We start from the raw sequence: 288,358 nt of genomic DNA on the forward strand, positions 1-288,358 counted from the left end.
GATAAGAGGGCTTTGTGTGTGTACCTGAAAGCCAACTGAAAAACTAGCTATGAAAGTAAAAAGTATTCTCTTAGCTGTAGCCGACTAGCATGAATTTGGAATATGAAAACATATTATAAATAAATATTGGCAAATTGGGAGGAGGGATAAGAGACACCGATGACCCAAGGTGTACTGGTGCCCAAGATGGAAACCTGAATAGTACCATGCAGACTAACAGGAGGCACAATCTATTCTACAGGGAACAGAGCAGTGTCAGAGGTTAGCACCTGACTAGGCCTACCCAAGCCTGGTGGAAGCAGTAGCAATCAATGCAGTATTAGACAGCAGGTACTCCACAAAGAAACTAGTGCAGGACTGCGCAAAGAGCAGTCTTGCATAGCTTCTATTTACTGAGATTTGTCTAGAACTTTCCAGTGGTTTGTGTTTCCCCCTCCCAGTTTCCCCCCCCCCCCAGTTTAATTGCATCCCACTCTAAGATCCTTCGCACAGCTCAACATCTTCCCCTTGAGATGGCTGTCTCACTGCAAGGCAGCCACTCCATGATGTTGTTCTAGCTTCTAAAAGGATTTCAGGCCGATTTTAAGAAACACCACAAGAGACTGGTGGATTCAGCTAACTTTATTAACTGTAAAACTTAAAAAAAACCCAGATCCCATGACAGAGCATGGCCCTTTAAAAGTTCCATGAAGTCATGACTATCTGCCTTAAGAAATGAAATTCTAAGCCTTGATTCAATGTTTTGTGTTTTTTTCTTTTTTATAAAAAAAACCCAGTTTGTGCAGATCTTTAAATGAGTTTAGCATAAGACTGAGGAGCAAAAAAACAGTTGTCTTTTCCCCTGTTTTCCTACAAACTTATTTATTCAATCTGCATGTATCTATACAATCCAGCTAGTTGAAATCAAATACTTAGTGTTCATTAGAGCCGTCTCTCAACAGCAAAATTACATTAGAGGGATTCAAATTGCTAGACATAAGAAAATGGTACATACAATCTGACAGCAGTCTAAATGTTTTTTTTATATTGACATTCAAATATATCTGCATTGTGCTGAAGGTTTAAGAACATAAAAGTGTGATCAGAAAGGACACTCCAGTAACGAGTATGTCATTTGAAATCAAAAGGATTTGAATGTTCTATGTTCCCAGTTATTTACGGATGGTGCAACTTGGAACGAACAGCGCTTGTGGTGATTTTGCGCAGCCCCTGATCATTTCAAGAGGGCCTGCACAGGAGAAGCGTTCGGCATTTTTTGCCCAAACACCAAGAATACAGCAGCCTTTGTTTTCCTAATTAAGGAATGTCTTAAAACACAATAATATTCTTTTTTTTAAAAAAGTCAATCTTTATACATTTAAAACTAAAATACATGATTAAATTAAGGACTCTGAGGTTAGTAATGAGTGAAATCATACTTTGACAAAGCGCGACTCTATGTAAAAAATAAAAAACAAAAAGACCACACAATTTTTTCTACTTTCTAAAGCAGATAAATCTTGCCTGCAAGTTTGGGGGGAAGGGGGTCACTAAGCCCATTAACATGTGCAAAGAAATGCAATACAAGGAACCATGCAAAAATATGGGAAAACAGTGTTAAGAGTGGGGAAAACCGTAAAATCTAAAAAAAAAAGCTTTATAAATACACTGAACTGTAGGTTTAGCATTAGGTATACCATAGAGCAGACACACAGCACTCTAGCAAGGTTCAAATGCTTCCAACATCTGCACAGGTAAGTCATGCCATCTTTGGTTGACTGCAGTACCAGGAAGGATGGGTGTGAAGGAGGCGAGCGAGAGAGATAGGCAAAAGGGTGTCAACTCTCACTTGGCAGCTGAGCCTCAATGTCCACTCTGCAAATGGGGCACTTCTTGTTTGTAATCAACCACTGGTCTACGCACACTTGATGGAAGAGATGCATACAGGGAAGGCGCCTGTTAATCAGAAAAACAAAAAAGGAAGGTCAAAAGCACTTCAGGGGAAAGTGCAGCTATTTTAAACAGATGGCAATCATTTTATGGTGGTCCATTTTTTGCCTTTTTTCTGTCCCTTTGTACAAAAATAAACTCAAGGCATATCAAGGCATATCCACTGCTTCCGAGGTGGAACTCTAGTGTTTTTACCCATGACTATGGGCTTTGGGGCATTGTGACAAAATCTGCACAATGAAACATTCACTTCTGAAATGTAGGCTTATTAAACATTTACCCATTTGTTCCAAGGCAGGAAGGAGTGAGGGTGGCCAGGATTATGAGCTATGAATGTGTGATACAAAGTCATGCGAGGTCATTGAAGCCCAACATTTGCACTTTTCAGCCACTCTCTGGTTTCTGAGCCTTCACTACACTTCCCCCATAAACCAGCAAACTTCTCTTTGCAACTATAAAAACTAGAAGCTTTTTATTTTACAACTGACATTCTCAGTATACAATATGGCTATCGTGCAAATATAATGAATGCAGAATCATGATAAACAATGATAATGTTTAACTATTTTGGAGAAAGAATATAATTTTTTAAATTAAAAAAATGTATATATAAAACAAGTATCCTGAATTAAAATGGCTGCAGAAGCAGAACTTAAAAACACAGTACAGCAGAACTCACCCTGGGACAGACTGGCACTCACCACAAGGGCAGAATGTCACTTGACAAAGGCAGGGCTTCTGCTTTTGACAACAGTCTAAGCAGGGAGTCTAAAGCCGGTCAGAGGAATGGCATTACGACCTCCATATGCTCAAGCCCTCCCTATCTCTCATGCACACTAGCAGTGCGACATTCTTGGCAGTAGCCAATATTCACACAGAAGGCACAACCTCTAAACCAGCTCCTATAGGGCTAGACTTCTGCTGTTAATGCTACCTAAACTGATCCTGTGAATGTAAGAGCGGAAAATATTGTGATTCCTTAATTTAAACATTAACAGCAGTGCTTCAGTATGTTCTACCGATGGTTTACTCTTGAGATATACCAATACACTGAGGCTGCACCTGCCTGAATGCCCAAATGCTTCTGGTAATTTTTAAACTGTATACAATACACAATTTGAAAAATGGCTTGTGTTGCATACGAACAGCCCAGGACGCGAGTCTTGTATCTGCCACTGATTTTTAGTTACCTGACATCTTCACCTTCCTCTAATATAGATAAACAAATGGTGCACTTTTCCTCTGTGTCCTCCTCAGTTCCTTCCTCACCATCTTGTTTGCAGTGCAGTTTCCTCTGTGAGAACCAATCAGTTGTTACCTTGTTAGCAGAGATGACATTATTGGCAAACTGAATAAAATCTGTTTATGCACAGTGTACAAAGATTTACATTTTTGCTTGTATTACAACACAGGCATTTAAAATAGAAGACACATGAAAAGTTCAACAAAATGCAACAGTAAGATTAAACCAACCTGGAGGCTAGCCCCCCGATTCCCAGCTTCCCTACAATTATTTTTCAACCTATTCAATTCTGACAGTACATACACACATGCAGCTCTCTCGGAAATCATATACATACAAGAAGCAGAGTTTTAAAAGCCCAAAGCATAAAATTAGAGGAAAGACTGAACCAGGACAGTGCATCCAAAGTCTAAAACCAAGGATCAAAGAATCAGTTTGGTGCTGCAGGCCTAAAATAGGGATTGTGGTTGCATCTTAGAAAGGGTCAGGCCCCTGCAACGCTGGCACAGCATTTTCATTCACGTTGTGAACTTGAACAAAGTTCATCTTGGGTTGGAAAGTTCAGTTCCCTGCTCAACCACACACTTACACAGACTTTGGTAAGGCTTGCACTAACTGCCTCAGTTCATGGCCTTGATTGACAGTGTACTGGTTTACAAGACTGTTGAGACGATTAAGTGTTAACTGCTATTCACTTTTGTACGCTATATGACCAGCAGCCTCCCATGGCCAATGTTTTCTAGACCATACCATTTCAGACAATTAGTGGGTGTGGGGGGAACTGAATGTCTCCCTACACTTCAAAGTCCTTGCATATTCCTAGCCACATCAAACCATTAAATCCCCCCACATGTTGTCTGAAGTGGTGCAGTCCAGAAACCAGTCTTTGCGCAAGGCTACAGCAGCTTACATGGTGACTTGGGGAAAATTCTCTCATCCTTGCAACATCTGTGAAAACTTAGCTTTTAAACACCCATATAATAACAATTCAGAACTTTAAAATGAGAACTAAAAGCCCTGGGTCAGTTGTATTTATTTTCTCATTAGATCATCAGTTTCTATAGAAGCATTACCGAACTAGGCTCTGATGATTAAAGGGTTTCTTTTTTCAGGTAAGCATGTGTGTGTTGTATGTGGAGATATCCAAGGAGCAATTTTTGGTTGTGTAATACCTGCATGCTGAAAATGTTAAAAATTATGTTTCATATGTACTCCCTGTCCTGAGAAAGATACCTAAGACAGTTATAACAGCTCTGAGAAACTCTCACCTTCTTGTACTTGTGTGGATATGTACATCTTTCAATTGTTACTTGGGAAGCTCCACGATTCACATTTCCTAAACGCTCTTCCAGATGAATTAATTCCTGAAATCAAGAAGGAACCAGCACTTCATCCCATCAGTTCATTCAATCAATGGTATCATGCTTGTCTCTTCTACTTAATACACATGCAATTTATTTGAAAAGTGCAAAGTAATAATATATGTAAATGCTTCTCTATTTCTGATCTCTTTCTGTCTCTTTTGGTATCACCATGGTCTTGCCCAAGCATATTTATAATTGTTCCTCTGCCTGCCATTGGCTTACCTGCTCTGATGTCATAAAGAGGCTTAGCAAGGGGGTAGTTTAGTGCTGCGGTGGGGGCTCCCAAGACTTTAGAATCTGAAATCCAAGGCCTGTGTACAACCTTTATGAAATGGAGGCCCCCTCATTTCCCTGACAGGAATCTTTGGAAAGATACTTTGTTAGCATAGATTGGAAGAGCAGCCAAATGCTGTGCTTACACATGTGTTGGTTCACTGGATGTTTTTTAAAAAGAGACCATATGACTATAACTGCCCTGAAAAGGCTGCACTTCCTGATGCTGTTACAGATCAGACACCAAGAGAAAGGATGACTTTGAGTTGAAATAAATTGATCAGTTTTCTTCACTCCCAACATCATGAATTAATTAAACTTGCTGAATATTCCTTCAAATATTAATATTTATGTACCGCTTTTCAACAAAAAGTTGTTCACAAAGCGGTTTACAGAGCAAAATAAATCAATAAATGGTTCCCTGTCCCCAAAGGGCTCACAATCTAAAAAAGATGCAGAAGAGATACCAGCAACAGCCACTGGAAAAGACACCACTAGTACAGTAGTACATTAAGAGTTCATTAACTCTCTGCATCTGATACCTTAACTTCTCTCCTCCACATAACATACTACAGCTGTCAAAGCAGCCCAGTTTCACTTTACTTAGAGGATCTTAACAATTTGGCAGGAACTGTTCCCATCACCAAGCCATCTGAAGCAGTACTGCATCTTGATGCCATAATTATCTTTTGCAGTACATCATCATTAACTGCCACCTACTGTTGCATAATCCAGAAAAAGGCTTCAATTTTTAACACCTAACCTGTTCCCATAGCATGATAAGGGCCAGAGGTTGTTACAAAAAGTAGTCCAATTAGTTTCTATACATTTAATTCTGTGGGATACCCCACCCCCTTAATCCCTCCAGTTAAAAAAGTCTGCCACGAAGCTAGGTTTATTCTATTACAAACCTCAAAATTGCCCCTGAAAGGGCCTCTGAATGAAGTTCCATCCAATCCCGATGAAATGTAACGGATGTGAGGGTAGCCCGCCATGTCAGGAACCTAGTCAAATAGCAGAATGGAGTTAAATCTAATTGCAGAACAGTTTTGAGTGTTTTACTGTTCACTTTGCAAAGTACAGAATCCTGTTGCTTCAGTTCTCATCTCAAGCAGACTTCTGGTGCCCTTCCGTTCCCTCTCTAATCTCGCTTACTGCAATGGATCCTAACTCAGAAAACACATTTTGTCAAAGAAGAGGCACTTCTCTGTTTGAATTTTATCCAGTAGAAGTCTGAGAACTGCCAGTTCTCACTCAAACAAGATTTTAGTTGTACACACATTCCGTAATGATCAATGGAGTTTGGCAAAATCCAGAGCCATGAAATACACACAACATATGCCTAACGAAACATATTATAGAACTCAAAATAGTCAAAGAACTAGTCAAGGTAATGTTCTCCCTAGTGAAGGGCAACTACCATTCTCTGAGCTAATCAGTCTAGCATATTTCAGCCTATGAACTGAATTAAAACTATGCCTAATGCTAAAGTTTAAGATGTGAAAATGTGACAATATATGACTATTTCAATACTGCTATGAAACCTCAAATAAACTAGGACTCCCAATGGACTCTCAACATACAGTTCCACTACATTCATCTTTCCTGTGAATTCAAATCTTGCACACACTATGAGAAATTCCAATGCCTTTTTATGAAAAAGAGGAAAAATGACCACTGAAAAGGAGCACAGCAACATCCCTGAATATGGTCATGCATAAAACACTGTTTTTCTTCCTCAAAGTCAATCAGGGAAAACAAACACAACCAATTCCTGGTTAGTAGGCCTACTGTGTGGCAACATTACTGCCATGCACTCCAGAATCCCATGTCCTCTGATTTTCAAGGTGAAGTCTATCAAAAGCAATGGAAACCTCGAACTAAAGTAATGTCATGGAGAGAATATCAAGTAGACATTCCTTGTGTCCCAGCCATGCTCCAAAGCACTTCAGGAAGTAAATAGTTTTCATCTCAATCTGAAGATCTGTGTCTGACACAGTAGAAAGATTCAGTAGCTTGTGTTAAAATTCCCCATAAGTTCAAGCAATTTACTCAGGCAGCTAAAAATGGTTTCTTCATGCCTGAATGGTTTTACTCTGTTGCACTGGCTATAGCAGTGGTTCTCAAATTTTTTATCACCAGGACCAACTTTTTAAAATGACACTGACATTCCCAAAAGAGAGCTTAAAGCCACCTAGCTTTAAGAGACTTTTTAAAAAAGTGATCTAAAAAAATAATATTTTTATTTATTTATTTGCAAAAAACTCAATCAATTTCCATAATGAGGCAGCCATAATTAATATTCTCAAGGCTAGAGGGGCTTAGTTATGTGACCCAGCCTTCACCTGCCCCCACTAACTGTCATTGATGGGGAAAAACACACCAAAAAAGATGCTCAAATATTTATCTCCCTATATTTACACAAGCTTACAAACTACAGGAGCTCAGCTACTTGCAAACTGCAGGAGCTCATCTCTTTGCAGGGCAGTTAGCAGCTCTCTGATTTTTCAATAGCCTCAGGGTTTGAGGCAAATAGTCATCTGATCTTTCCATCATCTGTGTTTTCATTGGAGGCTCTGTGGGACCCACCAGAAATCAGGACATGAAGTGGGTTCCAACCCACAGTTTGAGAAACACTGGGCTATAGCATTCATGATGCTTAAGGGAGACTCCAGCAACTAGTTCCTGAGCACTCACAATCTAGAAACTAGTTGGCATCCTTCAGTCTTGGAAGACTATGGTATTGCGCTCTGAATAGTGGTTCCGGAACAGTGTCATCTCTAGTGCGCGAAGCCTGGGTAAGGTAGATATGGATAGACTGTTACCCATGCAGCAAATCCCCCCTCTCCACGTCACTGAAATGGTCCAATGGAAAGGCAGAAGCCAGTACAGTTGGTTCCAGTGGCATTGCAGGAGTTGCCAGAACGTGACTGTGTTCAGCCATAAACTGCCTCAGGGACTCCGGCTCTGGATTTTGCCTCGAGGTTGGCTCCTGAAGCCTTTTCCATAACTGGATGTAGCCACAAGGCAGTGGAGGTTTGGGATCAGAGTTTTCCTTCTCTCAGATGAGCTGCCTTCCCAGGCTAATAAGTCCCATCTACCCAGTGGCTGTTTAGTCGCCTCTTACGACAAGTACAGCCAAACTGAGGGCCTATTCTTATCCCCAGCCCCCAGGGGATATCTGAAACTACCCCTAGCAACTACCTGAGCACTAAAATGCATCATAACCTACCATTAATCTGCGCTACTATACTCACACAATCTGTTCTTCAGTACTCAAAAAATACCATAACTTAACTATGAATAAAGGTTGTAACTGCTTCTGTTGACCAACCTCTGGTCCCGCCAATGTTTCATGCTTTTCCCAAAGAGCAATTCGAAAGCTATCCCAATTGGATTTAATGATGCTGCAAGAGGTCTGGAGACATTGATTTACAAATCACTTAACAGTTGTACTAAGTGCTCTATAACAGAATTACACTCCCTGCCAAAGCAGCTCACTAATCTAAGACATGGTTTGTATGATCATAAGTGACATGTGAAGAGAAAAATCAATGGCATCTACTTTCGATGAAATGACAGCACAGGAAGTTTTGCACAGCAACTGGAATTTTAAGAAATTCCCATATAGTTTAGGAGCTGGTTCCACTTGAAAAATTGTTTCTTCACCTATGAAGTTCAATAAGAACTACTAGAACAGGTCAGCACTGGCCTCCACTTTTGCATAAGCTGACTGATTTCTACAAGTGTGAAGAAGACAACCTTCTCCTAAATCTTAAAAGGCAGAGATTTTGTGGATTTAGAAGCAGTTCTCAGGTTGTTCTAAATCCACCCAAAACAGCAAGTGGAAAGAACCATCCTAGTTATTGGTATAGCCTCCCCAATCTTCTCTTGCCTACTGCCACCAGGAGTTACTGAGAAAACGTATTAAAATGGGGAGGTCATTCCCTTTGATGAACACAATCGCTTCCACAAAGTCAAATCTGAACCAGTAACTGCAGCAAAAGTAACTGGAGGATAATCGTAACTGCTGTTTTCATACCATAATCAAAAAATGTTGCGACACAGACTTCTGAAGCCCAACTTTGAACTAAGCAAAAATCAGATGCAGAGGGTCAATGTACTACTGGATAATTAAATTTGGGTATCTTCTGACTGGAAGTTGAAAACGCGTCTGTCCTAAATACAGCAAGTCTCTTCCCACTTTTTATTAGATCATTCAACGCTTTTGCAACCATTACTTAAAGAGAGATCACAAAAGGAAAAGAAGAACTTCAGATGAAATGAAAAGGGGGCACAATCCACTAAGAACTCTCCGACATCATCCCCACTCTTTTCAAGAGAGGCTCCTGCAGGAGGTATTCCTCAATGGATGTTGCACAGTATTATCAGAAAATGGCACATACTGGCAGGGTTTTCACAATTTTTCTCCTTACCATTAAAGGAAGAGCACCTATTTGTAAATGGTGAAGTCGAGGAGGTGCATGATAGTGAGCCAAGTGAGGGTGCAACGGACCTGGTGGGTATGTAGCTGCAGTCACTCCTGCTTCGATGCCTAGTTCCCTGTTGGGGAGCAGAAAGTTCACCTTTTATCACCTAGTTCTCATCCACTAGGCTGTGAAGTCAGCATCATATTCCCCTTTCAGGAAACAAAATTCTCACAGCTGTTAGGATTTTACAGTGATGGGCTGCCATGATCATATAAACAGTCCTAAAAGACTGATCTTGGTAATCCCCTTGAACTGTCCATGTTTCTTAGAGCACATTAGAATTGCACTCTTATACCTGGTCCACACTTTCCATACGAATCAATCACTGCATTAATCCCATAAACCAAAGTTACCTTGGTTTGAACCAATCACTCTTATGGCACAATCCTATGCTGGTTTGTGCGGGCAGGATGAGCATGTGTGCTATCCCGAATATGTTGCAAGGCACGTTGCAGCAGTGAGGAGGTTCATGGCACCGGTGCAAAGGCCTGTGCCAGCCTACTGGCGTCAGCAGAAGGTCTGAGCAGGTAAGGTCTCTGTGGGTCAGCAAAGGGGTGGGAGAAGGGCAAAGCATGAAGGGGGTGTAACAGGGTGGGGAGAGGACAGGGAGTGTGTAGATCAGTCCCAGGAGGGGGGCAGGAATGGCAGCAGAGGCCTCTGTTGTATCCTACCCCCTGGGCCTGGTTTCCAGGCATTGGGCCGCTTGGATTTGCGCCAGTTATTTTGCTAGCACAAAGTCAAGTAGCCCCACTGAGGGTGCTGGAACTTACACAGGGCACAGTAACAAACATTCCCTTGCCCTAAAGTGCCTGCTGGTCACCTCCTTTCCCACACAGGATGCAACTGAGGCCATTTCAGCACTGCTGCATCTTGCTGCAGGCTGGAGAATAGGATTAGGCGGTTAGTATAACCTACCTCACAGGGCAGGAGTGAGGACTACTCAAGCAACGAAGAAAGCGTAGGACACAAACACTGTACATAATAACTTTTTTTTGTTAAAGATGTACTATAAAATTATTTTAAACAAAAACAAGCAAATGATGTTTACTTAATTACAGAGACAACTGATCCAAAATAAACTGAGTGGCCTGAAAGGGATACTTTCTATACGATTTTTCTGAAAGGCACAAGCTTAGAGACTAGACACATTTCCTAATTCAAAGGCAACTAGGCCCCTACCATCACAATGATGGTACCTGCCAAGAGATGAGAGTTTACTAACCATGCAGACCTCTCTGGTGCTTGACGAGGATGTGAAGACATTGTCTGAGGTACGTGAATGTGATGCCCATGACCGTAGTTGGGGTGCATCCGGTGAGGATGTGGTGGGGGTCGTTCGTGCGCTCGCCTGGGGATAGGAACAAAGCATTGTAGCCTGTCAACGCACAAACTCTGTCTGAGCATGATACTTCACAATAGAGAACAAAGGCAAATGAGGCAAGTGTGGCTTCGCTGCTCTTGGCTCACCCTTAGACAGTCTCTGCTACATGTACAGATGCTCGCTATGCCTCAACCAGCACCTGAGCAGGTGTGTATGCACAGAAAGGACAGGAGAATGGGTCAGAGTTTGGGAGAAAAAGGCTTGCTGGTAAAGAGTAAAACTGCATCATTAGATGCATAAAACTGAACTGTCCTGTAAAAGCCTATGTATCTAGAAATAGCACATTTCTAAATGCTAATCACTTCTGTTACATGTGTAGCTTCTTTGTTTTGTTTTTAAACTTATCCTAGAACTGATGTGGCCTAATTAAGATAGATGTTATCAGCACTGGTTCCTACAATGGATGAAAAATATTAAGCAACGGCCATCTTAATGTGTAGTTTTCAAAACCAGGGAACTGCACTAAGCAAATATAATGCAGCCATTCAAAAGGGAAGGGGCTGGCATTTTAACAAATAGCAACCTACCAAAGCTGAACAAGGCTATGTTTGATAATGGAAAGGAGGGTTCTATCAGTCATTGTTTCTGTTGGCTTAAGTCGTTCACCTCTGTCAAAATTAACACAACTAAGGGAGTAGAATGCTTCTGCTGCTTTTAGGCCCAGCTGCCCTTCAGTCTCATGTTACAGAAACAATTCCCATTATCCCCCCCACCCACCCATGATAATTTCTTCTGAAAATAAGAAGAGCCCTGCTGGATCAGACCACAGGTCCATCTTGTCAAGTATCCCGTTTCCAATAGTGGCTAACCAGATGCCTCAAGGGAGCCCAGAAACCCTTACTTGCTGTTGCTTCCCAGCAACTTGCATTCAGAGGCATGCTGACTCCAACTCTGCAGATAGCATATAGCCATGACAACTAGTAGCTATTGATAAACTTGTCCTCTAGGAATTTGTCTAATTTTCTTTTAAAGGCGTCTAGGCTAACAACCATCACCATATCTTGTGGCAGTGGATTCCATCATTTATGTGCTGTGGAAAGAAGTTTTTGTCTGTTCCGAATCTCTTGTGGGAATTTTGTCTTCTGACCCTAGAGAGCCAACATAGCGTGATGTATCAGACAACAGCCCTGAAGATGCAAGGTTCAAATCCTCACAAAGCTCACTAGGTGATATTGGGCACGTCACCAGTTCTCAGCCCAAACCATCTAAAAGAATTGTGGGGAGGAAAAATGAAGAGCCATAAAAACAACCTTGAGCTTCTCGGAAGGAGGGTATAATAGAAATCTAAAAAGTAGTTAGATTTCAGCTACTGCTGATCAAATGCAGACTTCTAGCTATCTAGTTACTTCTGCAACAGGGTCCAGGTGGTTCCTCCCCTCCCCCCCCCGGGGAGATCACTTGCAGCTGCTTATTGACATACGTTGGGTGCTGCATCATTCGTCGCCGCTGGACCTCCATCCTCTGGATCACTTCATGGGGGTGCAGCCTCTGTGCCGAAGGTGCTGTGGCAGGGATGTGGTGGGAAATTGGCTGGTGGGCAGCTGGGAGATGTTGCGGGATTGGGGCAGCTGCATTGGCTAAAGGGTGAGGAGGGGGTGGAGGTGGGACAGGGTGAGAAGAGGCGTGTGAGGACATGGAAGGGTGGAAGGGATGTACGGGATGAGGGATGACGTAGTCAACTTGAGGCGGCGGCTGTGGCTGAGGTGGAGCACGGGGTGGAGGAGGAGGGTTTCCGTGGGAATGGGGGCACGCCGAAGCTTGATGATGAAGAGGTCGAGTCAAAGAGGGATCTGTGTGGGAGGGGAGGAAAAATCAGCAAGCCCTATTAGTCCGTTATAAGAGTAAGCTCAACAAGAATCATCTGATAAATCCATCCTGCTACACCCTTGATAAGACCCAAACAGCCTGTGGCTGCCTTCTCCCCTTACTCCAAGGAAAAGCTCGGCACAATACCATGGCACCACAAGAGTAAGAGAAGCTTCCTGTCAATTATACCACTTTGCTGAGGTTATGTAGGCCACTGCTAATGCAAATATGGGGATATTTTCTGAGGGATAGCACGGTTGATCCTGCCAACCCATACCACAGCCAGCAGCTATACTTACAAGGCATATAATGCTGACAGGATGACAGAGAGGCCTGTGGTGGGGGCTGGGGCTGTGCAACCATGTTTGCGCTGTATCCATCTATGGTAATTGGTTGGCTAGGAGCAGCTCCAGCCTGGTGCCCATATATTGATGTTCGGGAGGAAGATCCAGGACAGCAAGGGTCGAAGGCTGATGCTCCATGGAAAGAGCCACTTCCATGATTCCTAATGCCATTGCTGCTTAAATCAACTGGCAATGCCTGCTGTGGGGAGGGACAAAAAATAAGATTTAAATATATGTGGCGTCAGGATTCAAAGGCAGGCACAGGTGACTTAAAAAGCACAGCACTGCCCATTATAATACAGCATACATAAAAGGATTAAACAGTTAATTCAGAGAGCCATGGTCAACATTCTGTTATTGTGCCATTTTTAGTTTTGCTGCTATTTTGTCTTAAGTTTTAATTATTCTTGTTTGTTTCTGGGCAGGAGTTCTGGTCTAGAGGGTAGAGCCTCCGTTTGCCTGAAGATAACATCTACAGGTCACCAGTTCGAGGCCACCGGCACCGTGCGACCTTGAAGCAGCTGACAAGCTGAGACGAGTTATTCCACCTGCTCTGAGCGTGGGAGGATGGAGGCCAGAATGTGAAACCAGATCAGAAAGAAACATCTGAATGTTGTGGTTCTTGAAAGATAGAATCTTCTTTCAATTGTAAAAATCCCTATGGGGATTTAAACAGCCTGCCTACGTAAACCGCCTTGAATAAAGTCTGAGGAGAAATCTGACGACCAAGAAAGGCGGTATATAAATACCTGTATTATTATTATTATTGTTTCTTCTATGACTATATCCTATATGCAGCTTTGAGTACACTTCCTGTTGTAAAACAAGATAAAAGTGAAAAAAGAAGGTACATTATTTGTTCTTCATACATTATTCTCATTTAAAATGAGAATGGAGGCATGGTTTTTCTGCATGAAACAAACAACATTTCTTTTGGAAGTGAACCGAGTTGAAAAACATAAGCAAATCTCTTTGATCTTTAACAAAAGAGTGATTTCCTAAAATAGCTCTCTGGAACTAAGACACCTTCCTAGAACCAGCCATGAGCCATCTAGGCCAGCACCAATTCCAACAGTTGTCATCTGGAACATTCAAGCAGCATTTGGCAAACACTGCAGCCAAAACATGCCTCACAGAGAGGGTGGGAAAAACTGGATTTTCTCAACCAGATCTCCTACACTGGCCCATTTAATGCCCAATGTCAAGCTTTTCACTCAATTCCTATTTCTTCTCTGTGATCATCTTTAGCATCTCAATCCTGCAGAATTCTGGACTTTTTTTGAAAGCAGAATTTATTCTGCAATTATCCATACAGGAGATGACTAATATTGGTGGAGGACAATGGTTCCCAAACTGTGCACCATGGCACCTGACGAACTCACAGGCGTGCAACGGAATGTCCCTGGTGGCCTCTTCTTACTGGCTCTCCTAGGTGCCAGCATCCTGAATTGCAAGAAATGTGCACAATTCAAGATGGCAGTGCCCAAGAAAGCCAGATGTTGGCTCTTTGACAGGGCTCCATGACCGCTAGGCAGTGACCACAGTAAGTTTGGGAACCACTGGCTTCGGACATCATGATATCAGAATGTGTTTCACATTTCCTTAGCATGGAATTCAAAGAACACTGACAATAAAACAAGGAATCCTGATGTCATTCACATAGGTCCTCTCTGTCTTGTTCTCTCTAAACACACTGTAGTAAACTAAAAAAGTACCCCCAATTAAATGAGCAACAGATTAAAAAATATAACCAGTGAAGTACTTATAAAAATTGAAAGTGACAAAAGATACTCTTCATTCTTTCTCATACAAGGGAAGCCTCTTGTAAGCCACTGGCTGCTATGATGCATCTAAAAACAAATGAACCGTGTTCCTTGCTATGGAACCACTGTTTTTAGATATATGAAAATTTAATCAACAGATTAATCAACTAAGTGCAAGAACTAATGTGTACTTTTATAACATGTCTTTGATGGCCATCTGGCTAAAATTTCACATGAGTATTTTCATCTATGGTTTGTTTTCCCACATAGCTGACAGGTTCTTACTTCCTCAAACCATGATTGCAGTGTTTTCCACTTGGTTCAATTAATATGCGATAGGCAATTCATGTAGTATTCACGTAGGCCTGAATGCCTTCAATAAGATGACCTGCAAGCAGACTGGAGAAAGATTTCCCATGTATGAACAACTCCATTCTATCAACACTGAAGTGCATTCTTGGAGAACAACCATGGATGTAACATGCACAAGTAAATTCCCACCCAATAACTGAACCTGGCTCTAATATTTCTTTAAGTCACTGACAAACCTAGTTCAAAGCATTTCACATATCTTCTCAGTAATCCTCCAACAATCTCCCAGTAAGGCAGGCCACTATTACCATCATAGAGAGAGCATGCTTCAGCCAAAGTCACATAATGAGCTCATGACTAAAGCAATCTGAACCACAAATCTCCTGGTTCACAGTTTAGCCTCTTGGTCACAACATCACACCAGAAGAGACAAACTGCATGGTGAAGAGAGAACTATTGCACAGAACCCTTTGCTGCGGCACAAGAACATTCATTGAGCATCATAAATTAAACTTGCCTGATCGTGGTAAGTGGTGCCAGAAGTGCTGCTTGGTCCCCCAGGTGCCAGTACTGGGGGAGGCCTTTCAATGGGGCAGCTGGATTCACTGAACGAAGGGGAGAGGGGGACGTTTGCATGGGGATTGTGGTGGTGGTGGTGGTGATGTTGGAAGTGGTGGCTGTGCTGCTGGAAACAGCTGGCATGAGGGTGCCCCAGGACGTGGTGGTTTGTCGAAGAGCCTCCACAGGGAGAGTGCTGGGGGCAGCAGGAGGGCAGCCTTGGCATAGCAGGAGGACCAGATTCCAGTGTTGTACTTGAGGTATTTCCTCTTGCGTCATCTTAAATTGAGGAGGAAAGAAGCACACACAAGCACATCAGAAAAAGAGGAGGTGGAGAAAACAACAGCTGAACCAGAAGACTGCCAACTACATAAGCAGATGAGAGTCATTTGCTCTCACACATACGGAGATTGTGACGATGCAACTCTGTGAACCTTCTCTATTAAAAGTGCTACAGAAGAATTTGGAAAATGACTTTCTAAATATACAGAAATAACATTTTAAGGTGGATTCAGTAACATGTGTCAAAGTTTGAATTCAGCTGCACACCTTGGTTATGGTAAGCCATTCCCTGCCTCACATTTTCTGCCCAAGACAGGATGCTCTCCAAATTTGCCTGTCTTTCTACAGATACTGAATGCAGTGAATTGGCAGCCATGTCACCCTATGATAATCTTTCCAAGACTGCAGTAAGACAGACTCTCCTATGCCCATCTCCCCTTGCCAATAACTTTTCTGAAAGAGAAAGTCCCAAATGATTTCTCTTTCCTCTAACCCATATTGCTCCCATTTCATTGCAGAGTTTCAGTTCTTGGGCAAGAAAAAATAAAGCTCAAAAAGGTATCCTGCCTTCTAGGGCCAAAATGGGTAACAGGATCAAGAATTATAGGAACATACACAGCACATATTCCATGTTTCTCAAAGTATTTAATGAGCAGCTACGACAAGAGAATCTGATCTTCATTATCACCATAATAAATTAGGAAGTTAGCCAATTGCACACTTGAAGCTCCTATGTGAGCATGGGCTTCCTTGCTCGTATCAATCTCAGAGAAAACTCTATGCACAGGAATAGTGATGTGAACAAAGAAGCTCTTGCTTCAACAGGGGTTCTTTGCATGCAGGTAGAGAAACAGAGCTCTCTTATAGCACAATATGGTAATTTCACTAGCCACTTAAAACATGTTAGGACTATTAAAGGACTATTAATTGTGATTCAACCTCCTACGGAGGACCACGGCACTGTGACAAAGCACATGCTTTGCTTACAGAAGGTCCCAGGTTTAATCTCCAGTTTTTAAGATCTCTGGCAGTGAAGCTGGGAAAGAACATCCTCTGCTGGTGACCCTGCACACATTACACAGCCCAGTCAGGCAGGTCTTACTGACATCATAATGCAGTACAGGTTGAGTTCTATTATTCTGGGGTTCTATTATTATGAGGGTTCTGTTCCCAGAACTCACATGGATGGCAAAAAACACACTAAAGCAAAGCAGTTTAAAAGTCCCTTTGCTGCAGTGATTTAAAAACAGCCTTGTTGACCTTTTGAAATGCACACAGAGGCAATCAGTCTCTCTCCAGGTGCTCAGGCTTCACTAGGAGGCAGAAATCCCTCTCTTCACCAGGAGCCACAGTGAGGGGGAAAAAATGGGGCAGGTGATAATCACTGTCATTTAGCTTTGTTCAAGTGCTCAGGGAGGGGTTTGCCTTCCCTGTGCCTGGAGAAAGAATGATTGATGGATTGTCAGTGGGCTGCCCTCTCTAGCACTAATGAGGCTATTCTTAAAGGACTGTTTTCCTTTAATTTAAAAAGGGTACTTCTCATCACATTGAGATAGAAAAATCTGTGGATAATTAGGTTATACCTTTAATCACTTGCATGACCATCTCTCTACAACAGTTAAAAGCAGTTTTTTAAACTGTGATTTTAAAGGAATGCATTTTTCCTCTTCTCCAGGGATCAGCACATTCCTTCTCATTTGCAGGAGCCATTTGTGTTGAGTCACATCCGTGTATAAGAAATGTGTATAACAAGGTTGGACCTATAATACCTCTGATAGTGCCACCTCTTTTAGAGCTGTTTTGTTACACTACTCTTTGTTTTGGATTGATTGACAGCTGCCACAATCAATGAGAGCAGTGTATTCTGGCCAATCAATGACAGTTTCTCACCACCATCAATGATGTCCTCTGTTTTAGACAAGACCCTGCTTTCCAGGAACCCCACATTATTGGAAATATTATTAAATGGTCAGCCAGCAGAGTCTGCTTATACTACTGCAATACAACTGACCAACCTGAGATTGGGTGAACAGTAAGACTTCTTCAACTCTGCATCCTCAAGTACAGTCTCTATTTTCTCAATTAAATTGGGGGTGGGAGGAATATCCTAAGCTTATTCTGCAGGAGGGTGTATTTCATCTCCCAAGTAATGGGTCACAATCCAGTTGGGGTAAGCCAAAATTTCAATCTCACACAAGTAGTAATAAACCACATCTTATGCTATACCTCCTGTTGAACTTCCAGCAGTGCCGCTGTTGGCGAGAACAACAAGAGGCTCTGATGCTGCTGAGGTTTGGCCAGTGGAGATACTAGGAACTACATCAGAGGCCTGCTCTGCGGGTGCAGTACTGGAGCCATCGTTGGAAGCAGTGTTCGCAGCCTGGGATTCCACTCTAGAGGACGTTGTTGGCACAACAGTGGGCTCTATCATAAAAATGACAGACATTAAGCAAGTGCAGCCTGTAGTTCAGAACTTGTCTCTTTAATACACATTATGGGCAAAGATATGGAAGCCAGACAGGTTTACCACCATGCTAGTTCTGCCCATTCAGCTTGGTTTCTGTAGTGTACAGAGAACCTTTTAACAAGATTTTCATTCTCTCTTCAATCTTTTTGCAGATATTCTTATTTGCAACAATTAAAACAATGCAAGGTTTATGAGTAAGACATTGCTGATGTGTCATTTTAATGTTGTAGCTCACCCTGAGTTTGGGGTGCATTTGGGACTAATTTCCAAACAGAGAGGTAAGGCTATGTTTTACCAAGCTTGTGGTCATGCAGAAAAGTGATAGCAATTGCCATTTTAAATCAAGACTACATTTCATACTCAACCCATCAGATATCAGGCACATTGTCACAATACCACACCAGAACTAAAATGATTTAAAAACAAATTCAAAGCCTATCAACACTGCTTAAGATCTAAGTTAAAGACAAATTTTGGCCATGCTTTTAATCAAGTGCTCTCAAATTCAGTTGCTCATGATTCTTACTGTTAGAAGGAACATCTCTATACTTTCATTCTGAAAGACAACCTATTTTCCTGTTTTGATGAAACTGAAAAACCCAGATTTTTCATTCAGTGGTAAAAGGATAGAAATAGTCTGCATGCAAGAGGGGAGATCACTTTAATGCAAAATAAAATTGATAGATCACACCAAGTTATTGATTGAAGGCTGCAGCCCCAATGGTCACAGTTCAGCAGAACACAGGTCTTAGCAAATCAGGTCAAAATCTCCTGAATACAGAGGATTTCATCAACTATGCTAAGCAGGGGAAGCAAGCCCAATCCAGTTATTAAAGCCGTGTTGACCCACGTGAAGCCAACAATTTTGTGGGTGAGCAGAGATCTGAACCCAGATTGACAATGCCTACAATTGATCCAGTGCAGAAGGCATCTCTGTGCACTGGCGTCGCTAGAGGGTGCAGGAGGTGTGGGCCGCACCAGGTGATGTGCTGGTGATGCCCTGGGGGAGGACGCACTAACATCGCGGCGTTAGGAGCTAACCTGTCATGCCATACACCGTTGGATGCAGAATGGACAGCGGAGTGCAATGCAAGAAACAGAATTGCAATCGCTCCTTTTGTTCAAAAGTTAAGGCCAAAAAACTGGAAGAAGAAATACATGGAGCCCTATGGAAAGTGAAAGTGAGCCGTATTGCCCGTTTATTCGTGAGTAGGCATACTTGCCATAGTCCATGGAAAAAGGCAGGCTGAGAGGAATCCAATGACACTAGATTGCTCCAAATCCAATGAATGCAGCCCCCCAAAAACACCCAAGAAGGTCCCTCCCTCCCAGCTGCGAGTCTGAGCCTGAAACTAAGCCATGTGGCCGCATTTACTTGCAAGTAGGCACACTTGCCTTAGTCCATTGGAAAGGGCAGGCAGAGAGGACACCAAGGACATCAGAATGGTCCTCATCCAATGAATGAAGCCCCCCAAAACACCTGAGAAGGAGGTCCCTCCCTCACTCCTGCAGTCTATTGAGCTCCATGGAAAGCAAACTCAGCCACATGGTCACGTTTACTTGTGAGTAGGCAGATGTGCCTTGGCTTGTGATCAGGTCAGGCAAAGGTGAATGTGAGGACACCAGAAGGGTCCCAATCTGATGGAGCTGGAATGCAACAAATGCTCCAGAAGGCAGCCCCCCCCCCCACTAAAAAGGACAAAGAAAAGAGGCTTGAACTGGAAAGGGGCATGTTTTCTATTTTGCACTTGCAAAGCCAGGTGGGTCTTTATCTTGATATGCCTGAAATAGAAGAACTTTAAATTGGGCACTGGGGAGGGCTGAAATCTCACTGATTCTTTTTGGGGGGTTGCTATTGCAGGCAGGCTACAGAGTAAGCTCCATTGACCACTATGGAACTTGCTTCTGAGTAGACATGCATAGGCTTGAGCTCACAGGCTGCAATTCTACCCACACTTTCCTGAGAGTAAGTCCCATTGACCACTATGGGACTTCTTCAGAGTAGACATGCACAGGATTTGGCTCACAGGCTGCAATCCTACCCACACTTTCCTGAGAGTAAGCCCCATTGACCACAATGGGACTTACTTCAGAGTAGATTCACTTGGTGGAACAGGACTGGCTCCCCCTTATTTAATTATTTCTTTTATTTTAATTTAATTATTTATAATTATTTATTTTAAAAGTGATGATGTCACTTCTGGCCATGACATAACTTCCAATGTGTCCTGGACAGATTGTCATTCTAAAAAGTGGGTCCCAGTGCTAAAAGTTTGAGAACTGCTGCAGTAAGGTGATAGTAAGTTGACAGTGGGTGTGCGTATGTGACTCTACAAGTTTTCAAAATCACTAAAATCAGAATTTGGTGGAATAATCCCATCATGTTATGTATCAATCAATGCGTAATTTCATGCAGAATGCAATGAAACAAACCACACTGAAATATCTATGTTCTATCGAAAGGTGCAGCCAAAAAACCAGTGGGGGCGGGGCAATAGTACATCACCACACCCACCACCTGGGGCGTTGCTCCGCCCACTGCATGGGGTGATGCGCAGGCCTCCCACACTGGGTGACGCAAATCCTAGTGACGCCACTGTCTCTGTGCAATTCTAAGTTCTGCAAATGAGTTAAGGATGAAAACAATATTTTTTTAAAAAATGCTTTTCGTTAACATAATTTCTTCCAATCATAGAAGTTTTTTGTGTGGGAGAAGCTACAGAAATTTAGAATTTCTGCAATAACCTGGGGATGGGGCAGGGCAGGATGTTACGCTGACATGGCATGAATCTTTAGGGAGCAACCTTTTCCTGAAACAAATGATTGTGAGAGATAGGCCTGAGCTTGTCTAGGCAAGTAGGCCTCTTTTTCTTTTACTAAACACTAACTTCTCACTTGTAATGAGACATCATAAGCTGGTTGTTGCTACCACTGCCACTTACCATCCTCATCCACTGTAAGGTCCACCACTTCTGCTGCATTCTGTCGCAGTGGCTGGATGACTGTGGAGATTCTACTACGATTCCGCTGCTCTTGTGGTCGTGAAGTGTGGGAACTTGAACTGTGGCCCCAGTGAGATCTTGAATGCCCAAGTGATGAACGAGACCTGACAAAGAAAAGGCAGTTGCTTGGAACATGGGAGGCTTTGCTTTTTCAATATGTTAGTAAGGGTGATCACATTTGCAGTCTGCTCTGCCAATGGATTGCTCAAAGAACATTAAAGACTGATTAGCTTAAAGTATATTGTTTTCTAGTTCAGATGTGGTTTGACTTCAATCGTGTGCAGTTTACTCTAAGAAAAAAAGCAAAACCAAAAACCCATGGCCCATTAACGCATGATAATTAATCAGGATCCAGGAACTCTTAACTGTTATGGCATCATTTGTTACATGATCTCAGGTTTGCACTCCTGCTAAAAAACATAAGACACAACTTACAGCATCAAGATGCACAATGCAATGCATTCTGGAGTGACACTGGGAGAAAGGAAGAACCTTGGATAGACCAGAAAGAAGCTGCAGGCAACGCAGAAGGCTGCCTGCAGCCCTGAAAACACAGTGATTTTGCTGTACTAAGGTAAACAGAACTATTTTTAGCATTCACTATCATTATCTTTCCAAAGGGTGTCCCTGGTATTCATGGAATAGTGGGTAACTGAAACAGCAGATACCGAATTCACGGATATTGGAGTTCACCTGTACTTTATAAGCATCCCAGCAATGATCAGACTATAAAATAGGACACCAAAAATTGGCCAGTATTCTTCCATTTTTCTTCTGCCTGTTCCTTATGGATAACCTATTACATTTAGATACCTTGCTACATGCAACGACGCCAACAGCTTTTTCACTAGTTGCAGTGCAACTACTGAATACAAGATACTCAGACAAGGCTGATAATACTCAGTTCACCCCATTACATAAATACGCACACAAGTATATCCATATTGCAACTAAATACATTATCCTACACAGGCATGTGCGCAGTATTAGTTATGGTATCAAGGGTTAAAAATGGGACATATGCTGCCTTTTGCACCATGAATGTAGAGGTCTAATGAAGCAATGCAGTGTTACTACTTTGGGCAGGAGGTCTGGTCTAGAGGGTTGAGCCTCCATTTGCCTGAAGATAACATCTGAAGGTCGCCAGTTCGAGGCCACCAGCACCGTGTGACCTTGAAGCAGCTGACAAGCTGAGCCGAGCTATTCCACCTGCTCTGAGCGTGGGAGGATGGAGGCCAGAATGTGCGACCAGATCAAGAATGAAACATCTGAATGTTGTGGTTTCTTGAAAGATAGAAACCTTCTTTCAAATGGTAAAAATCCCTATGGGGATTTAAAAATTGCCTGCCTATGTAAACCGCCTTGAATAAAGTCTAAGGAGAAATCTGAGGACCAAGAAATGCGGTATAGAAATACCTGTATTATATTATTATTACATTATACTTCCACCACATTCTAACCTTAATTCATACTTTTTATATTTATGTTCTCTTAGATACCTCGGAGTGCTATTTTAATCTGATACAAAGAAATAGGAAGCCATGGTAACGAACTGAAAGCTCCAACCTTTCACTACATCTCCTGATCAGAGAAAGTACCATGTCAGTTTCAAGCCTGTTAGAATCACAGGCCTTCATCCAGTCATGGGTACTTTTTTTTTTTTTTTTTTTTTTTAAAGAACACGATGTCCTTTGGGTTATGGCCATCCTTTGCCTTCAATAAATAAATAGTACAAGTATTTGTTCCTTAATGACAGAGATTCATTCTGTAATCCCTGTCAATGAGACACAGAAGTCGTTGCCCTGATACTTGCTAATGGCTGCCAAGTTGTGCCCCAGAATGCCTTGCAGCAGCAATCACAACTCAGAAGTGGGTCGCGATTGCTATTTTTAGACATTCTGAGGCATGGGGAGCCCTGCAGAAGGCTTCACGGGGCTCCCTGAACTCCTTGGAGGCAAGCACTGGCAAGTGAGTTTTTAAAAACTGCTTTGTCCCCAATGATGGTGTGATCCTGGGATCCTACTGCTGGGATCCTACTCCACCATCCCCCTGCCCAGCCCCTTAAGGGGGCAGAGACAGGGCTTCCCAGGCTGGTGGGTTGCAACTCACAGTGCTCAAATGCAATAGGAGGATGTTTTTAGCTGTGACCAAGAATACCTTCATTGCCCTTGGATGGTCTGCAGAAGGGAGAAGGGGCACTTTGGTCTCGATCAGTGGTTGGCAGAACACTGGGGAATTTTCAGTATTGTTTTAATGTTTTGAGAGTCACCTTTGAGGTCCTTTGATTGAAAAGCAGGACAAAAAAATGTAAAATAAATAGAACACTCAGCTGCTAAACAGCCAGTTGATTTTACATGATGAGAATGGGCTTAGGAAGACAGAAAGTTCGCTGGGGCTGGGTTCAAATGTAACATCTAAAAGTGATATTGCTAATATTTTTGCTGCTAGCTTCAGTGGAAGAAGGGTTCGCACTTCTTGAGAGGCTGGAAAGAGAGCAACCTCTTTATACTCAGCTCACATTGGCTAAAATTCAGAATTTTGCAGAAAGTATTCCATTTTTCTTTGATCAAGGCACTAACAGATGTTCTACAAGCAGTTTGATCAAGGCTAACAGCTCCAAGCATGAATGCAAGACAAAGACCAAAACAGTTGACAGTCTAAGTAGTATATATTTTCCTCTAGTGTAGCCACAGAAATATCCTAGATTGACAGGGAGGAGGTTTTTGCATGCAGTAACACAAATAAAATATATGTGTGTGTGATTTGTTGAAGCAGGAACAAGGAAGACAACAACAGCCAAACTGTAAGACTCAGAGTAAAGAAAAATTTAAGAAAAAGGAACTACATATTAAACATAAACCCACAATTGTTGCCTCATTTTATATTCTCATTCAATGGCGGGGTTAACCTTTCACAAGACTGAGGCAAAGGACAAATTCTGGAAAGTTATGAAGCAACCTCATAAAGTGAGTTATGTGTTAACTGGCTGCGTGCAAGACAAGTACTTATTAGGCACTTGTAAAACATATTAGAGTGTAATCATAAAGGAAGCTAGTTGCCTTTCAGCTCAAAATATCAAAACTAGACTGAGGTTTTGTAGATGGAAAGAAGGAGCAGAACCTTTTCAGTTGCAGCACTCTGGCATCTTGTATCTCCAACTACCTACTAGTGCCCAGTGAATACCTGGTTTTTCGTTTTAAAAATGGGTCTTTGAGGGAAGTTCAACTGACAGCACAATCCTAGACATGTCTATTGAAAAAGCCTCATTAAATTCAATGGTCCTTACTCCCAGGAAAGTGTGCATGGGACTTCAGCCCTAGAGACTTAAAAAAAAAAAAAAAAGAACTGCTGATGAGCTAGATTTTCTTACCTGTTATCTGTTCTGACTGCTGATTTTATTATAGCATGAATATGTTTTGATTTTGTATTTCTGCATTGGTCTAACAAGTGGATGGAAAGTGGGATAGAAAATTTCAAATAAATGAGACAACTTTTATGGTTCAGGATGGCTGTCATATAACCTTTAGAACTGGCAGACACAGTGGCCCAATTAAACAAGATAATGGGGTATAAATGAAGGGGCAGAGCCTCATCTGTTTTATCAACAGAAAATAGTTTTTTAGTTTAAAGGCAATAGATATTTCAAAATGACTTTTTTTTAAAGGAGTAATAAATGATCTACAGCAGTGGTTCTCAAACTCACAGGGAGTTTGATAACTGAGATAAGTCTTGACAGGGGGATGACGACAACATGATTGGAATGATGACGCCGCCGGGTTCACAGGGGCTTTTTATGTACTTACCCCTATCTGCAGCAGCCTCCAAGGGAGCCCTGCAGCTCAAAATGCTTAAAAAACGAGATTGTGACTAACTTATGGTTTTGCAATTGTTCTGGTGTGATTGTTCTGATTGCGTCATCATTCTCTGACCCGGCCCCTTAAAGGGACAGAAGCAGGGCTTCTCAAGTTGGTAGATCGCGACCCACTAGTTTGAGAACCCCTGATCTACAGCAAGATTTAATACTGAAGAATTTCCTGATTACCAAGGGAGGTTAAAGCAAAATGAAAGGATAAGGATTTAATACACCACTAAAATGACAGCTAACTTGGCCAAAGTTCTCTCAAAACTTCTTTTAATCACAAAAATAATGACACAGTAAGGTTGGAAAAACAATTCAAATTGCTAAGCATTTCACAGCACTAGGAATTTTCCCAGCCTTTCCTAGAGTGTGTAACAGTCCAGTTACAGGGAACTCTATCCTGACTGCAACTCTAGGAGGCTCTAATCAAAAGTCTACAGAATTAAATAAGATACGCCAAAAAAAATCCGAGAAATTGACACTCACGGGTGTTTAGGAAAAAACCACCCTACCTGGAACACAAATACTATGATCACTATTTTACTCAAAGAAAGGTTTACACAAGCTGCCAGAAGATTCAGCAGAAGTCTTACCGGTAACTTTCTCCAACTGTTACAATCTCTACTTCACTGTCTGTTGAGGTAACGTTGATTTCTTCATTGGCAGTGACTTGGGGAGTGGAGGATGCTTCAATCACCACAACGTCTTCATCAATACTCCCTGCAAAGAAAGATGCAAAGAGGGAGAACAGGAGACCCAAACAAGTTGCATTATGATTCTATTTCACAGGGTATCAAATATGTATGATGCAAAACAGAGGTAATCAATGAACATTTCAGAAAATGTAAGAAGGAAAGAAAGTAGTAGAACAACTAGTCTGTGGTAGCTAAACTTACTTTTATGAAACTACAGCCCTTTCAGTTGTGCCTGAAAGTTTCCCTCCTTACAAGGGACAGCTATTTATTTGATCAGCCAAAAACAGCTAAGGGCTAAGTAGCTCTTCCTTGTTTGCAGATGTCTTCAAACATGACATCAGAGTACCATCACATGGTTTACTGAAACTCATATTGTGCTTTTCCTGAACAGAACTCAAGGCAGTGTACATAGGGTTCATAGGCTGCCTCCCCTCTAGGCACTGCTCAAACCCAGACATGTTTAGCTTTGGCAAGGTGGTTGTATTACATGCCTTTAGTCTACAACCTCAAGACATTGTGTGGCACAAATAACTTAGGCCAAAGTTCCCTCAAAACCTCTTTTAATTACAAAAATAATGACACAGCAAGGTTGGGAAAAATTTAAATTGCTAAGCATTTCACAGCACTAGGAATTTTTCCAACCTTTCCTGGACTGTTAACAGTCTGGTTATAGGGAACTCTTGAGGGCCACCTGATCACAATGTACTCAATTTCCAAGTACAGCTTAGTCATATGTAAAGCTGGTCCTTCATGAATCTACCAAGACGTTTTACAAAGGACACCCCAGCCATGAACACAGTAGTTAATGTACATCTCTACTCAGCTAAATACTTTCTTTGTTGATCACATGGGCAATTTTTCAAACACTACCAAAAAACCCGTTCTAACTGGAACAAAGCTTAGAAATCGCTCTCTGTTGTGAGAATACATTAACACAGGGTTTCTCAAACTTTGAGGGAGCTTTACTCCCTCCGTAGGTTCTTGTGTGGAGGGGCTAGGGCAGCAATGCGATCCCCAGGATAGGGGTGCTTGTGCCTTACAAAAGGGGTGCTTGTGCCTTACTTTGCATGATGCTGGGCTGTAGCAGGCTACAGGAGGTGCAGGCTGCGCTGCACAGTGCTCCCCGACGCTTGGAACCTGCTAAAAAAGCAGGCGCAAAGCATCTCTTGCAAAACGGAAGTGCTTTGCACCCGCTTCTTTTGCAGGTTCCAAGCGTCGGGGAGCGCTGTGCAGGGCTGCCTGCACCTCCTTCAGCCCAGGATCATGCAAAGTAAGGCACACACACCCTCCCTCGCCCTCCTTAGCAATGTGATCCTGGAGATCACGTTGCTGCCTCCCTCCCCTTCCCCTGCCCCTTAAAGAGACGGGGGAAGTGTTACACAAACTGGTGGGTCACGATCCACCAGTTTGAGAACCACTGCATTAACTAGTTCTAGCCTGAAGATGGAGGGGAATGTTTAAAAAAGGTTTACTAGATCTGCATGTTAACCTCTGTACTAGAACACTGCTTAGGAACCCAGCCACAAGCGTGTCAGTGAGTGGGATGTGGCAAGAGAAGCAACAGAGGTAAGTGAAAATAGCAGAGGCATGTAGGAAGGAGAATAAAAGTTATGAGACAAGTAGCTGTACTAGAGTTAGAACTTCTACTCCATTAACAGGAGACTTCAATGACCACTATTTACACATTCTCAAATCTCCAAAGACACACACTTCAAAAACCTACCCCAAAAACCTACATTCTCTGGAATGTAAATGATGTGCACAGTGCTACAGAAACAGTTATACTGAAGTGACTCAAGAGAATTTTACAAGGTGGGATGGAGGAACAAATACTGCAAATTCAAACACACCAATGCATGGTCAGCAAATGCACCAAAAGCAACACAAAGGGTGCTCTTTTTTTCTTTTTCAACCACCTGCTCTTTTTTCCTTTTTCAACCACCTGGAGTAGATGAAAGCTCCTTTTCTTATCATTCATGAAATACTTCTGCAGCTTTAGCAATTGCCAGTAGTATGCAGGCAGATTCCAAAAGTCCCCCCCCCCCCCTAGAAATTCTGCTTTGGGTGGATGAGACTGAGGTGGTAAAAATACAATAATCCCTGAATCAGACTGAAAAGCAAGTTTGAGATTTATTTCTCTGCAAATGCACCTACTGCCTTGAGGTAGAGCATTTTGTTTATACTCTGTGGCACACTGTGGTTTTGACTATGTGGGAAGATGCTGGATTTCATGATCCTTTGGCCCTTTCTAAGCCCAAGATATTTACAATGGGGTGCTACCACTAAGGTCATCAGGAGTGTGACACAAAGGACTGCAAGTGCAGTGTCCTTCCCACCTTTGCTTTTGTATTGCTCCAGAAATAATCAGGATCTCCTACACATCTACTGACAGGGTACAGAGCCACCTAACCCATTAATTCTCCAGTCTTGCCTTCTGATTTTGCCTTGTTACTTGCAAGAGATGCAAGTAGCTTTATTTTAGTAGCCTGTAGATGAGGAATAAGAAAGGGGAAGTGCTCAGGCCAAACTCATATTCTTGACAGGAGACAGTAGCTGCAAGTAATTGGGTAGACCACTTTGGATAATTGAACTTTTGGTTCATCAACCTCCTCACCCTTGAACCTTTGGCCCATCAAACCCCTCATTCTCTGGAAAAAATAGTTGCTGACCAAGGCTCTAGAGAAAAGGTTAGGGTAAACTTCATGCATGCTAAGCTAATTCAGTTATTCAACAAAGAGGCAGTTCTACCTGAGGGAACAGTCGTACTGTTTTGGTGGTTTTCACTGGTCGATACAAAGATTTCTTCCTCTCCTTCAGTGGATGAGCTGGAAGAGGATTCGCTACTGAGGTCGTTCTCACTGGAGCTACTAGAGCTGGGCAGCAAAGCATACTTTCGTCTAGCTACTACCTCCCTTTTTTTCCGCTGCATTAAAATCCGGTCTTTTTGGTTTTGTGTCCGCTGAGAGGAGCTGGTCTTCACAAAGCGTTTCCTATAGGGGAGCCGCCTCAGGGAACTACTGCTGTGGAAACAGGGTCTTTTCATTAATAATCCTGAAACGGATTCCGTCTCCGTTCGGGGCCATTTCTGTGGCCGAGAACCATGAGTTCTGCTTGATGCATTCAGCACCGCTCGAGTGTGCCTTACAGGGGCCATCTCTTTGTCCTCATCAGACGTCACCGTATCAGAGTCACCAAAATGCAAACTAGATGAAGGTGAAGAGACACAGTCACTAAAAGAGGAGTCGTTGTCCTCACTTTGAGTATCAAGGTGTTGCCGTAATCCTAAAATTCGTGGGTTCTCTTTACTGCTGCAGTTTTGTGTATATGAAGGGCCAGCCTGCTGGCTCTTGCGCTTCTTCCGCATGACAATTGTTTCTTGTTCTGGACGATTTCCATTTACATCCTTCTGCTTTTGAGAGTCACTACACAGGTGAGAAAATTCATCCCCTACCTTGCTGGCAATCATCTTCACTTCTTCAGGAAAGCTTTTGGTGGCATCAATGGAGTGAGGGTTCAAGAGGATCCCCTTCAGACTTTCCTGACTCTTTGGTGCACCAGAGGAAACGTCACTCTTCATATCCGCTTCTAGAGTATAGACTATTTTACATTTAGGAGTCCATTGAGACATGGAAAACAGCAGGGAAGGCCTTGACAGAGATAAAAACAAAGCATACTTGTTACTCTTCAAATACTGAACAAGGTAAACAGCAGTTGTCAGGCAGCTACTTGCTGGCAACTCCAAGATATACAGGTGTGCCCTGGGGGTTCCATTCCAGACTCCCCTGTGGATACCTGAAACCGTGGATACTGGGGACGCCTTTAAAAAGATAGGGGAAAGTTTAAAAAATCTTGGAACATTTTTATAATGTTCTCCTATCTTTTTAAGAGGTGTCCCTGGTTTCCATGCTCTCTGTGGATAACTAAAACCATGGCTACCAAATCCGTGGATACGGGGACATGCTGTACTTCCCTTTTAAATAAGTTGCAGAAAAGTATGTGGAAATTCAGAATTTGACATCTTTCCTCTCAAGAAGTGTTTTTATATAACTATAGTGTATCTCTACCACATACATACATAGATAGCATCACCAAGTTACCATGTTTCAATTAGCATGCAGAAGAATGGAAGATGTACAACAAGAAGCAAGTAATGAGACAAGTGTCAGTTCAATTAGTGAAAGGACTACAACGGTTTAGAGCCCAATCCTATCCAACTTTTCAGTGCCAATGCAGCTCTGAGGTAAGGCAACAAATATTCCCTGACCTTGAAGAGGCCTCCGTGACTGACCCACCCCACTGCAGGATGCAGTGTACACCCAATTGGTACAGCTGCATCAGTGCTGGAAAGTTGGATAGGACTGGGCCCTAGGAGTGTTTCAACTTGGAAACAGGACTAGAGCATAACAATATTGACTGCCTTTCTACTAAGAAAGCACTGGCTATATAAAACAATTAAATGGATTTTTAAAAATCTACCTTTCTACATAATTTGAGGACAACAAAACTAACAAACAATAAAAATATTTTCACAACCATACTATTTTTTTCAGTTGCACATAATAAAAGATCAAAATTCCAGTTAAGCTCCAAGAAGGCCTTGGAGAATAAACTTTTTTTGCCTGAAAGCAACAAACATATAGGGAGAAGGGCAAGACTTACTGAAATAGCATATTGACTAAGACTGAGCTGTGACTCGGCACTACCCTGGATGAAATCTCACTTCTGCCATGAACTCATTAGGTAGCCTTTGGCAATCCTTCCTCAGGCTCGCTCTCGAGTTGCAAGATGAAAACAATACTTGTCTTACAGGGTTGTTGTAAAGACTGAAAACGATACAGTATATAGAAGTGCACTGCACCCCAAGGAGAACCATACAAACATTATTGTTAATGGGTAAGTGGAAAGGGGCTTGAGTAAAGGCATCTTGACTATTTAAAACTTCACCTGATGACACACATCTCATACACCATTGCTTAACAGGAACTGTGCACACATTTCCTAGTTTTACCCATGACCTAGAAACTCTCTCTTAAAATAACAGAAAGTTGAGAATCTGGGGATTCTGCAGGGGGTACATTTTACAGAGACACAGGGAGAGAAAACCACTGCAGGTAAAAAGCTACACAAGGGTCTGACTAGGATCCTGCACGCCCAACATCCTCTTGCTCCCATGATAATGAATGCATCTGCTGATGTTCATCGCTTTCCAATTAGCAGTTGATGCTTCTATTGCTGTGAAGAATCAGGGCTGCAGGAGAGACTAGGTGTAATGAAGGGGTATGTTGCCAGATTTACCATTAGCTACAGCGTACATCTGGTGTGACTGCTGAGAAAACCCAAAGGGCTAGTGACTCTAGTTTAATGAGCAATTAAGTTTGGAAAACTTTAACAGCTTACCTTCATTTCCTAGACCAGGGGTGCCCAAACCCTGGCCCGGGGGCCACTTGCGGCCCTCAAGGCCTCTCAATGCGGCCCTCAGGGAGCCCCCAGTCTCCAATGAGCCTCTGGCCCTCTGGAGATTTGTTGAAGCCCGCACTGGCCCAATGCAACTTCTCTCAGCATGAGGGCGACTGTTTGACCTCTCACGTGAACTGTGGGATGAGAGCTCCCTCCCTGCTTGCTGTTTCACATCTGTGATGCAGCAGTGGCAGCAAAGGAAAGGCCAGCCTTGGTTTGTGCAAGGCCTTTTATAGGCATTGAGCTATTGCAAGACCTTCATTCATTCATATAAGTTCATCTTTAATATATTCATTTGTGTAAACTTATGTAAATTTATTCAAATTTTAAATGTAAATTAATTCTTTTTTTCCCCTGGCCCCCGACACAGTGTCAGAAAGCTGATGTGGCCCTCCTGCCAAAAACTTTGGACACCCCTGTCCTAGACCCTCAGTGGAATCATACAACTTTTAACAAAAATTTTTAACAAATTGCTCACAACCAAATAGTGGTTTCCACTCCATAAGAACTAAACAACTGCATAATCCAAAGTCTCCAGACCCTTCAATGACATGCTAGTCCTTGACGTAACAGACATAAGCTTATGAGAAGAGAGGGAGCTAGTTGATTAGTCTTGGTAAAACTGAGCCTTTTTATCTCACAACTTCACATGAAGCTCATTAAAAGGATATAAATTGTGTCTTTATGGTTCTGCACTTTCACAAATAAAAAAGGATTCTGGGGAAATATCTAGCTAACAGTAGATCTAGCTGAGGACCTCTACTTTTGCCCCTTTAAGGGGCAGGGAAGGGGAATACAGTGACACAATCCCCAGGATCATGTCGCTGTCAGGTGCACAGGGGGCTTTGTTTTACTTACAGGATGTAGAGCAGCTGGAGCAGCAGGAGCCCCACAGAAGCCTCCACAGAACTCCCCATGCCTTGGAGAATGCAAAAATAATAATTGCAACCCACTTCTGGTTTGCAATTGTGAAACTGGAAGTGAGTCACGATAGTTATTATTACACTCTGAGGCTTGGGGAGCCCTGTGGTGGCTTCCACAGGGCTCTCCGCACCCCCAGAAAGCTGCTACTGCATCCTGCAAGTAAAACAAAGCCCCTTGTGACCCTGGCAGCTGTGTGATCTTGGGGATCGCGTCACTGCATTCCCCCTCCCCTGCAAGGACTTATTGTGGGTCCTGAACTCCTGGGGAGTTTGGGAACTGCAGCTCTAAAAGAACTCTTCTCCAGTTCTCAAGGTCCATGTTCTGAAAAATACTAACCAAAGACATAAGATAATCCTCAACTTGATGCTCCAGGTTCCCATAAAATGTGGAAAATTCGATAGGGATGACCATGTCTACTATACATGACAGAACCAGGAAGACTCCATTTTGCTTACTGAGAAGGGAGAAGGTGATAACACGTTCAGGAAAAGCATGGAATTCAAGTAACTGAGAAAAGCGCCAAGGAGAGTAATAGCAAGGCTTTCTGATCACCACTCAACTGTCAGGAAAGACACCCACCTACTATTTCCTAGTAACAGCTAGGTAGAACAGAACTTTACTTTTGTGACATGGGTTTGTTAGAAATGGATGTTGGACAATATGTTACCAAGAGAGATTCAGAACTCAGTGACACTGCATTAACCCTTCTAAGGGTTTGGTGAATGAAGGTTTTCATGATGGAATGGACAAAAGGCTTAATAAAGATGCCCCACTGTGATCAAACTTGGCATGGCGTCATTTATTTTTATTTACTATACTGCTACTCTGTCTTATCAATAAGACTTTTTCCAAGGTGATACACCAGATTACAACATAAATGTTTCATATGTATTAAAAAATAAAGACATTGAGATAATGCAAAATAAAATGTTTTAAAATGCAGGAGTGGAAGAGCAGGTAGATTAAGAACACACTCAACACAATCTTAGATTAAAGGCTTGGGCAAATAAAACTCAGAGTGAGCAACAGGTGCATGGTCATTGGAAGGGCACTACAGAGAAAGCTGAATTCTCAATCATCACCCACTTAACCTTAGCAGGTGGGGGTACCCAAAAAAGAGCCTGTGGCAATGACTTCAAAGAACAAGTAGCTCTTCAGATACCTTGGCCACAGAGAGTTTTAAAAGTTAAGATCAGCACTCTGAACTGAAATTGGAAACACACACAAAAGTCATTAAAATTGTTTTAGAACTTCCGAAGGGGTAGCGTGTGTTAGCTCATCGCAGCAAATAGCAAGGCCCTATGGCACCTTAAGGACTAACAATTACTGTACATCATAAGCTTTTATGAACTACAAGAGAGGAAGGGCAGGGTCAGTTGCATGGTTATCCTCAGTTGGCTGGTTGCATGTGTGTGCAAATGCATAGGAACAAGTATTAAAAAATGTAAACAGTGGGTCAAATGTCTGCACTACTTTATATCTCTAATGTTTCACAGAGATCTGATCCCACTTTTTACAATGTTTTCTTTTTCTCTATACCTATGCATGCAATTGTGTGTATGTGACTTAGACTGCAATTCTATGTACGTTTTTCTGGACATAAGCCACACTGAACACAATGAAACTTACTGCTGAGTAACCATTCATAGGATTGTACTGTTAGTCATTTATTATGGGTAGCAAGGGAGCTAAGTGGCAAAAGAGACCACTGCAAAAATCATCACCTGCATTTGTGCTTCTGCATTTCTGCTCCCAACTCAGTGTGCATGCCCATTATTATTGGGCCAGGTTGAAGAACCTAGTGACTGTAACATTAACTGCTGAGCAAAGGCGACAATATGGTTTCTGCGAGGACAACCACATATTGACATGGCAAAGAGCAGAAACATGGGAAAAGTGAGTTTGATCAAGGAGTGGTGAGGAGAAGAAAGAACCAGATAAAAAACTTGCTCATGTTGGTATTAATTATTATTATTATTATTAACAGTATTTATATACCGCTTTTCAACTAAAAGTTTACAAAGCGGTTTACAGAGAAAAATCAAATAACTAAATGACTCCCTGTCCCAAAAGGGCTCACAATCTAAAAAGATGCAAATGAATACCAGCAGACAGCCACTAGAACAGACACTGCTGGGGTGAGGTGGGCCAATTTAGCCTATTGTATGGTATTGGCCTATTTAGCCCCATGTTGCACTGCAGATCTCCACTATCTCAGACACAGTGCTTCTTTTCAACATGCAAGGTCATATAATCTCACTGAGTGATGACTCCATGAAGTCTGTGCAGCACAAAGCTCTAGGGACACAAGCAAGAAGGCACAGCTATAATAGGGTGTTTTGTGATGTCACAAAGGTTGCAATCCTATCTAAACTTACCTAGGAGTAAGCCCTATTGACTATAATAGGACTTGTCATAGACATACATACTATGTGCTCATAGTTATACCAATACAATTTTGCAGGTTGATCTGAAGTGCTGCTCTCAGTCTTGGATGTTATTGCAGGGAGGTGGGCGGAAAATAGCTTTAGTATCCTTGAGCAGCAGCAGCTACTGCAGTAGTAAGTCAGTAGCTACAGTCCTGCCATAAGATTTAGAGGTCTGCAATCACATGTATGAGCCTGACAGCATTAGAAGAACTTAAGTAATCTGCTTTGGCCACAATATAGTACTGTACTATTAATTATTAATAGTATTTATATACCCCTTATCAACAAAAAGTTCACAAGTTGGTTTACAGAGAAAATCAAATATCTAAAGGCTTCCTGTCCCAAAAGAGCTTATAATCTTAAAAGATGCAAAAGAACACCAGCAAATAGTTACTAGAAAAGACACTGCTAGGGTGAGGTGGGCCAGTTACTTTCCCCCTGTTAAAAAGAGGAGCACCCACTTGAAAAAGTGGGCATTTGTAGGCATTTGCAAGGGTTGCAGGCAGTTAGTAGGTATTTAAATGTTACAGTTGTGTTGTGGAATGAACCCATGAAAAAGCAGCTTCTACACAGTGTAAATTGTAAAGGCTGTAAATTGTAAAGGGCACCACAGACAGACAACTGAGGATGAAACTTGTTTACTGATGCAGATATTTCTATTAATATACTTTTCAAAAGCCAGTATGCATGTGTACATGCGCACGCACACCAACCCCCCTACATGAACTTTCAACTCGTTTTGGAACAAATCAATGTTAACAGAGCTGAGAAGAGGAAACAATGGCACCTGTTAAGTACAGCATTAGAACTTAAGCTTCTTCAGTGTGTACTACAGCACTCCAGATCACAAGCCTTCAATATCAGAACTGATGTTACATAGGAGGCAACTGCTGATCCCCTTTCTTGCAGCCTTCACCAGCCAATGCTACATTGAGCAAGGGTAGGAGAGACTGTCAACTGACTGCTGCTGTCAACTCAAGCTCAACAGTGCTATGTGGAGACTGGTGTTACTAGCAGCCTTCGTAGGACCTTATGATTGGCAGTGACACTGCACATGTGCAGAGACTCTTGGGTGGGCGTGTCACAGTAGCTGAGCTTGGAATTCTTTTAGCAGCATTGCAGTAGTGGCATGGTACAGCTGGCTGGCTAAATACAAAATTACTACCACCAGGCATACTAGAGCCAGAGGTTCAGTGTTGTACACTAGGCTGATGTCCAGCTACCATATGAACTTGTTTAAATACAAAGCCAAGAATAAAAATAACACAAAACCTATCTTTTCTTGAGGGGGGGACGGGAGGGGCAAGATCCCCTTTGTTTTTGATCTACAATGTCTAGTCATTTTTGCCAACATTTGCTGAAGCTTAAACACCCATTTCAAAAATCCAATCACTGAAATCACATTTGCACAACTGGAGAAACTTATTCTAGAAAACATAATTCAACTCTGGGATGCTCTTAACAAAAAAAGATTGACTGACCAACACACGCACAGTTCATTATTAACTGTTAGTCTCTCTGGAAAACAATTCAAGATGGAACAATGGGAGCAGGAAGGCTAAACAGCAGACCAAAACAAACACACAGAACATGCACACATCAATAAGAATCAGAGAATTTCAAACTTCAGCGTAGTACAATAGAAGCAAGACTGGATCTGAAGTTGGAAATTCCAGCTTCAGGTTCCTGCTCTGAATATCTGGCCCAGATCTGTAAATAAAATATACTCTAAATCTTCTTCAATTGGAACAAATCTCCAGGGGGTAAATACAGATTGGATGGATCCTGGTGGAGAGAACTAGTCACTAACCAGATCATGCACCCTGTGGCAAAGGGGTTCCTATTCACTATCTATTTAGCAAGAGCAAATCCCAACTCTTACATACTATACGCCACTTTCTTCCTCCCCCAGCCCAAAACACACACTTTGCTCTTGTTTGTATTTTACCTTGAATTGGGCAACTGAAATGTTTAACATTTTAAAAGAAAACACTTCTGCTAGTGACACACACACAAACACACAAGAACATAAAGGCATTTATTTTCAAGGGAGTCTAGAGCTCCACATGATTTTCTGATCTCACAGCTTGTCTCAGTCAGTTTAAAAAAAAACTCATTGTAATAGCAATTGTATTCATGACACTATATTAAACTATTATCTATTAACATACATAAGACCAAGCACTACTGTAATCTCCACCAGTACTGAATGACTGGCTGCACAGTGGAGAAAGTTGCTCATATATCACCATAAGTAATCTACACTATGTGACATATACTCTAGCGTTACATCATCTCCAATACTCCCCTCTGACTTTCAGAGAGGAAACAAACCACAGTAAGCACTTCAGTAAGCACTTCCAGTTAGCACCAGTGGTGTCTCATTGTGGTGTGCGAGTTTACAGTGGAAGTGCATACACCAATAATGAAGAAGGTATCTTACCAATTGGAACATTTAGTCACTTGAAAAAAATATTTTTTCAAAATTTACAGTTGTTTTATATGAAATGGGGGGCTAATTCAAAAAATGGCATCTGTTTTGCCCTATTGCAGTACTTCTTAATGTTTGTCCTCCACCATACCACTTCACATGGTCCACCTATTCGAAGTACCAGCAGAAGTAACTGACGATGACATCATTGCCAGTTACTCCTGGCTTGGGAGATCAGAAGCGATATGACAAACACTAGTAAGAGGCTCAGGGTGGACCAGAGGGCTTTTTCAAGTGCAGAAAAGCATGCTTTGGAGTCTCTTACTGCTGTTTGTTATGCCACATTCCTGGTCTCACTGCTGGGCAGCAGGTGTCCAGGGGTCCCGCTAGTACCACCAGACACCACTTCAAGTACCACTGGTGGTACCTGTACCACTGGTTGAGAAACACTGCCCTATCAGATCTAGTTTTGGAGATATGGCATAGCCTTGTAAGTGAATGGTTCAAGCAGCATCCTGATGAGGAAAACATAGCATAGCCTCCTCACAAGGAAGATGCTTGAACCATTTATTAAAGAGGGTATGCCTTATCATACTAGGACAAAACTGATGCCATTTTTTTGAATCAGCATCCCAAATATATCCAGAAATAGGCCTAACATTTAAGTCAGCAAGATCTGTGTTGGCCTGCATTACTGGTTATCAGTCATGATGTTGCTATGAAATCTCCAGGTTTAGAGGCAGCATACTTCTGGAGACTAGTTGTCAAGAAGCAACAGAAGGAGAAAGATACTGCCTTCATGGTCTACATACAGGCTTCCTGGAGACATAAGGCTGACCACTGTGGGAAACAGGATGCTATATTAAATGGACATTTGGTATGATCCAACTAAGCTCTTCTTATACTATATTCTAAATTAACAAAGTTTGTCAAGGACCAGAAAGGCCCAGTAATCACTTCAGTAAGCTATAGACTTAAAAAAAATCATAGTTCACATTTTAGCTCAGCTATGAACTTATTTTTTGAAAATTCATTGTAAATGCTTTTTCAAATTCATTGTAAAATGGTACCACCAAATATCTGTTGTGGGGACAATGAATGTGAAAAAGAACTCGTTATCCACTATACAAATTTTTACCATTTATATGTTGTTTTTCTTTCATGGAATTCAAATCAGCAGGCACAGAGTTTCTAAGCAGAGTCTCATCTAGGCACTAATTGCTTTAACACGTATTTTCAAATCATACTCCTTCAGTTCTACATGTTTAGGGTGTTAAAAGATAAAATAAAGACTCCCATTCCCAAGACTACATCACTTCTCTCCAACTCAAAGACACACCAAATGATGGCACAGTTACATTTGCATTGCTAAAACAGTACAGCATCCATAACTTCAAATTAAACAGAGTATAGAGCTTGAGGACTCTGTACTTTGTCACCCTCAATGGCACTCATGATATCCAATCAAAAGGCACAATTGTCCAACCTTACCCTTTACCACTGCAAAAAAAGTTCCACCTAAGGCCTATCTGAGGTTCAAACCCCAGCAACTGAAAGGATCAGGTAACAGGTGGTGAGAAAAGTCTAAAACTCTGAAGAACTAGCTATCTGACTCAGGATGAGGAAGCTTCACATATTCAGCTGAAGCACCACACAATTCCTCACCACCTCAAGTTCTGATTAATGATCCATTAGTTAACTCATGACATACATATATGAGCTTTCTCTAGATTTTTCAAAAATATCATGTTCTGCTACATGAATTAGAATCCACACTCAATCTGTAGGCATGAAAACACTGTATTCGTGGGGGGGGGGGGGAGGAGAATTTATTCTGACCAATGAGACCAGGGAGTGAAACTTAACTTATCCACAGACAGGCACTTTGTATTTTCTCTGACCTACAGAAAATCAACTTAAGCCATAGTATCACCATCTCTGTAAATGGAAATAACCACAACAGGACCTTCCAAAGTAGCAGAGACAATGAATAAGCCAAGGAAGGAGGGATAAAAATGTTAGTACTGTAGTCATGTTGAGCCCATTTAAAAGGAATTCAGAGTGTAACTGAAAGGCTTCCTTTTAAACTGAACTAACTGGTGATTGAAAACAGCAAGTTTCAGGAACACTCTTCATCTCACACATATGCTTCAAAGGCAAACATATGACAAGAAGAAACACTCTGTTATTCAAGAGACACTGATCTGCTCAAGCTAAGGAAAGCCTAACACCACAATCCTATGCATATGTACGCAGTAGTAAATCCCATGGAGATTAGCTGGGCTTGCTCACAAATGAAAGTCCATATGATCACAACCAAAGGCTGCAATCCTAGGCACATTTACTTGGAAGCAAGCCCCACTGAACTCAGTGGTGTTTCTTCCTGAGTAAACATGTACAGGTTGTGTCTGTGTGCGTACATCACTGTATCAGCTGTGAAACTGACTGGGAGTGCAATCCTACGTGTGTCTGCTCAGAAATAAGTCCCACTGTACCCATAAGAACAGCACGATGGATCAGGCCAAAGGCCCATCTAGTCCAGCTTCCTGTATCTCACAGTGGTCCACCAAATGCCTCAGGGAGCACACAAGACAACAAGAGACCTGCATCCTGTTGCCATCCTCTACATCTGGCATTTTGAGGTATCCCACTTCTAGACCAAAGGGTTGCATATACACATCATGGCTTGTAAACTTTTCTTCCATAAATATGTTTCATCCCCCTTTAAAGGCATCTAGGCTAGAAACCACCAACCCCCACCATGAACTCCCACCCTAGTCATAAGAAGGGTCCTGCTGGATCAGGCCAAAGGCCCATCTAGTCCAGCTTCAGTGGCCCATCAGATGCCTCAAGGAGCATGCAAGGTAACAAGAGACCTGCATCCTGGTGCCCCCCCTGCATCTGGCATTTTGAGGTATCCCAAGGATGGGACTTCCTCCCAGGAAATTAGGTATAGGATTGCAGTTTGGGTGAGTCTGCATCACTCACACATCTCTAGGCCTGGCCTATCTCGCAAGGCTGTTGTGAAAGTAACAGGCTTGAGATTTGCTTGTTGGTCTTTCTAAGAGACCCACGTGCACCACCCTAGGAGGAAGGAGGGCAGATAAAGGCAACTGATGAATAAAATGGATAACTATATGTCTTAATCTCCTCTTTCTCCCCCCCCCCATTTAAAGTGTAAGCTTGTCGGGGCAGAAACCTGCCTCTGGCTCAGGCTTCAACGTATAAAGACCCCTGCTGTGCCCCCATCCGGTGGGGTGACGCTAAGGAGGACCGCCGGTCTCTCTCACCCCGCCCGACCTTTTGGGGGAAGGAGCCCCACAGGAGCGGTCAGCCCCCTCTCGCCTCCAGCCCTCGAGAGGCTCCCACGTACCTGACGTGTGGAGGTGGGGCTGGTGCCGGCGCGTGTGTCAGGCTTCCCCCCCGGGTGGGGCGAGGCAGTCGAGCTCGGCCCGGCCCAGGAGTCGCTGGACCCTCCTCACTGCTACGCGCGGCGGCGGCGTCCGTCCGTCCGTCCGTCCGTCCGTCCGTGCTCGCTCGCTCCAGTCACCCGCCCCAACAGGCCGCCCCGTCAGGGCCCGCGGGACACGCAGACGCCCAGGGCCGAAGGGGCAGCCCGAACGGGCGGTTTTGTTTGCTGCGCAGCCCCCCTCCCCCCGCGCTCCCTCTCGCCGCCTCAGCCAGCCGCTCCCTCCCTCCGCCGTCGCAACGCGCGACACTACCAACCGCTTTACGGCAAAGCCGCAAAGCGCAGCCCTCTCGCTCCCTCCCCCAAGTGGGCAGAGGGTTGCCTGCGCAGCCCCGCAGTTCCGGCGGCCCTTGGATCGCTCCGTGCGGGGCAAAAGACATAGGAAGGGAAACTTACCCGCTGCAGGCTCGAGGCCAGTACAGGCTGGAAAGGAAAGATGTGTACAGAAAAATAAAGAAATATATGTACGTGTGTGTGTGTATACATTTGATTTATATACACATACACACACATATATGTAAACACACACACACACGTCTGTGTATACTGATACATGCACACACACATATATGTACACAAACATTATTTTTCTTTACACGTCTTTATTTTTTCTTTCTTTACATACATACATATATACATACACACATATGTCTGTGTATAGAGATACACACATACTTTTGTGTGTATGTGTGTATATCTATCTATCTATCTTATCTATCTACACACACACATATACATATATACATACCAGGACCCACTTTTTAAACAACAGTCTATTAGGACCCACCTAGATTCACCAGACTTTTAAAAAAAGGAGATCTTGAAATAAATTATTCATTCATTCACAAGTAATAATAACCAGAAAAGACCCTCAGACGTCATTCTCTCAGTATTTACACCTGCTTGCAAACTGCAGGAGCTGAGCTCTTTGCAGGGTAATTAGCAGCTGCAGCATCTGGTGTTTGACAGCCTCAGGGCTTGAGGCAACTAGTCGTCTGATCTCCCCCTCACTCTTTGGCAACCCACTAAAAATCGGGTTGCGACCCACAGTTTGGGAACCACTGCAGAAGTTAAATAGCACAATACAGGCTGGCTGCTATCTTCAGGATATACCTCCCGGTTTGGGAATCAACGCTGGTTGAGAAGCGTGGTGTGTTTAGTAGTATTGACCGCCACTGAAGAACCGGAAGTAGCAAACATGAACATTAAGACTGCGGCCCTTTAGCCTCCCCGACGATAGTCAGCAGCCCTGCCCCGCCCCTTCTTCCTGTAGCTTCTTCGAACCGGAGCGGCGCGCCACCTACCGGTTGGAGGAGAGCAGCCTGATCCGCCTGCTGGAGAGGGCCTGTGGGTCTTTTCTGCCCCCCCGCCCCCACTGCAGGAGACAGGTGCTGCAGAGTGACGAGAGGGGTTGGGAGGCCCATTGTAACGTCACCCCTGCCCTGCCCTGGGCATCGGGGTGGCCAGCAAGAAAGAGGGACTGGGCTTCTTGGGCTGCAGCGGTGGACTGCACACTTTACCTGGAAGTAGGTCCTATTGAGTTCAATGAGGCTTACTTCTGAGTACGCTGGGGTGCGGAGGAGAGGGGAAATAAGACCGACCTGCTTCACAGAATTGTAGAGAGGCTGAAGGTTCTCAGTAAAGATAAAGCACTTTGCAAACTACCTTTTCTTTAAAATAAGTAGCAGTGTTAGGTGGAGTGCAATCCCATGCGTGTCTGCTCAGAAGCAGACCCACTGAGATCATTGGAACTTACTCGCTGGTAACTGTATGAGCCCACTCCTATCCAGCTTTCCAGCACCTGTGCAGCTACAATGCAGCCCCAAGGTAAGGGAACTAATGTTCCCATATATATCTGGACTTTCAGAAGGCGTTCAACACGGTCCCTCATCAAAGGCTACTGAAAAAACTCCACAGTCAGGGAATTAGAGGGCAGGTCCTCTCATGGATTGAGAACTGGTTGAAGGCCAGGAAACAGAGAGTAGGTGTCAATGGGCAATTTTCACAATGGAGAGAAGTGAAAAGCGGTGTGCTCCAAGGATCTGTCCTGGGACCTGTGCTTTTCAACCTCTTCTTAACTGACCTGGAGACAGGGTTGAGCAGTGAGGTTGCAAAGTTTGTGGATGACACCAAACTTTTCTGAGTGGTGAAGACCAGAAGTGATTGTGAGGAGCTCCAGAAGGATCTCTCCAGACTGGCAGAATGGGCAACAAAATGGCAGATGCGCTTCATTGTCAATAAGTGTAAAGTCATGCACATTGGGGCAAAAAAATCAAAACTTTAGATATAGGCTGATGGTTATATTTTTTTACTGCCCACTCCATGATACCCTTCGTAAGATCTATCTGGCTCCACTGCTGAACAAAATGCAGGGCTGGGAGGATTCATTTAAATTACAAACTCTTTCCATAGAGGATACTGACTCTCTTGACAAGGTTGCCAACTTTGTTTCTGGGATTCTGGCAGGATGGAATTCTGGGTCTTCCGCTATATTATGGTGAATGGGGGGAGGGGGTATTGGATGATTACAAGTGTTTTATTTTATTGTGTGTGTGTCCTGAATGTTTAATGTTTGGTTGTTATTTCGTATTTCCATTATCTATGCCAATAAAGGTCTTATGTATGTATGTATAGGCTGATGGGTTCTGAGCTGTCTGTGACAGATCAGGAGAGAGATCTTGGGGTGGTGGTAGACAGGTCGATGAAAGTGTTGACCCAATGTGCAGCGGCAGTAAAGAAGGCCAATTCTATGCTTGGGATCATTAGGAAAGGTATTGAGAATAAAACGGCTAATATTATAATGCTGTTGTATAAATCGATGGTAAGGCCACACCTGGAGTATTGTGTTCAGTTCTGGTCGCCGCATCTCAAAAAGGACTTAGTGGAAATGGAAAAGGTGCAAAAGAGAGCGACTAAGATGATTACGGGGCTGGGGCACCTTCCTTATGAGGAAAGGCTATGGCGTTTGGGCCTCTTCAGCCTAGAAAAGAAGCGCCTGAGGGGGGACATGATTGAGACATAAAAAATTATGCAGGGGATGGACAGAGTGGATAGAGAGATGCTCTTTACACTCTCACATAACACCAGAACCAGGGGGCATCCACTAAAATTGAGTGTTGGGAGAGTTAGAACAGACAAAAGAAAATATTTCTTTACTCAGCATGTGGTTGGTCTGTGGAACTCCTTGCCACAGGATGTGGTGATGGTGTCTGGCCTGGACGCCTTTAAAAGGGGATTGGACAAGTTTCTGGAGGAAAAATCCATCACGGGTTATAAGCCATGATGTGTATGTGCAACCTCCTGATTTTAGAAATGGGCTATGTATCAGAATGCCAGATGCAAGGGAGGGCACCAGGATGCAGGTCTCTTGTTAACTGGTGTGCTCCCTGGGGCATTTGGTGGGCCGCTGTGAGATACAGGAAGCTGGACTAGATGGGCCTATGGCCCGATCCAGTGGGGCTGTTCTTATGTTCCATACTTTGATGAGGCCTCTGTGACTGCCACCCCATCACCACTCTGCAGTGCATTCAGGGTGACCAGACACAATGGAGGACAGAATGCCTCTACTTTTAACCACTGCATAGAAGAGGGAATTGGGGCAGGTGCAGCCCAACATGGAAAAGTTTAAAAAGCTGCACCTGCCCCAATTCCCACTTCTACACAGTAGTTAAAGGTAGAGGCATTCTGTCCTCCATTGTATCTGGTCACTCTGAGCGCACGCTCCATTGGCATGGTTGCACCAGCAATGGAAAATTGGATAGGATTTGGCTTTATATAGCAGCCATTAATTATAATTGTTTAGATTTAGAAGGAACTCTTGTGGTGTTCAAAGGGACTCACACTAAAGCTGCACAGGAGCTTCGTGTGGGGTAAAGAGTCTTGGATCAGGATAAGCAAAAATAAGGTTACCAACTCTGATTGAAGCTCTTCCAAGAGATCTTTTCTTTTTTCTAATAAGGATGTAATGCTGAATATTCCTGGAGACCTTGTTAAAATCTCCAAGAGAGCTATCAGCAGTCACCTGGGAATTGATAGCCACCCCTGGAAGATTGGGTAAGCCTAAGCGAAAATATTCTCTGATTTCAAAATTAGGAGGGGAAAATTATGCGAAATGTGCTGTTGTAAAATATTTGGGATACAGCTACTTCAAATAGATTTGTGTTATTTCATTAATAAAACTTCAGAAAAAATTTATTCATCTACAATCCAGAACCACGTTTATAAACAAGATTTAATGCATGTTTCTATATACAAAGTACAGTATTCCAGAAATATAACATCGATTTTCCCAGACATGTCTTATATGGAAGTGGAGCCTATCATGCTTAATTGTCACAGCTTCTGTCAAGAGTTCTCAGATTGGTAGTTTATTGAGACTATTACAGAAATTGGGCTCCATGCACAACAATTGCCAAATGCATATAAAAGCAACTTGGCTGTTGGGAGACATGGGGCCCAAACCTATCCAACTTTCCAACACTGATGCAGCCTCAGGGCCCAATCCTATCCAATTTTCCAGCACCGATGCAACCACAATGCAACCCCAAGGTAAGGGAACAAATGTTCCCATACTTTAAGGAGGCCTCTGTGACTGCTGCCCCACCACAATATGCAGTGCATGCCCCATTGGCACAGTTGCACCGGCATTGGAAAATTGGATAGGATTGGGCTCTCAGTGTGGCTCTGAAGTAAAGGAACAAATGTTCCCTTGCCCACAGCTGCATCAGTGCTGGAAAGTTGGATAGGGCCCATGTGACTCCTTAAGTATGCATGCCCAGAAATAAATCACACTGTAGCCTTGGTCTCAGAGGTGTAATGCACTGCCCGGCACCTGGAGTGGCAGCATCACAATGTCACGTGATATTGTTTCATGTGAACTTCAGAGTTCTTCAGAGTTCCACCCAAGGGAAGGGCACTCACTGTAGTGGCTTCACACCCCCTGTTCTGTTGCCTGTGGCCAGCCAGTGCCTAAATACCTAGGGCAGGGCCTGAGAGGCAGTGTGCCCCCTCTTGGCCTAGTGCCTAGAGCAGGTGTCTCTTAGGCTCCACCCTAGTTACACCTCTGCTTGGTCTGGACTGTGTAACGTGAATTTTGAAAATGCTGAATGAAAAACAGAAGAGACATCTTGAAATCAAGGGCACATTGATTCTAGTGTCCATGTCAATGGAGACACATACTGCACATTGCACGTACTGCACATTGACTCAGAAGTAAATCCTACTGACTACAGCCTTAAACTTGTGTTCATATTACTCATATTTAGAATTTGGATACTCACACCCTGCCCAGAGGAACTCACCTTTTCCTGGGAATAGCAGTACAGGTATTTGCCGGTCACATCAAAAATACCTTTAATACCAAGACTTCAATCCTATATACACACACACACTTACCTGGGAGCAAGTGCCATAAAACTCAGTGAAATTACTTCTGAGAGAACACATACATAGGTTTTGTGCTTGTAGAGCAGAGCCCAGTGAGCTTACTCCCAGTCCCATTACTCCCCATTACAGTCAATGGGGCTTACTCCCAGGAAAGTGTGGACAGGGTGGCAGCCTCAGAGCCCAAGCCTATGCCTGTCTACTCAGAAGTAAGTCCCATTACAGTCAATGGGCTTACTCCCAGATAAGTGTGGCTAGCATGGCAGCCTCATAGCCCAAGCCTATGCAGATCTACTCAGAAGTAAGTCCCATTACAGTCAATGGGCTTACTCCCAGGTAAGTGGGGCTAGCATGGCAGCCACACACTGTCTGAGGTGCTTCCATCGCCTCCTCTCCCAGTTCAACTGGCTACAGCAAAGTGTCACCGCCCACCCCGCGTCGGCCAACCAATGACGAACCGAGATTGCCCACCTTGGCAGCGTCGGCAGGCGGGGCCACAAGGGAAAAGGAGGAAAAAAAAGAGGCTGGCCTGCACACGCATGCGCAACTCGGTTCGTCGCCGGTTTCTCCTCAGCCATCCGGGTCCTTGTCGAACGCCGAAGGGCGAACCAACCAAGCAACGAACGTGCTGCTGCTGGGTAGTGGTGGGGGGGAGGGGCGCTGCCTGGTGCCAGACGCAGCCGCGGCTGTTGCGCTCCTCGCTGTAAAATGGCCGCCGCTGCTGCTGCCGCCGCGCCATCTGCGGCCGCCTCTCCGGCCTCGGCCGTTGGGGCCTCCGCCGCCACCGCCATGGAGCGCAAGAAAATCACGGAGCTGCGCGTCATCGACCTCAAGTCCGAGCTGAAGCGCCGCAACCTGGACGTGAGCGGCGTCAAGACCGTCCTCATCGCTCGCCTCAAGCAGGTCGGGGAGGGAGGCGGGGTTGGCAGGAGGGGGGGCTCTCTTCGCGGAGGGTGCGGCGGGTCTGAGGGGAGCGGGGACGGCGGGTGAGGCAGAGCCTTCCCGCCTGAGCCCTTCAAAGAGCGCCGCCGTGGGAGTGGTGGGTTCTCGGGCGCCTACCACGGCGGCGCTCTTCGAAGGGCTTAGGCGGGGAGGCTCTGCCTCACCTGCCTCTCCCCCCCCCCCAGCACAGCGAGCATGGGCACGCGCTTCCCGAGCCAGGAAGGCTTCCCACTCGCCTTGCCTCCCCCCTTACCTGCATTTCCCTTCTGTTTCTCCCTACCCCGCTCTCCTTTTGTTCTCTTCCCCCTCACACAGCACCACAACCAGGGGACATCCCCTAAGACTGAGTGCCAGGAGAGTGTGGACAGAGGGCAATATTTCTTTAACCAGTGTGTGATTAGGCTATGGAACTCCTTGCCCCATGATGTGGTGAGGGAGAGAGGGGATAGGGGGTGTTCTTTTCCTTCTCCTGCGACTTGGGTAGGGGGATTGTCTTTTCCCTTTTATGCAACACCAGAACCAGGGGACATCCTCTGAGATTGAGTGTCAGGAGAATTAGGACACACGAAAGGAAATATTTCTTTATCCAGCATGTGATTAGGCTGTGCAACTCCTTGCCACAGAATGTGGTGATGGAGAAAAGAGTGGGTAGGGAAAAGTTCTCCCTCTCACACAACATGGATAGGGGGATGTTCTTTTCCCTCTCAGGCAACACCTGAACCAGGGAACACCCACTCAAATTTTCATGTCAGGAGAGTTAGGACAGACAAAAGGCAATATTTCTTTACCCAGCTTGTGATTAGTCTGTGGAACTCCTTGCTATGAAATGTGATGGCATCTGGCCTGGGTGCCTTTAAAATGGGATTGGGCAGAGTTACGGAGGTAAAGTCCATCACAGGTTATAAGCTGTGATAGGTTTATGCAACCACCTGATTTTAGAAGTAGGCTTTCTCCAGGGTGACTAGACGTCCTAACCACCAAAGAGGACCAGGTACTCCAAAAAATAGGACAGGGGTATCAAACATAAGGCCCGGGGGCCAGATGCGATCCCCCGGAAGCTTTTTATCCAGCCCTCAGGCTCTCAGCTGCTGAGGTGTTACAGCTGAAATGGCAGCCCACATGAAAATTGGACTTTCCCAAATCTTAAAATATTATCAAGGTTTGCATACTTTCTCTTCTGTAATTTGCAGTTAATGAGTTTCTATATGAGAACAAGTCTGATTTCTGACCATTGGCTGCTTAATGATATCACTTTCTGCTTAATAATATCACTTCCGGCCCTCAGCTGGAGCCCTGAATGCTAACTTTGGCCCTCTGTATGAAACGAGTTTGACACCCCTGATATAGGACCTCCAAGAAAAATGCAAGGCATTACAAAATAAAAGCTAAAAACACTCATATATTGATTTCATGTGGTTCATTTAAACTGTTAGTAATATGGTTTAAATTTAATAAGTAATATAATTTATTAATTACAGGAAGGCTATGCGCTGCCTGCAGAGGCTTCCTCACAGGGAAAAGGACATTTCTTTTCCAGGACACAAAGCTGAAAAAGAGGACATCTGGCTACTTCAGAATGCCAGATGGAAGGGAGGGCACCAGGATGCAGGTCTCTTGTTGTCTCGTCTGCTCCCTGAGGCATCTGGTGGGCCACTGTGAGATATAGGAAGCTGGACTAGATGGGCCTTTGGCCTGATCCAGCAGGGCTCTTAAGTGACCATAAAAACTGTCTTTAAATTTCCTCCCTCCAGTGGGAGTGATCCAGTCCGAGATGACAGGGACTTCAGCATGCTTCCAGTTCTCCCATGGAAACTTTTTTGTGTGTTCATTAAAAAAATGTCTGATTTTCTGTTTGTATATTTAAAAGTATTGTACAAAAATGCAGTCACAACAGTGTCCTCAAAACAATAGAAAATACAAAATGGATGATAATGGGGGAAACAAATGAATAGGACTGAATAAGTTTGCCATGGCCTGCATTAGTGTAAGTGTAAAGCAGTTAGCGTTTTGAAGGGTTGTGTAAAAAGCAATTTGACTTAAGGCTGCAATAAAAAATGCCTAAGGCAAGCTACTAGCTTGGCTGAGATCATCAACAAGTCAGTTATCCTTGTTTCAGTAGCTCTGGGCAGATGTGACTAAATGTCATCTGCTGTGAATTGTTGTAGTGATTTAAGTTACATTGCAGCTTGTGTTTTTGTTCCATCCCCATGACAAAAAAATCCCTTGTTACTGGTGATTTGAGTCTGGGACCATTTGTTAACCAAGCAGTAACTTGCATGGAACCACATGTTAAGCTGGTTGTCATAGCACATCCCAGTGACCAAATTATTCCAGGATGAATACTGGTAATCTGTGTCATGAAGGGATTTTACCACACATTAGGTGCAGGTATGCAGTAGGATCATGGTTTTCTTGGGGGTGGGGGATAGTATTCTCTGTATCCTCTTCCAGTGGTGAGGATATCATGGCTGTGCTTCAGGTGCATTTGTGAGGTCATGTGGTTCTCTCTTGTCACTCTGTTCCGTTATTGTCAGCAGAGTGAAGAAGGAATGTAAGTTGTGTATTTTCAAATCTCCATAAGAGTTGTGCAAGAGAACATGCCTGCCTTCTGTATTTTTCAGCATGTTTTAAGAACAGGAGTACAAGTCTAGTTTCCTTCTGGAAAGAATATGCAAGTAATTGAAAGTTTGTGGGGATATCTGAGTGTTTTTGTTTTACTTTCTAATGTGCTAGAACATACTATATACTTGTGTGTGCAGGGGGTCTTAAGTTTGATCTCCAGGATCTTGGATAGCTGATTTGGTGTGGACCACTAGCTGAGACTTTGCCGTGGGTTAGAGCAGATGGTAGTGAACTCAGTGGAGCAGTGGTGTGACTTCATATATAAAGCAACTTTTTGTGTTTTTATATATTGTCTTCTCCTTTTTGAAGAAGTGGCCATCTCCTGCTTCTTCCTTGCATTCTCTGTGAGCATACAGGACTTATAGTGCATTTGTTAAATTGAGGTGACCATGTAAATATGCCTGTAGTGGTGGTTCATAACTTCTGTTGGTTAAGTCTTTTGCACTGAAGTCAAAAAGGTTACACTAAGACTGTGTTCTTTCTTCAGCTTCTTGTCCTAGTAGTGCTAGAGAGCTTGTTTTTAGCTTCTAGCACAGTCAAGCTCTGTTTGTTTTTCAGATTCTAGTGCACTAGCCATGCTAGAATTTTGAAAGGAGAACTCAAAGCTTGAAAAGATGGCTGCCTCCATCCATGTGTCACTTCCACCTATTTTCTATTGAAAAAGAACACAAACATGTCAGGAATGTGGTGGCCTCTATAGTGTATAGTAACAACATGGCAACCTCCATACAGTTGGTTTCAATGATAGGACGCCATTTTGTTTTTTAATGAGCTGCACTGAAGCACACTAGCAGCATGTTAGAAACATCACTTTCACCTATTTTCTATCTAATAAAATAATACAATCATAAATGATTAAATTAAATGAAGCCATGATTAAATGAAACCATGAGGATCATAAGTGGCTGTGTAAGACCCACTCCTGTCTGCTGGCTCCCCGTTTTGAGCCACATAGCACCACCAGCCCTACGGAGACAAGAAGCTTTAGTGAAAGAATACAGAAAAATCACCAACAACCCCTTTTACCAGTGCATGCCGATCTTCCTCATCTATCAATCGGTAGGCTCAAATCCAGGAAGCCTTCTCTTCTGCACAACAATTTTAACATCAGTGCCCATTGGAAAGCTAAATGGGCAGTCGAATGCCCAGAAACGGGTAGATATGTAGACGACCCTACACTTAAGGTGCCAGGTTTCGTCTTACCTCGCCAGCATTGGAAAACTTTGAATAGGATCCGTAACCTACATGGTGTTTGTCAGGACTCAGTGTTTAAATGGGGGCTCGTATCTACCCCTCAGTGTGATTGCGGGTTCTCCCACCAAACCATGTACCACATTGTGTCTGGCTGCAAACTGCGGGCATATACTGGCCCATGGTCTGACCTTTTCTTTGAAGATAACTCTGTCCTTGAATGACTGCTTGAACTGGACATTGACATTTGATCTAATCTAACTGATATTGCAGGAAGGGTATGTGTTTGCAGTAAATTCAAGGAGGCAAAACTTACCAGTAGTCTCTTATTCTAGGGTGGCCATGTTAAACTTCAAAATAAATCAATGTATTTTACTTTGGTGCTGCAGTTAGCACAAGCCTTTTTATCAGTTAGTAATTTGTTTTTTACTGCCTTGGAAAAAACTAGTCTGAGGCATTAACTTTTAAAGACTTTTCTCTCAATATGCACCATTGTGTATGAAGTAGCTTAAGTTTCAATTTGTAACTAAAATTGAACTACTGTAATCACAGACATTTTAAATTTGGCAAGTATTGTATGTTAAATATTTGTGTACATCTGGTTTGGTTTTTAAAATTAAGGCTTGAAGTCTTTAATGTGTTTTAATAGTGGTTGACAATTCTGTTTGCCATGTGCCATTGAGCATGGGAAGGAGTCCTAATCCTCTTAAGCTCAAAGTTCAACTGTAGGGAAGATTCTCACTCCCTCTACCTGAGATTGAGGTTTTCATTTTAGTGTTGTACTATTGAGGATCTCTAAGTGTCAAGCAGCCCAGCGTCAAAACAATTCCTAGCCTTCCTGTACCATAGTCTTCAGATCATTCAGTAGCCTGACACTAAACAGTCTTCTCCTTCCTTTTCCAACTCCCAGTTTAGAGGACGGGGGGGGGGGCAGATTCCCATTCCTGCTGTTGTATTGAGTTTTCACAATAGCTGTGACAGTCCTTACTTTCCAGCTCTAAACATGGAGGTGGAAAGATGAGCAGGGAATTCTCCCTGGCCTCATGCAGAGATGCAGTAAGGTGAGAGGGACAGGCTCCTAGATCCATAGGGATGTACCATGTCTGGAAATTTTGAAACTGGGCAGGATACTTTTTCAGAGAGAAACCTGAGATTTGGTGGGAAAATTGACTTATGTGCAGTATTACCAGTTTGCATTTTTCAGCTTGAGAAACAAAATAATGTTATGTTTATCAGTACATAACCTTGTGCACACGGCTGTATTTATGATAGTTAAAATGTAAGTGCCTTTGTTTTATTCAAGCAATTACAAATATGTCCAGTATTAAAGGTGGGCCAGCACAGATGGCAGGTGCAGCTGAATATACCAAAACATTTTTTTCCCCCAACTAGCAAAGGCTATCCATACTGTAGTAAATCAAAAAGTTATTGCATTGACTTAGAGCAGTCTTCTCTTCAAACTGGATAAGGTAATGGTATAGTAAAGTACTAAGTACCGAGAGACAGTTTTCCCACATCATAGCCAGGTGCACTTCAGCCAGCAGCAGCATGTTGAAAAGCTCCCTCAGATGATATTGGGAGATGAATAATTTCATGTGTGGAGGGGGGAGGGATATTCTCCCTCAGATACTCTGGTCCTAATGAATTTAGGACCTTAAAGGTTAAAATCAGTACCTTGAACTCCTCTCAAACATACCAGCAACTAGTGCAGACAACACAGTGCAAGTCTCTGCAGTTGGCAGCAGAACCATCTTGTGCTAGTTGGCAGCAGTGTTGTGCATGAGCTGAAGTTTCCAGAAGGTCTTCAGGGGCAACCTGCACATAGAGCATATTTATGAATCAGACATGATCTGGTCTGATTGAGCCAGGAAAGGATGCAGCTGGTGCACCAGCTGGAGCTGGGCCAAAGGACTCTGGGCCACAACCCATTTCTCAAGCTGCAAGATTGGATCTGGCAGTACTCACATGCCACAAACCTACTGTTTTGGGAGAGTACAACCCCTTCCAGAACATCATGACCGTTTATTTACTTTGCTGTGTGAACTGCTTTGTAAATGACTTTTTGCTGAGAATCAGTAGATAAATATTCTTAATAATATGACTCCACCATAGATGAAGATGTCTGGCAAATTTGTTCATTGTAGCAACTTCCCCAAGAACCAAGGTACCACCTTGGCTTGTTAATTGGAGAAGGTTGGATGTAACAGCTTCAGTAGCCCTGGTCTTCTCATTCTGGAAATCATTTTGGGCATTCCATCTCAACACACCATTCAACACAACAACCACTGATGGGAGGAGCTTGCTGTGACTCCTTCAGAATCAATGAGACTTAGACATTGCAAGAAAGGAAGGCTCACAGCAGCTATCTAGAGTTGTTGGCTATCTTCAAAGCACTATGGTCCTTTCTCCTACCTTTGAAGCATTGTGTGGTACAGATTCTAGTGGATGATACAAGAGTTAGGTTCTGCATAAACATGATGGCACATTATCGAAAACATTTTGCTCCTTGGTGTGTACAATTTGAAACTGGTGCATTCTACCCTACGTTACCCTACTGCTGTTTATACAGCCTGTGTATCCAGCAACTTTGCAGATGTCCTCAACAGTGTGGAAGACCCAGCAGTTTCCACTAATAGAGCCATGGCACCAAGATGTTTGCCTCTACAGTTCATCATTGTGGTTATACTGTGGTGGAACTTGTTGCCACAAGTCACAACACTAAATACCAGAAATTCTTCATACCAGACACGTTGCTTCATAGGGGGTGCATTTCTGGTCCTGTATGTTTCATGCATATTCCTTTTTCCTGCTGCTCAACATCACCCACAGGATACAAAATCCAGTATCAACTAAACCCTGATAATGCAGTGGTGGCCTTGGCAAACGTGGTTTGCACCTCTGCGCAAGGATACAAGGGGCAGTTGAAGTTGGCATAAGCAGAGTGTCATGTACTTTTTCCAAAATTTAATATTTATGTAAAAATGTATCCCGCTTGTGTGACAAAGTTTAGGAAATACCACTAGGCACTTGATTTAATTTTTTTTTCTTAGAGTATCACTTCATCTGGATTCAAAACCAGTCTTGCTTGGCAAGAAGTGTGGTCTGGATTTAGTAATATAGGCCACAGTCCTAACCAACTTTCCAGCACTGACATAAGGGCAATGCAACTCCGAGGTAAGGGAACAAACGTTCCCTAAACTTGAGGAGGCCTCCATGACTGCCCCCCTACTGTAGGATGCAGCACATGCCCCACTGGTGCAGCTATGCCAGTGCTGGAAAGTTGGTTAGCATTGTGCCCTAACTTATACAGTAGTAACTTAGAGATTATGTAGTAGTAACTTGGGGATTCTACAAGGCACTGCATGTGAAACAGTGCTATGGGTTAAAGATAAGGCAGGAAACTGGTACTGATATATCTGCGTTCGCTGGAATACACTACTCCCATTGGATGCAGTGGCTGTCAATGAGATCCAGGATGAAGAGTGCTATAATGAAATAGTAAAGATAGCAGTGTTTTGAGAGGTATTACTAAATAACAAGTACTTTTATTTTTCAGTGCCTTTGGCAACAGGTTCAAGATGAGGCTTCCTTTTGAAGGTCTTCAACCAGTTTGCCAAATAGGTGTTAGGTATTTTTTACTGCTAGCCCTGGTGGATTTTGGTAGAATTTCAGATACCAGATGTTGTAACCTAATGATACAACATATTTTGAACGAGAACCATAATGTGTAGAGCAGGAGTCTCCAAACTATGACTGGGGCCACATCTGGCCCACCACAAGTTTTAATCCAGCCCACAGCAACTTGGTTTTTTGTCAGAATATTTGATGTTTGACATTTTTACTCATTATATATCATTTCTCAGTTTAAGCACGCCATTATTTCTTTGTAACTGTCACATTTCTCTTTTGTTCTGAATCATATGCTGGTTTCCAAAAAGACCCAAGTAAAACTTATTCATTCATTTAAATGTCATTCATTCATTTATAAAACTGCTTTTTTTGGCCCACAAAAATGCATAGAATATGAAGTGTGGCCTTCATACTGAAATGTTTGGAGACCTCTGATGTAGAGTAATAGGCTGATTATTTGTGTATTGCATTCAAAAATACGCTGGTCAGTTATCTGGTCTCTTTCTGGGCATGGGTGAGTTAAGTGACTGTGGAATGATTGAGGACAGTTTACTCGGTGCATGTTGCATTCTCTTACTTACATGTTATTCTTGCTGTTCTATTGTTGGAATCCACCTCAAGAACCTCATCAGACAGATATTGTCCAATGTGAATTGCTTTGTAGTGTTTCTCAAACTGGGTTGGGACCCACTAGTGGGTAGCAAACCAATTTCAGGTGGGTCCCCATTCATTTCAATATTTTGTTTTTAGTATGTTAGACTTGATGCTCCCATGGAAAGTGACTGCATTTGGGGAAATGTGAGAGACCTATACTTTTAATAGGCTACTATGTCTATGCTTTTAACAATCATAGTCAATGGGGCTTACTCCTGGGTAGGCATGGATAGATTTGCAGCCTCAGATTGTTTAAAATTTTCCTGCTTGATGACACTTCCAGTCATGACATCACTTCCAGATTAATGTCTGGAAGTGATATCACTTCTGGTGGGTTCTGACAGATTGTCATTCTAAAAATGAGTCATGGTGCTAAAAAGTTTGAGAATCACTGTTCTACAGTATTCAACCTTTGTAATTTTGAAAAACTCATTGAACTTAATTAGCATGTGTTTCAGAGCTGAAGCCTAAAGGATTCATAGGTAAAATGAATTCCCCTGCTAACTGGGTAAAAAGCACTTTTTCAAGTGCTCCGCTTTTATTTAGCAGGGGAGAGTAACTGGCCCTCTTCACCTCATCAGTGTCTTTTCTAGTGGCTGCTGTTCTGTTGCATCATTTTAGATTGTGAGCCCTTTTGGGAAATTAGTTTTTTGATTTTCTTTGTAAACCGCTTTGTGAACTTTTTGTTGAAAAGCGGTATATAAATACTGTCATTAATAATAAATGTTGATATAATGTATCCTCCTTGACTCTTCCTAGGCTATTGAAGAGGAAGGAGGAGATCCAGATAATATTGAAATAGCTGTCTCTGCTGATACTCCAAGCAAGAAACCAACAAAAGGAAAAGGTTAGAACTTCTATAAAAGCAAACTTTTTGAAAACTAATGTTGCTCACAGTTTGAAATGCCTTTCTGCAAATAAAATGTTCATGGTGGTTGACTGTACTCATTCAGGACTGTGCCAACTTGTTTGAGACTGAACTCTGCTGTGCTTTTGTGACTGTGCTCCCCATGGTTCAGGAACCTCAGTCCTTTCACTTAAAATATTTATACCCCTTTTTTCTTGATTGAAAAAGCAGTACTCCAGCATTCATGTAGTTCAGCTGTGAAACATAAAACATTGTGCTAAATTCCTTTAATATAGTAGATATTTTGTAGTTTTATTCTAATTACCTTTCTGTTTAAAAAAAAAATACTCCAGATTGCTAACCTTATTCAAATAATTATAGAGTCAAATACCATATATCCAATATATTACTTTGGTTAATGTTCTCCTAACTCTACATGCCTTTAAAGGACAGTGTTTTGTCATAATGTAATTATTTTCCATGTCAAATTTTTGTAGGTGCTTTATTGTAAGCTATTTTAATTTTAACATTTTAGCGCGAAGGGGGGCTGACTTTATGCAAGGAGTTCATGTTGTGCAGTTAAACATAGTAGTTCAAATTTTGCTCTGCTAAAGTGGCAAGGTAAGTTGCTACAAGAAGATGTATAAGCACAGACTCTACAGAAAGAGTAACAATCTATTGCTAGCTCAAATGATTAGGCATTTTGACTCTGAATGTTAATGATAGGTGGGTGCTTTACTTATGTATTCTAGTCAGCGTATTGCCTTTCATGGACTGTGTGTCTTTCAAGGTGGAATTCTAGGTCTTCATTTCAAGGTAGAATTGAAATGAAATGAAATTCTAGGGCATAATGTGCCCACATTGCAGGGACATTGTGTGCTGATGTGTGGAAGACAGGATGAGGTATTGCCTCTTCATAGTTTGTAGTGGCATGTGCTGGATTGTTAAAAACCCTTTGGTTTTTAACAACCCTTTGTTTTTGGGTTTTTAACAGTCCAGCACACACCTCTTTGGTTGTGCTTCCTGCTATTCAGTGCACAGAAAGCATGCTGTGGTAAGCATCAACCTAAGACTGAGAATTTATTGAACATAAATACTGTTCTGGAAACTTCCAGCCTCTAATAGAAGTTGCAGCTCAGTTTAAACTGGTGGTGACTTAAGAGTTGAGTTGTATGGACTTTATTGCTGATGTAGTAGGAATAACTGTTCTGTTGAATTTTGTAGTTTGTTGTGGGACAGGAAATAACTCGCTTGACAGAATGCAGTTATGTTGGTGAATTGTGTGCTGATAGCATGTCTGACATCTTTCCAGTTTTATCTAATTGTCAACCAGGTGTGAGCTATCCTGAACTCCCTTTGTGATGCTATGGATTTTATATTCTTAAGATAGAAATTCAGGCATTGAGTCATTTTCTGAAATTGTTGTGTCAGTTGTCCAGCTTTTGTGATCACTAAGTTGGGAAAGTATTGCTAGTAAAGAAGGAAGCTATATAAAGAATTGCAGTTTGGTTTGTTTTTTTTAAATAAAAATGGAAAACAGAACATATAAAGAGGCTTAAAGAAAAGAAGGAAAAAGTCTTGACAAAAGGGAAAAAAATCTCTTAAATCCTTTTTCTACCTACCCTGATCATATTGTGAAGACAATTTAAGCAATATAATAGGAAATAAACACCAAATAGGAGCACCTCAAATGCATATTGAACACCATTTACTAGAATAGCTGTATTCTACATCTTATTTTATCATATTTTTATTTTGGGTTCCTGGTCAACTTTTTTTTTTAAAAAGTATCAACTCTGAATAAGTCAACCGTACTAGCTTGACTTCTGCACAATGTAATGTGCTTCTCAATCATCCAGATATGCAAAACTCCATATCATGGATAAGAACCTCTCTTTTAATATGGCTGACTATTGTTACCTGGTAACCTTGTTAACTGGGCAAAGAAGCACCCTTTAAAGTAGTGGCTCTTATGTCTTGCAGGAGAACAACTTTTCTTCTCCTGATCTTCCACTTCCAGTGGCTGTTTGCTAAAGCATACCATTGGTTTGTGAGCCCCTTTTGACGGCTGTGTAGATATGTAGTTTGGCTAAGAGAGGGCCAGTTTGTTGCATGACCTTGATTTAATCATCAAGTAGAAATCTACCAGATCCTTAGGAATCATAGTCCCAACTGATGTTAATCAAAATGTTGTCCCTTCACTGTCTTGGTGTTTTAATTAAGTTTTGAGATAAGCAGAGCACTTCTTATACTGTGTTCTGAGGATTAAAATTGCACTAATTCATGCTGTGTGCCAAGATGAGCAAATTCTACATTTGAAGGAATTTTTTTTTTTTTGAAAAGCTTAACTCTTAAGATCTGCCCAGGAGCATCTTACTGATCAGTGGGGAGGGTAACTTGTACATCTCTTGAGAAGAGAATGCTGCCAAGTCCCTTTGGTCAAAACCTTTGGAGACCCCTGGATTAGATTACTATTAATGCACTCTATATGGCACTGCCCTTGAATACTGTCAGGAAACTGCAGTTGGTGCAGAATGTGGAGGCCCTGTGCTCACTAGTTGGCAATTTGATTCTGTGGAGCTGTGCTATCTGCTGGTTTGTTTCCAGGCCCAATTCAGGGTGGTTTTGATCTTTAAAGCCCTTCTCTGTAGGGTACCTACAGGACCACCTGCTCCCATATATTCCAGCCCACCCCCTGACATGTGCAGGGGAGGCTCTGCTACAAGTGCTGCCTCTGACAGAGATTAGATGGGAGGTTACCCGAAGTAGGGCCTTCTTCATGACAGTACTGCAGCTATAAAACTACCATCAGTCTGATTTGACAGCTAACCCCTACCTGGAAGTGTTTTGGCACTTTTCTTTTTTGATAGGCATTCTTATGTTGATGTTGTCTGCCACTGCTTGTTCCCACCTTTGCTACTGTACTTTACTGTTTTAACACCTCTGCTGCCATTTTATTACTTTTTACTCTCTTGCGCTGTTAATGCTGTGTGTTCTACTCAATACGAATGGCCACTGCAAATGAGAAGGAATGTGCTGATCCCTGGAGAAAGGGAAAAATGCATCCCTTTAAAATCAGTTTTAAAAACTGCTTTATCCTATTGTAGAGAGACAGTCATGCAGGTGATTACAGGTAACCTAATTATCCAGATTTTTCTATCTCAACTATCCACAGATTTTTATATCTGATGAGAAGTGCCCTTTAAATTAAAGGAAAATAGTCCTTTAACAATAGCCTTCATGCCAGAGAGGGCAGCTGACTGACAATCCATCAATCATTCTCTCTCCAGGCACAAGGCAAACCCCTCCCTTCCCCCTGAGCATGTGAAGGAAGGTTAAATGGCGGTGATTGACTCTTCCATTCTTTCCCCCTCACTGTGGCTCCTGATGAAGGGAGGGATTGCTGCCTCCTAGTGAAGCCTAAGCACCTAGAGAGAGACTGTGTGCATTTCAAAAGGTCAGCAACTTTTTAAATCAAACAAATTAAGTTTTTAAATCATTATTAAAACTTAATAAGTTTTTAAAGCAAGTTTTAAATGATTAAAATTAAGTTTTAATCAAGTTCTGAATTGAAGGGACTTTGTTTTCTAAATTGATTTGCTTTAGTGCGTTTTTTGCGTCCTCATGAGTTCTGGGAGCACCCTCACAAATGAGACTCAACCTGTAATTTGACTGAACCTACCTGCCTTGTTTATCTAATAGTGATTTGCAAGATTTCTTTTCGAAAGAGCAAAATTGTATGACTAGGTGTCAGTGTAGGATAGGACCAAATGAGAGGGAAAGAATTTGCTATGCACAGTCATCTAAACCTTGCACTTGATTGATTCTGTGCTGGTTTCCCCATTCATGGAATTGTGGAAGATGAACAGCAAAGTCTTGAACTGATTTAAATTTTAAGGAAAGTCAAAGGCAAATGGTAACTGAACTTTTCTTCCCCACCACTGGCAGAGAGTGGAATGTGCTGTTGCTGCTCTGGATTATTTTTTATTGTATTGTGGAAGGTTTTATTTGTGTGGTGTGTGTATTAGGGTGTGTTTGTTTTTTGGGGGGGGGGGAAGTGTGTATGTTAACAAACTGCCTTGATGGCTTTTCTTGGTCATGTGAGAGGTTATAAATCTGGAAAATATTACGAAGTTATCATTAGCATTTATGTCTCTTAGGTAAAAAGCAAGAAACTGATGAACTAAGTGGTGATGCTTCTGTGGAAGATGATTCCTTGGTCAAGGTAATGCTGTTAATGATTGAAATTAGGGACCTAATTAATCCTGTTAGATTCATTTGAATTTTTTACTGTTCTGAATAAGAGCTTTAAGAGAATGTAAACCATTGATTGTGTGGATATTGTAATTGATTGCTATTCATTTTGTAAAATAAGAACTTGCAAGTGAGTTAGAACAAGCAGGGCATTGGTGTGTAAGCTTAGAACCATGAAGTGTGTTCCAGTATAATGAAGTGACCAGATGTCTAGCTAGAGATAATATCTTAAAAGTTGCTAAATGCAAGGTGCATGTAGCTTTCTGTTATATCCAGTGTTGTTCATATTGAAAGGAGAGTGAATTGGAAGCTCAAGATGCAAGTGACCAGGATGGAAACGATGAACAGAAGGACTCCGAAGAATCTGCAGAAAATGAAGAAGAATCCTTCAGTTCTAAAGTATTGTCTTCTGCAGAAAAGAAGAAAGCCGGTTCAAAGCGGACTGAAAAGGACTTGGAAAATCAGGTACAACACACAACTCTTGAAAAGCAGGCTATGGCAATGGTGCCTAAAGTGTTGAGCTCTTATTTCAAAATATGCTGTTTAGTTGCATACAGAATAGCGGCAGTTTCCACCTTCTGTAACCCAGAAATGAATGTAGCCTAGTGTGTTGCTTATGCCATCCGCAGAAAAGATGTTATTTTTGTCAAAAGCATTTTGCTGCTTCCCTCATTGAGGTTAACTCATTCTCTGCTACAGTAATGTAATATGAAATAGTGCATAAGAACTATTGTGCACTACACATAATAGATGAACAATGCTTGAACAATGATTATAGGTGGGGGGAACTGAATTTTTGGTTCCTCTGTGTTTTCAAGGTTGTGGGAAGCTATGCCATCATAATCAGCATCCTGTAATGTACAGGTTGGACCTCGGTATCTAAGGGGATCTGTTCCCAGACTCCCCAGGGATAATTAAATTGGGAACCTGCAGTGAGTTAAATCTGTAGGTCCCAAATTCATGGATTAGGAAGTCACACCTGTACTTAGGTTGAAGGGAGGGCATTACTGAAAGTTTCTGACTTAGATATTGGACTCCGACTTATGAGTGGGCTTGTTTGAGGCTTTGAAGCAGGTACAGCTGTAAAGACATTAGCAAAACAGAGGAAGTTGTTTGGAGGCAATCGGAGCAACTTAATAACTTTGAAAGTAATGACCCTTGCTGTGGCAGCAGGGAAAAATAGCTCAATGACATTGGATAGCATTGAAAATCTGGGGATTTCTTGGGGGTGGGAGGGAGAGGAGTCAGTATGGTCAGGACTGATTGCACACAGGGAGAGCTGTGATACTGCGAAGCACAGGGGAGCATTAATACAGTATGAGAAAAAGTAGAGGCTACTCCAACAACAGAATAAGAAACCACCGCCACCTTTTACTACTACTAAATAGGAAGGGAGAAAGGGTTAAACCGAATTTGATGAAGATCCCCATCTGCCATCTCTCTTTTTAAAAAGCAAACACAGAGAAAATCTTATAATTATAATTAATGTAACTAAAAATTAAGGCCAAAGGAGTGATCTTATGATGGCAGCCATCTGTACTGTAATTGCTTTGGCATTTGGACACCCAGGAGTTGTACTTTTTCCCACTGACAAGCCTTTGGAATTACCCTGGGACCCTGAGGTACAGATACCTGCATTGGCAGTTCACACAGGTGTAGTATCCTTCAGTGGTGCTTTCATGCAGGCGTGGTAGTGCTAGGCCAGCAAGAACCAGATGTTTCAATCTAAGTACTTTTCGTCTTAAGTACAGACACCTGGAACTTAACCTGCACTTGCATACTTACTGTATTTGGGAGAATTGTTATAGCAGTAGCTCAGTTTGTCAAAACAGAGTGACTGAAACCAACTCCTTAATGTACTTTGAAAGGGTTGACTTCCTTTTTAAACCTAAGAAAGATTTAGTCAGTGTGGTTTAATTGATCTATGACAGTGATTTTTAACCTTTTTTGGTTCCTGGAACCCTATGAGAATCTGATGAAAGTTATGGATGGTCATCAGAAGAATGCACCTAAATGCGTAATCACATCGAGGTGGGAGGTTCATTTCCTGGGTTTTAAAGCCACATTCACCAAGACTAGGTTTTAAGCAATTTTTGCCCAGCGTTGCATATACACAACAGGGATCAAATGTGTACACATGTGGGCTGGGCAGAAATGGGTTAACTTCATGTTTTGCACTATACTCTGTAGGGCATTGACAAAAATAGAAATAAAAACAAAGCTAATGCCTGAGAAATATTGAAGCTAACTAGGAGCAGGGATGTTAAAGCTCCACTAAGTGCAGACAAAAAGCTGAAACAACCCTGTCAGAAGTTCAATAGAACCCTAAGCCTGGACGATTGTGATCTAATTTCATAATGCCCATTCCCATCTGAGTGTCAGGACAAGATAAGGGTATTTATAGCCAGGCTTTTCTGATCTAAAGAAATTGCCAGCTACCTGATTGATCTGGTCTCACCCCTAATCACCTCATCATCCATTTGTTCCATCCATGTGTTCAGTTCCTTTTTTCTTAAAGGCACCTCCTATTTCAATTCTGCTCCTGGTGCTCAGAATGCTAAAGTTCTGAGAAGAATGTAAATTTTAAAATTCTGAGCATTGGGGTCCAAGCAAGTCTGAGGCTAAGGATCGCCTCTTTCCTATTCATGTTCTTATAATGCTTTTAGAGTTCTATAGCCTCTCTATAGATCCATGTCTACAATCTAAACTTGGTGAATGTGACCTTGAAACGCAGGAAATGAACCTCTCACTATGTGATAGTTGGTCATAGAAACCTTGATTCCTATGTTAATAATAATAATAATAATAATAATAATAATAATAATAATAATAATAATAACTTTATTTCTATCCCGCCCTTCTCCCTAAAGGGACCCAGGGCGGCTTACAACATATTAAAAACAGATTAAAACATAATTTAACAACAGATAAAAACATATTAAAAACACTTTAACAGAAACCATAAAAACAGTAGTCAGATAAAAGTCAGAATAAAAGAGCATAAAACAGCAGCTCTTAGAGGAATCAAGCCTGTAAAAAACAACTAAAAGATGTATAAAAGATGTTAAAAAGGCCATGAAGTCAGAAGGCTTGTTTAAACAGCAGAGTCTTCAGGCCTTGCCGAAAAGTCTCAAGAGAGGTAGCCATTCTCAAGTCAAGGGGAAGGAAGTTAGACATACACGTTAGACATACACATAATTTTTTTCCCACCCAGTTCAGACTCCTGAAGCCCCCCCATGGATCCCAAGTTAAAAACCTCTAGTCTAGAAGAAGTCTTAGTGGTTGCCACCTGCCATAGTAGCTGCATTACAGCTTAGTAGCTGTTATGCAGAAGCAAAACTGAGAACCTCTTCCTGATGGGCAAATCTGCTTCATAGCAGAAAGACCTGACAAGACAAGAGCGACTTGTTTGAGCAAAGGGATGAAAAGTTCCAAATGCTTCTTAGAAAACATCATATTGGTTTGTTTTTATATAGTGCCATTCATGTAGATGGCACTTTACAAGTAATAAGAAGACTGATCCCTGTCACAGTGGGCTTACAATTTAAAATCAACCCAAGAAAGACAGGAGAAGGAGTAGAAGCAAGGATAAACTAGAGGGAGAGAGTGAGAGAGAGAGAGTGTTTAATGTCAATATACTTAAGCTTATTATAGTGTAAGGACTGCCTAGAACCTTATCTAGACTCTAGATCAGTGATTGTCAACCTTTTCCATCTCATGGCACTAAAATGGTCAAGGCACACCACCGGGTTCTTACAGTTGACAAGGCACACCATGATGCCAGTGGGGGCTCACATTTCCCATTGGCCCTATTAATAAATGACTTCCCCCAAATTCCTATGGACCACTCATGGCACACCAGTGTGCCATGGCACAGTGGTTGACAATAGCTGCTTTAGATAGTTGCTACTTACAGGAGGTGGCTTGATAAGGTTGCCCTTCTCTCTTGCTGATAATGATTTACTAAACCTTCCTGGTGTGTCATCTACATCCAAGGCAGCTTATTAAAGTAAGTGATCTCTGTATTAGTGCCTCCACACTCTTCTGACTGCATTTGTGGTCCTTCTACCTTATTTAGCATGTTTTGGTTTGTTTTCTCCGCTTAGGGCAATGACGTTCGAGATATAGATGATGAAAGCTTTGCCACTACTCGTGTAAGTTGCTGAATTGCCTTGTTAAAATTTACGTGAAAGTTTGACACTCAAAGGAACTGTTGGGTCCCCCCTGTTGAATCTGGCTTTGTGGTAGTGTAGAAAAACCTCATGGACCTGTATCTCTGTGATCTTATATCATGATATGAGGTACTGTGTAGCAAATCAATGGCTAGATTATTGCTTAATATCTTATGGCTGATTTTATAGGGTTTTTTAAGGATAAACTATGATCTCCCTGTGCCTGAGACACAGCACGCCAACTGGTGTTTATCCAAAACATTCACTCTGTATTGGTCAGTCTCCAATACTATTATTGTAATCCATTCTATGTAAGATTGCTCCTCCAGTGTATAGTAAGAAGATCGGAAGGGACTTTTAACAAAATGCACTATTGTACCTGAAACTGTAATTAATGAAAAATGCAGTGGTGATGCACTTGGAAGTAGCCCTATCTTGGAGCAAGAATTTTGTAGTGTTATTAAAGGGCTGAATTTGGGGGGGGGGGCTGAGACATGGGACACAATGTGTTGAGTTTTTCTGTATGCTCATATTGAAAAGAATAGGATCCACACAACTGCATGATAAATTTTTGGGACCAAATATTTTTGCATTGCGTGCAGTGATGCCAGACATCAGAGAGGTTTGAACTGAAAGTATCTGGATATCCAGATTAATTGTTGGAGTAAGAATGCTTTCCTCTACAGAGCAGTTCAAGCATGTTTACTCAGAAGTAGCACTGAGTTTACTCCCAAGTAAGCATTCATAAAATTGCAGCCTAATTATATTGGTTGGAAATTTCAAAATAGTAGATAAACCTAAATCTTGCCATAGAGGAACTTTTGATAAGCTAGAACATGTATCTCAGATTAGTTGTATGGAAGAGGAAAGAAATTCGCCCCTTGTTACTGTGATGCCTGATACCAGTAAAACAGTAGATTTGAAGCAGGAGTAATTCAGTGCTGTACCAGTCTCTGGAATAATGGGTTGTACACCTACTGCTAATTTTTGCTACAATAATGCATTCTTTACTACAAAAATGAAGAAATAAGTAAACTGAATTTTAAGTTCAGTAGTTATACAAACCAAAGATTGGTAGAGCCTTTGTGTAAAATCGACTCTTATTTTATTAGAATAGAATTTTTAGAATAGGCTCAGTAATTTAGAGGAACAAACTGGTAGTTTTCTTGTTCTGTTTAAATTGAATATTAAATGTTGGATGCTAATTTGATTTTTGTCTATTTTGCAGGATGGAGAAGAGGAAAATGAGAGAGGTATGTCTGAAGTTTAGTAGAGTATTTTGTATATTCTAACATGCTTCAGGTTGACTTCTGTAGATGGCAGGTGCATCAGTTTGTTTACTATCAGATATGTCTACTGTAAGCTCGTCTACCAAGTACAATGGCTGGATCAAATTGCTCAGTTCTTTTCTCCTTTAAATTGTGCATGTGCATATCAGCTATTTTGGTGGATTTTGGTTATATATTATGGCCTAACAAATACCTTAATGAACCAAAAATCCCCAACTCAGATCTGAATTTTTCACCTACGGTAAGTCTTCATGTATACACATCGTCTTGCACTGCAGTAATTGATAGATGCCGGATTAAGAACTAAGCATTCTACAGAATGGAATTTGAAAGCCATTCGAACTATGGACCACTCTGCCACACATTGGCAAAAGCCAAAACATGCTTTACAGTCTTAAGCAAGACTTTGGAACAAGTACAAAGGAGTCCTCTGGTCAACTATGCCTTTAAAAGCAACATGGTGGAATGAAATCTTCAGAAACTCATATCTCTCACTAAAGTCCCCTAGAAAACATCTTAAGGCCTTTGCGTATTGCAGACTGAAGGACATGGGATCATTGGGACTTTCCACACAGTTGAAATTTTGAAGGGGTGCTTGTGGGAGTAAGCTACAGACTTGGTGTTTGTGAAGAATCCCACACCAGAAGCCTCTTCATGAAAATTGGAGACGTTAATGACAGGACTAAGAGTATTGATTACGTCCATGTTGGATGAAGACTGTGAACCTTCTGTGAACTTGAGTTTAAACTCTGAGCTTGAACAAATGCAGATCTCTGCAACTGTGCCAGGGCTGAAGCAAGATTTGGAAAGGAGAGAATGGCAGTTGCACAACTGTGAAGGATTCAGCTTTGAACTGTGTGCTGTCAGAAGGATATTGGAAGAACAACAACTTGTAAATGGAAGTGTAAGAATATCGACTTGTGCTGTCACTTGCCATTAGGCCATGAAGAATAGCAGCTTTGCATATCAGCTCCAGCACTGGAAGCCAGATACTTGTAGTGAAGAACAAGTATCTTCTGGATGGAACCACTGTCTGGCTCCTGCTGTTCTGTCTTGGTATTTCTGTCTAGCAAATATGTTTGCCATGAAGAATGAGTGATCCTGATTAAAGGATTGATTTATGTGTTAATGCCCCTTATGCTTTTTTCCCTAACCTTCCATCAGTTCTAATAACTGGCTTTGTATTTTCTAGGTCCTCTCTTTTAGCTTATGCGTATAAAAATGTTTAAACTTCTTGTTTTGCCATATTTATTCCTGTTAAATCCTCTTAGATAAAGCAGGTTCTGGTGATGGTACACAAGAAGTTTCTAAGCCTCTTCCTTCAGAAGAGAGCCTAGCTGAAGTGGATCACTCGGCTCATGAAGAGATGGAAGCTAACGCGTCTGTGAAAGAAGCTGAGGATGATAACATATCGGTTACAATCCAGGCCGAAGATGCCATCACTCTGGATTTTGATGGCGATGACCTTCTAGAAACAGGTAAAAATCTGAAAATTACAGATTCAGAAGCAAACAAGCCAAAAGACGGGCAGGATGCCATTGCGCCGAACCTGGAGACGGAAGGCCAGGATTATGAGATGACCGAGAACCATAAAGATGGTAAGAAGGAAGACTGCGTGAAGGGGGATCCTGTCAAGAAGGAAGCCCGAGAAAGCTCGAAGAAAGCAGAATCTGGAGACAAAGACAAGGATACTTTGAAGAAAGGTCCCTCGTCTACGGGGGCTTCTGGTCAAGCAAAGAGGTTTGTCTTTCTATGTCAGTTCTTTAAGGTACTTCCAGCATTCAATAAGATCACTCTGCATTAAGGGGGTAGCAGCAAGACACTTGTAATTAGTATCTTATGCTCCTGCCTATAAAATGTTTTGACGGCCATAAGTTACCTGTGTTAGAAAAAAATCGGGATCTTCGTATATGCTTTGTCCTGCTGGTTGCATTGGCGAATTGACAGCATTTTATTTTTTATTTTTTCAAATAGTCAAGTTTTAAGTACCCTTGTGATGATGGTAATGAACAACTCTCAGTTCTAAGAACACCAAAATGAAGTCAAGTCCCAGTCCTGAAATGTGGAGAAGATTACCATATATCCACTGAATAAAATTGTCAGAAAATCTAGATCTTCGGGCATCTTGGGGAAAATCAGTGCAAGAAGCCATGATGAGGGAAAATCACTTTTACAGTCCAGCCCTCCTTTTTATTTATTTTTTCCTCCTTTTTGGAAATGACTTGTTTAATAGTGTAAGATTCTTGAAGAGCAAATGCCTACGTTCAATTTTCTTTACTTTGTTCCTCCTTTTTTAGCTCTGCTAAGGAATCTAAAGAAAGCAAGACTGCAACTAAGGATGACAAAGGTAATTATGTCCTACTAAGGTAATAAAAGTAAAAGAAGTAATGATCTGTTTTCTGCTCCTGGATTTGATAGCAAACACTGGGACAAGGAATTTCCCACTCTTGGATTTTTCCGCCCCTCGTACTTTAAAAACAGAATGGGTAAGACTCTTGTTCCCATTCTGTTAGTCAGTGTTTCCTTCTGCTATAAAGCATGGATTATGATCTCATTACCTGATGTGAAAGTCGTCTTTTGAATTACTGGCTCCATCTCAGTGATGTGATTTGACTGTGGTTAGATGTTGCAAGTGTTGCTTCTTGGCCTTTTGGCTAACATGAACTGTAGTAGCTATTGATGTATTCCACTGTGATGCTTTATCTAGCAAATGTGTGGGGAAAACTAAGCGTATAAACAAACTTTACTTTCTAGTACTGCTAACTAGTATTTTTTTCTTGTTCTCTGGTAAACCATTTAATTTCATAGGTTGTATCCTGAGTTTTGTTAGTTAAGAACTAATGCCTGTAGTTCATGAATTAACTAAAACCTAGTTTACAACCCATGGCCTGGGGACATTTTTCTGGCTGTCCCAATAGTGGAACATGACCAAACTGCCCTTTGTCACCAATAGTTCTTGTATCGTGCAGCTGATGAAATGCATACTAGGAAGAGTATTTGGAATCCCTCCCCAAGTTACAATGATGGTATAGCTAATGTAAGATGTGTAAATGGAAAACTATCTTTTTGATAGGGCAGCTTCCCTCACAGTATGGTACCTCCTTGTGTATCTCCTAAGCCAACATTGGAAGGGATGGCTTGATGCTAGAATGTCAGCTGCTGGGTGTCTTGGATGCTTTAATATCTTGTCTATTAGAATAAGTTATTTGAATTCCATAAAACTGACTGGAAGATACCTTACGTGTTTCTTTTGTTGTGTTTGCAAAAATAAGATGGAAGTGGGCCAGTCTTAACACAATTGCCTTGCTTGTTTTTTTACAAAGTGGCATGGGTATGTTGGTGCTGAAGTTTTCTGTTGTGAAATGTGTTTTAGGAAGTGCAAGCAGTGGGAGCAGCAGTTCTACAAGGAACTTATGGGTTAGTGGCTTGTCCTCAAACACGAAAGCTGCGGACTTGAAAAATCTCTTTGGCAAATATGGGAAGGTATGGCTCCATTTCATAGTTGGCTTACTGTGTACATTCCTGGCACCTTACTCTTTTTTGACTTGGGCTGCAGTCCAATTTGCACTTGGGAACAAGCAGTCTGAATTAACATATGTGAAAGTAATGCAAATAACCTTGTCAAAATCTATACTTGGTTCTCCTAAAACTGAATCTGTTACCCTAATGAAGCACACTGACTTAAAGCCTGTTTTTATGTGTAAGAACGAATCAGGCTTTTGAGGTTTGACTTCTGAGGTGGAGCATGATAAATAAAGGTTATTTATTTTGTATGTTTTGTGCATACAGTTAACTTTTAGATTCCATCAACAGAAGGGGGTTGATACTTTTATTTTCCATTTCATGGAGAAGCCCAGTTCTATTCAGTAATGACGAGCTCTGCTCAGTAGTTTTGCAGAAGGTCCCAGATTTAATCCCCGGAATCTCCAGATAGAGCAGAGAACAATTCCTGTCTGAAACCTTGGAAGACCATTGACTAGCAGTGTGGACAATCCTGAGGTTGATGGATCAATTGTCTGACTTGGCATAAGGGAGCTTCTTAAATTGGTACACTTGGTCCATATAAGTCTGAGGTATTCAATCTGTGCATCAGGACTCCCTTGGGAGGCGGGGAAAGCCCCCAGGGGCATCGAGAGGCATCTTGGGAAGAGAGCTGGCCATACCTGCTCACCTCAGCTCATCTGCATGTGCTGCCTCGGTACTTGCTGCTTTTCTGTGGCTGTGGTGGGCAGGATATGTGAAACATGGTGGGTGGAGGTGGTGGAGCCTCTCCAGCATCGGCATCAGGCTTGCCTCCGGTGAGAGAAGTTGCCAGCCCGGCCATTCCAGCTTCCTGTGCTGCGTGTGCTTGGGCTTCCCTCCCCATCTGGAGAAGGCTTGCCAGCGATTGCACTGAGCACTGCAGAGTGTGACTGCTGTCCTGGACGTCCCTCTCAGTCCCAGTCGAGCCCTTTCCAACATCCTCTGGCACTAGAGAAGGCTCAACTGGAAAGCACGCAGTGCTGTTGAATCTCGTTGCCAGTTGGCCTTCTCTAGGTTCTTGTGCTCCAGGGAGGATCCATCCGCAAGCTCGGGGCTTCTTGTCACCTCGTGCTGAGCATTCCTGCTGGCCGCGTCCTCCCTGGAGCAAGAGGGAAGCCAAACTTGGAGAAGTCTGGCTGGCCAGCCGTGGAGGTGTTGCATGTCATCAACGCAGGGCGTGCTCCTGGCAGGCTTCAGACTGGGAGGGAAGCCTGACCTAGTGAGAGCTCCACCAGTAAGTGCAGGCAGCGCAGTGCTTTCCTCCGCTTGGGAAGGAGGGAGCCCAGCCTGCCCTTAGTGGGGAGGGGTATCCAAATGCCACAGCCTGCATTCCTCCATCTTGCCTGGGGGGGATTCGGGGTGGCATCTGCATGTTGGGGTGTATGTGTGTGTGAGCATGCCCCCATCTACTTTGGGGGGTGAGTTGTAATCTTGCTCGGTGTGGCTGCAATCCTTTCCACACTTTCCTGGGAGTAAGCCCCATTGACTCAAATGGGACTTACTTCTGAGTAGACCTACATAGGCGTGGGCTCTGTGTCAGCTTAACCAAGGATCTTCACCTTTCTCTTTTCCTCCCCCTTCAAGAAAGGGAAAAAAAGCAGCTCTTGATCAGTCAAGCTTTGTCTCCAAAAATTGATTAAAAAATAAAAATACCCATTCCTTTTCAACCATCCCCCTTTTTCATCCTGCCTCCTTTTTGGGGGGGGGGGGGGAAGCAGAAGCGTTCTTCAGATGGACTTCAAGGCAAACATATCTGAAGCAGCATGACTAGATGCATTTTTGATGACAGCTGATTCCCCTTGTTTAGCTATTACCTTTGTACTTGTCATATTGTTATTGCTACTTGTCCTGAATCCTTCGAAGGAAGTAGTTCATAGAAACTAAACTGACAAAAGCTAGCCATGATGACCAGAAGAGAAAATTATTGGCATCACATATCTACAAAGGTTATGGGGAATACCTCTTTCTATTAATCATGACAGTTAAATGGAACTTCTGGGTTTAGAAGTCTAATACCACTGCATACCAAGTGTGCGAGGGAGGGGATAGCAGGGGAGAACTGTTGTGATTACAACGTTAATGGATCTCATTGCAAAGTTAAGATTTTTCTGGACTTGTTTCATTAACAACAACAACAGTATTTATATACCACTTTTCAGCAAAAAGTTCACAAAGCGGTTTACAGAGAAAATCAAATATCTAATGGCTCCCTGTCCCAAAAGGGCTCACAATCTAAAAAGATGCAACACCAGCAGACAGCCACTAGAAAAGACACTGCTGGGGTGAGGTGGGCCAGTTACTCTCCCCCTGCTAAGTAAAAAAGGAGCACCCACTTGAAGAATTGCACTTATTAAGAGAAGAATTGCATCACCCTTCCTCTTTGAATTAGTCCCTCTACTAATAAGTCCCCGACTCTTTTCGTCTTGGACCCCAGCAGCACCCAGCCATTTTACAGAGGATGGTGGAAGAAAGAGACCCCTCCTATTGGCCTGATTTGGCAGCTATTCACCCTGGGTTTCTCCAGCTGATTCTTCTTTCTCTTCCTTACTGTTGTGCCTTGTCCTTACCATTTAGATTTTAAGCCTGAGGCCAAGGCCTGTGTCGTCATGCATTTTTGGGCAGTCCTAGAAGTGTTAAATTTATAAATGATGGAATGACTGTTGTTGGGTGGCCTATTGATTTTAAGCTTTGTTTTCATCTTGAGGCATAAGATGTATGGAAGCAGCTTCCATACAAGTATCAACCTAATGATCTTATGTGGTGATGTGTGGAAGTGTTGATGAAAAACCTTGACTTGCTTCTTTTCCTGCTTTCTATAGGTTCTTGCTGCAAAAGTGGTAACCAGTGCTCGTAGCCCTGGAGCCAAGTGCTATGGTATAGTGACTATGTCATCAAGCACAGAAGTAGCAAGATGTATAGCCCATCTCCATCGTACAGAGCTGCATGGGCAGCAGATTTCTGTTGAGAAAGTAGGTGTGATATACACTGTGTAACTGATGGGTTTGAATAGCAGACCGGGAAGGGTAGTGTTGATCTCTTAAGGTTGATGCGCTCTCTTAATTCCTAGAGCCAGTTTATACTTTTTTAATTATTCTGAGAAGATCTATTTTTTGCTCTGAGAGCCTAGTTTGTCTGACTCTGCTTTGAAGAATGGGTTTCTCAGGTAGTAAGCTTGGGGATACATTGGACTCTTAGGATTAGAGGAGTTTTTGTAAATGAACTAGATCTGAAACCAATGCCCAGTACCTTTTAAATAAGAGGCCAATTGGGATCTGGATCTGTAGTGGTCAGGCCTATTTTCTGTTAATTTATGTCCCTGTTGAGGAATTTAGATTTGACTTTGTATTGTAGTGGTCCTATGAGAAATGACTCGGTACAGTTTCAGGCACCCATACAGCTCTGTGTTAAGTTGTCATGGTTGGCAATCTACATTAAGCATATATATTGCCATTTAAAAATTCCAGGTAAAAGGTGATCCCTCCAAGAAAGAACTGAAGAAAGAGAGTGATGAAAAATCTGGCTCTGGTAGAAATGCTGGTGAAAAGAAGACATCAAGTGACAAAGCCAGCAAGTAAGAGCCAAACTTGCTTGTTTGGGGCTGCTCCAACCAAAGGTTGTCTGAGAACAGTGCAAGCTGTAGTGCTTGTTTCTTGCAGGGCTCTCTTGCTTTAAAGTACATTGAATTCTGTGCCATGAGAAGATGGATTCTGAGCCTTTTAAAATGATGTAAAATTGCACTAGAAACATTCTCTGTGTGTTCATATAATTGTTTCTATGTATGAATAGTGAATTGGAATGACTGAAGGCCTCTCAATTCGTATATGAAATGGGGTCACCTGTAAATAAAGTAGTGGATTCTACACAATAAGGATACTCCTAGGTATACAGAAGTAGAAAAGTAACCAAAAAAGACTAAAACCACTCAGCGTAATGTAATTTAAGTATGTTTGTGGGCCCCCCAAGAACCATATAATGTTGAAGTAGCCATTAGAACACTGGTGAGTGGGGGTGAATTGGACTGCTAGAGTCTTTAACAAGTGGAGGTGGGCGTTATAGTTGAAGAGATGCAACATTTTGTGTCTGCTCCCTTTTGTATAGCAAGCTGAAGTGGTTGTCTTCCTATAAGAAAGCATGTTAAATAGAACCAGCCACAGACAAGGTAGTAATTTCTACTTACTTGGAGGTTCCCTAGTACTTCACAGAAGTAGATAAGGTTGAATTTTTTTTAAAAAGAAGTCCAAACTGCCTGATGCAGTGGCCTGCTGCAGTCATGCAGTCTTGAGATGTTAGTTGAAAACAGGAAATAGGGAGGAGAGTGAATTGGTTTGCTTGAGACTCTAACAGCATAACCTGTGTCCTAGAGGTATGCATTCAGGTCAGAGAGATTCTGCGTTTACAATGGGATGGGGAGGGCATTCAGAAGTAAAATTCATAAACTGAGAGAATTTTGAAAACTTCAGAAGTGTCCCCTGGTGGCAAGTGTAATCTCTCATGAATTTTAAAAATGTTCCTGGCATGTAGATATGATTATATACTATAAACTCATCTCATGGTCTGAAGGGAAAATTCTGTCTTTCCTACTACCATTGTGTATGTGGTACACTGTTGTTGCTTGATCAAAGATACATTAACATTCTGGATTTTTCTATATTTTGTGGGTGGAGTAAGGGTCTCAAAGAACCAGAAGTTGAGGAGGCTGTGCTACATTATGAGTTGTCTGTGGTTGAAACCAGCTGAGGAGAACAGTTAAAAGCAGAATGTTCAGGTGTCAGTTGAAAAAAGAAAAAAAAATTGGGAAGTCAAGAGCAAGGGATATTGAATTGAGCTTCTTAGCTGGCCTTCTCTTCACAACTGAGAGTCCACTTCAGCATTTTGTGTTTCCTACCTAACATAAGTGTAGCTAAAAAGACATGTTTCTTGTGATGGGCAACTGTATCCCTAACTTTGCCAACAATATGGTGTATATGTGGGATCTGTACATATTGATGGCCATTTCAAAAATAAACTCTTCTCCAATGTCTTCCTTTCAAATGAAAATGGAGTTTCTCAGGTAACAGAATTTTGTGGTCTTGCAGAATTGCAGCATTCAGACAACTGTTAGCTTTTCTTTTTTCTTTTTAAGAACTCCATCCAAAAAAGAGGATAAAAAATCTGACAAATCTGACAAGAAAGAAAGCAAGGATGGAAAGAAACCTGAAGGTAAAGACGAGAAGAGCGATAATGGATCCAGCTGCCCTGCTCAGGAACCTGCTAAAACGTCTGAAGAAAAGATGCGAATAAGTATGTATTAGGACTATTATGTCATTTACAGGCAACTCTTCAACTTGGTTTTCTCTACAGGCAGGTTAAGATATAAAGATTCTAATTCACTTTATGGAAAATGTATGATGATTAGCTTCTGAGTAATAAACCCATGTTGCTGGACCTTTTGTGGGGTCCTGATGAGGACTTTTTTATGATTAAAGGAAATTCTTAATGTGTGGAGATTTTACTGAATCCTTGTTTAAAATTTTGAGAGCAAGCCATAGAACAATTATTTTTTAAAAAATTAACCTGTTGGGTTTCTATACTGTTTCGTTCAGTTCTAATTAGTTTGCCTGTTGCAAAGGCAAACCACTGTCTCAGAAATAGTAAGCTTGACATTTTTTTCTAAAACATCTGTGCCTTTTTTCCTACTCAAGTAGTAACACATATCAATTTGTTCTCTGAAGGTGTAAAAAGTCCAAGTCATATGGTAGTTCTGGACCAAACAAAAGGAGATCAAGTTCACACCAGGACAGTGAGAAGGGGGAGGTTTGAAAAAGTAAGTTTTCTTTGGCCCTGGTTATGGTTCTTGATGTAGCAGAGGAGTCATGGGAGGACTGAATGAAAAAAGCAGATGACCTTGATAAAACTTAATCCTGAAGCTGTGATGAATTTGGTGATGAAGCCGTAATAGGGCCTCCAAAGGTACTGGAAGTCAAAAATCACTTTCAGGATCTGTGGTAGGCCATGCTTTTCACCAGCTATGCCCCTTCTTGGCATCAATTATTTACACCCCAGTAGCCTCCAGAGTAGGCTACTGCATTGTGTTTTGTGTGGGTCTGCCTTTGTAAACATCTTGGAAACTTCAGTTAGTACAGGATATAGTTGCTAGGTTACTAACAGGAAACAGTTATGCATCTAACCAAGGTGTGCTAGCCAGTGCTTAAACAGCAATGCTAGTTATTTGTCTGTAAACACAGTTCAAAGTGCAGGTGGTCACTTTTAAAGTGCTAAGTGGCTTAGGATGTGGGTACCTAAAAGACCGCCACCTCCTGCATGAGCTGAACTTGAACCTTCAGTTCTTTGGATGTTCTCTCTGAGTCCCCCCCCCCCCCCCCAAAAAAAAATCTGACATATTTGGTGTGTGATAAGGCTTTCTCCCTAGTTGTGTTCCTAGTATGCACTTTGTGGAAAAGCTTGCCTCCTGCCAGTCTTGAGGTCTTTTAGTCAGTCGGCAACACTTACTTGCCAAAGCTGTGGGTGGTTTGAATTCTGATTGTGATTGCTGCTCTCTGTGGCTTTGATAGTAGTTTTATTGCATAGTGTGCATGAACATTTTCACCATCCTGGCTGAGTTATATTAAATGGTTGCATACAGATTTACTAGTAAATGAATAAAATATCCCTAACTGTATTTATAACATTTGTCTACAGCCACCAGTGTTGAGGAACAAAGAGCGTTTTCTTCCAGATAAGGTGAAATTCAGAGACTATCGCAGCAGAAAGGATATTGTGCCTTTTGAGAAAATGAAGGAGCAAAGAGTGCGGGAGCACATGGTTCGACTGGAACGGATACGGCGTGCTGTGGAACTGCGAAGGTGAGGGGAGGGATAGTCTGTTCTGCTAGAAGAGGGATGAAGCTGTCCTGGTGTTGAAGCAGCTTTCTCCAGATGTCTCCAAAGTAAACAGTACTCTAAGGCCAGAACTAAACATTGTCAGTTGATTCATGTGTTCCTAAGTGTCATTAGCAGCACCATCAACTTGTTTCTAATCTCTATGGAAAGCAATAGATTTTGTCCATCTCACCTTGCAAAATACAAGGATTATCCAAGACTGTTCTAAACACCTTTTTATAGTGCTGACCTAACTAGCCAACGCAATCTGTTGTGACAGTGGAGCACTTGTTCTCTTTATTGGTAGCAAATGTAGAAAAAAAAGTCCGTAACTGCTTGATCTCTAAAACGCCCATTTTTGCAGGCGGAGAGAGATTGCTGAGCGTGAAAGGCGTGAGAGGGAACGCATCCGGCTTATTCGTGAGCGTGAGGAACGTGAACGTTTACAGAGGGAAAGAGAACGGCTGGAAATTGAAAGACAAAAGCTGGAGAGAGAGAGGATGGAACGAGAGCGCCTGGAAAGAGAACGTATTCGGATAGAGCAGGTAGACTTGCTACTAGGGAGTTGTGCCTCTGACTGACATTTCATGCTATAAATGTCGTCATCATAACTGATGATGAACCAAACCAAATGTTTGTCCTCCTGTGTGGTGCTGCAGAAACTTTTGACTGCATTTTTTGTTTTGGTAGTTGAATATGTATAGACTCTAAATCTCAACTTCTGTCATTCAGCTAAATTATACAGATTTTTCAGCCCCCACTTGTCTTTGCATAACTTGGTCCAACTTGTAATAGGCTTATGGATTAATTTGGAAAATTCTGGAGACTATAGATTAGGGGTTGAGAGATAAGTGAAGCTCTTGCATACTGGCAGTGAGAAGACTTGCGACTCCATTGGTGATGAAGTGTTTAAAAATAGTCAACATGTTGGGCTTTTCTTGATAGCTGGTAACTAGCATGCTGCATTTTGTACTGGAACCTTTGTTCAACACAGATGCTGCCATTCAGACACATCTGCCACATTGCGTGTAATCCTGGTGTCATGTATGAAAAGGAATACTTTTTTGCATCAGGGAATACTCTTAACAAAGACTCTGTAAGGAAAGTTTTATTATCTTTCTCCTGGTTAGGAGCGTCGCAAGGAAGCAGAGCGGATTGCTCGTGAAAGAGAAGAGCTTCGGCGTCAGCAGCAACAGCTTCGATATGAGCAGGAGAAAAGAAATTCCTTAAAACGACCTCGTGATGTCGATCACAGGTAGTGTCTGAGTATGAAGCAGACTGTGAGCTACTTGCCCTGGTAACCATTTGTCCAATTCCATCAGTGATACTGTACATATCCCTTGCCAGATGCAAGGGAGGACTCCAGGATGCAGGTCTCTTGTTGTCCTGTGCTTTCTGAGGCATCTGGTGGGCCACTGTGAGGTACAGGAAGCTGGACTAGATGGGCCTTTGGTCTGCTCTTGCTATGTTATTATAAGAAATGAAAAGCCATGCTGAATCAGGCCAAAAATCCAGCATCCTGTTTCCTACAGTGGCCCATAAGCAGGAAATAAAAGTCATACTTTTCTCCCACCATTGCACCTCTGCAACTAGTATGTAGGGGTTTGTGTATAGAACCAAGCCTGTCTGCTTTGAGTAAGCACTGTTAAAACATAGTGTGACAACATGGCACAGTGTTAAATTTCTAGGATATTTGGAAGGCTGGGAAACCATCAGGTGTGTTTTGTTTTTTAAAAAGAAGTGGAACAATTTGGAAAACAGTTCCTACTTCAACTGGGGCTTGGTCTGCTATAAATAGCAAGAGATCTATAGAACTTCAAAGCAGCAATGCCCAGATCATGCACTCTTGCTCTCAGTTAATGTGCCCTTCACTACCATGCCTAATCCCTCCATACCATGTTTCTTTAAAGGAGAGATGAGCCCTACTGGAATGAAAGTAAAAAGATGTCCTTAGACACAGATGCACGTTTTAGTCATGGGTCTGAATACAGTCGCCAGCAGAACAGGTTTAGTGACTTTGACCACCGAGACAGAGGGCGATACCCAGAGGGTTCCACGGTACAGTCGTCCTCCTTTGACAGGTACAGATGCATTTAACAGTTGTGGAAGTGACTGGGTGGATTTGAGGGATGCTTCTGTCATCAGGGCTCTGCAGTAGAGGTAACCTTGCACTCCTCAAAAGAAGTTGCCTTGTGAGTAGATTTCACACAGTCCAAATAAGACTGTGACTTAGCAAATGTTCAGGTGTTAACACAATAATCATATTACTGGTATTATGCCTGTACTTGAGGAGAGGAAGCACAGGTCATGTGAACCTTTCTTGTTAGTTCAGTTTACCTGAAATTTGAACTAGGGAATCCATGACTCTCATTCTTGCCTTTTGGAACATCAAAGTAGTAAATCATTTAAATGCACTAGAGTTTAATACTCAGTGGTATTAATTTTCCAGGGTGATTTGAAGCATGTCTGCTTGGAACACAGTGGAATTTTCTTCTTCATTGATGTGCTTAAGAATGCAATCTTAGGTTGCATGTCCCATTAATGCAATCTGCCTTAAAGCATTTTTTAAATCACTGGTGAAGAAAAATGGATGCATTTTAAGTACAGAAGCAGCCTGTGGAATGTTATGTAACTGGCAAACTAGACTTGAGGAAGAGATCAATGATCCTTAATTTGAACAAATTCCTGCCTTTTTGAACAGACGCGAGCGATTTGTAAACCAAGGTGATGGAAAAAAGGCTCGGCCAACTGCCAGAAGAGAAGATCCTGGCTTTGAGAGGTATCCCAAAAACTTTAGTGAATCCAGAAGGAATGAACCCCCCCAAACCCGAAATGAACTTCGTGACAGTGACAGACGTGAAGTGAGAGGAGATAGAGATGAAAGAAGAACTGTAATAATTCATGATAGGCCTGAAATTACCCATGGCCGGCATCCACGAGAGGCTGGGCCCAACCCTCCACGGCAAGCTTCATGGAAGAACGAAGGGGGCATCAATCCAGACAAGCGGGATGCCAGGTGATTAGATTGGTTCCTGGTGGTGCTAAAGGAGATGCAAGTTCCCACCCAAATGTCAGGCATATGCGACTTCCCCAAACTTCTAACTGAGGTGATCCTATTGCTTCCTCCACTTAGGGTAGAATTCCTTTTAAAATATGAGTTGAGCAAAGAAGGCGATGGGTTGAGATTTTGTCACTTTGCTGTGTCATATTGGCTGGGATCTTTGCATCTTGGCACCACTGTGGACGAAACCAAGGGGTGGGATGACCTTTTCGCTAACATTGTGGGCTCAGTGTCCCCATGGTTGGTTGTGTAAGTGACCCTCAGCTTTGTTCTATCTTTGTATTGAAAACTGTAGTGGACTTGTTAATAAATCTAAACTAGAAAGAGGTTTGAATGCTCCCATGAGACTTAAGAGGTCTTCCTATGAGGGTTGCATTTTATTAGTCAGCAGAGTGTTGAGTTGCATTGGCCAGAAATGTGGCACTTATGTGCCTAAGAGAGTAAGCTGCCAGAGTATCTTGCAGACTTGGTTGGCTTCCCCAGAGAATTGGCTGACATGACAGTAGTTTTGAGTTTTCTAAGCTAGCCCTGCACTGGGTAGAGCGCCTCCCCTCCACCCACTCCCAGTGAGTTGTCCAAAGCTGGGTTGGTGAACCAGCTGGTGAGGTGGAAGATAATGCTTTCTTTAGCAATATGATTTAGGAGTAAAATCTGCACCTAGAAATGCTCGTTCATTCCAGCTTTATTGGCATAAATGAAAATGTCAATTGTCAGTTCTGTAGCAGAACTTCAGCAATATTGAAAAATGGATTGCTTACTGCTACAATAAATAATAAAGTACAATAAATAATGCTGACTTTTTTAGAGTTGTGAATGTCTTGGATTAGGCGTCTTCTACTGTAACATGTTCACTTATAATCATAGCCTGGGTTTAACACTAGTGAGAGCATTAACCTTTTGGAGAGGCTGGGAGAACAGTTTGAGCTGTAAGAACAGGAGCCAAGGAACAGCCCAACTCTCTGTCCACTAAAAATAAGGGATATCCTTTATCGAAGAAGATGGATCTGTGTTCATTTTTGCATTGGAATTTGTATCCAAATAAGTAAACATTTGGAACGGCTCAAAATATCTTTTATGATGAAGCGACAAGTCATCTTTTCAAACCTAGTCAGGATCAATAATAAACCTGCATAAATGGGAGGGACTAAACTTGAGCAGTTATGTCCCCAGTCTGTCTCATGGCCTTGAAGTTGCAAGGTGCAGATAAGAGAGGGTGGTGTGTTTGACTTGATGAAGTGCAACAGTAATGACATGCTCTCACAACTGGTTTGAAACACTGAGCAAAACAGAACTTCAGTTGGATGATCTTTGCTTACAGCATCATGTTGACTCTTGTTGCTTCCTTAGAGAGAGATCAGAAAGGTCAGGCCGAGATGTTTCTGGTCATTCAGTGAGAGGCACCCCAACTGGTAGTCGTAGCAGCACATCTGGCTATGGAAGCAGGGAGACTGAGCGAGGCGTGATGGAACGTGGAAGTGGGGGACAGGTAGGTAATACAAACCTCCTCTCACTTGGATGAAGAACTTCAACTTGCTCCATACGCAATATGGTATTTGGAACTAGGTTGAAGGGGCAGGAGCACAATTAATGTGTGTGTTCTGAGTGCTGGAACATAAGCTGTGTCTGGTTTTAATGGATTTTCTAGGAGGGTCCTTGGCTGGGAAAGTTTTGTCCCTTACACTAATTTACCCACCTTTGGCTAAAAGTCTTGTGCTTCTAAGATGGCACCATAACAATATAAAAACTCTTCAAATTAGTAAAATCAGAGAGAACAAGTACAGAAACATGGTCAAAACTTAACCAAAAAGTTGTAAAACCAAATATTTTCACTGTTTGCCTGAAAGAAGACCATAAAGTGGTCTCCATAGGGAGGAAGTTCAGAGGGCAGAGTCACAACTGAACAAACCCTCTGTCAGGGTTTCTCAAACTGTGGGTCGAGACCCACTAGGTCGGTCATGAGCCAATTTCAGGTGGGTCCCCATTCAATTCAAAATTTTATTTTTAATATATTAAACTTGATGCTGCCATGGTATGTGAGGATTGTTAAAAATGTTTCTGCTTGATGATATCACTTCCAGTTGGTCCTGACAGATTCTCATTTTTAAAAGTGGGTCCACTAAATGAGTGAAAACCACTACTCTATGTGGCAGCCTAGCCTGGATTCTACTTCCTAAATGCACTTGGACAAAGAATCTTGAGGTGACCCATGTGCATTTTTAGGGAATGGGGTGGTACAAACAAAATTGTGCCCTGAGCTGCTGTGGGCCTGGACCATGTAGGACTGTAAAGGCAAGAACTAGCAGTGTGAAATTGAACCAGAAGCTCCATGGCAGCTGATGGACCTCTAGAGCAGGGGTGCCCAAACCCTGACCCGGGGGCCACTTGTGGCCCTTGGGGGCTCCCGATCTGGCCCTCGGGGAGCTCCCAGTTTCCAATGAGCCTCTGGCCCTCCAGAGACTTACTGGAGCCCATGCTGGCCCAATGCAACTTTCCTCAGCATGACTGAGGACTGTTCAACCTCTCACCCGAGCTGTGGGACGAGAGCTCCCTCCACTGCTTGCTGTTTTACGCCTGTGATGCAGCAGCGGCAGCAAAGGAAAGGCGGGGCTTGCTTTGTGCATGGCCTTTTATAGGCCTTGAGCTACTGCAAGACCTCCATTCATTCATATGTTCTATCTCTAATAAATTCATTTGTTATTTTATTTAAATTTTAAATGTAAATTTTTTTTCCTGGCCCCCGACTGAGTGTCAGAGTGATAATATGGCCCTCCTGTCAAACTGTTTGGACACCCCTGCACTAGTGTGGTTACAGCAGCTAGTCTGTTATCTGCTGTGCTTCCATATTTTTTAGCCAGTTGCATCTGTCCTTGCATTAATGAATATTGTAAAAAACCTTGTAGTCCTGGTTACCACTAGCTGTCACCTTGCCATGCACATTAATCTTGACATCTTTCATCCTCCCTGTCATCACTTGATCTCATGCAGATGTAGTGCTGCACAGAGTAAGGATAGTGTTAGATGGAGATGCACCTTGTATTACATTTCCCATAGAATGCAGTGTACAGGAGTTTCCTTCAGCTTGTCTGTGTGGAACTCACAAACACCCCATTCTACAGACAGCAAGCTTCTAGCTCTCAAGTTACAAGGAGAAATTCCAGCCTGGTTAGACAGTTCCTTAAACTGGAAGTATGAGACCACTGAACTTGAGCCTATATCCCTGTTCCCTTGTATTTAGTTACCATAGCCTCCATTTTCCTTTCCCAAGGGAGACAGCTAGAGCAGTAGTTCCCAAACTGGTGGGTCACAACCCACTAGAAGCAGGGAATTCCCCCTTAAGGGGAGTGGCCCTGCTCCTATGGCAGGGACAGTGCTGCTGAGATTGCAGTGTTGCCATTGCCAAGGGTTTGTTTTTTTACTTACCTGGTTGGTAGCACTGGTCTCCTGCAAAGTCCCCTCTGATCTCCTCACAAAGCCCTTATCTCCTATCTAAATCTACTTTCTCTAGATTTGGAAATAAGGGGTTTGTAGATAAGCTGCTGAGAAGATCAGAGGGGGCTATCAGCCCCCAAGACCAGCCCCCCCCCCCGTAAGTAAAGAAGCCCCTTGGCAGTGATAGTGCGTCAATCTCTTCCAGTCGTCTCCCCCCCCCCACACACAAACATTTACCTGGTTCCCAACTCTTCTGTAGTTTAGGAACCACTAAGAAAGAGCATAGTGTGCTATCAAAATAGGCTGTGCAAATAACTTCTGTGCCATCCTATCTAACTTGGTTTACCCAACCTTGAGAGATAGGTAGTACAGAATCCAAGATACAACTCTGAGTGGGCCTCATGTTGAAAAGAGTTTGTAAACAAACTTGGAGCATATATAAAACAAGTGTATCTATGCCAATTTTGTTGACTTTGAATTTGGCAATGAGATGACGTTCTTGAGGTAGTTCAGGAGTTTATTGTAGTATATTCTGTTTCAGTTAGAGCTTCTCATTTCCAGCTGAGGCAGAGCTTAAAGCATTTCCAGGGCACTCAATGAGAGAAAGCACTGTACAGTTGCATGGTATGTTTTTTGCTTTGTATAGATGCTGTTCTCTTGGGTCAATTTCAGTTTAAAGGATGGCATTATCTCCTTTCCTAGCATTATAGTGAAGACCGCCATGTGGTTGAGCGTCACAGCCGTGACACTGGACCAAGAAAAGAGTGGCATGGCCCCAGTTCACAAGGGAGCAGCTATCATGATACGAGGAGGATGGGAGATGGCCGAGGAGGAGGTGGCATGATGCCTCCCCACTCAAGGTACCTAAGATGATGATGCTTGTCTCCCTCCCCAACTCTTTTTGGCTCTCCTAATTTTGGCTTTGCAAGAAAAATTGAAACAATTGTGCAATTGAAATTCATAGTATCTAGTGACAGAAAATGTGTGTATGGCACAGCCAGGGTTTGGATGACTCATTCAAAGCCTGGCAGTGGAAGTCAGATCCTTAGACCAAGGTTTTCAGGGAGTTCATAACCCTATATAACTATGCATCTGAACTTACAAACACCAGAAGCCTTGCTCACCAACTAAGAACAAATTCCCATGGACATGTGCAGATGTGACTTTGTCCCTAAGGAATGAGGGCCTTGGGCGTGTGCCTTTTTCGCAGAGCTGGTAGAGGTGCCAGCCCAAGTCTTTACTCCTCCCCTGTGAGGGCAAAGGAATAGGTCTCAGGACTGCAAAGTATCCAGAAGTCCCATTTGGACACATTTACTTGGAACGTTCTTGTGCAGATGCGGGAAGTCACACATTCTAAAAAGGTTTGTTCATACAACTTGGGTTCTTCAGTTCCTGGATTTTTATAAAGCAGCAATATTGTGTATCAGATGCACACCTTGGAATGTGTAACAGTACCCCCAGTCTCAACAATGTTAGTTGTGCTCCCACGCTTGTCTGTGTGAGGTATCCAGCAATGTGCTTCCCCTTAGTTCCATGTTCTCTTGATGTAGTGTTTATATTTGGACCATGGGGTTCAAGGTTATAGAATGGATGAGGTTCTATAATATACTTTTAGAACTTTGGAAAGATGCCAATCTTCACAACCTAATTGTTTCTTTTTAAAATTCATTTCAGTAATTCTTCACCTATCAACAGAGTTGTACAGATCACTGGCAATTCCATGCAGAGGGGAAGTAGCTCAGGCTTTAAGCAATTTAAGAGTGGACCATCAAGAAGATTCTGAGGCCCAGCATCTGCTTACTCCTTGGTTTCAGAATAACTTACTGGAATTCTCTTGTGAACAAGAAGCCTTGGCTAAAGAAAACCTGTCTTTTTTAACATGATTTTTCTCTTTTTTGGAGGCATTTTAAATAAGTTAGGATGTTGAGGTTTGGATAGTTCCTCGTACCTTTTTGATGAGCATATCCCCTGTAGCACTAGGAGCTTTGAGACAAATTGGAACCAAACATGCGAACCGATGTACAGAGAAGACATTTTTTGCAGCCCAGTAGTTTAATTTACCAGCATTATCTCTTGATGTCAGGCTTGAAAATTAGACTTCTCACAAAACACACTGTTAACTAAGCTGTACATCAACCCCTCTGCTATACAATACATAGAGAACAAGATTGGTTGTTCTTTTCATTTCTGGGTATTATGTAACCTATTTTTGCAGAAGTTGTTACACTGAGTGAATCTGTAAACTGGCCAATGTATCCTTTTGAAATAAACCTTCATAATCTGTATACTTGCTTGTACCTGTCTGGAATGTTTGTCTAGGAAATGGGAAAGACTGGTCCTCTTTATTAGCCATTCTTCTTGAAGTGGTGTCACTTGAGGATAAGGCTGGGTTGATAAGAATCTCCTCTTGTCTTAAATAGCAATGAAGTGTACTTTAATCTGGAAAGGTTTGTCTAGGTGGGATGTAGAGGCTACCTTAACCCACAGCCATTGGTTTTTCTATACCCAGTGCTGTGATCTGTAAAAAAATTTCAAGTTGGCATTATTTCATTTACTCTTAAATAGAAAAGTTCATACAATTCTGGCACTGGAGTAAGGGTACAATGTCCCATCATGGATTCTTTTTCTGCTACCCTTTTTCTGCTAGAAATTTCATTGGATATTGTTGAGATGCTGTCAGGCATAACTTCCCAATCAGAAGGGCTAGAAATTTACTGGACTTGTTCATTTTTAAAAACAAAGCTTTTAAAGAAATCTTAGGGTTCTTAGGAACCTGCACTAGTTGCCATTACCCAGCTTTTTTGTACTGTAGGATTATTGCATGTAACACAGCACTCCTTTGTACTTAACCTGCATTCTTGATGATGCATAACAGTTCTTGTATTTTACACACCAGTACACAATGTTTGAATTGCACATATGTGAATTCTAAAATATATTCTGACACCTGCAGAGTTCAGGAGATAAAGGAATATCACTTGAAGCAAAAGTTATTCTGTTGCTGCAAAAACAAGCAATTTTTTTTGTAATTGGTTTCTGTGGACTTCATCAGATGTGAAGTATTATCTTCATTTGGCTGATTCTATACATTTTAGATATTGGTACTGAGTGGAAAGAATAGTACATAAGAGGCCCTAGAACAAATAATAAGAAAGGAGTTTCATGTTCTCATGCAGACCCCAAATGTGTATACATAAGAAACCCATTCACAGGTAATAACACTTGTTACAGAAAACAACCCACACTGGAACTCTGGGTTGATGAACAGAATAAAGCCTGGTGCTAAATTCTCATGCAGTAATATGCTGGACTTTCCTTTCAGATATGGAGATCAGCAGGAGACTGACCTGGGCTATTAAAATATTCTCCTGCTGGTTTCTAAATATCACTATTTTGTGAAATCTGTTCATTCTTTTGCATAGGACAAACAGCTTAGTGTCTCGGACTAAAGAAAGGCAGTGTTGGCAAGTGATGGTATATGTTACTTTGAAGGATGAACTTGTGTACACTGTCACTTGTCACATTGTGGGATCAAGCATCTCATGACTTATCTCCAATATCATTTACAAGCAGGAATTTGGCTTTGTACCTGATCTCTTAGAACCAGCTTTACTATCACAGGATTGCATGTGATTATTCAAAATGCAAAACCCTGATTACTTGAAATTCCAAAATCACTAATTTGATTAATGCTAGTCTAGCAAACAGAATACCCCTTTTCTTCACAGTAGCCACTTTGTATTTGTTTCTGGTTACTAAGATAGGATTACAGCCAAAGTCAAACACAATGGGCTTACTTCTGTGTAAAATAACACCATTTTCAAGCAGCTCTATTTCATTATTACTTAGCCATTTGTATGAGGATAATGTCATACGAGCTCATTGTGAATCTAGCATTCCATCCTATAAAACTTCGCAGAAAAAAATTGACTCACTTTGAAAATGTTATAGGATACTGAGGTATAGTGACAGCAGAACCCAAGACACCTTCCTTTTGATTCTATGCTGAATACTATGAGTCATTATTAGAAGTTGAATCAATTTTTATTACATGAAGTCACTTGGAGACTGTTAAAATTATAAATATAAAAAAATGGACAAAAACAATGGCAACAGTGGTTCATAGCAAGACATTGAAAGTAGATTGACAGGATCCAACAGAAAACAGTCAGTTGCTGTTCACAGTGTAAATCCATGCAAAATAATTGATCCACTAAAAGCTAGCTTGTGCCTGATCTATGATTTGGAATTGGCAAGGACAAAAATCCAGGAGGTGCTGCTAAATTATTTGTCCCCTTGAATTACATGAATGTTGCACCTGAACGTCTGTGTCAATGGCAGGTGCTGTGGCCAGGTTGAAAGGAGAATAAAATCTCCTTACCCCATATGCCCAGCTTTGAAAACCAGTTTTCATCTTTACAGCTCTGGGCCATGTTTTGAATTTTACAATCACATGTACAGGGATGATCATGTGGGCATTTCCCATTAATTGGCACCATCCCTTCCAGGAACATGGAAAAGGCCCATGTGATTGTCCTCACACGTCTTTTTGGAGTGTATTCCCTCCTGCTACAGCTGTGGGATAAAACTAAGAAGCAACTGCTGTGGGAAGGGAACAAGAAATAAGTTTGCTTAACAGTGTCATCTAGGACAACTATCAATATTTTTAAAAAGCAGCATCTTACACACAAGTGCCCTCTTATAAAATTATAAAAAAGTATTTGGCAGTGCTCAACTGGTGAAGTTAATGATGAATCAATTACATTGCCACTGCAAAAGATTCTACGCTGCTATTATTCTTATCCCAAATTATCAAGCATCAATAAGTGCCTAAATAAACAGTCCTTTTCCTGGCAGTCTGTTACCACTTGATACATAATTATATCTTACAGGACTGTAATCTGGTTCAATGTATATGTAATTGGAAAATTTCCAAGAAACTCAGACATTTGACCTCAAGTGAAGGGACTGGCAAAAAAAACCCTAAAAGTCAAGGCTCCAGAATGCATGGGGGGGGGGGGAATATTTCAAACTACACTAAGAGAAGCTCAACTAGAATGTATGTGAGTAAGTAGGGAAGGCACCGATACACCCAGCACAATGCCAGCATGGTTCACTAATGGAAGGCTTCCTTCAGAAAATGGAAGGCTTGACCACATGAGAATAAAGGGAACAAATATGGGCAAAATTAATGTAGCTGACCAAAGATGTGGAAAATGAATGAGAAGTTCATGGTCTGAACATCAACAAATAAAAGCTGCTTTAAACACATCAAGAGCGGGACGGCTGCCAGGAAGACAGTTGGATAACGAGAATAGCATTAAAGCAGGTATGGAGACTGCAGGGAAGCTGTATGAATTCTTTGCATCTGTCTGCACTACAAAGGACAGCATTACCCATGCCTGAATGGATGTTCTCAAACTGGGAGATCAAGAACTGGATCAAATAGAACTGATGAAGTTCTAGAATGTATTAACAAATTAAATTTAACAAATCACTGGACCCAGATGACATGCACCCAAAAGTTCTCAAGGAACTCAAATGCAAAATTCCTGATACTCTACCAACAGTATATACCTTGACCTTTAAATAAGCATTTGTGCAAGAAGTTTAAAAGATAACTAATATAATACTAGTATTTATAAAAGGATTGGGGGGGGAGGTCTGGGAAATTACAGGATGGTCACTTAACATCTATTTCAGATAAACTTGTGGAAAGCATAATTACAGATCAAGATTAATTACATAATTAGTAAACAGAAACAGTCATTGCTAAAGGAGAATCAACTTGGTTTCTACAAAGGTAAGGTGTTCCTCAACCTTCTCTAGAGTATCATGTAAATAGCAGGTGATCCAGTTGACACTGTAAACTTGAACCTTCACAAAGCTTGACAAAAGGCTCTTGAGTAAGCTTAAGTCAACATGGAATAAGACAGGACTTCTTACAGATTGGTAAACGGTTAAAGAACATGAAACGAGTAAATGGGCATCTTTTACAGGGAAGCAAAAAAGGGGTCCCTTGAGAATCTATATTTGGGCTGATGCTTTCAACTTGTTCATAAATTATCTAGAGTTACAGATAAAAGCAAAGTGGCCAAGTTTGCTGACAACTATTTAGGGTGGTAAAAACCAAAATGATTTCTCCAAACTGGATGAATGGACAAAAAAGCCGCAGTTCAATATCAAGAATTTAAAGTGATGCATATTGTTGCAAAAAAATCTCCACTGATGGGGTCTGAGCTGCTGATGTTAAGATCATGGGGCTGCAGTGGAGAGCTCAATGAAAATGTTGACAAAGAGCAAAGGCTGTGAGAAAATCAAATTCTGTGGAAAGGGACAAAAACAAAAGAGACTAAGACTCCTAAATAGCACAATGAACCTATAAGTTCATGGTGCAGCCACATTTGAATTAGTGGGTCTAGGTCTCATCACCACACCCAAAGGAGGATATAGCGGAGCAGCTAAGATTTGCAAGAAAGGGCAACTAAAATGATCAGAGGAGCTAGAGCACCTTCCTTATGAGGAAAAGCTTTTAAGCTTGGAAAAATGGCAAGGGGAATTATACAATTATGCACCTCTCTCAATAACTACTAATCATGTTATCTTTGAACTACCTTCAGGTTCAGCAACAGTATGCCTCTTGAGTACCAGCTGCAGGGAAATTGGGGGGGCAGGGAGAAGTCTGCCCTTTGCTTCTATGTGGGGGTTTCCCATAGAAAGCTGGTGCACCGCTATGGGGAAACAAGATGCTGGACTACATCAGCCTTGGTCTGATCCAAGTTGGCTTTTCTTAGAAGTTCCTGGACAAGTTTAATTTTTAAAGAAAGCATAGCTAACTAGTGCAGCAAAAAGGAAAGGTAAGAGAGGCATGATACAATTATTGTGTTATCCAAAACAGCTAAACCTTTTGCTTTTAACTACGTTTGCTCTCTATCTAAATGGAATGAACCAACTCATAGTGGCTGTAATCATGGGGAGAGGTAGACATCTTTAGCCTCCCTCCCACAAACCCTATGATTAGGTCTGCAGCTGTTCTTGCTTTCTTCAAAGCAAATGGAGCCAAGGGCAGGTCCTATCTCCATCTCAAAGCTTTTAGCAGCTACCACACAGCAGTCCACTTAAGTCAGCCTTAAGAATAGTGACAAAGTGCTAATGGGAAGCTCAGGCTTCTGGATCAAATTATACCTTTAAAAGGTCCAGTGCACTGCACTGTAGTGGCAGCTTAACATGCATATTTGAGGCTGCAAGCAACTGTCCTGACCAAGGCTAGTCCAGCTGGAAACCCCTTTGTGTGCAACTATTTTAAAGACAGAAGTAGTTACTCCTGCACCTGAGAAACAATGTTCATGACACACAGCTTGATCAAAGTAAGTGTTCTGACACTAGCCACATGCAAGTGCCTCACAAAACTCCAAAAGTACTTCTACCTTACTTGAAACTGGGTAAGCCAGCAACCCAACAACAACAAAAAAAGACAATTCTACTTGTAACCTAGTTTCCTTTTTCCTACTTTCTTAGTATCAGCCAATATGACTAGATTGAAGTTATGTATTTCTTCAGCTATAACCATGTATGTTCAAATGTAAAAAACAGACAGAGAATGCTACAGACTCACATGACGTAAACAGACACATTCTAGTGATTTAGTGTTTTGCAAAAAGCTTTGATATCTATTCAGTGCTAGCTTATGTGTAAAGGTTATCAATGCAAGATGGCACTATTGTGTTAACACAGGTAAAAGGTAATATGCATATGTGAAATAAGATACTTCAGAAAAATCTAAGAGATACTCTTTACATATTTAAAAATCAAACATGATACAAAGTAAACTATTTCTGTTTGAGAAAAGCCATTATGTTTGTTCCCCAATTGTTGAAACACTTGACAGAAATTTTTACCTTTCAGGCTAATGGTGGAAGAAAAATATTTTCAGTCTTACTTTTAAGAAGGCAAGCGAACACACTCACACACACACACACACACACACACAGAGCAGATGCAATCCATTCAACATCTCTCTTGAAAGTTAGGGACTAGAGTGGTCAACTCTGAGAACCAACTTCTGTGAACAGTTTTCCTGTGTAACAGCTGCATAATACTTTTAAATCTGAGGCGCAAGAATATAATTAGTTTGGTTGTTTAGTATTAGACTCCACTCCCATGGGATGGATTAGCCTCAGCAAAAATATGTGCAGGCCTCAAATTGTAAATAATTATATTAATAGAGAGGGTGGTGATTGCAGTCAGACTGTCACACACTGGCCAACTCTTTCCTGGCGTTGAAGCTTGTGTATGTAAATGCACACATCCAGGGCTTAGTGTGATCGCAGCCATTGTCAGAAGCATCTACAAATTGAAATATAAAGTTATCAAAAGGATAATGGACAAGGCCACAGCCTCTCTCTTGAGGTGGACTTGGAATTGTGCCCCCTACCCCAACAATAAAATTCAGCAAGAACTCTGGAGTTGAAGCCTATAAATATTTTGAGATGTAGCAGGTTTCATTTGCATCTTGTCCATTATAAAATCTTATTCCCTAAAATTCTACAATAAGTGATTACAGCTGAGTGTCTTTGCCACATAACCATAGTCCCCTCCTCCTAAATCTTAGATATACAAGTGAGTTTGAGTCCCAGTAAAATCCATGGGATTCACTCACAAAATGCAGTTGGGAATCACAGCCACAGAGTGCAGTGAAATGATTTTCACACTCTGCAGAAGTGTGCTTTAAAGCTGCACAGACGTGGTACAGATTATCTATCTACAGTACACTTGATAAGGCATACAAGCAAAACATACCCTCCTGTTACTTGTCCAAGGTACTTCTGGGGGAAAAAAGGCAAGTATCAAGCTGTTTTAATTCATAGCATATCCACTTTCCTTTTCAGTCACCTACTTCTGTGTAGAGAGATTAATAAATAACAGAATAGCTCTGGTCTTGTTCATCAGTATGATGCGCCATTAAATAGAAAAAGGCCAGGTACAATGGTGAGGTTGACCCTGATAAGGTCCGAGTAAGAGCCACAGTTTCTCTTGCTTCACTCTTCTCACCAACATATCAATTTCAGTACCATTAACCAATACTTTGCACTGACCCAGGACCAATTGAGGCTCAGCAGACATCAGCCCATTCAGCACAGAGAACTAGTAAACGATGAAGCTCCACAGTACCCAAACACTTGAAGGGTTGCTTTCACACCATAAAAGGTTCTCTTGTGCTGATGTAGACACCTCCAAGTGAAGCCTAATATGAAAACCAATTTCCTCCTTTCGTCACTGAGGCAAGAAATAGCTTACTAACAAGTATTCCAAGTTACTATGGTGCAAAACCTGCTGGGATTGTGGGCTCCTCTACAAAGGTGCAGTTATTTTTTCACAATGCTTTGAAAGCATAGGCAGCTGCCTCCATATTCCTCTGAAAGACAGCATGTGTGCAACTCTAAAGGTCTTGGGGGCACCATCCTTCATGGGATGATCAGGCACAGGCGGCATGTGGAGCTTGAAGTCCTTAGGATTCCTTGTTTGAATTTCCAAGGATATGCACGTGGGTCCAGGCAAATTCCCCCTCCTGTTATAGAATTGCACAGCTGTTCTTCTCCTTCTCTTTCTCCTTTTCCTTCTCCCGAGGTTCTTTTCGTTTCCGTTCACTGCCCCCAGATTGTCTTCCAGTTGATGGAGAGGCGGCTCCCTGCACCTGCTATCAAGAGGAAGAAACAATCAGCTTACTGCTGTCTCATCCATTGCTGTTCATCCATAATAATAATAATACAGGTATTTATATACCGCCTTTCTTGGTCTTTATTCAAGACTTTATTCAAGGCGGTTTACATAGGCAGGCTTATTTAAATCCCCGTAGGGATTTTTACAATTGAAAGAAGGCTCTATCTTTCAAGAAACCACAACAATTCAGATGTTTCATTCTGATCTGGCCTCCATCCTGGCCTCCATCCTCCCACGCTCAGAGCAGATGGAATAGCTCGACTTCAGCTTGTCAGCTGCTTCAAGGTCGCACGGTGCCGGTGGCCTCGAACTGGCGACCTTGTGGGTGTTATCTTCAGGCAAATGGAGGCTCTACCCTCTAGACCAGACCTCCTGCACCAGCCATGTAACTGAACTCGCAAAACGCAAGGCAAGGCAAGGAATGGAGTGGTTACTGAGGTTCCCAATCATTTAGACCAGTTTCTCAAACTGTGGGTCGGGAACCATTAGTTGGGTCCCTATTCATTTCAATATATTAGATTTGATGCTACTGAGGTATGTGACTGCATTTGGGGAAATGTCACAGATCTGTACTTTTAACAGGTTACTACTATATGCTTTTAACAATGCTAGTACATGGGACTTACTCCTGGGTAAGTGTGGATAGGATTAAAGCCTAGGATTGCTAAAAATTTTCCTGCTTGATGATGTCACTTCCTGTTATGACATCACTTCTGGTGGCTCCTGACAGATTATCATTCTAAAAAGTGGGTCCTGGTGCTAAAAGTTTGAGAACCACTGATTTTGACTTTTTTGACTTTGTCCCTTTAGAGATTTTTACACTCCCACCTCTAGAAGTTCAGCCAGTACAAAATGCATTCCAGTCATGTTAGTCTGCTGCAGCAAAATCTGAGTCCCATTGCACCTTAAAAAGCAAGACTAACAAATTTACTAGGGTACCAGTTTTTGCAGTACTGCAAAGGAATTATAGAACACTTCAGTCAAACTAGAGTTCCCATAACTAAATGATGTCTGGAGGAGCAGATATTTATGTGATCAGACCAAACTGAGAGTCAACAGATGCTTTTGGGGGTTATGTGTTTGTTTTTTTTCCTAAACTTAAAAAAGAAAAGGGAGAAATTCAAATAACCCATTGGATATTTTATAGAAATAACTCCTTGCATTTCTTTTTGTGAAACAAAGTACCAATTATGGTAAATGGGCACAGGGACTAAGAAATGGCATCAGCATGGATAGCTATGTCCTGACAATGACATGCAGTCTGGAGCAGAACAACATGCACAACTCCTGAAGTGTCGAAACAGACTCCACAACAGAATTCTCTCATTGAAGCCACTCTTAGGCAGACCCTAATGTACATTCTGAGTGCACATATAACCAACTTGGTTAGCTGCTCTCTCAGAGCCCAACATTCTGCTGCCCCCACACCTACCTACCTTCAGCTATACAACTACATGCTATGCTCCCTTGCAGTATCCAAGCTCAGCCACATGAGTCCAGTTCCACACTTGAGCTCTAGTTCCTCCAGTTACATGCAGGATGGATGGTGCAATTAGACTGTCAAATCCATTAAAATATCAAACAAAAAGTGAACCCAAATGGTTTTGCCCTAGTCCAACTATTTCTGATTAGTGGTTGTCAATTCACAATCTCTATTCTCACTAGAATTGTGGTGCCTCTGTAACATACCATCAGAAAGCCTGAATCCAAACCTTCTATAAACTGAGAACACTACCAATCAGCTTAGATACATTTCTGTGCAAGATCCCACAGCTGCATACTACACACTTATACAAGTGTCAGTCCCAGTGAAACTTGCTTATGATTCAACATCTATAGATGCTATAGAACTGAAGTACAAGGCATGTTTCAGCAGAATAAGGGTGGCCAGTCAAGGATTCTCACCTGGACCTGAGCGGCAGCAGTGGCAGCAGCGGCAGCAGCAGCAGCTTGCTCTTGCTCCTGATAGTACTGAGAGGCCCGTCTGTCCTCCTCTTCCTGAAGCTTCTTGGCAAGTTCAAGGTCACTAATTCCTTCTGGCATCTGCTCCCAATTGATATCTTGGCTTTGCTGCTCTTGTTGCAAGGACAAGGCCATCAGGTAGTCCTAAAATGTAAAGCCGAAAACAGTAAATGCTACTCTATCCTGAAAGGCCAACCAGTGAAAATCTACCAGCATCTGAGTGAGAACTTGTCAGCGGACAACCCCACAGAAGAAGGCTACTCTGTTTTCAGCAGCCACATGAAACTTCCTTTCACTCCACACCACAATGAATGGCAGAAGTTACAAACACACTAAGGGCCCAATCGTATCCAACTTTCCAGTGCAGTCGCAACGCAGCCCCAAGGAAACGGAACAAACATTCCCTTACCTGGAGGAGGCCTTCATGACTGGCCCCCTACTGCAGGATGCAGCAAATGCCCTGTTGGCATAGCTGCACCAGTCCTGGAAAACTGGATAGGATTTGGTCCTAAGGCCGGATGAGTTTAAAGCATAATTTAAAGCAGTGGTTCTCAAACTGGTGGGTTGCAACCCACCTATTCATGTAACGCTTACCGTGACCCTTTAAGGAGTGGGGGAAGAGGAGAGGCCTTTAAGGAGTGGGGGAAGAAGCGATTTCCCAGGATCTTGAAACGGAGCAATTGCAAAGCATTTCCTGTTTGCAGGAGGTGCACTGCAATTGCTTCATTTCAAGATTCCAAGCCTCGGGGAGCCCCGTGGAGGGCTATGCTGGACCCCCGCACCTCCAGCAGCCCACACTGGGACTCAAGTAAGTGAAAGCACCCCCCCCCCAGGGACGCGATCCTGGAGATCACTTCCCTGACCTTGCCCCTCCCCCACAAAGACTTACTGAGGGAGTATAGCTTCCTCAAAGTTTGAGAACCACTGATTTAAAGTGTTACTTGAGTCTTTAAGCCACACATTGTAGGGTCTAGTACCAACGTTTCACTTTCAGCTGTGGAAAGCATTTTCAAGGGGTTGTTGTACAAAGTTGTTTCCAAATCTCTCCTCCAATTTTGGTTAAGAATTACAACTGCTGGATGACAGTAGAAGCATTTACATAAGAACATAAGAACAGCCCCACTGGATCAGGCCATAGGCCCATCTAGTCCAGCTTCCTGTATCTCACAGCGGCCCACCAAATACCCCAGGGAGCACACCAGATAAACAAGAGACCTCATCCTGGTGCCCTCCCTTGCATCTGGCATTCTGACATAACCCATTTCTAAAATCAGGAGGTTGCACATACACATCATGGCTTGTACCCCATAATGGATTTTTCCTCCAGAAACTTGTCCAATCCCCTTTTAAAGGCATCTAGGCTAGACGCCAGCACCACATCCTGTGGCAAGGAGTTCCACAGACCGACCACACGCTGAGTAAAGAAATATTTTCTTTTGTCTGTCCTAACCCGCCCAACACTCAATTTTAGTGGATGTCCCCTTGTTCTGGTATTATGTGAGAGTGTAAAGAGCATCTCCCTATCCACTCTGTCCATTCCCTGCATAATTTTGTATGTCTCAATCATGTCCCCCCTCAAGCGTCTCTTTTCTAGGCTGAAGAGGCCCAAACGCCATAGCCTTTCCTCATAAGGAAGGTGCCCCAGCCCCGTAATCATCTTAGTCGCTCTCTTTTGCACCTTTTCCATTTCCACTATGTCTTTTTTGAGATGCGGCAACCAGAACTGGACACAATACTCCAGGTGTGGCCTTACCATAGATTTGTACAACGGCATTATAATACTAGCCGTTTTGTTCTCAATACCCTTCCTAATGATCCCAAGCATACAATTGGCCTTCTTCACTGCCGCCGCACATTGGGTCGACATTTTCATCGACCTGTCCACCACCACCCCAAGATCTCTCTCCTGATCTGTCACAGACAGATCTCCTGATCTGTCACATTTGGAAAGAAGGAATCTAGTCCAAGCTCAACTCATGCACTTTAGAGAAGGACATAGACTGAACAGCAGATGTCTCCTGTCTGCCATGCAAATCTCCAAGGATAGAGGCGATTCCAGCCACTGCTCTGATGCGGTAGGTAGGTGGAGATGGGCAAGAGAAATGAGGGCGAGGGTGGGGATTGAATTATTTTCTAAATCCAAAAGCAGCAAAGCAAGTGAACAAGATTCCCCAATCTACCTGATCTATCTGATCTTGCTGCCCTCTGTATACAGTTTCTGGATCAGATGGAGGTCGTAGGTGGAATTCAGAGTCACAGAAGTTTCCATCCCCATCCACGTTGTGTAAGCTTTCCCAAACCACTTTCTCTTCAGTAAGGAAACCTTGGTCTGTCACCAGAAGGTAAAGCTGACCCTACATGAAATGAAAGAATTTACTAAAAACTGTTGGGAATTAATTTGGGGAAAGATCAATTCCTGTCAATACCATATCTGCTACTTGTTATGAAGTTAGCAATTGTCTTCTACATATCAGAAGTCTAGAAGTCATGTTTGTATCTTTTAACATCTGAGCATAACTACCCACTGCATAGTAATACTTCTTTCCACTGTCAAACATGCAGCATATACCAGCTACATAGTAACAGCATAAGAGCTAAAATCTTAAAATTGTAACTAGCAATTTATACCTTATTTACAGGACTGGTAAAGTTCAAATTTCATGTGATACTACAACAAGCCACAGAGGTCTGATACAGGGCACTGCCAAGTGGCATTATACAGATAGAACCAAACAGAATAATTTGTTGTTTTGACAGATGATTTGCATAAGAAAAAGTTAATCAACATGAAGTCACAATTTTAATACTAAAATAAAATATGAATGCAAACACAGATAATTCACAAGAACTTTGAAAATATGTTAAGAAAAGATATCTTAAAATTAGAGGTATTTCTGAAAAAATCAAGAGAAAATCAGGCTGTATTCAAAACAGATTCATCTTGCAGAAATCACTTAATATTGGAAGGTCTTAACTCACCCACTCCCTTTTCTCTAACCACAGCAAGATTAGGAGCATACCTCATGCTTTTGAGTTTCAAGTCAGTCAACGTGCTCAGATCTATTCACTCTCTCTCTCTCACACACACACACACACACACACACACACACACACAGAGATGCTGTTCATAGCCAGTGTTACCTGATGTTTGGTCATGGTGCTAAAGTGGTTGTTTCTAAAGAACACACATAATTCTCCTTCTTGAACAGTGGACGTTAACTCGCATAACCCATGGTAGGTCAACTGAGTGGCTGTGGTGTTTAGAAACTGCTCTGCCACAGAACCTGGGAAGACAAAGCAAAATGTTCACTGATGCCCAGTCCTTATGCCAGGTTAGTACACACAAAAATATGAACACCCAGTTCATAGTACTACATCAAACTGCAATACTGGGGTGCCCAAGTAAACACAATATTGATCTGCCACAGAAAGGAGCTGGAATTTGAGGTTTAACGTGTACTAGCACAGTATGGAACACAAGACAATTCCAATCCAGTGCAGTGATTCAGTGGCAGGAGTTTTTGTAAATGACATGATTTACTGTGATGGATAAATATCCATCTCAAGCAAAGTACATGACAAGGTTATCCCCTTTCACCTCTACTATTTGCCTTAGCAGTTGAGCTGCTGGCTAGAGTTTAGGGGAGGAAAGAAGAATTAAAGAGATTTAATTGGGAGCACAGTCTTAAGCTTCTCTTTTCCCTGATGTAGTAATGTCAAAACCAGAACAGTCTTTCCATGCCCCTGAACAGACATACGCACAGTGCTGTCAGCATTATATTAAATATGATGCGGTGGATCAGTTAGAAGTGAGCTATTCAGTCTTCACAATGAATCATCCAATTAGGTACCCTTGGTGCAAAGATTCAGACTAACTAGATGGTATGAATCAACTGAATGACACCTGATCTAAACTGATGGTCCCATTTGAATCTCTCTTGGATGAGAAAATAGTTTTAGGATGATGGCGTTATCCACGATTTTATTTATCAATTTTCTGTTGTGATACAACTATTGTCTACAATTGACAAAAGGTTTTTGAAGCTTCTTTGGAGATAAAAAGCCCTCTAGAGTAGGTAGAATAATGTTATATGATGACTGGATCGGGGTGGGTGGAATTTACCAAATACAGATTTATATGTAAAAGCCACAAAATTAATGGCAATGTCTTACTGGCCCAGATAAAGTAACCCAAGTGGAGCAAGAACAGATGAAATGTCTATTTAGCTTATTCTTGTATCTTCACAAAATCTGGATAAAGAACCTTAGAGTAGCTTACAATGTGGATACGCTAAAAATGTGGTTTCAATATAAGAGCAGTCAGTCCAGGACTCTCAACTGTGGCTTCAGTATTTTGGAATAAGCCATTTTATTAATGGATAAGGCATCAGCTTTACATAATTCTAGATCAGCCATTTTCAACCACTGTGCCGTGGCACACTGGTGTGCCACAGGAATTTGGGGGAAGGTCATTTATTAACAGGGCCAATGGGAGATGTGAGCCCCCACTGGCATCATGGTGTGCCTTGTCAATCGTCAAAAACCTGGTGGTGTGCCTTGACCATTTTAGTGCCTTGTCAGTTTGCTGTGAGATGGAAAAGGTTGAAAATCACTGTTCTAGATGTATGGCAAGAGGATGGAACATTGACAATTCAGCAAGTTCTGAGTAAGGTGAGAGATGAAGTCTTTCAGTATTTGCAGTTTACAAGTGCTATCTCAACTTTCATTCAGATATAAGCCTGCCCTCTTCCTGAGAGAAAACAGAAGCAGATTTTCAGCTCATGGAAAAGGGGTAATATCTAAACCAGTGTTTCTCAATCAGTGGTGTGGGTGCCACCAGTGATACTTGAGGTGGTGTCTGGTGGTATTCAAAGGATCCTGGACCCTTGCCACCTGGCAGCAAGACTAAGAATGTGATGCAACAGGGGAGGGGGCTCAACAGGCAGAGCTCCAAAGCATGCTTTTCCACACCCATTCAACCTGAGCCTCTTACTGGTGTTTGTTGCATTGGGTTTGGCCTTTCAACCCAGAAGTAAATGGAAATGTCGTCATCGCCAGTTACTTCCAGTTGTACTTCAAATAGGTGGAGCATGTGAAGTGGTACAGTGGAGGACAAATCTTGAGAAACACTGATCTAAGTAGTTTTACCTGTAACTGAAGTTAAACCAAACCAGATCTCGTTTCAAAGTCAAAATGGAAAGAAGAGTTCTCCAAGCCAGTTGTATGAAGATGAGTGGAGGTGGTTGTGGGAGGGTAATTTAAAAAAAATCTTATGAATGCAATCTTTAGTATGAGCTTTTATAAGCTACAATATAGAGGTTATTTGACACCAGCAATGCTGAAACATATCTATAACTATGTGCTGAATATTATTACCTAGTCTGACACCTAATTTGGGAAGATACTACAGAATGGTATTTTTTTTTGGAGAGAGATCACTTCAGTAATCCAAGGTATTACAGAGTATGATTTAATATTCAAACCTTATGTTTTGTTTGTGAAAGTTTGGTTTTAAGAAAACAAGACTTTTTCCTTGACTGCTGCTAGAATGTTAATTACGATTTGGCAAAATCTTAAGCCACTAAGCACTGTGGACTGACTGAAGCATTTATAGACTATTGTTCCTATGATGAAATTAATATAAGAACTCAAAGGACTATGGGCCCAATCCTATGTTCCACACCGCGTCTCTGCGATGTGGACCACAGTCGCAAACATGCCGTAAGGCACGTTTGCGGGGCTTACCACCGGGCTCCCACCAGAGGTGGCTGAGCTCCGGCCGGCACTGAGCCACCGCTCGGCGCACGCCCACGTTCCGCAGCTCAGCAGTGCCTGCCACCGCCGGGCTGCAGAACAGCAAACAGGGTGGGAACGGGGGTGTTCCGTGTAGGGGGGAGGCCAGCGTGACGAGGGGGAGGGGAGGCCTACGTGACGTGGGGAGGGGGGCGTCCCGGAGGCGTGCCTGGGGGTGGGAGGAGGACCTGCAGAGCTCCACTTCGCAGGATCCTCGGCACTTGTGGAGGCTGTGTGCCTTACACAAGTGCCTTTACTTTAGCGGCGCCCAAAGGGGGGAAGGGGATGAATGTCCCCTACTCCCGAGGTGCCTCCTGTGGTAGCAGCCCTCGTGGTGCTGCCGAGCGGGGGCACCCGGGCAGCTCAGGATTGGGCTGCCCCTTAGGATTGGGCAGTATGACATTAGTAAAATCCATGTACAGACAAACTTATTCATGAGTATAGTCATTTTCAGGACTATATTTATTCTCAAAGATAATTTGCTTTATTTGAAAGTGTTATTTAGATTGGTGTTGTTAACATGTTGTCAAATATAAATGTAAATGCATGCATACACACAAGTTCTGGTTTTAATCATGGAAGGAGTTCGCTTACCTTCACCAACTAACTCACTGTTGTCGGACTGCTTGCAACTAATTATTTTCTCTACCAGCTGATTGTAGCTGCAGTTACCAACTGCTTTCACAATGTCAGCAATCTGGAAAAGAGGCCCAAGTTCGACTGATCTTTTGCGTCTATTATGAAAAGGTTGAAATTATACCACTACTATACACAACTGTCGTTCAAAAACACTAGTAAGAACATAGCTCTTTCTATACACAGTAGAACAAAACCATATGAACTTGTCTCTCAGTTGAGATAATTCTCAGAGGCCTTTCTCTGCAAGTCTCTACCTTTGGAAGCTAGGCAGCAGGCTAACAAGGAGAGAGTCGTTTTTGAAGGGACACCAAAGTTCTGCATGTCCCCAGGCATGCTGACCAGACACTTTGGCTGCTAATCTTATGTGCCACACAAAGCCAATCCTGTTCTCATGGGTTTTTAGTGGTAATTGAGGATCTTTTTACTGTTTCCTACTGCTACTTTTATTTAGCTATTTCATCATATAAAACCTACAAAAAGATACATTAATTCCTATTATAAGCCACCTTGCAAGCACTTCTTATAAGATGGGGTATAAATTTCATAAACAAAACACATCCAAATTAATACAGCCCCCAACTATGTTTGCTTACCTGAGGGTCTACTAGCCATCCATGGTATAATGGAATATCTAGAAGGTCAAACACTATGCATTCAGGCGTGTATTCAAATATCTGCACACCTGTGAACTTCACATTCACATCCAGACCCGTTTGAAGCTTATGCAAGATTGCCATTGCATCACTCATATTCTACCAACAGAAAAGATAAATGGAAGCATTTTTATCAGAAAACACAATACCTGTCCCTAAATCAATATTTTAAAAGCAGGATATACATTACAGGAAAAATCAGAAACTCTGTTGCATTCTTAACATTGTGGAGTCACCATCAATGAACCTTAAAAATTATAAATAACCCATTCATTATATTTATCTATACATACTGTACTGAATAGTAATATACTGATAAGCGTTGACACTTATCAGGGGAGGCTAGCAAATATCCAGAAATAAGTGACTTGTATTTGAGACTTATGCTCGTCTTTTTTTCAAAACATGTTGTTAAGTATTTTAGTGACAATCTATTCAGTTCTAATCTATTCCCCTACAACAGTATTTCATTACTACATATGAAAAAAGCTTAAAAAAACAGATTATCCAGAAAAACAAAAAATAAGTCAGTATTTCATTCACCAACAAATCCTCAACAGTAGGCCCTGACTCTGCTAAAAGAAATTTCACTACAGATTCAAAATGCAGATGATCCCATGTTAGAATGAAAAGTGACAAGATTGTAATTTCACTGAAGAACTCCTCCATCTCTCAACAAGGAGTCCAACACGACAGTACTACACACTTCATGCACAGAATACTTTCATTTTTAGATGCAAGAGGGATGCCCTACTGACTGAACTGGCACCTTAAGTTAGCACAGCTGAACATTTAAATTCGCTACTAGAAAATGCCACTTACTCTTGAGAAAAGCTCGTTATTACCTGCTCATAGTTTAGGCGCTGAATTTCAGAAATTTCTTTTGGTTTTGCATCAAGGATATAGTCTCCTAAAGGAGTGGAAAAAATATACTTATTTGCTTCACAGTTCAGAGAGGTCTCATCTTGCCAGAACTTTCTGGTTCTTCGGCAGAACTGTATCAGTTAGAGAAATTTTGCTGTAACTTAAATTTGCACAAGTCAATAGGTCTGGGCCTGTGTTCAATGATTAAATAGCTGCTGTTCACAGTCACACCAACCCAATTTGCTGCTTTTGTGTATGCACTAAAGCATTAGATGCAGCAGATATTCAAAGGCCAAAAACAATGCTGGCAGGAGTCTACATTTCTATTTGCCACCCTTACCATAACCTTCTGGAAAAAATGCAGAGAGAAATCTTAATCTCCTCCAGCTTGGAGCTAGGGAAAAGGTGGAATCATCCCCAGAGTTGCACAGAGTTTGAGGATATAGTACAGAGGGAAGATCCCTGCCCACTATTCCAGCTCTAAGCTGGATAAGCAAAGTGCTTCGGAGTAGTAAAAGCTGGCACTAAGAACTCCTAGTATTTTAACATAAAAATTTCATAAGAGGCAGACTGCATTCATACTTAGCATGTAACAATAAAATTAAATTTTCTAAGAACTATTATTTGACTTTCCAAATCCACCTTCTGTTTCATTCCAGAATGTCCATAGCCTAATAGCACTTTCCTAGGTATGTTTACTCAGGAGTAAATCCCTTTTAGTTCAATAGGGTTGATAGGTACCTGGTAGGCCAATGTGAGATACAGGAAGCTAGACTAGATAGGCCTTTGGCCTGATCCAGCAGAGTTCTTCTTATGTTCTCAGGGAATACTCCAGTGTGCATAAGCTAGCAGCCTTAATTATTCAATAATGCAATTGAGTTATAAGAATATACTATACCTACACATAAACAGTTATACGGAAAACATGTTCAGGACTTGACAAGATCAGCCATGCTGTCTGAATCATGTTTGCTTGACTTTAACTTCCGCAATGAACTATGAATGGACTTCTCTTGTCACTTATATCAGCTGTAATAACTTATAGTTTAACATTCATACATTGCTGCTTATTTTTTTTTTTACTCCAATGAAGATTTCAATCACCACAAGCAATTTCTTCCTTCCTGCATATCAATCATTCACCACCCAGCTACTAGCAATCATGCAACACCAATACTGCTTTAAGCACCCATTCCAACCAATCTTGCTGGTGCCCCTTTTTCTTGACATCCAAATTTGGTCTCTAGCCCAGAGGACACCCTTCCCTGCTGGGCTGGCAGACAGTTTGGGGGGAGGCATGCAACCATGGCCTCCCTTGGATCCACCCCTGAGGAATGGGACATTGAAAAAATCTAAATTGCATCTACACATATTCTAAGTCACAAGAACCAACCTATGGGTGGTGGGTTCTCCCAGAACCTGGCTCACTAGCTATATGCAGATATCTAATCTGGGGACACAAGGGGCAAGAGATTGTAGTATGTGCTGCTCATTTGGGCGGCAGGAGCAACATGATTTCTTGGCAGAACCTCCAGTAGGCAGAGGTGAGCTAATGGGGTCAGAGAATCTAGACCTAGGCAAGATTCAAGGAGGCATAAATACAGAAATCCTTATCTTTCCTTGGGACCCTACTATCTCTCATAAGCTTGGTTAGACACTTGAGACCACAAGCTGATCCAAAAAAAAAAGTTAAAGCTAATAACAGAGTAAATAACCATGTTCAAAGTTTTTAGTTTTCAGTAATTATTCATCATGCTATCCTTCAACCAATTCTAGAAAATCCATACTTTACAGTAAACTTGTACCAAGAAACCCCCTTCCTCAGGGATAAACTATTTGTCTCAAAATATAAAAGACACAGGCAATGCTGCCATTACTAACCTAAGTATTCCATCAACTGTTCAGCAGTGATGATTTCCATCATTGGTGGCAGTTTCACCTGAGAAAGAAAAGAACATACACTTTGGGGGAGGATTGTATTGCAAAGCTAGGAAAACTTGCAAGAGTAACATTTCTGAATTTGTACCTTGGATACACGAGATACTTACAGCATGCACAGAAACAAAACTGCCTATCAGCCTTAGATAGAAATTCTTGGCAACCAGGCTATAAATGTCCATAAATGCACAAATTTGCTACATTCTACTGTCTGTGAGAGATACATGTTTCTCTGTTAATTCCAAATTCCAACATTTAGGAAATATCTGCAATTAGAAGATGATCTGTTCTGATGGCTTCTCTTCTCATTGCTTGGATTGTGTTTTATGAACTACCACCACTTGCACAGTTCTATACTTTGCAGAAAAGCAGTAAATGTTTATGGCTGTACTTGACGTTGAAGTACTTCTGGGTACTCCAGAACAGAATTTCTAATGGTTTCTTACAGGTATATTTTATACTAAAAACGCTACTATATATGCGTACGTTTTAGAGGATACATTGGTTTGGTAAGCACTTCACAAGATCTCACATACAGGTGATGCTACTGAAGTCAAGTTTGAATACTGTAATTACAAATTGGCTCCACTGCAACTCACAGCAGTTTATACAAAGCAAGTCTCAATGCCCTGAAGTTTGCATCAAGCAAGACTAAAAGAAGCTTGCCCAAGATGGAAAACAAACTGTGGTATGGGAATTACTTAGGTAGATCATGCATGCATGGCTGTAGCACAACATGCATGCATAGAAGTCAGCTTATATTTCAGTGGGCATCTTTGTGGCAAGAGTCTTGTGACTTAGTAAGATGAGGAGATTGTCCAGGGGAAGGAGTGGTGCAGCAAACATGCATACATTAGTCACCTATTTTAAAAATATCTTAGGAGTACATCAAAAAACAGATCACTTTTTCTTTACTATTGATAACTTTTGCTTCTAGCCTGTTACAGATAAACTTCGTTAACATACAAATTAGTTTCCTGAAATACTATTGGAAGAATTCCATCACCATGATACAAAATCAGAAAGCCACATGCATGCTTTTCCTATCACAGAGACATAATCTAAAAAGATTGACAATGAATGGCCATTGGAATTCATTGGTTCTCTCCGAACAGCCACTGGATTACACTACATTTCCAAGTGGCTACAGAAACACTCACACACAAATCAAGTCCTGGGGACCATTTCCTTTTAGTAGCCACTAATAATTACAAGGTGCATTAAAGGTATTCTGTTCCCCTCAAATTTTCAAAAGTCTCATTAAACAAATTCCCCTCCCTCCATCCAGTTTGGGCTGTCACTAGAGTTACAGCTACCAAATCCCAACCCAGAACATGATATTTTTAACCCTAGAAACCTTTAGCACTACCCATTCCCTTACTTAAATCTATGAAGTAACAGTCAACCAAACTGAAAAGTAAAGCAAAGCAGCAGACAAGAAGCCTGAGATAGGCTTTCTCTGGCTCACTCTCTTTAGCCAAGACAAAAGAAACGCCAGTCACCTACTTCCAATCCAGACCACCTCTTCCGACATGTCTATCTCCCACAGCCCCTTCACAGTTGTTCTCTGCAGTCACCTTCCCTATTTGACCAGCTGCAATTATCTGTCTTATATACTGAACCAGATCACAGGTCCATTTTAGTCACAGTATTATCTACTGTGGCAGAAGCTCTTCAGGGCCTCTGGCAGAGGTTTTTCCCAATTATCCTTTTGACTGGAAGATGCCACGGACTGAACTTGAGCCCTTCCGTAAGCACAGCATATGTTTCACCACAGAGCTAAAGCTCTTCCTAGAATAGGATGAGGGAGAATAGCAAGAGGGGTGTGACTGTTTTGTCAGTCCATTGGTCCAGCACCATGTCTGCACAGCAGCACTGCAAGGTCTTTAACTTTGGGAGGTGAAAAAGACATAGCACATCTTTTGCAGAAGGTTCAATTCCCTGTATCTCCAGTAACAGGACTAAGAAATGCCTCTCTTCAGAACAGCCAACTCTCAAGGAGACAATACCTATAGCTTGAGAGGTCAATGGCCTGATGAACCCTAGGTAGCTTTATACATTCACTTAGAGAGTATGACACACATATTGTGTACACAGAAGGTTGCAGATTCAAAAATCCCTAGCATCTCAAGTGAAGAAAACTCTTGGGCACCAGGTGCTGGTAAAAACCTTTGCCAGAGGCTACAGCCACTCAGGAAAACACAGGCATGCACCCAGCCCAATGGACCAGTAATGTGGTTCAGCTTCATTGTATGTTCACTGCACATCAGAGGGCAATGAATTTAAGATAGTGGTTCCCAAACTTTTTCAACTAGTGGCTCCCTTGATCTTCTCTGGGACATTGGCTGCAGTTCCTCATTAGGGCTATAATCCTATACATTGTATAGGGAGATGGATTTTTTGCAGGATTATGTGGCTACCACAACTGGTTTCATTTCCATAGCTCCCCACTGGGAAGCCAAAGGTCACAGTTTGGGAACCACTGATTTAGGACCTTCTCCATTTAAAGAAGGGAAGTACTTGGCTGTGCTGAGGACACCTCCAGGACCCCCAGAAAGGAGGCACTCTGCCCATTCCCAGGAGCACTCTTCTCCTGAGATACCATATGGCCTCAAGACAGTGCAGCAGGCCAGGTTTCTGTGCGCAGCCAGCCACGCACCTTCCAGGCTCCTCATTAGGGCTACAATCCTATACATTGTATAGGGAGGCTGCTTTCGTTTCCACAGCTCCCTGCATGGAAGCCCCGGCTCAGAGTTTGAGAACCACTGGTTTAGGACCTTTAGAAGGGAAGCACATGGCTGCAGTGCAACTCCAGGACCCAGGAAGGAGGCACTCTGCCCATGCCCAGGAGCACTCTTCCCAGAGATGCCATATGGCCTCAAGATAGTGCAGCAGGCCAGGTTCCTGTGCGCAGCCAGCCACGCACCTTCCAGGCCAGGAGCAAGACCCTTCCAGGCTCCTGTATAGGGAGGCTGGTTGCATTTCCAGGGCTCCCTGCCGGGAAGCCCCGGCTCAGAGTTTGGGAACCACCGATTCAGAAGGGAAGCGCTGGGCTGTAGTGCACCTCTCCAGGACCCCCACAAATGAGGCACTCTGCCCATACCCAGAAGCACTCTTCCCCCAGATGCCTCAGACAGTGCAGCAGACCAGGTGCTTTGCAGCCTGCCGGCCAGGCACGCACCTTCCAAGCCAGGAGCAAGACGTTCATGATGGCGAGCAGCGGACAGGGCCCGTTCTCGTTTTGGGTGATGACGGGCGTGTTCTCCTCCTTCCAGCGCACCCACTTGATGTGGTAGACCGACTGGCCGGGGAAGCGCTCCTTAGCGCTGGGCGGCAGCTGCTGCTGGGAGACGGCGGAGGAGGCCGCCGCGGGGCTGGGGCTGGCGCCGGCGTCTTCATCGTCGTCCTCGCCGCCGGCCACGAGCGCTCTGCCGGCGCCTCCCTCCGAGTCGCTGTTGAGGTCGGAGCTGCTGGGGCCGCAGGAGGGCAGGTTGGAGAAGGAGCCCAGCGAGTCCTCCGGGCTGCGCGACTCCGACTCCGACTCTTCCTCCGAGCCGCCCGCCGCGCTGGGGGAGCCTCGGCGGCCGCCGCCGTCTATGGCGGGACCGGCCGCCGCCCTCTCGCAGCCCTCCGCGCGGGGAGCGGCGGCCGCCTCGGGGCTCGGAGGGCTGTTGCCGCCGCCCCTCCGTTGCAGCCAGAGAGCTTCGTCGTCCCCACCCGCCGCCGCTCCCTCCGGCTGCGCGGCGCTCCCCGCCTCTTCCTGAGGGGAGACACGGCTCCCCGTGGCGGTGGCGGCGGCGGCGCCCCCGTCGCCCGCCCTGAGCGAGGCCGAGGGCGGCGGGGGCTCCACCAGGCTCTCCATGCTCCCCTCACAGGCACCGCCGCTCGCCCGAGAGGGCCTTGGACGCCATGACAGGCAGGGCGCCGCCGCCACGGCCCCGCCCCTCAGGAAAGGCAGCGACTGGCTGGGTCTGGCGCGCATGCGTGTGGCAGGCAGGGCGAGCCCACCGGGCCCTCAAGCGGGCGCGGATGCTCGTCTCGAAGGAAGCGCGCTGGGGACGCACCTGTCCCCCTGACGCCGTGGAGCAGAGTGGGGTCCCTGCCGCTTGCACCCCAGCACAGGCTGGCTGACGTGAACCAGGCAGCCTCAGCCCCTCTATGCCTGTCTGCTCAGAAGTAAGACCCACTAGACCCACTGGGGCTTACTCCCAGGAAATTGTGGCTAGGATGGCAGCCTCAGCCCAATGCTATGCCTGCCTACTCAGAAGTAAGACCCACTAGAGTCAATGGGGCTTACTCCCAGGAAAGTGTGACTAGGATTGCAGCCTCACAGCCCAATCTTATGCCTGTCTACTCAGAAGTAAGATCCATTAGAGTTAATGGGGCTTACTCCCAGGTCAGTGTGGATAGGATTGCAGCCTAAGACTGCAGCCTTTCGTTCCCGTTCTTAACCATATTTACTCCCAAGCAAACCCCACTGTTTTTTTTTCCAGTCAACGTGTTTCCAAATAGCAACCTAAGTTCAGGATTGTGGCATTCCAGGCTGAGTCATACTGGGACTTGTTCCTACTGAATTTGTTGGAGCTTCCTTCCAGATAAGTGTGTACAGTACACGTATGATTTCAGCCTTAGTAACAACAGTATGCTCTTATGCAGGCTTGTTCAGAAGTGAGTCCACAGTGTTCAGTGGGTTTTATTTCTAAGAATGCACAGGATTGCAGCCTAAATCTAATTGAACTGAATTGTATAGCTCACATATAATTATCACAAAGAAAGTGGGGTTTACTTCCATGTAGAGGGGCATGGGATGATTTCCACTTCCTACAGAAATCAATAGGACTTGATTCTTACTCAACCTACATGCTTTCTGCATTCAGGTGGGATGCTTGAATAGGATGAGAGAAGCAAACCAGGGGCAGCCAGATTCTGACTGGGTTGACTCATAGTAGTTTCATTGCACTCATTAGGGGCTTATGATTAAGCATGTTTGCCTTAGCCCAGCTGTTTCCTGGTTCCCATTGATCATGCAGGAACCTAGGAACCAAACTCTTTCATAGGGCAATCCATTATGCAAGTTAAAACACCATCCAGTTACACTGACTTAACTGTAGTCTGTATCTTCTAGGAAATCCATATAAATGGGGAGGAGCAAAAAGGAGCTTCAAAAACTCAATAAAGAGATAACCCTATAGCCATTCCCCCAGCACATGTGGCCACACTTCCAGCATATACCAATCATAGGGTGGCAGGTGACAGTTATGTTGTGGAAATGTGCAAGATCCCTTGAGGAGATAGGATTTGGTGTCAGCAGTGGCCCCTTGCTCTGACAGGTCTGGGAAGCATGGGGTTAATACCATGGCCTTAGATTGCAGTGAGTTCAGAGGCAAAAAGGCCCTCAGGGATAAAAGCAGTACCTTGAGGTTGGAGAGTCTGTGGATGTAGAAGGAAGGAGAGACTAGAAGGAAGAAGAGAAATGAGGCTGGACAGGCTGACTGATGGACTAAATAGAGACTGGTATGTGGCTGCCATGCCTAACAGCTGCTGACAACCAAGGTGTTGCTGCAGTGGCAGAAGTAATTTGTGGGAGAGGGAAGGAAGGAGGGAGGATCTATACAGGTTGAACAGGCAAGCTACCCTGGTGGTGGGGTCCAGCAGTGCAGAACTAGTGCCATTGTTGGGGAAAGGGAACTAATTATCATAAAGTGGGCATAAGTTCTATAGGTGAAGCTTGGAATGGGAATTTGGAAAAACACAGTGCTCCCATATGGGCAGGTTATAGAAAGAGCTAATCATTGTTTGACAACAGAGAGCTGCCTCTGCCATCAGCGCATTACAGTCACACCTCAGCTGACACAAGGATGCTGCAGAAAGTACTGTGACAGAGACAGTAATGGTGCAAAAGCAACAGTAGCTAGGAATTCCAGCATTCAGAGCCTGAAGCCACGTGTTTTGCTCACACTGTCAGGAATACCTTTTGGACAACTGCAGACCCCAGTAAGGAAGATACAGTAGTTCCCTTGGAAGAGAATAAGTCAGTAGAGCTTATCTCTACCTACCTGTGCAGGAACCCAGCAGTTGGAAAAAATCTTTTTGACAGGAAAGGAACTGGGACAAGTCACATGAGGACCCCCAAATGCACTCAGGAAAACAGAAATGTTGGTAACTCACTACACAGAGATTCAGGTTGGGAACAAGGCAAGCCAGGGTTAGGCTCAGCCAGCTACACTATTTCTTGCAGCCGCCCCCCGGACCTCCTTGGGTGGCAGCACTTGCAAAAAGTCCTTTTCTGATTACCTGAGAGGACGAGCCGGATTGTACGGGAGTAGGCGGTCTCTAAGATATCCTGGCCCAGAGCAGTATAGGGCTTTAAAGGTCAAAACCAGCACCTTGAATTGGGCCCAGAAACGAATGGGCAGCCAATGTAGCCCCCGGAGAAGCGGGCTGACAGAGTTAAACCGCCTAGCTCCGGTGACCACACGGGCCGCCGCATTCTGTACTAATTGTAGTTTCCGAACTGTCTTCAGGGGCAGCCCCACATAGAGTGCGTTACAGTAATCTAACCTCGATGTCACCTTGGCATGGATCACCGTGGCCAGGTCTGCACGATCCAAGTACGGTCGCAGCTGGCGCACCAGCCGAAGCTGAGCAAAGGCCCCCCTAGCCACAGCCGCCACCTGGGAATCCAGGAGCAGCTGCGAGTCCAGGAGGACCCCCAAGCTGCGGACCTGCTCCTTCAGAGGGAGTGCAACCCCATTCAGAGCAAGTCGATAATCCAGCACCTGCATCCAGGATTTCCGAACCAGGAGAGCCTCTGTCTTATCCAGATTTAATTTCAGCTTGTTAGCCCCCATCCAGATCCTCACTGCTTCCAGACAGCGCTCCAGGCCCTCAACCGCCACCCTGGAGTTTGGAGGAAAGGAGAGATAGAGCTGGGTGTCATCAGCATATTGATGACACCTCACTCCAAACCCCCGGATGACCTCTCCCAGCAGTTTCATGTAGATATTAAATAGCATGGGGGACAGAATTGAACCCTGTGGCACCCCGCACCTCAAGGGCCAGGGTGTCGAACAGGCATCCCCCAGCACCACCATCTGGGACTGACCCTCCAAGTAGGAGTGGAACCACTGCAAAACAGTGCCTCCAACTCAGCCAATCGGCCCAGAAGGATAACATGTATCCTCTCTCCGCTCTCACACCACACACACATTTTCATGTAAGCTTCTTGGGGCAGGGCTTTGTTCCTTTTTCTTAAGTTACTTTGCAATAGGTCACTACATGAACAACAATTAATAATACAGTAAGGACAGATAACTACTATAGAAAGAATTAACTGCAGCCATTTGCCTCTATGAAGCCACAAAGCCAGAAATCTTCTTTTGTTTTCTACTCCATCTGTGTTCTCTGGAAACATCTGTTTCCTGTGTGCAGTCATGAAGGCTGTTCTTGTGAAATTGCCCTTCTCTATCAACAATACACAGTGTTTTCCACATTGCGTGAAAGCCTTTGAACTTAGGTGACTTACTTGAGTGAATGTTCTTTTAACATTTTGCCTCAGCTATGCCCAAACACATCAAATGATCTCAGGCTTTTATCTAATCACAGGCTTCCAAAGAGAAATCAAACACTGCATACTTCAGTGTGTTCATGCAACAGGTCCATTGTCCTTCTGGTGTTAATAATATCCAGCTCTGCACAAGGTATCTGTGCTGAAGGCATCTGCAAATCATGCAGATTCCATGAGCACCTGTGGTAGCCTTTGCTCTCTATCTATAAATAAGGCTGCAATCCTATTGACACTTTCCTGGGAGTAAGTACCACTGAATAGAATGGAATTTACTTCTGAGTAGATATGTATAGGACTGTGCTCTAAAGCACCTAAAGATTCTATGTGCTGTACAAAAATTTTAAAAATTGTACATGCACTCCACCCAACAGGCCCTGCCTGCAGGTTTATAATCTAAGATAAAAAACAAGACACATAGAAGAAGATGAGTCTGGATAAGCCAGGGTTAATAGCTGTATGTATTTAAAGAGGTGCTTGAACATAATAGCAGGAAGCAATCTGGGTGTCAGGCATAGGAACATTCAAGTGGTAGGGAATTGCTTGGGCAAAGGTGTGCAGGCAGGGAATTGAGAGGTTCCTGTCAGTCTGAACAAGATTGCTACCTGTAAGAGTGAAGGGAGGAGCACATACAGAAAGCAAAACTCAGAGATGGACCAGGCAGTCCTATATTCCCAATGCATCAGTGTAATAAGTCAGGATCTTACACTAGCTGGGCTCCCCAAGACTCCTTTTAGGAGTGTAAAGGGCTCTAGATACAGAAATGTTTGAGAACTGCTGCACAAGTAGAATGCTACAGACAAAAATATCAGATTTGGGCCTGAAAGATTTTGTTCTTGTGTCCTTCCTTCCCCTTTTGATATGCAGACTCAGATGAGAATGTGTGTCATCTCATTGTCAGGGTTTTGCTTTCCTTCTATACCTGTGCTATCTGCAATTCTTATCTGAAAAGAATGAACTTGGAGAGAAATAGAGAAGAAAGGCCTGCTCATGCACTTGGTAACAGCCCATTTATCTTGACATATGTAAATGCAGGAGACATAAAATTATATACAGTAGTTATTTATTTTGGAAGCGGAGACAACTAAAAATGAAGGTACTATAATAACTGAGAACTAGCACAGCACCAATATGGAGGGAATGGAAATCTCAGTGGAGACTGGCTCACACCAAAACCGTCTTTATCCAAACAGCAACTGATTAACAATTTGTTATTTAATATATATGTAAAATTTTGACAGACATGTAATATGACACAGGTAACGCAATATAAAAAGCTGCAACAATCTATTTGTACCAAGGCCCATAGTTTAATCAAACCCAAGATAATCTATCCGCTCATTTCCCTGGGGGGGGGGGAGGAAAAGAGAAGCCAGATCCCTGGCTAGATCAAGAGAAGATAAAAGGGGGAAAGAAGAGAGCCAGGATGGTGTAGTGCAGTGGTTTTCAACACTTAGCACTGGAACCCGCTTTTTAGAATGAGAATCTGTCAGGACCCACCGGAAGTGACGTCATGACTGGAAGTGACATCATCAAGCAGGAAAATGTTTAACAATCCTAGGCATTGACTGTCATTGTTAAAAGAATATACAGTAACTTGTTAAAAGTAGAGGTCTGTAACATTTCTCCAAATGCAGTCACATAACATGGTAGCATCAAGTCTACTATATTAAAAATAAAATATTGAAATGAATGGGGACCCACCTGAAAATGGCTTGCGACCCAGCTAGTGGGTCCTGACCCACAGTTTGAGAAATACTGGTGTAGTGGTTTTGGAATTGAACATAGATCTGGAAGATGCGGATTCAATCCCCACTCAGCCATGAAGCTTCCTGGTTGATCTTGATCCTCACTATCAGCGTAACCTACCTCATAGGGTTGTTGCAAGGACAAAAAGAGGGAAGGGACTATGTATACCACCCTGAGCTCCTTGATGGAAGGACAGTATAAAAATGAGATAAATATAAATAACCAGCACTTGCACTCATAAATATATCTACTCAGAATCAAGTTGCTAAAGGTACTTCCAAACAATGCTGCAATCCTATTTAATTTAGGGTGCAATCCTAATCCCTTATGTCAGTGCTGGAAAGCACTGACATAAGGGCAATGCAGCTCTGAGGTAAGTTAACAAACATTCCCTTACTTTGAGGAGGCCTCCGTGAGTGACATCCAACTGCAGGATGCAGCACGCACCACACTTCCCTTTGGCACCGCTATGCCAGTTCTGGAAAACACTGACATAAGGGGTTAGGATTGCACCCTTATTTACTTAATGGGCATTATAATCCTGCCTTTCTGTAAGATTATTCAAGGCAGCAAACATGCATGCATATTATTTTTATTTTATTTTACTACTTCATCACAGCCTATACTAGGCTGATTATAGCCTTTGAAATTGAGCAAAGATTCTGGGAATCACAGAAATAACTGTAGGATTCTTGTGGTTACAAGCAATGTTTTCTAGAGCTGAGCTGGTGTAATTTGCTCAAGGCCAAGAATGTCAAGGTGTTTCCCCAGAACAGTAAAACCACAACCATCAAATTAAAATTATATCAAAATTAACTCAGAAGCAATCAAAATTGCATTTTAAAATGCCACCTTGGGGGAAATGTATTGATTGCCCACTGAAGGATGCACAGCAGTGGGGTTAGGTGCACTTGCTTTGACAGACTGTTCAAACTGAAAAATTCTGTCTTTTGTGCTCACCCACCACATTTCAGATGGTGGAGGAACTGGAGCAGGGCCTCACAGGAAAAGCTATAGATTTTTTCAAGGTTGTTCCAAGACCTGCTGGCACCTGAGGTGGCATGCTAATTGCTACCTCTACCATTCCTCTCCCTGGATTTGAAAAGGAAGTCAGAAACAGAGTGAGATATAATGATCTAGCCCAGAGGGCTGCCAAGCCATGACCCACAGGACGGATGCAGCACCCCTGAATTACCATCTGGGTTCAGCATGGTGGTGGCCACGCTTTCTGCTACAACCCCCTTGCTTTGTTTCTGATCTTCTATGAATGCTGTGATGGGCAGCTGCTTCCTCCCAGAAATCCAGGTGTAGAACCTGCTGGGGCCATAGTCAGTGGAAGTGGCAGCCTAATGTGACTTTCAGAGATGATTGACAATGAAACAAGGGAACTGTAGCGCAGAACAGAAAGCCTCCACCATCACCACACCACACCTGGACAATAATTCAGGGATGCAGCAGGGCACTACTCTAGAAGGTGAACTGAAGGGAGATAGAATTGGGAGCAGTATTCTCCATATCTTGAACATCTTCTCTCTGATGTTGCTTGGACACATATATGCTATTTAGTATGGGGCTAGTATCTTGTCTTGGCTTCAGTAACATTAACCCAAGGGTCATCATTCTGGTTAGATTAACATGCTTTATTCCAAAACTAATTAGGGTTGCCACCTTTGTAGTAGACAGAAGCTCTGTGCCTTTAACACCTTTATAAAAAACAGCAGGTGGAGCTTTCCTGATCAGTGCATCTCCATGGCAGGAAAAGTTTCACTTGTTGATTTCTATCTGACAGGCAGCTTGGGGTCCCTTTCCCTGAAAAAGATGAGAATGTTAATGTTAAACTGAAGCCTTCTTAAGGACAGCTCCAACATATCCTCTTTGTGTATGTGTGGGGTGGGGGTGGGGAATGAGAATCCATGTGGATTTTGCAGGAAAGCCCTTACAGGTAGATTCTTGTATTGGAATCCTGGAAGATCTGGCAAGGAGGTAGATGTGGTATCAGCAGTGACCCCTTTAAGGGTAAGGCCTGGGCATCCAGCAGAGATGAAGGCAATAGGGCCCTCAGGCATAAAAGCAGCTTATGAAGAGAGAGTTTGGTGTGGGCAGCAGAGGGAGGAAAGCTTGAGGAAGGACAGACTGGACAGTGGACTGAGGAATTGATGGCTAATGGACTGATGTGTGAATGGACTTTGGAAGTTGCTGGAGCAGAAACTACTGGAGATACTAAGACTGGTGTTTGGCTGCTGTGCCCAAGACCTGCTGAGGACCAAGGGGCTGCTGTAGTGGAGGGAGGCTGCTGGCAGGAAGGAGGACCTCTGTAGGCTAAACAGGCAAGCTACCCTGGTGGTGGGGTCCAGCAGTACTGCAGGGCAGAACCAGGGTCATTTTTGAGGAAAGAATGGGAGCTAATTAGCTAAAAGTGGGCATAATTCTCCAAGCGGAGCTTGGACTGGGAATCTGGCAGAACAATTCTGCAGTCTGATTCTAAAAAAATGTATTCCCCCAACCATGCAAGGAAAAAAAATGCAGATTTTTCTGCTCCAAAAGCAAAATTGCAGTCTATAAAATACATTGTAAAATAAAAGTGCTGTGATTGCAAGATATAATAGCTAGATTTCTTGTCATTTCAACAGAAACTGAAACTCTCAGTAAGCCTATTCTACATCCGGTCTTAGATTTCATTTAGAATTATGTGACTTTCAAATGGCAGAAGGAGAAAAGTTTTGATAAGGGAGCCTTTCCTTTTGTAATATCTAACCTTGGATTGAATCTTATACTGTACTGTTCACACTTACCTGGGAGTAAGCGCTATTGGACAGAGCAGTATTTACTTCTGAGTAGACACACAAGTTTGGTGCTATTTCATGACATTTCGTTATTAGTTTCTCAATAATCTAATTAAAAAGTATCCCTTTTAAAAACACTTTCCCTAGAAGTCAGTTAATTATAATGTAATGTGATCTAGGAGTTGCATTGAAGTTTGACATGTCAGTAGCTTCCAGAGCAACCCAAGGTAATGGTGAGATGAAAATCCTGTATTCCAATTATACAAAATGCAACAAGCAATCTACAGCAGGTTATAAAACTGGATAAGAAGCAATCCACAGCACATTCGTTGGAGCTTATTAGTAAATAGGCACGCACAACACTGTAGCCTGATCCTAGACTGTATATTTAGGCATGCCCCTGTATCCATGGGGGTTCAGTTAAGGAACCTCCCTGCTGTTAACTGAAACTGTGGATATCAGGGAATGTCCCACCCACTCACCAGAGGTGAGATCTACCTTAAGGAAGCCTCTGAGACTGCCTTCCTGAAACAGGAAGCTCATACCCGTTGGCACAGCAGAAGCAGCACTGGAAAATTGGATAGGATTGGACCTACAAAAAGGAAATAAAGATAAGATTGGGCTGACCCTCTGCCATTCTGTGCACACTCAAATGCCACCATTCAGCAAAATTTATGATCAAATGCATTACCAAAAAATAGACTGCTGTTCAAATTGTCCTTGGGAGTAATCCTCCGTGGATCACAACAGCTATTTACTTTTGAGTAAACTTGCTTAGGCTCTGCTTGTATAAAATTGAAGGGAAGTTCTCTGATACTGTATAGGCTATTTATTTTTCCAAGAGTGACATGGCTTAGGGCCAATTCTTAATCCAGCTTTCTAGCCCTGCCTATGCGGTTTGAACTGCATCCTGTGGTGGGAGGGTAGTTATGGAGGCCTCCACAAGGTAAGAGAATATTTGTTCCCTTGCCTAAAGGCTGCATAGTTGAATAGGATTGGGCCCTTAGGCTGCAATCCTCTGCACACTTTCCTGGGAGTAAACTCCACTGAAGCCAATGGGACTTACTTCTGAGTAGACAAGCATAAACGTGTGCTCTGAGGCTGCAATCCTATGCACTTTTTCTTGGGAGTAAGCTCCATTGAAGCCAATGGGACTTACTTCTGAGTCGACAAGCATAAGCTTGTGCTCGAGGCTGCAATCCTATGCACTCTTTCCTGGGAGTAAGCTCCACTGAAGACAGTGGGACTTACTTCTAAGTAAGGACTGCATAGGATTGCTCTGCCGGTTCTACTTGGCACCAGTGCCCCGGCGATGACCCGACCGCTTCCTGTCCCTTTAAGGGAGGGAGCCCTACAGGGAGCGCAGCCCCTCCCTTCCTTCCTCACAGGGGACTGAGGGCGCGCGTGCACGCGCAGCCGAGGAAGACCGAAGTAACAACAACCTGTGTCACGTGACGTGTGTGGTGGGCGGGCAGAGCCTTGCCTGGGAGTTGGGAGGAGGAAGAGGAAGCGGGAAAGGGGCGTGGCCAAAGCGGTGAGCGGGGCCTGCCGTCGCCCCGCCCCTGTTTGGTGGGCCGGTGCAGTCAAAGTGGGTGGGATGCGGGCGGGCGCTCACGCGTGGGGGGGGGGCGGGTGCGCGCGCACACCGTGGGAAGAAAGGGAGGGAGGGGAAGAAATCGGTTGGCGGTTGGGTTAGGCGCGCGTGCGCGTGAGAGACGCGGAGCACGGGAGCGCGCGGGCCGGGCACTGACTGACTGACTGACTGACTGGGGCGAGCGGGGCTGCTTGTTCTGAGGTACTTGGCGGCGCCGGAGGCGAGGCGAGGCCCGACCCGCTCGCTCGAAGGGAGGAGGAAGGTGAGGCGGCGCAGGCTCCGCTCCTCCCTCCGAGCCCAGCCGGGGTGGATGCTTTGTGGGTAGAAGGCGGAGAGGCGACCGCCCGGCTGGCTGGCTGGCTGGCAGGTGGCGGCGGCGACGGCGGCGGCGGGGCCTGTTCCGGGCGAAGATGGTGCCTGTGCGGGTCCTCGTCCTGCTCTGCTCCTGGGCGGCTGGAGCCGGAGGTGAGTGAGGCCCGGCCGAGGCCGCGGAGGCGGCAGGGGCGCTCTCGAGGGAACAGCCTCCCCCCGTTATCGCAGCCTGGGAGGCAGCCAAGGCTCGGCTCCCCCCGGCGCTGCCCTCCTCCCTAGGCCCGGAAGCGGCTCGTCCCCTCTCTCGGAGTCGTAGGGCGGGCGGAGGGAGCTCTTCGGGTGCCACCCTCCTCTGCGAGGCGCTTCCTCCTTCCCCTGGGTGAGGCTCCTAGAATCCGGCGTTGGAGTTGCCGTGCCCAATGGGCCTCCCTCCCTCCGCGCTCTCCTTAGCGGGGATACCCACTAAAATTGAGCGTGGGGCGGACAAAAGAAAGCAGTTCTTTACTCATTGTGTGGTTAGCCTGTGGAACCTCCTACCACAAGACGTGATGGTGGATAGAGGGTGTTCTTTTCCCTCTCATACAGCACCAGGACCAGGGGCCACCCACTAAAACTGAGTATTGGGAGAGCTGGGATAGACAAAAGGAAATATTTCTTTACCCAGCGTGTGTTTAGTCTGTGGAACTCCTTGCCACAGGATGTGGTGACAGATAGAGTGGACAGGGGGATGGTTTTTTCCTCTCTCACAGCACCAGGAGACATCCACTGAAATTGGGTGTCAGGAGAGTTAGGACACACAAAAGGAAGCATTTCTTTACCCAGTGTATGATTAGTCTGTGGAACCTTGCCACATGATGTGGATCCCATGGTGCAATTAGTCTGTGGAACTTCTTGCCACCAGATATGGTTCTCTCCCATAAAGCGTTAGGGGACAGCCACTAAAATCGAGTGTAAGGAGAGTTAGGACAGACAAAAGAAAATATGTCTTTCCCCAGTGTGTGGTTAGCCTGACTAACCCTTAACTCAGCCTAACTGACCCGTGCCACAGGATGTGGGGATGGCATCTGGCCTAGTTGCCTTTAAAAGGGGATTGGGCAGTTTCATGGAGCACAAGTCCATCACAGGTTATAAGCGATAATGGATATGTGCAACCTCTTGGTTTAGAAGTGGGCTACATCAGAATGCCAGATGCAAGGGAGGGCACTAGGATGCAGGTCTCTTGTTGTCTTGTGTGCTCCCCAAGGCTTCTGGTGGGCCACTGTGAGATACAGGAAGCTGGACTAGATGGGCTTTCAGCCTGATTCAGTGGCTTCTTATGTTCTAGTGACCAGGTTGGGAGTTCATGGGGGATAGGTTGATGATTTCTGGCCTAGATTCCTTTAAAGGGGAACTTGATAGATTTATGGAAGAAAAGTTTACAAGCTGTGATATGTATGTGCAACCTCTTCTTTAGAAGTGGGATACTGTTGCAAGGGAGTGGCACCAGGCTGCAAGTCTCTTGTTGTCCTGTGTGCTACCTGGGGCATTTGGTGGGCCCCTGTGAAATACAGGAAGCTGGATTAGATGGGCCCTGGGCCTGATCCAGTATGTTCTCTCAACCTCTCTTCTCCTGTGGCATCCTGTGACTTCTTTCCCCCTTCTCTTGGCTGACCATCCTCCTCCAGCTTCTCTTGTTTGTCTCTTCCTTCTTCAGCTACCTTGTCTGAAATGAATGGGGAGGGAGCAGGGTTGTTTGAAAGGGAGATCAAGGAGGGCACAGGCATACTGTACACAAGTATTCGCACTCCCAGCAAGCAGGTACAGGGTGGTTTCCAGGGAGTTTTCTTGCTCCCTGCTGGCGTGCCCATCTCACTCAGCTTTCATTGTACACAGCCTGTGGCTGAATCTAGTCTAGCAGGGGCATCAAGGCTAGAAAAGCTGGCTGAGCTCTCAATGGGTGTCCTCTGCGGCTGCTTCTGCCCCAAGGGCTTACTGCTAGCCCTTTCAGGAAGGAGCAGGCTGGGCAGAGTCGAATCTTGAGACCCCTGAATCCTCTCCTGCTTGGGAGCAGCGATTTACGGAAATGGAAATCCCAAGAAGAGTGAGGTAACTCTGAAAGGAGGAAGCTTCTTGGTAACCTGAGACGCTCAAGCTTGCCATCTTGTTGTTGGGGACTTGAAATAGGGTGGCTGAAATTTCTGAAATATATTTCATATGTTTTTCTACATGTGCTTTAATATTCATATTGTGAACAAGACATTGAGTTTATTCAGTTGAATACTTATAATTATAAACTAATCCTCAGAGTTAGGACTGCTAATTTTGCTCCAGACAAATGCAAAACATAATGTGAATGCACAAACTGTCTTTTGAGTTATTGTGGCTGTGCATAAAATGAACACAGGGAATCTTGTGGAGACCTTTTTTTTGTAAATTTGTATGAATTAAGTAAACAAAAGTCCACAGGAAATGCTTATTGTAGCATAAGATGTCTCTAACATGCAACAAAACTTTTGTTTTCAGCTGTATCAGACAGCTGCTTCTCTGTTATGTCATTTATGGAAAGCACACATCTGAATGTATATCCACATGAGACTATCCTAGTAACAACCACTATCATACTGTCTTGGTTCTGTAATGCTTTTTGGCACATAACTGTATTGAATTGTATTGTTCATGTTAGATTCCTAAATACATTGAAGTAATAGGACTTAACTTAGTTATGACAAGTTTCTCATTTATTTCAGTAGTGCTTAGACTGACTATCTTAAGATACATATAATTGAAACCAGAATAATTTTCTGTGATTCTACGTAAAAAGTGACCGGTTTTAGAGATCTGATTATGTTTGTCTATTACACCAGAAAGAATGTCTCCTTAAGCCATTTCTGCCCAATGTTGCATATACGCAACAGGGACCAAATGTATACACCTGTGTGCCAGGCAAAATGGGTTAAGGCCTAACCAATTTTTGGGAGCGTACATTTTTGTGGGCTTAGCCTCATGCAATCCTTAATATTCCGCATTGTTGTTCCCCCGGTTTTGCATGGTGTTGTAAAGGTTTACCCCCCCCCCCTCATAAATTGTGACATTTTATTTCCAGAAGGGCAACAAAGTGTGGTCTTGGTAGCATAAGCTTTGAGATTATGCAGTTGAATTTTGCTGCAAGTAACTGGTATCAGGAAGTTTGGAAGGGTGTGTCTTGAACAAAGGGGATAGTACTAGCTGATACGCAAGTTTAGTTTCCAACTGGTGTACCTAGTAGTCCTTTATTTCTCAGAGGCCTTATGCCTGAGAGGGAGAGAGAGAGAGAGAGAGAGAGAGTGTGTTGATTGTAAAATCTTTAGTTAGAAACAGATAGAAAATCAGATCCTAGTCTATGAAAGCTTGTGCTAAAATTTGTTCTTAAAAATGGAAAGTGTTTTTATTTATTTAGTTTATTCATGAAACTACCTGTAAATGCATGAAGATTATACATGGGCTTTTGTGAGTTAATAATTCATGTTGGAATATAGCTGTTCTAAATTGGGAAAATCTGTCTCTGCTTAAGGTTGCAACCCTGCACATACTTAGAGTTGTCCAATTTAGCTCATTGGGTTGCATTAATTGCCTATGGTCAGGCTGCAAACATGTCAAATGTGTTGTATTAAGTCTTGAAGTGTGTTATCAAATCCATTTCTGCCCAGCATTGCACATATACAACAGGGACCAAACGTGTACACCTGTGGACCAGGCAAAAATGGGTTCCTTAGCCTTCTTCCTAATACTATATTTAAACAATAGCATATAAAGTTGATATGAAAGATTTCAGTCCATACGAAAAAAGCTTCATTTGGATTCAGTGGGAATATTTAACACTTGAGAATTGTAGTCTAGCATATACTGAAAATGAACTTTTCATCTATTCAGTCTAACTTAGAAGTTGTTTCCTCAGGATCTGATACTGGCATCGAAAATGCATGACCTAATGCTATTGAAGCTGTTGGTAAGGTTAATAGCTTGGTGAGCTCAGTTTCTTTTCTAATGTATGCTCCTATAAAGAAAAAGTCAATGGTGATAATTGTGTGTGTTTGCCATTTCTTTAGCCTTTTCACCATCCAGTTCATTTTGAAAGTTGGACTAAATATTGGAGTCACATGATAAAACCAACAAAGCCAATTCACAGCTCATTAAATGTTAGGTACAGTAAGTTTTCAAACTGTAGTACTGTACATAAGAGCTAAAGTATGGTTTTCAGTAGTGAGTTAAGGAGCAATTCTGTGTGCCAGGCCATCCTTTCAAGGATATTTGGACATGCTGTATCTTAGATCTCTGTGGATCAAGAAGTACTGTTCACTGTGTAGTATAGCGGTTCACAAAGTTTTTAGTACCAGGACCCACTTTTGAAAATGACACTGTAGCAGGACCAACCTAAAAAAAGATTCATCTTACCCGTTGCTCAAGCCTTTGTTTATATTCTCTCTATCAGCTCACTATGGTGGAAGGGGTTGCCTTATGGAGCATTTTTTGAGCTCATCATTTTTTGTTCATCAGAGACAATTCTGGTGGCCCTGCATTTCCCTTTGCCTGGCCTCCATAGGGGCCGGGGCACATTTGCCTACTTATGCATAAATGTTCACTAGTGGCTTAGTTTTGCTTTCCATAGGGCTCAATACGTTATCCTTGTCAGCTGGGAGGGGGCTTCCTTCAGGATTCCTTCCTTCCTTGGGGATTTTTTGGGGGGGCTGCATTCATTGGACTGAGACCATTTTGGTGGTGTTGCATTCATTTCGTCCTCTGCTTTGAAGTGGACTGAGGCACGGTCACCGACTCACAAGTAAACAAACACGTGTGACTCTTTCCACATGTATGTTTCACCTTCCACAGGGCTCAATACATTTTTCTTGTCAGCTATCAGCTTGTAAGTTTAATGACCCACCAACACTCAGGTCATGATCCACAGTTTGGAAATTGCTGGTCTAGTACAGGGGTCTACAAACTTTATGAGGGCCTCATTGTATATATGACATGGTGTCAATGACCGGAAAAATAAATAAATTTAAATTTAAAATGGAAATAATAAATACATTAGAGATGGAATTTTTCCCAAACACAAAAGGCAATAAGAGATGGACAAGTAGTGGGGAGGAAAAAGGAGTTGTCATGATGTACGCTTATCATGACTACATATGTCATTTCATGTGTGAGGCTGGTCTGTTTGGAAGGAGTAACTAAACTAGATGAGACATAAAGGCTACAATCCTATACACAGGGAGTTAGACCAACTGAATACTATGGTACTTACTTCTGAGTAGACCTGCCTAGGATTGCATTGAAAATCATGTACTTGGTCCTTGCATATTCATGTTTTCAAAAGACTACAGCAGCCATAAAGAACATACCTAGTTTGATCACCACTTTTTGCATTAAATGACATTCACTCTCATGGCATACATGTGCCCTACCCCTTCATAGTCCCCCCACAACAGGATTGGGCAGGATTTCTGCACAGATGCTTACAGATCTACCAAAAGGGCAATAAGAGAGATCTACACACACACTTCCTCCCCTAACCAGCTTTTCCTCCCCTTTACAAATAAAGCCACTGCTGCTCAGTCAGTGCATCACTTTCCCCCGTCTTTGTCCTGGAACAATGCACACACATACATATGAGCCCATCATTGCAGTCAACCCCAAATCTAGCTGTGAGCGGGTTGGGCTTCTCCTCAAAACGGACCCAGACTTGCATGGAAGTCCCCCACCCCACAAGAACAGGCAGATAAATTTGGGGCAAAAATAGAAAAGCCAGGCACTTCTAAGTTTCCAAACAGGAAAAAACTCACAAACAGACCCAGGCTTGCAGAGAAGCTCCCCACCAATGAAGCCTCCATGTGCAGCCTGGCTCAATTCCTGTAGAGGAAGCTTGCTCCATGTTGGTTATTGGAAAGCTCTGCAGGCCTCACCTTTGCAAGGTTGGTTTCTTGCCAGCTGGAGGGTTGCTGGGGCCGCATGAGGAGACCCTGGGGGCTGGATCTGGCCCACTGGCACAGTTTGGAGACCCATGGTCTAGTATAGGAATATCAAACCCTTACAGCATGCCAGATAGCATTCATGATTCCTGCTGAATGCCAGAAGTGAAATAATTAATTAGGAAGTGATGTCATGAAGCAGGTCATGACCATAAATAAGCACTATTTTCTCACTTAGGAACACTAGCTACAAATGACAGAAGGGAAAATGCAAAAATCTTCACCATATTTTCAAGAAATGGGAGAGCCCAGTTATCATGTGGGCTGCCCTTCTAGCAGTGATACCTCAGTACAGCTCAGCAACTGATAACTAATGGTTGTGCTGGGGGAATCCAAGGGCCGCATCTGGCCCCCGGGCCTTATGTTTGACACCCCTGGTCTAGTAGATACTATAGTATTGCTTTGTGGCTTGAAGATGTTGTTGTCTAAGAATCTGCAAGCTTTTAAGATAAAGGCATTCTCTTTTTGGAGCATTTTTTGAGTTTGAACTTGGAACAGAAGCCTATCTAACTTTTACTTCTATGGTCAGAAAAGTGATTTAGTAGCTTGTATATTCTTTCAGCATTTCAAATATTGCTGCCAGTTACTGGTGAGAGAGAAGATGTGCTCCTGGCTTTAACTACTAATGTTTGTCAGTGCTGGATATTTATGAAGGCAAACCATGATAGGAATCTTGTCCTTCATTGGCAGTCTGCTAGATGGTAGATTATGTTGGCACTGAATATTGTAAATGTGCTTGTGACTGATATGAATTTAGGAGTACTTGCATACTTGAAATTGATATTTTGAAGGCATTTAGTTTGTTTCTGGTTGTGTTGGTCTGATACATATTTTTAGTCATCCTAGATTTGTGTTAAGAGAGGCAGTTTTTTTGTTGACATGTGTAATGGTGCTACCAGGTACCATACTTTTCAAGATTATTTTCATTTTTTTTTGCTTCCAAGCACATGCAGGACACTTGATATTAGCCAAAGGTATGTAGTGTATGACAGTGTTCTTGTTTGTCTGAATTAAACAATTTCTTATTTGCCTGTTTGTCAGGCTTCCAGAAATACAATACTCAACATGTTTTTAGAAAAATATTACTTTGTACTCATAAAATCTGTATTATCACTTTCTATACATTGTTCTTACACTTGCCTTCTAAAAAGTAGTCTTTAGTATTTAATCTGGAAACCCATATCAAAGATTAAGGTCCTCTGGGTCTTGCTTAATGAAATGTCACAGCTCTTCTGCTTGGTTAACCCCCGTTCTGAACTGAAGAGAGAGGGCTAGGATAGTGGTTAGGAATATAAACACTTACTTGAAACTACCCGATTTAAGGCTTGGCTCAGTGTAATGATGGTGTTGCACTGTCACTTGATCTTGGTAAGGACATTTCGGAATTGTATTTGATGTCCTGTGAGTGCTTAGAGAATACTACAAATACTGAGAAATATCATGTTACAAAGCTGCCAGAATTTGGTTCTTCTGGTGAAGACAAGTATATAGCTGGTAGCCATTACTGAGTTGTCCACCAAATATTTATTGAGAGAAGGTGATAGCTAGTGATATGGCACTGAATTACCATAGTCCTAATACAGCTAGTAATACAGTATTGTATGCTGCAGTGTAGCAGGTAACCAAAGAAGAGATCACTTGAAAGTGTCGAGTTGAGGAGAATAGCAAGCAGTTTCCCCAGTGCTTTGAATTTTATGGGATTTCATGGAGGCTGCAGTTCACAAATAACTTAGTTGCTAAGTGTAATTCCTGAAGTTTCACAAACCTATACGCTTTCAACTTGCACGTCTAAAGAAATAGAGTTGAGCATACTTCTTGCTGATGTTTTCCTCTGTCATAGTTACCTGCATTTCTACAGGCATTTTCAACCAGTACTTTGTGGTATTCTTTGTAACAGTTATGGCCTTGGATAGGAAGGGTGTCTGAAAGGGTCAAGCTGCAGGTTGCTTTGTTTTCCAACTAAATAGTTAGTGTAAGGAAGGGTTTGTCAAAATATATTGAGATTTTGGCAGCAAGTGTCTATAAACTGAGTGTTTGTGAAGTAATTTGCTGTTAAGATTGTATTTCAGCATAAAACTGCCCCATTCTTTGCATCTTATGCCTGTGTTTCTGTTTATGTAATTTTCAAGGAATTTAGTGTCTGTGTCATTAAAATAAGTCAAAATGATTCCCAAGCAGAGTTGTTAAGATCTTCAGCACTTGCAAAATGCTAAGAATACTTAAAGCCCCTGGCAAGATAGGAGAATAAGGAATTGCTGTATTGATAAATATAACGCTTCTTTAATGGATCTTCTGTCTGTCATCAATGTCATGCATCAAAAGCATGCTGCTGTCACCAAGTAGCAACACTTTTTTTACCTTGTAGATCAGACTTTGGGTATGAGGTTTGTGTTTCATTCCTTCGCCCCCCTACCCAGCACACTCAGTCTAGTTGAAAGACAGGCATTGCAAACATTTATAAAGGAAGGTCCTTCCCTTTCAGTTACTTGCACTTGTCTTATACAGGCTGAAAGCTGCATGTTGCAAGACTGGGAATTGGAGGATGAACTGCAAAGGAATGTCAGCTTTACCCTTTTCTCTGACTGTCACCCTTTCTCTCTCTCCTTCACACCTCTTTCATGGCAGAAGAGTAGATTCTGGCTGCTGCCAGATTGGTTCTTGACTCTGGGAGCAAAAATACATTTGAGGAAAGCATGCATGTTCCTTCGTAGCAAATGGTTACTGGCCTGCCTTTGCCTGCATGATTTTAAGAAGGTTGAACTTCACTTATTAGTGGTGATGACCGGGGTAAATCAGTAGGTCTATGAACATGTCATTTCGAGTGATTTTTAAACTTTAAGCAACTCCATCTCCAGTTCCCTTCCTCCCCTTAAACTCAGTATTGCAGTTTTAAAATCTTGAATAAAGATTACTTCCAATAAAAATTATGGATTTTTTGCCTTTTGTGCATTGATCACCACTTGTTTTGCCCAAGTCCCTTCTCCAAACTTTCCAAAGAAGTTAGGTCCACTTTTAAGAAAGCAAAACGGCTAATATTATTATACCATTGTAGAAATCGATGGTAAGGCCACACCTGGAGTATTGTGTCCAGTTCTGGTCGCCACATCTCAAAAAGGACATAGTGGAAATGGAAAAGGTGTAAAAGAGAGCGACTAAGATGATTACTGGGCTGGGGCACCTTCCTTATGAGGAAAAGCTACGGCGTTTCGGCCTCTTCAGCCTAGAAAAGAGGCACCTGAGGGGGGACATGATTGAGGCATACAAAATTATGCACAGGAAGGATAGAGTGGATAGAGAGATGCTCTTTATACTTTCACATAACACCAGAACCAGGGGACATCCACTAAAATTGAGCGTTGGGAGAGTTAGGACAGACAAAATAAAATATTTCTTTACTCAGCGTGTGGTTGGTCTGTGGAACTCCTTGCCACAGGATGTGGTGACGGCATCTAGCCTGGATTCCTTTAAAAGGGGATTGGACAAGTTTCTGGAGGAAAAATCCATTATGGGGTACAAGCCATGATGTGTATGTGCAACCTCCTGACTTTAGAAATGGGCTATGTCAGAATGCCAGATGCAAGGGAGGGCACCAGGATGCAGGTTTCTTGTTATCTGGTGTGCTCCTGGGGCATTTGGTGGGCTGATGTGAGATACAGGAAGCTGGATTAGTTGGGCATATGGCCTGATCCAGCAGGACTCTTCTTATGTAAGCTAATTAGCTTCTCAGTTCTCCACCAACCAGCAGTCTTCAGCTGTCACAGTTCCAGTAGTCTACAGTTGCCTGTTTGCCCATCTGTCCGTCCGTCCATCTGTCAGCCAGTCAAATCAGTCAGTCAGTCAGCAGGTCCACTAAACACTTAGCCGGTCCTTTAAACAGTCAACAGATCCATTGGTCAGTCTGTTAATTCACAAGCCAGGTCAGTGAGTATGCCAGCTAGTCAGTTCTTCCTCCAACCTTCTGCTCCCTCCACTACCCACAAACTCTCCCTGCTGCAGGTACTGCTTATATCCTGTAATGACCTGGGTGTCTAGCAGCTGCAGCTGTGCAGCACACCCACTACTAAATGCCTTGGTTTTAATCCCATGTTTCCCAGATTCACCAGAGCAAAAGACAGGGTGATCAGATGCAGTGGAGGACAGAGTGCATATACCTTTTAACCAGTGTATAACACAGGGAATTTTGGCAGTTGCAGCTCAACATGGAAGGGTTTGAAAAGCTGCACCTGCCAACATTCCCTCTTCTATGCAAGGGTTAAGGTTAGAGGCACTCTATCCTCCATTGTATGTGGTCACCCTGGCAAAGGGCCACTGCAGACACCACATCCTATCTCCTCGCAATATCTTCTGCATTTCCACTGGACTGCTCCTTACCTCCTTACATGTGATGAGATAAAATTAAATGGGAAACCTGAATGAGAGGAAATGGGGGGGGGGGGAGTCAAAACCAAACTAGATTATCATTGATAAAGCTGCCTTTTTATATTGCACATAACTGTATGAATGCTGCCCATATTTCTATAACCCTTCTTACTATATTGATTTTTGTATCCTGCTAGTTCCCTGATCGCTAAATCTACTAATCAGAATACTTACCTATGTGTTTGATTTAGTTGTATGTGAACCTGTAAGTTTTCCTTAATAAAGTCAGTAGCTCCAAGGGGGATTTTCATTGGGGAACAATGTTTGAGGAAAAGGGTTACAAGAGAACAAGGGCAATGCCGATCTTAAAAAGAGACCCGATGAAATGACTTAAATCTAGTTTAATTGCACGATATTCCTTAGGACTAGTCAAAAGAGACAGATAAAGAGCCATCTGATTGAGGACTAACGGGATGAGAAAATTTAAGGGGGAGCAAGTCCGTGAGGCCTGGTTAAGTAGGGTTTGAAATTCAATATCCGCAAGCCTCTGCTTAACTTATGAAAGAAGTTCCATTTTTCGAAGACATGGCCAAAAGGTCAAAAAGAAGACCCATAGACTCTATTTTCTTCCAGACTCTATTTTCTTCTAGTCACTTATTAAAGTGACTTCTAGACTTATTTCTTCTAATTAAAGTCACTAAAGGGTATAATGTTCACAAATCTAAGGTATAGCAGACTGTTCTGGCTTGAATGAAAAAGAACACACAGCCAATATTTGAATGTTAGCTGCCATACCAGTCTCAATAGCAATTGTCCCAGTTCTAAACAAATAGCTGCATAAGGGGCACATCTGGGGAGACCCAGTATGTCCCTAAAAAAACCTAGCCTGAAGACTCTCAAACGAATAGTTAATCAAGCTTAACCATACTGGAGAACTGTGGTATTACTTTGGCATTATAAACCTTAAGGACAGATGGAATATGACAATTGCCTTGCCTAAAAAAAACAACAACAAATAATAGATTGAGTGGTATAGTGGGCTAAATTAATTGACAGCTTCCAATGGACAACCCACATGAGGTTATAATGGAAATTCACCCCTAAATATTTAAAGACTTTAACCTGTTCAGTTTTCCTCCCTTTTATAGACGTTGAATATGGTCTCCATGAATTAGAGAATACCAAAAGGTTGGACTTCCCAAAATTGGAAGTTTAATTCCAATTTATTAGCAATTAATCATGGTATTAAAAGACGCAATAAACCTACACGTGAACAAGACATCAAAACAGTGTTAGCATCGTCTGCACAGTGCAGCAGAGGTACATGCTTTGAGCCCAACTTAGGAGGATGACCATTTACCTCCAAGAGAAAAGAGGCCAAATCACTGAGAGAAAGCAAAAACAGGGAAGGAGCAAGAATACAACCCTGTTTCATACCCTTCTCCACTAAAATTTTTGCAGTACACACTTTGAGAACCCCTGCTTTAGGCTCTGAAAATGCCAGCAGTGGGGGAACTGATAAAGGAAAGGAAGGAACAAGAGAGGCACGGTGGCTAACCAGACAAATAACAAGCAAAGTTCCATCAACTTAGACCTTGTTTCAACTGTAGATGAAGTTTTGGAGGTTATGCCAAGGGATTTGTGGAGAAGACCGGTTTTGAGGAAGAGTTGGGAAGAACACCATGGAGGTTTGTAGGAATTTCCAGGCAAGAGAATAGGCAATTTAAAACTCACTTCTACTCAACCCACAGGTATACACATTTGATCCCTATTGCACATATGCAACGCTGGGCAGAAATGGCTTATTAATTTGAGAGCAGATGGCTCAGTAAGAGGAGGAGGGTAGAGGAGTTGGAGGTGCTAAGACTGCAATATAGTAGAGAAGGCATGTCATTGCTGTGGAGAGCATCATAAAGACAAAGAGTATGCTACATCCAGAAGATTGATGAGGAACTCAGAGTGTTTTATAGTCTCAGCAGCAGTAGGTGAAATGAGTTTGGTAGTAGTGTTATGTATAAGGTTCTGTATAGCAACTGAGATGTGAGCAAGGGAATTGATGCCAGCATTCCCATTTGTGGGATGCATGTTTGGGAGCCATTGAAAGTAGTCTTGCTGACCAGAGAGGATAAGAAGTCTTCAAGGACCATCTGTTCTTCTCACCAACATGGAGGCTTCTCCTCTTCCTAATACTGCAGGGACCTCTGCTCCTAAGTAATAAAGAGCAAGACCTTGTCCACCAGTTCCATGCCAAATTGCATCATCTATACAAGATGTCTAGTCTCTAGCTCAGCTGTTTTCAGTCATCTCATGGCACACCAACAAGGCACTAAAATTGCCAAGGTGCACCACCAGTTTTTTCAGGTTATATTTTATCATTAAAAATGGGTATTAAGATACAGTAATAGCAAACAAAATGTATTGGCCCAAGCTTACATAGACTAGCACGTCCAATCCAAATAATAGCTAACTGAAGAATGACACTGGTTCTATACACCTTCAAACTCCCTTAATGGCCCTATTAATAAATGCCCCCTCCAACTCTCTTGGCACACCAGCAAACCATTCGCAGCACATCAGTGTGCTGTGGCACAGTGGTGAAAATTCCTGGTCAAGGTGTCTGGTCCTCACTTCTTTCATTCAGTGAAGATTAGCATTTTGCTGGCTTTGGCAAGGCACCTCATGCTGGATCATTGTGTTTTCAGAATGGTTTTTAGGGTTGTGGCTCTTTAGAGTACTTGATTTCCATTTTACCTGCTGTGCAAGGATATGGGGTGGTAGTAAAGACTGTTGTATTGAGGCAAGAAGTGCATTTAGAGTCTTCAGAAGATAGCATTTCCTGATCATTTATCTGAAGTGTTCAAGGAACAGTTCGGTTTTATGCTTCTTTATTTTATCTGCCTTTGTTTTAGAAACCCCATGTTGGGAAACAGACTGGAAAAGTTTGAGGTCACGGTTTGCCCTGTTGATTCACAATTATTGTCTTCAGAAAAGGATCAACAGCCTCTTCCTCATGGGCCCAGACATGTCCAAGCAAATGTATGCCGGATACCACTGCCTATCATTCACCTTTGCTGCAGCTGCTGTTGCTATGAAAGCATAGTGAACAGGCCTGTGTTCAGAATTGATCTTCTGTGTGTTTGGCATCTTCATTGGCAGAGGAATGAAGGGTCTTGCATGCATGCAGCTCAGCTGATTTCTTCCTCTGAGGAATCAAACCTATGATCCAGAACTCTGACTAAATCAATTGTGTGCACTGCAAAATGCTGATATCTGCTGCTTTGTGTTTGTCCTTGCATATCACTGCCATCCTTGCTGGCATCCAGGATTGGACCATTTAATATTCAAATACGCAGTTAAAAATGAATAGAATATAGTGCAGCAAATGCCTAAAAAACTGAGTAAAATGGAAACACATGCTGTTGTGCAGAACCTATGCCTTATTTACTGCTCAGGAGCATGTAATGAATTTGGTTTAGACCTAAGTAAGAAGTGCTAGTGGAAGGTATGCATGTGGTATTGTCCATAAACTCAAAATGTACAAAGAAAAATAACCTCTCAGTTCTTCTTTCAGTCTTCAGCAGTTTCTGTCTTTGTTCATACTCCTTTCTAATTGAACTGGCTTTTCATTTCTCTTTTGTCATTCCATGCACTTCTATTTAAACTTTGTTCCTTCCAAACATAAGAACAGCCCCACTGGATCAGGCCGTAGGCACATCTAGTCCAGCTTCCTGTATCTCAAAGCGGCCCACCAATTGCCCCAGGAGCACACCAGATAACAAGAGACCTGCATCCTGGTGCCCTCCCTTGCATCTGGCATTCTGACATAGCCCATTTCTAAAATTAGGAGGTTGCACATACACATCATGGCTTGTACCCCATAATGGATTTTTCCTCCAGAAACTTGTCCAATCCCCTTTTAAAGGAATCCAGGCTAGATGCCGTCACCACATCCTGTGGCAAGAAGTTCCACAGACCAACCACACGCTGAATAAAGAAATATTTTCTTTTGTCTGTTCTAACTCTCCCAACACTCAATTTTAGTGGATGTCCCCTGGTTCTGGTGTTATGTGAAAGTATAAAGAGCATCTCTCTATCCACTCTATCCTTCCTGTGCATAATTTTGTATGCCTCAATCATGTCCCCCCTCAGGCGCCTCTTTTCTAGGCTGAAAAGGCCGAAACGCCGTAGCCTTTCCTCATAAGGAAGGTGCCCCAGCCCAGTAATCATCTTAGTCGCTCTCTTTTACACCTTTTCCATTTCCACTATGTCCTTTTTGAGATGTGGCGACCAGAACTGGACACAATACTCCAGGTGTGGTCTTACCATAGTTTTGTACAACGGCATTATAATATTAACTGTTTTGTTCTCAATACCTTTTCTTATGGTCCCAAGCATAGAATTGGCCTTCTTTTCTGCCACCACACATTGGGTCAACACTTTCATTGACTAGTCACCCCCCCCCACAAGATCTCTTTCCTGATCTGTCACAGACAGCTCAGAACCCATTAGCCTATATGTGAAGTTTTGATTTTTTGCCCCAATGTGCATGACTTTACACTTACTTACATTGAAACGCATCTGCCATTTTGCTTCCCATTCTGCCAGTTTGGAGAGATCCTTCTGGAGCTCCTCACAATCACTTCTGGTCTTCACCACTTGGACAAGTTTGGTATCATCTACAAACTTAGCCACCTCACTGCTCACCTCTGTCTCCAGGTCATTTATGAAGAGGTTGAAAAGCACCAGGGCAGTTCCTTGGAGCACACCGCTTTTCACCTCTCTCCATTGTGAAAATTGCCCATTGACACCCACTCTCTGTTTCCAGGTCTTCAACCAGGTCTCAGTCCAGGAGAGGACCTGCCCTCTAATTCCCTGACTGTGGAGCTTTTCAGTAGCCTTTGGTGAGGGACCATGTTGAACGCCTTCTGAAAGTCCAGATATATCATGTCCACGGGTTCTCCCGCATCCACATGCCTGTTGACCTTTTCAGAGAATTCTAAAAGGTTTATGAGGCAAGACTTGTCCTTACAGAAGCCATGCTGATTCTCCCTCAGCAAGGCTTGTTCATCTTTGTGTTTTGAGATTCTATCTTTGATGAGGCATTCCACCATCTTACCCGGTATAGATGTTAGGCTGACTGGCCTATAGTTTCCCGGGTCCCCCCCTCTTTCCCTTTTTAAAGACCAGTGTGACATTTGTTATCCTCCAATCCTCTGGCACCTTTACTGTTTTGAGGGACAAGTTGCATATTTTAGTCAAGAGATCAGCAACTTCATTCTTTAAGTCCTTAATAACTCTTGGTTGGATGCCATCTGGGCCCGGTGATTTATTGATCTTTAGTTTATCAATGAGGTCTGAAACATCTTCTCTTTCAACCTCTATCTGACTTAATTCCATAGTCAGCAGGGGCCGTTTGGGCAGTGGTATTTGCCCAAGGTCTTCTGCCATGAAGACAGATGCAAAGAACTCATTTAATTTCTCTGCCATCTCTTAAGTCTGTTTTTATCTCCCCTTTCCCTCTCTCACCATCCAGATGGGCAATCGCTTCTGTGGCGGGTTTCCTGCTTCTAACATATTTGAAGAAGCTTTTATTATTCCCCTTAATGTTGCTGGCCATGCTTTCCTCATAGTCTCGCTTGGCCTCCCGTATCACCTTACGTTTCTTTTGCCACAGTTTATGTTCCTTTTTATTCTCCTCTTTAGGGCAAGACTTCCATTTACAGAAGGAAGCTTCCTTGCCCTTTACAGCCTCTCTAACTTGGCTGGCTAGTCATGCGGGCACCCTCCTGGACTTAGTGGAGCCCTTCTTCCTTTGCAGTATACACTTGCACTGGGCCTCTTTAACTGTTTTAAGCAGCCTCCATGCACTCTGGAGAGATTGAACTCTTTTTACGTTCCCTTTCAACCTCCTTCTAACCAGCCTCCTCATTTGAGGGAAGTTTGCTTGTTGGAAGTCAAGGGTTTTTGTGAGACATTTGTCAGATTTGCCAGATTTTCCTGGTATTCTTCCCCTGACATGCATGTTGAAACAGATCACAGCATGATCACTGTTCCCCAACGACTCAGTAACATTCACATCTCTAACCATCTCTAATCTCTAAACGTTTCACTAGTGTGTGTTTCTCCTGATTTGGAGTGGTGGTGTTAGTCTAAAAATGGAATAAAAGTGCTGATCAAGAGACGGGCAGCCCAATCCTGAGCTGCCTGGCACAGGGGCTGCAGTGGCACCAAAAATGGTTGCTGCTGCATCCTGAGTGCAACCCGGGCAGCCAGCAGCAGCTCCTTGGGAGAAGGGGAACTTTCGTCCCCTTCTCCCAGATAAGGCAAGTAGCCCCACAATGGGGCTACTCAATTCTACAGCAATCCAAGGGGTCAGCGTAGAATCAAGAGCCTCTGTGTCAGGCCATTGGCCCGACACGGAGGCTCAGGATCCAGTGGAGCAATACTCTACCAGTCCCGCCTCCCTCCCACCCTGCTTCCTCCCCCCAGCATGCCTCCTCCCCACCCTCTCCCTGTCTCCCCCCACCCTGGAACACCGCCTCCCTCACCTACCCCTTCACCACCTGGCAGTTTGTGCGATCAGAGTGGTGGAGCAGTAGTGGTCCGCTGCTGCTAGCCCAGTGCTGGCTGGTGTTGAGCTAGCACTGGCGCCGATGGCTACAGACATGCCTTACAGCACATTTGTGACAGTGTGCGCCAGTGGTAAGCCGGCACGCTCTATTTAGGATTGGGCCCTAAAACTGAAATAAAATGGGGATTCTAAATGTCTAATTTCCAATGTGCTTTAGAAATACAATGACACAAGCAACAATATTGTTGATTTAACAAATTTGAAGATGTGTGCTGTATTGTGTGGACCTCTTCACTGCTGCATGGCAGCTTGCTGGCATTTCTGGACAGATGGTAATGAAGTCAAACATTATTGCTGGACATCTGGGAATGCCAAGCTGCGCGGAGCTCTTTTTTATGAGGCTTCAAGCCTCACAGCTTAAACCCATTTCTGCCCAGTCCACAGGTGTACACATATGCAATGTTGGGCAGAAATGGCTTAACAAGCGTCCTCATTGCGTGTTTTGTAACACAGCTATGTATATATAGATGACACTTTCATTTGTGCAAGAGAGAGGAGGGATTTTTGCTGGTTCCTGCTTTTTTTTTTTGCTGCATATTGTCTTCCTTCAGAGGGTTACTAGACTTCCAGGTGTGGTTTTGTGGGGGCTGTTACTAGAAGAAAGCGACAAAAGTTCCTGTGTAAGAACTACTTAAAGCATGAAGTAGGATTAGGGGACAGCCTATAGATTGGAAACCCATAAGCAAAGCACTTAATGCAGAATGACTGTAGAAATAGTTTTTAAAAATTCCTTTTTGTGAAATGTATCAGAACTGATATACCAATCCACTGTTTTGTTCACAGGTCAGTATGGAAATCCTTTAAATAAACACATAAGACATTATGAAGGACTGTCATATGATGTGGCTTCGTTACACCAAAAACACCAGCGTGCCAAAAGAGCAGTATCTCATGAAGACCAATTTTTACGCTTAGATTTTCATGCTCATGGAAGGTAAACGTCAAACTCTTTACACCATGTCTACTAATGTGATTGTCATAGTACAGTGTATATACTTAGCTGATATTTGAATTTGGGGTCTACATCTTGTTATGCTAATTACCTAATTTTTTCATTCTGCTGTCATCAAAATACAGTACAGAAAAACAGTCTTGAAACTTTTTTGTCATGTTTGTGAAACCAATCGATCTCAATTAAAGCATCGGTTTTCAGGAAACAAACTGCCATTTTGGATAAAAGGCATTCACTCTTTTCTGTACAGTGCAGTGGACCCCCATTTTACAGCTCATTGGCATATGTTGAAATCACTTTTCATTCATTCATTCTATCCCGCCTTTTCTATGCTGGAGCAAATGCTCAGTTTACAATGGACACTATAATAGTGGTTCGGAATATGAACTCTTAATTGTAACTGCTTGGTTCAAGGCTTGGCTCAGCGTAGTGGTGATACTGCAGCATAATAAAATAAGGTTTACTATATGATATGCACTTTATGATAAGTATGTATCACTGTGACGGATGAAAGAGAAGGAAATGTTGACCAGTTAGTGTATGACTAAGCAGAAAAGTAGGAGTTGAAATGAGTTACCAAAAAAATCAGTGTATTATTGGGTTCACATAGTGTTATTTTCACAATAAGACAGAGTCTTTAGAATGGATTAGTATTTTAAAATGGGGGGTCTGTAGTACTTGTTTTCAAATATATTATATATATAATATATATATGCTGTCACTGCATATATAGTGATATGCAATAATAAAATATAATATATTATATATATGCTGTCACTGCACATTCAGCGAAAGAAGGAAAAATTTTCTACTGCAGATACTTTAAAAAGCAGCTGTTTTAAAAAGTCTGTTTAGTTTGAGGTTGCTTGAGTGCCGTATATAAATTATTAGCGGTTTCTCTACTGATGCTGGACATCTAACATAGATGAGCTCTTAGAAAATTGATCACAAGATTGTCATCTTTTAAAATGTACATCTTTAACTTTGTATAAAGAGTGCTGTCCAGTGTATACTGATGTCAGATTTTTATATTACTGTAGTATCAGTGTAGGGCACTTCAGTGCAATGATGTATGTACCAACTTGGCTGTATTGATGAATGCCATTTCTTGGCAATTTTATGCTAATGTGGAGACTACATCTGAATTGCTACCAGAAAGTAGGGCTTCTTTAGTGTTGTTGCACTGACTTGTGTTGTGTCTTCCTTAGTGCCACTTCATGTGGACGATTTTAGAGCACTTGTGCTAGTGAGAGATGGGTTAGCCAAAAGCTTGCCTGTTAAACTCTTCTATTAAAGGCTTTCTCTGTGTCCCTTTAATATTTGAAGTGTGTTTGGGATGGGAGAGGGAGCCTTCTTGGTGCTTCAGCTATAAAACTCCTGATCAAGGAAGGCCTGCATCGTAGTACATTTCTCAGCCCACAGATAAAGCAGAGAGGATCATTTTAACACTCAGAGAAGTGACTGTGGGAACAATTTAGTAACAAAATACCTTAAATCTGTTTTTAAAAACAGTTTATTGCTGAGTTTTCAAACAGGTTCAAAATGTAATTAACTTTTCTACTGTTTCCTTGGATAAAGCAGGCCACTTGTTTAAATAAACTCTTAAAAATGTCACTTTTGTATTTAGAAATTCTTTTGGGCTATTTCCTAGACCTAGTTGTAAATTTCTCTTTTCTGTCTTGGTCTTCATCCACTTACCTGTTAGCAATTCTAACTAGAAGAAGAAAATAAGTTAAGAAGCAGAAGAGGATGAAGGCCCAGCTGGGTAATAGAATGGATTACTGTTAAGAGCTTTATCCTGTACTTGGCTTCTTGCCGGAAATGAAAGAGCAAAGAGAAATTGCCCCTGCTTAAATTAACTAATAACATTTTCAGATTTTTCTCTGAGATATGTAGGTTTGGGAGTTGGGAAACTTTTTTTAATTCTCCAGAAAATCTTCCCCTGAAGGTAGGAAATACGTACTGTAGATGTATTGCTTTTCTTGTAAGTCTGACCTGATAGTTTTTTTCCCCTCCTTCATAGTCTTTTGTATCCTGCTATAACCCTTGGCAAAGTAGAGCCGTGAATGTATTATTTTGCTTGTCTACCAGCAGGTAATACTTAATAATTGAAGCTGTATTTCTAACATGCACAGACCCTAAGTATTCATTTCACTTCCAGGTTTTATCAATAGATGTGTTCTAGAAAATAATTAAAATAGAAGCATAAAGATGATCATGAAGAAAACCATTAATGCATGGCTACAATAACATTTTGAAAGCCTTGGGGCTATGTTAATGTTCATTGACTATCAAGGCAGTTTAACAAATGTTAAACATTATTCACAGTGTTCCTTTTCACAGCAGTTCACATTCTGAGGCATTTTTGTAACTTAGGTATATTTCAATTCTATCCTTATTCCTTCACAGACATTTTAACCTTAGAATGAAAAGAGATATGTCCCTCTTTAGTGATGACTTCAAGCTAGAGATATCGAATAAAGTACTTGATTATGATACCTCTCACATTTATACTGGGCACATTTATGGTAAGTTCAGTAATTTTGTATTTAATTTTAAAATTTTGTTACCTTGAAGTTCTGATAGCTCCTGGAGTTAAAGAATCCTTATGGTGTACAGTAGAAGATGTATTCTCATTAACTGAAATGGTTTTGTAAAGTCTGTTCTAACCTCTGCATCTGAAAAGTTACCAGGAATGTGAATTTAAATTTCACAATGCTTTTCTGCATTTATTTCTTTTGTAGCCCCTCTCCCCCAGTAGTTACCTGCTTTAAGCAAGTATTGGAGCTTGCCAGAGCACTTTAATCAAACACCATGTTGGTAGAATGCACATTCAGTAAAAACATGTGGCGCTGTCCTGTCTGAACTGTACAGCCTCAGAATTCTGTTTTGTGTGTGTGCATTCTCCCACAGGGGCACACCTTTACAAGTGCTCCCTCCTAATGAAAAAATAGCACGTTGGAGAGAAGCGCTGTAGTTTTTGAAGTACTGTACAGGGCAAATGTGATGAAGGATTTAAGTTTCTCCTACTTACAGTATGAAGTGCTTCCAGTCTGGGAAGACCTCTGCCATATACTATTTATGAACGTGTCATTTTGTCATAACTCAGACATGAAAGGTGCACTTCAGGTAATGGGAGCAAAATAAATTTACTGGTGGTGTTGAGTGATTACTGAAAAAAATCCAGAAATCCTACACAAATCACTTTTTCAAATGCTCTCATCTAAAAATTCAGCAGAAGCATGACTAATAAGGAAATATGGTTAGGGAAAGAGAACTTTTCATTCTTCGTTGTAGTCTTGTTGCAGTATTGCATGTGGGTTCTGCATTTACATAAAGCTCATTTTGAGAACACTCTAGATGAGTTGTTCCCAAATTCTTTCAAGCAGCCACCCCCTTGGTTCCATAAACTCATCTCAAGTGCTACTTACCCTGTCCTATTAAAAACATTATTAATGTTGGTATTCATTTGCATCTTTTTAGATTGTGAGCCCTTTTGGGACAGGGAGCCATTTAGTTATTTGATTTTTCTCTGTAAACCGCTTTGTGAACTTTTAGTTGAAAAGCGGTATATAAATACTGTTAATAATTAATAATTATTCAGAATAGCAGTTTGCATGACCAACTAAGGAAGATAACATTCAAGACAGTTACACATTTATTCAAAATTCAATTAAAACCTTTTTGTTTAATCATCCAGCGCAATCCTATATTGTGCTGGAACAGACAAGCCAGGAGGCTTGCGCTGTATCCAGCACGAGATAGGGCACCAAAGTGGCTTAACCAGAGGTAAGGGGAAACTCTTCCCCTTACCGCTGGGTAAGTCACTGCAGCCCCTATGGGTCTCCTCGAACTTGCACCACCTCTGGAGGTGTGGAGGAGAGTGGAACGACTTGAAGCTGTTCTGCGATGCTTGGGAACGTGGGTTGGAATCCAGCATAATAGCTGGATCCCAGCCCCGTCCCGGAACGCCTGGTACATATGAATGTGAGTTGCAGTCTACACTTTTTTCTTATGTGTTTTTCAATAGGTGAACAGGGAAGCTTTACTCATGGATCTGTTGTAGATGGAAGATTTGAAGGATTCATCAAGACTCACACTGGAACCTTTTATATTGAGCCAGCAGAAAGATATATTAAGGACAGAACCCTGCCCTTTCACTCAGTCATGTATCACGAAGATGATATTAGTAAGTGCTTCTGTTTTGTTAGAGTGAAAATGTTATGAACCTGTTTGATGCTTTCCTAAAAAGAACCAACAAGCCTAATCTCGGGTGTTCTGATAACTCGTGCAGTTGTTCAGTTGTGCTGCTATTCCTAAGTATTGGGCTACATTGAGATGGTTCAGAGCATTTTTGTAACGCTGCCAATTCTTGGGTCAGACATTTTAGTCAGAAATGTTCCTGTAAGTTTTATCAGAAGCTTATTGGCTGGCTTTGAGATAATTTCATGTTGATTAAAATGTATTATGGGATGTTATATATAATATTTATAAAAAGCATTTATACTTTACCAGGACTTAAAATTTATCAAGTCCTAACCTATAAGCTTACAAGGCATTAAATAAAAGAATGGCAAGGAAGGGCATGTGAAAGGAAAACTGCATCTGCTAGGGAAGAATTAGTCTAAAGCAGGGGTACCCAAACTCTGGCCCGGGGGCCACTTGCAACCCTTGGGGACTCCCAATCTGGCCCGCAGGGAGCCCTCATTCTCCAATGAGCTTCTGGCCCTCTGGAGACTTGCTGGAGCCCTCGCTGGCCCAACACAACTGCTCTCAGCGTGAGGACAACTGTTTGATCTCTTGCATGAGCTGTGGGACAAGGGTTTCCTCTACTGCTTGCTGTTTCAGGTCTGTGATGTACCAGCAGGGGCCAAGGAAAGGCTGGCCTTGCTTTGTGGAAAGTGTTTTATAGCCCTTGTGCTATTGCAAGACCTTCTTTCATTCATATAAGTTCCATCTCTAATATATTCATTTATGTAAATTTATTCAAATTTGAAATGTAAATTAATTCTTTTTTCCCCAGCCCCTGACACAATGTCAGAGAGATGATGTGGCTCTCCTGCCAAAAAGTTTGGACACCCCTGGTCTAAAGAGTAGCGTATTCAGTAATAAAGTTCAAAAGTGTTTACAATCTGTTTTTTTCTCACATTGCTTCACATTTAATGTGTCTTTCATTCAAGCTACCTTGTTAGATACCTAAAAGGGTATAAGGATAGTATGGCTACCTCTTCTATACGAATACCCTGATTTTTCAAGGTTGCTTCTGCTTTTGTGTGATTTGGTCTTAATTCTTGTGAGTGGATTTCTGCCCACTTACATGAAAGGGCTTGCCTGCCTCTTTTCCACTGCAGCTCACGGAAAAGCTACTCCTCGTGAGTTGGGGGATGCTCTGGAGCAGCATGGAATTAGCAGTGGGCTGAGCAACAAGAAAGGAATTGGGATTTCTTCCTCTCCCTTCTTTGTGCAAGCTGAAGTGTGCAGCAGTAACCTGTAGTACCCTTTAGATACCAGACTTTGTCAATATGTCTCACATGCTTATTCCCTTCTGAATATCAGATACCATTTGTTCAGTCAACTGGATATGTAAATGTTGCCCTGTGATTTTTATCCCAAGGAGCAATGAAGACTATGGCTTTTCAAATTGATACCAAAGTCTGCAAAAATCATTCTTTGGGCATAGCTGTAGGTTGATCCAGGTCAGTAACTTGTAGAAGATCACATCCATTAAATCTAGAAAACTACCATCCCTGTTAAACTCTAAATTTCTCAAAAAGATTAGAAACCTTTGTTTCTAAGTGTGCACAGAAAGATACATAAAAAATATACATCACTTTACAATCCAGATTATTAATATGGACATGACAGTAACTTAAGGTTCAGCTGTCTAGCTTTACTTCACACAGCTGCAATCTAGAGCATCAAAGTCTTAGGACATTTATGTTATAAAGTGAAGTGTGTTCTTGTAGCAATAACTTGGAATTTTTTTAACACAGAAGGCCCACAGGCAGTAACTAGTAGTAGTACATAGAATAAAAGGAGGGTGGATAGAGTTTCTTTAAAATTATACTGTGACAGCTTGTTCTAATGGATGTAACTTGTGGGATTAATTTCATTTGTTATTTTATTGAATTGTGTTACTTTGCAATGCTAGCTGTTGGCCATATCATAAAGATAGTATAGGGAACCCTGGAAGATAGCTGAGTACTTGCAGGCAAAGCTTTCCTGTGATTGTTCTGTTTTCTGTCCTTGGGATCAGTGCCAGTAACTTCTTCCTCCTTTTACAAAAAAGGACTGCCTGATCCTTAGGAGCAATACTGGTCTGTGAATGTAATGGGTACACAGGACTGGCTGTTGCACATCTTATTTGGAGAGCTGTCTATTTTGGGCAGCATTTCTGTAACCTATGGATCCTGCATGTCCTGGGCTTTTGGCCTGCTTCTTGGACTTACTGTCTACAATTCTTCCTAGGATTATCAGGTTAAGAAACAGCCTTCAAGTAGTAGGAGGTGCTTGCAGTCTAAAAGCTGATTGGTTCAGATAAACACGTTCTCCTCCTTCCCCATCTCAGTTCCTGGTCTTCTCTACCCTCTTCCTCAAGCCACCATCTTCCTGCTTTTTTAAAAAGCTATTGCCAATCTTAACTCCTTCTTTCAGGTTCCTTGCTTCTGCACTCTGTCCCACTTTGATTCTCTGTTATCTTTTTTCTGGTCTGCAGCCTGTTGTACAAAACTACTGTCCCAGGGAGCTATATGATAATTACAGTCAAACTAATAATTTTCCCTTTTCTCATAAAAGTTCCATCTACTTAAGCAATGGATTGTTGACTTCATGCCATCATAGGGCCTCTGCTAGTCATCGAAAGACGTTTCACTGTCACAAGGACAGTGTCACTGTCGCAACGTTTCACTGTCACAAGGAATACAGTATGGGCTGGTTCAGATGACTTGTTTGGTTGTGAACATGGCTTCTGACCCTCCCAAGCTTATGTACTTCCTCCCCTTACCTTCTCCACTTGTATGCCGAGGGAATCCATGGAACTGCTTAACCGTGGCTTGCAAACCATGATTATAACAGTAGAATCTGTTTCACATCATGGTTGTCTCTGCTTATGCTAGAACAAGATTAGTTAGTAATGTGTTCACCAAAAAGAGTGAATGTTTTACTATAAAAAGTTTTCTGTCTCCTGTATTTGAGTACTGTTTGCACTGAGGATAAATAACAAGATTACAATCCATATTTCTAATGAAAGAGAATGTTATCCATTTTTCAGTTTTTGGGGAAGAAATCCTTTTAGCAGCTTTTCAGGCGCAACAAAGCAACATATGTTTAGCATCACAATGGAGTCTTATTCAGAGCTTAAACAAAAGCTTATTCTGCAAGTGAGGATCATCTTGTCCATTTCCTACAAAGCCCTTTGTCTATATTGAAGGGAAATTGGTGACCAGCAAAAGGCAACCCTTCTGTTCTAATTTCAAAATACAGTAGTTATGTTCTCACTCTCTATGTGATGTGGAAGTGATGCTGATTAGTAATTTTAATTGAATTTTGGTAAAGTTCTTTCCACTTTGGTTTGAAAGAAATTGTCTTGATTAGCTAGTACTTGGGTACTGTGAAATACAGAAATTATGTACTATACTGTTGGATTGTGCCTAGAACGTGCCTGCACAGAAGTTTAGTTAAGCAATCATCTGTTGGGCACATACTACTCTAAATAAATGTTAGAGTAGTAGGAAATGGAGATAAGAAGGGCTTGTTTGCACTTCCTGTTAGCATGAGATAATCTCCTTAATTTGTCCTGTGTATAGGATTAGAAGCTGCAGTTTGAAGAAAGTTTCCTACTAGTGTAGCTCTTGGTCGGCATTCATTGTCACATGCAATTTTAAGCTGAGATATTTTGAAAAACAAAGTGATTAGTAATCACTTCTTAAAGCAAATGGTGAAGAAATTGCAAATGCAAAAGCTGTTATCTGTATCTAATTTGATCATTAAAAATGCATCCTTCAGACCTTACAACTTTCTAAATAGTTTGAAACCATGGTTTTGCTGTGACTAGGGATGTGCGTATAGATTTTTCCGTTATGTCCTGGCACGATGTGATTTAGAGTAGATTGGATAATATAATCTTTGAATGGTTAGTTTTCCTGAGATAAAATGAAAGTATTCGCTTTTAAATTGTACTTGTACTACTTTAACTACCCCGTTTTCCTTATCTGAGTGGTCAAAAAACAGACACTAGAAAGAGTGTCTGACTGGCTTTTCCCTAATATCCTGTTGAATGAAGTCATACTTGAACTGGTGTCACTGATTTTTGTCTTCTCCATCTATTTCCACTTAAAAGCATTAAGTAGGGAATCACTGACTCACAGCTTCCTTCAGTATGTCTGTATAGCAATCGGCTTTACCCTAACCTTCATTAATACTAGACTTGCATCAAAAATTGACATGTAACCTTCAATTCATAAACCTGGTTAGGATGGTAATTTGAAGATAGAACCTCATTAAATTTTCTTTTTCAGTTCTTCCTCAAATATGAAATGTAAGCATTTAACCAAATGACTGTTTATGGTTAAGTGGATGTTGTGTAGTCTTTTAAGATCCCCTTCCCATAGAAACATTATCATTGAAGTATCATGGCCTTCAACTCATATAGGCACTTATTTTGTGTAATAATGCCACTTAACCTGGGCTCCCAGGTCCAAAGGTGGAGTGGGCAGCGTAACACAATGGTAATTGATTTCAAGTATCAATTAAATATTTTGATGCACCTGTGGAACTCTGCATTACCGAACTCTGTGGAAATGTGATGAATCTACACACCATTATGTTATGTAGTAAAGGTGAGGCTAGCAGCTTCCTTGGTGTTTATGCTCAGTAATTTGTATTATGGCATCTATAGATCTGGGTGGAATTTAATTTTGAATCCCTAAATCATCAAAAGTGCTACTCATTCTTTAAGTGAATCTATATCCGATTGTGTATTGTGTATGTGATGCCCATTCTTCTAGGACACATGGGCAAGAGGGAAGACCTCTTTCTTGTGCTAGGCATTGGAACTTTTATGAAAGGGGAGGGCTTATTCCCTCCTTAGCCTCTGGGTTCACTGCCTTGATCAGTGTTTCTCCAGCTTCTCCAGGGAAGTAAAAATCCATGCAAGTTGTTGCAGGGGAGGGGCAAAAGCTGTGATGCAATCACCAGGATCATCCCGCTGCCGGGGAGAAAGTGTTTTTTAAGCTTACTATTTGTAGCACTGCCTTCCTGGGGAGGGGTGTGTGGAAAAGCCCATGGATGCCTCCGCAGGGCTCCCCAAGCCTTTAAATGTCTAAAAATAGAGATTGCAGCCCACTTCCGGTTTGTGATCATGAAACCAGAAGTGGGTCACTATATTTTTAGATATTCAGAATCTGGGGAGCCCTGTGGGGGCCTTCACATACTCTTCCCCCCTCAGGAGGCTGGCGCTGTATTAAATTTTTTTTAAAAACCCTTTCGTCCCTGGCAGTGGTACAATCCTGTGGATCAGATTGCATTGCTGCCTTCTCCCTTCCCCTTAAGGGGCCAGTGACAGGGCTTTCCCTGGCTGGTTGGTCACAACCCACCAGTTTAGGAGCCACTGGGATAGACAATTCTCTTGTTCTTAGTCTGCTGGTGGGTTGCAACCCCAACATGCAGTGGATTAAACCATCTGCTCTCAGCTGGTGTTGAACTTACAGCTAGGCCCTATATCTGAAAAATTTAAAGGCTGCTACTTTACAACCATGGAGTTGTAACTGTATAGGTTCTGTAATGCTCCTTGTATATTTGCTTTTCACGTTAATCGTTCTTAGACGTCTAGTTTTTCATCTAACAATAATTGATTCTTTCATGCTTTTCATTATCAATGTTACCAGGTTTGTTCATAAATTTTGAGCCTGAAGTGCCTTTTTGCTTTCAAAGTTGTGGTTGGCAAGGTTTACCTAATTTCTTCAGATTTTTGTATGCCCAAAATGTTGTTGGTGCATCTCAGATTACTGCAGATATTGGATATGATGGCATTCTAAACTTAATGTAGGTTTTTTTTCCTGTCTCTGACTCTACAGAATTGCATGATAGCCAGTCAATATGCAGCATCTTCAGCCTCTAATGCAGGGGAGTCCAAACCTTTTAGCAGGAGGGCCACATCATCTCTCTGACACTGTGTCAGAGGCGGGGGGGGGGGGGAAGAGTTAATTTACATTTTAAATTTGAATAAATTTACATAAATGGAAATTATATGAATGATTGGAGGCATTTCATTAGCTCATGGCCTGTAAAAGGCCTTGCACAAAGCAAGACTGGCCTTTCCTTTGCTGCCACTACTGCATCAACAGACCTGAAACAGCAAGCAGTGGAGGGAGACCTCGTCCCACAGCTCACATGAGAGGTCGAACAGTTGGCTGTCACACTGAGTGCAGTTGCCTCGGGCCAGCACGGGCTTCAGAAAGTCTCCGGAGGGCAAGAGCTCATTAAAGACTGGGGGCTCCCAGCAGGCCAGATTAGGAGTCCTTGAGGGCCACAAGAGTCCTTGAGGGCCAGATTAGGAGTCCTTGGGCACCCCTGTTCAAATATATTACAACCTAGTACAAATGATGTTTTGTTCACTCAAATGTGTGGGGTGTATGGGACTGGAAGTTATACATGAGCAGGTTTGAACTGAAAGCATGTTGCATTACTGCTGAGGAATAAATACCCTTGAGTGAGCTTTCAAACTCCTCTATTATAGGATGAGAGAGTTGGGGTAAAGGAAGGACAATACAGTATATGTATCTCTCTCTATACTGGATTCACCCTCACCTTGTGCTGTTAGATAATCAACTTTTCAGGAGTTGATCATCAGATTTGATTGCTTGTGTAAAGTACAACTGTATATAAAAGGTATGAATCCTCTCAGGCCTCTCAATCCTCTATCCTGTTTGATAGCTAACTGGTCTGTTATACAATTCACTCATAGAAACAAGTGGCAAGATTGTTTTATTAGCATTGGGCAGTGTTGGGAACTTGAGTCAGGTGACTCAGACTGGTGAAAATGCGCATTTTTAGGTGACTTGGTGACTCGCGAGTCACATGCGTGGAAGACTCTGAAAAAGACTTGAGTCAGGACCCCCCTGACTCAGCTCTCGTCCCCATGCATGCTTACTTGAGTCTGCCTGTGTCTGGGTGTGCTCACTTACTGTTTTTGCCACATGGAAAACCTTGTGGGGCCATCATTCTGACCAATGTGCAGCAGGGAGTTCCAGCCGGAAGACGGGGAAGGGTTAATGAATTGGGCTGGAGGGGGGAGGCAGGAGTGAGCTCTTTTTCCTCCCTTCTCTGATAGGAAGGAAGGAACCAATGTCATTCGACAAACTATGGGCATTCTGGTATTTTTATTGACTGAGGGAGAGAAGGAGGAGGAGCCCAAGGGGTTTCTTGCCTTACAATTGGCTGCAGAGGCCCAGGGAAGCAGGAGAAAACTCTTTTGCCCGATTCTTTCCAACCTCATGGCTTCTTGACTCCTTTATTACTTGGGAGGGTTTATTACTTTATTATTTATTACTTTATTACTTGCCTTATTGAATGACCTGCTGTAGTGGGACTACTTCTGAGTAGAGCTGCAAGGATCAGTTTGTCCTCATAAGCCTTGCAGCTACTGCGTGTGACCTTCTTCCCTCTTGCCCCTTCTCTCCTGGCTCTCTCACACTCCCTTCCACCCTGTTTACAGATGGGTGGGGACAGCAGGGGAGTGTTCAAAGAGAACTCTGACACACACACACAGAGCCCACCAGAAGCCCTGTTTTTCTGCAGCTGGCTTTTTAAAGGGGGTGGGGCGACTCGAGTCCATTGGAGCCACTAAAGGGTAACTTGGAGACTCGGAAGTGCCCCCGTTATGACTCTTTTTTGAGTTGAGTTGTGTTGTGGGGGGCTGCAACTCAGCAACTCGACTCAAGTCAATCCCTGCTGGGTTTTCCCAACACTGGCATTAGGTGTGTGTTTGCAAACTCCTAACCTCATAATTTTTGCTCTTACACACTTTGAAGGTGAACTTTTCAGATGCAAGAACAAAATGTGCCTCCAATTTGAACTCTGAGAAAAGCATGCCTTGGAAACTGAAGTTCGTAAAACTGAATGCTGTCCTAGGGAATAAGTGAAAGAGGGATTGCAAAAGATTGTATTGTATTGTTTTGACCATGGGACTGTCAACAATCAGTATGGTTCTGTATGTCCTGCCGCTACTACTACAGACAATAATAGCCATGTTTAATTAAAAACATACAGGTGGGTCCTTGGTATCTGTGAGGGATCCATCCTTGGACCCCTGCTGATACTGAATTTCGTGGATACTAAAATAAGTGAAATTCGCCCCATTAACACCTCCAAAGGTGGAGGGCTTTCTGAAGCCTGAAGGCAGCGACCAGAGCACAGCTCTGGTACCCTTCAGAGGGCTCAGGTGGAGCCAAGTCTGGCTCAATGTGGGTCCTGGGGACCCTCGTTGAGCCAGATATGCAGATGTATAATCTGTAGATAAACAGGCTCCACCTGTATTACTGTAATGGAAATCTTTTGAATCTGTGTGGTAGGAGACACCAACTTAAAACCCTTAGGCCAAATCTGTCTCATGAGTTCTGCTTGGTTCTCCAGTTGACAGCCTAGAATCAAGAAAATGGAAGTGACTTTTACATTGTGGCCTCCTGACAGATCATGGAGGCCAGGGATTTGCCTTCTTACCTTCTTGTTACAACTCATTCTGGTGACTTGTTGCTTACTGTTGCTTGCTTACTTTAATGGCACACCAACCTTTCCCTTAAAAGGTCAGTCTGACCAATTGAAGCTGCAGCAAGTTTATTTATTGTTCAAATTATGTATATCTCACCTTGTAAGCAAGGCATTTGGTTGCCCATAAAGCATCATTGCATGTTGGCAACCTTCAGTCTCGAAAGACTATGGTATCGCACTCTGAAAGGTGGTTCTGGAACAGCGTCTAGTGTGGCTGAAAAGGCCAATTCGGGAGTGACAATCCCTTCCACGCTGGGAGCAAGTGCAGTCTGTCCCTGGTCTGTCTCCCTCGCTATGGGCCTTCCTTCTTTGCCTCTTAGCCTCAGACTGTTGGCCAAGTGTCTCTTCAAACTGGGAAAGGCCATGCTGCACAGCCTGCCTCCAAGCGGGCCGCTCAGAGGCCAGGGTTTCCCACTTGTTGAGGTCCACTCCTAAGGCCTTCAGATCCCTCTTGCAGATGTCCTTGTATCGCAGCTGTGGTCTACCTGTAGGATGCTTTCCTTGCACGAGTTAAAGCATCATTAATACTTTGCTTTTCATTCACCTCCAGGAAACCTTTCCTATCTCTGTACCACTTTGTAATCTCTTGGACTGCATTTTCAAACCCTCCCAAGTCACTTTTAGGCTGTACTGGCAAATACATTCTGAATATTGTATTTATGCAGAATGTAAAGGAACTAACTTTGGATTCAGGGTCACTGCTTGGGACACCATTTGCCTCACAGATGCTTCATCTTCAGTCTTTGCTGCCAGTGGTGTTTGAGCTTTGCAAACATTTGTGCCTAATTATTACTGATATTTGCAGTCAAGGCTCCATTTATACTTAGAAAACAATCTGTAAATCTAGTCTGGTGTTGTGCATGTGTAACATATGCAGCACCAAAGTAGACTATACACTGTTCAAAGTGTACAGAGTTCAGGGCATGCTTCATTAGTATTTCCTCCAATATTTTTAGAATTGCCATGTCCAAACTGAAGGACACAAAGGATTGGATAATGTAGTTAGAATAAAAAACACCCCACAACTCTGTGAATTCATTGTAATGGTTCTTTTTATTGTGAGACACACAAACTAAACACATTAGGCACTCTTTGCATCTGAATTATAGGTCTCATTTATATATACTACCTGATATTTCTTCTTTTCCCCCTTCTAAAAGAAAAATATGCTAGAAGGCTATATGCAACATCTATATAGCTGTGGCTAAACTGTTAATCAAACTGCCTTAACTGCTTTAACCTTTTAAGCTACTCTGAAAATCGATGTAATCTTAAGAGAAACATGGCCCCCTTCAGTATGGAAAAACTTTACCTCTTGATTTGAAATAGATTGATAGGAAAAATATGAAGACTCATAGCTTTAAAAGATCAGTTATTTGTACTACTACTAATAGGCAGTTGTACCCTCTCAGAATTAAGCTTCACTTGTTTTGCATTTTAGGATATCCACATAAATATGGACCCCAAGGTGGCTGTGCAGATCATTCCGTATTTGAAAGAATGAAGAAATACCAAATGACTGGTGTAGAGGAGCTAACCAACCAGGTATAAAATTAAAATGTTGTGGATAATGATTTATCTACTTGATCAAATACCATTGTCCCTCTCTACTTTTGGATGTGCAGAAACTTGCAAGAAATTGCACACTCTGGCTAGGGTCCCAAGAGCTAATTTAAGCATGATTGAGATTGTGGACATGCTCCTGTGCGTTTCTGACTCTCTTGAACAGCAGGCACTGTGCCATATTATCAGAAACTGCTTCTGCAAGTTCCCTCAGCTTCAGAAAGGTTTGCATGGGGTGCTACTGTTTGAGAAATACCAGTACAAAGTCCCCTTGGACATGTGGAATTGGTTGCACAGTTCTGTAGATTCCAGCCACACTATCTGAAAATGCAGGGAACATTCAACTTCTTTCCTAAAATTGTCAAGTCCTGAAGCTTTATACAAAGTACAGAACATGAATACTGTTAGCTGAGCTGATTTATTAGCTTTTCTGATTTCTATTAAAAGTTAATTGCAGGTTTTAAGAACATTTTAAATACCTGTCAGCAGCAGGCCTAAAAACTTGGCTGAGAATTTCCTCAGGCAGCAGAAATGTGTCTTTATTCATTGAAATTTCATTCATGCATTCAGCTGGCTCATGAGCTGTTTTACTTCCTCTTAGTCCTTGGATAAACTTTGTGTGTGCCAAATTAATTGGAGACAAACATTTTTAAGAGCCAAGTCACTGTACCAATACGTATGGTAATAGGAAACTGGGCCTGCTTCAAGTGGCTGTAATTGTGGGCAGCACAGAAACCTGTCAAATGCTCTCATTATAGATGATAGTCAAGTTTTGTATGATTGAGAGTCTAGAAATCGTGAATTTAGCACATCTTTGCAAATTGCTCTATCAAAATTATTAACCCATATAAATTAATATTTGGGTGCCCACACATACCTATATCAGAGCCCCACCCTGAGAGCGGCTTTTCCATGGATTCATTCCATGTTGCTGCTTGGCATCAGTATGATGTGCTGATTCTGTGGAAAGAGCTATGCCAATAGTCCCACTAACATTGTTGAGGACCTTAAATGTTATAGCCTTATTGTGGATAAACCCACAGAAAAGCAGCTGCGTTGTATAAATGGCACCTTGCTGTGGTGTGTTGACAGCTAATTCACAAAACCTTCCTTCTTTAGTTACCAAGAGGAGGTGTTTGCCATAGGTGATTATTTAAGTAGCTTTTCACAAACCTCTTTTCAAGACATACGTTCTAGTGTCTGCTAGTACACAAATATGCATTCTAGAAACTGAAGCTTGGTCTGCAGAACATAGACAAAATAATCTTCCCTGGAATGGGTTTTTAATGGAAGTGCAGCGCTCAATAAATGAAGAAACAGGACTATACGTATTAGCATATGTGTTACTGTTCTTAGTGGTTTAGTTCTTATATTCTAGTGACTCTATATGTTGTGACAAGAGTCCTCAGTCCCTTGTAGCCCATATTGTGAATATTAATTATGCCCATAATTATGATATTTCTGGTTGACGGAGTTTGTCATTCTGGAGTGAAAGTATTTTTAATACGCTGATAGTATCAGCTCTTTTTTCCCCAGCTAACACAGGATCTGCAGTCTTGGTCCTGAATTGAATGCCTGGATGTAGTAATGATCTGCATGAGGGCTGGTGACCTGAGGCCATCTAGATAAAATTGAGCTATGGGTCTCTACAATCTGGTTATGTCAGTTCTAGACAGGATCTCTTGCCTAAGAACAAGGATAGCAACCTAGGCTTACTTCTGGATCCACTGCTGTTCCTAGATACTTGGGTTATGGTAGTGGCCAGGGACATGTTTTACAGCTGCATTTGACCTGTTGTCTGAAACCCTTCTTATATGACTTGCTAATGGGGATCTTGCTAATGGCATGCATGTGTATTACCTTGTAGATTGGTTGCTGTAGTGTTTCTCTGTGTGGGGTTTCCCTTAAATCAGCTAGTTCAGAATGCAGCTGTCTGTTAATGGGTACAGGTCAGAGCACTTATATTTCACTTGTGTTTGCTCTGCTGCATTGACTTCCAGTGTGCTTACTGACTACTGACCTAAAAAAAAAAAAACCCTGCATGGCCTGAGACAGCGTCTGCTGTGAACCTATCCAGTGTCTTTATTGTGAACAGAAGACCTCATTGGGTTGTCCCACACCTGTTAGAATTTGGTTAGTAGCTATCTGGCAAGAACTCTTCCTAATGTAACACCATAACTTTGGATTGTTCTTCTAAAAGGATCCCTTTGGCATCTCCTCTCATTGTTAGGCATTTAGTAAATTCTGTTCTTGTTTGCCAGGGTGTTTGTTTTGAAAGCTCTAACCAACGTTTTTACTTTTCATTGCTTTTTTAATGCAGAAGGTTGCTGTTGTGTTTATATGTTGTGTAAACTATTTTCACAAGTCAGTTGCTTTCTGTATATAGTTGAATTGAAAGGTGATATACAGTAGACATTTTCTTTATAAACAAGTTCCTTGACTTTGCATGCTGCAGAATCCTTCAGAGGAACATGCCAGTCATGGCCTTGAGCTATTAAGAAGGAGACGAGCTGCACAAGCCGAGAAAAACACTTGTCAACTCTACATTCAGACAGATCACTTGTTCTTCAGATATTATGGAACTCGAGAAGCTGTGATAGCACAGGTACGTTTTTGTCTACTGCTTCATATAGTGAAGGTGCCTTTATACCATCTTTGAAACTTCCTTATAACTTGTCAGAGCTTTGGTCCATCTAGTTCAGCATTGTCTACTCTGGTTGGTGGCAGCTTTCCATTGCTTCAGACAAGGGAAGCAATTCTAGGTACTGCCACTAGATACCAGAGATTGGACCTAAGGCCTTCTGTATGCAAAGCAGGTCTGTACTGTTGAGTATGGCACCACGCATTGCCTTAGTGTCACATCGAATAATTAGGCTGATATCCCAGGTTATTCCCAATATCCCTGGGATATTGCTTTGACCCCAGCACTAAAAGCATTATTGCTTTTTCAAATGGTTATTTTTCTGCAATAATGTCTGTTACAGAATTTGTATTGTCTTTAGACTTTGTACCTGTGAAATAAGATAATTTATGTACCTCTAGAACAGGGGTGTCCAAACTTTTTGGCAGGAAGGCCGCATCATCTTTCTGACACTATGTCAGTGGCCGGGGAAAAAAAAGAATTAATTTACATTTCAAATTTGAATGAATATATTAATGGTACTTATTAGATGGAACTTATATGAATGAATGAAGGTCTTGCAATTGCTCAGGATCTATAAAAGGCCTTGCACAAAGCAAGGCCGACCTTTCCTTTGCTGCCACTGCTGCATCACAGATGTGAAACAGCAAGCAGTAGAGGGAGCCCTCGTCCCACAGCTCACAAGAGAGGTCGAAGAGTTGCCCTCAAGCTGAGAGCAGTTGCGTCCGGCCAGTGTGGGCTACAGCAAGTCTCCAGAGGGTCAGAGGCTCTTTGGAGACTGTGGGCTCTCCGTGGGCCACATTGAGAGTCCCTGAGGGCCGCAAGTGGCCCCCAGGCTGGGGTTTGGGCACCCCTGCTCTAGAATATATTTTTATTTAAAATATTTATACACTGTTTTTCAATAACAAAAAGCTCACAAGTGGATTACATAGCAAAAGGAATGAAAATACAGTTATTTTGCCCAAGGGGGCTCACAGTCTTTAAAGAGAGAAGATACCAAGGAGACACCAGCAAACAGCCTTTGGAAGAGATTTATGTGGATATCCTAAAATGCAAAACAAGTGAAGCTTAATTCGGAGAGGGTACAACTGCCTATTATTAGTAGTAGTACAAATAACTGATCTTTTTAAGCTATGACAGTCTTCATTGCTTTGCAATGCCTTTGTCTAGTCCTTGACCATAAGTCCGTAGAAATTTTGAGGTGGACAAGTTTTCTCTTCAGTTCCTGTTAAGGGATGTCTAAAGGAAGGGTAAAATCTTGGGTAGACATTTGGTAACCCAGGCATAAGGTGGCAGTCTGATACACACCATCCTGGGAGTAAGCCCCTGTGATGAATTAGTTTAACAGTCATGTTTGCTGTTGAAGATTTTCTGTCCTATTTCCCTCCAGTGTCTGAGAGGTCTCAGGCTCAAAAGGGGGAGGCAGCCAATTGGATGACTGGGAAGACAGGGCCAGAAGGAGGTATCTAGGCCTGGGAGAGAGACTCACTCATTTCTGCTGCATGCTTGAGACTAGGCAAGACAGGGAAAGCCTCTCTGGTAAGCAAAGCTGCTGGGGAAATAGAGCTCCAGGGAAGTAGAGAAGGAGCCAAAAAGAAGCTAGATGCATTAGGTTTTGTTTTATGTTTGTCCTTCCCATCCAGAGGTTGGGAGTTCTTAGTTACCTCAGCTCAGACTAGACTGAGTTGGGATCCAGGCTCTCAGTCTGAACATGGAGGCTTCCCTGCAGGCCAGCCACATTCAGGGGACGTTTATTTGTAGGTAACCAAGCCTGTTTAAATGGTCTTTTCCCTTACCTGTTAAATAAACCTTTTTACTTAAAACCTCCCTGTTCTGGAATCAGTGGATTTGTTAGCCTACCCACTCTGCAGGTATTACTGGCAGAGTGAGAACATTTTAAAAACCCTGCATAGCATTCTTGAGGAGGGGTTTTGCCCCTCTGGGAACTGGAAACTCTGACTGGTGGCAACGGACTAGATCTACCAGATCTTGTCCCACCAAGCTGCAGGTTAAACCAACTGGAAGAGTGGGGATGGGAAGGGAGTAAGTGCCTGGCACTATGCATCACTGCCCTGGATTAGTGGGTGGTCGCTGGAAGTCGTCCCCCCTCTTTCATGGCAGTCCCATTGGACACTGTGGGGCTTACTTCTGAGTAGACATGCATGGGATTGTGCTGCAAGTTGTATAGGATGCCATTACTCACAAGTAAGCCCCATTGTGTCCAATTGGGCTTACTCCCAGTTCAGTGTATATAGGATTGCCACCTTATGCTCAGGTTGCCAAAGGTCTACTTAAGATTTTACCCTTCCTTTAGGCATACCCTAACAGTATCTGAAGAGAGAACTCATCCACCTCAAAATTCCTACAGAACTTATGATCAGAGTCTGTCATACCATGGGGTGGAGGGATGGATACCCTTGAGATTCAACATAGATGGAGATCCTCTGTATGTAGGAGATAAGACCTACAACATTCTTATTCTCTTGTAGATATCAAGCCACGTTAAAGCAATTGACACAATTTACCAGTCAACAGATTTCTCAGGAATCCGGAACATCAGTTTTATGGTGAAACGAATAAGAGTAGGTATCCTGTGTTTTGAGGATCTGTAATTAATGTTCCTTTTACAGCCTGGCTAACTTAATTATTGCAGCTTGTGGCCTCTTTGGATTGTCCAACATTGTGACCATGTTCATTGTTATGTCTGTTTATGCTAGTCAAATCTTTCAGAGCCCAGTCCTTTCCTTTTCCCCCACCCCGATGCAGTCACACCAAAAAGGTGTGCGCTGTATTGTGGAGGTGGTGGATCAGGATGCTTCAGGCGGGTAAGGGGAATTATTTTCCCTTACCCCTCCATAAGCCCATCACTCTGCAGTGTCTCCTCAGACCTGCACTAGCTCTTTAGCTGGTGCAGGTCCTCACAGAACAGTGTTTCTCAACCAGTGGTACGGGTACTACCAGTGGTATTGGAGGTGGTGTCTGGTGGTACTCGCAGGACCACTGGACACCTGCCACCTGGCAGCAAGACTAGGAACACAATGCAACAAACAACGGTAGGAGGCTCAGCAGGCAGAGCTCCGAAGCATGCTTCTCCATGTCCCCAAAAGCCCTCCTGTCCACCCTGAGCCTCTTACTGGTGTTTGTTGTGTCATATCTGGCCTCCCAATCTAGAAGTAATTGGCAATGGCGTCATCACCAGTTATTTCCTGTGGTACTTCTAATAGGTGGCCCATGTGAAGTGGTACGGTGGATGACAAACCTTGAGAAACACTGGTGTAGAAGAAAGGGGTGGGGAGATTTTAAAGAGAGATTAAGATCTGTTTGTCTTTGCTGCACCATCTACCCCCTTCTGCCGCCTCGCTTCCTGTGCCTCCCCTTTGCTCTCAATGCTGCCTGACCGTCTGCCAGGCTTGATAGGGTCTGTTAGCAGGGTTGCGATGCTGCTGCTTGTAGCATCAGCACTTGCAAAATGGCATATGGAGCACTATTTCAGCAGCCATTTTATGACAATGGAACTCTGTTTTCCTGTCAACTCTTATCCTCTATTACGCAGGATTGTTCTGTTACTGATTTTGGGAAAATATAATTAAATAACTCGGTTTGTAAAACTGGATTCTTAATTGAAAAGCTCAGTTTGGTGCAATCATAGAATTTTGGACTTGGATCAGAGAGAACTAAGTCTGAATCTCTTCTCAACCATGGAATTCATTGGATTGGCTTAGAATGTAACCCACCTTATGGTTAGGTGTATGTGAGTATAAAATGTAATATTATGCATGTATACCATTGCACATTTCTTAGACCAACAGCATAAAAACTAAGCATCAAAGAGTTGGAGGAAAAATGCAGCCCTGTCCTCCATTTATTATTGTTTGTTTTGGTCTTCAGATGTAAAGAGGTGTGTGTGTGTGTGTGTGTGTGTGAGAGAGAGAGAGAGAGAGAGGCTGTCATAGTCCCATCCTAGACCTTAGGTTGTATGTAAGAGACTCCTGTCTCTGTCTTCTGGTCCAGTATTTGTTTAAATACTGTTCCTGTTGTAGTATTTGGTGGTATTGAGAAGGCAGTGAAACACTTCCATTATTTTTCATAATTACTTTGATTTTCTTCTGAACGGTGCTCACGTCTCTGGTTTTCATCATCCTCTTTCTTTTATTCTGCCAGTCCCTAGATGTAGCAGTGCAGGGCTATGATCCTTTTTATTTGTTACCTTTTAACCCATTTTATACTGTTCCAGTTCAGCTTTCAACAGGCAATTTCATTAATATACATTACTCTCTTTCCAATCAATTCACAGATGTACTGTATGAAAAGTCAAGACTATGAACACTCTGTGGTGTTTGATCTGCAATGGTTATTTTTCAATAAATCCATGATCACTTGATGTTGCAGTGAAAAGCCAAGCATGCCTACATGAACCATCCTGGTTCAGATGTCATGCCTAACCAGGGGTGTCCAAACTTTTTGGCAGGAGGGCCACATCATCTCTCTGACACTGTGTCGGGGGGGGGGAGGGAAAAAAGAGTTAATTTACATTTCAAATTTGAATAAATTTACATAAATGAATGCATTAGAGATGGAACTTATATGAATGAATGAAGGTCTTGCAATAGCTCATGGCCTATAAAAGACCTTGCACAAAGCAAGGCCAGCCTTTCCTTTTCTGCCATTGCTGCATCAGAGACGTGAAACAACAAGCGGTGGAGGGAGTCCTCGTCCCACAGCTCACACGAGAGGTTGAACAGTTGGCCATCATGCGGAGAGCAGTTGGGTTGGGCCAGTGCAAGCCCCAGCAAGTCTCCGGAGGGCCAGAGCTCATTGGACACTGTAGGCCAGATTTGGAGTCCTCGAAGGCTGCAAGTGGCCCCAGGGCCAGGGTTTGGGCACCTCTGTGCTAAACCATGGTTTATATGCATATCCATGAGTTTTGGACTCCTGGTTCCCTTTGCACACCAGGGGAGGAAGTTCTTAATTTCAGTTTATGATTTAAAATAGAGAGCCCCGTTTCATATCCTGGCTTGTTCATAAACAATTTAAAAAATTTTAAAATTTTGTCTGCAACAACAAATCTTAGCTTGTTCTAAACCTCAAACAGAACAGGAAGCATACAAGTCAAAAGTTTGGTTGTCATCAACATTGTCCATGACTTCTGAAAAGGATAATTTCCAACAGAGGTAGTGAACTTAATTTTAGCCTTAAGGTAAACACAAGATTTAAGTTTGTATTTGCCAGCTTAGTATTATCCAACAGTGTGCAACTTTTTTTTTTTAAAGATCAACACTACTCAAGATGAGAGCGACCCTTCCAATCCCTTCAGGTTTCCCAATATTGGTGTGGAGAAGTTTTTGGAACTCAATTCTGAGCAGAATCATGATGATTATTGCTTGGCCTATGTGTTTACTGACCGTGACTTTGATGATGGTGTCCTCGGTTTGGCCTGGGTTGGAGCACCTTCAGGTGGGTAAACCTGGTTTCAACACCTGCTTTGTTATTATACCATACTTGTATTATATGTTATTTAATGGTAGAGCATTTACCTTTTATGTACGAGAAGAAGGTCACAAGATCAACCTGTCACCTTCTCTCAAAAGGATCTCTATTTAGCAGGACTGGGAAAGACCTCTGCCTATTCTATTTACTTTTAAAATTCATTCCTCACACTTCTCCTTATGAATCCAGAGCAGCTTACAGTATTTAAAAATTAAATATTAGTAATTTAAAAATAAACAAAATACAGTGCCAGAAGTGACAAGCACATTAGTCAGTGAGAAGGTGTGCTGGAAAAAATAAATTTTGAGCCGATCACAGAAAACCAGTAGTGAGCTGATAGCAGAAAACCAACCACTCCTCACAGAGCAAGCAATTCTAGTGTGTGGCCCACCACAGAGAATGCATTCTTGTGCCCAGTGGACAGGTCCATGTTGCTATGTAGTAGTATTCTATACATGATAACTAAGGCATAGGTCATTGCAACTAAACTTGTCAGACAGAAATGAATGTCGCTGGTTCACCAGCCAGCCATGGCAAAGGCACCTCTTGCCACAGCCACTGCTTCTAGATCCAGGAGGAAAGGTTCACAGATATCCTCTTGGCTTATTTGCCGAGAATTGATCTAGCTTGCACCTCCAAAACACACTCCCAGCACCCCCACTGCCTGGTAATTTATTACACAGGCATACAAAAAAACCTTTTTTTTTAAGTTGCCAAGGATTTGAACGAGTTTAGGATATTTTTGGGGTACTGAATCAAAAAATGGCATAGGTTTTTTCCTGATTGACTCTAGTTTTGGGGATGTGGCAGTCGCCTTTATATGGTGATTCAGGTAGCTTCCTGGTGAGGAAGCCATAGCATCCACTTCCTCACAAGGAAGCTGCTTGAATCACCATATAAGGTGGCTATACCACACCCTTAAAACGAGGAACAATCAGGCAAAACCTATGCTATTTTTGGTTTCATTACCCCAAATATACCCAAGAATAGGCCTAACTTTTAAGAAAACAAAATGTGTGTTGGCCTGTGTTCATGATTCAGTCTAGTGGAAATATTAAAGAAAATGCTTCTGAGCATGTGATGAATATCATTTCCTTTGCACTGAATGTGCCAAGTGCCCCACTCTGCTCAGAATTGAGGAGGTCTTGTAAAACAGATTATGATGCTCTTCTACAAGCCCGAGTCCCTGTAAAAGTTAGTCCTGACTTTTCCCAACTCTCATCCAGTAGCTGTTCATAATTAAAATGCTGTTTTTCCCCTTCTCTAACTCTCCAGCTCTTACCATAAGCAGGTTCTTTATTTTTTTGCATCTCACAGTTATAGCTGTGTGCCTGATCCATCTGGAAGTTCAACCTTATACAGGCTTTCTAACAAGGGGAGCCTCTGTCTTACCTAGATTTAATTTCACCTTGTTCACCCATCCAGCCCTTCAGACTCCAGGCAGTAATTCAGAATTTCCAGAGCCACTTCAGCTGGGGATGGGACTAACTAAATATAATTGGCTGATCTGCATACTCATGACATCCAGCACTTAACCCCTGACTGACCTCTCACAATTATTTCATGTGGATGTTGAATAGCATGGGGGATAAAATGGGACCCCATGGAACACCTTGTCTATGTCCCAAGAGAATTGGCATATTTGGGCTAGATCAGTAATTTGGCTGTCTCTCTGTATACTAGCTCTTTTATAGTCAACATCCTTAGAATGATGTGTTGACCACAGTCAAACTTGATGGCAATTTAGCTAGTTAAAATCTTAGTTATGAAGGCAACCTTCCCTGTTGTCTGTGAAAGGATCCAGCAAATTGCTCGTGTGAAGGGATTGGGCCACCCCAGCTCCCTTTGCTGCTTGCCCGCACAAGCCCCTGGGTTCTCCTGAGCCATCCAATCCCACCTTTGAACACACACTCGCCAGAATCCAAGTAAAAAGTTATTTATCTTTATCTTGCCACCCACCAATCAAAATTTTACGATCTTGCTGAGTCATACTCATCCCCCTTATGCCGTTCGACCAATCATGACCAATCATACACTCGGGTCCGCTTTAGCCATCAGTCCAATCAAAACCCCTGCACGTACTTCTCTTCCCTGGCGTGATCTCATCATTTGCACCTGTGTGTTATCTCCGTGCCCTGGTGTTATCCTTTCTATTCCTCAAGGCCAACTGGCTTTCTGAGTTTCTTTTCCTTTCCACTTCAAAGTTAACTCTTCCTCCCCCTTCCTGCCGCTTCACACTTTTCCACCCTTACTTTGCCTAATCCTACAATTCTATCTTCAAAGGTTCTCACTTCCTTTCCCATGCTTTCCCTCTCTGTTTAGTAATTTCCCTCAGCTACTTCATACTAACTATCCCCTTCTTTGTTTTATGAATTAAATCATCCACTATAATTCTTTAAACCCCTAAAACTCATAGACGAACAAGCCTTGCTGAGGGAGAATCAGCATGGCTTCTGTAAGGTTAATCTTGCCTCACGAACCTTTCAGAATTCTTTGAAAAGGTCAACAGGCATGTGGATGCGGGAGAACCCATGGACATGATATATCTGGACTTTCAGAAGGCGTTCGACATGGTCCCTCTCGAAAGGCTACTGAAAAAACTCCACAGTCAGGGCAGATCCTCTCCTGGACTGAGACCTGGTTGAAGACCAGGAAACAGAGAATGGGTGTCAGTGGGCAATTTTCACAATGGAGAGAGGTGAAAACCAGTGTGCCCCAAGGATCTGTCCTGGGACCAGTGCTTTTCAACCTCTTCATAAATGACCTGGAGACACGGTTGAGCAGTGAGGTGGCTAAGTTTGCAGATGACATCAAACTTTTCCGAGTGGTGAAGACCAGAAGTGATTGTGAGGAGCTCTAGAAGGATCTCTCCAAACTGTCAGAATGGGTAGCAAAATGGCAGATGCATTTCAATGTAAGTAAGTGTAAAGTCATGCACATTGGGGCAAAAAACTTCACATATAGGCTAATGGGTTCTGAGCTGTCTGTGACAGATCAGGAGAGAGATCTTGGGGTTGGTGGTGGACAAGTCGATGAAAGTGTCGACCCAATGTGCGGTGGCAGTAAAGAAGGCCAATTCTATGCTTGGGATCATTAGAAAAGGTATTGAGAACAAAACGGCTAATATTATAATGCCGTTGTAAAAATCTATGGTAAGGCCACGTCTGGGGTATTGTGTCCAGTTCTGGTTGCCACATCTCAAAAAGGATATAGTGGAAATGGAAAAGGTGCAAAAGAGAGCGACTAAGATGATTACTGGGCTGGGGCACTTTCCTTATGAGGAAAGGCTACGGCGTTTGGGCCTCTTCAGCCTAGAAAAGAGACAGCTGAGGGGGGACATGATTGAGACATACAAAGTTATGCAGGGGATGGACAGAGTGGATAGGGAGATGCTCTTTACACTCTCACATAGCACCAAAACTAGGGGACATCCACTAAAATTGAGTGTTGGGAGAGTTAGGACAGACAAAAGAAAATATTTCTTTACACAGGGTGTGGTTGGTCTGTGGAACTCCTTGCTACAGGATGTGGTGACGGCATCTGGCCTGGATGCCTTTAAAAGGGGATTGGACAAGTTTCTGGAGGAAAAATCCGTTATGGGTTACAAGCCATGATGTGGCTTTTAGGGATACAGAATATACAAACAGCTGTGCTGGTTCAGACCTAAGTTCCTGCAGCTCCTACAGCAGCCAACCATATATCTCTGGGAAGCCCAGAAGTGGAAAGTCATCATGGCAAACACTGCCCCCCATCACCTCCCAGGTGTTGATATTCTGGCACACTGCCTTCAAACATGGAGTTTCCTTTATAGCCATTGCAGGTAACAGAGGCTGGTCAGCCTCTTCTACTTCCTCCCCAAATTTTATCATGTTACATGTCATGTTACATGTCATGTCATGTTACAAGACATGATGTGCATGTGCAACCTCCTGATTTTAGAAATGGGCTGTATCAGATGCAAGGGAGGGCACCAGGATGCAGGTCTCTTGATATCAGGTGTGCTCTCTGGGGCATTTGGTGGGGGCTTCTGTGAGATACAGGAAGCTGGACTAGATGGGCCTATGGCCTGATCCAGTGGGGCTGTTCTTATGTTCACAGCTTGTGCCCTTTTGAGAGATTTTTCTTTCTAATACAAAGTAACTGTTCTGAGCTGAGCAGCATGTTCTGAGTTCTCATGCAGTTTCTTTCTGCACTGGGGGATGCTGTGGATACGATATAATGAGCCTTAACTAGGCAGGAAAAGGTCCAACAGTGTACTTGGTGTTAGTACAAGTGAGTCTATTCATTCCATCACATCATTGCTCAATTTGTTAGCATAAATGATGAAATCTTGCTTTTGAATTGTGTGTATAAAACTGTTCTCTTTTTGAATAAAATACTACTTGTATACAGGTAGGTGATCATTGATTTTTGTCATTCAAAAGTTGTTCCAGTATTCCTACCCCCCCCCCCCCCGCCACATACACCCAAAATTTGCAATAGAGGTTTACAGGAGTCCTTGTTTTGACAAGCAGTTTAGCTCAAAAAAGCCCCAGAGTAGTTCGTGTGTGCCTGGTCAAATGTGACCTACTGAGAAAATCAATCTCCTTTTAACGACTGATGTTGGTTGTTGAAAAAATACCATCTTCCATCATACAAGAGTTAAATGCCTTTAGCACAGACAGTTTCTTCTGCTGCATATATTCAATACTGTTTAATGCAGAGCCATGGCTGAATGTGGTTGGAGCAGACAAGGACAAATATCCTCAAGGAAACTATCATGTTGTATTTATGTATACTGTCCAGAAGCAGATGTGGGGATATGTGGCAGAGCAAAAGTATTGGTACTTCATTGCACTTACCCTGGTCACATTAAGGAATCATGCTTCAAACTGGAGAATATGGTCCTCCTAATGGATTATGGCTTCTATGAACAAGTGTGCTACTATACAGATTTTTTTTCTTGTGATTGCATGATATTTCATTTCCAGAAATCATAGGATTATTTTCAGTTCATTCTTATTTATATATGCTGCTGCCACCAGGCCAGATTTCCCCAATCCTGTACTTATGCCTCTTTTTTTTTTTTTGGTACTTGTATGCAGGATTTTACATTTGTCTCAGTTGAACTTCATCTTCTTGGTATGGGCCCAATGAGCAAGCCTGTCAATGACTTCTTGACAATTTTAGATAACCACAGTCTCTCTCAGTAGTGGGTGTAACTTGTCTAACTGGTATTTTAGGCGCTCTGGTTTCAGCCCAAACTTTCTAAAGCACAGTTCCTTCTATAATATCCTCTGAAGAATGAGTCATTCTGTTTGCTGAGATAAGCAGGTATTCTTAGGTTAAGTACTCTGCAAAATGTGGGGGGATATTTATGCACTTGAACTGTGACACTTAGCAGTATCCAATCTAAGAATCACAGATTTGAGAACAAATTTCTAGTTAACCTTCTATAGGATTGTCAGTTTGTATAACTACATGCTTACATGTTTTACTTTATCCTGTGGAGTACTGCATGCCGAAAACAAGAGTTTACAGTGGTAGTTAGAAAACCCCTGGTGTCTGGAAGTCGGCAGATATAAACCTTTTCCAGCATAAAACTGAATAATAGACTATAGCAAAATTTGCAGATGACGCAAGGTTTTTTACAATGGGAAAATCGTAAAGGCAGACTGAATAGCCTCTGAAACTCCTTCAAACTGGGTGACCAGGTAACATGACATATGAGATGCATCTTCATTGAGGTGGGTATCGGGGCAGAGGATCAAAATTTCATAAACATGAATGGGACCTAATTGGAATGAAATTATCTAGGAAGGAAAATTTTTGAGGTTCCTTGTTGGAAAACTCACTGATGCTGTCCACTGAAAGCTCACTGATGTTGGAAAGTTCAGTCTTCTGTTGCAGAGTGGAACAAATCCAGTAATGGGGACTGTTCAGAAGTTCCTGAGCAAAATGTAAAGTATGATGCTATGTAAATCTACAACCCAGTTCAAATATCATTGTTCAAAATTATTATGCAGCTAATGGAAGTATAATATATACCAAGTTATATATGTGAATAGTTAAAATGGCTCCATACATATTTCTGGCAATTAAGCGTCTGCCTTAGTAAACTTCTAGCCTGGCTGTAGAAGGTCCCTGACCTTTGAATTTTTTGCTGGAAGGGAGCTTCTGGAAGGTTCTGCAAGAAAATAGCCATGAAGGTTGTATCTCTGTGTTCCTCTGCCTTTGAGCTTTGTTTAAATGTTACTGTCTACTAATTATATTGGGTTGTAGAGGGAGATATTTTAATGATCAAACTTGTGGCAATTTAGATTAAAAATGCTGTTGTGACATTTGCTTAGTTGGAATGTTCATATTTTTCTTCATAACTTTTTAGTGAATTCAAAATAACTCCTCTTCCTGAAGATTGCTTTTGTTTGATTAAATTGCAGGGAGCTCTGGTGGAATATGTGAAAAGAGCAAACTTTATTCTGATGGCAAAAAGAAGTCCTTAAACACTGGTATCATCACAGTACAGAACTATGGCTCTCATGTCCCTCCTAAGGTCTCTCACATTACCTTTGCACATGAAGTCGGGCATAACTTTGGTTCTCCAGTAAGTATGTGTGTTTTAACTACAGTCCTCCTAACTGCTTCTGTTAGAGAAAGGGCAAGTCATGAGTTGTAGAAACCCGTCCCTCTCCAGGGTTTCATAAACAGGACTGGTGACTCATGTTTGTCCCCAAGTGAAGTCATGTTCATTGACACACCGGCATATCTGGTGTTCAGAAGCCCCAACTTCTGAGGAGGACAAGCAGAATCATTCTTTTGAATCCTACTGTTATTTCACAAACTGTTGATTACCTCTTGCAATAGAGCAGGTGCCTTGGCCATGGCATTCTGAAAGGTTTGCCCATTACATTATAAAAACTAATTGATTTGTTTCCATATAGATGACCATGCAGGCTATGTTACTGTGCTTCTGTGTGTGGTAGTTAAAAAGAACTGCTGTTAGAGTGATTTGCAACAATTAATATGAATCTGGCTTCAGTTGGTATTCATAGTGCCCAAAGCACCCAAATGAGGCTGGAGAATTATCACATATTAGCTATTAATGGGTAAACTAGGATAAGAACAGTAATTTTAGTGCACTGAATTAAACAAAAATAATGGAGTTGCTTATCAGGGGTGGTCGGCTAATGTATTGTGTAGAGTGTTTGAGTTAATTACAGGAAAATTGACTGCAAATATATCCTTCCTCCCCTTACCCTTTTATCCTGGAGACATTTAAAACCCATTCTGCACCCTACCACTGTTACTTCCAAGGATGCCTTTAAAGTAGCAGAAAATTAAGGATTGCCATTTGAGAGCATTGAAGACTTTTCTCTCTTGCAGCACGACTCTGGAACAGAATGCACTCCAGGAGAGTCTAAAAACTTGGGACAAAAAGAAAATGGCAATTACATTATGTATGCAAGAGCAACATCTGGGGACAAACTCAACAACAACAAATTCTCTTTCTGTAGCATTCGAAATATCAGTCAAGTTCTTGAAAAAAAGAGAAATAATTGTTTTGTTGGTATGTGTTTTCTCTAAGTAATTGTTGTAACCTGAATTAAATGTGACCTTCCCAGTGGCACTACTGTTAGGGTGTACAAATTAATAGGTTAAACAATCTTTCCTGTATTAAAGCAGTCTAGAAATCCCAGGCTGTTTTTTCACAGTGTGAAGAAATGCATCTGTAATATGAGTAGCGTACTTTATTCCTTTACCTTCACAAGCAAGGCAGTGGTAGAGGAATGAAACACAAACAAAATATCTTGTTGGTGGGGCTGTCATGTTTAACTCTCCCACCCATACCACCTTAAAGTCCTTATAAGGAAATGTGCTTTAAAACTTTGCAGATTGCCATGGTTTTCCCACTGAGAAACGTTAGCTACTCTACACGCGTCCATGACTTTGAGGCATGACTCTCATGTGAGCATGATTTCTGTACAAAATTGAGCCCCACACCTCTTGCTTGTTAATTAAGCTAAACTGTGGAGACAGAGACCTTAAATTAATGCTGTTCTAGAGGACACCTACATACACACCCCTCATCAAACCAAACTGGGTAATCAAATGAGTGCCTGCTTCTAGTTGCGGACAGTGAATGCCTGCTTCCAGCTGCATCATTTGTTTGGTTTTAAAGAACTAATTGTCAGGTCACTTTCCTAAAATTAAAATAGCTATTTCAGTCACCTGGACTGAATATTGAATTTTAAATATTGAATTTCAAATCAGGACACACTCAGGTTCAGTCCTGGAAATGTGAAGTCACCTTTTGACCACAAACAATGTACCTTTTTAAACTGAATAATTGCAACCAGTCTCCTTGTGTCTGAGATTAATAGAGTTTTGGAGTGACATCTGAATGGACTTGAGAACTAATACTTTAGAAGTTTCACTCACTTTCCCTCGGATTTATAAGAAAGACAGGCAATACAGAGCACCGTGAAAACTCAGTGCTTTGTTTGAAGGTGTTGAGCAACCACAATTGATCTTGTTTCCGAATTGGGGTGGTGGATATTATCCTGAATCACACTTAAATCTTACAATAGTTTAATATTTTAGGTATGGTCCCCTGTCCCTCTCCAACAATCTGGTGTGATCTTGTGTGTTCCTCAGGATACTCATTTACACAAAGACTTGCTGAAACATGGGACCTCTTGGTTAGAAAAATAATTTGGGTAACTTTTCAACCAGTTAGGGTTGTTCTGGGTGTTCAGGTATTCAACTGGTGATAACTTCAGTTGCCTTATCTCTTGAAACTGTATGTAGGCAAGCCCTTCCTACACAGCTTCACTGTACGCATATGGGGCTATTTTGTCTCTGCCAGAGGCAACTATTTGGTTTACATTTGCAGAGACACTGGAGATGAGGATGGAAATAACTAATAGGTAACTTGATTTCTAAGTTGGATTCTGTGGTTGTCGGTAGGCACACCACATATAAACCGAAGGAAAAAGTGCTTTGTTGCTTCATTGTCTTTTTGTCACTTAAAAGTACTTGACAATTTGTCTTGCTTCACTTAATCACTGTGTCCTCAAATGTATGTGTGTTCACATTCCAATTTCTTGGACTAGTAGCAGTTTAAAGTTCTTACTACTTTTCAGAGTCTGGCCAGCCAATCTGTGGGAATGGATTAGTAGAACAAGGAGAACAGTGCGATTGTGGCTACAGTGACCAGTGTAAAGATGAATGTTGTTACGATGCAAACCAGCCGGAAGATAAGAAGTGCAAACTAAGACCAGGCAAACAGTGCAGGTAGTGATGTTCATCTTGAGTTTTACCTGTCTGACCACTCATCTCTTGCTGAACATTGAGAAAGCAGTGTGAGGCTGTTGGAGGATGGGTGCAAGAAGTACAGAGGAAGCTTGCATTGTGACCTCAAAATGGGCTTTGTTTAAAGTTGCTCAGTCTGCATGTGTGTTTTGACAGTGTCTGAATTTATTTTATAGTGGGTGGATTTTGTTGAGGAGCACTCTGGTGTCAAGGAGAAAATTCTATAAGTAGGACTAGGCGGAACTGGCTGTATAGGGTTAGAGCAGGGCACTCTGATGTTCAAGAATCCTGAACACAGTTGAATTACTCTCATTGAGTTGCCTTTCCAACTAAAAGCCCTCCAGGGGGGGATATACATAAAAGGGATGAAACCATATCATCAAATACTCTGAAACTACCTGTTAGAATCACAAAGTGCTTAAAGAACTTTAAAGTGAATCCTCCTTCCTCTCCGACTTTTTCAGTGTGTGCTAAATGGGTTAATGTAGGATTCTGATCAGTATTGCTGACGGTGTGTAGAATGGGGGCAGGGATACCAATCTGAATTTAAAAAGAAACAAGTAGATTTGGTGCATGGTGTGTGTTGGTGGTTGGCTAGAATGATGGAACCTGTCAAGGAGTGCAATACTAAATTTTACCTTCCCCCTCCCCAGCCCTAGCCAAGGCCCTTGTTGCACACCAACATGCAGCTTTAGAAGAGTAGGAGCCAAGTGTCGGAATGAGTCTGAGTGTGCTGAAGAGGGGAGGTGTAATGGCAGCACTTCTTTCTGTCCACCATCTAAAGCCAAGCTTGATTTGACGGATTGCAATAGAAATACACAAGTCTGCATAAATGGGGTAAGTCCTCTCCAGGGATGTTGCAGAAAGGCTAAAGTGTGGGTGAGCATTCATTGACTCACTGTTTGTCCAGACTAGTAGTTTTCCTGTGCTGAAAGAATCAGCACGTTCATAACTCCCTTATCGTCTGTCAATCGATGCTCGCTTTCCTAGATTAGCAAGTAGAAAACTTATGAAATTGCATAGATTATATTGGGATGATCTCCTTCCCCACTGCACTGGTATTTTGTTTGAGGGGAGGGGGAATTGGAGAAAGAATTTAGGGAAGTGTCCCAATAGGGATTTTTCTGGTCAATCCAAGTGTGTGCTATTGGGAGGTGCTGTTCTTGCCCTCTTGGAAATTTATAGCCCAGCCCTATCCAACTTCACACCACCATTGCCGCCGCAATGCAGCCCTGAAGTAAGGGAACCAACATTCTGTTACCTTGCGGAGTCCTCCATGAGTGCCCACTCACCAGAGGATGTAGTTTGTGTCCCATTGGCACTGCTGCATCGTTGTTGGAAAGTTAGTTAGGATTGGGCTGTTAATGTAATCTGAAGTTATTTTTTCCACCATTCCCCAGAGGGAGAAGCTTCCTCCAGAAGTTTTTGAACCAAGTCCCCACTTTTGCAGTGATCTTAGGCACGTGTGCATTGTTTGCTGCTGGATCTCTTTTGATAATCTCAGCTGTTTTTTTCCTTGTGAAGAGTGTTTGCTAAGATGGAAGTATTTTCTGCATAAACCCCCACCATCCCTCTGTATGATAAGGGGATTAAAACTGAGCAGTGTGAGCTTGTTGCTCTGCAGGTGTCCGGCTGCCTCTTAAGACTTGTGACTCTGTGTGAGATTAACCTTCTCAAGGAGCTATGCCTAGTTCCAAAAGTAGTGCAGATTCCAGAAGCACAGTTGCTGTGTTATGGTGTTTCAACAAGAGGTAGAGCTTTGCAGTCTTTTTTTTTTTTAAACTACTAGCAGTCAGCATTGATTTCTGTATGTTCTATTGCAAAGCATGATAGGTGCCATACACCTGGCCTTTGTTTGCCCTTCCTTCATAGGAGCTGGATGACTGTCACCAGCTAGACTGCTTGCTTGCAGACCTTGACTTTTGGAGTGAGCTTCAATAAAATAAAACTAGTTCTAACTTCAAGACAATGTCCAGTCTGTACTTCCTTGCCCCTTTGCATAGCTCAACTTTTCATTACTTGAACTTTTTGCTCTGAAAATGTACACCTGTATTAGTAGCAAAATCTAGAATATTTTGTGACCCTCTCTGGTCAGATGCCAATTTTGTAGATTCAGTTTTCTTTCCTTCCAGCAGTGGTTCTTGGACATCTAGTTAACCCTGGCACCTTTTTACTATTCTCAGAGTGGGAAAGAGATTGCCACTCTTTGTTTTGAATATTTTCCTACAGAGAGCAGTACCCTGTGTTTTCTGTTCAGTATGAATGGTAATTTCAGTAGCAGTATTAAGTCTACAGGAATGTCAAGCATGTTTGAGTAAGTTGTATGTTTCTTTTTCTTCCACAGCAATGTGCTGGTTCGATCTGTGAGAAGTGGGGCTTGGAAGAATGTACATGTGCTAGTTCTGATGCAAAGGATGATAAAGAGTTATGTCATGTCTGTTGCATGGAAAAAAGTAAGCCAAGTTCAGATTAAGACCATAGTGCACTGAATAGTAAAATTAGGCTCAGGTGCTTTGTGGACTGTTTTAGTCATTTAGTAAAACTTAAATTGAGCAAGAACTGCAGGTGAGTGGGAAATTGAGGGAGCAGACATTTCACTGTTCCAGACTGTGCTAATTTATAGCATTCTGGATTTAGTCTGTTATTCTGTTGACTTGTTTTTAAAAGGCTAACCTGACCTATCCTTTATGTGCTGGTTGGAGATAATCGGCATAGTATTTATGGTTAACTGTGTGTTTGTGCTGTCTAATTTTTTTTGAGCTATAATATCAGAGTGACAGTTTGAAAACTGAAAACTTTAATTCACTGTATTGGGCACTTTTCAACATTTCAGCATCTCCAGTTGGGAGGTCTGTTGCATTTTTGTGGGGCACCATAAAAACGTGACTGTTAGGAGGTAGATATTGTTTGCCGTCAAGGACAAGCAGAATAGATGACAAATATGATCCATAGGGCATAATGCATTGTTTAGATTGTGGAGCAAAACTTTTATTCAAACAGAAACTGCAAGTGAAATAGTACTGTGGTCTTGCAAAGTTCCCATCTAGGGTAGGGTAGAGACTCAGCTGCAAATCAAGACTTTCTGGTATGAACTTCACAACTACCATGAATTCTAAGTAGGTGGCCTTAGGTAAGCCACTCCTTCTCAGCCCCCCAACTACAACAGAGCAGTAATCATATTTGCCTTACAGGGTTGTTGTAAGGACAACATCAAGATAATGAAGTGCTTTGCACACTCAAAGTGCTGTATAAATGTTAAGTATGTAAAGTTTTTTTTTTCCTGGCATGTAAGGGGCAGAACGGGGGTTTCTGGTTACCCATATATGCCAGTTAACATATCTTTCACAAGATTTTACTACCCTCCTCCTGACAGGGCTCTCTCACTTATCTGGCAAGGCTCCCTCTGTGGTGCCACCCTGCCCTCCTTTGTTCATGAACGCCCTCTGGGAATAGGGATTTTCTATTTCCTTCCCTTGAGAAGGGAGGAACCACAGAGGGGATTTGTAAGTTATGAAATCTTTAACTGGCATATTTGGGTAACCAGAAACTTCTGTACCTAGTTTGTGCTAGATAACAGACCTTTTGCTGTTTTATCTTACTGGGGCTTCTGCAGGAGAACTTTCAAGGGCACTGCGTCCAATGATAATTTTGAGTTGAGGTATTTTGGGCCTCTGTCATCAAAACGCCTTGGGTCAGTAGTGAGAAGGCTTCCTGTTAACAAATGACTTCTTTGTGACACCTCTTAAATTTTTCCTATACGTGTAAAAATGCGGGTTGGTGGTTCCATTGCTTGCTGTGAATTTTTGTGGTGCTGCTCTTCCCAAAAATAACCAGTCTTACATACTTTTTCCAGTGCTTCCAGATTCATGTGCAAGTACAGGCTCTGTTAAATGGAAGGACTTTTTCCATTACAAAACTATTACACTACAGCCTGGATCACCCTGCAATGACTTCAAAGGCTACTGTGATGTGTTTATGAGGTGTCGGCTAGTGGATGCTGATGGTCCCCTAGCCAGGTTAAAGAAGGCAATTTTTAATCCAGAGCTATATGAAAACATTGCAGAATGGATTGTGGTAAGTTGAAAATATTGCATGATGTTACTTTGCACTAATAATTCCAGATGTTCCAAATTCCTGGATTCTAGCATTTCTAAGGGCTGGTATCCAAGCCTTGTTGATGCTCAAAGTCTCCTCCTTTAATATTATTGTGGTGTTTTTGTATCTCTATCACTTTCCTGTAAATTTGAGTGTGATATTGGGTAGTCATAGTTGTGCATGTTGGAAATCCATCCTATGACCTGCTATGTGTTCAACCACGGTTGATTTGTCAATCTATAGTACTATCTGTCAACTGAAAAACTGTAACAGACCAATGAATTGCGTAGTTTGAGGTTGGTTGCGGTAAAACATTAGGAAATGAAAATCTTCTTAGACAATGACCAATAAGCCCAAACAGTTTCTACTGCAATGCTAATAGAACTAGAACAGTTTCCAAACTGCCTTTATCATGTAACTCTGCAGTTCAGCAGACCATCCTCCCCCCCCCCCCATGCCCAGGATTGGTAGTATGTTCTAACATGGTGGTAATTTGTATTATACAAATAATTGCTAAAGATACATGCAAGATTTAGATGCTTCTAAAATGCTTAGAGCAGTGGTTCTCAAGGTAGGTTGCGACCCACCAATTTGTGTAACACTTCCGTCATCCCTTCAAGGGGTGGGGGGAAGGCAGTAAGGGGGGTGAGGGGGGAGCTTTTCACTTACATTGAATGATATAGGGAAGCAACAGGCTACAGGAGGTGCGGGGAGCCCCGCACAGCCCTCCGCAGCGCTCCCCAAGGCTTGGAATGTTCACTAAAAGCAGGTGCGAAGCACTTCTGTTTTGCAGGAGGTGCTTTGCGCTTGCATTTAGTGAACATTCCAAGCCTCGGGGAGTGCTGCAGTGGGCTGTGCAGGGCTCCCCGCACCTCCTGCAGCCCTACATCATTCAGTGTAAGTGCAAAGCACCCCCCGCCGCCCTTAGTGACAGGATCCTGGGGATCGCGTTGCTGCCCTAGCCGCTCCCCTTCAAGAACTTACTGAGGGAGTAAAGCTCCCTCAAAGCTTGAGAAATGCTGGCTTAGAGCATGAATAGACTTCATACCAAAGGACATAGTGAAGTTTGTAGGCATTTTAGCATTTGGTTGAATCTCTTAAATAAAGAGTAATCCACTAGAAAGCTGCCCTGCCTAACTAACCAGCTATTTTAAAAAAATTAATACAAATATTTATAGATGGCAAGGACTACTTTAAAGAGGGTTGCCTGCTATTTTTTCTTAAATATTTCAAAGATTGGATGCTATGACACACATGCACACACATATGCATTGTATGCAGGACAATGGATGCTTCTTGCTTCAGAGTAACTTGATTGCAGTAGCAGATCCTGAGCTGCTCTCAATTCGGGGGCCTCAACATGAAGTTTGCCCAGAACCAGTAACTGGGAGCATTCCAGCGTCATACCAGAAATCACCCCGACCAGCTCAGACATGGAAACTTTCGGGCAGCAGAGCATGCTGTACACCAACGGACTCCTAATCCTATCTTGCCCATTCAGCATTATAAACTGAAACTCAGGGAACCCCTGGATAGTCTATAGACTATTGCAACCCATCCTCCCTGGTCTTGGAGTCTAGGCTTCTGTGTATACAGGTTTTCACCAGTTTCCCCCCATAACTTTCTAGGAAACTGTGAAAAGCTATAATAGACCAATGAAAAACATATTTAAGGTTGGTTTTGCAATCCATACATGATCAGATCAAGAAATTAAGGCTTCAGTGCTAGGCACACTTACCTGGTCAAGTGTAGTCAAGCTCCACTGACTATAATGTGACTTGCTTTTGAGTAGACCTGTATAGGAATGGGCTGCAAGTTTCACATGAATTGGTTTATTGCAGGAAAATGCAAACATTCTGTTTATGAACCAAGTATGCCTTTTAAACATCGAATTTTGACTCTGTCCTTTTAACTTGGTCTCTGACTTACTGATTCTCACCTCATTACCTCAAAAGATTTAAACAGTTTGGAGAAGCACTCTACCGTTGTCTTATTCTGAATGGTGATGTGTTCAGATCCTGGTGTCATTCTCTATTCCTTTCTGTTCCCATGGAATTGTGATTGTTTGGCCTATTCTTGTTTTATATGTGTGACCAGTCAACCCCTGTATCTGTGTTGCTTCTACTGAGGCTTCATGAGATACCAGTCTTGCAGTCCACCATTTATTGCACACAAGCCTCAGAAAAGAGCTATCTAGAATTACTCAGTGCCATTTATCCTTAAATTTGAATTCTGCAACTACTGTTTATGTCTCTGGCCTGAAAGGTCCATTACATGCTGCAGAAGAAACAGGCATTCCAGTTTCCTTATCCTGAATGAAGTATCTGTTACTGCTTTAGATAGTTAAAGTTTGGCAAATGTTAATTTCTTATATGTCTGCTGGCTTATTAGTCTGTCTTCAGTCTTTCCTGATAGAAGACCCATTTGTAGCCCTAACTGACATCTTGGAACCCAGTTTGAAATGTTTGACCTTACAAGTGTATACCTGTAGCAATTGCCATTTCTGGTGTTCCTTCCTTGCATGGAAGGGGAAGGGAGGGCTCTTTTTAAACCAGCATAGGAAAATTTACTCTTCCGACTTAAAGCAGCTTATTTCTTAGAAAATGTTCTGTACGTGTATGAATTGACTGTAAGTCAAACTCATGAACTCAAATTGAATTAAAACCAGATAGAGGTATTGGACCAACCTTTTTATTTTTAAAACCCAGTAACTAGATCAGGAGTCTCCAAACTTTCAGCACAAGGGCCGCTTCATATATCTGACACGGTGCTGAGGGCCTGAATAATAAATGAATACATTGGAGATGAAAGGGGGGAATGGATTTTGAAAAGGGATTTGGGGAAGCAGAAGGCAAAATTGATTTGTACAGGAAGAGGGGAGGAATGGATTTTGGAAAGGAAAATTAATTTTGGGAGAATTTTGAAAGGAGGAATATAGTAGAGAATCAATATTTGGGGGGGGGAATTTTGCAGGGAAATTATTTGGAGGGTTTGGGGAGGGATAAAGAGTTGTGGAACAACTGAGTAATTAATAATTGGGAGAAATCTGATAAATAAATTTGTAAAGAGAAAAAATGCTTTCAGTATGTATCGGATAAACAGGACTATTGACCAGCAGACTGATCAGGGCATTGAATGTATCTGGAACTCCTTCTCTCAGGTTTCCAAAGGGTGTGTAACCGTTTTGGGGACATGCTCTCTCTTCCTCCTGGGGTGATCTCCAGGGAAATCTCTTCAGCAGAAGCATCTCTCCACACAAAGTTCTGCATTCCTGGCCCATAAGCAGGTTGCTGTAGGCCAGAACAGTTAAGCTTTCCCACTACGTGCTGCAGGCTGCATCAAATCCACCTATGGGTTGGATTTGGCTACTGAACCAGGGTTTGGAGATCCATGAACTAGATCAGGGGTCTCCAAACCCTGGCCTGGGGGCCAGATGTGGCCCACGGTGAGCCTCTCTCTGGCCCATGGCCAGCCCTTGATTCCGTGAGAGCCTCTGGCACAGTTGTCAAACACAACCAGAGTTGTGCTTGTGGGGTGGGGGAATGGGGTCCATTTAAGTGTGTGCTTTGGGCTGTGTTGGTGCTTGGAAAAATCCTGGGCATTTGGGCCCATTCATTCATTTATTCATTCATCTAAGTTCCACCTCTAATGTATTTATTTAAATTTTATGTTTAATTTTTTTTCCAGCCCTTGACACTGGGCCAGATATTTGATGCAGCTCCTTGGCCAAAAAGTTTAGAGACCCCTGAACTAGATTCCGGTGGTTAAATGGCTTTTGCTTTGCAAACTGTGAATTGTTCTACTTGGGCCTTGAAAAATGAACTTGCAGCTTCTGTTGGAGTGCTATAAGGGATAGAGGTGGCAAGTGTGTCTTCTGGAAAAATTACCGTATTTTTCGCTCCATAAGACGCACCTGACCATAAGACGCACCTATTTTTTAGAGGAGGAAAACAGGAAAAAAAATATTCTGAACCAAATAGTGTAATAAAATATTTAATAAACTATAACAGAATAACATTTGAACCATGTAAAGTGAACAGCAGTCAACAGTGGCATTAAGAACCATTATCACTGTCATTAACAAATGGAGAGACTTAAAGGTTTGAGTACTCTAGTTTTCTGGAAACCCCAAGAACTCATCATCGCTAGAGTCAGAATTTATGAAGCTCATTTGCTCACAATCACTGACATCACTTTCTTCGCTGTCTTCATATAAGATAACCATCTTCACTTACATCTAAGGCATTGCTAATGCCACATTTTTTGAATGACATTTTTTGAATGTGAGCATAAACTGGCATGAAGATCCCCCCCCCCTTCTTAGGGTGAATGGGATCATAAACTGGCATGAAGATCTCCCCCTTCTTAGGGTGAATGGGATCATAAACTGGCATGAAGATCCCTCCCTTTATTAGGGTGAATGGGATCATAAACTGGCATGAAGATCCCTCCCTTTATTAGGGTGAATGGGATCATAAACTGGCATGAAGATCCCTCCCTTTATTAGGGTGAATGGGATCATAAACTGGCATGAAGATCCCTCCCTTTATTAGGGTGAATGGGATCATAAACTGGCATGAAGATCCCTCCCTTTATTAGGGTGAATGGGATCATAAACTGGCATGAAGATCCCTCCCTTTATTAGGGTGAATGGGATCATAAACTGGCATGAAGATCCCTCCCTTTATTAGGGTGAATGGGATCATAAACTGGCATGAAGATCCCCCCTTCATTAAGGTCCCCAACATGCACTCTTTTTTGCAGTATTCGCTCCATAAGACGCACACACTTCCACCCCACTTTGGGGGGGGGGAAGTGCGTCTTATGGAGCGAAAAATACGGTAGCCCTTCTGTAGAATTACATCCGCAAGGCAAGTGGGTAACCACAGCTGGGATTATTGAATTAGCTGTCTGTATTCTTCCCCCTCCCCAGTGATCTTGGAGCATGCCCTGTCTGATCATTCTCTAGTGCTATGGCTGGATCTTATGCTTTTTAGAGCAAGTTGCTGCTCTGGCAGTGAGTGATTGGCAGCCCCTCTCACTGCATGGACTATTTTTGTTTTGAGTCCAAAGCAGCTGGTGGGACGGTGCTGAAGTACTCTATGGCACAAAAAGATCCACCCCATCAAAGGTGGTAATTGACCTGCCTTCTCCTACACCCTTGCAATGTGGTCTAGAGGAAATTACATGGACCTTCATGAAGCAGAGGGACCTGCATTCAAAATTAGGTTTCTCTCACCTCCTTTCCCACTTAATGGTGCTGTGGAGGGATTGTTCATGGAAACCTCTGTGACATTCTAGGCACCAAGTTGTGGCATTTGTTCAGCACTTAAGATATATATGTTATTGTATACAAAACCAGTATTGATACCTTTTTAAAAAAAATAAATCTTGTCATGAACTTTCAGGCTCACTGGTGGGCTGTCCTACTTATGGGAATTGCACTGATCATGTTGATGGCGGGATTCATTAAGATATGTAGCGTACATACCCCCAGCAGCAATCCAAAGCTGCCACCACCTAAACCATTACCAGGTAAGAAACTCTAGCATTGTGAATTTTCTGTACTACTTCTGTGTAGGGGCCAAAGTGACTGGCCTGTAGTAGAACTTGCTTTAAGTCCCCTAATGAAGTGCAGGTTAGGTTCCTGAGATCAGTACTTCAGTTAAAAACTCTGGTTCTTGTCTACTTAGCACTATTGTGCCAGTGCAAATGTACTACTGAAGGATTTCTGTTGCACATGTCTGTAGTATGGGGAGCCAGTATATTTGCAATATGGAAACAAGGCCCTATAATGGCTGCTTTTTGGAACTTACTTTGATGTTTTTTTTTGTTTCTTACTGCTGGCTGCTTTGTTTTATATTGCCTGTTTTTATTGTCACCTTATAGTTTTATCTGTATTTTACTGCTTTTTTTGTATTACCTAGTGTTACCCACCTTGGGTGCTCTTTGGGGAGAAAGGTGGATTACAAATCAAATAAATAAATTTTCAAACATTTGGCCTGAAGTGAATGTAAAAGTGAACTATATTCCAATGTGACAATGTGGTTTGTTAAGAGAATTAGCTGTAGAGAGCATCAGGTTCATGCATTGCTTGTTCTTCTGCCCATTAGAATCTTCTACAGTTGTCTCCAAATGTGGCTGGTGTTGGGGAGGGAGAACGAAGGTCTGAGGCTTGTCATGGCTCAACCACCAGATTTTTTTTTCCTGAATTGACAGTCTATAAAAACGTTAAATTGTGTTGCCTGCCAGACAGTGATGCCCGTCTATCTTCCAAAAAACCACACAGACTTATGACCTGAACAATATCTAGAGAGAATCATAGTGGGGTTGTGGGTCAAAGTGATATAAATGAAAACTGGATGTGGTCTTCAGCCATTTCTACCCAATGTTGCATATACGCAGTAGGGACCAAATGTGTACACATATGGGTCAGCAGCGCTGAGGAACTGACTCTTTTCAGAGGGTTCTCCATCGTATCAGCCTTTTATACATAAATAGGTTTCATGCACATTCAGCAGCAAGAATCCTTGACGGTTGAGTTTCTAAGTGGGTGAGATGGTTTTTTCAGTGCTTTAATATTGTATTTTTCCAACAGGCACTTTGAAGCGAAGAAGAACGCCCCAAACAACTCAACCCCCTCCACGCCAGAGGCCCCGAGAGAGTTATCAAATGGGACATATGAGACGTTAAGTGCTGATTTTTGCCTTGGTTCTTCCTAGTGCCTACAGTGGGAAAATTTCACTCCAAAGAAAACCTATATTAAGTCATTGTCCCTGGTCTAACTTTCAACTAAAAAACAGATAAAAAAGCAAAGACATGAGATTCTCAGAACAAGTGGAGAAATGATCACATTTTCCTGCCCTGAAGAGAAACAGCTTTTCAAGAAAAACAGATTTTAAACTGAGTCTTAAGTACTATGGTTTTCTCTCCCCTCTACTCTACGTTGTTGCCTTTTCTTCACTTGCAGGCAAACATGGCTCTCATGAAACGTCTCTTCACAGAAATTAAAGAATATATTTTTCAACTGTCAAGGCTAGGAAGCTAGACCGCCTCAACATTGGAGACATTACTTTGCCAATGTACATAAATTGTTATATGCAGGCATTGTATTTCTAATGTACACCTGTACTTCTGTGTGCAATTGTAAAACAAGAGAATTGCAATATGGATGTTTCTTTGTATTATAAACCTTTTACGCTCTTAATGAAGAAATTACTGTTTAATTGACATACTCAGGATAACAGAGGTTGATGGTGTATAAAAGGTCCAGGATTCTGTAATGCTTTATGCAGGAATTGTGAATCAGATCAGATCCTTTTTTTATGTGTCTATATTATGGTTGGAATAACTGCAAATGCTCATATTGTGAGCACAAGAACCCAGGTTGCTCCTCCCGAACAAACTCCATCAAATTGAATGAAGCTCTGCTCTGAGCCAATGGAGGGGCTTGTTTGGGAAGAGTTCCCTCTGGATTGCGCTCTCCCATCTCTTATCATGCTACTGCTATCCTGGGGATAGCACATGATGAATATTCCCACGTTGAATTTTTATGGAAACTGACTTCTGAGAGCTCAGCATTAGTATTTTCAAAAATAAAATTATTTTTTTGCCTCTTCAGTTAAATGATCAGCGATCTTTCCTGTTCATGCTTCAGTAGAAAGATAACTTATATTTTTCTCAAAAGATTGCAGCTGGCTTTCTTTGATATGCTCTGATAGTCTTAATACGTGGTAATTAGGTTCCCAATTCTGATAAATTTGGGAGAGATGAAAAGCTGTGTTTAATTTTTTTTTAATTTAATGAGTGTTTTGGTAATTTTTTCAGCATAATACTGTTTTTTAAGGATAACCACTAAAACAAAAGTAATAGCAGCAGCAGTTGTAGTCATGTTAAAATTGTATAGGCTGGGGAATGTCCCTGAAAGGCGTTTAGTGGAGTAGAAAAGCTCAAAACAGCACAATGGCCCAAAGTTTTTATTACAAGTGTAAATAATTGGCATTAAAAAAGAGACTCAAAAGCAGTGTTGTAATATGCTTACTGCTATGCAGGAAATGGAAGAGGGCATTATTCAAGCTTCTGATACACTGCTTCTGTTTTTTTCTCCCCAAAAAAGCATCAGGCTAATTAGGAAATGAATGGCTATAAAAATATTTCTGGCTTTGCTTAGGAATCAGATTTATTAAGGGTTTGGACAGGTTTTCTCTTTTGGTTTTGTTTTCCAAGAGTATAAGGTTTACACATGCATTCTCATAATGTGACGCAAGCCAGCAAGGCCAAAAATGTTAGAGAATATAATGGGATCTCTTCCTTGTAAAACTTGTACAGTATGTGGTGACTTTTTTGAAAATACAGCTTTTTTGTACATGGTTTAGGACAAATTTTTGTACATGAAACCCCCAGACCAATAGATTATAAATAATTCTGAAGGATCTTAACTAGTTAGAAATATCTGTAGTTGCTTTTAAACCATTTTAAAAAAAACATTTTGGGGGTTGGTTTTTTCCCTTCAGGCTGTGCAGACTGAGAGCTAGGTTTGCATTTCTACAATGGTGACTTTTATTCTACAAGAGTTCTTAGTAACTTCTTGAGCGTGGTAGATCTTGGATCATGTAAATTCTTTGCTTGTAATGTTATCCTGTGGCTAGGGTGTTTGGCGAAGAGCTGGCTGCCCTATTTTATTTTGGGTCTAAGTTAAATGTTTTCTGCAAAGAGAAAAGTGCACTGAAATCTCCACTACAAATCCAAGATGTGGTAAATTAAAATGAAAATATCAAAGCAAATTGCAATCTAATACTACTGTCAGTTTAATGTCCACTGTGTTTTATACAGTATCTTTTTTTGTTCATTTTGGAAATTTTTACTAAAAAGTTGCAAAAAATAAAGTATTGTGCAAACAAATGTAAGGTTTTTTGAAACTTGAAATGCATTAATAAATAGACTTGATGAAATCACCCTGAAGGTCGACTTGATTCTGAGATTCTAAGAGCAACTGAATTGGTTCTCAGTCTAATAAATAAGTACCTCTTGCTATAAGAAATAGTAGCTGTGCTTGTGAGCTGTTCCCATCTTTTTACAGTGTGGTTTATGGAGAGAACATTCCAGTCAGTTATGTCCCAAATTCTACTGCCATTTGGATATGGAAATGCTCTCTCTTCAGCAGAATATACAATACTTGGGTGTGACACTCAAATTATTTTTGTCTTATTGAAATCTGCAACATTGTTTCCTGTTTCCTTCTATGGCTGGAGTATGAAATCCTTTGATTTTCTATTTTTCTTAAAATTGACTGTGTGCTGTGTGCTCAACATCCTGTTTGTCCCTCCACCCATCTGAAACACAAAATGAGTCTTTTTCAATTATTTTGATCAAGCTGTAAAATGCTTTCCCTTAAAGGCCCACTTGGTCACCTTGTTGCTTGTTTTCTTCAGGCAATAAAAACATGTCCCTTCATGGAATCTTTGGGACAGACTGATTACTGTATGTATACATGCTTCACAGCTCTGTTTAATTTGTTTGTTGATTGATTTGGTATTGTTAACTTTAAAGCAGGGTCTGTTTTAACGAATACATAGTATTATATTTGCAAAATGCATGTGTTGAAGAGGAAGATAATGACAGGCCCCAGTCTGTCTGTTTAGGAGCTTAGAATCTATAGATCTGAACACTGGAAAGGAACATGAGAACAGCCCCGCTGGATCAGGCCATAGGCCCATCTAGTCCAGCTTCCTGTATCTCACTGTGGCCCACCAAATGCCTCAAGGAGCACACAAGACAACAAGAGACCTGCATCCTGGTGTCATTCCTTGTATCTGGCATTCTGAGGTAACTCACTTCTAAAATCAGGAGGTTGTACATGCGCATCATGAGTAGAGTGGGAGAGGCACTGGTAATAGGAAATGGAAGCGATGAGTTCCTGATCTGGAACTTCTATAGGGACTCTGATGGGCATGTGAAACCAAGCAGGCACTTCCTCCCTCCCTGCCAAACCAGGGAATGTTTTTAGAATGAAAATGTAGAGTAGAGCCTTTGCTTGCATGCAGTCCACTCCATCCAATCCTGAATCACAGGTGGGGTTGGATTCATTCACCGGGATCCCAACAACTGTGTACGTAAAAGGATCTTGGACTGGTCTCAGATATCAGCCCCTCCCCCCTGCTTCCCATGGCAAATTCATCATGGATTAAAGTGGCATTTCAAAATGGATTGAGATGTGCCTTAGGCATGTGCTGCAACTTGAAGAGTTTAATAAAAACCTCAGTTGGGCACATCTGAAGTAGCATGTTGGATCCTATTGCAGCTCAAAACTCTGTCTTTATTGTGCCTTTCAGAGGATAACTGGGTAATGGGCTTGTGGACTGTTCTGTCCAAACCTCCCACTTGGCACATCTCTGGAAAAAAATGACCTTTATCTTTAGAGTCCAAAGTTATGTGGGCTATAATTGGGTTGAAGAAACCTAGAGATTGCTTGAAACATTAATCCCTCTAATTTATGGCTAAGGTAGAACTGTTTTATGTCTAGGAGTTCTGCTTGGGGTTTTAAAGGTTTGTTTTCAATATTTGTTTTATTTTCAGCATGAGGGTCCTTGCCAAGCACAGGAAGTTGCAATACCACAAATGTGGTATAAGATTGTCTTTAAGATACTGTCAAATACTGTGTACATGTACCGCACATTGAATATTTGTAGAGGATCTGTACAGCTGCACACACTTCTGGAAGGCAGCTGTAAAATCCCCAAAAAATTCTTGCTCAAGTCAAGGAAATACGTATAAAGAACATTGAAGATTTTGACTGGGATTCAAAGGTGCTTTCTTCCACTAGTGGAAAACTTATTCACAGAATGGATCTTTTTGACTAAAGAGTACTTGGTGATTTGAGAATATGAAACCCACCTCTCCTCCCAGTCTTGCTTTAGCACATCCGAAGTGTCTGTCCTGTTCAGATGCTCTGGAAGCATAGATTGTCATGTCCTTTTGCCTTTTACATCACATTTTCTCCCTGGAAACCTTGTCCTAGGTGAATAATATGGCATTGAATTTGGGCTTCCTGGACAGCTTGTTTTCTGAAAGAATTGCCACATTTTTAGCATAATGTATATTTTGGAGGCTTCCCCCCCAAAGATATGGCAGATGGCTAAATTGCTATGTTCACAACTGAAAATGGTTGCTTAAAAGCATTTTGCTGTCACTCTTGGGAGAACCATCCCAGGAAAGCAGAAACTCATGGATGTTAGACAGGTGTAGGGAGAAATTAGGTGGATTACAACAGGAAGTGTTGACTACACCTCCAGTGGGCTAATCCAGGGCTTTTCAAACTGGGGAGTTGTGACGCCCCAGCCTGTGGGCCCTGTCCTCTGCTCCCTTAAGGGGTGGGGCAGCCAGGAGGCAGGGAGGAGAGAGGGGCACAATCCCCAGGATCGTGCCGTTCAGGGGGCTGCAGGGGCTTAGCTGTAGTTATCAGAGCCTCTTGCAGCCAGTGATGCGGGGAGCCCTGTGAAACCGTTGCACTAAACTAGCACGATTGCTCCACTTTCACTTTTGCAGCTTCGGGGAGCCCTGCAGACGCTCATGCAGGGCTCCCCTCATCCACAGGAGGCTGCAGGAGGCTCTGGAAAGTACAGCCAAGCCCCTGCAGCCCCCCAGGATCGCGCCACTGCCCTGCCCCTGCTGCCTCCCCCCACCCCTGCAAAGACTTACAACGGTTTTCAAACTCCTGGGCTAATCCAATGATTTCCAAACTGTGGATCTGTGGCCTACCAGTGGTTTGTGACCCAATTTTTGGTGGGTTGCAAAACTGGCAAGGCAGATTAGGCCATGTGCATCGAGGGTTAAAAAAAACCCTGCTAGTTTGGGGGGGAGCACTGCTGCTCAATCACAATTTAAGCAAGCTGCTATTTGGGGGGTGGGGCCACTGCTGCCCAATCACCATTATAGCCATAAAGACTTAAGCAGGTGGTTAAACGAAACTTTTTGAGGAGTGGGTCCTGATGCTACAAAGTTTGGGAACCGCTAGGCTAGACAAATCTTGAGCCACAATCCTATGCACACTTTGGATCTGTTAAATTCAGTGGAACTTACTTCTGAGTAGATGTGACTAGATTGCATTGTTGGTCATATCTCTAGCACCTGCCCTAAGCCTGGTTCCAATATTGGAGCACTACACTCTTCTTGTACAGAGTTGCATGTAAAAAACCGTATAGACATGAATCTTTGCATGTTGAAATGATCAGAAGAGAAACTGCCATGTGGGAGCTTTCTCTGAGCTTCTAAAGTTCATTTGCAAGATCTGTTTCTCAGACCTTGTGGGACATGATAGAAAGACATGGAAGAACAGGAAATTAATACTGTAATAGCTGTTTGGGCTTTGTAAGGTAGTTGATGCTAGAACCGTGGGCATTAACCAGCCATGTCTTTCTACTTCATAAAATGGCTTAAATATATCTGAATGGGTTATATGTACTGATGTCATTACCAAATTATCTGGGAAATTTTTGCTAACCCTCATGACTCGCCTTGCATTTCAAATGCCTTAAAACTGAATTAATGTAATGTGACTACATCGGTTGCATGCTGTCAAGTGTATTTTTATTGTTATCTTGGGATTCTGGACTATATCCAGGTGACAGATGTATATGGCAAAATACTTCCCATATCATATGTCTGAGCCATATGGAAGAACAAAAAATTGATTTTTAATTTTGGCAGAAATAGAGCTCCTTGGGAAGGGCTGGAATGCAAAGGCAGAGTCCATGCTGTGCATGCAGAAGGTCCCAGATTTAATCCCTGGCATCTCCAGGTAGGACTGGGAAAGATCCCTGCTTGAAACACTAGAAAGCTGCTGCCAGTCAGACAGTACAAGCTAGATGGACGGATGGTCTGGTTCAGTGTTGGGCAATTTTCTGTGTTTATTGGGAACCGAGAGATGAACATGAAGCCTCAGCCTGGTCGCAGAGCCCTGATGGAACAGCCACCCCAGATGGTCCCAAATCCAATCTCTGACAGTATCTCCAGGTAGGGCTAAGAGACTTAACTGAAACACTGCAACTGGTTCTGGGGGTGGGGTGGGGACTTTCACTGAAGTCAAGCAGAGCTTCCCCTCCCCCCCAGGGAATGTGGGAAGCTACTTTATACCGAATTAGACCATTGGCCTGTTCAGCTCGGTATTGTCGGTGGTAATTGGCAGCCGCTCCCCAGGAATTCAGGCTCACGGGTCTTTCTCAGCCCTACCTGGAGATGATGGAGTGATCAAACCTGAGACTTTCTGCATGTAATGCATGGCCTGTAGCACCAGACTATGGTCCCTTGGGTGGAAAGGAGGGAGAATAACTACAGGAAACCCTATTAATAATATCAGTAATAATAATTTGGCTATTGTTTCATTTCTAAAAACACTCAAGCATATTAGCATGCTTAAAAATGTGCTCAGTGTAACAGTTTGACCTTGCTGTTTAAATGTCTTTCTGGACACATTAACAGCACTTTTTCCTTGGGAGCCTTTTACAACCTCAGTTACACAGTGTATTATGTGCTCCCTTAGCACTAAAAGGCAGAGAGAGATCCTACAATCTCCCCCAGTTCTTATACCAACATGATTGAGCACCTATGGAAACATCAGCTCGCCAAACTAGGATTTCACAAGAGTCAGCCAACGCCCAGGCATTTCATGTTGAATGACAACCCTTTATTAAATGAGCTGATAATGAAAAACACTGTTTCTGTAACCATCTATACCACGTGAGTATTTTTTAAAGTCTATTTAACAGTTAATTTCACACTTTGATTTATTCTTTATCTTTTTAGTTAAACCTGGACATATGCATTCTGTTGTACTGCTTGATCCAATGTGGTTTTTATGTGCTTTTCCTTGTATATGCAATGCTTGAGGGGCAGCTCCAGTCTTCTGGGGTTCTTGGCTTATCTGTATGCTCTCCTCTGCCTTTGGGAGCTGATTTCACATCTCACGTACATTTTCTCCTGGCCTGGGTAGAGGTGCAAATCGTCAACAATTTGAGAGCAGAAAGTCATTCTAGGTAGAAAAGTGAGAAAAAAGAAAAATATCTGAAATCTTTCTGCCTGTGAGTGATGTGCAGGATTAGAAATCCACAGTGTAAAAACAGCAGAATGCAGAAACTCAAGATCTCCTCCCTTTTCCTGGATTCAAAAAACAAGAGAAGGGAGTAGAAGAGGAAGTGTGGCGCAGAGGAGAGTAGCGGGCTAGAGCATCTCCTACACACTACCCAACACTCTTCTGTTCCCATCTTGTTTTTGAATCCAGGGAAAGGGAGGAAGAGGAGTGGCAGAGGTGGGCAGTGCATATGCATGGTTGTAATGTTCCTGCTAACCATAAAATAGAATAATGTTTCTAATCAGAAGACCTACTCTGCCACCGATCTGTTTTATCATAGCACATATTCTCAATGATGAACATGGAGAATAAAATCGCCAAACCATCATGCTGGTGATAAAAACAGATTTTGTTTTTTTAAAAAGCACAACAATAAATGCAGCAGGCACTGCAACAAATGCAAGGCAAAAATGACCCAGCCACTGCTAAAAGCTGTGTTGTAGTAGTAATAGTTGGCAAAAGCCATCCCACACCTTCAACAACAGGCTAGCAGGATCATTTGGGTAGGTTCTAAATATTGGAAAGCTCATTCTGTCAATGCTAGATGTGGTCAGCAGCTTCTTGCCAAATGCTGTAACACTTTCTGGTCCGGAAATGACTTTAGAGCTTCTCCCTTAGATGTGTCAGATGGTTTTTAATGTTGAACAACAAGCTGATTCAGAGTTTCTGCACACAGGAAGTGGAGCAATCTCGGGAGGGCTTTCTGCCTAATACATGGCTCCCTGTACACATATGATTTTTATGCAATTACAGAAAATGCAGAACTCGGTGTGGTGTGCCAAGCTTGGTCACTGCAGCTGTCAAAAAGAGAATAGTTGTTTCCGGCACAAGCAGAGGGATTGCTCTGTAGGAGCCCCAGTAGAGACTGCTTTAGTAGGGTTGGGCTGCTCAGGAGGCCAACTGAAGCAGTTGCATCAGGTGGAGGACAGGTAGGAATGTTCAGTACCTCCTTCAACCTGCCTGCCTGCCTCTGCTGCTGCTCCTCCCACCCTCTGGGTTCAAATAGGAAGGAGAGAACAGAGGGAAGGAGGAGTGGCTAGAGCAGTGGCAATCCTGGCCCCTATGCTGCCTGGGACCAGGACCACAGAATGCTGTCCCCTCCCCCACTGGGGAGCCCACTTGAATGCCCACTTCCAGTTTTCGCTGACAACCAGAAGTGATGTTTAAGACCCTTAGAAAGCCTTTCGAGGGCCAAGGAGGCTTCCCCCCATGGTGTGCCACTGAACTAGAGAACCTACACCATTCTTTTCTCTTCTGCTCTTTTCCCATCTCCCTTTCTGAATCCAGAGAACAGAGGAGGAGGAGCAAGAGAACAAGGGGCAGAGGTGGCTGATGCACCACTAGCTTAAATGGGTGGTGGCATTAGATGAATTGCCAGACTGCCAGAGGTCTAGGGCTGGCCTTGAACCTTAGATGCACTGACATTCAGCATAGCAGTGAGTAAATGGATATTCTATGAAGTATTTTGTAACCTCAACTACTGCTGCCTGCACAACACAAGTGGAATGGAATAGGTTGTGGCTACCCCTAATCACCCAGACTCCACCTGGGCTGTTACTGGTGTAGAAGCAGTCATCTGGCAGTCCTATCCTCACACTTACTTTTCTTGCGTTTCTCCTGCCTTGACTCGTATCGACTTGACAATGAGTCCTGGTGGGCCTTTTGTCGACCCCTTGATGATGGTTTGAACGGTGTTCCAGATGTTTTTCCAAATTGCAATGCCTTCCCATTTCAGTTGGATCATCATCAGCTCACCAATATCAATTTCCAGTGGGACGAGAAAAGTATAGGTCTTATTTATAGTAGTGCCTTCAACTCTGGGAAGGCAAAAAAAAAAACCCAATTACTGAAAAGTCTGCTGGAATTCAATATAACCCATGTATGCAGCTTATAGCTCCTGTTCTCAGCAAGAATGTCCAAGAGAAACCGGATAGAAGAGCAGTGGAACTGGGATACAAAAACTGAGTGTAGAAAGTATATGGTAAGAATATCTGCAGGAAGGTCTTAAGTTCTTGGGAAGCTGTAAAGAAAGTTCCTGACACTGTGCTCCATGTGAAGGAAGGGAAGTCTTGAGAAAATGAACACAAAAGCCCCGGAGATAAATGGGGATGGACCATCTTACCAACAGAATTCTCGAACAAGAAATGAAAGCATGCAAGGGTCATGTGATGCCAAGAAGGGCAAACTCCTGCCATACAAAAGCCAGCAGCCACAACCAATCTCTCTGGGCTGGTTACAAAAAAACAAACAAAAAAAACCCCAGCAGGACTGGTTCATTCATAGGTTGACTTGAGGTGGTGGTTTAGCAGGGAATACCTTTCTCTACCCACCTGCCTTCATCATTTCTCCTTCCTTCTCTGGCATTGAAAATGGAGAGACAAAGATGTATGGAGAAGAAAGCGATAGGCTAGGGCAGGGGTGTCAAACATAAGGCCCGCTAGCCAAATATGGCCCACAGAAGCTTTTTATCTGGCCCATGTGATAACTGGGCTCTCCCATATCTTAAAAATATGATCAAGATTTGTGTATTTTCTCTTGTCATTTGCAGTTAATGAGTTCTTACATGAGAACGAAGTGCTTATTTCTGATAATCTGCTTAATGGCATCACCTCTTACGTAATGAAGTCACTTCTGGCCCTCAGCTGGCACCATGAATGCCATTCAGCCCATAGAACGAAATGGGTTTGAAAATCCCTGGGCTAGAGTGTCTGATGCTCTAGTTCACCCCACCTCCACAATTCTACTCTGGTCCCCCTTTTTGAAATACAGGGATTGGGGAGAAGAAAAAATGGCTCTTGTGCCACTGGGAAAGAAAGGGGCGGCAGCTAGTATACCAACTCAGGTGCTAAGGGGCCAGTTCTGAGGGCCCAAGAATATTTTTTAAAAAGCCCTGCTGGATCAGACCAAAGGGTTATCTATCTAGTCCAGCATCCTATTTCACACCAGAGCCAATCAGACGTTTCTGGGAAGTCCATGTGCAAAAGGATGAAGGTGTGCCCCTTTCCTGCCATTGCTGCCCTGCAGCTGGTCCTCAGGGTCGTTCTCTCTCTGAACCTGGAATCTTATTTGCTTACATGGCCCAGAAATGTAGGTAATACACACTGTGAGGTAAAGGAAGCAAGCCTTGGATCCACACATGCTGTTGAGGCATCTGATACTCACAAAGTAATATAGAGGTTTTCAACATGGTCTTTGCTGCCTGTCAGAGAGAGGGTGAATGTTGGGTCAATCTGCTTCTCTTGAAACTCATTAATGAAATAGATCTTGAACTGATAATGGTAAACTGTGGAGAGAAGGAAATAGTGAGCTGAGATGTGAGCAGGCAATTCACACACTGTTCTCTTCCCACTAAAATGGTAAATTGCACATGAAAGTGAGCTTAAATTCCTTGCTGAGAACCAGGGTTGTCTTGTTCATGAGGCTAACTGAGGTGATCACTTCAGGCACCAAAGTGGTGGTGGCAATGGCCACTGCCAGGCTGCCTCCACTGTTCCTGCTCTCTGGATTCAAAAGGAAGAGGGAAAAGGAGCAGAAGAAAAGTGTGGGTGAGAGGAGAGTGGTGGGCTAGAGCGACTCTGAACTTATCCAACACTCTAGCCCTCCATTCTCTTCTCCTTCATACTTCCACTCTACTTCCCTCTTCCTTTTCCTATCCAGTAAGAGCGGTAGAGGCAATGACTAACACACTGCTTGGTAAGAGGAGAACAGCATTTAGTGTGCTTATAACAAAAACAACAACAACTTTATTTTTACCCTGCCTTTCTCCCCAAAGGGACTCAAGGCGGCTTACAACAGGTTAAAACAGATTAAAAACAGATAAAAGCATATTAACACATATCATAAAAACAGTAGTCAGATAAAAAGTAGTAAAAAGGTAAAAGAGCATAGAGCAGCAAGTCATAAAAGAATCAGGTCTGTAAAAAATTAAAAGATGTTGAAAAGATGTTAAAAAGGCCTCGCCAAAAAGTCTCAAGAGAGGGAACCATTCTTAAGTCAAGGGGAAGGGAATTCCATAGTGTTGGTGCCACTACTGAGAAGGTCCTATTTCTAGCCGCTGCCCCACGTACCTCCCTAGGCGGCAGCACTTCTCTAAGAGGACGAGCCGGATTGTATGGAAGTAGGCGATAGAGATACCCTGGCTCAGAGCATTCTCATTCCACGTGCCCTAAGCTTGGTTCATCATAAAATAATTCCACTGGTTTACTTTGTCTAGCTGGTGGACGGAACCTTCTTCCTACCTCTTGGACTCTGTGCCATTTTGCCAGTACAGGTTGAAATTCATTAATTTGTGTGGGTTTCGTTCCAAGCACTCACTTGGATGGCAAAAAATGCACTATAGCAAATCAATTTAAAAAACAAGGTTTCTTTGCTCCGGTGATTTAAAAACAGCCTTGCTGTCCTTTATGATGTAAGATAAGTCAGTAAGAAGATAATCCATCAATCAGTCGTCCACTTCACTCAGGCCCTTCCTTCACCAATGCAAAGTGATCACCTTTTTTCACATGCTCAGGGGGAAGGGAGGGGTCTGCTGGAGAGAGAAGGATTGAAGGATTGTAAGCCAGCTGCCCCCCCCCACCTCTCATTAAGGAGGCTATTGTTAAAGGACTCTTCAGTTTTTTAAACTGATTTTAAAGGAGTGCATTTTCCCCTTCTCCCGGGATCAGCACATTCCTTCCCATTTGCAGGGGCCATTCGTGTTGAGTCAAATTTGTGTATAAAAAATCAATGTATAAGTAGGCTGGACCTGTACCCCTAAAAATATTGCCAATTCCAGTGCTACCTGAATGAACTTTTAAGCCATAGCTTCCCACGTTCCAGGTGGAGCAAAGGAAAAGATTGGGAGAAAGACAAATCCTATTGACTTGGTAACAACTCTAGCTTTTGTGAAACTAGCCAGGCAGACAGTTCAGCTCTGTAATCTGATGAAGACCAAGAATAGCCATAGCAAGAGGTTGACAGGAGATAAAAATGAAAATCTAACAATTTTCAGGGCACAGATGTAAAAACAGTGGGATCACAGCAGCAAATTTCCAAACTTCTCAGATTTTCAAATCTAAGAAAATAAAAAGGGCTTTGTCTGGTGCTGAAAAAGTCAGCGTAGGCATTAGACAGGCTCCACCCCGAGAGAATACTTCACCTCAATTGAGGTCCTGCCTTCCATTGCCACCCACTTCCCCTCAGAAAGCAGAGATACCCAGAGAAAGGCCCCTGGTAACAAGTGCAGTTAATAAGAAGTGGATATGGACAAAGACATTCTTTCAAGTACCCAGGTCCCAAGCTCTGTGAAACTTTAAAGATAAGTATCAGTACTTTGAATTGTGCCAGACTGGAGGCACTGAAAGTCTTTTAAGTATGAACAAGATACGATCCCATCGCCTATTTCTAGATAGTCTTGCAGCTACAGTTTCCAAACAGACATCATGGCCAGTTCCATGTATAATGGATTGCAGCAGTTTAACTTGAAGGACGCTGGAGTATAGAACACTGTGACTATGCTATCACTGGCCAGGAAAGGGGGGGGGTTGCACCTGGTGTACCAATTTCAGCTGGTAAATGGTGTTCCATGCCACTGATGCCATCTGGACCTCCACTGGCAAATCTGGTCTTTTAGGGGGAAGTGCAACCTCATCCAGAAGAGGTTCAATATCACCTTCCTAGATGGATGAGCTACCCACAAACATTACACCTCCATCTTCGTACTGAGTTTCCATTTACTGGTTGCCATTCAGCCCCTTACTGATCTCAGATGAGGTTTCTTTACTTCCACTGCCAACACTGGAAGGAGAAGGAGAGATGTGTGTCATCTGTGCGATGGCACCTCACTCCAGATCCGTGGATGATCTCACTTGGGAGATCACAGTAGAAGGATAGAGGAAAAGATGGAACTTCACTACAAGATGCCCTCTCCCTGGAGGAGGTACAATAAAACAGCAGTTTTAACTTAAATGGTGATGTGCCCAGGGCCAGCCAAAAACCTCCTTATGTCTGGCATGCCAAATGCTGCCCCACCCTACCTGGTGAAGTTCCAGTCTCTGATCTTCCCTCTCCCTGAATTGGAAGAGGGAAATTGAGTGTAAGAGGAAGTGTGGAGGAGAGGAGAATGGTGGACTAAAGTGTCTCTGTCACACCAGCCCACCACTTTCCTATCCTCCACACTTCTGTTTCATTTCCCTCCTCCTTTCCCAATCCAGGAAAATAGGAGGAACAACAACAATGGAGGTGACTGAGCAGGCAGAGGTGGGCGTCCCCCACCAAACTGCTGCCTGAATTGACTGCCTCAGTCTGCCTTATGGATGAGCTGGACCTGGACACGCCAATAAAATGAGGGCCAAACTGGCCTCCAGGGGATGGAATTTTGGAGTCTAAGCACCATAACTCAGTGTTTCTCAATCTGTGGGTCAGGACCCACTAGGTGGGTCAAGAGCCAATTTCAGGTGGGTCCCCATTCATTTCAATATTTTATTTTTAATCTGTTAGGCTTGATGCTACCATGGTGTGTGACTGCATCTAGGGAAATGTTACAGACCTGTACTTTTAACAAACTACTATGTATATTCTTTTCACAATGATAGTAAATGGGAGTTACTCCTGGGTAAGTGTGGGTAGGATTGCAGCCTAGATAATTAAAAATGTTCCTGCTTAATGATGTCATTTCCGGTCATGACATTACTTCCAGTGGGTCCTGACACATTCTCATTCTAAAAAGTGGGTCCCAGTGCTAAATATGTGAAAACCACTGCCATAACTGAAAAGGCTGTGTCCAACATTCCAAGTTTTGGAACTTGGAACATGGAGGAGAGCCTCCGTTGATGACCTCAGCAGACAGGCAGGTTTGTATGGTTGATGGTGGCCCTTCAAATATTTTGATCCCAAGTCTATTAGGGCTTGGAAGGCATGACTTAAAGCTCAATCCCAACCAACTTTGCAGCACTGAGGTAAGGCAATGAAGCTCCAAGGTAAGGAAAACCTAGAATATTATGGAAGAGTCAGGCTGCAATCCTATCCACACTTACCTGGGGGTAAGCCCCATTGACTATAATGTGACTTGCTTCTGAATAGACATACCTAGGACTGAGTTGTCAGCCTGGTATTCCCTTACCTTGAGGAGACCTCCATGACTGCCACGCAATTGCAAGATGTAGTATGTGCCCCATTGGCATAGCTGTGTCAGTGCTGAAAAATTGGTTGGGATTTGGGCCTTAGCCCTTTAAACTGGTTCAGAAACTAACTGGAAGTCAATGCAGATTGACCAACAGTGGCATCACGTGTGCCAAAAGAGAGGCTCCCAGCTGTAATTAATTTTGAGCCTGATGAGGATATTGTGAGGTTCCTGTTCCTTTCAAAGGCACTTGTGGAGCCAAACTGGCCAGCAGATGATGTCTTACACTCCAGCTTCTGGAATCTCTGCTTCCTTTAAGTAATTGAGACATGCACCCATGTCTGAAGTTGTGTGCTGTTTTGTTTTTTTACCCCTATTGGGGTTTCTCACAAGATCTTTGCAACCTTTGGGAGAAAAATCATTCCAAATCATTTGATAGAGTTGGAAATAATAGCAGCACTGTTGGTTTTGTTTTTTTTTTGCCAGCTATTATGAAAGACAACGCTTGTTTTGTGTGTTGACCTTTGAGTATCTGAACATTCTCAGAATGTCTTTGCTTTGAAGAGTGGCACCAGTTCTAGTGCAGTAAATCTGAAAGTCCAGTGGAGGAAGAGCGGGGCTGGGAATCTCTGGGAGCAAATGTGGCATAGGGAGGCCTAAAAGGCCTGCATATAGTGCAGTAGACTGTTCAAATTGCACCTCTCTCTTTCCGCTTCTGTCCCCCTATCCCCAATATGGAGATAACAATACTAACACCTTACAGGGCTGTTGTAAGGATGGGTTGGTTCAAGATCTCCCAGTGCCCAAGGCAGCAACTCTTCCCCATACCTGGCAGGATGCCAGCCACTGCGATTTGGATTGGAAAAGGAAGAGGGAATGGAGCAGAAGTGTGGAGGAGAGTGGTAGGTCAGAACATTGCAACCATTCTATTTCACCACTCTCCTCTCAAAGTCCTCTTTGCTCCATTTCCCTCTTCCTTTTTGGAACCAGGGAGCAGGAGAAGCTGTGGAGGCAAATGGACACATGGAGGTGGGCGCCCCCTCCAAAATGCCACCTGCAATGACCACCTCAATGGCCCTCATGGATCGCTGAACCCTGAGGCTCACCAAGGGAATGAATATGAAGCACTGCAGTCTAGAGTGCTAGTAGTAGTATTAATGCTGTGTAGTATTATTGGTAAGTAACAAAAAAGTGTTCTTCTGGTACCATTATGGTTATATGCCCAGAAATGGAGTACCTCTGGAAGTGCTTCCTCTCATAGGCTCTTCCTTGTTGTTTAAGATCTGCAGATCCAGGCTTGCTTTCTAATCCCTTGTTTGCACAAGTTAGACTGGCTGAGCCAGGAGGGTGAAGCCTTTTCTGTGATGGCCCAGAAACAGAGGAAGCTGCTCCTTGGAAAGTTATGTTAGGCTCAAATCCTAACCAATTTTCCAGCACTAACATCGCTGTGCATAGATGGGGTGTTTGATGCTTCTTGTAGTTGGGGGGCAGCCATAGAGGGTATGTTTGTTCACTTACTTCGGAGCTGCATTGCCCTTGCCTCAGTGCTGGAAAGTTGGTTAGGATTGTGCCCTCAGTTGCTAGACCCCACCACTTAGCTCTGGCCTTCACCCAATCAAACTGTATTTCAGAGAATGTAATTTGCTGAACTTGTGTTCTGGACAGGTTTATTTATTTGTCTGCTTAAGGAATTTATATATTGCTTTTTAAGTAATTTCTTCCAACAATGACAGGATAGATGCCAGGCTGACAGCCCAGTCCTAGGTATGTCTACTCAGAAGCAAGTCACATTATAGTCAATGGGGCTTACTCCCAGGTAAGTGTGGATAGGATTGCAGCCTGACTCTTCCATAATATTCTAGGTTTTCCATAATACTTTATGGTACTTCGTTGATTTTTTTTTTAGAAGACTATCATGAAAAGAACATATATGCATTTATCCTTGATGTGTTGTTTGCATGGTATGTTCGTCTGAATAAAATGTTCCCTGGGCCCAATTGGCTTGAAATTCCTATCCTGAAGCAGTTGGCAGTGATGCCATTGCCAGGTGCCTTACCAGTGCTGCTCATCCTGGTGAGTAGGGGGGCTGCGGGTTTGGGGGGCCCTGGAAAAATGTTCTGAACTGGGTCTCACAGCTCCTGCCCTGCCCCTTGGAGTAGTTCTTTCTGTTGTACCCGGCCTGTCAACCAAAAGGAAGGACTTCCAAGATGTAAAGTACGTCCAACCCTTGAACCCCTGAGAACGGAAACATGTTCTGTTCAAAAGCTCCTTTCTATAGTAAAGAAGGAGTTTAAAAAATATAAATTAAAATACAACACATTGAAAGTTGTGCAGGTTCCACAATGCCCTCTGCTTTTAGTGCCTGGCTCTGCTAACCAACCTTTGAAAGGCATGGTGTGCCTCGTCTTCATGAAGAGCTGCCTGCTGCTGGGCACACTCTGCTTCCGGATATGGTAGCCCAGAGTGTTACACCGGTTCCCCTTGCAATTGAGGCACTGCCCTTTGTCAAACGCCTGCATGTCCTTGCACCAGTAGCCTGTGATCTGCTTATCGCTGTGTCGCAGTGAGTCGATAAACAAATGAACCGACCTTTCGTGGGCGCATTTCACAGTCTGAGCGAGGCCTGCAGAAAAAAACAGAAGGGTGAAAATGGCTACAGGGTTGATAGAACTGAGGGCCCAAGCCTATGACTTTCCAGTGCCAATGCAGCTGTGCCAATGGAGTGTCCGCTGCATGCTGTGGTGGCGGTGGGGGGCAGTCACAGAAGCCTCCTCAAGGTCAGCTAAAGCATCTGGCACCCAGGGGCACGAAAATATTTAACACCCCAATACCCCTCATTACACTTCCCCCAGTTTTAACACCCCCGCATATGACATCTTGGAGGCCCTTCTGAGGCCCGGGGTACCATGCCTTGAGGGGGTGTCTTAGAGGCCTCTGAAAGGCACTTCTGGTTTTCAGTGAAAACCAGATGTTACACAACTACTCAAGGTAAGGAAACAAATGTTCCCTTATCTCGGGGCTGTGTTGTGGCTGAAGCAGCACTGGATAGTTGGATAGCCCCTGAAAGAGAACAAGGTTCCTTGGGGGAGCTGTTTCTAGGGTGAACAGCTCCCAGCCTCTTTCTGGACATAACTCTCAGTTCAATAAAGCTTTTGTTTTCTGAAGTCTTCTCTTCCAACGGAAAGAGAAATTTGTGGTTTTCAAGCCTTAAAGAGCACAAAGGGCTGCTCTAGGCATCAGGTCAAAATAGGAACAAGAGCTCTGGGGGAGGGACAGTGGACTGTACAGTACTGACTGAAGACCTCCTGGCGCAGGAGATAGCACATGAAATACTATCCTTTACCGGGCAGTGTGCCAACTGCTACACTGCTCCTTCCTCTTGAATTCACTGGCACCTGCCATGTTGCTCTGCTCTCCTCCAGTTCCTCTCTTCTCCTCCTGGGACAAAAGAGCCCACACCCATGGGGCACTCTCCCTATGCTTTGAAATGTGCATGCACAAGCCCACTGCTCCCTCATGGTGCCTGGGAACAGAGCAGCAAATCCTCCTTCAGGTCGCCCCTCACCACTAGGGTGGCAACAGTGAGGGAAGATTCATTCTTGTCCATTGCCTGTTTTCTAGTTAGCTTACTTAACTTTCCAAAGGTGAGGCTTATGGGGGGGGGGCAGAGGAAGCAGGCAGCAGCAGCGGTGTAACTACAGGGGGGGAGTAAGGTAAGTACTGCAGGTTATGCAACGTGCCATGTAAGCAGCCCGTCCCACTCACCGTCAGAGTGGGACAGCTCTGATGATGAGTAGGAGGGGCCTCTTAGCACACAGCGACACCTGCAGTACTTACTGTGCTGCCCCCTTTAGCTCTGCCACTGGGTGGCAGTAGTGGGCCACGCTGTCTTTGCCTGACACTATTTAACAATTGCAGATGCCTCAGCTCCTGATGTAGTATCGTGTGCAGGACACCTGGGAATTGTAAATGGCACTGGGGGAAGAAGACAGAGCACTACCGACTCTTCTCTGCCCCAATGGGTCAGTTAGCATCCCCATGGATCCTGGCTGTAGTAGCAGTGGATGCTTCCTGCCTGCTTGGTCTGCCGCAGGTGTGGGCCCCTGACACATGCCCCACAAGGCCTCCCCCCACCAGGAACCACCCCTGCCCTATGACGCTCTTAATCAAGCTTCATGCAATGCCTCCTTTTCCAGTAGCTCTGCCCGTTCTTACCAGTGATCCCGTACTGTACAATGTGATCGTAGACATGCATGATGTAGCAGCCAGGCTGAAAACTGCCCCCGTTGGGGTAGAAGTCAAAGTGAGCCACGGGCTGCTTGATTCCGACACTGAGGCCCATTTGCTGTTGGGTAAATGTATGAATTGCGTCTACAAAGTCGGCATCGTCCGGTGATAAACGGTCTGTTGGGGACATGCCTTCAAAGAGAGGGCCAGCAGGATCGAGACCTGTAGGGAAGGCAAGTCATGGGTTGTGCAAGAGACTGCTCCTCATGGCTACATGTACTTATTGCTGTTTTCAAAAAAGATCATTTTCCTCTTCCTTCACAAATCCTGAGAGTGGGAGGAGGAGGAGCAGTGGCAACAGCAGTAATTCTACTCTTCAAGCCCTGCTGAAAGGAACGGGAACTCTTCAGAGCACTTGGGTCTCCCTTGAAGACCACCTCAACCTTGACCATTGTCTCATATTTGCAATATAACATCATGATTCTCAGCATTTGCAGTGGTGTAGTTAATGAACATGTAGCCCAGTGCAGAGCTCAAAAGGATGCCCCGGAAGTGAAGTCATAACCCGAAGTGACATCACGCCGGCCTTTTAAAAAAGTGCAGGTTGGGGGAGGGAACCTGCCTCCTCCCCCTGGCAGCAGTTCATCACCCACTTGATCTGCCACCTCCCCCCAGCCAGTGGCATAGCTAAGGCATCTATCTGCAACCTGGGATCAAAGAAGATTTTGTAGCCACCCCTCCATGACAAAATCAAATTTAATTAAGTAAATAAATAAAAAGTGTGCCCCTTATTGGTTAGAGACACTGTGCTGGGATGAAGAGAGCCTGTTATTCTCTCCCTGCTAAATATAAGAGGAGCACCACTTGAAAAAGTGCCTCTTTACCAGTTAGCAGGAGTAGCTGTATTATGGTACATGGAAATGAGAGCTGATTCATATTAACACCTTATTGATTCCATGCTGTATCATAATATCTCATTGGCTCTCAGAACAATCAGTCTCATAGGTCGGTTTTGAGTTAAAGAAATCCACTTTTTGTTCCTTAAGGCAGTTGTGTTTTTGTTTTCTGGTTAATTGGCCATAACATTTGATAGAATACAGATATTCTAATGTGGTTTGTTTCATTGCATTCCGCATTAAATTACCTTTCCAGTGATATATAACATGATGGTATTATTTGTACATACCAAGATTTTCACAATTTTGACCACTAGTGTCAAGCTCAGCTGGTTGACCCCTGAAACCTGTTACCCAGTGCGACTGCTGCCATCTACACCCTCTGCACCATCGCTATGCCACTGAGCATTTGATTACTGGTCTCTCCTGATTCTTCTGTGGAACTCCTTGCCACAGGATGCGGTGATGGCATCAGGCCCAGATGCCTTTAAAAGGGAATTGGATAGATTTCTGGAGGAAATGTCCAGCTCAGGTTACTTGATAGATATATGCCATCTCCTGGTTTTAGGAGTAGGCTTCCTCAGAATCCCAGGTGGAAGGGATTGGCAACATGATACAGGTGTCTTGTTGTCTTGTGTACTCCTGAGGCATCTGTTGGGCAATACAGGAAGTTGGACAAATGGGCCTCCAGTGGGATTCTTCTTATGTTCTGGCTCTTGGTGTACTATAAAAAAATGCTATGTGTCCATCACATTATGCTTTTATCTTATCTATAGTTTCCCACTGTCTTTTTCTTCCACCACTTTGTCCTTAGCAGTCTTCCTTTGTCAAGTTTTCAGAAGGGGTCACCGTGACACATAAGGTGGTGATGTGGCCAGACACTGTACAGTAGTGTAAAACTGAGTCCAAAGAGAGAATTTAAGACCTTTTGAGCTTTTGCTGGTTTGAGTTTCTGCTGCAGAATTGCCACTTTGAGTACCGTTTTCATTCTATTTTGTTGTTGTCAGGTTTTTGTTTTATGGATTTTTTAAAAAAGTAAATTGCCTCCAGCATTTATGTGATGAAAATTATTCTTGAATAAAAGTATATTAAATAATTAGACTTATTAATGTAAAAGTATATTACTTATAATTAATCATATACTGTATTTATAAATTAATACTATAATAAATAATTATAATACTATAGTTATAGAGTTATACAATATAAAAGTATATGAAATAAGTAAATAGAAAAGGACTAGATAGGCATAGGACCTATGGAGATATGGGTTTACATGGGTCCACGCTGCCAGGGCTGACCCATCCGTGTGGCTGACTAAGGGCCCAATCCCATCCAATTTTCCAGTGCTGCTGCAGCTGTGCCAGTGGGGCATGCACTGCATCCTGTGGTGGGCAGGGTGTCACAGAGGCCTCCTCAAGGTATGGGAACATTTGTTCCCTGACCTCAGGGTTGCATTGGGGTTGCACCAGTGGTGAAATGTTGGATAGGATTGGGCCCTAAGGTGGCAGACTGGTGGTGGTGGACTGCAGCTTGTCTTCGCTGGTACTGCTCTTCCTGCTCCTGAATTCAATAAAGAAGAAGGGAAACGGAGCAGAAGAGGAAGTGGGGAGGAGAGAGGGATGGGCTGGAATGCTGAAGAGTTTTGGCAACACTCTAGTCCAGTGATTTTCAACCTTTTTCGTCTCACAGCGTGCAAACAAGATACTAAAATTGTCAAGGCTCACCATCAGTTTTTTGACAAGGCACAACATGCTGTTGGTGGAGGGCTCATATCCTCCAATGGCCCTATTAATAAATGACCCTCCCCCAAACTCCCACAGCACACCTGCAGACCATTCGTGGCACACCAGTGTGCCACGGCACAGTGGTTGAAAATGGATGCTCTAGGCCACCACTTTCCTCTCCTTCACACTTCCCCTTTGTTCTGTTCGCATCTTCCTTTTTGAATCCAGGGAAGAAGAGGAGGAGGGCAAAGGAGGCAGAAGTTGGTAGGTCACTGTGTAAGGGTGGGCAGCATTTGCCATGCCAGCTCAGGCTCTAGGAGGTCCTGGAGTGGCCTTGTCGACTGTTCTGAGCAAAACCAATCAAGGTATATGTCCTTTTGCAAAAGATCTCCCTTGGATTTCGAAGTGATGGGTGTGATAAGCAGTATGGAGAATGCCTTCTTAAGCTAATAATTCTTAGCATTTGCATTATTGTATCATATACAGTACTGTAGTGCTTTCTGAATATAGAAATGTTTGAATGTTCACATGACTGACAACTATCCTTTAAGGCAAGCAGTAGGTCCCAAACTTTTTAGCTTCAGGACCCAACTAAAAATAGTTTCATTTTATCAGTTGCTCAAGCCTCTGTGGCTATAATGGTGATTGGGCAGCAGTCCCCCCCCCCCCCCCCGTAGCAGGTTGTTAACCCTTGATGCACACAGCCTAATCTGCCGTGTCAGTTTCGTGATCCACCAAAAATTGGGGCTTGACCCACTGGTGGGCCACAGACTCACAGCTTGGGAACGACTTCTTTCAGGTAAACAAGTATTATTATCTACATATTGCAGTTGGGGCTGAGAGGGAACAATTTGTCCAAAGCTACCTAGTGAGTTCATGGCAGAGGCCTGATTCAGAGCAGGGAAATGCTGATTCAGAGCTCAGTCAGTATGCCCGTTCTATTTTCTCTATGAATGCTATTTCAGAATTGCTGGAACATCTTCAAATTCTGTCTTCAGATGATGGGTTTCCATTCAGATGTTATCTCCTAAAGGGAAGGGCCTTCAAGCTTCCTGCTAGAACATTGGCTCACCCACAGATCTTTCTATCTGGCACGGCAGATTTAATGCTGCTGTTCCCTTTTACTCATCAGGCCCTAACTGGAAACAAGTGCAAATGTTTTCATCTCCTTTATTGCAAGCATAGCCTGTGCTGTTGCTCAGCGAGGGCCCCAGCATCCCCTGAAATCAACGAGAGTTGTGCCAGAAACTTCAGTGAGAATCACAAGGGCTTTAATTAACATGACATGGCACAATAGGAGCAGCTTCAACAAACCACACATCAGAAGGCCAGACAGCCGACATTCAGGGTGCAATTAGTTCTAAGCATCAAGGACCTTTTGCAGCTTCCAAACACAAGCAAACATTGCAAAGAGAAACTGTTTCAGAGATTCTGTCTGGCCTAGAACAAGCACAGCAGGTACAGGAAATGAACTTGTCTTTTCACCAAACACAGATTCTGTGTCTTTAAATAGAAAGCTTGTGCTAGGAAAAGAATAGTCATTGGCGATCTTCTGGCGTGGCAAATATCCTCTGCCTTGGGTGCAACTTTGGATTGGAAAAAGTTTCAGGAAGTTTGCTAACTCACTGAGGCCCCAATCCTAAGTGCTGTCGCAAACGTGCCATAAAGCACATTTGCAAAGACCTAGTGCCGGCACAGTGCCAGCTGACTCTGGGCTAGCATGAATCACTGGTGCTCCACCACATGGTGGTCGTGCAGACTGCCAGGCAGTGGAGAGGTAGGTGGGGGCATGGGGGGAGTTGGGGAGGAGGCGTTCTGGGGTGGGGGGAGGCAGGGAAGGAAGAGGAGCAGGAAGGAGGTTGGACCGGATCCTGAACTTCCATGTTGGGTCTGCCACCTGACACGGAGGCTCTTGATTCTACTGTGACCCAAGGATTGCCGTAGAATTGAGTAGCTCCATTCTGGGGCTACTAGCCTTACCTGGAGAAAAGAGACGTAAGTCCCCTTCTCCCAGGGGGCCACTGGCACTGTCCAGTTACTGCTTAGGATGCAGTGACAGCCATTTTCAGCACAGTGGCAGCGCTGTGCTCCAGGCAGCATAGGACTGGGCTGTGAGGCAGGTGATTTACAGCCCAATCCTATCCATCCCTCCCCCCCAATGCAGCAGTGCCAAAATGACTACTGCTGCATCCTATGATGGAGGCAGAGCAGTTATGAAGGTCCCCTGTGGGTAAGGAAACAATTGTTCTCTTACTCAGGAGTAAGCCTCCACAGAATGGGGAGGGGGGTCTACTTGATCCTAGCTAAATAGTTGTTGCAGGTCTGTGTGAACCCGCACTATGGGATCAGGTCTAGGAACAGAGTTATGATTCTGCAGCTGCTGCCGCTACAAAAACTGCCCCTTCCTGGACCCAATCCACAACCCACCCTTTTGAGTGTTTGACCTGCTGGTTTCTTAGTCTAAGGCTGAAATCCAATAAACACTTACCTGGGAGGAATTCCCATTGAGTTTGGTGGGGCTTACTTCTGAGTTGAAATGCACAGGATTATGATGTTAAGTATTTTAAAACTGACTTTGTTTTAAATAGTGTTTTTTGGTTGTTGTTTCATTGTATAGTATTGTGTTTTGATTATGAGTTTATTGTCAGCTGCCTTGGAGCCCTTTCAGGACCAAAAGCAAGGTAATGAATGAGACCTTGTTGAGTAATACTATGAAAACAAGACAATGGATGATTTTTTTAATTACCTGTAATTCTTCCAATCTTCTTTCGACCCCTAATGTAACTTCCAGCAAAGCCTGACACGTGAGCACCCAGGCTGTATCCAATCAGGTGAGCATTGCTTCTGGAAAACTGAACTGATTCCTGGGGACAAAAGAAAAGAGGGACACTGGTTAAAAAAATATGGATGTGTGTTGTAGGACTAGGCTATGGCTGGCCCCAAACATTTGGGGGTCTGAGACATCCAAATGGCACTCACCCCTTTCCCCACTGATGAACATGGGACACAATTCTTCAGGAAGTTCACTTGCACAAGCCCCATTGAAATGAACAGGAGGTGCTCAAGAGCAGTTGAAGGTGCTCAAGAGCATTCTTCATCACCTATGTATCTCAGCCCTTCCTTCAAGAAGCTTGGCTTCCCTCCTCCCCTAGTTTATCCTCACAACAAACCCTGTGAGAAAGTCATCCAGTATGTTTCACAGCTGCACAGGGATTTGAATCTGGTCTAAGTTTAGCACTCAAATTATTCCATGACAGTGGATCATGCACAGTTGCTCTGATTTGTCTACCTTCCATTCTGCCAGGTGGATTAGCACCCAACATCTGCCTGAAGTCGCTGTTTCAGTTTGCCTTGTGATAAGGCTGCCTCTGGACTTGGAATAAGTATAAACATTGCTTTTGCAGTTCTTCTACCACACAACACATTAATTTGCCTCTTTCAGTTGAATTTTTTTTTAATATTGGCACTGACTGAGAAAAGCTCACAGAAGACCATACGAGCCCTGCCAGTTCAGATCAGAGGGTTCTGTTTCCAACAGTGGTGTGCCAGGAAGCCCACAAGCAGGGCGTGAAGATGAAGGCCGACCCCTGTTGCTTGTCTCGCATCACCTGGTTCTCAAAGGTGGACTGCCTCTGAAGGTGGAAAGGTATCTTAAGACATTTAGGGCATAATCCTAACCAGGTCTACTCAGAAGTAAGTCATACTGTGTTCAATGGGACTTACTCCCAGGAAAGTGAGGTTAGGATTGCAGCCTTAGCTTTCTTAAGAAAGGCCCTATTGAGTCATACCAAAAGGTCCATATACTTAGCCAGAGACCTGTGCAGAGCCAACAAGTCAGACAGAAAGGCAAAAGTTATCCTCAACCGTTTACTCCCCCTCCCCCCCCGTAACTAGTGTTTAGTGGCAAACCTGTCTCTGAATATGGAGGCTCTATTTAGCCATCATGGTTAACAGCCACTCTCCTTGATACATTTGTCTAAGACTTTTTCAAAAGCCATCTAATTCAGTGGCCATTACCAAATCCTGGGGCAGTGAATTCAGTTGATTAATGAAGCATAATCTGTCTTTTGCTTTGCTCAAAATCTGTGGAGCGGAAATTGCAGATTGGACAGCTGAGCTACATGCGAAATACTGCAAAAATTGTGTCATTTAGGGTGCAATCCAAGCCCACTTTGGGCCTTAGGGTGCAATCCAAAGGTGCAGTTGGGCCGGCGCAAGTCGCAGCATTGTCACGAAAGTGCCGTAAAGCACTTTTGCGCCAACGCAGCTGCACTTCAGCCGGTGCGAGAGATTGTGCCGGCCTCCCTGTGCCAATGCGGGCTCAGCCTGCTCAGAGATCTGGAGGAGGCATGGGGAGGGCGGGGAGGAGGCGGGAGGGAGGCGTTCTGGAGTGGGTGGGGTGGGTGGTGGGCATTCCTGGGGCTGGACAGAGAGTGGGAGGTGGGGCCAGGACTCAGCCGTTATGCCAGATCCTAGCTCCGATCCTGGGCAGCCCAGCACAGTCTGGGCTGCTTGGATTTGAGCTGCTAATTCAGGTGGCGCAGATCCAAGTAGCTCCATTGGGACTGCAGTGGCTCTCCCCAGGATAAGAGTAAAAGTTTCCCCTTGCCTGGGGCGAGCCTCTGGCTGCCTGAAATGTGCGCTGGATACAGTGCAGGCCCAGAGCACGTTAGGATTGTGCTGCACTTCCTCCAAGAGAAGAGGATGCTTTCCCCTTGTGAAAATTAGCATTTACCCCTATCAACGGTTGGCCTTTCCCTGAGACACTGACGTCGGACAAACTCTCTGCCCCCACCCTTCTGATCTGAAATGTAAAATTGCACCTGCTTCTTGACTTGGTTGTATGATACTGTGTAGATGCTAACTGCAAGCCTGTGGGGGCAGAATTGGCCTCAGGCTCATCACTCTTCCTAATCAATACTGCATATGCTATACTTTACTCAGAGGAAAAAATGCTGCAGAATCTCTCTCTTATCTAGGCTGCGAATGCGCTCTGTCCTGTGGGGTGTTGGGAAGATAGTATTGTTTCACGGCCCTCGCTTCCCAGAAGTTCGGAGAGATATTTTTCCTTATGCGAATTCAAGGTGACTTTTGCAAAGACGTTATTGACAAACTGTCATGTCCGACCACTGCCTTATTTGGATTACCCCCAACTGCTAGCCCCAGTATGTATGGGGGAGGGGGCCAGCAGACTTCAACAAACAACCTGTCAGGCCTCGGTCAGAGACCAGCATGGGGGGTGGGTACAGATTAATTTCTGGAGCCAACAGGATTCTGGGGATGGGAAGGCAGAGGTTGCTAAAGTCAGGCCAGGCGTGGCATCATGGGTCAGCCATCACTAGAGGCTAAAAACATAAAAACAGTTTTATTTTTTTGTCAATTTCTGTGTTTTCCGAAGTTAGAAGTGCAGGAAGCTGTTATGTGTTTTTATTTCATTATCACTGTTTTCTGCCACCTCTAGCCATCACACACACCACCACCGCCATCACCAGTCTCAGCCCAGCTGAGTGTGCCCTGCATTTCCATCTGATCTTACATTGTGCTGTGGTTACTATTCCATGGATATTGTACCCCGGTATAGTGTTTACACAGGCACATGCCTCAAAGCCCGTTCCCACAGGCAGATGCATGCTGAAATTTTGACCCTCACCCACTACACTTATGACTTGTAGAGATGAATGCTAGACTCAGGGTGAGATTGTCAGATTCCTTTACAAACCAGGCCATAGACACAAGTGACTGATGTAGGACACATTCACCAGTAGCATAGCTGAGAGTTGGGGGAGGGAGCACAAAAACCAAACCCCAATACAGTTCACTCCCTCTTGGAGTGTACTTACCTCCAACCATTCTAGGAAACGAGCAATTCCTTGACCAATCTCACGCGTATTCCGAACCGCAATTGCGTAGTGCGCATGAGCAAGGGCAAGCCAGTCGGCGATGATCACATTGGTTTGGGTGAGGTGGGTTTTCAGGGCTTCGGCCAGCTTTAAAATCCAACCTTCCAAGCGTCCATCCACCTATAGACATGGGAGAACGGTTTGATTCATCTGCAGCTAAATTTCACAAAAAAGCTCCTGCTGAGCAATATCATAAGGATTGCTTAGAGTTGACCATCCCATTCTGCATGGTCCTTGCACACTCCAAGTTATGTGCCTGTGATGATGACCACCCCATAATGGCTAGTTCCCCTCATGTGTTCTTGGGAGGGAAGATGTTTTATGCTTTTGAAATCTGTACACTTTTGAAATTGTAAAATGCGGATATTTAATCATTTCAGAAAAATAGCATGCACATTGGGGGGGGGGGGGAGTTCTCCAGCACACAGCCCCTGAAATGGTATAATCTGCATGATAGCCCTGTCATTCATTTCCATATGCCTCCTACAGAAGAACTTCTCTCTTGATTGTGCCTTGTGCATTTTAAAAACATAGCTAATTAACTGCATGGAAGTTTCTTCTTTTAGGCCTCATGCTGATTTTTCAGGCTGGTCAGGGCTGGTTCCCATACTCCTTTTAAAAAAAGACTGGAGGCTGAATTTGTTTTTTAACTGAATGAAATGTATGAATATGACAAATACATGTTTGGTAATGCATTTAACTGTCACAGATACACCCTCCAGAGAGCCAGAATTACTTGCCGTTTCATGCTGAGTGTACCCTTGGTGGTCACCCTAGTTCTGCAGCAGTGTAATATATTGAATGACCTTTGGATTGTGTCTGTCTGCTTCTTTTCCCCCAAGAGCCTGCCTGCTGGTCTCAACAGCTGGGTCCAAAGGCACAGGCAACTACATTCTGGACCAGTTACAATTTTCAGGCACTTTCTGAAAGGTAGGCCCATATACAATGCATTGTGGCTCAAGCCCCCTTCTCCAGAATCTGATATAATGACCCAAATGCTTCTCCCTTTCAGAGGTTGGTGATCGTGCAAATCTACTGCCTCAGGGAACCACTTCAGTCAACCAATTGGATGGGCCAGCTGTGGTTGCAGGAGACTTCAGCAGCCAGAACTTAAGACCTAAGTGGACCTCAGCAGACTCCCTATGAGATGAACCCCAAAAGTAGCATGAATGGCATTACCGACCATCCGTGGATTATCATCACCAAAGGAAAAGAGGCATTGAAACTGCATTTCTCAAGAGTGGCCAGCTGGTTGGATTCAATCAGGCAGCCTTCCTCTGCTGTATTTGAGTAGAGCAGAAATTTGATCTCAGAGTGGTGGCGATCGGTCTTCCTTCGAACTGGCTGCAGTTGTGACCCCAGCGGTCCTGAAAAGAGATGGTTCCAATGTAGTTGCTAAAACGATTCACAGACTGATTTAAGTTCATTTTGTGAGTGTCCTGCTAAAATGCTGGGAGTCTACATGGCTCCTATTTTTGGAGGGGAAGCCTTTTAATGGCTATTAACCATGATGGCTAGGAGGAACCCCCATGTTCAGAGGTAGTCTTCCTCTGAATACTAGTTGGAAGGCTATTGCCATCCTGTCCTCCTTGTAGGCTTCCCAGAGGCAGGGCCTGCTTTAAGCCAATTGTACCAATTGTTCCAAATTGGGCCCCATGCCTAAGAGAGCCCGTGCTAGTCTAGTCTAGTCTTGTATGCAATTTTATATGAAAATGTGCTTAGATCCATTTGGCCCATTAGCTTACATGCACTTCTTAAGTGCACCTTTTGATTGCTTTCCATTCTACCACAGAGATATAAAGTTTATAATGCATTTTATTTATATCTCTAAGATTCTACAGACCTTGACTGTGAAGTGGGGGCCCTGCAAAAAATGTTGTTTGTTGGGTCCCGCCGCTCCTAAGACTGCCCCTGCCCAGATGCATCTGCTTGGCTCCTGTGGGAAGCGGGATGCTGGACCAAATGGACCCAGTGTGCACGCATGGCGCTCCCCTGCAGCTTGCCCCCTTCCATCCCTTCGATTTACTAGGCAGGCGCACCAGGAGGACTCTTCGTACATGGCAAACACAAAACACATTTAGCAACCTCCGCAGAGTATTTTTCATTATATTGATTGATTAATGGGATTTTCTAATCATGTGCACAAGTGCTAGGGTTTAGAGTTGCCAATTTTATCCGAGAAGAGCTTTGAGAGCTGGTGATTCAGCAGTTAGTGAGCAGGTGAGTTCCCCCCCCCCCCCGCCCAATATAAATATGAAGCAGTGGAGAAAGCTTCACCTGCTGAATTTCTGCATGTTAATGACTTCTCTCCAGCACATAGTTGGGGGTGGGCTACTCAAGATGGGGGTCCAACAAGAGAGAACTTCAGTAACTTCCTTTTGATCTCTCACTTAATGGGACCTAAATGCCAAACACAAACATTGTGAAACATCTGATAAGAATTGCAGGAAGATTAGCAAAGAGGGAGGCCAGAAAGCGGCTTTCAAAAGGATCACTTTGAAGCCCGGCTTGGCGCTGTTTCTCCTGTGAGCATCAGCTTTCATTGGCGATGCAGATACATCTTGCTCAGTGGCTCGAGGTGGTGCAGTCCGTGGTCCAGCTGCCTTCTCCTTAAGGGACAGACATGGATGAGACGTGCCGCCCAACAGCGGGGCGTGACTTGGAATCAGGTGCATGCCCGCCTGGGGGCAGAGGTTTTTGGTACCACCCAGAGGTCCCGCCCCGCACCACAGGGGCTTTCGCTGCCTCGGATGCTGCAGGTCTCAGCCTCCTCTTCTCTTGCTAATGTGAAATAAAGTGGCCCTTTCTCCCATATCGTCTCGAGTGTTCATTGGACAGTGCGGAAACAAAGAGGCTTTCAAAAGGATCACTTTGAAGCCCGGCTTGGTGCTGTTTCTCCTGTGAGCATCAGCTTTCATTGGTGATGCGGATACATCTTGCTCGCTGGTGTTGCTCCTGTGAGCTTTAGCTCTCATTGGTGATGCTGATGCATTGCTCTCATTGCCTGCTGGCGGGTTTGGATTTTTCAGCTTTCCACAAAGCATGTGGCATCATCTGAGCAAGCCAGGGGACAGAACATTCTCTGGCCACGCTGGACAGATGATGCCAACCATCTTGGTTTGGTCTTTTGTTTGGAAGTGGGGGCCATCTGAGAACCAGATGGGAACATCCATTTGTTTCCTGGTGCCTGCGTGCTGCTTTTCCTGAACCACTTCCTCCGTCCATCTCCCCTTTTATGTCTAAAACATGCTTGTGAGTTTTCAGCCTGATACGACTTCGACAAGACTAGCCACAGCCAAATACTAACTCAAGCACTGACTGTATGAGACTGGAAGGAGCATGATGGAACACAATACAGGAACAAAGCCATTCTTCTCATCTCATCTGAGCCTGCCAGAGCCATGCCATGAGTTTCTCTTGGATGATAGGAAAGAATCGCCTCCACTCCTCCAGGGCAAAAAACCTTCATCCAATGATCATTGGTTCCTTCAGAGATGGACAAGAGAGCCTGCTCCTGCCTCCCTCTCCCCACCTGCTCGATGCAAAACCAAAAGATTAATGCTTCCCTGCCTAATGGCTGGAACTTTCCTGGTCTTTTACATTGCAAAAAAAGGAGGCAAGTACACCCAGACAGACCTGAGTCTGCATGTGTGGAGACTCATTTTCCAGTCAGTGCCCTCAGACTCGAGACTCAACAAAAAACACGTGCTTTTGCAACTCTGCCTCGAGTCCTGACTCAAGTTCCCATCCCTGGGAGACACCTGTATATGTTTGTGACTATGTAAGTGTTGTCTGTCTGTAATTATTGTACATTCACTCAGTGGCGTAGCTAGGTCATTTGACACCTGGGGCTCATAAATTTTTGTCACTCCCCCATCAGTGGTGGACCTCCCCAGTCCCATGCCCTGGGGCAAAGGTCCATGATGGCGCCTCTCCACAGGATGTTGCCACTCCCCTGCTCAAATTCACCCCCCCCACTTACCCGAAGCTTATAGAGCCTCATGTGACCCCAGGCTGCTTCCCGAGCTTCCCTGAAGCTTTAAACTGTGCTTCCAGAAAAATGGAAACATGGTTTCCAACTCCATGGGGAGCATCAGAAAGGCTTCCATGGGGTCCTAAAGGTGTGCGAGGTTCTGTGCCCGGGGCATTTGCCCCATAGACTGAATGGGATGTCTGCCACTGCCTCCCATATGACAAAATTAATTTGTCAGCGGGTAAGGGCACCAACCAGGATGGGGAGCACAAACAGGCACCACTTGGAATGGGAGCCCAGGTCTACTGATAGGTAGATCTGAGCTCCAAGTTCAGACAGGAGGCTAGGTCTACCTGCCTAGAAGAGACAGCTCCAGAAGGCAGTCAGAATGGGAGCCCAGGTCTACCCAGCAGGTAGATCTGGGCTCCTAGTTCAGATGGGAGCCCAGATCTACCTGCCTCGAAAAGGGCTCCAGAGGGTGGTCGGAATGGGAGCCCAGATCTACCCAGCAGCCAGATCTCTGCACCAAGTCTGGATGGCAGGCATTTTCAGGAGTGCTTTCCAGTGCTAGAAACGTGACAAGAGGCATAAGAATGATTTTTTCCCTGCACACAGCCTGCTGCGCTTGTGATCTCACCGAGAGATACTCTGGCCTGTGCTGTACCACTGCCAAGTTCCAGTGCAAATGACTCAAAAGCCACCAACTCAGCATAATATCTGCATTGCAGAGTCAGGGACAGGAGTACGCTGATTGGAGTGTGTGTTTGAGGTGGCGCAGGAAAAGAAGTCAGGAAGCTTTTTGAGAAAATGCTGGAATCTCTCAGGAGTGTAAAATGCTGAAAGCGCAATGCCTGTGAGATAAGGCAGAGCCCACATCTCAAAGCTCAGCAGTGTTGAAAATGATCAGCCATGGGGCAGGCTTGCACTGGGAGCCAATCTGGCTAGATGACCATTTTCTAACAGTCCTTTTCATTGTGATTTTTGTTTTCAACGACAGTATTTTGTTTTGCTTTGTGAATAGTTCTTTTTGTGGTAACCAGGGCCAGCCTGCCCATGAGGGTGGCAGAGGTCATCTCCTGACACAGGATATTGGTGGGGAGGGAGGTGTACTGTCCTCCACATCTCTTCCTCCTTCCAAGCCCTGGCTTTAAAAAAGAAGAGGGGACCTGACTGGAAGAGGAAGTGTGGAGGAGAGGAGAGCATGGGTTGGCCCCAGTTTTAAATAATGGTTTACAATTTAATAGTTTAAGGGAAGACACATATAAATCACATCCAAATACCATGACCATTGCCTGAGATAGTTTGGGGAGGTGAGGATGACTCATCATAGGTATTTTGACCGCGGTGTACATGAGAGAGTTTTCTTAGTGGGGGGCAGGGCGGGTGATGTTATATGGAGTGCTTCAACTCCATATAATACCATATATTAAATGGTATATGGTATTATATGGTATCCATATAGATACCGCTGCCCAAACGGCCCCTCATGACCGAGGAGTTAAGTCAGATAGAGGTTAAAAGAGAAGATGTTTCAGACCTCATTGATAAATTAAAGATCAATAAGTCACCGGGCCCTGATGGCATCCACCCAAGAGTTATTAAGGAATTGAAGAATGAAGTTGCAGATCTCTTGACTAAGGTATGCAACTTGTCCCTCAAAACGGCCACGGTGCCAGAAGATTGGAGGATAGCAAATGTCACGCCTATTTTTAAAAAGGGAAAGAGGGGGGACCCGGGAAATTATAGGCCGGTCAGCCTAACATCCATACCAGGTAAGATGGTGGAATGCCTCATCAAAGATAGGATCTCAAAACACATAGACGAACAGGCCTTGCTGAGGGAGAGTCAGCATGGCTTCTGTAAGGGTAAGTCTTGCCTCACGAACCTTATAGAATTCTTTGAAAAGGTCAACAGGCATGTGGATGCGGGAGAACCCTTGGACATTATATATCTGGACTTTCAGAAGGCGTTTGACACGGTCCCTCACCAAAGGCTACTGAAAAAACTCCACAGTCAGGGAATTAGAGGACAGGTCCTCTCATGGATTGAGAACTGGTTGGAGGCCAGGAAGCAGAGAGTGGGTGTCAATGGGCAATTTTCACAATGGAGAGAGGTGAAAAGCGGTGTGCCCCAAGGATCTGTCCTGGGACTGGTGCTTTTCAACCTCTTCATAAATAACCTGGAGACAGGGTTGAGCAGTGAAGTGGCTAAGTTTGCAGACAACACCAAACTTTTCTGAGTGGTAAAGACCAGAAGTGATTGTGAGGAGCTCCAGAAGGATCTCTCCAGACTGGCAGAATGGGCAGCAAAATGGCAGATGCGCTTCAATGTCAGTAAGTGTAAAGTCATGCACATTGGGGCAAAAAATATCTAAAATTTAGATATAGGCTGATGGGTTCTGAGCTGTCTGTGACAGATCAGGAGAGAGATCTTGGGGTGGTGGTGGACAGGTCGATGAAAGTGTCGACCCAATGTGCGGCGGCAGTGAAGAAGGCCAATTCTATGCTTGGGATCATTAGGAAGGGTACTGAGAACAAAACGGCTAGTATTATAATGCCGTTGTACAAATCTATGGTAAGGCCACACCTGGAGTATTGTGTCCAGTTCTGGTCGCCGCATTTCAAAAAAGACATAGTGGAAATGGAAAAGGTGCAAAAGAGAGCGACTAAGATGATTACGGGGCTGGGGCACCTTCCTTATGAGTAAAGGCTACGGCGTTTGGGCCTCTTCAGCCTAGAAAAGAGACGCCTGAGGGGGGACATGATTGAGACATACAAAATTATGCAGGGGATGGACAGAGTGGAAAGGGAGATGCTCTTTACACTCTCACATAATACCAGAACCAGGGGACATCCACTAAAATTGAGTGTTGGGCAGGTTAGGACAGACAAAAGAAAATATTTCTTTACTCAGCGTGTGGTCGGTCTGTGGAACTCCTTGCCACAGGATGTGGTGCTGGCGTCTAGCCTAGACGCCTTTAAAAGGGGATTGGACAAGTTTCTGGAGGAAAAATCCATTATGGGGTACAAGCCATGATGTGTATGCGCAACCTCCTGATTTTAGAAATGGGTTATGTCAGAATGCCAGATGCAAGGGAGGGCACCAGGATGAGGTCTCTTGTTATCTGGTGTGCTCCCTGGGGCATTTGGTGGGCCGCTGTGAGATACAGGAAGCTGGACTAGATGGGCCTATGGCCTGATCCAGTGGGGCTGTTCTTATGTTCTTAACTGAGTGCTTCAATTGAGAAACAAGCCCAACTTTCAGATCTGTTGCCTTTTCATAAAAATATTGTCAGGCTCTTTGTGAAGCGAGATCTATGTATTGTTTGCTATAAATCTTTACACCAAGAGAATTTGGTAGCTACAGAACAAGGGAAAAGAGTGATTGGAAATCAGGCTTTGTTCCGAAAAGAGGCAGGCTCTTTGTTTGCAAGAGCAGAATCTCATTATACACCTTTCTTTGCTCTCAATCTCCTACCCAACTGTTTTGTGGGGAAAAGAAAAATTGAAACCAGGTTTCACCTTGCAGCCAGTAAATTACAATATTGGCAGCGCATAAGCATAGAATCTACCTGTCCCTCAGGTTCATATAGCAGGGTTTCATAGCTACTGTAAGGTGTTCAGGAAGAGCTGGCCCAAGATTACCCAGAATCTGAAGCTATGTGCCCAATGCTGCCCTCCTTACCCGATGGCATGGTGGTCACTACTGCTGTTCCTCCTTCTCACGCTCCTTGGATTCAAAAAGGAAGAGGAGAATGGAATGGAACAGGAAGTGTTAAGAGTAATAGGCTACATCATCCCTTTTTCCTCCACACTTCATCTTGCACTCTGCTCCCACCTTCAGATTCAGGGAGCAAGGGGAAGAGAGAGCGAGCAGTGCAGGTGGGAAAACAGTGATGGGCTGGACGTCCCACTGCCAAGGAATTGCTTTGTGGACGGGCCATCCTGGGCTTCCTGAGAAAGTGAGGTGGGATGGATTGATGGAGAAGGTGGATATATATGCTAAAAATATTAAAATGGGTTCCATTTTGAAGATTTGGGGTAAAAGAAGGTCTCAGATCATACCAACTGACAACCAGTCTTCTATGTCAAAGCTAACAATGGGGAACTGACAAATGCATATCCTTAACAGTGCAGACCTTCATAAGACTATCAAGAGGTCCCTGCTGGATCAGACCAAAGTGAGCTCATGTAGCAGCTTCCTGTTACAGATGCCCACAAGCAGGATGTGAAGGCAATAGCCTTCTTTTCTGATGTTGCTCTCCAGCAACAGATCTTCATTGCCATGTGTTCCTGAGCATGGATGTTCCATAGAGCCATTCGAACTAATAGTCATTGACAGACTTTTCCCTCCATTAAAAGAAAGAAGTCCAGAGGAAAAAAGCACCACCAGAACATGCAAATCCAATGGCCAATTTTCTAGGGACTGGCATTCAGATGAAAAATGCTTGTTATGCTGCACACCACATTAAAAACATCTACAAGTCTCCAAGTCTAAAAAAAATACCTTGCCCAAGAGTTAGAAACACATAAGTGCCCTGAACATCCCTTGTGAAAGCAGACATGGACATGGTTGTACGTGATGGGGTTGTAGCTCATAAGGTAGAGCCCATGGTTTGCACCAGAATGTCCTAGCTTCAGTCTGTGGCAGCATGTCTGGATCAGACTAGGGAAGGCCCTTGTCTGAAAGTCTGAGGAGCTATGGCGAGTGGTGAGCTGTGGGATGTGAAGGTGGCCACTAGATTAGAAGGCTTTGAAAGGGGATTAGACAAATGCATGCAGGATAATATCCCTGGCTACTAGCCATGATGGCTATGTGCTACCTCCACATTTTATGACAGTTTGCCTCTGAATACCAGTTGCAATGGCAGAAGAAGGATTGGCCTTCATCTTCTGTTTCTGAGAGTGACAGGACCATTGCATCCTGGACTACAGTGCCCTGGCCAAATGCCTCCTGTTATTGGACGCTTGTGTCCCTTTGTTTTGTGTCCCAGATATTTGTGTCGCCATATATTTATATTTGATGTACTTTTTTATGTTTAAAATGCAAATATAAGGTTAGGGCTGGGATAAGAGGCTTAGGATATATAACATGCTGTTTGTTGCCCAGTTATAGTTTATTTGTGGTTCAATTATAGTGGAATGCAAATAACCAGGATGCTGAAAAAACCAGTCATGAATGTCCAGGGATGCCAATGACTAGGACACAAGTAACCTAGTCCCATTTCTGAGCTACCCAGAGCCAACAGGTGGGTCACTGTGTTACTGCACTAGATGGGTCTTTGGTCTTATCCAAGAGGGCTCTTAGGTTCTTTGCTAGCTGGACCAAGAATCTGACTCAGTAGAAAGCATCTTCCTTTGACTGTTTCCTTGTCGTAGTGGAGAGCTCTCCTGCATGGATCAGACATGGCTAGCAGTGTGTAGTACGCCCACTGGTGGGTAGTAAATGTGCTCACCTTTCTCTTCCCTAGTGCAGCAGCAATTCTGGTGAAGCTCCACAACTGCTCATTACGCCAATTTCCTCAATTACTGCTGAAAAATGCAGTGCATTTAAGGCTTACTCTGGGGTATCTCATTTGGAGTGTCTCCTGTAAATTGTCCTATTTATTTACAAGCCCATTATGGTGGCATCTGGGAGCGTGGCCTGCACTAGATTAGACTCACTACATTAATCTGTGAAAGAAGAGGCGGCATGAAGAGGCCCAGTGCTCTGGAATGATGGATTTTCCCCTCATGCTTCTGCAAGAAAGAATCCCAAACAAGGGCTACCCAAAACATGGATCTGAGAAACAAATAATTTGCTTCTTACAATTAGCTCAAAATTTTACAGCCCTTTTAGGGATACAGAATATACAAACAGCTGTGCTGGTTCAGACCTAAGTTCCTGCAGCTCCTACAGCAGCCAACCATATATCTCTGGGAAGCCCAGAAGTGGAAAGTCATCATGGCAAACACTGCCCCCCATCACCTCCCAGGTGTTGATATTCTGGCACACTGCCTTCAAACATGGAGTTTCCTTTATAGCCATTGCAGGTAACAGAGGCTGGTCAGCCTCTTCTACTTCCTCCCCAAATTTTATCATGTTACATGTCATGTTACAAGACATGATGTGCATGTGCAACCTCCTGATTTTAGAAATGGGCTATGCCAGATGCAAGGGAGGGCACCAGGATGCAGGTCTCTTGTTATCTGGTGTGCTCCCAGGGGCATTCGTTGGGCCACTGCGTGATACAGGAAGCTGGACTAGATGGGCCTATGGCCTGATCCAGCAGGGCTGTTCTTTGTTCTTATCAATCACCCAAACCAGCATTTATCTAAGAGCTCCTAGGAGCCCTGGGACCCCTCAGGTTCCTTCAGGGGTTCCACGAGCACACCATAAATAGCCACCATCTGCCCCCTGCCCAGTTTGCTCATCTGTCCCTCCCACCTCCCCTGTCTGTGGCTCTCTTGCCTCTTTTCCCTCCTGTTCCAGCTCTTCACTAGTTCTCTGTGTTGGGTTTGGTGCTGTGCTGCTCTCCCCATGTGCTGATGCTCTAGGGCTCCCCAAGATTCTGTGTATACGCTTGTTGGGGGCTCCCCAAGACTCCTGTTAGGAGCGTAAAGGACTACAAAGACCAAAATGTTTGAGAACCACTGACCTAAACCACTTAAGCCAAAGTCAATTGCCCCCGCTTATGACGGTGAATGCCATAATTTATTTTTCACTTTTTGTTTAAAAATAAAAATCATATGCCAACCTTCAAAACAAATATTTCTGGGATAGCTTCCAAAAATCAAAAGGATAATGAAAAGAAAAACTACACAATAAAACATCACAAGTTGTGATTCAGCAGGTAAAATACTGCATTAAAGCTACCTTGGCAAGGAACGGGGGGTGGGGAGGGGGAGAAACTTGGTAGGGAGGAAGGAAGAATAGGAGTGGGGAGGCTGCGGGAGGGAGTGGATCTGGTGGTGATGGCACACACCGGATCCTATCCCTCTTTTCTACAGCCTCCCCACCCCTGTCTCTCCTTGGACACGTGCTAGCAAAATCACCAGTGCAGGTAGGAGGAGACAGATTGTGAAGGTATAAGGGGATTTAAATACCCTTTTGCCTCTGAAGCCTCCTGATCTTGCCCCCCCCCCCAGTGGATACAGCACAACCATTTTTGGTGCAGCTGCACCAGCAGGAGATCGAGGAGTGCTGACAATAAAAGCAACTTACTCCCCTCCCCCCCAAAATCAGGCCACATCGTACATCTTTAGTATGACCTTCACAGCCCCCAAAAGTTTAGCAAGAATCCCCTTGCTCTGGATTCCTGAATTTGGCAAACAGTGCAAGTCCTTCTTTTGCTGGGCGGAGGAAATTTATTGGCTGGGGAGAAACATCAGGTAATTGCATATTTATATGAAAAAAACATCCATTTCTGAGGGGAAAAGGCTTGACATGTTGTTACAGCGTCTCTCCCCATTTCTAATTACTGTCAGGGTTCATGAATCTGAATGGGCATTCTGATGCTTGTTTGCCCAGCAAATTTGCCTCAGCAAAATATAATTTTCCATCTTTGTGGAGTGAATTTTTACTACTTTTCAGTCGATTCACTGTGCTGGAAAAATGCAGCTGCATGGATGGGAGGATTATAGTGCTGGGGCCTGAAGGAAGGTTATCTAGAACAACCCCCTTATTCTACTGCCGCCACCCCCCTCGCCAGCTGAAGTTATTTACTTCTTGAGCACCTGCATTTCACATCTCATCTGGAGTAGTATGTCCAGTCCTGGCTGCAGCTCTGGTGGTGCAGGGCTTATAAATAGAATTAACAGCTATCCAAACCAGGAATTGGATTGACAAGTTTTTCCTGGGCGTAATTGCATCGTATTTGAAGGCTCAAGGCTGAAGTTTGTTGGTACTCCAGGATCTAGTTCTAAGCCTGGATGCTCAGATGAGGTCTGTGGCCTAGAGCTGGTATGCCAACTACTGTCTTTCTTGGATTGCTGGCTTTGGTTACTCATGCATTGGTGAGATCAAAGCTGGATTATTGTAGCACACTTTACATGGGGTTGCTTGTGAAGACAATTTGGAAGCTACTATTGGCATAGAATGCAACCATAAGGCTGCTGGCTGGATAGCACTAGGAAGAGCCATTCTCATTATCAGAATAGATAAGTTTACAATAATATCTACTTCTGTATGAATCTGCACCATGAATCCAGGGTACTTACCAGAACTGCATGGGGCATATAAATTCTTCTTATAAAATGGACCCCTGTGCACATGAGCCACCATTCACCATCACCATCCCACTCCCACAGCCACAGCTGTCACATCTTCATTTTCCAGTTTGGTGCTGGGTGAAGAGCAGAGTAGTGGTGGGAAGGAAGGAACGGCAGAAAGGTCCGCTCTATGGACTAGGGCAGTGTTTCTCAAACTGTGGGTCAGGATCCATTAGGTGGCTGTGAGCCAATTTCAGGTGGATCCCCATTCATTTCAATATTTTATTTTTAATATATTAGACTTGATGCTACCTTGGTATGTGACTGCATTTGGGGAAATGTGACACAGCTGTACTTTTAACAGGCTACTATGCATATGCTTTTAACAATGTTAGTAAGTGGGACTTAATCCTGGGTAAGTGTGGGTAGGATTACAGCCTAGGATTGTTAAAAAAAATTTCCTACTTGATGATGTCACTTCTGGTTATGACATCACTTCTGGTGGGTCCTGACAGATCCTTATTCCAAAAAGTGGGTCCTGGTGCTAAAAGTTTGAGAACCACTGGACTAGGGTATATATAAATGATAATTTAACCTCATATAATCCCAAAAGAAAGCCCAGTACATGGAGAAAGAAGGGGTATTCCATATTGCACTCTCAACCCAATTTTCTCATTGAGCAGACCTCTTCCACCTTGCCGACTTTACAAAATCATTCTTTTCAAAATGGAGCTGATGGATCTCTGCATTGTGGAGCTACAAGAATGCAACAGTGAACAAATTCCATCATGCAAACAGTGAACAAATTCCATCTGCCCACTTGCCTCTACTCCTGCTCCTTGTCTTCCCACTTGAAAGGATTGAAAAAGGAGGATGGAGCAGAACGCGTGGAAGAGAGGAGTATTGGGCCAGAATGTCGGATTCATATCAAATTCTAAAAACCTAGAGTCAAAACATGATGAATGCATTTAGAATCATGAAAACCTAGAATCAAAATGTGACTCTAGATTTCTATTGGCTTCTGGGGAGAAAGGGAAGAAGCAGTGCACCCCTTTCAAGGACCAGAGGCCCATGTAGCCAGGGAGGTCCCGGTACTTGAAAGCCACTAACTGGTCTCTGGGGCAAAGACTCTTTCTTTCTACCCTGAAGACCATTGTGACTGGGTTGGTAGGTGGCAGCCTGATAGAGAGGGTGCGATGGGAGGAACGCCAGTGAGCTAGAATGCCACAGCCTGCCGGATTGCTACGTATATCCACCCTGCTCTCACTTAGCCCCAGTCAGATACATGAGGCAAGGGTGGCAACCTGTGGTGGCTCTCCAGTGAGCAAGTGGGCCTTTCTGCCTTCCCCCCACTATCCTGCTCTTCACTCAGCACCAAACTGGAAAATGAAGATGGTGGTGACTGTGGCAGTGGGATGGTGATGGTGAATGGTGGCTCATGTGCACATGGGTCTCCTGACTGGCCATTGGTCAAGGGCCCAGGACACTCTGGCCCTACCAAAGCCCTCAGGCATTCACCTCCATTTTGCTCCCACTGCCCAAAATGGCTCCAAAGGGGAGGAACTGCTTGCATGGCGCATTCAGGTACCTGCAGAACTTAGTGCTTTGCACCCCTTTTAGCTAAGCCACTGTCTCCTAGAGCAGATTTGTGTGTCTCTGTGTATATTAGGCAGGAGCTTTCTTATTTCATGTTGGTTAAGCTAACTTATCACTAAGCCGTGAGGTATTGCTTAATGCTCTGAGATATGTACGGTCCAGGGCAAAAGAAAGCCATGAAGGTGATGTCATTTCTGCAGATTGAAAGTTAGCTACTTTTTTGTGCTTAATGGTCTTTTATTTTTAGCATCAAATGCTCAACAGTAGCACAGCCGCGCCTAATAAAGCAGAGAAGCAATGTTTTCCATTTACAATCCCATTGTCGGCATCCCCTTTTTCACTCTTTTCTTTTTCATTTTGCTGCAATATTGTGAACGGCTCTGACAGCCTGTCTTTAATGTAATAAAGCTGAGGTATTTTTATTAGGTCTTTGGAATAAGCACACGGCATACATATTTCATTGGGCTACATTGCAATGCAGTCTCCAATCTGTGTAAGCCAGAAGGTTGCGGCAAAAAATATCATGGTACTTGAGAAGAAACCCAAGAGACAGGGGAACTTGGGCACCAAGAAGAAGAGTGTGGGGGTCTGGTAGGATACTGCAGGGTCATATAGTGTGCTGCTATCTTGGAAAGCACTGAGAATGCGCAGATACTCCAGGCTGGCTGCACATGAGGCCAATTAAGGTGGGTTGCCTCAGGAAGCAATTTGGCAGGAAATACACACTGTCCGCTTCCACCTGCCCACCTTCTCCTAGAGAACGGAGCAGAAGTACAGAGGGGAGAAGAGTGGTGGGCCAGAGTGTCTCGTCTAAACTTCCTTTTCTGCTCAATTCCCCTCTTCCTTGTTGATTCCAGGAAACAGGAGGAGAAGAAGTGGCAGCGACTAGTGCAAGGTTAGGGGAGGTAGGATTTGGGACATTGCCTCAAGCACCTGGAGGACTTGGGCTAGCACTGCAGGTATTTATCCCTAGCATTCCTGGTGGGAAAAGGCCAGGGCTGTGAATGGCCTTTCCCCATAGCTTTTCTGGGGTGAGTGCTTGCTAAACAGGTCTCTTCCTATGTGCTGAAACTAACTGGAGATACTGCTTTGTTAACAAGACAAGGGCAAAAATCCAATTTCCTAGTAGTATTTCTACTAGACCTAGCCAGTCTGGAGACTTTATGATGCCTGCCAATCCCAGGGTCCAGTATTGCACACTGCTGTTCCTGTGGGTGGCTGAAGAGGAGCCTGAGGCCTGAACATGTACAGTAGGGGGTGTCTTCAGTTTCCCCCCCCCCAAGTCTTTCATTTCCATTTTATTATCTGTTTGAATTTCTTTAATTTTCCATCCATTTAATTTATTTGTTTCATGGTTACTTTCATCACTTTTATTTTTCCAATCATTTTCATTTGTTTTTCTACACAAAGGAGGTAAACTTTGCGCTCTGCAGGAATCCCCCAAGGCACAGCTGCCACGTTCGCCCATCCATATGCTCACTCAGACCAAATGCCACACACGGCCCCAGGACCCCAACAAATGCAACTTTTTTTTTTTTTAAATTTATTGAGGCAATCAATCAATGAAAGCTTGTAATTTACAGAAGGACAACAGAGAGGGAAATGTAGCAGCAAAAGGACTCCACAACTGCAATTAAGCGTTGCAATTAATTAACTAACAGCCCAATCATAAGTAAATGCCCCCCACCAATGCAGCCATGCCAACAGAGTGCACGCTACATCCAGCAAGTGGGGGTGGGTGGGTGGGCAATCCAGAGGTCACTTTGGGATAAGCATCTGCTAACCCCAATCAATATAAGCCTCTGCTAACCCCTCTGAGCCTCTAGCCTCTGAGCCTCTAGCTTCTGAGTCTCCTTGGGTCTGCGCCCACTATTTTGCTGGCGTAGAACTGAGGAGAGATAGGGAGAGGGAAAGGGGGAAAGAATTAGGCTGGGATCCTTGTGTACGCTGGTCCCTCCCTCCCCACTGTTCTGCCTCACCAGTGAGGATGAGAAGAGTTCCAAAGTAAAGAAAAATCAGGGATTTTCAGCGCATGTTAATATTATATTAACTGCTTGGATCTCTTGAGGAAAGTGGCATTGACATTATTTTAATTTTTGTTATTATTTCTATTAATTTTTCAGTAAACCAGTCTTGGAAAAGTTGCCTTCCTATGGGAAATGATGAACATAGAGTCAACAATCAGTGTCTGAACGGTAATCTTCATGAAGATAGCTTTTTCCCCCCGCCCACTGCTGAGATCTGTTGCCAAATATGAAATTCCCCCACGAATGTCCCAGGAGCCAAGTCTGAGGTCTTTCTAAGGTTTGCTGCCTCATCTCAAGTGCAGTTTTGCTGCAGGTAAAGGATTCAGCAGCTTGTGGGCGTGCTAATTAGAGCTAATAATAACTTTCATGACCTGCCTTGGCACTGAAAAGCCGGCAGGAAATTGCTGGTTTCTCGCAGGACGTCAGCCCTTCTGTGCCAGGCTGTTGGGCTGCAGTGCTTTGCTTGGTGCCTGAGCATTGTGGACGTGAATGATACAGAAGGGCTTGTCTGTTGAGTGTGGGAAGTGATCTGTCAAAAGGTTTTTAGCACTATCCTCTTAAAGATGGAGTTCAGAGCCGGTCAGCAGCAAATTGCTTCCACTCAATTAATGGAACCAAAAATCTCATAGTTAAACTGCTGCTGCTGACAGTTTGTCCTATCTGATGGGTTTATTTCCCCCAATTAGTTAGATAAATATTGTTTAAGCACACTACTGTTTTTTAAAATACATTTATAACAATGTGAAACTTTAGAAAACGTTTAGGAGTGCATGCATAAATGCTTAACTGTTAAAAGCAGTGTATTTTTTTTTGCGATAAATGATCTATTTTTAAATTTATTAAACAAATTTTATTTTTTCCAAAAGCAAAATAAAAGGCTAAAGAGAACTTACAACACCCGCCCCCACACACAAACAGAGAAAAGTAACAGCTACAAAAATAATGACTGCAAAATGAGGGAGAAGCATTTTTTTGTTTTGTTTGGCATTAAAATGTTATCAACAAATGATGGGATAGGTTCCATTATGTGTGGCTACCACCAAGATCTTTCCCCTCCCACTCCAGACCACCTCTGATTCGGCCCACTCTGCCCCAATCGTCCTCTGATCCACCTCTGCTGTTTACTTACTGGTGGCAGTAGAGCTACTGCTGGGTGGTGTTGCTCACACACAGCCTCCAAGGCTTTGCACTGGTGGTAGCAGCCTGCAGAACAGTGGAGTGCCTGCCACCCTAGCTCCTCGGACTTTATGCTGGCAGATCGCGAGATCCGCCAGCATAAGGCCCAGATAGGATTAGGACTAATTCATCCAGGAGGAATTCACAGCAGAAAAGTTTCTGTGGCTCTTATGTTGTGATGCTTCATCCAATAGTGACCACCATATTGCATATCCACCATCCTTTTAAATTGTATTTTTCTCTTCTCCTAGCATACCTTGTCAACCTTTCCTGCTTAGTTTTCTGAAACCAGTCCAACATTGACATTGACAACAACAATACCGGACTCCCGTTTTTGAAGCAACTACTATATGTATTAGTATGTACTAATATTATTATACATTTTAACATAAATACATAAAATCTAGCCTTCAGCTTCTGCAGTTTGTCACAACAACACACAAGGTCAATTTCAAAGTATTTAAAAAGGACACACAATGAGGAGCACACAGAGAGTAATGGGATTCATGGCATCTTCTGGAAAGAAGAGATGTCCAGCAAACGGAGACAATGAGGTCTGTCTTGAACTGGTGAAACCTAAAAATTATCTTAAGAATTTTCACAGAAGAATAAAAGCACACTTTTTAACATTTGATGTTTTGCCAGGCAATTTTGGTGCAAATGAAAGCTGTAGGTTGAGTGCCTGAAAAACATGGATGTGAATGTTTTGTTGGAACTGAATAATCATGAATAATAATTAGAATTTCCGTAACACTTCAGAGTGGTCCCAGTGCTTCACATGCATTATCTCAATTGTTCTTGCAATAAACCTGATAAGACACCTGATAAGACACCATCCTCTGTTCTGTTTCCCTCTTTGTTTTTTAATCCCAAGAACAGTGGAGAGATGGAAATGTCAAAGGTGGGCAGGTGGATGTGGTCTGTTGGCACTTCCTGCCAATTCACAGCCTGAGGCAACCAACTCAGTTGACCTCATGGATGGGCTGCCCCAGTTGATTTGAATGCAGGTTATTGTGCAATCCTTCCAGCAGTATTCTCCAACAGCTTTATACTGCTGTCCATTTAAATGGATCTCAATTACGTAGTAGCATGTCCAATGGTTACTATCACATTAATAGCAATGACACCTTCTATGGTTTTCTTTGCAAACTTTCAAACCACCTCTACGCTGCTTGTCAGCTGTAAGTGATCCAAGCAAATGCAAATTTGATTTCTGAATACAGGTGTGACCTTGGTATCCACTATTTGGTATCAGTGGTGATTTGACTCACCACTGATACCAAGGTCCACCTTTAAATGCCTTGTAACAAAGAAAAAAGCATCCAAATCCAATTTCCTACCTTTGCGCTGTTAAATAATTATAATTTCATTTCACTAGATTCAATTTTTCACCCCATCTAGTGGCTGAATGTAGTATAACATCTATACCAGGAGTGCCCAAACAATGACCCAGGGGGCGCATGCAGTCCTTAGGGACTCCCAATGTGGCCCGTGGGGAACCCCCAGTCGCTGGCCTTCCAGTGACTTGCTGGAGCCCATGCTGGCCTGACACAACTGCTCTCAGGATGAGGGTGACTGTTCGACCTCTCGTGTGAACTGTGGGATGAGAGCTTCCTCCATTGCATGCTGTTTTACGTGTGTGATGCAAAGGCTGGTCTTGCTTTGTGCAAGCCCTTTTATAGGCCTTGAGCAATTGCAAGACCTTCATTCATTCATATAAGTTCCTTCTCTAATATATTCATTTATGTAAATTTATTCAAATTTGAAATGTAAATTAATTCTTTTCTCCCTGGCCCCCAATGCAGTGTCAGAGAGATGATGTGGCCCTCCTACCAAACAGTTTGGCCACCCCTGGTCTATACCAATGCACTCTGGGGTGACAATGGAGGAGCAAGAAACCAGGAGTTGGGTTTTTAAAGCTGTTTTTCCACTGATTTGGTATCCACTGATTTTTGAACAAGCCTGATTACAAACTACCAGGCTAGGCAGACAGCTCTGTGGCTCTCCCAGTGGTTTGCTTTGGCCAAATGTGCCAATGAGGAAAAGCCACGAGGTCTGAATGCTGAATACCATTGACACAAACATTTGTATTGCTTTTCTGTTGACCTTCGCTTGCAGAGTTGCAGTGTTGAACAGCAGAGTTGAACAATATGTTCTGAGGAAAGGCAAAAACTTGAGACATGACATTTGTGGTAAAGGATATATTTACTTTAAAGGACTTGCTGGGAAAAAATTAAAGATGGGGCAGCCCTGCCTAGGACAGCATGGGTCAGTGCCCCCTCTTGCCCCATGGCACACCACCCACAACCACAAATCCTTCCTCCCTCCCTGAAATAGAAAAGGAAGAGTGGAGTAGAAAAGGAAGGACGAAGGAGCGAAGAGTGGTGGGCTACAGCAGCGGTCTTCAAATCATTCTCGTTCCACAACCCCCCCCCCCAATAAATAATCAGACTGGCGACCCACCACTGATCCTGCTCCCCTCCCAGGACCCGATCCACCTACCCCTGCCCCTGTTTTTGACTGATGGCACTGGCAGCCAATGATGCTGCACAAAATTGTGTCTTTTGTGATATTGTCTGCCTTTGGGAGGTTGGAATTCTGCCATCATCTTTGTGAAACAATTGAAGTCGGCCTGGCATGGCCACAGGTGCTAAGCTAAGGCTATGGCACCATTTTCCTGGCAGTATGCAACTGCTGAAGGTGTTTTGAGTACCACCTTTGGAAGGATGTAGATCAGCAATTTTTAACCTTTTTCATCTCACAACACATTGAGAAGGTGCTAAAATTGTCAAGGCACACTATTAGTTTTTTGACAATTAACAAGCCACACCACACTGGTGGGGGTGTGTGTCTCACATTCCCCAATAGCCCTCCTAATAAATAAACTCCTGTGGCACACCTGTGGACCATTCATGGCACACCAATGTGCCACGGCACCATGGTTGAAAATTGCTGAAGTAGATAATTGTGTAAAATAAGTGAGAGGAAAGCTTGACCTGTTTTTGTTCCTGCAAGAGGTGAGCTTTGAAAGGTTGCCACAACCCCTATATGAGGCTTCATGATTCCCTTGGGGGGTCACAACCCACAGGTTGAAGAACACTGGGCTAGAGCATGAGTGATGCTCTAGCAGCTAGCCCAACTCTCTACTGCCCTCCATACTTCCACTTCATTCTCCTCTTCCTTTATAAATCCAGGCAGTGGAAAGAGAAGGAGCAGTAGAAATCCAGGCAGTGCAGAGCAGGGTCCCCACATTACGCTGTCATCAGAGGCATGAACACTAGGGAGCCACGTAGTGCCCAGTAAACTGCTTTACACATGGCAGATGCTGAGGTATATTCTGAACGGTGATAGCAGACAGTCACACAATTGTGCTTTTTTTCTAAAGTATATTTAAGTCAAAGAGCAAACATGGTCTTGGGTTTTCAATCAGTGGTGGACAGACTATTGCAGAGCAAATAACTCCGTCGCACAACAGAGTTAGAGTGGAAGGTATTCCGGCAGTGGACTTTGATATGAAAATAGGAGTTACATGCCCATCCAAGTCTTCAATTGTGAATTGTTGCAGGATATGGTGCATGGATCAGCCATTCTGATTTTTTTGCTGCAGACACTGAAGTGTCTTGGACTAGCCCAGATTGAGAACCAATTCTATAAATGCCTTTCAGTTCTGATGTAACAGCTATTAATCATTGCCCCCTTCCACTACCACCCCCCCCCCCGCCATGGTTCCTTCACTCACACATTTCCTGAGCAGGGTGTGATCACGCCTTGGGAAATGGCACCCACGCCACTGTGGGGAAAGTGTAAATCAATCCCATAATTTCCAGTCGTACATATTTATATTTCTTTCCCCTGAGTTTTCCTTGGTCTAAACTGTATGTTGCTAGAGTGAGAAATGCCATGCAAAGAAAATATCCTCCAGCCGTACGTACCATCCATCATTCCTGAAAATGAGCACAGTGTGGATTTAAAAATATTTCATCAAGGCAGCATGGGAGCTGCAGAGTGGGAAATGCTGCTTAAATAAGACATCTCGTAGGCTGATCAGTCCATGCGAGCAATGTTGGAGCCAGTGGGGCCTAAGTTGCACACAACTGATATCAGCGTTCTCTATATGGGTTGACTGAGGTAGTCACCCCCAGGCAGAGCAGTGCAATCTGCCTGCCTCCACCGCTCCTCTTCTTACAGCCTGGATTCCAAAAGAAAAAAGGAAGAGGAAGTGTGGAGGAAAAGAGAGGGGAGGAGAGGAGAAGCAGCAGCTCTGGTTGGAACACTGCTGGGCGAGGGCTGTGGCATTCCGTGCACTCCCTCAGGCACCAGGTGACCTTGGGTCAGTCCTCAGTTCTCTGCCCTGTCTGCAGACAGACTACAGTATTTCTATAGCTAGCAGTGCACAGTCTGGGCAGGGGCAACCATTGTGGCTACTGGTAACTGTGTGTGCGAGAGGCATCTTATACTATCTGGGCGGTACAACAAGCAAACATTTTCCCCTTGCTTCACCTTTAGATCGAGTCTTCAATTGTTCAACCAAGCCAAGTGTAAAGGATACGGAGGGTCCACGGACCCTCACCTTGGAGGGTGCTGCCCTCTTGCCCCCAAGTCTAGGAGGGGAGAATATGGCCTCCAGTTCAGTTCCATGAGTTTGGTTGCTGAAACCAGAATTGGGAGATTTCAGATGAAAACTGGCAAACCTAGGGATGGTGAATCCTGAGTCACACCAGGCAGAAGAGTGTGCTCTGTTGACCAGGCTTAGGACCGCACCAAAATGGAGATGTCATATACCCTACTAATCACAACGGCCAGCGTTGCACGCTTCTGTTTCCCAACCAAATGCTTTTAGCTCTGTATACCATTATAGGGGGAGTTTTCAGGAGGGTGGGAAAGAAAACTAGTGTTCTTTTTTCCTTTATCTTTCCCTTGAATCCTTCCTCGTTCCCAAGCCCTGATCAGCACCACACGACTTCTCTTCCAGGCTGGCTGGAGACTTACACATAAGCCTTTCGCTTAGGACTGGGGCATGCACAACATTTTGTTGCAGTTCTGTGCTTGCATAAAATGTCATGTATCTTATTTTTGCCCTTAGCTATGCTGTCCTTGTGCCACTTTTCTGTATCATGCCGTTACATTTATTGAAACCCCAGAAGAGTGTGCTTTGAACAGGTATATTCCACAAGGTTCTCTTTATACAAGCTACAGCGGATGTATTGTGTACAAGAGGAAAGTGGGTCAAGGTCTTTGATGAGAAGTGGGGAAGAGGGGAAGGGAAATGGAAGGGAAGGTGCAGGGCTAGGATAACCCTTGTCCTGCTTTTCAACCATTTTTGTTTTCAAATATATAGGAACTTGTTTTCACTGCTTCATCCTTTATTGCTTACCATGGCAGATAGTCACAATATGCTTTTCACAGACAAGAAGCAAATATACAGACCAGGTATCAGGCTGTTGAAGATATCATACCTTCCTACCATTTGTAGATGAAAATGCTTGTAACATCCCTATTTTCATAACAAGAATGCCTGATGCCCGAGCTGGTCAAAAAGTCTTTGGCAATGCCTGAAAAGGTGAGCAAAAAGTGGTCCCTCCGTATTATCTGTGGTGCATTAGCCACTGCCTTGGTGGCGGCTGCTCCTCCTGCTCCTTGAATTCAGAGGAATAAGGGAACAGAGTGGAAGAGGACGTGTGGAGGACGGGAGAGCGATGGGCTAGAGCAGCGATCTGTAAACTTTTCGGTCAGAGTGCCACGTCAAATATCTGGCATGGTGTCAAGGGCCGGGAAAAAAATAAATATAAAATTTAAATAAATACATTAGAAAGCCTCAGAAAGCCTAAGATCTTCAGAAGGCCCAAAAACATCACTTCTGGTTTTTCAGGAAAAGCAGGAAGTGATGCTTTGAGGCCTTTAGAAGGCATTCTGAAGGGAAGCGTGTGGCCTCTCTGGCCTTCAGAACACCCTCCAGATGTGACTGGAGCACAGCTCCGGTCACATTCGGAGGAGCAGCTAGAGCAGAGGTGCTCATACTTTTTTGGCTTGAGAGCTACTTTGAAACCCAGCAAGGCCCAGAGATCTACCAGAGTTTTTTTTTAAATGTTCGCGCCATCATAACATATAACATTTATGTGTACAATGTGTGTTGGTGTACCTTGAGCCCCACTGAGTATAACAGGACTTACTCCTGAGTAGACATGCCTAGGATTAGGCTGTGAGGCTGCAATCCTAGCCACACTTACCTGGGAGTAAGCCCCACTGAGTACAATGGGCCTTACTCCCGGCGTTTCCTCCCAGAGGCACCTGAAGGGGGGGTCGGCACTCCGCGATCTACTCATTTTGCCTCGCGATCTACTGGTAGATCGCGATCCACCTATTGAGCACCCCTGAGCTAGAGGCTTGCCGCAGGCTGAATGGCGGCTCACCATGGGCCACATCTAGGCCCCAGGCCGGTGTTTGGAGACACCTGGGCTAGAGCTTCACAGATGCTCTAGCTTGCAACTCTTCTCTACGTTGCCTTTCCTCTCCATTCCCATCTTCCATTTTTTCCAATATGGGGAGCAGGAGAAAGAGATGGGCAGACAGAAAGAGCAGTTCCTGCTATCTGCTGCTTCAGGTGGCCTCATGGACAGAATGGCTCTCTCTCTCCCCCTCTCCTTTTTACATGCTGCTGCTCCACTTGCTGTCTGCATTTCTCTCCAGTAGCTTGTCTACTCATTTAAAAGCAAAGAAGCCAGCTTTCTTCTGGTTAAAGCGACTGCGGAAAAACACAATTATCCTACAATATATCAGCAACCATTCAAAATTATACAGCTACAGACTATGAAGTGGCATGCCATGCAGAGCACAATGCCTTAGTGTTCACGCACATGCATTTGCATAAATGTGCACCGGAGACAAGATGCATCCGCCTTCTCTCAACTTGGAAATTTAAGTTCCAGTGATTAAGTTTTAGTATTTAAGTTCTAGCGACCCTTGGGAGGGAACTGGATCTGAAGAATGACAACTTGCACTAATGAAAGTTTAACAGAGCATTTCCCAGTGGTAGAAATCAGAACAGTGATTTGCCAGGGACAGGGATAGGAAAGAAGGGACTGTTCCTGGCAATCAGGGTCAACCAGAATGGGGCAGATAGATCAGGAGAAAACTCCTGGCCTCCACTGCAAAAGCTATTCTGTATGCAGTAAACATATCTGTGCCTGATAAACCTCTCCCTGCCATTATAAAGGGGGAAGTATAAAACATAGTGCTTAATATCCTCTGCTATACCCAAGAGATGCATATTGCTTAAAGGCAGAAATAATTGCTGGGGGTTTATTTTTGTTAACAGAGGGAATACTCTCTTATCTATAGTTGTGTTAATAAAACTTAACCTCCCTCCTATCTGCAACATGGGAATAATCCTCACCCGTTTTACGAGATTGTGGTGAGGATTGCTACAAACTAACATGGCCAATTGCAGCCAGATGCTGAGTTATGAAAACACGAAATATTATAATGATGATGAATGAATTTGAACATCTCGGGAGTCAGCTTACAGCTCTTAACTAGAAAAATGGGGGGGGGAGATTTGCATCCTCCCTGCTCTTTAATTGATAACTTTTGAGAAAGAGGCCAAGCAAACATGCAGTTAAACATTAATGGGTGGCCCCTAGTTGCCTCCATGTTGCAGCACTGGCAAAGGTGCGCAAAAGGGCAACCAAAATGGTCAGGGGACTGGAGTACCTTCTTTATGAGGAAAGGCTACAAGATTCTTAGCTCGAGAAAAAAAGGCAGTTAAGGAGGGATATGATTGAGAATTAAAGAATGATTGCTGATGTGGAGAGAGAGAGAGAGATGTTTTGCTCACTTTCTCACACTACTAGAATTGAAATTCCCAGTGAAACTGCCTGGTAGGATATTTGGGACATACAAAAGGAGGTCCTTCCTCACACAGCACATAATTAGTTTGTGGGTTTCATTTCTACACAATGTGGCAATGGCCACTAGCTTGGATGACTGCAAAAGGATTGGACAAATTTGTGGAGGTCTATCAATGGCTACTAGTCAAGATTTCAATTCGTCTTCTCCATCTTCAGCATAATACCAGTTGCAGGCTTTTCCACAGTGATGGGAGGAAGTCTTCTTTCTACAGCTTGATGGGCTTCCCAGAGGTAGCTGGTGGGCCACTGTAGTACTAGACTAGTGGTCCGGTCCTATCCAGGTGAGTGCTGGGGCCTATGTCCCTGTCATGGGGCAGGGGTCTATGATAGTGGAACAGAGTTCAGCTGTCATAAAATGGCTCCTGCCAGTGTGTGCAACGTGCTGTCAGTGGCCATTTTGAGTGTTCTGTGGAAAGTGGTGGTAGTGCAAGGGGCCACCACCAGACCCAGCCAGGTAAGTCCAAAGGCAGTTGGACAGAACATGAGGAACTGTGGTCACCCCAGGAGGGATGGAGGGCGGGGAGGGTGACAGACTAGGGGGGTATCACCAGCATTCATGTGGTTTCATGTATCCGTGGTAGAGGCAGGAACATATCCCCCACAGATACCAGGGGGCGCCTGTATATGGTGACTGAAGGGAAGGGATATGTTAGCCTTTGGGACTATATTAATTCAGGAAGAATGAAGTATTTATTTCCTGTTAGGTTGCAGTTATATCCCCCTATTCATTATTAACTAGAGTGACTACCTCATACATTTCCAGTTCGTATTTCGTATATGCAGGTTCTGGAATAATTGAATTTAACAGTTGAAGACCAGGGAAGAAATTAACTTTCTCCATTCATAATTAACGAGGGTGAATATTTCACACAAGCTATTTCTAACAGTATTTCTTATTTGCAAAGTTTGGAATAATTGAATGGAGAGGCTGAAGGCCAGGGAAGAAAGTACTGAGAGGCAAATTCAGCAAACATTAGCAAATTCAACATGGCTGTCTTGCTTGTGCTAGACAGGACCAGCCTGCCCATGAGGCTGACCAGGTGGTGGAGTGCTCACCTGTTTCTGCCACTCCTCCTAGTCCTGTTCCCTGGTTTCAAAAAGGAGGAAAGGAACGGAGCAGAAGAGGAAGTGTGGAGGAGAGGAGAGTACTGGGCTTCAGCATCTTCCAATTCCTCTTCTGCTGTGTCGTGCTCTTCCTTTTTGAATTCACTTGCACCAGAACTAGCCTCAGTCCTACCAGGGCCTGAGATGGCATACCAGTCCTAATCACTCTTGACAGTGCACCAGCCACCACTCCTCCTCTTCCTGCTCCCTGGATTCAAAAAGGGCAATGGAGAAGGAAGTGAAAGATGAAGTGTGAGGGAGAAGAAAGTGGTGAAAGCATCTGAACATATACCATACCAAGGCCACCCTTTCTGTCTGCTATTTTCTTGTCCTCCATTAGACTTACTGTTCATCTGTTGTTCTTAGCATCAAAGTGTGGCTCCACCAATCTGTTTCCTTAGGTGACCATTCATTCATATTTTTATACCACCCTTCCTCCAAGGAGCTCAGGGTGGTGTACATCTCCTTTTGTCCTCACAACAACCCTATGAGGAAGGTGAGGCTGAGAGATTGTGACTGGCCCAAGGTCACCAGGAAGCTTCACGGCTGAGAGAGGGGTTTGAACCTGGATGTTCCAGGTCTAAGTCCAAACCACAATGCTATCATGGGTCTTAGGATAGCCCAGTCAGCCCATGGCTGCTCTAACCCTTGTTCTCTGCTTCTCCACACTACCTCTTTAACTTCATTTCCTTCTTTCTTTTCTAATCCAGGAAGTGGAAGTAGGAGGAATGGCAGAGGTGGGCGAGTGCAAATGCCTCCTGCCAATTTGCTGTCTGAGGCAACACCTTATGGATGGGCTGGCCCTATAGGGACTTCGTGGGTTACAGCCCTCTCTTCACTGGTACACTACAATAGCCAGTAGGAGAGCTTACTAGCAGAACAAACCATTTATTTGAGCATCTCCCTCATGACATTACAAAGACAGAAACAGGTCATTAACTCAGTTCACCCAGGCATCTTGATTCAAAGCATAAACTGGCTGTAGTAGCTATAGAACCTGATAGAAGCTTTGGAAACTCCCCTTACTCAAAGCATGCTATGCTGTAGTTTGTGCTGCTTTCCATGGGTGACATAGAGATCAGCCAGGTTGGGTTCAACTGGTCAGACAGACCCCTAAGTCCTAGGTGTTGGAGGCAATAGTAGTGCCTAGTGCACCATCAGAAGGTGGGCAGAGGGTGTCTTGGGGACCAGGTGTAGTGCTTTGCCCCAGGGCCCCAGCAACCTGATGTCTGCACAGTCCCTCCTACAGGCTGGTGCTCTTACTTGACCCTTGAAGGGCTAGATTGAATTTTGATTTCATACCAGCATGTTACAGAACAAGAACTAGCCAACAGGCCTGATTCTGTGCCCGTTTCTCTCCCATGGATCTGTATTCTCCCTTGCTGCCCCCTTTCCTATAGCATTGTCTCTTGCTGAGATATGGCCTATCTATCCAGTAACTGGACCAGAGCTATGATGCCATTCTTTAGAGCTAGAATCTAAAGTCTGTATGAAGAAATAAAAAAGGATGTACTTAATAGCCTTGATTCTGTGTGTCCTGCGCCATCAGAAAATAATTTATGTGCAGTCATTGCCAAAGGGTGGACTTCATCAGCTAGCCTTAGCATGGGCCCTTCTGTCACTCTTGCCAGTTATTGCCAGAAAATCTTAATTATGCTGCTTGGAAATGGCTGTGGGCGCATCTACCTGCTGCCAAGCTCTCCTTTAAGACTTGACTTAATCCCTGCCAAAGATGCTGCCTTCTCTCTGTCAGTATCGCTGAGAAAGGAGAGGATGGGACGACAGGGATAGGACTGACTGTCCACTCAAAAAAATGATGTTTTTCATGATATTGAAACACTGTCCAGCTGTTTTGAGCATGTTCTGCACAAAACATTTCTTACAACAGAGCCTGCCTTGTAACAATCAGACAGATAGGCAAGAACTGAAGCTATCCTGTTTCATATTTCTTTTGGCTAGCATTTTCCATTTGTTGTTCTGGATGTGCTTTTATTATGTTGTGTGGTACACTGCCCTAGGTGACTGTGTTTGTAAAGATGGCAAAGAAACATTAAAGCAAGTAGATCTTCAGAAGTTCAAGGGTAGCTTTATGCCAGGGCTACTAGAAGGCCACTGGGTGGAAGCAGTGTGCAAACTCTGCCCTTCTTTTTACTGGTGACCTGCTAGCCTGCTAGCTGTCTCCTTCACTGCTCCCCCAGCTCCTTCCTAGCTTTGAAAAGAAAGAGAGGAATAGAGCAGAAGAGGAAGTGTGCAGGAGAGGAGATGGAAGGGCTAGAGTGTGTAGCCCAACCATAGTGGTGGCTCTATGGTTACTTGAAGAAAAGGCACTTTTCACATTCATGGTGCTTTTTTTAGATCTATCCATCAATTGATCCACCTACCTACCTACCTAATTATCTATAAGGAATAATTTTCTATAGGCTCACTTCCATTTCTGTTTAGGATGAAAGCAATTAGCAGGGCTTCTGTTGAAGCTCCAAATGCATGCAGCAAACATGATGGGCGAATCTTCAACTATGTAGAGCCCACACAGATCCCTGGTTTACCAGAGAGCTGGAGTCAATGAGGCAGGCTGGGAGAAGTCTAGAACACTATGGGAATCTGACCAAACGGATGAGTATCAAGCCTACACTGTGGTGATGATGGAGGTAACAAAACGACTTTGCCACCATTGCGTCACATCACCTTGGGCCAGGAAGACCTGGATTCCGGATTCTCACTGGGTAGCCTTGGCCAGCTCACTATCTCTGAGCCTAACATGTCCCAGAGTATTGTCAGGGTAAAATTAGACAGTCTCCTTGTATACTATCCTGAGCTTCTTGGAAGGGAAAGGGTGAGGGAGATAAACAGAAGTAAATGGTGCACCAGGATTGTGAGCACTGCTTCCATGCCATCAAGATTAAACATTTCAGCAATTTAACTGATACTATCCTTGATTTTTTTCCATCAGCAAAGAAATTATTGTACTAACAGACCACCTCCAAGCAGGGCTGGCCAAACACAGCCCATGCAAAATGCTGCCCCCTTTCATCCAGCAACTCACCAGTCACCTCTGCTGCTCTCTGACTTTGTAAAGAGGGGAACAGCGCAAAAGAAGCATGGAGGAGATGCTCTAGTGCTGACCACTCTCTTATATAGAGAAGAAGACAGATAGTCATCTTCTGCTTTTTCCTTTCTCAGGGCAGGAGGATTTGCTTTGCTTCTGCTTTGTCCTTTCTCAGATTGGGAGGAGAAAAAACAGCAGAGGTAGGCAAAGATGGAGGCAGGTGATGGGAACCCTCCGCTAACGTGCCTCTTGAGGTGACCACCTTAGTGACCTTGTGGGTGGGCTGACTTGGCCTTCAAGGTGAGCGTGTTTGTGTGGAAGTCTAGCAGAAGCTATATTAGGTTCTGTTGAAATAGCACAAACAGAGGCCGACACTGCAATGAGATGTATGGAGAGCAGCCTTGTGATTCACAGCCGTTCCGTATTCACATTTTAAACTCACTCACTGAATAAATAAATACTGAACATCCTCAAGATGAGGTCTCCTGTAATTGTCTGCAGCATTTTCAGGAGGGTAATGGGCTCCTCTCTTGCCTTCAGGGTGACACTCCAGAATTTGGATGAATGTTTAGTGACACAGAGAGGAGAGCACCAGAAGTAAAATAAAAGTTTGGGGCAGCAAAGGGCATTTGCTGGGGGTGGGGTTGGTGGACTTTGTCCCACGTGTTAGATTTCTGAAAGAAAAATAATGGTGTATTTCATATTAATGCTTCCACCCTGCCCACATTCATGGAAGTTAGCCCATGGGGAAACTGCTCCCTATCAATGTATCTCAATGCCTTTTGTATATAGCATATTGAATGATAATATTAACGACCACTATGTGAAAAGTGTTTTTCCTTCAAGTTAACAAAGAGATTCAGCAATAGGTAGTGGTGATGGGGGGAGGGTGCTTCTTATCTGTCTCCCTCCCCAGCAACATCTATGAATAGGGCACCCTTCTAGGGAGCTGGGCTCTTGCGTAACCCCCATTCATTTCAACTGGTCTTGCACAGGAGAACTTCCTGATGAATGACACCCCATAGATCAGATACGCTTGTTTCCCATTCTGTGGCGTGGTTATATTGGTTATAACCAATTGTTATAGAATGGATATATTGGGAGCAGGGGTGTAGTCAAGGGGGAATGGGGGACAGGACCAGTGATGTACTTAGTAGGACTGCTCAGGTGCTACCTTTGAAACTTTTTTTCTGAAGAACCATAGCCGAGAAGAAGCATCAGGCTTCTTCATCAGCAGCATCAGGAAGAGGCAAATTTACTCAGGGGCTTCTGTTAACATCTAGGCCAGTGGTATTCAAACTGGGGCGTCGCAATGCCCCAGCCTGATGGCCCTGGCCTCTGCCCCCTTAAGGGGCGCGGGAAGGGGGGAAGGCAGAGATGTGATCCCCCAGGAACGCATCGCTAACGGGGCTGCAGGGAGTAGGATGCACTCACCAGTCCCTGCAGCAGCCTCCCTGGGGTGCAGGGAGCCCTGCATGAGTGTCTGGAGGGCTCCCCATGTCTTCAAAAGTGAAAGTAGAGCGATTGAGCTCTACTTCCAGTTTTGTGACAGTCAAGTGTGATCATTCCACTTTCACTTTCTGCAGGCTGGGGAGCCCTGCAGATGCTCAGGCAGGGCTCCCCACACCCTGACATGCTGCTGCAGGGACTGGTGAATGCATCCCAGTCCCTGCAGCCCCCCTTAGCGACACGATTCTGGGGATTGTGTTGCTGCCTTCCTCCTGCCGCCTCCCTTCCCTCCCCTGCATGCACTTACTGTGGTTTTCAAACTCCTGGAGAGTTTGAAAACCACAGGTCTAGGTCTTTCCCAAGGAGTACCTGAGACACAGTATGTAGCTCACGTTACATTATGATTCCAATCCCATGCAAATTTATCTGGGAGTAAATCCTACTGAACCCAGTGGAACAGACTTCTGAGTAAACATGCCTAGGCTAGCTCTCTACTATATCTTTTATATTTATTTGGTGTGTTTTTTAAATTTAATTTTTTAAAAAAATTTCTGCATTTCTTTTAAACTATTGCAGTTCACTTCAGGAGTCTGGGATGAAATGGGTTAGATGAACACTTCCAAATCTTTGGCATCACGTGATGCCTCTGTGCGCTGCAAACGCAGCATGTGTCTCCTGGAAGTGCCTGGCGATGACATCAGTGACAGTCACTTCCATGTTCAGAGACTGTGCAGGATGCTGTAAAGGCTGGTAAGAGGCTCAGGGTGGGCAGGAGGGTCTCTTGGAATGCATGAAAACTGTGTGCAGGAGCTTGGCTAACTGAACTGAGCTGAGCTGAGCCTCTTACCGGCCACTGCAGTGTCTCACGCTGTCTTGTTACTGGCTGGCTGGTGGCCCACAGCTCCCCAGGGAGTGCCTTGTGATGTCCCAGGGAGTTGCAATGCACAGTTTGGGAACTGCTGGGCTAGATCTTTAAATGAAGTATAATACGTTCCAAAGTAGGATTAAGTGGTAAGAGAAGAAAACACTCTAATGAAGAAATTAAAAGTTGATTGTTTTTGGTTGTTGCAAAATCTTTATGGAGCATGGCTGGGAGGGTTGTCATGCTGATCTCCTGCACTTCAAAATTTTGCTGCTTCATCACTGGTTTTGAACCAGACTGGCACTGCAGCATCACAGCATCCCAGAGCAAGTTATCTGGGCAGCAAAGATCACAGTGGCTGGAGGAAGGGCTGGCAGGGGAGGCGAGTTTTCAGTTTACCCTCCTTTCCCCACACTTGGCTCAGCCAGCCTCTGTGGCCATATCATCTCCTGCTCCCCTTTTCAGTGGGGCTTGCAAAGGAAAGCTTTTCCAGGTCAACACACAATATTAGCAAATTAGAATCATCCCTATAACTTGGGGAAGGAGGAGAAACCAATAAATAAAGGAGGTTAGTGACCAATAAATGTGTTGATATTAGATATTGCACATATTACAGCATTGTGGAGGGATGGAAAAATGTTTGAACTTCATGAGCTGCCATCCAATGATGAGGAAATTTAGACATTTCTTTGTTCTAATTCTGGCAAATGCTATTATTGGGTTAGTTCTGCTTTTTAATATATACTGATATCCAAAAGAAATGTGGGAAAAGTCTCTCAAGCGAAGAACACAGACAGTACAGTTCTATGTATGTTTACTCAAAAGTAAGTCTCACTGAGATGACTGGGACTTACTCCAAGGTACATGTGTATACAGTTGCTGCCTTAATTGACTGGAAAATACATTCTTCAAGTGTTGTGCAGCTGAAACGAACAAAAAACCTCTCCCAACTGTTGTTTTTCTTTGCATTCTGCCCTCCTCCCTACCCCCAGAAACAAACGTTGCATGTTGATTACATATATTGTTGTGTTGGGCAACATCATTGTAATTAACCATAGTGAAAGTGAGTGCAGCATCTGACGAAAGAAGACTGTTGCTAAGCAAATACCGTTCAGCTCTGCCTTCAGAGATAAAAGCAGGCTTGAAGGTTTGCGTCCAAAGTTCTCATTAAAACAGCGTTAACGGAACACAGCCTGGTTTTGCTGAGCAAAGGGATGACCCTTCCTCTTGGCTTTCGTAAGGCTTGATAGTCATGGCCTTTGATGACTGATGGGTCCTTGCAATTGGAATTCGAGGTCCACCTGTCAGGCAAAGAGGGGACTGAAAATAAATATTCTGCCTATGTTTGTTTCTAGCTGGAAAGGAGAAGAAGCATTTTGAAGTTGGGCAGTACAAGAAATACTGCATTTGGCAGTTGATTGGCAAGAAACAGCCATGGCTGACAGTGTAAGGGGATACTGTTGGTTGTTGGGGTACTAATGCTTCTTTATACGGAAAAGACTAGCCTTATCTGATCAGTAACTGCTTACTAAAGAAACAGGTACTGTATTTCTTAAAAGAACAACAGCAGCATAGCACATTCCAAGATTCCAATGGTCACTCTTTACTAGGGAAACAGACTCTTCAAAAGGCTGTCCTTAGAATTTTCAACAAAGAAGGAATTAATGAGCACAAAACAAGGGTCAGACCCATGTCCCTAGGTGGGTGTTGAATAGAACAGGTAGGTAGGTAGGTAGATAGAGGTACCAAACTGACCATATGCTGTAGGCTATAATTAAAGCACAGAAGGATTCTGGGTTCTGTTGCTAATGTCCCAACTCGGGTCTCCAGTTCCTCCCTCCTCCAAATAGTAGCCACAATGGTGCTGGATGGTGATGCTTGACCAACAGAACATCCTTTTCAAGCTCTGTGATGCCCATTACTACCACTATAGGCTCTATATTACACTGCTGAATGTGACTAACCTACCCTCCCTCCAGGCATATCTTTGCCTGCAGATATGTCTTCCTGGAGCACCCAGGTCATCAGATAAACCCTGATCTGTTGGGTGAGTACTGCGTTCAAACGTTCATTCCCTCTGCATATGGGTGCATTTGTGCATTTATTTGGGTGCATAAGGGGTGCAATAGCACAGGTGCACTGCTGTCAAGAAGCAAGTAAGCAAGCAACAAGGCTCTTCTGTTTGCCAGCCAGCACAGGCAAAAGCGTGGGAGTAGACAGTCGTGAGGAAAAAAAACAGGTCTAGTCCATGCTGATGTCTCATTCCAAGGAATGATTTCTTCATCAGAGAAACTGTGTGTGCTATGCTGATTGCCACATCAATCTTGTTCCAGCTGTTGGCAATTTTGAATATGTAGGTTAGGTTTAGTGAAAGGATAGAAATAATTGCCAATGCTATCTTTGGGAAGGAAAAAAAGCAGTGGCAGAGATTCATCAGAGAAGGCTGGGTGCCACGGCCAGCCCAGAACCTCTCGGTCCCATCCCACTTCTCTAGTGCAGTTACTCCTCCTCCCACTTCTGAGATTCAAAAAAGCAAAGGGGAATTCTCTCCTCCACACTTCCTCTTCTGCTCAGTTTTCCTTCCTGAATCCAGTTAGTGGGAGGAGGAAGTGGGTGGAGATAGGTGGGCTGATGGAGGCAGCCAGCCAATGCCTCCCCATCAATCTGTCACCCGAGCTTCTGAACTCCTGCAACCAAAAATGTTTTAAAAGGCACCCCACAAAGGCAAAATCGGAGTAGTGCTGACCCAGAGACAGGGACTAGAACATCGAGACTGCTCTTAGTTAACAGGGACTGTTGGAAGGCATTCATCTCAAATACTACCAAATGCTCTTGGAAAATTCAACAGCAATGTAGGAGGAGGCAACAATTCCTTTTTGTTTGTCCCTAATACTTGCAAATATAGGGCAAAGGCTGATGTGGCCTTCTGAAGGTAGTGGTGTCACCCCAGGTTCTTTACATACATACTCTTTTTGTATTTGAAACCCAGCTGTGGTGCACGTAGTAGTACAACATCTATGCAAACAAGACAAATGCTGAACCAGGGGTGTTCTTTCCAAGCCAGGGGCCCAGAGACCATTGAGAGGCTCACCACTGCTACCTTCATGAGATCATCAGAACAGCTTTTGCTGTGACAGATGAGGAGGTGATGCCTAGAGAGGAAGGACCAGGGCCAGCCTGTCAAAGTTTTGAGATAGTCACCTCAGGTGGCATATTGGTGGGGATGCCTACATCTGTCCACCCATTCATCTCCAAAGCTTCTCCTCCTCTTGCTCTCTAGATTAAAAAAAGGAAGAAGGAATTGGAGCAGAAGAGGAAGTGTGGAAAAGAGGAGAGTGGTGGACTGTCTAGCCCACCACTTTCCTACCCTCTACACTTCCTCTTCTGCTCTGCCCTCCTTTTTCAATCCAGGAAGTGGGAGGAGCAAGGACTGGCGCATCACCAGGCAAAAGGAGAGACAGTATTTGTCACACTGCTCAGGAGGCAGGAAGTTTTGGGCCAGCCCTACTTTGAATTGTCAGATTAGATTTTACTGATGTTTCCACTTTATTCTTTTTATGCTGGATGTTCTGCTTTTACTGCTGTTTTATTATTGGTGTTGTTAAAAAAAAAAACCTGAGGGTTTTAAATGTTTGTTGTTAGTCCGAAGGTTTTATGTTGAAAGTCATGGAAGGCATTTATCCAAAAATGGCCTTCCCAGGAATCGTATTTCATGGATCTTCTGATTAAATCAATAGATCCTGTTGTAGCTCCAGAGGGCAATATTCTGTGAGTACTTCTCTGGTTCAAAGGCTATGCTTTTTTACCACCTCTGAGGCAACTTGCTGTGTCACCTCAGGCAAATCGGAAGAAAGAAAGAGAGCAGAAAACAAAAGCAAACACTAGATGTGATTTGCCTAAATACCAAAGAGACCTTTGCTAATAGAATAGCTGTACCACAATTCCCTACAAAAAATATATTTTTCTCACATCACAGCACAAACTTCTCATAGTTCAGGAAGTGCAATTTCTACATTTGACCAGTGGCAGAAGCATCACCCTGGGGGGGTCAACTTACCAGAGGGTCACTCGCTCTACATCTTAGATTCCCCCCTCACGGCTGTATTTCCTCCTCTATGGAGAATTCGTGCAAGGAAAGCGCCCTACAGGTAGACCACAGCTGCGATACAAGGACATCTGCAAGAGGGATCTGAAGGCCTTAGGGGTGGACCTCACCAGGTGGGAAACCCTGGCCTCTGAGCGTCCCGCTTGGAGGCAGGCTGTGCAGCATGGCGTCTCCCAGTTTGAAGAGGCGCTTGCCCAACAGACTGAGGCAAAGAGGCAAAGAAGGAAGGCCCACAGCCAGGGAGACACACCAGGGACAGACTACATTTGCTCCCAGTGTGGAAGGGATTGCACTCCCGAATTGGCCTCTTCAGCCACACTAGATGCTGTTCCAGAACCACTTTTCAGAGCGCGATACCATAGTCTCCCGAGACTGAAGGAAGCCAATGAAGAAGTGCCACAGATATGGGGAATCTTTTGAGGCCAAGTGTGCGATTAAGTGAGGCACCGACACATTTTTCAAAGTCCCTTGAATCCTTCAGAAGCCACTGCTTGTTAATCACCACAGCACACTGCCATGCGCATATCCCAAAAGAGCCCGACAAAATTCAGAGAGTGGCAGCTCACCTTTCTTCCTCCTGCCGTTTGAATGTCCATCAGCAAAACTGCAGAAGAGCAACAGAATTGAGATGACCAGGAGTAATCTCATAGTTAGCCTTTCCACATGAAAACAGAGGCTGATTCCAGCTGGCGAAAGCTCGGCAAGGAAATACCCCCCATTCTTATCATCAATACATAGTGAGGACTAGCAGTCTGTTAATGATTAACCCTTAAAATGGAATCCAGTCTCTTTCCCTTGTGCCCCCAAAGAAATGTCAGCACAATCTGATTTCTCCTGATGTAGTATTTTCTTTTAAACTGAACAGAACCCCCAGACTCAAACAGAACTAGATATAGATCCTGTTCAGTTTTGCACCCACCAAAATAAGGTGGTGTGTCCTGTTTTCTGGAATACTGCTAAAGTTTTCAGGAAGTTCATTTACTTTTGACCTCTATCTGAACATATTGCAAAAGGGCTGCAGGAAGTGAAGGCGGCTTTGTTTAACATGTTGAGATGAAGCTAGAAGGGAGATTGCAGGACTAACCAGCTCAAAACCTTTTGGCATCTGTAGTGGCATGCACATCATTCTTCCTCACTCGCCCTGCTGGTCCTCCATTTCCTTGATGTGAGAAGAAAGAGGGAATGGAGCAGAAAAGGAAGACAAGATGGGCTAGCGTGCCCAAGAGGGAGGTGAGGAGATGGGTGCAGGTGGCACCCCTGCTAATCTGTCAGCTGAGGCAACCACCTTGGCCTTTTGGACCAGTGAACCTTGAAAGCCTGGAGTATATGATGGAACACGTCGCACCCCAGTTCAGAGGCAGAACAAAGCCATGGTTTAGTCCTGTAGTTAGTCCAGTAGTCTTCAACCTTTTTCAAGCCATAACCCCAATAAATAAATACATACATACAATATAAGACTGGGGACCCACCATCGATCTGGTCCCCTCCTGGGACCCTCTTCCACCCCTGCCCCCATCACCACCCATTCCCCTCCCCATAATGCCCTCCTAGTACTGTTCACTATAACCCAATATTCTTATTTGAGCAGAAAAAGTTACCATGAAGCCTTGCACTAACAAAAGCTATATTAGCACAATTGCTAAGAACCTGAGCAGGACTGATTCACAATCTCCTGGTACCTGAAGGGTACACCAGATGCCTTATCAGTTGGTGCTTTAGAGCCTAATCCTGAGGTCTGTGGCATGGCTCCGCGCAGCGGACCTCAGTCACAAACGTGCCATAAGGCACGTTTGCGAGGCTCACTGCTGGGCTCCCGCCAGAGCTAGCCCAGTGCCAGCCGGTACTGAGATAGCACCTAGGGGTCGTCCAGGTTCCACAGCTCCACGGTCTCCCAGACTGCAGGGCTGCAGAACAGGAGGCAGGGGCGTGGCCGGGGGCATGGGGGAGGTGTTCCAGGGAGGGGGAGGCATGGCCGGGGGCATGAGGGAGGTGTGTCGGGGGGGGAGAGGTGGATCAGCAGAGCTGAGCTCTGCAGGATCCAAGGCGCTTGTGCAGGGCTGCTCGCCCTACAGGAACGACTTTACTTTAGCGCCGACCTTTTGGTCGCTGCTAAAGTGAGTAGCCCCATTGCGGGGCTGCTTCTCTTACTCTGGAGAAGGAGATGAACATCCCCTTCTCCTGAGGAGCCTCCCGCGGTAGAGCGAGGTGCAGGATTCGGTGGCAGCCCTCCGTGGAGTCGCTGGGTCCAGGAGCTGCGGGCAGCTCAGGATTGGGCTGCCTGTCTAGTGATCTTCAACCTTTTTCATTCCTGTAAGTTGCCATGACCCCAAAACTGAGGTTTTGCAATCACATTGGGGTCCTGACCCCAAGGTTGAAGAACACTGGTTCTTAGGGAGAAGTGAAGTTGCGCATTCCCCCCTCTCCTCATGTATTGTATGTGAGAGAAAGAGAATGAAAGTATCTGCTTTCACTTTAAAACAAACTGCAGTTCTGTTTTACATAGGTGGAGAAATGTGGTTTGTTAACTAACTAGAGTTAGAACAAGCCAGGTTATCAAACCACTTTTCGATTCTGATTTGATATCATGTCTTGGATTCTCTAATGACAGAGCTTTCACACCCTTGCTTTTGTGTACATTGTGGGGGAGAAAGGTTTGCTTCCTACCTCAAAACTGGTTATGTGGATATTTATGATAAGAGTGTGAGACAGACAGACATCCTGGGCAGCTTTTTTGTCAGCTTTCAATGTTTTGTGTATTCATTATTCACTTCTATGTTGATGTGGAGTTGGTTCTTGAAGGTTCATATTTTGGAGCTTTGCTGAGCCCAGGGTTCCCCAAATACAGCATGCCAGTGGTGAGCAGTAATTTTAATTCTGGTAACCAATAAGGAAAAACTACTCATATACTCTGCTACAGTAATAACACATTTTACCCTGCTACAGTAATAACACATTTTTTAAAGTGCCTCTTTCAAATGGTGACAGGATGTGTTGCACTGAAACATGGTATCAGTGTCACGAGGGTTTGCTACAGACACACAAACTGCCCATTGCTCACCATTCTTTCCCTATAGTACCCCATTGCTGGGAAATGGGTATAAAATGGATACAAATGGTAAAAATATGGGTATAAAAAAGGCTGAGCTCACAAAGGCCACTAGAATGGAGGTGCTAGAGAGGATCATTGCAGCAGCAGGTTGATATAAAGAAGATTGTAAAGTTTTGGGGTCAGGCATAGTCACAATTTTTAAATAATTTTAAAAAGGGTGCAAAAATCGTTTGCTATATTTAAAAACTGGGTTGCCCCTTGGTCATGCCCCCTTTTCTCCCCTCCCCTCCAATAATTAACTACACTGATGGCACAATCCAATACTTGCAATCTGCCATTGGAACGAGTGTTTTGGTGGTGGAACATGCTTTTTGGCATTGTGAAATGTATTCCAGACCACTGTTGGAGATGCTGCAGAGGTCCCACCCATGGCAATAGTGCAAAGAAACCCTGGCAACTTCAGTAAGTCAGTGGGATGGGCATAACGGGCCAGAATGGGAGAAAGGCTAGGGGTGGAGGTAGGAGGGGGTGGCCCCCAGAGTGGGATAATTCTGCCAGATGATATTCCCTCTGGAGTGAACTGACACACCCCCTTTGTCTCCTTTGCGCCAGTGAAAGAGCTGGCACAGGTTTAAAGAGACCCACTGACAGTTAAGAGGCTTATCGAGGGGTAAGGGAAAATATTTTTCCATTTCTCTCCCCAAGCCGCCCAATCAGCCTCCCCCTCCCCCAACAGCATGCAGCACAGTCCATTTTGTGATGGCTGCATGCAACAGCAGAGAAAACTATAGGATTGGGCTGTTATTTGGCACATAGCACCGTCAGAAGAAAGTAAGTTTAAATCCGAGGAAGGTGAAGTGTTAGGTACAGATCTTCCTAATTATAAAATCACAGAGCAACAGAACAAGTTGCTAAGGGAATCTTTTTAATGAAGGCTGGAAAGGCATCCTTCAAGAGATTTTTGTTCACAAAGATTCTGCTGGAGGGCAAAATATGTCACCCCTTAGAACTCTACAAATGTCCCAATTTGCCACTTTTTATGGGGTGATAAGAGATATCTGGGCAGGAGAAAGTGTTTTTTTAAACCTCACAGAACAGAAATGAAGGAGGGCTGGCCAAGACCCCCTGGCACCTGAGGTGGTGTGTTAAATGTTGCCCTTCCCTTACCTGGAGGCACGCCTACCACTGCCTTCACTCCTCTTCACCCTTTTTCCTGAACTACAAAAGGAAATGGGAAACAGAGTGGAAGTGTAGACGAGAGGAGAATCTCTGACACTCTAGCCCACCACTCTTCTCCTCTATACTTCCTCTTCCACTCTGTTCTCCTCCTCCTTTCCGAATCCAGGGAGCAGGAGATGGGTGAATGGCTGTGGGCAGTAGGCTTCATGGATGGAGTGAAGTGACGAAGTTCTAAAGCGGAGAAGCAGGCAAGGAAAACCAAGAGGGAGACATGCCAAGGACAATTCTAGATAAGATATTTGCACAACCTAACAGGAGGAAAATGTATAACTAGGTCATAAAGATTCAAGTCACTTGAAAAACAGCACAGCACCAGGTGAGTGGCAGGATACCATTTGTGCTCTTAGAAAGAATAAATGATAGTGATAAATGGCTGTGCCCAGGGCATTGTGTGCTTAGTGCTAAAACAAATGACAGTTCTACATCTAGGTTTCATGCAAATTAGCAGAAGAATATAATGAAGTAAACTGAGTCAGTTTCCACCTGTGGGGTTCTGATGATGCTGGTGCAGCCACATGGTCTGTGTGGGCATGGCCAGGTCAGCTTGATGGCTTCGGGGTGACCAGGGATGACACTGGCCCCGAGTGCCTTGGAGCTGGCTGCTGGCAGAAGCAGCTGTCCAGGGAAACTAACTGGGAAGGGGTGGAGCTGTGAGAGGCTGGGGGGGGGGGAGGCATTAAAAGCAAGCATGGACCAAGAGCCACAGAGGCAGACATAAGAAAAGGAAAGATGAGCAGAGTAGGCAAAGAAAAGACAGAGGAACGAGGGGTGCCAGAAGGACTGAGGGAAAATATAGAGAGCTGGAGAGAGATCCCCAAGACATGGAAGGGACAAGAAGGAGGGAGAATAGAGGTCCCTTGCAGGTTCGGAGGAACAAAGAGCCAGATATTAGAAAGGGGAAGAGTAGGCATCCAGGATAAGTGGGAAGATGGAGGGGCCAGGATGAAAGGAACAACCAGGGGGGAGAAGAACCAAGCTCTTCCCTGCCAGGTGGGTGGGCAGTGCCAGCTCCTCTGCCCCCCAGCTCACCAGGCCCTTTGCCTCCACCTTCAAGGGGGTTCCCTAGTGTGCGCACCCTTTCCTCCCAGGAAATTCACATCCCCTGGCCAGGAGGGGATCGGTATCAGAAGACTCTGACAGTGACTTCAGGGAAAGCAACCTGGGGAGGGGGGCAGCTCTAGGGAACAAGGAAATTTGAGGCCTGAGTGTGCATCTGGAGTCTGCTGCAGGCAGTTGTGTGGTTTCACACTTTGGGGGATACCATGGACCCCAACTTACCATTCCCCAGCCCTTTGATGTGGAACTGCCCCCAACTTATATTTTTTTAATTTACATTTACAGCCCACCTTGGTTAGCAGCACTTGGTCTCTCTGAAACAAATATGAGAGCTTTCACCTCCTCTTAGTGAATCTGGCTCCTGGTGTATAAGGTGTCAGGGCATGTGATCCAACCGCCTTGCTGAAGCTAAGCAATTCTAGCTCTGGCCAATGCCTGGCTGGCAGCCCACCTGGGAATCCCACCTGTGCCACCTTGAGCTTCATGATGGAAGAAAAGCAAAAGATGAATGTAATGATAAATGTAGATGCGTATGCAAAACAGATGATGGATTGTGATTGAGTAGTAATGGCAGGACCAGCTGCTTCCAGGAATCTTTTGATGTACTGCCTGCTGATTCTCCTTTGTGTGCACAGGGTGGCAGAGGAGAGCACAAGATTTGTGAGTCCAGTGCCCTGCAGTGTGGAAGACAGCTTCTCCCATTTTAGGGCTGATCTGAGATAACACCAGGAAGAATGGTGTGGAAGAGGAAGTGTGATGAAAAGAAGAGTGGTGGGCTAGAGAGTCCCCTACTCTTCACTCTGTTCTCTTTTTCAAATCCAAGGGGGACGGGGACGGGCAACCCATCCATGAGGCTAGGTGATGCGGGTTGCATCAGTAACAGATTGCAGGGGGCATGAGGATGGTGGATTCAAGGGGATGCCCTTCACCTCACAGCTGCCACCGCCTCCCTGCAGCTGCCACTAAAAGTGAGGAGAAAATGGATAACCAGCTCCTATACCTTGCTCCTTGCATGGTATAGGAGCTGCACTTCTTGTGCAGAAGTGCAGGACTTTTGCTTTGGTTTACAGGAAGTTGTGCAGCTCATTTAAATCAAACTGGAAGTCTCATTTGAAGAACTGCACCAAGATCAAGATAAGGCTCCCTTCCCCCTTTTTTTAAGCAGAGGTGGCCACAGCAGATCCAGGCTATCATCAGATGGTGCTCCGGGTTGCACTGCCCCTGGGGGATAGTAGAGGCAGGTGGACAGATCAAAGTGGAAACCCCCCACCAATCCACCACCTGAGACAACTGCCTCAGTTGGCCTCATGGATGGGCCAACCCCACTCTGCCCACTAATTCTTTAGTTTTGTGTGTGTGTGTGTGTGTGTGTGTGTGTGTGAGTGAGGGGGAGAGAGAGAGAGAGAGAAAGCGAGAGCTATGACTGCACAATCCATTATTTCACATACCTCACTGACACTCATGGGAGTAGCATGAATACATGTTGGCCATGGATATCAGCCGGGCTTGTTGAAGTGACAATCCTCCTCATACTGATCATGCCTCCTCAGTTCTCATTTCCTCCATCTCCTGATAACTTCCATGCTGAAGCAAATTGTAATGTCATTGGAACATCACGCCACAGGGCTTGTGTACCACTGTGTGCTAAAAGCCTCACATTTCTGCGGTCTCAGGCACAGCATGCATCAGTGAGAGCTGCCATGTGCTCCAGTGATAGCTTTTTGATGCATCAAATGGCAACATGTTAGCTTCTCTATTGCTGCTTCCAAGAGGGTGGTCTTCTTTTGCCTCACCCCGGCTGTTGGCTTGTCACAGTACGTGTGTTACCAGCGTGCAGTTCTCTTTTTCTTTTTTTAAGGCGGAAAGAAAATGGCCCTGTTCTCCATTTGATGTACATGAGTAATTCCAATTAATTTTAATGTGCAGTCGTCAGGTGAAGAATAGCTGGCCTTCAGCAAAATATACTCCATTGGGATGAGTTTTCACGTATGCCTCAGCTTTATAAATCCAAATTGCAATTGAACCAGCAAAAAAGACTTGGAACCCATTTTCAGTGGCTAGGTTTAGCTCTGAACTATGTGAAGCAGTAATGTAGATTACCTTTAAGCATGTGCAGAGTGCTGTTCTCTCACTACTGAGAAACTTCATTTAACCCCATTCCACTGGGCTCTGGGATGAGATGTTAGGGCTTCTAGGCAGATGTAATCTCTAACTAGACTATACTAGCTATTAATGGTTGGATTTAGCCTGACCATGGTTATGTCTAATGCTGGTACAAATTCAGTGGAAAAAGTACAAGGGTAGCAATGGCAGCAATAGGAACTTTGTTGGTTAGTAGCTTGGAATGCAGCTGGGTGCAGGAGCAAGGGATGCCCTTTTGCTCCAATGCTAGTTGCTGACGAGGATTTTGTGTCTTGGAAACAGCAGTTTGATGCCCCCCAAAATGAAAGGACAAGCCAGCAGTGGACTTTTGGCTAGAAGGATGTTTCTAGAGACACCTGCTTCTTCAAACTGCCTCAGATCAAAACTCTGCACCAAAACTTGTAGCATTTCTTTTTTTCCTTAGAGATAGATTCCTACTGCCTTTGGTTAAAGAACTGACGTCTGGGTCTGGTTTGGGTCTTGACCACTTATTCAAGATAACTGCTTTATATGTTTCCCCTGTACATCCTTTCACAGTCTATAATTGTGTACATTACCCTCCCCCCAAAAAAAATTCTTTTAGGAGTATTTTTTCCTACTGTTTTTGTAAATATTTTAGGGTCACAAGTGGATCAGCATAAGTTTCCCCAGCTGAATGTGCTGAGCCCTAGAACTCTCTATAACATAAAGAATGCTCTGGCACATATCATGCAGGACAGGTGCTTTCAGGGCTGGCCAAAGACCACCTGATGCATGCCAAATGCTGCCCCCCTTACCGGATGATGTTTCAGCCTCTGCTCCTCCCACTCTCCAAAGCTTGAGCTCAACACTCAAGCTCAAGCCTCCCCTTCAGATTTCCTCTTTTTCTCTGCCCTCCTTATTCTTCCTTTTCCAGTCCAGAAAATGGAAGTAATGGAGGCAAGTAGGACAGATATGGGTGTCCCCCACCAATCTGCTACCTGAGAAGACAGCTTCGGTTGGCCTAATGGATGGGCCAGCCCAACCAGGGGTGTTACAGCTGACACCTCCATTGCTCTTCTTCTTTCTGTTTCTGGATTCAGAAAGGGAGAGGGGAACAGAAAAAAGAGACGTGAAGGAGAGAAGAGTGGTGGCCTAGAGTGTCAGAGGCACTCCTTGCTGAATCCATGGAGCAAAATGGAGAAGGAGCGGTGCAGGCAGTTGCCTCTCACCAGTCTGCTGCCTAAAATGGACTGCTTCAGGCATCTTCATGGATGGGCTGGCTCCGTGTGCTTTGGAGAATGAAATCCTTTGCTGCATCATTTTGCAATGAATGATAATGTGAAGACTTTTCCTTTTTTTAAAAAAATAGTTTGTCTGTTAAGTTCTCCTCAGGGGCAGGACCATGTTAGCTGCTTCTGAACATTTTATGTTGTGTGGTTTATTCTGTTTTGTGCTCTCTCCACTATCTTCAGTTTCCTAAAAGGAACATAAGACCAGCCCCACTGGATCAGGCCACAGGCCCATCTAGTCCAGCTTCCTGTATCTCACAGCGGCCCCACCAAATGCCCCAGGGAGCACACCAGATAACAAGAGACCTCATCCTGGTGCCCTCCCTTGCACCTGGCATTCTGACATAGCCCATTTCTAAAATCAGGAGGTTGCAAATACCCATTATGGCTTGTAACCCCGTAATGGATTTTTCCTCCAGAAATGGAAGAGAGAGGGAAGAGAGTCCTAGTGAACATGCATTCATTTGTCCAAAGCTAGCAAGCAGCATGCATTGGCAGAAACCTCCACTCTACATATTTCCTCTTATTTAGAGGCATACGAAAAAACGGAATAATTCTTTTATTTGACATCAGGCAGGAGCCAATTTACAATGCTCCTTGTTCACACAGCCAGGCCAAGGTAACAAATCCAGTTTCATTTTAAGGAATTGCTTGTAACGCTGAGTCCCTGGATCACCCCTCCTCTGATATGGAGTTTGCATACATTACAAGCGCTCTCTCTCTCTCTCTCTCTCTCTCTCTCTCTCTCTCTCTCACTTGCTATTTTTCTCTTCTGCCGTATGGGCTGCGAGAGTACGGTATCGCCAGAAGGGCTGTTCTTAATCAGAGTCCTCCATCTGCTTCCTGGCGAACGTTCCAATTATGAGCAGACCTTCAGAACCAAATGAAAGGTGCACTTGCAGGAGGAGGAAAAAGAACATGGCCAGAGGCTGCCCAATCCTACCCAAAGTATCACTTAAAACATATTGCAGTCAAGTCAGAAATATAAAAGGATCGGCTGAGAAACTCCAGCTCTCTCCTTCACCTCTCAGCTAGTAATATACACTGGGAGGCAGAGCAGATTATGCATCCCCCTTCGCATCAATTTGGCACTAATGTTGAAATTGGGGCGGGGGGAAGAGAACAGGGAAGGGAGGGGGAAAACACCTGGGACATGGAAAGCTGCTTATATTGAGTCAGGACATTGCTCCATTTAAACTGAGCATTGTCAATACTGTCTGGTAGCAGTTCCCCAGGGTTTCAGGCAGGCATATTTTTCTGTCCTATTTGGAGATACCAGGGACTGTAGCTGGCACTTTCCCTATGCAATTTCCTAAGCAATGTTCCCTGTACAGTCTCTTTCTGGAAGACCTGCTCTCATCACAGACCTAGTGGTCTGCTTTTGGGTACTTTTAGTGCTCTGGCACCCTAGGTATGTTCAGGGAAACTCCAGACAACCCACAGACATAAACAGCATTGTCAGTTGCATTATGCTTCATTGCTGCTCATTGGCTGCGCATGCAAAAGATCCCTCGTTCAGTTCCTGGCATTTCCAATTAGAAGAAGCAGGTCATGAGAATGGCTGTTCCCTGATGCTCTGGAAAGTGAGTGTCAGTCAGAGTAGGCAAGAGTGTGCTAGACGAACCAATGATCAGACGCAGTAGAGGGCAGCTTTGTGCCATTCTGGTCTCCCCATCCCTAAAAGGGTATTGTTAAGCTAGAAGAGGCAAATGGGCAGTGGGTGGGACACCACAATCAGGAGAGATTAGAATGTATTTAATTTAGAAAAGAGATGACGGGGGGGGGGGGGAGGAGATTTCATACTGTAATGAAATACCCGTTATCAGATGTGTGACTAAGATTTGCATCACCCAGTGTAAACTCATTGGGTCATCCCCGTGAGGGACCTCCTCCTGTATCAGAGCATACAGAAGAAATTGCAATATCCTATGCACAACCTAAATACAGAGGCATCACTAGGGTTGGTGTAACCCACATTAATTCTATCTATCTATCTATCTATCTATCTATCTATCTATCTATCTATCTATCTATCTATCTATCTATCTATCTATCCTAAACAATTTTCCAGTACCGAGGTGAGGGCACTGCAACTCTGAGGTAAGGGAACAAACCTTACCTTGATGAGGCCTCTGTGATTGTCCCCCAACTGCAGAATGGATTATATGCCCCACTGGCATAACTGGAAAGTTGGTTAGGATTGTGCCCTAAATATTTAACAGTATAGGGTCTCTGTGTCAGCAACACGTTCTTCAACACGTTCTTCAACACGAAGCCCCAACATAGAGTCTCTTGGAGACACCCAAGATCAAAGCACTGGCACCAGCTCGACCTGATTCTCACCAGACGCTCCAGCCTTCCCAGCATCAAGATCACACGCAGCTATCAGGGTGCTGCCTGTGACACCGACCACTCGCTGGTGTGCAGCAGAGTGAAACTGCAAACAAAGCGACTGTATCACACGAAAAGGGAAGGAAGACCTCGCATTGATACGAGCAAGACCCGGGATCAGAGAAAAGTGGAGGAATTTGCACGAGCGCTTGAGGAATCTCTTCCAGGCCCGGTCGATGCAAACGCATCCAACAGATGGGAACATTTCAAGAATGCCGTTTACAACACCGCATTGTCCATATTTGGCAAGAAGACCAACAAGACAGCAGACTGGTTTGAAGCCCACTCTGAGGAGTTGACACCAGTCATTGAGGAAAAGAGGAGAGCTCAAGCAGCATACAAGGCCTGTCCCAGTGAGCGCAACCTGCAGGTCCTCCGAGGTGCTTGCAGCAAAGTCCACCGACTGCCAGGAGATGTGCTAACGACTACTGGCTCCAGCTCTGTTCCGAGATACAGATAGCAGCTGACACGGGCAACATCAAGGGGATGTATGATGGTATCAAGCAGGCCCTAGGTCCAACACATAAGAAAATTGCCCCTCTGAAGTCTGCAACAGGCGAGGTCATCCAGGATCGGGCGCAGCAGATGGAACGCTGGGTGCAGCACTACTCTGAGCTATATTCCAGAGAAAATGTAGTCACCGAAGAAGCGCTGAACAACACTGAGTGCCTGCCTGTGCTGGAGGAGCTTGACAGTGAACCAACCCTAGAAGAACTTCACGTGGCCCTGGACTCCCTTGCCTTTGGCAAGGCACCTGGAAAAGACAGCATCCCTGCTGAAGTCCTAAAGTGCTGCAAAGAGATCATCATCACTGAGCTGCATGAAATCCTTTGTCTCTGCTGGAGAGAAGGTGGAGTACCTCAAGACATGAGGGATGCAAACATCATCACGCTGTACAAGAACAAAGGCGACAGGGGTGACTGCAACAACTACCGTGGCATCTCTCTCCTTAGCGTTGTAGGAAAGTTGTTTGCCCGAGTTGCACTAAAGAGGCTCCAGGTACTTGCAGAGAGTGTTTATCCAGAATCGCAGTGTGGATTCCGAGCCAGCAGGTCCACCACTGATATGGTATTCTCCCTTAGACAACTGCAGGAGAAATGCAGGGAACAACGACAGCCACTCTTTATATCCTTCATAGATCTCACGAAGGCTTTCGACCTGGTCAGCAGGGACGGCCTCTTCAAGATTCTCCCCAAGATTGGATGTCCACCCAGGCTCCTCAGCATCATCAGATCCTTCCACAAGGACATGAAGGGCACTGTTGTCTTCGATGGCTCCACATCAGACCCCTTTGACATCCAAAGCGGTGTGAAGCAGGGCTGTGTTCTTGCACCAACCTTGTTTGGGATCTTCTTCGCTGTCATGCTGAAGCAGGCCTTTGGAACTACAACAGAAGGCATCTATCTCCAGACCAGATCAGATGGAAAGCTCTTCAACCTCTCCAGACTGAGAGCAAAGTCCAAAGTCCAACTGAAATGTCTGCGTGACTTCCTCTTTGCCGACGATGCAGCTGTCACTACCCACTCTGCCAAAGATCTCCAGCAGCTCATGGATCGTTTTAGCAAGGCCTGCCAAGATTTTGGACTGACAATCAGCCTGAAGAAAACACAGGTCATGGTTCAGGATGTGGACTCACCTCCCTGCATTACAATCTCTGCACATGAACTGGAGGTTGTCCATGACTTTGTGTACCTTGGCTCAACTATCTCCGACACTCTTTCTCTCGATACTGAGCTAAACAAACGCATCGGTAAAGCAGCTACCACATTTTCCAGACTCACAAAGAGAGTCTGGTGCAACAAGAAGCTGACAGAACATACTAAGATCCAGGTCTACAGAGCTTGCGTCCTGAGTACACTTCTGTACTGCAGCGAGTCATGGACTCTTCACTCACAACAGGAGAGGAAACTGAATGCTTTCCACATGCGCTGCCTCCGACGTATTCTCAGCATCACCTGGCAGGACAAAGTTCCAAACAACACAGTCCTGGAATGTGCTGGAATCCCTAGCATGTATGCACTACTGAAACAGAGACGCCTGCGTTGGCTCGGTCATGTCGTGAGAATGGATGATGGCCGGATCCCAAAGGATCTCCTCTATGGAGAACTCGTGCAAGGAAAGCGCCCTACAGGTAGACCACAGCTGCGAAACAAGGACATCTGCAAGAGGGATCTGAAGGCCTTAGCAGTGGACCTCAACAAGTGGGAAACCCTGGCCTCTGAGCGGCCCGCTTGGAGGCAGGCTGTGCAACATGGCCTTTCCCAGTTTGAAGAGACACTTTGCGAACAGTCTGAGGCTAAGAGGCAAAGAAGGAAGGCCCATAGCCAGGGAGACAGGCCAGGGACAGACTGCACTTGCTCCCAGTGTGGAAGGGATTGTCACTCCCGAATCGGCCTTTTCAGCCACACTAGACGCTGTTCCAGAACCACCTTTCAGAGCGCGATACCATAGTCTTTCGAGACTGAAGGTTGCCAACTATAGGGTACCCAACAAATCAGTAACCAACAAAAAACTAGTAGCCAATGACACAAACACAACTGAATAAGAGTTCTAGTATTAGTTCTGATACATGGAAATTAGAGCTGACTCATACTAATACCTCATTGATTCCCTGCTGTGTCATAATAACACCTCATTGGCTCTCAGAGCAATCATTGGTGCATTTTTGATAAAGGAAAGGTGTGACACGTGGTTTCACACACACCCTGGGGATGTCACCCAATGCAGCCCGCACTAGCTCCCTAGTGATACCACTGCCTGTTATAAAGAAAAGGTTTTCCTTTATCTCCCATAGCACTAGAACTTGCAGTCATCTAGTGAAACTGATTGGCGTAAGATTCAGGATGGACGGGAGACTGTTCTTCACACAGTGCATTTTTAACTTGTGGAACTCACTGTCACAATATAGGTGGTGGTGGCCACTGGCTTATATGGCTTTAAAAAGAATAAGACAACTTCATGATAGGTAATGTGACTTCTATGAACCAGTGAATAGCAGTTATTGAGGAGCCACAACAAGAACAGCTGTTGTCTTTATATCCTGTTTGTTGGCTTTCCAGGGACAACAGGTTTGCTACTATGGGAAGCAGGATGCTGGTCAAGATGAACCTTTGGTTTGATCCAGTAGCACTACTTTCGTACTTGAACATCTCAGTCAGCAGCGCAGTCCACGGCAGTGGTTGTCAGACCAGATTCCAGGAAATACTAGGTTTCCTTGGAATCTGATTAGGGGTTCCTGAATGAGAAGATCAATTAATTCTTCCATGAAAGATAGTTTGCCTGCCCTTATTGATCTTCCCTTGAGATAAATAGCCACAGGTGAATGTTTGGTATGTTTCAGGTGGACCCTTAGTTCAAAGGGTGAGATGAAGCCCAACTGGTACCTGGTACCTGTCCAATCTACGCATTGTACCCCAAATTTCCTACATAGGCAGTTTCCTTATCATGGGTTAGAGTAGACTATGGGTCTCCAAACCCTGGCCCGGGAGCCAAATGTGGCCCGCAGTAAGCCTCTATCTGGCCTGTGGCCAGGCTATAGTCCCCTGAGAACCTCTGGCACGGTTGATCAAACACAACTGGGGCTGTGCTTGTGGGTTGGGAGAATGGGGGTCCATTTAAGTGTGTGTTTTATTTCTGTAGTGTGTGTTGGTGCTTGGAAAAATCCTGGAAATTTGAGCCCACTCATTCATCTATTCATTCATCTAAGTTCCATCTCTAATGTATTTATTTAAATTTTATATTAAAATATTTTTTTTTTCCTGTCCCTCAACACAGTGCCAGACACATGATGTGGCCCTTTGGCTGAAAAGTTTAGAGACCCCTGGAGTAGACCATTGATCCTTCAATCTCAGCATTGTCCACACTGATGGACAGTGGCTCTCCAGTGCTTCAGGCATAAGAAGACCTTTCCCAACCCCACTTGGATTGAACCTGTGACCTTTATGCCTGCATGACATGCTCTGATGCTGAGCCATAGCCTTTTGTGACATTGCGATGGGTTTTGTTTTTGGATCTTGTGCTGCCTTGTTGAGCCCATACTTATACTGGTGCCTCAAGAGACTGTTTGGTTTGCTGGTATGGCTGGGCCAAGTTTGCTATTAGATCTGTGATTTTGTATATCTGCACTTTAACTCCCTTCCCCATTTCAGGAAGAAAATCCTCAGGTCTGTAGTATCACCTACAAAGTCTGCGCTATTTTCTTTTGAAGCTGCCTTGCTTATTCATGTCCCTTTCTTCAAACAGGACCACATCTGAGACTAGACCTCCTGGAAACAATGGCCCTCCATACTCACATCACATGCCCCCTATTTCAACAGCTACAGGTGAAAGGCAGGAAACATTTTTGATACCAGCATGAGAGAGAATCTGTTTCAGGAGCAGATTGATGGTTCTCAAAGAAAATAAAACCAGGCAGGACTGGTTTGTCCTTGGAGCTGGCATGCTTGAAAACCCTTTAAAAGAAAACAAATAGAGTGAGGAGCGAAAGTGACTTGAAAAGTGCTCAGTGTTTTTGAGTGGTGTTTGATGGTAATTCTTCAGAGTTAAAACACTTAAGAGAGCAAACCCCAAACCTCAACAGGGAAGGCAGGAGGGGCTGCATCTGAGGATGGAGCCTTTACACCGAGAGCAAATCTGAAAAGCAAATTTGAAGACAAGTGGGACAAAATACACAAAGTGACTGAATTCAAAGCTGAACAATGAAAGGGGGATTCTACAAACAGTCAGGAGGGATCTTAAGGAAGGGACCTTCGTTGACAGCAATTTCAAATTTCGTTGACAGCAATCCTTCTCCTAGGATGGAACGCTGGGTGCAGCACTACTCTGAGCTATATTCCAAAGAAAATGTAGTCACCGAAGAAGTGCTGAACAACATTGAGTGCCTGCCTTTGCTGGAGGAGCTTGACAGTGAACCAACCCTAGAAGAACTTCACGTGGCCCTGGACTCCCTTGCCTTTGGCAAGGCACCTGGAAAAGACAGCATCCCTGCTGAAGTCCTAAAGTGCTGCAAAGAGATCATCATCACTGAGCTGCATGAAATCCTTTGTCTCTGCTGGAGAGAAGGTGGAGTACCTCAAGACATGAGGGATGCAAACATCATCACGCTGTACAAGAACAAAGGCGACAGGGGTGACTGCAACAACTACCGTGGCATCTCTCTCCTTAGCGTTGTAGGAAAGTTGTTTGCCCGAGTTGCACTAAAGAGGCTCCAGGTACTTGCAGAGAGTGTTTATCCAGAATCGCAGTGTGGATTCCGAGCCAGCAGGTCCACCACTGATATGGTATTCTCCCTTAGACAACTGCAGGAGAAATGCAGGGAACAACGACAGCCACTCTTTATATCCTTCATAGATCTCACGAAGGCTTTCGACCTGGTCAGCAGGGACGGCCTCTTCAAGATTCTCCCCAAGATCGGATGTCCACCCAGGCTCTTCAGCATCATCAGATCCTTCCACAAGGACATGAAGGGCACTGTTGTCTTCGATGGCTCCACATCAGACCCCTTTGACATCCGAAGCGGTGTGAAGCAGGGCTGTGTTCTTGCACCAACCTTGTTTGGGATTTTCTTTGCTGTCCTGCTGAAGCAGGCCTTTGGAACTGCAACAGAAGGCATCTATCTCCGGACCAGATCAGATGGAAAGCTCTTCAACCTCTCCAGACTGAGAGCAAAGTTCAAAGTCCAGCTGAAATGTCTGCGTGACTTCCTCTTTGCCGACGATGCAGCTGTCACTACCCACTCTGCCAAAGATCTCCAGCAGCTCATGGATCGTTTTAGCAAGGCCTGCCAAGATTTTGGACTGACAATCAGCCTGAAGAAAACACAGGTCATGGTTCAGGATGTGGACTCACCTCCCTGCATTACAATCTCTGCACATGAACTGGAGGTTGTCCATGACTTTGTGTACCTTGGCTCAACTATCTCCGACACTCTTTCTCTCGATACTGAGCTAAACAAACGCATCGGTAAAGCAGCTACCACATTTTCCAGACTCACAAAGAGAGTCTGGTGCAACAAGAAGCTGACAGAACATACTAAGATCCAGGTCTACAGAGCTTGCGTCCTGAGTACACTTCTGTACTGCAGCGAGTCATGGACTCTCCGCTCACAACAGGAGAGGAAACTGAACGCTTTCCACATGCACTGCCTCCGATGCATTCTCGGCATCACCTGGCAGGACAAAGTTCCTAACAACACAGTCCTGAAACATGCTGGAATCCCTAGCATGTATGCACTGCTGAAACAGAGATGCCTGCGTTGGCTCGGTCATGTCGTGAGAATGGATGATGGCCGGATCCCAAAGGATCTCCTCTATGAAGAACTTGTGCAAGGAAAGCGCCCTACAGGTAGACCACAGCTGTGATACAAGGACATCTGCAAGAGGGATCTGAAGGCCTTAGCAGTGGACCTCAACAAGTGGGAAACCCTGGCCTCTGAGCGGCCCGCTTGGAGGCAGGCTGTGCAGCATGGCCTTTCCCAGTTTGAAGAGACACTTTGCCAGCCGTCTGAGGCAAAGAGGCAAAGAAGGAAGGCCCATAGCCAGGGAGACAGACCAGGGACAGACTGCACTTGCTCCCGGTGTGGAAGAGATTGTCACTCCTGGATTGGCCTTTTCAGCCACACTAGACGCTGTGCCAGAATCACCTTTCAGAGCGCGATACCATAGTCTTTCGAGACTGAAGGTTGCCAATACAATGACAGCAATTTTAAGGAAACAATGAAATCTGAGATGCTTGAGAGCAGGAGAAAAGGCTGTTTGGAGCTTAACTCTGTTTGGGACCTCAATGCCTAATATGAAAAAGACCCAAATAACCCAGATTTGGTGACACAAAATAAAGGTGACCAGCATTAATTATACAAATTAACCACACATTTCATTGGTTTTTGTACAATATATTGCATGTCACATTTTTCTCCCCACTAACAGCGCAATCCTATATTTCACTGGAACAGGCAAGCCAGGAGGCTTGCACTATATCCAGCATGAGATAGGGCGCCAAAGTGGCTCAGCCAGAGGTAAGGAGAAACTCTTCCCCTTACCCCTGGGTAAGACATTGTAGCCCCTATGGGTTTCCTTGGATTTGTGCCACCTCAGGAGGCACAAGTCCGAGGAGAGCGGAGCGGCTTGAAGTCGCTCTGCGCTGCTCAGGGAATGAGGTTGGGATCCGGCATAACTGCTGGGTCCCAGCCCCGTCTCCCATTTCCCACCTGCCCACCCGCCCCTGGAACCACCCTCCACCTCCCCTCCCCCGCCCCGGGACACCCCCCTCCCACCTCCTCCCTGCCCACCCCAGAGCCTTGCATTGGCTGAGATTGGCTGACATAAGGCTCCTCAGAAGAGTCAGCACTGACTCTCAAGAAGGCACAAATGTGTCTTAAGGCATGTTGCTGCAAGGCGAGCTAGGATTGTGCCCTAAGTAGCATGTTATTCTGCTTCTGGTCCGTTAAAGGAAGAGGCAAGGAGATCTGAAACTGAGATACTGAAGGCAAGAGATAATGAAACAGAAACAGCACACCTGGTTTTCTGGAGGAAAAATCCATTATGGGTTAGAAGCCATGATGTGTATGTTCAGCCTCCTGATTGGCCTATGGGCTATGTCAGAATGCCAGATATAAGAACATAAGAACAGCCCCACTGGATCAGGCCATAGGCCCATCTAGTCCAGCTTCCTGTATCTCACAGTGGCCCACCAATTGCCTCAGGGAGCACACAAGACATGAACTGCATCCTGGTGCCTTCTCTTGCATCTGGCTTTCTGATGTAGCCCATTTCTAAAATCAGGAGGTTGCACATACTCATTATGGCTTGTAACCCATGGAGGTTACAATACAAAAAAAATTGATTTTTCCTCCAGAAACTTGTTCAATCCCTTTTTAAAGGCATCCAGGCCAGATGCCATCACCACATGCTGTGGCAAGGAGTCCCACAGACTAACCACACGCTAAGTAAAGAAATATTTTATTTTGTCTGTCCTAACTCTCCCAACACTCAATTTTAGTGGATGTCCCCTGGTTCTGGTATTGTGTGAGATGATTAAGATAATCTCTCTATCCACTCTATCCTTCCCATGCATAATTTTGTATGTCTCAATCATGTCCTGCCTCAGGGGCCTCTTTTCTAGGCTGAAGAGGCCCAAACGCCATAGCCTTTCCTCATAAGGAAGGTGCCCCAACCCAGTAATCATCTTAGTCGCTCTCTTTTGCACCTTTTCCATTTCCACTATGTCCTTTTTGAGATGTGGCGATCAGAACTGGACATAATACTCCAGGTGTGGCCTTACCATAGATTTGTACAACAGCATTATAATATTAGCTGTTTTGTTCTCAATACCTTTTCTAATGATCCCAAGCTTAGAATTGGCCTTCTTTACTGCCACCGCACATTGGTTTGACACTTTCATCAACCTGTCCACCACCACCCCAAGATCTCTCTCTTGATCTGTCACAGACAGCTCAGAACCCATTAGCCTATATGTAAAGTTTTGATTTTTTTACCCCAATGTGCATGACTTTACACTCACTTATATTGAAATGCATCTGCCACTTTGCCACCCATTCTGCCAGTTTGGAGAGATCCTCCTGGAGCTCCTCACAATTGCTTCTGGTCTTCACCACTTGGAAAAGCTTGGTGTCATCTGCAAACTTAGGCACCTCGCTGCTCAACTCTGTCTCCAGGTCATTTACGAACAGGTTGAAAAGTACCGGTCCCAGGACAGACCCTTGGGGCACACTGCTTTTCATCTCTCTTCAATGTGAAATGCAATGGAGGGCACCAGATGCAAGAGAGGGCATCAGGATGCAGGTCTCTCGTTATCTGGTGTGCTCCTGGGACATATGTTGGGCCGCTGTGAGATACAGGAAACTGGACTAGATGGGCCTATGACCTGATCCAGCAGGGCTGTTCTTATGTTCTTACAACCATGAGACTGCCTGAAACAGTTGCCTTGGGTGGTAGATCAGTGGGGTGGATCTGTGGGTGGGAACAACCAGCCCAACTCCACCTGTCCATGCCACTTCTCTTTCTCCTGCTCCCGAGATTTGCAAAGAAAAGGGGAATGGAACACAAGAGGGAGGAGATTAAACTGATTGAGGTTGAAGCTTTTTGGAACAGTTTATTCTTTGAGCCTTTGTGAACAGCTCAGAACTCAGGGCATTACAGCAGGGTAAGAATTCTTCTCCAGCTGGGTTTATGCATAACTGTGTTTTCAAGTGGTCATTGATCAGATCCCTTAAGCCAGTGGTTCCCAACTTTTAGGAACCTGCAGACCACTGGGGCAAAAGTTGGAATAGTTGTGGATCACATGTGGCTGTGGGTGGTCTGGACTCCACCTACTCTGGTGGTCTGTCTCCCAAACACTCCCCCACAGACTATCAGAGAGGACAGAGAATGGACCGCCCATAGCCACAGCTGACACTTCAGTGGTTATGACTGTGGGCAGTCGATTCTTTGCCCTCATTGGTGGTCTGTGGGAGATTGCTTACTTGGTGAGACACTGGAAGTGATCAAAAGTTTTTTTTCTCTCCTTGAAACCTTGTGGACCAGTTCTCAGGTTCTTGCAGACCACCTGTGGTCCATGGTTCCACAGGTTGGGAACCAGCGCCCTAAGCAAAGGGGTTGCCATGCAAGAACTATGACAGAACAGATGAGTTGCTGATCTTCTAGGCCAGGCAAAACTGCACTGGTTGAATTTCTATCTGTCATACAACCGTTAAAGGACCTAGAAGCCAGAGCTAAGGCTGGCAAACCAACCTGTAATTATTTTCCCTGCAACCACCATGTCATGCAACATGTATCACTGGGACACACTGTGCTTTAGATTGCATAAGCCAGTCAAAGCTGTAGAAGTCATGGATGGGAATCAGGTACATCTTACAATGGCGGGTTGGTCTGCCTAGTGGTGGGTTGGTCTGTTTATTGGTACATCTTACAATGGTGGGTTGGTCTTTCTTTCTTTCTTTCTTTCTTTCTTTCTTTCTTTCTTTCTTTCTTTCTTTCTTTCTTTCTTTCTTTCTTTCTTTCTTTCTTTCTTTCTTTCTTTCTTTCTTTCTTTCTTTCTTTCCGACTCAACCATCTTTTTGGACTTGCAGCTACCATGACCACTTAGAACCTGGCATCTTTTAATCCATCCTCTTTCGTTCCCTTCCATTTTCTTGAAAAAGATACTGTGGCAGTTGTGTTAATGAGTAACATGGCTTGTCCAAGGACTGTATTTCATGAATAACAATTTTCTGTTAAAAATAGGAAAAGAAAAAGCTCACCTCAATTTGAGAAAGAAAAAAAGAGCTGAAGTATAATTGCTTGTAAACCTTCAAAGGCAGTCTTAGGTGCTTGTGTGCTCGGCGAGAACATCTGTTTAGTTGTTGAAAATTGAGTGTGTATGTGGGGGAGAAATCCATTCCTTTGTAATGTAGCCTTTGGGCTACTGGCATAGGTGAGGGATACAATTTTTTTGGGTGACGAAAAACAAGCTCAGTAAACAATAGCTGGAGAAAAATGGGTTATGGAGCGGAAGGTTCTGGTTCTTGGCAGTATGTACTAAACCCAAGGGATTGGAGCCATCATGTGCGATCATAAGTGGCTCTAGGACCAGCTGATCCAAGAGGCCAACTGAGGTAGATTGATGGGGGGTCCCTTCCCCCTATCTGCCTGCCCCACTGCTGTTACTCCTCCACCCACTCCCTGAATTTAGAAAGGGTAAGGAGTTGAAGAGGAGGTGTGGAAGAGAGTGTCCAGTGGTCTAGCCCTCCACTCTCCTCTCCTTTACACTTCCTCTTCCACTCTGTTTCCTTCTTCATTTTTAAATCCAGGGGGAAGGGGCATTTGGTGCAGTGGCTCAAGTGCTGGAAGTTCCTGCACCAGCTCTGAACTGACGAAGGGTTTGCAGCTGTATCAGCCTATCAGAGTGGGTCTTCAATGGGTGACCTCAGGAAAGTTAGGCAGGGACTCAATCCATGCATCACTATCCAGTTCTGGCCAATGGAAAGAATGTGAGGAGAGCAGGAAAGCAAACCTCCTAGCACCAGTTTGCATGTGCTGCTGCCTTCCAGCCTGGTGTGACAACTAGACGAGTGTTTTAGGGGAGGGTGGAGGGGGGATTCTCCACTTCTGGCCTCAGTATGTTTGAGCTAAGACTGACAGTGACTGAATCTCTCCAGATGACCTGTTGAGTCTCACCTTCTGGCTCAGTATATTTTTCTGCAGCTTGTGGTAGATCTCCTCTGCTTCTTTAAGGTATTGCATAAGTAGAGGGCCATTCATGAAGGTCACTGGAGTACAACAACTCTTGATCCTTGGCAGCTGTGGGTGCAAAGGAATGCCACTGAGAAGTATTTGCCTCTCGGGCGGTATGTAGCGTTAGACCTGCAATGGCCCATTCAAACACAAATCATGACTTGGTATTACAGTCATCAAGTGATGGGCATATATGTGTGAACAAGCCTGCAGTGTTCAAAGGACCATCTGGATGCTGGCATGACCCTCAAGCAGCCAGTGTACAGGATAACCCCAGGGATAGTCCCTGAGTTGGCTTGGCACTTTTGGTTTCTAGAGTGGGTCACATCCTCAGCCCTCAGAAGACCTTCTACGAGCATTAAAATGTCACTGGTTTCCTTGAGAAACGAGAAGTGATCTTTTTGGCCCTCCGAGGGCCTTACAAGGTCTTTGGAGGATAAGGGAGGCAGCTCACTGCCTTTCTGGCCTTCCGAAGGCCTCCGGAAGGGAGGTAGTGAGTGGGACCAGTGTGGGAAGGTGGCATGGTTTGGGAGAGTGCCCCCCAGACATGCCCCCCTAGGTCAAGAACTCCCCAAGTATGCCACTGAGTAGGTGTGCCCTTTCTGTTCCTAATAGCTGTGACAAACTTGACTAAAGATTCTTTCTTTTTGCTAATTCTAATTACACAAACAGCTTCACATTTTAGCCCCCCCCCCCATTCAGCTATTAAATTTAACTGAAACTCCTCCCTATGTTGAATGGCTGACTTTTATAGCCATTTTACATTTCCTCTCTTCTGTGTCCTTTTTTCCTTCTCTCCTTTTTTTTTTTTTTTGCAAGCTCTATGGAAGGCTTAAGCTTTAATCCCACTTACAATCTTATTCAGGCTGTTACTTACCGTTTAGATAAAAAATACGATACACTTGAGGCTTTGAAAATGTGACGTTCTCCTACATTCATCGGAATGCAGGATGAATGCAGCTCCTCCATTGTGCTTGCCTTGTTATGGGGGAGACATACTGAAGAAACAGGCCCACGTTTCAAAAGACACTTACATGCGGCAAGAAACCTACTATAGGTCTAACAAGATTGTCAGGCTTTGGGCCATTGTTTCCAAGTCTGATTCATTTTTCTAAAATTTCTTCTTCATTTAAACGCCTCCTGCACAGGTTTTTCAAATATTTCAGTACTGGATTTTTCACTGATGTACCACGCAGAATGCCATCATTGCGTAGATGGGGAAATGTTCACCATTGCCATCTCTTACTGCACAGCAGGGCACTTACTTCTTTTAGCCATGACTACTTCAAAGGATTTTTCCCCCCACTGGAAGGTATGATCAGAAGTCCCACCAAGGCCATTCCAAAATCTCCCAATGCCTAAAGCACATCCCAAATGTTACCAGCTGCTCACCAACCACCCCTGTTGTTTCTCTTCCTGCTCTTTGGCTATGAGAGCAAAGAGGGTGACAGAGCAGAACAGAAAGTGTGGAGGAAAGAAGAGCGATTTTCAACCTTTTTCATCTCATGGCACACTGACAAGGTGCTAAAATTGCCAAGGCGCATCATCAGTATTTTGACTATTGACAAGGCACACCATGCTGCTGGTAGGAGGCTCAAATCCCCCAATGGCTCTACTAATAAATGACCCTCCCCAAACTCCTGAGGCACACCTGCGGACCATCCACGGCACACCAGTGTGCCATGGCACAGTGGTTGAAAATGGCAGGTCTAGAGTGTCTCTAATACACTAACAGTGGCATCATTAGAGTTGGTGACACCTGGGGTGGTAACTCATGGTGCCATGAACCTCTTCATAAATGTAATAATAATGTAATAAAAATAACAATAAATAAATATTATTCATTCAACATCCAACAAATCAGTAACCAACAAAAAACCAGTGGCCAACTGACAACTTCCCTGGCCTCACAGAGGGTGGGCTGCACAATTCTGATAGCCTTGTTCCCTGAGCAAATGGAATTTTAGATTGTGAGCCCTTTGGAGACAGGGAACCGTTTGATTTATTTTACTTATGTAAACCGCTTTGTGGACTACTCTTGTTGAAAGAGGGCAGATCCAGTGTATGTGTTGGTGGTGGGGGGCATGAGCACTACCAACTCCAGAACCCAGGTCATCCAGGTGGGTAGACCTAGGTTCCAGGTTGAACTTTATGGCCTCCATGACCAAGGTTTGCTGGGTGGGTAGACCTGGGCTCCTGTTTGGCCTTGGAGCCCAGGTCTACCAGCTAGATAGACTTGGGCTCCCATTCCAGTCGCTCTCTCCAGTGCCCACCCAGTAGGTGTTCCCCTCGCACCCGATTTTGCTCCTCAGCCTAGCGGGTGCTCTTGTAGTTGGGGGTGGGGGTCACACACCCATGGCCCCCCCTTGGATTCACTCCTGTGTTGAAATGTGGTATATAAATCTTCCTCTCCTGCTCCTTCTCCTTTTTTTATTAATGATGATGATGTTCATACCATTGTCATACCAGCTGAGCTGTTCAGTGCTACAGACTTCACTGCCACACCTGGAAATCAATGTGGATAAGCCAGCATAAAATGTAAAGTGTATTACTTGGTCTGCTTTCACAGATCAAACGTATGCTAATATGGCCGGTGGTTACTTTAATATTTTGTAGCCTTCCATTCCCTTGGTGCATGTTTTTGACATGCATATCAGTCACTCACCAATGCAGCAAGCTCACTTGAAAAAGAACCCCCTGCTTTGAGACTGGCCTCCAGGAGTGAAAAGTTGTGGCAATGTGAAGCATTTCACACTGTTTTTTTTTACCCCAGCTTCATTATGTCTGATGAAAGGAATAGCCGTGATATATCTCCAAGCATGTGGTGTGCCTTTGGTGAGGAAGGACTTTTTGCCTGGACCCAGATGTTTCCGCAGCTTGCTCTGTAGGGTGCATGGAATTTTCCAACATACATATATCATCACAGTGGGGAAACTCTGGTGCGCGTGGAATATCTCTTTAGGGAAGGATGGAGCTGCCTGATACAGGAGTCCTTGCTGGAAAGTCTACATAGCAGTTCTGGTGTCAAAAATTCATCTTGTAAGGGAGAGCAAATTCTCTCCTTAATTATAGGCCCTGCTGTAAAATTTAAAGCATTATGCCTACATTGCTGCACAACAGAGTGCTAATTTGGATGGCAAGCAATGAGAATAACAACAGCATACCTGCCTATTAGGAACACTTAAAAGTGGTTGATTTGGTCTTGTCTCTGTGTTTGCAACGTGCCCTGCCCATCACACCCACTATCCTGACTCATTACTTGATTGGTCTTTTGTTCCTTTGCTAATTGATGAGCTGGCCTCACGCCTGTGGCTTTTTTGTACAGGATTAGGCCAGCCTGTTCATGAAGAAACATCGACAGGTAGCGGATTTGGCTCACCTGCCTGCCTCACCTACCTGCCTCTGCCAGCCTCCTCTGCACCGCTTCTTCCCATTCCTGGGATTCAAAATGGAAGAGTGGAACAAGAGAGGAAGTATGGAGGTGAGGGGAGTGGTGGGCTAGAATGTCTCCAGCTGACTCAAGGAGGGGCCAGCCCTGCAGATGGGGTTCCTTTATGTTCAGCTTGAGTTTTGCATTCATTTTCATGTCTTTCAAGATGTAACATAATATTTATTTATTTATTTATGACAAGTGACTGCTGGGGCATCTAGTTATTGTCTACTCAATACCCCTGGTAGGACCTGTTTTCAAATGCCTTATTTGCGCTTTGATCAGCAAAGATCAAATGGTTAGTCTTGTTTAACCACTGATAATCATCATTTATTGTATGAATCAAAGGGCTGGTTCTCACATGCTACTACATCAGGGTGGTATCTCTACACTAGTTGGCTGTAGCCAAAGGAGAACTGGCTTCTTTGAAAAGCCATTTGATGATGTGGGCATTGGGCATCTGTGGTTGCCTGTTGGCACCAAATGACTTCCTCTGGCTTTTTGTTTTTTTCATAGGTGGGTGGGTGGCAAAGATGAAACTCAGGCCATTTGAAGGGGCGCACTGGAGCACCACTGTTTTACCATGGAGAATACCCCACTATCAGATTTTTTTCTCCATTTTTCTTGCAGCATCATTGAGTCCCATTTTGAGACAGCTTCAGGTTCCACCTCAGCAATCTCAGGTTTGGGGATGCATCTGGCAACCCTGTGGCTGTTTGGCACATGTAAATTATCACTTCCTGTTGCTGTGTCATCAAGTGATGAGTGTGTATGTAGGAATCCACTCCCAGGGCAACTGGGACATGGGAGTTCATGGGAGTGAACCAAGGGTTCTGATCATAATTCTAGCCTTGTGAGAAAAGTAAAGTCATGCGCAGGCATAAATGTAAAAGAAGCCAGATGTTGAGAAGTGGTAAGCAGTTGATAATATGGGGGAGAATGCCAGGGAGCATCTGTGCCCATCACTCTTGGTACCAGGAAGCATGGACTGTGATTTAAAGGGCTGTCACCTCATACAGAGAAATTAGCAAGGACTCTGGGATGAGCAGAGATTTATCGGTCACAGACTCTGTCATATGCTCTGTGAACGTCTATTTCTGTAAAGGTATCAGCTGGCAGGGTGGTGATTAATCTTTCTTACTGAGAGGGCTGATAAACTATTCAAGAGTTTTGGTGTTTTGCACAAAATAGTTCCCAGTGTCAGAGTAAATGGATCTGAGCTCTTTGAAAAGCAGATTCAGGTGCTACCTGACAGCTTGAAAGGAAGTTGCAGCAAAAGTCACCAGCTGCTTCCAAAGGCTGCATCCAGATGTTAAAGGTTTGGGATTTTTTTTTTTTTTTTAAAGAAACAGCATTAGGGATAATGTACAGGTCAGAATAAGTTTCCTGTGTTGCAGTTTCAGCACAGGGACTTTTCTCCACTGTCAGCACTTCCCCTGAGTACTCCAGCTGAGGCACTGCTGAATCTCTCTGGGGGCAGCAGCCTCTGTCCAGTGGCATTGTTTTGAGGATGAAATAGACACATCAAGGAGTGCGCTGTTTGCAGTAGCATTTCTAGCCCACCTTTTCAGTGCATTAAAAAAAAAAAGCAAGCTATCAAAACACCCACAAGCAGAGGAACAAATAAAAAGGAGCCTGTAGTCACCAAGAACAGATGTTAAAAATAACAAACCTCAAACTTAAAAGAGCAAAATCACGAACACGTGATTGAAGGTGCATCAGAAGAAAAAGAAGTGTTTTAACTGGTGCAGAAATGTATATGAGGGAGTGAAAGGGATCTCTTGTGACCAAGAGCTCCACAGTCTGACCTCGGGGATAAGTCCAAGGCCAACTTATCCCCAAGGCCAACTGTGATGCTCACCTGAGATAGTGGATTTGAGGGGAAAGCATGTTTTCCGTATGTTTTCTGAAAGCTGCCCCACGAAGAGCTGAGGGATCTAGGCCCCAAATAATTTAGGACTTTACAGTGCAGTCTTATCCATGCTTCTTTAGGAGTGAGTCCCACTGCATTCAAGGGTATTATGACCCAGTAAGAGCCCAATTCTGTGGGCTAGTGGTGCCATGTGGTATTGTGCCACGAAATGGCCATTGCTGTATACTGTGGGGTCAGGGAAGGTGCTGAGGTCTCCTCAGGGTAAAGAAACATTAGTTCCCTTAACCTGTGTCAAGGCCCTGTAGCCCTGATGGGTCTACTTGGTTCTGTGCCAGCTCTTGAGGGCCCAGGCCAGGGCCCAACCCGGCCTCTGGCCCACCCTCCCTCCACCCCATTCTGCCCTCTCCCCACCTTACCTCCACTTTCTCATGTCCCAAGTAGCTTTCCCACTGCCTGGCATGGATACTTACCACCTGGCACTTGCCTATGTGTCATACCAGCCCTCTCTGCTGGCACAGCATGCTCCCCACTGGTGGTGCAATGCCTTACAGCACTTGCATGACAGCAGCTGTGCAGGCCATGCAGGCCACAGGTGCTGATTCGGCTTAGGATCAGGCTGCCTGCGTGTTTAGGATTGCCGTTTAAAGACTTAACAAACAAAGTGTATTGAATTGGGCCCAGAAATGAACTGAAAGCCAATGCAGTTGAGGGGATAGAGATGTCAGGAGATAGAGCTCTGCAGAAGCACATGTGGCCTCTGGGACACACAGTGCCTTGGGAACAAAGTGCCAGGTAAGGCACTGCGAGTTTAGCCTCAGTGCAAGTTCAGCAGCAGGGCGAGGAGGCTAGGGCCCCAGACACTGTCCTTCTCTTCCCTTGAGAAGAGAGCAGTGAAGGGTTTTTAAGTACCCCCTAAACAAACAAGAAAAAAACTATGCAGTCAGACAGCCAGCAGCAGGGTGGGGGCTATCCAGTGTTTTACATCTGGAGCCGCCCTGGGTCCCTTTGGTGAGAAGGGTGGGATAAAAATAAAGTTTATTATTATTATTATTATTATTATTATTATTATTATTATTATTATTTATTACATCGAGCGCCACATGTATGACTATATGCCTCTGGGGCATAAGTCATGAGTGTGTCCTCGGTGCAAGGAGCTCCAGGGACTCAGGGAACGCATCCACTCCCTTGAAGCCTTGGTGGCCGACCTGGAGAAGCAGAGGCAGGCAGAGAAGGACTGTGGGAAGACTTCTGGGGACAATCAGGCTTTGTCCCAACCTCAGGCGTGCAGCTCCTCAGTTGCCCAGGTGGGAAGTCTCGGGGCGGAGGAGGGAAACAATCCCCTAGGGGGGACCCCTTCTAAAGGGGACGGGCCCATATCTGAACGCACTCAGGATACTCCTCGGTGGGAGGGGGGTCGGGGGCTTCTTGTAGTGGGGGATTTGATTATTAGAAACATAGAGAGGGGAGTTCGCGATGGATGTGAGGACCGCATGGCAACTTGCCTGCCTGGTGCAAAGTTTGTGGACATCACTTCTCGTCTAGACAGGCTGGTAGACAGTGCTGGGGAGGAGGTAGTGGTTGTGGTGCATGTCGGCACCAACAACGTGGGCAAGTGTAGCCAGTAGGTCCTGGAGGCCAAATTTAGGTTATTAGGTAGGAAGCTGAAAGCCAGGACCTCAAAGGTCTCGGAAGTGCAGCCTGTTCCACATGCAGGGCCAGCTAGGCAGGTGGAGATCAGGGGTCTCAATGCGTGGATGAGACGGTGGTGTAGGGAGGAGGGGTTTAGATTTGTTAGGCACTGGGCAATGTTTTGGGACAAGCGGGGTCTGTACAAGAGGGACAGGCTTCACTTGAACCAGAATGGAACCAGACTACTGGCGCATAACATTAAAAAGGTGGCAGAGCAGCTTTTAAACTGATCCCTGGGGGAAAGCCGACAGGAACCAAGGGGCATCCGGCTCAGGACTCCTCATCCCTATGGGACGAGGATGGGGAAGTTAGAGAACAACAAGGCAAAGGCAGAGTAGGAGAAGAAATTGGCAATGTTAGCGTGATGGGATGTGATAGATGGTTTGGCACAGTGAGAGGATTCAGGGACAAAGGAGCTAATAAGCAGCCCATCCTGGGACATTCCATGTACAAATGCTTTTATGCGAATGCCCGAAGTCTCCGAGAAAAGATGGGAGAACTGGAATGTCTGGTGACAAGGGAAAATATTGACATAGTGGGCATAACAGAAACCTGGTGGAATGTGGAAAATCAGTGGGATACCACAGTCCTGGGCTATAAACTCTACAGGAGGGACAGGGAGGGGCGTGTTGGAGGTGGGGTGGCCGTTTACGTTAAGGAAGGGATAGAATCCAGCAAAGTAGAGATTGAAGGCGGGTCCGACTCCACCGTAGAATCTCTGTGGCTTAAATTACCAGGCCTCAGGAGCAATGTAATACTGGGGGTGTACTGTCATCCTCCAGACCAGAAACCGGAAAGGGACCTTGAAATGAGGAAACAGATCACAGAGGTGACAAGGAGGGACAGGGTTGTAATCATGGGGGACTTCAATTATCCTCATATAAACTGGGTCAATTTGTGTTCTGGTCACGAAAAGGAGACCGGATTCCTTGACATGTTAAATGACTGTGCTTAGAGCAGCTAGTCATGGAGCCCACCAGAGGACAGGTGACTCTGGATTTAATATTGTGCAGTACTCAGGACCTGGTTAGAGATGTCAATGTTATGGAGCCATTGGGGAACAATGATCATGCTGCAATCCTTTTCGACATGCACATCGGGGGAAGAATACCAGGCAAATCTCTCACAAAAACCCTTGACTTCCGACGAGCGGACTTCCCTCAAATGAGGAGGCTGGTTAGAAGGAGGTTGGAAGGGAAGGTAAAAAGAATCCAGTCTCCAGTGCATGGAGGCTGCTTAAAACAACAGTTATAGAGGCCCAGCGGAAGTATATACCGCAAAGGAAGAAGGGCTCCACTAAGTCCAGGAGGGTGCCCGCATGGCTAACCAGCGAAGTTAGAGAGGCTGTAAAGGACAAGGAAGCTTCCTTCTGTAAATGGAAGTCTTGCCCTAATGAGGAGAATAAAAAGGAACATAAACTGTGGCAAAAGAAATGTAAGAAGGTGATACGGGAGGCCAAGCGAGACTATGAAGAAAGCATGGCCAGCAACATTAAGGGGAATAATAAAAGCTTCTTCAAATATGTTAGAAGCAGGAAACCCACCAGAGAAGCGGGTGGCCCTCTTGATGGTAAGGGAGGTTAAGGGGAGATAAAAGGACTTAGAGATGGCAGAGAAATTAAATGAGTTATTTGCATCTGTCTTCATGGCAGAAGACCTTGGGCAAATACCGCTGCCCGAACGGCCCCTCCTGACCAAGGAATTTAGTCAGATAGAGGTTGAAAGAGAAGATGTTTCAGACCTTATTGATAACTTAAAGATCAATAAGTCACTGGGCCCGGATGGCATCCACCCAAGAATTATTAAGGAATTGAAGAATGAAGTTGCAGATCTCTTGACTAAAATATGCAACTTGTCCCTCAAAACAACCACGGTGCCAGAGGATTGGAGGATAGCAAATGTCATACCAATCTTTAAAAAGGGAAAGAAGGGGGACCCGGGAAACTATAGGCTTGTCAGCCTAACATCTATACCGGGTAAGATGGTGGAATGCCTCATCAAAGAGAGAATCTCAAAACACATAGATGAACAGGCCTTGCTGAGGGAGAATCAGCATGGCTTCTGTAAGAGTAAGTCTTGCCTCACAAACCTTTTAGAATTCTCTGAAAAGGTCAACAGGCATGTGGATGCGGGAGAACCCGTGGACATGATATATCTGGACTTTCAGAAAGCGCTCGACATGGTCCCTCACAAAGGCTACTGAAAAAACTCCACAGTCAGGGAATTAGAGGGCAGGTCCTCTCTTGGATTGAGACCTGGTTGAAGACCTGGAAACAGAGAGTGGGTGTCAATGGGCAATTTTCACAATGGAGAGAGGTGAAAGCAGTGTGCCCCAAGGATATGTCCTGGGACCGGTGCTTTTCAACCACTTCATAAATGACCTGGAGACAGGGGTGAGCAGTAAGGTGGCAAAGTTTGCAGATGACACCACACTTTTCCGAGTGGTGAAGACCAGAAGTGATTGGGAGGAGCTCAAGAAGGATCTCTCCAAACTGGCAGAATGGGCAGCAAAATGGCAGATGCAGTTCAATGTAAGTAAGTGTAAAGTCATGTACATTGGGGCAAAAAATCAAAACTTTAGATATAGGCTGATGGGTTCTGAGCTGTCTGTGACAGATCAGGAGAGAGATCTTGGGGTGGTGGTGAACAGGTCGATGAAAGTGTCAACCCAATGTGCGGTGGCAGTAAAGAAGGCCAATTCTATACTTGGGTTCATTAGAAAAGGTATTGAGAACAAAACGGCTAATATTATAATGCCGTTGTACAAATCGATGGTAAGGCCACACCTGGAGTATTGTGTCCAGTTCTGGTTGCCACATCTCAAAAAGGACATAGTGGAAATGGAAAAGGTGCAAAAGAGGGTAACTAAGATGATTACTGGATTGGGGCACCTTCTTTATGAGGAAAGGCTACGGCGTTTGGGCCTCTTCAGCCTAGAAAAGAGACAGCTGAGGGGGGGACATGATTGAGACATACAAAATTAGGCATGGGAAGGATAAAGTGAATAGAGAGATGCTCTTTACACTCTCACATAATACCAGAACCAGGGGACATCCACTAAAGTTGAGTGTTGGGAGAGTTAGGACAGACAAAAGAAAATATTTCTTTACTCAGTGTGTGGTTGTTCTGTGGAACTCCTTGCCGCAGGATGTGGTGACGGCATCTGGCCTGGATGCCTTTAAAAGGGCATTGGACAAGTTTCTGGAGGAAAAATCCATTATGGGTAACAAGCCATGGCGTGTATGTGCAACCTCCTGATTTTAGAAATGGGCTATGTCAGAATGCCAGATGCAAGGGAGGGCACCAGGATGCAGGTCTCTTGTTGTCATGTGCTCCCTGAGGCATTTGGTGGGCCGCTATATGATACAGGAAGCTGGACTAGATGGGCCTATGGCCTGATCCAGTGGAGCTGTTCTTATGTTCTTATGTCACATATTCACAGAAATGGGCTTACTGCATTTTGCATTAAGTGAATTTTCCAGAGATATGTTACACGAACAGAGTGCGTAACAAGGGTCCAACCTGGAATATATTTATTGTGAAGGGTTGTTCTAGGTAGGCTGTCCCCCTTCCGGTCATGTAACATTGGGGATTTTTTGTCCAGCCAATGTCCAGCTACAATGTCCAGCCACAGCCATACCTACGATGAGACTTTGAGGCAATTTTGTGGGGATTGTGTAAGTCTGTTGACACCCCCCTTTTTTTCAACAAGCTTCAATGGGCTCTACCAGTGGCCTGGGTTGACCAGCCCTCTAACATGCATGGCTCACCACCTATGGAAAGATAGGGGTGCATATGTGATCTTGTACGAAAGAGTAGCTGTCTTTTACCCCCAAATCCTTGGAATTAATCAGTTATGAGCCAGACTGAATGAAGGTGAAAAACCTGTACTTGGGCCGACAGCCCCCATGACAAGCAGTGGCTGCTGTTATCAGAAGCATCTTGCTGGGGGATGTGGGTAAAATCACAGGCAGGATGAATGATGAATGGTCAGTATAAAGAGTCAAAGGGATATAAATTGTAATGCGATAGTGTCTCTGTGAACAAAACACAGAGTTTCTATATGGTGCATCTATAAGCAATCCTTGGGTCAAACTAGACATTACAAGAAATTGTGATTCCCAAGTATACTTTTAGGTTTTTGGCTTTTTGTTTAAAGCTTCCATTGCAGTTAGTGGAAGCCTTTTTTCTCATTAAAGTAGCATGGGGGCAGGGGGATGGAGATAGGAAACAGAACTGTGGTGGGGCAAAGTCCTCAGCCCCCATCCACTTCCACGGTCCACCTGATTTCATCTGTGTTCCCCCACACCATGCCATCTTTTAAAAAACAAGAAGAAACACCAGGCTACATCACGCATTTCATATATCTAATTTGATCTTTAGATGCTCGGAAAAGAAGGGTGCCAAGTGGAAAAATGGCATCATAGATGCTTATAGCATCAAGTGGAGAGTGTGAGCAGAGAAAGTGTTGATTGTCTCTCTCAAAAAGATGTGAAAACCCTACTGCAGTTGATGGAGAAGGGTCAAGTAGACTTCACACTGCATGGAATAACCCTGTGGAACTCATTACCACAGGATATTGCAATTCTGTTAGCATACAAGACTTGTAAAGACTATATTGATTACTACAAAGGTCTGGTTTTTCAGTGGCAGTTCTTCATGGTATTCAGAAGGTCAGACTCCTTTTTCAGATTTAGTATGTATAGTGCTGACAACTAGGTATTGGGAGAATGCAGGGCTTGCTAGTCTATGAGGCTAACTGTGGCAGTTGCCTCAGGGGGGCAGATTGATTGTGGGGAGACTTGCCTCCATATGCCCACTGACTTTTACCCACTCTTCATTCTCCCAGTCCCTGGGTTCAAAAAGGTAGAGAGGAATGGAAAGGAAAAAGAGGTGTGGAGGAGAAGAGAGCAGTGGGCCAGAGTGTCTCCTCACTTCCACTCTGTTCCCCTCTTCCTTTTTGAATCCAGGGAGTGGGAGGAGTAGTTGCAAGAGAGAGCAACTGATATGCCACTTAATAAGGGGGATTTATTTGGTGTGCTAGGAGGTGTTTAGAGGACCTGTCAGGTGCTGGGAAGCCTTTGGCAGGTTCTGGGAGAATGATTACAAGGGATGGATATCACAACTGAAAGCTTCCAATGGGCTAATGGTGGGAAACAGGCTTTGTAGCAAATCAGAGCCTCACTCTGATCCAACTTATGTTCTTAAGAGATATGGCATTAATTTTTCATCGAATAGTATTTGTAATTATCAAGTGTCGGTTAATTGGCACATGCAGCATTTGCTTGATTAGCTGTGTTACACTTCCAAAAGGCGGTGAGTCATTTCAGATACCTTCTGGTCTGCTGAGTGTATTTACCCACTTCCTTGTCCCAGCATCTGTTTTCGTCTGCGGTAGAAAGACCTTTCTATTAGAACACAATGCTAAATATTGAACATTACAGCATCTTTCCTCTCCCCGCTCTGTCCTCTTGGAATGCTTAACTCTCTTTCTCTCTGGCATTCAGCGAGTGAGATAGTTTTGGCTGCTCAAGGCAGTCTGTCCATGAGGCTGACAGGCAGTGAATTCATAAGGGAGAGTCAGCCTCCATTTGCCCTCCTGCTTCCCCTGCTCCTTCACCTTTTACTCAGAAAGGTGCATTCTAAAAGGAAGAGCAGAATGGAGTGGAACAGGAAATGTGGAGGAGAGGAGAGCCTATGACACTCAGACTACCTCTCTTCTCCACTCCATACTTCTGCTCCAGCCCTGCTTTTCTCTTTAAATCCAGGGAGCAGGAAGAAGAGGAACTGTGGCAGAGGTGGCAGCTGGTACACCATCAGGTAAAGGAGATGAGACATTTGACACCCTGCCTCATTCACCAGGAGGTCTTAGACCACTTGCAAGTCCTAGTGTAATTCAGTGTGTGCAAGTCACTCCTCCCTGCTTCACAACTACCTTTGTTTGAGGTGGTGAAAGATCACTTTGAAGATGGGTATTTGTGGAGTTCTCAGAAGGAATACCTGGCAGGGAGAACATAATTTTCTAAGAGCTACTCAACCTGGATTTTGGAAGGGCTCTCTGCTCATCAGCTAGGATTTCAAGGGTGCAGCTTGGCTTCCAAAGCAGATGTAGAAGGAATAAATTGAAATGTCTGGAGAGCCACTGCTTAGGCTGTATGTGAAAGGGACAGTGAAGATTTGCACAGATGGGAGGAGGAGGAGGAGGAGGAGGAGGAGGAGGAGAAGAAGAAGAAGAAGAAGCTTTATAGATACAGAGAACAAAGAACTGGAACTGGAAAATTAAGGGGTTAGGATTTGGCGGGCACTGCTGCTACTGAACCTGAATGGGCCAATCTGCCCTCCTCCCCACCTCATCTCCTCCCTGTTCTGCCCGCCACCCTGTTCTACACTTCCCCCCAATGCGGCCTTACCTTCACTGGTAGATGCTCTGTCACAGCATGGACTGAACCTCTTGCTGTTTGTAGCAGTGGTAATGCCACACTCACTGGCATAGTCGTGTTTACAATGGACATAAAATGTGTTATGCCAGTGGAATGCACATCCTCCCAGTATAACACCCCCATAGGATTGGGCTGCAAGAAGCTGTTCATGTGGTCTAAAAAGACATTTGTTTAAAAAGGTCATTTTTAAGATACATCGTTATAAAGACCGCAGGCAGCTGACACCATCTTACAAGATGGTCACTTCTGTGGGAGGCTACCTCCCACAGAAGTTTATATGAGGCTACCTTTTGCCTCATATAAACTACCACCCGAAAGCAAAGATTTTTGTTCTCTAAAACAGTTGCTTCAGTAACATGCAGGCATCTGCAGATTTAATTCATTGGTTAATTGATTAAAACTAATATTACAGTTTCACTAAGATGTCATCAATCGTATGTGTCGATTTCAATAGTATATTTTTTTGGACTTGTGCCTGTGGCGTGCTAAAGGTTGTGTGAATTGGTGGTGTACTGAGGAAATCGACTTTTGCTGGGGCAGACATGGCCTCAAACAATGAATCCCTTGAAATAGATCAGTGCCTGTTAGTGTTTTCTTCTGCATGTGAACCGTGCACTTGTACAACTGCGCGCCTAGAAAATGTCGCCGTTGTCCTTTGACAGCCGCATCCAACCCTCATTATATTTCAGATTGTTGAGGGAATGTTTTGCAGCAACACTCTGTGACATTGTTAATGGAATGTGGGAAACAACCGACCCCTTTCAGCTCCAAGCCCTGACTTCTCACTGAGAAAACACAATGCAGCCTCAGAGCCTGGAAACCAGCACAGAAATTCCGGTTAATCATTAGGGACGCCTTTTTAACAGGTGAAAAAATGAAGTTACAACTGTTTGTTGAAGCTCTGATAAGGACGATTTTGAAGAGAGGCACCAGTGGTTGGACAATCTCTATCTCACTCTTGCCTTTTCCCCAAGGAAGAAAGAGATTTGCACTTGTGGAATGAGATATTTTCCAATATTTTCCAACATTGTCTGCTGACAATGTAAATACAGAGGCCCCAGTTCTAGGGAAGGTTAGTCATGCTTAAGCCCCCCTGAAATCCCTGGATTTGCTTGTTCCAAGGCTGGCCAGTTATGAGGCCAACTGAAGGGTCACCTCAGGCAACAGATTAGGAGGGGTGTGTGTGCCTGTTTCCTCTCCTTCTCTTTCTTCAATTTGAAAAAAGAGGAGAGGATGGAGCGGAAGTGTGGAAGAGAAGAGAGTTTTGTGCTAGATCATCTCCGGCATTCTAGCCCATCACTCTTTTCCTCCAGACAGAATTTTATGCTGCATCCCTTCTCCCTTTTCAAATCCAAGGAATGGGAGGAGAGGCAGTGGCTGGCACACTGCTAGGTAAAAGGGACAGCATTACTATACCAGCTCAGGCACTGGAGGTCATTGGCTGGCCCTGTTTGTCCCATTGCTTTGAATAGGCCTGTAGGATAACTGAGAGCCCAATTCTATTCATTCCCTCCCCTGCTGGTACAGCTGTGCCAAAAAGGAGCATGCTGTATCCAGCAGGGGATGGGGGTGGATGGGTGGGAAGCTATGGATGGGAAGGCGAATTTAAGGGGATTTAAGGTAAGGGAATTCCCTTACTCCTCCATAAGCCTCCCACTCGGACCTGTGCCTGTGCTGTAGCTGGTGCAAGTCTGAGAAGAAGGGGCAGGAAGATTCAAAAACGGAAGGATAGGATCTGGCATGTGCCATTGCTGCTGGATCCACCCCCTCCCACAGCTTCCCCTCTGTTCCTCCATCTTCCTGCCCTGTTTTGTCCCCTCTGTGCCCTCTCTGCAGCCTTACCTACTCTGGTGGCTGAAGACGGGTCCGCCAACAGACAGGGAGCACTGCTGCCTCTTGCAGCAGCACTCCTAAAATGGCCACCGACAGAGCAGTCTGCGCTGCATCAGCAGCCATTTCACAATAGCAGAAGCATCTTCCGCTGTTGCAAAATATTGTGTAGTACAGCCCAATCCAATGTAGGATTGGACAGTAACTCATCTAGATTGGGGCTCCCAGAGTGCAACATTTTTATCCAGGGGTGCTCTTAAAAAAATAATCTTCACAACTCCACCTGTAAAGAAAGGCAGCAATACAACTTTATGTATATTTGAAAGAAATGTTTAATACATGACCAGTGCTTTGAATTGGGTCAGAAGCTGATAGGAAGCCAGTACAGCTGTGCAGAATACTAAGTGATGTGTTTTCTGTTGTTCTCCTAGTAATAATGGGGCCATGCTTTCTGTACCAGCTGAAGCTTCTGCACCGTTTTCAGAGGCAGCCTCCTGTAGGTTGCAGTAATTCAGTCTAGAGAGGGTAGTAAGATTCACCTGTGTGATTTCAGGTATATGAGAGTCAAATGTATCTGAAACTTATGGATTTGGAGGTGGTGGATGCAGGTCTGAATCCTTAGCCTGCACCAGAGGTTGGCAAAGTCAGGCAATTCCCGGGGCTCAAACCAATCACCCGAGAACCAGAGTTGCCATTTTGTCACCCTCTAGGCCAACAATTCTCAACGGGAGCCATATGGCCCCCTGGGGTGCCCTGGTACATTAGAAGGGGGGCAAAGATTGACAACCAAAAATAATAAACAATTTCATGTTTAACTGTTCATGTTGTATCCTTGTTTGACCATGCCAATCCCAGCAGGTGGGCTGGCTGGGTCTGTTGTTCTGATTAGACCCAGATGAAGACAAGGTATACACAAAGTGATCTGTCTGCTCAGCTGCAGGGTCTTTCTCCAACGAAGCTGATTTCAAAGTTATCTCAGGAAAACCACTTTCCTGTTGAGCCTCATGCTAAGGTTTTCTGTAAGAAAAACAGATTGGAAAAAAAGAAGGGAGCAAAGGAAGCTCACTCATTACAAGGAAGTGTGGTGGATGGAGCCCACCTTCATCCTTCTGTATCCTGGATTCAAAAAGGAACAGAAGAGGAAAGTGGTGGGCTAGAGTGTCTCTGATGCTCTTTCCTCCCAACTCTCTTCCTCCTTTTCAGTCAACTCCAGAGAGAGAGAGAGAGAGAGAGAGAGAGAGAGAGAGAGCGCCACTGGGTAAGGGAGGGTGGCAGTTGGCATTCTTTGGCACTGAAGTTCTTGGCATCCCCATGAGCTCCTCCCAAAGGCTGGAGCCACTCCTGCCTGAAATCACTTCCTGTTCTTGTGGAAATGGAAAGGTCGATGATGGGACATAATTTATGACTTTGGACATATGGAGGGAAGTTCATTTGAGAAGCGAGAAGACAGTTGGAGAGCAGAAAGCATTTGCATTTTAATCTGACGATTTCCATGTATCTCCAATTAGAGACAAAATACATCAGAAATTCTGATGAACGATGAGGACAGCTTGATCCCTTTCTCATTACATGGACATCTGAAGTGGAACCGATGCCATTTATTAATAATTTAATTAAAATGACAACATATTATTTTTTCCTGTACCATACAGAACTGTAAACATTAATTTAATGCCGCCGAAAATCATGAAATGCAATCTTAATTACTTAGAAACTAGGATAGTCAGCTGAATTGCATCAGACAGGCAATTAACTTACTTTTTTTTTCTTTGGGAAAATGAGTGCTCAGCTTCAAGGGTAGAAATAAATAATAGACTCAAAGAGTGCAGAATAGAGGGAGATTTTTGGAGAAACTTTTTCTTAAAAAAAAGAAAAACTCACATAGACAAAAAGATCTGAGAGTTCTCTGACAGCATTAAGGGATCTCTAAAAACAGAGCTGACCCAAAATGTTTTAGTACCTGCGTCAGAGAACCCATCTCCTGGCTGCGCCTACTATTGTTTCACTTTTGAAAGCTCTCCTACACATGCCACATTGAAATGAATGGGAGCTATGCAAGAACATCACTTCATTTCAAAAGGGTTTATACCTGGGGAAGCAGAAATTTGGGATATTAAGGTGCTAGAAAAATGGGGCAGGGAGGCTCACTAAGGATCTGAAGTTTTACTATATCACATATGACAATCCAGGCTAATAACTGAGTACCCAAAAAATCAGTTGAATTTAATTGCCGTATTTTCTAGGGACGAACCTTTGAATCAAAAATAGCTGCTGCCAGTGAGATTTGTTCCATTAGCCACAGGCACAGTGCAAGTTTAAAAACAAACCCTCTCGAGCAGGAGAGCGGGTGGAAGTAGCAGCCTGGCTTTGGAGGATGCACTGAACCTCTGTGAATTATGAGATCATCCCTAGACATGAAAGGCTTGCACGATCAATGGGCTGTGAATCCTTTGACTAGTCGGTCTAATGGGCTTCATGTGTAGTGCATGGTTCCTGCATGGTACTCAGGAAGACAGGGTCAGGCCTTGCCAGCCCGCAGGAATCTGTGGAAAATTAGAATCCCATGACTTAGTCTCCTCTTTTCACCGCAGGTAGCAGGTCATAAAATGATACGTGGAGATGTGTCTTCAAACTGTGTCTCTTTCAATGACAGGAACCATTTTCCCTCCTTGTTGGCTCCACTTGATCACTCCAAAATGCTAAGCATAAACGCAATGAGACATTTTCAGTGCATCTGACATCACCTGTCCACGTCCAAGGGAAGGGTCACTGTCCGAAACCCTGGAGAGCTGTTGCCCATCAGTGCAGGCAAAACTGAACTAGATGGAGCAAGGGTATGACTTGAAAGGCAACGTCATATGTCTAAAGGCTGAACGCATGCCACAGAATAAGATAAGAGTCCTGAGCTGGCTGACTGGACCGCACCAATGCAGAAGGTATCACTCTTCTGAATGTGTCGTGCTTCAACCAATGTTAAAAGTAACCTCTTAAACTTGGAAAACTAATAGAAGAAACAGGGCAGGGTTACAACCTTTCCCATAGATTTGCTAGTTCTTTTTCATCCTGTCTCCCTTTAGATTCAAACAGACCTTCTGGTATCCGAGGCAGTGGTCAAATGCCTCCACCTCCTTGCATAAGAACAGCCCCACTGGATCAGGCCATAGGCCCATCTAGTCCAGCTTCCTGTATCTCACAGCGGTCCCAACAAATGCCCCAGGGAGCACACCTGATAACAAGAGACCTGTATCCGGGTGCCCTCCCCTGCATCTGACATACCCCATTTCTAAAATTAGGAGGCTGCACATACACATCATGGCTTGTAACCTGTAATGGATTTTTCCTCCAGAAACTTGTCCAATCCCCTTTTAAAGGCATCCAGGCCAGATACCGTCACCACATCCTGCGGCAAGGAGTTCCACAGACCAACCACACGCTGAGTAAAGAAATATTTTATTTTGTCTGTCCTAACCCTCTCAACACTCATTTTTAGCGGATGTCCCCTGGTTTTGGTGTTATGTGAGAGTGTAAAGAGCATCTCTCTATCCACTTTATCCTTCCCATGCATAATTTTTCATGTCTCAATCATGTCCCCCCTCAGGCGTCTCTTTTCTAGACTGAAGAGGCCCAAACGCCGTAGCCTCTCCTCATAAGGAAGGTGCCCCAGCACAGCAATCATCTTAGTTACCCTCTTTTGCACCTTTTCCATTTCTACTATGTCCTTTTTGAGATGTGCCGACCAGAACTGGACACAATTCTCCAGGTGTGGCCTTAGCATCGGTTTGTACAACGGCATTATAGTATTAGCTGTTTTGTTCTCAATACCTTTTCTAATGATCCCAAGCATAGAATTGGCCTTCCTCACTGCCGCCGGACATTGGGTCAATACACATTGGGTCGATAGCTTACCCAGCTGTGCTCAATTGCATCTGCTGTTCCTTCTCCTGTTACCTTGATCTGAAGAGGAAGAGGGGATGGAAGAAGAAACATGAAGTAGAAGAGAGTCGTGGGCTAGTGCATCTCTCTGACACTCTAGTGCAGGAGTGCCCAAACCCTGGCCCAGGGGCCACTTGCGGCCCTCGGCAACTCCCAATCTGGCCCTCAGGGAACCCCCAGTCTCCAGTGACCCTCTGGCCCTCTGGAGACTTGCTGGAGCTGTGCTGGCCCGATGCAACTGCTCTTAGCATGAGGTTGACTGTTCAACCTCTCACGTGAGCTGTGGAATGAGGGGTCCCTCCCCTGCTTGCTATTTCACATCAGTGATGCAGCAGCGGCCGTGACAGAAGGGCGGGCCTCACTTTGTGCAAGGCCTTTTATAGGCCTTGAACTATTGCAAGACCTTCATTCATTCATATAAGTTCCATCTCTAATATATTCATTTATGTCAGATTTGAAATGTAAATTAATTTTTTTTCCTGGCCCCCAACACAGTGTCAGAAAGATGATGTGACCCTCCTGCCAAAAAGGTTTGGACACCCCTGCTCTAGTGGCTAGAGCCTAGCAGGTGGTTCCCAAACTTACGTCATGGTGCCCTTCTTTCACATTGGCCTCTTCTTCCTGGCTGCCCTGGGCAGCACCATCATGGATTGCATGATTCAAAGGGAAATCCTGTGGCACCCTCAGGTGCCACAGTGCACAGTTTGGGAACCCATCACTCTCCTCTCTTCCACACTTCCTCTTCTGCTTGATTCCCCTCTTCCTCTTCAAATTTAGGATGTAGAAGGAGGAGTAATGGAAGCCTGCAAGCAGATGGAGGTGCTTCCCTCCAATCTTTCACCTTGCATGACTGCCTCAGTTGGTATCACTGAGGCTGGTCCTGGGGACAGAAATCCAGTTCAGAGTGCTAAACACACATTTTGTCAGGGAAACACCACTTTCTTAGCTTTCTGCCTTTGTGGCTACCTCACAAGTAGCCCCCCCCCCAGCTAGAAAGGAGTAGAATTTTTGTGTTGTCTCCTCTTATTGTGCTACTAATTCTCACACATTCCTCCCTCTTCCCTCCCAGTTCTTATGTCTACTTTCGAATCCACAAAGCCATCAGTGTGGGACATTTTCTCGATGGTTAACAACGTTGGCCAGTTTCTCTTGAATTCTTTCCCAGGAGATTTCAGATGTTTCCTGTTTATGGGAGGAAGAAGGAAAGACAATATGAGGAGATCCAGAATGTCTCTGTGTGAGAATGAAAGTTGTGATAAGAGCGGAGCCCCCCAAAGTTCACTATCTCACATCCTCAGTTAAAGATCTCAGGGGGCACTATAGAGATGCCAGCAAAGTTTGACAGGTTTTCAATCATGTGAGTGAGTGAGTGAGTGATAGGGTTGGTCTTAAAGAGACGTGAAAATTAGATGCCCCTACATTATTCTCTGACAGATTAAATCCAGGACCAGTCTGTCCTTGAGGCTAATTGAGGCAGTTGTCTTAGGATGGCAGATGGATGCTAGTGACTACCCACTTCTGCCCACCCATCCACTTCCATTTCAGTGCTACTTCCTCCTCCAGCTTTGGCAAAGGTGGAGGTAAATGAAGCCCCATCCTTCCCTCATTCACTCTTTGAAGAGAATGCATAAGAAGAGGATGGGGCAGGCCAGACAGAGCACTCAAACAGGCACTGGATCAGGGGAGGCAGCAGGAGAACATGGGATACAGGACACTCTTCCTGTCAGGTTGCCATCTCCCCCTTGCCTACTGCTTTAAGCAGCTGCCTTAGGCAACCTTAAGCAGCTGCCTTAGGGGTGGATGGGCCACCCCTGGACCTATCCATCAAATGGGCAGAGGAACTCAGTCCATGACAAACAGCCCAATCGCTGCTTCAGTCTCTCCTCATTAAGCCACAGTCCTGTTTTTCAGTTAATGATTCCTCAGCTATTGCAAAGCTTGTGGTTCTCCTGGGTATTTAAAATGTTTTAACTACCTGTGTATAACTCACCCCTTTTCTCTGTGCTGTCAGGTATAATGGCAGGGGTTGTTTAGCATTTATTGATCCTTTAAAAAAATTTTCTGAAAACATGCTGTAAATCTGTCTATTAAATATGCCTCAAAGATTGATTCTCTTCTCCTAGGGAAGGCTGAAGTTGGCTCCTCATTCCTTATTTGTAGGTCCTAGTCCTTAAAAAGTCATAGGTGCGATCTCCTCTTGGCAGGGATGTGTGATCTGGTAATCTTATGTTGGGGTGTGGAAGTTTAAAAGCCAGTTTCTTACTGCCACTGAACAGAACAAGGAACCAGGACCTGCAAAAAAGGAACTGGGGGCAAACTTTAGCCCCCTTTGCCCTCCAGGCCTTGTACTGGCTATCCTTTCTCAACTTCAGAGTGGAATGCAGCCTTGGAAGGGTGCTAATCTTGCTTATGTTATTTTGGGTTCCCTTGTCTGATATATAGGAGAGGTGAATGTTTAACAGTGGGGAGGGGGAGGCAGAATTTCTATACTGTCAGTAAGTTGTTTGTTGCAGCAGACTGTTAAAGTTAGCAATCATTTTTGAACATGTGCAAGAAATGAAACAAGGTTCTGCTCCCCCTTTTCTGTGCCTGCACTTCTAGGCTCTGATTTCCAGATCACTGTTTGAATAAAGAACAGTATGTCACACAAAGACATTCCACCATCAACCTTTCCTGAGAAGCTGCCCTGCTAACATTTTTTTCCCCATCTCCTCTTGGCTGCTGAAGTTTCCACTTCCTGTCCTCTAAATAATAGTGGGGGTGTGTTGCCCAGCCAGGCTACATTGAATTTTTTTTGTCTCTCTCTCTCTCTTTTTTCTTGAGAGGCTGGCTAGATGCGCTGCAGAGTGACAGAGAAGAACCACCCCTGTGATGTTCTCCTCTGTGTCTGCCACTCAAGAGATGATCCGCTTTTTGCATCAGATTGCTTTTTGAGTAATTAATTCACAGACAAAGTTGGCTGTTACAAAATGCACTTATCTGTAATTAAAGCGATTACATAACACATCGACACTACTGAGGCAGAGAAATGTATATTCAGTGAGCTGAACTGAAATAGAACAGTTTGTTTGGCCACTTCCAGATGCGCTGCTTGTAGGGTTTGCCATTTGTTATTTCCCCACTTCCAATCCCAGAAAGGATTGTGGCATCCTTATTACATTCAGGATTTCCAACATTTCTGTTGCCTACTCCTGTGCCTTTAAGAGCAGCCCGATGTACAGGTGTTACTAAATGATCATGTATATATCCAAATTGCAAAAAGCTTCTATTTCCAGAATTTGGAATGTTTTTTTGCTTCCTTTGTGTAAGAACCCCAGTGCATATATTGAAACTGTCTCAGACATTTTGGAGGATCAATCAAGTCTGCAAGAAACCCCCTGAATGCCGTCTTTAGATTTACAACCTGCTGACTGTTGGGGCTCATATAACATGCTCCCTCTTTCCCCTGTCCTTTTGCTTACCATCTGCCTGGTGAAGAGCTCTGTAGAACTCAAAAACTCACCACTTGAGATTCTATTACTTTTTCGGTTGGTACTGTCCTACTTCAGTCTGTGGACTTTGGGCAAGTGACAGTCACATGGGGCTGATCCAAGACTTTCCTGGTGCCTGAGGCAGCTCACCAAATGCTGACCACCATTACGCATCAATACATTAGCTACCCTTTCTTGAGTCCAAAAGGAAGAGGGGAATGGAAGGGAAGAAGGAGTGTGGAGGAGAGTGGGGGGTACCAGGGTTGACTACCAGGGTTCACTCCACCGGATCCAGAGCCTCCATGTCAGGCTTTCCGCCCAACACAGAGGCTCTAAATTCTACACCAACCTTTGCCTCGTAGAATCGAGTAACCCCCTTTGCAGGGCTACTCACTTTACCTGGGGAAAAGGGACAAAAGTCCCCTTCTCCCAAGGAGGTGGCAGCAGCTGCCTGGGGCGTGCTGGATGCAGCGGCAGCCATTTTCGACACCACTGCAGCCCCACGCGCCAGGCAGCTCAGGATTGGGTTGTGAGTCATTTCACAGTCACTAAAACAAGTGGTTTTGTAATCTGGTTTATCTGCAGATTTTCCCATATCTGTGGATCTGACTCAATGCAGATCCTCAAACCTGCACAGAGCTAGACTTGGCCCCATGTGAACCCTCCAATGGCGATCAGATCTGTGCTCCAGTCACCTCTGGAGGGCTTTCTGAAGCCTACATAGGCCACATAGGTCCACCTGTGGCCTCTGCAGGCTTCAGAATGGCCAAAAAGGCCAAAAAAATTTACTTCTGGTTTCCTTGACCTTATAAGGCATTAAAAATGTCACATCCAATCCCCCCACCCAAAAAATGCTACTTTTGGTTTTCAGGTGGAAACTGGAAGTGGCATTTTTAATGCTTTATAAGGTCAAGGAAACCAGAAGCATTTTTTTTTTTTGGCCTTTTGTCCATTTTGAGGCCTGCAGAGGCCACAGGCAGACATATGTGGCCTATGCTGGCTTCAGAAAGCCCTCCAGCACAGCTCCGGTCACCTTCAAAGGCTTTAAAGGGGTTGAAACTGTGGATTTTGTTATCTGCAGTTTTCAGTATTTGCGGTGCATATGAGAACAGATCCCTTGCAGATACCGAGACCCCACCTGTATTTACTTTCCAAAGGTAATCTACTTGTTTTGTTTGTTTACTCGTTCATTAACTCACTTGCACTTTTTAACTGCACATTTTGATTGCTTTCTATTCTACCAAAGCGATATAAAGTCTATATTAAATTGTATTTATATCTCTACAATTCTACAGATCTTGGATGTGAACTTGGGGCTCTGCAAAAAATGTTTCCAAAAATATTTCCCACAGCTCAGAGAAAGGGAGGGAGGGCTTGCTTTAAGCAACTTCAGCTTAGGGCTATCTTCTTCTGTGGTTGCTACGGGTGTAGCAACTACACTCTGTGCGTATGTAAAAGTGGAGATGGGGGAAAGGAGCATCAAAGCAGTTTCCTAATGCTGCACAACAGGCCTCCCCCCTTCTCTTCTATCTTCTGTGTGCAGTGCAAAGCAAACAAGGCAGGCAAACACAAAAGTACCTTTGACTTTTCAAATAGATCCAGGGCTTGTTTGTAATAATAGGTGGCCAGATCTAAGTTGCCCTGTCCCTGATGAGTTGTACCCAGTCCTTCACAGGCCTGTGCCGCACCGTATGAATCACCTGGAGAGAGGAGGAGCACAGATTCAAAGCTTGCATATCAGTGAGTTTAAGATGGAGCAGTAACAGACTTGCCCTCATTGCAACCCGGGGCATGTCTGCAACATGCTGCCCCCCTCCGAAACACCGCCCCCCTCCCCAGGATACTCGCAGAAGCTAACAGAGCCTTGCACAATGTTCCGTAGTGGTTGAGAAGCCATACTGCAACAGTGGGAAAAACCTCAGAAGGCTTCTTGCCTGCTGCTGAGCGCTGCATGGAGCCTTGCCTGCCCACAGAACAGCTCAAACAGACAGGCAGGGTGGCACGGTGGGTGGGTGGAGGTGGCAGTGGCGGGGGCATGGCGAGCACAGCACCAGGGGCATTTGCCCCCCTTGCCCCCCACTCCAAGTCCACCACTGAGATGGAACAAGGAAGGCACGAGGGAGATATGTCTGAGCTGCTTGGCTGACCTCAAGGCTGTTTGACATCTTGTCATGTTGCCCGTTGCTGCATAGCTCAGCTCTTTGGTTTATCAAGGTACTAAGCTATGTAGCAAAGTGAAAAAAGTCTTGAGAGCCA

General features: G+C 43.9%; 5 protein-coding genes and 1 long non-coding RNA gene across 10 annotated transcripts; 2 read left to right on the top strand and 4 right to left on the bottom strand.

The window, feature by feature from the left end:
* Window positions 1-606: 606 nt before the first annotated feature.
* Window positions 607-40,656, bottom strand: RNF111 (ring finger protein 111). 3 transcript variants are annotated; one of them, XM_066636010.1, is made up of 14 exons: window positions 40,383-40,656; window positions 28,517-29,415; window positions 25,667-25,793; window positions 21,155-21,318; window positions 17,972-18,169; window positions 15,423-15,742; window positions 12,786-13,029; window positions 12,101-12,470; window positions 10,522-10,647; window positions 9,246-9,372; window positions 5,721-5,813; window positions 4,441-4,536; window positions 3,120-3,223; window positions 607-1,935 (listed from the first exon to the last, which is right to left on the bottom strand). In XM_066636010.1, exons 2-14 carry the CDS (start codon window positions 29,394-29,396, stop codon window positions 1,818-1,820), a joined length of 2,967 nt encoding a protein of 988 aa, XP_066492107.1. In that variant the 5' UTR covers window positions 29,397-29,415; window positions 40,383-40,656; the 3' UTR covers window positions 607-1,817. The 3 variants fall into 3 exon arrangements, with proteins under 3 accessions (XP_066492107.1, XP_066492105.1, XP_066492108.1); XM_066636008.1 differs by having other exon boundaries at window positions 3,120-3,247; XM_066636011.1 differs by lacking the exon at window positions 5,721-5,813 and having other exon boundaries at window positions 3,120-3,247.
* Window positions 40,657-46,503: 5,847 nt separating this feature from the next.
* Window positions 46,504-84,617, top strand: SLTM (SAFB like transcription modulator). Of its 3 annotated transcripts, none has more exons than XM_066636006.1 (21): window positions 46,504-46,763; window positions 55,659-55,746; window positions 59,907-59,971; window positions 60,295-60,465; window positions 64,107-64,154; window positions 65,401-65,425; window positions 66,733-67,201; window positions 67,759-67,808; window positions 68,835-68,944; window positions 71,803-71,952; window positions 72,448-72,554; window positions 74,106-74,263; window positions 74,695-74,786; window positions 75,662-75,825; window positions 76,205-76,385; window positions 76,971-77,095; window positions 77,751-77,921; window positions 78,542-78,619; window positions 80,249-80,387; window positions 83,033-83,190; window positions 84,005-84,617. In XM_066636006.1, the coding sequence occupies exons 1-21, from the start codon at window positions 46,569-46,571 to the stop codon at window positions 84,111-84,113; spliced, it is 2,853 nt and encodes a 950-aa protein (XP_066492103.1). In that variant the 5' UTR covers window positions 46,504-46,568; the 3' UTR covers window positions 84,114-84,617. The 3 variants fall into 3 exon arrangements, with proteins under 3 accessions (XP_066492103.1, XP_066492104.1, XP_066492102.1); XM_066636005.1 differs by having other exon boundaries at window positions 46,505-46,763; window positions 78,542-78,856; XM_066636007.1 differs by lacking the exon at window positions 83,033-83,190 and having other exon boundaries at window positions 78,542-78,856; window positions 84,005-84,091.
* Window positions 84,376-107,823, bottom strand: MINDY2 (MINDY lysine 48 deubiquitinase 2). Its single transcript, XM_066636012.1, has 9 exons — window positions 107,081-107,823; window positions 103,843-103,900; window positions 101,943-102,007; window positions 101,038-101,196; window positions 100,400-100,502; window positions 97,154-97,296; window positions 96,193-96,366; window positions 93,956-94,156; window positions 84,376-92,027 (listed from the first exon to the last, which is right to left on the bottom strand). The coding sequence occupies exons 1-9, from the start codon at window positions 107,759-107,761 to the stop codon at window positions 91,902-91,904; spliced, it is 1,710 nt and encodes a 569-aa protein (XP_066492109.1). The 5' UTR covers window positions 107,762-107,823; the 3' UTR covers window positions 84,376-91,901.
* Window positions 107,824-114,856: 7,033 nt separating this feature from the next.
* LOC136658490 (uncharacterized) lies at window positions 114,857-117,119 on the bottom strand. Its single transcript, XR_010794794.1, has 3 exons — window positions 117,062-117,119; window positions 116,494-116,587; window positions 114,857-115,021 (listed from the first exon to the last, which is right to left on the bottom strand). It is a non-coding gene; the product is annotated as an uncharacterized lncRNA (long non-coding RNA).
* A 549-nt stretch (window positions 117,120-117,668) lies between these two features.
* Window positions 117,669-181,134, top strand: ADAM10 (ADAM metallopeptidase domain 10). The gene is made up of 16 exons (XM_066635279.1): window positions 117,669-118,054; window positions 135,662-135,812; window positions 138,240-138,358; window positions 139,861-140,019; window positions 150,037-150,140; window positions 152,614-152,763; window positions 155,289-155,381; window positions 158,070-158,253; window positions 164,706-164,869; window positions 165,649-165,832; window positions 167,409-167,559; window positions 168,231-168,414; window positions 169,922-170,030; window positions 171,431-171,651; window positions 177,081-177,207; window positions 178,271-181,134. The coding sequence occupies exons 1-16, from the start codon at window positions 118,000-118,002 to the stop codon at window positions 178,363-178,365; spliced, it is 2,250 nt and encodes a 749-aa protein (XP_066491376.1). The 5' UTR covers window positions 117,669-117,999; the 3' UTR covers window positions 178,366-181,134.
* A 4,302-nt stretch (window positions 181,135-185,436) lies between these two features.
* LIPC (lipase C, hepatic type) lies at window positions 185,437-208,321 on the bottom strand. The gene is made up of 9 exons (XM_066635518.1): window positions 208,142-208,321; window positions 206,826-207,041; window positions 205,587-205,766; window positions 202,493-202,610; window positions 197,112-197,345; window positions 195,277-195,519; window positions 188,960-189,080; window positions 187,399-187,614; window positions 185,437-185,698 (listed from the first exon to the last, which is right to left on the bottom strand). The coding sequence occupies exons 1-9, from the start codon at window positions 208,319-208,321 to the stop codon at window positions 185,587-185,589; spliced, it is 1,620 nt and encodes a 539-aa protein (XP_066491615.1). The 3' UTR covers window positions 185,437-185,586.
* Between the last annotated feature and the right edge of the window lie 80,037 nt (window positions 208,322-288,358).

This window comes from Tiliqua scincoides, chromosome 8, assembly GCF_035046505.1.
Source record: "Tiliqua scincoides isolate rTilSci1 chromosome 8, rTilSci1.hap2, whole genome shotgun sequence".
In the NCBI taxonomy this organism is placed as follows: Eukaryota; Metazoa; Chordata; class Lepidosauria; order Squamata; family Scincidae; genus Tiliqua; species Tiliqua scincoides.

Excerpts from the sequence above, each read along its gene's own strand:
- RNF111 (XM_066636008.1), bottom strand. The coding sequence starts at position 29,396 with ATGTCTCAATGGACTCCTAAATGTAAAATAGTCTATACTCTAGAAGCG. Across the intron at positions 12,471-12,785 it reads CTGTCAGCATTATATGCCTT|ATCCCTCTTTGACTCGACCT; the intron begins GTAAGTATAGCT and ends CCTCCCACACAG. Across the intron at positions 9,373-10,521 it reads GCACCAGAGAGGTCTGCATG|GGAACTAGGCATCGAAGCAG; the intron begins GTTAGTAAACTC and ends GCTCCCCAACAG.
- SLTM (XM_066636005.1), top strand. The coding sequence starts at position 46,569 with ATGGCCGCCGCTGCTGCTGCCGCCGCGCCATCTGCGGCCGCCTCTCCG. Across the intron at positions 60,466-64,106 it reads AAAAGGACTTGGAAAATCAG|GGCAATGACGTTCGAGATAT; the intron begins GTACAACACACA and ends TTCTCCGCTTAG. Across the intron at positions 77,922-78,541 it reads CAGTCGTCCTCCTTTGACAG|ACGCGAGCGATTTGTAAACC; the intron begins GTACAGATGCAT and ends CTTTTTGAACAG.
- MINDY2 (XM_066636012.1), bottom strand. The coding sequence starts at position 107,761 with ATGGAGAGCCTGGTGGAGCCCCCGCCGCCCTCGGCCTCGCTCAGGGCG. Across the intron at positions 100,503-101,037 it reads GATGGCTAGTAGACCCTCAG|ATTGCTGACATTGTGAAAGC; the intron begins GTAAGCAAACAT and ends CCTCTTTTCCAG. Across the intron at positions 94,157-96,192 it reads AGCAAGATCAGATAGATCAG|GACTACCTGATGGCCTTGTC; the intron begins GTAGATTGGGGA and ends TTTACATTTTAG.
- ADAM10 (XM_066635279.1), top strand. The coding sequence starts at position 118,000 with ATGGTGCCTGTGCGGGTCCTCGTCCTGCTCTGCTCCTGGGCGGCTGGA. Across the intron at positions 158,254-164,705 it reads CTGGGTTGGAGCACCTTCAG|GGAGCTCTGGTGGAATATGT; the intron begins GTGGGTAAACCT and ends ATTAAATTGCAG. Across the intron at positions 171,652-177,080 it reads ACATTGCAGAATGGATTGTG|GCTCACTGGTGGGCTGTCCT; the intron begins GTAAGTTGAAAA and ends ATGAACTTTCAG.
- LIPC (XM_066635518.1), bottom strand. The coding sequence starts at position 208,321 with ATGCACCTGATTCCAAGTCACGCCCCGCTGTTGGGCGGCACGTCTCAT. Across the intron at positions 207,042-208,141 it reads GCGCCAAGCCGGGCTTCAAA|CAACTACATTGGAACCATCT; the intron begins GTGATCCTTTTG and ends GAATCGTTTTAG. Across the intron at positions 185,699-187,398 it reads GCAGGAGAAACGCAAGAAAA|AATGACTTTCTGCTCTCAAA; the intron begins GTAAGTGTGAGG and ends TTTTCTACCTAG.